The sequence below is a fragment of the Trichomycterus rosablanca genome, chromosome 13, assembly GCF_030014385.1.
Source record: "Trichomycterus rosablanca isolate fTriRos1 chromosome 13, fTriRos1.hap1, whole genome shotgun sequence".
Taxonomy (NCBI): Eukaryota; Metazoa; Chordata; class Actinopteri; order Siluriformes; family Trichomycteridae; genus Trichomycterus; species Trichomycterus rosablanca.
The window spans coordinates 34,035,887-34,253,386 of NC_086000.1; the positions used below are offsets into that span (position 1 = coordinate 34,035,887).

General features: G+C 41.2%; 5 protein-coding genes and 1 non-coding gene across 6 annotated transcripts in view; 3 read left to right on the forward strand and 3 right to left on the reverse strand.

Moving 5' to 3' along the window:
* Nucleotides 1–10,168: 10,168 nt before the first annotated feature.
* sptlc2a (serine palmitoyltransferase, long chain base subunit 2a) lies at nt 10,169–70,175 on the forward strand. Its single transcript, XM_063007538.1, has 12 exons — nt 10,169–10,459; nt 20,948–21,142; nt 23,853–24,007; nt 26,914–27,062; nt 29,309–29,433; nt 31,552–31,645; nt 37,650–37,755; nt 38,900–39,119; nt 40,490–40,616; nt 63,460–63,595; nt 64,290–64,419; nt 70,016–70,175. The coding sequence occupies exons 1-12, from the start codon at nt 10,304–10,306 to the stop codon at nt 70,133–70,135; spliced, it is 1,713 nt and encodes a 570-aa protein (XP_062863608.1). The 5' UTR covers nt 10,169–10,303; the 3' UTR covers nt 70,136–70,175.
* Nucleotides 70,176–77,364: 7,189 nt separating this feature from the next.
* ism2a (isthmin 2a) lies at nt 77,365–128,511 on the forward strand. The gene is made up of 6 exons (XM_063007743.1): nt 77,365–77,493; nt 101,066–101,305; nt 111,263–111,548; nt 119,218–119,355; nt 122,639–122,707; nt 127,994–128,511. Exons 1-6 carry the CDS (start codon nt 77,365–77,367, stop codon nt 128,509–128,511), a joined length of 1,380 nt encoding a protein of 459 aa, XP_062863813.1.
* A 32,071-nt stretch (nt 128,512–160,582) lies between these two features.
* Nucleotides 160,583–162,689, reverse strand: LOC134325728 (uncharacterized). Its single transcript, XM_063007969.1, has 2 exons — nt 162,507–162,689; nt 160,583–161,789 (listed from the first exon to the last, which is right to left on the reverse strand). Exons 1-2 carry the CDS (start codon nt 162,628–162,630, stop codon nt 160,687–160,689), a joined length of 1,227 nt encoding a protein of 408 aa, XP_062864039.1. The 5' UTR covers nt 162,631–162,689; the 3' UTR covers nt 160,583–160,686.
* Nucleotides 162,690–175,323: 12,634 nt separating this feature from the next.
* trnat-ugu (transfer RNA threonine (anticodon UGU)) lies at nt 175,324–175,396 on the reverse strand. Its single transcript has one exon. It is a non-coding gene; the product is annotated as a tRNA-Thr (tRNA).
* Nucleotides 175,397–185,942: 10,546 nt separating this feature from the next.
* hhipl1 (HHIP-like 1) lies at nt 185,943–204,407 on the reverse strand. Its single transcript, XM_063007238.1, has 8 exons — nt 204,191–204,407; nt 198,272–198,918; nt 196,539–196,682; nt 194,691–195,019; nt 194,475–194,601; nt 193,820–193,965; nt 191,086–191,167; nt 185,943–186,874 (listed from the first exon to the last, which is right to left on the reverse strand). The coding sequence occupies exons 1-8, from the start codon at nt 204,323–204,325 to the stop codon at nt 186,712–186,714; spliced, it is 1,773 nt and encodes a 590-aa protein (XP_062863308.1). The 5' UTR covers nt 204,326–204,407; the 3' UTR covers nt 185,943–186,711.
* Nucleotides 204,408–211,997: 7,590 nt separating this feature from the next.
* The window catches only part of ccdc85ca (coiled-coil domain containing 85C, a), a 103,562-nt gene continuing 98,059 nt past the window's right edge, over nt 211,998–217,500 (forward strand). Inside the window, exon 1 of the mRNA XM_063007301.1 lies at nt 211,998–212,798. Within this exon, the coding sequence (XP_062863371.1) occupies nt 212,087–212,798 (712 nt within the window). The 5' untranslated portion in view covers nt 211,998–212,086. The remainder of the gene's footprint in view (nt 212,799–217,500) is intronic.

The window sequence follows — 217,500 nt, forward strand, 5'->3', positions numbered from 1 at the left end:
ATCATTCTTAGTAGTATTATTATTATTATTATTGTTATTATTCTTAGTAGTATTTGTATTATTATTGTTGTAGTAGTAGTAGTGTTGTAATCGTGTTAGTATTTGTAGTATATTTTGTTAATTTTAGTCATGGAGGTAGGCATTATTAGCATCTACATAAAACATAAAACAGTTTCACAGTTTTGTAGTGCAGTAGTGCCCTCTGTAGGCCAGGAGGCAGAAGATCAGATTGACAATGTTAATAAAGTAAATACAAAAATGAGGATGAAAATGTCTTGTTTTAGAGAGTTAAACACACACACACACACACGCACACACACACACACACACTGTCTCTCATATAATGAGATTATATGAAATAATTTATGTGTCAATTAAAGGTTGATAAATAAACTCTAAAATGCAATTAATAAATACCTGCCCGATTAACTTTGGGGCATCAAAATGACCTGAATAAGTAGTCATATATATATATATATATATATATATATATATATATATATATATATATATATATATATATATATATACATAGACAGATGACATATTAAGGAGAAATCAATATAAACAAGTGCAGGAACATAAGTACAGATGCTGTCAGACGGAATGATCTCTGATGAGTAAAACAATTATGTACAAAAAGTAAACCACCAAATCTCAAACCAATACCAGAGTATTGGAAACCAATTCCAATCTATTGGTAACCAATTCTAATCTATTGGAAACCAATTCTAATCTAATGGAAACCAATTCCAATCATTCTAATCTATTGGAAACCAATTCCAGTCTATTGGAAGCATTAGACTGTGTTGTTGGCCAGTTCACCACCATCATGATCAAAACAATGAGGAAATATTCTTGGTGTTCTCTTGGTGTTCCTGAAGAGTTCCGGTGACATGAGCAATCTATGTCACGATGAATTGAGGCTGTTTAGGAGGCTAGGAGGTAGCTGCTCAAGACCTTACTAAGATGTTATTCTAATAAAGGCTGTGTATACTGTATATTTTAAATAGAAGGTGTTCCTGGGTTTAAAAAGTTTAAGAATCCTAAAGCTAATACACTTAATAATACTCTTACTGGTCTCAGGAAAAATCTCTTTCTTTTCTGTACATGTAATTTATCTGGTCATCTCCAGCAGCGGAAGGTGAGTTAGAAGCCGCGAGAGCACCGTGTCAGAGGTATTATCAGGTATTTCATGCTTATAGTGTGTGTGTGTGAAATAAACACACTCCCTGGCCGTACCATAACGAGAGAGTATCAGTCTAAATACACCACGCTTCCCCGCCGGCCTGCTCGGTCGGCCTGATTTCTTCCCATCAGCCCTCTGCCTCTTATCACTACCTTGCAGATGCACACGGACTGAGAGGCTCCGTAATTAGGTGGCAAGATCTCAGACTCCGATCACTTTGCTGCGTTATCGGGCCTGACACCAATCTCCTTGAGTGACATTCCACCCAAACGCTTATATAAGTCAGGGTCCGGGATTACTGTGGAAAGTCAATGCGACAGAAGCTGAGTAAGAAAAGGCTGCTTTAGAGACGCTAAACGCCAGAAGCAACTGATTTAACTGATTTTCTCTGCCCTGTTTTTGTTTCCTTCTATAATGAAACAAAGTGCAGCTTTATTTGGAGCAGCACTGAAGATAAAAGGGGTTTTTCCTAGTTTTGGCAAAAGATCTTCATTTGAACTATTAAATGTGGTGATTGAGATAGTTTCTAAAGCATTTCATGAGCATCTTAAGCATTAATATGGAGTTTGTTCACTCTTTGAATGAAGCTTTTAACTAGATTTCAAAACATGATTGCCATTAATCAGCAATATAGCCATGAGGGCCGTGAAAGGAGGCACCAGATGGTACCATTTCAGGATGTTTAGATAAACCCAAGTGCAAAAGACCTAACCAGGAAACCAAAAAATGAATGATATGAATGAACAATAGAGAAAGGAAATAATAACCCAGGAAACAGAAACTCAGGAAATAAAACACAAGAAATAACCACCATCCAAGAACAGAGAGAGAAAGGTGAGCACACCATTGGACTCTAACCAATGCAATCACCAGGAAACCCAGGAAACAAAGAGACAGGTTTGAGAAGAAACAAAAGACTGCTTGGATGCAACTCAACCTGCAACTGGCAAGCAGAGGCGCAGATGATTATTGTGTCAGTTTCTTTTGATTGACAGTCACTTGCTGCCTGTGTGTGTTAATTCGCTTCATGTGGAAAAAGTTGGGATGTGTCAACTTCTCTGGGCTCGGGGGCATCTAGGATGGACCATCACACAGTGGAAACGTGTATTGTAGTTAGATGAATCAGCATTCCAGCTCTTTTTTGGAAAAAATGGACGCCGTGTGCTCCGAACCAAAGACATAAAGGACCATCCAGACTGTTATCAAGTCCAAAGGCCAGGATCTGTCATGGTATGGGGTGTGTCAGTGCTGTGTCTTGGCACTTCTGTGATGCAGCATTAATGCAGAAAAGTACATTGAGATCTTAGAGCAACATGTGCTGCCTTCAAGACGTCGTCTTTTTCAGGGACGTCCAGCATTTTTCAACAAGACGATGCAAAACCACCTGCTGCACACATTACAAAGGGATGGCTGCAAAAGAAGAGGGTACGGGTACTGGACTGGCCTGCCTGCAGTCCTGATCTGTCCCTTTATAAAAAATGTGTGGAGAATTTTGCAACGAAAAATGCAACGACGACCTCCCGTACTGTTGCACATCTTGAGACGTGTTTGCAGGAAGAACGAGACAAAATAAAAGCTGAAACACTAAATCACTTGGTGATTTACTCCTCTGTGCCAAAACGTCTTTTAAGTGTGGTGAAAAGGAACGGCATCATTACATACTTGTAAATGCTTTACTGTCCCAACTTTTTTTGGAATGTGTTGCAGGCCTGAAATGCAGGAATGGATGTTTATTAATAAATGAAATGAAGTTGAGCAGATAAAACATGAAATATCTCATGTAAAAAACTCTGTGTTTTTTATTATTTGCATTTTTCATGCTGTCCCAACTTTTTGATATTAAAGTTACCCAAGTAAATGAAACCGATTTAATACAGTATGTTAGCAGCCAGTACTGCCTGGTATTATGAGTTTACCCACAATATCGCAAAAACGCTTTTTGACTTTAGATCTTTTTGCAGCATCTAGGAAATTCATGAGCATCAGTTAATTTTATATTATTTTGTTAGTAGAGAAACGGATACAACAGAGATGGTTGCACCTCGCTATTAAATCTCAAGGTGAATCCACACACCTGCAAGAATGGATAAGAACCCAAGTATAAATGTTTATCAAGGTAGAACAATCATGTGCCTAAAAGGTTACTAACAAAAGAATAACACAACAAAACAAACAAAAAAGACACCAAAACAACCCACAGCCCACAGTGGAAAAAGTGGATCAAACAGAGACAGTGCAGGACTGAGAACTCAATTTCACAATATGACACGCTGCTCCAGCCAGGTCTTGGAAAAAAGGGAAGACAGGGAACCCTCAGAACTAGTCAGGACTGGTAATACATAAGCAGAACCCCTACTCCACCAACTGGCACACCCTGCACATATCATGGATCTATGGATGGGGTCTGTTCTGGAAAAGGGATCTCACACATCTCTGGGGCAATTCGCTTTCCCAGGGCAGTTCCATAGTTAGACACAAAATGCCACAACATCGGGCATCGTACTTCAGTAAAAGCCAAGATGCTGGAAAAACTGATATACACTACACCGATCAGCCATAACATTAAAATCACCTCCTTGTTTCTACACTCACTATCCATTTTTTCAGCTCCAGTTACCATATAGAAGTGCTCTGTAGTTCTACAATTACTGACTGTAGTCCATCTACTTATAGTCTGCATGCTTTGTTAGCCCCCTTTCAACCTGTTCTTCAATGGTCAGGACTCTCCCAGGACCACCACAGAGCAGGTATTATTTAGGTGGTGGATCATTCTCAGCATTGCAGTGGCACTGGTGGTGTGTTAGTGTGTGTTTTTACATACCGTGTCCACTCACTGTCCACTCTATTAGACACTCCTACCTAGTTGGTCCACCTTGTAGATGTAAAGTCAGAGACGATCGCTCATCTATTGCTGCTGTTTGAGTTGGTCATCTTAGACCTTCATTAGTGGTCACAGGACGCTGCCCACGGGGCGCTGTTGGCTGGATATATTTGGTTGGTGGACTATTCTCAGTCCAGCAGTGACAGTGAGGTGTTTAAAAACTCCAGCAGCACTGCTGTGTCTGATCCACTCATACCAGCACAACACACACTAACACACCACCACCATGTCAGTGTCACTGCAGTGCTGAGAATCATCCACCACCTAAATAATACCTGCTCTGTGGTGGTCCTGTGGGGGTCCTGACCATTGAAGAACAGCATGAAAGTGGGTAACAAAGCATGCAGATAAACAGATGGACTACAGTCAGTAATTGTAGAACTACAAAGTGCTTCTATATGGTAAGTGGAGCTGATAAAATGGACAGTGAGTGTAGAAACAAGAAGGTGGTTTTAATGTTATGGCTGATTGGTGTATAGAAACCCTGGTATATAGAAGAACTTCCACCTGGAGCAAATTAACTCTCACAAGGTGCAGGTGAATGTAAATCATGTGTGGCTCTGTGACCCTTTTGTCTGCAAAAAATTGCAATACAGAAGGACATGAAGGACACATGGGTCAGCTGTAGACCTACTTCAGCAGCCGCCACATTACAAAACAAAAATCCAATTCCGCACCCCCAGGAAATGATTCTGAAAACTGGCTGACAATCTTTAAATCTTTTGTATACATCATATTCATGTCTACTGGCTTTTCAAACTGAAACCAAAAAAATAATGGCAATCATCTTTTAATGCGCACAAACTCCTTATCTCATCTCGACAGCAGAATGTCTTATTTTCTCATCCTAAGCCTTTCTGCAGCAAGTTCTAACTGACAATGAAGCCATTATGTTAAAACGAGCCTCGCGGGATGAAGATGGGGATGGGCCGGCTAATTTACAGTCACATCCGTGCACGGCACCTCGGGATAAAGTAACTGTCCCCCTGACTAAATAACTGGTTGAACCACCAGTTTTTTAAGGCCTGTGACCTTGTGGGTAGCGCTGTCACCTCACAGCAAGAAGGTCCTGGGTTCGATCCCCAGGTGGAGCGGTCCAGGTCCTTTCTGTGTGGAGTTTGCAAGTTCTTCCCGTGTCTGTGTGAGTTTCCTCCAGGAGCTCCGGTTTCCTCCCACAGTACAAAGACGTGCACGTCAATTAACTGTAATGGTGTTTGACATTGAAACATTGAACTTGAACTGATAAATCTTGTGTAACCTGTAACTACCTGTCCTGTCATGAATGTAACCAAAGTGTAAAACACCATCCTAATAAATTAATACATTTTAACCTTTTTTAACATGATACTCATATTGGATAGCCTTTTTACTTAAATAAATGGAATTATTGAGTTGTATAGGACACAGAGGTGCAGCTGGTAAAATAGGTGCATAAATAAATAAAATATGTTGTATTTTTAAGTTTCCTTTGGGTAATATCATGTTTTATTTAACTCTAGTTTTTCAGGATGACAAATAAGTATTATAAGAAAGAAAACTTGAAAGGAACACGACTCAACAGAGACTCAAGGGGCATAGAGGATAGATATATGGATGAATGAAATCTACATGAACTAAACAGAAACTAAAGCAAAAAAAATAAATTACTTATTTTTAAATATTATATCAAATGAAGAATAAAAGTCTCTCCAATTGTATGACATTTAGCAATATAAAATTAAAAGTTAGGCTGGTGTCACTGTAACCAACATTACATACAGGAATGTCAGTTGGCTATCATACTTTAAAGAGGAAGAACAAATAAATAGCATTTTATTTTTTAGATCATCAGATGGATCAGCCAACATTATGAAAAAAAAAATTTATTTATTTAATATTCAGTTATATAAAATTAATACACTAATTTATAGGCTACAATGTTGACAAAAAATGTTTTCATTTTACATTTAATGGTATTTTTATTTTATTATAAAATATATAAAATAAATAGTCACAACTTGAATACTATTTTCATTGAAATGTTTATTAAATGGCTGATTAAACAAAACTACTACCACTACTACTGATTTATTATTATTATTATTATTATTAAAATTAATAATATTCACATTATTATTATAAATAAATAGTTTATGAATTATAATTTATACATTTAAATAAGAGTTAGGCTACAGTAATGACGCAAACAGTTTAATTTTCATTTGACATTTAATGTTTTATTTAAAACTTGAATAACATTTTTATCAAATTGTTTATTAAATGGCTGATTAAACAAAACTACTACTATCACTACTAATGCTATTTATTATTATTATTATTACTATTATTATTATTATTATTATTATAAATAAATTATTTATACATATATAATATAATATTTATACATATATAAAATATAATATACATGGAAATGTGGTAATTTAGTTAATCTTTTTTTGTTTTTTAATTAATTTCATTATTAACGATGCTTAAAATACTTTTTTGTTAAAAGTTAAAAAAATATATAAATTTTAAATAATAGTATAACTTTCAAATCGTGTAATATAATAATAATAATAATAATAATAATAATAATATGGAAATGTAATAGATTAATAATTAACTTTTTGTTTTTAATTACTTTTATTATTAAAGATATTTAAAATAATTTTATTATGAACAATGCTTTAATAAAAGAGATGTTATTGGTAGTTTTTGAGTTACTTTAAACCAGAGCGGTAGAGAGAACAGAGTGGCGACACTCCCATAGGGAACCGTTGGAAAGGGGGCGGGACATTTTTTCTGCGCAGCTTCCGGGTTGTGGAGCTCTGTATAGTTCCAAACAACCCATAAAGCCCCATTCATTTCCACTACTTATCAAACATTTTTAGCTGTATGTTGCTTTGTTTTAAAAAAATTATGAATTTAATGTCATTAATATACTTAATACTGTTATTGTTTAGCATTTGCTCAGCACTAAATGTTACATGTTTATCTTAATTAATAGGTATAACCCAATTTAGCTTAGTCAGTTAAGCTTAATTAATGACACACGAGTCTTCACCTAAAATGAGTTGATTAATCAAGAGTCTTGTTACAGAAATGATCATAAAACATTAGAACCACAATAAATCATTATACTTTTACTTTCATACTTAAGTACATTTGAAGGTAAATTTAGTTTAGTACTTTAAAGAGTATTTTTACTTTTACTACTACTTTTACTGGAGTAATATGTTACCTTGGATATCTCTACTTTAACTCAACTACATGGTTTGTGTACCTTGTCCACCACTTACATTAGACAAAATGAACTAGTGCATATTCATAATGAATTAATTCATGTATTACATGTAAGAATCAATTATTAATCACTCATGAAATAAGAAATGAATGAATGCTTTTTCATGTACCTGCACTATAATGTTTTTGGTACGGTAATGTGTTTATCAATCTGTTCATTCAGTGCAGGTAAACCTTATGAATCCAGCCACATGACTTAGTGTTTAGCCAAAATGATTATTATTATGAATCCTCAGGAAAGTGAAGGGAGATTAGTTTATGTAAAAAACAAAACATAAAAAACTTTAATGTCTATACTGTATATTGTCTCTACTACTTAATGATATCGCATTATGTAATGTATGCTAATATAATGTACTGTGTGTTAACAATAACGACCTATTAACAAGTCATTATAAACATCAATCTTCCACTTTATATACCAAATTGACATTAAAGCAGATGCAGTAAATGTAAACGCAGTTGAAAATACCCAGAAATTGTACAAATGTTTATTATTTGCCGTTTAATATTTCATTTACTGCTGCCTGTCCCATATGAGAACATGACATTATCTGAAATAACTGTGCAGTCTGACTCACTGTCTGCAAGCATCACAGATCTGTTCTCACCCTCTGTTTTATGTGACTTCAGTCTTCCAACTGAAAGTCATATTTTTGAACTCGTTTCCAAGTCCAGTATGTCTACTTGTTTTTTGGACCCAATTCCTACATCCCTACTAAAAGTTTGTTTGCCTTCGATCATTTCCATCATATGTAGAATTATTAACTCTTCCTTGACCACTGGTATAGTTCCCCCTTCACTGAAAGTTGCCATAATCCGACCAACTCTGAAGAAACCTGGTTTAGACCCTTCTGATTTAAATAACTATCGGCCAATTTCAAATTTACCATTCATTTCCAAAATCCTTGAGAAAGTGGTTGCAGCTCAACTTCAGCTTCACCTTCATAATAATAATCTCTTTGAAAGATTCCAATCCGGTTTCCGCCCTAAACACAGCACAGAAACTGCACTGGTTAAGTTAACCAATGACCTCCTTAGAGCAGCTGATTCTGGCTTACTTTCTATTCTTATTCTCCTTGACCTCAGTGCTGCCTTTGACACCATATCCCATCAGCTCCTCATGGATCGCCTGGCTAGCATTGGGGTCTGTGGCACTGTGAATCAGTGGTTTGCCTCCTACCTCGCTGACAGAACACAGTTTGTACAGATCCAGAATCACAGGTCAGAGTGTCTCACCGTTTGTAATGGAGTTCCACAGGGTTCAGTGCTGGGACCGCTCCTGTTTAACATTTATCTCCTTCCGCTTGGCAATATTTTTCGGCATTATGGCATTCATTTTCATTGCTATGCTGATGACACGCAGCTTTATGTATCCACTAAGCCAACTTCTACTACTCCTCCGATTACTCTTACTGCTTGTCTCCGTGATGTACATACATGGATGACAAACAACTATTTAAAACTAAATAGTAGTAAAACCGAGATACTTCTTATTGGATCTAAGGCTGCGCTTTCGAAAAATAATATTAGTTCATTTTCCGTTGCTGAGGATATCATACCTGTGTCCACCCATGTTAAGAGCCTTGGTGTTATCTTGGATAGTACCCTTTCTTTTTCAACTCACATAAATAATGTTTCCCGGATTGCTTTTTTCCACCTGCGAAATATCTCCAGACTGAGGCCCGTCTTATCACAGCACTCCACGGAAGTCTTAGTCAATGCATTAGTCACATCACGAATTGACTACTGCAATGCAATCCTGGCTGGCATTCCCAAAAAACTTATTCAAAGACTTCAACATATCCAGAACTCAGCAGCACGGATAATTACATGCACCAAGTCCACTGAGCATGTCACACCACTGCTGATCCAACTGCATTGGCTCCCAGTATCGCAACGGATCAATTTTAAAATTTTATTACTGACATTCAAGGCACTTCATAATTTATCCCCTGCATATCTCACAGACCTTCTACAGTGTTACACTCCTTCCCGCTCGTTGCGATCTTCCTCAGCAGGTTTATTGGCAGAACCAGCCATTAACCTTAGTACAATGGGTACCAGGGACAGACCTTCTACAGTGTTACACTCCTTCCCGCTCGTTGCGATCTTCCTCAGCAGGTTTATTGGCAGAACCAGCCATTAACCTTAGTACAATGGGTACCAGGGCTCGTTGCGGTGAAACGAGCCCGGTCGTTTAGGTGAAACACTCCTATGTTTCACCTAAACTCTGGAACACACTCCCCACCCATATTCGAACATTGCAATTCATCGCAGAATTCAAAACAGCTCTTAAAACTCATCTTTTTAAACTGGCTTATTCACTTTAACATATCTTGTACTTTTTGTTTTATGTTTGTGTTGTGATCATTTGTTTGTTGTAGTTGTAATAACTTATTGTATGTTTTATTTCTTGTTTTAGTTGATGTAAGGTGACCTTGAGTGTCATGAAAGGCGCCAACAAATAAAATGTATTATTATTATTATTATTATTATTATGACAGCGCCGGGTTTGTTTGGAACTATTGGAGGGTTACATGAACCACGTGACCGCGTAGCGGCGAGATCAAGGAGTGTCGCAACTCTATCTACGGCTCTGCTTTAAACTGTTATGACAATCATTGCCACTAGGAGGCGCTATGTCTGACGTCACACTCAGACACTGCTTTTGATTGGTTGCTTGAAGGTTACTATAGTTCATCACGCGCCTACTTAAGCCACACCTCTTTCGCTCAGGCGGCCTCACCTACCGTGCTCCGTCCGCGCCTCTGATTGGCTGCTGCGGTTGCCATAGGCGTCTTTTTCCGGTATGCGGAGGCAGGAATTTCAGGTTCCTGCTCGGTAGTGGAAGCGGTTCGGATCAGGGTCGCTGGGGTTGAGTTCCCGCTACACGTTATTCAGCGAGTCGGTCCCGGTGTTGATGAGCCGACAGGATCTGGGGGGAAATAATGACGGTAAACACGGAGCAGAACGGGGACGCGGTGTGTCAGAAGCGGGCGGTGAACGGAGTCAAACCGGGAAGCAACGGCGGCGGCGGCGGTGTGGTGAACAATCAACAGTTTCACCAGCACGAACACACCTACTGGTATAAAGCCGAGGAGAAGGTAAACACAAGCTCATCTTTATTCTAATACACCTGTGATGATACTCAGGAGAGAGGAGCAGCTCTGCACCTGTAATCTAACTGATGAGCAGCAGCACTGAACCTGGAGGAGACAGAAAGTCCAGCAAGTTTCTCCTCAAAGCTCTTCAAGTTCTGCAGATCTCCAGGTGAAGAGGTCTGGGTCCTTTCTGTGTGGAGTTTGCATGTTCTCCCCGTGTCTGTAGGGCAAGCTGTAGCCTAGTGGTTAAGGTACTGGACTAGTCAGAATATCAGAATATCTTTATTGTCATTATAGCAGCTATAACGAAATGAAGGTGCAATACTCTCTAGTGTTATGAACAATAAACAAGAGATTTAAAAAACTAGAATTTACAAAACTTACAGAGTTTACAAAGACAGCAATACAATAGAACACAAACCTGTTGTCATTTATAATAACAACAGTAACACAGAAATAGCTTCTGTCAGTTGGTGTAGATAGATTAGATAGATTAGATACTTTATTTATCCCGAAGGAAATTATTGAAGCTAGAAATTGCACATTGACCTTTTTGTAAAACGATATAACCTGAAATTGCAGTCCCATGTGTTTGAAAACACCTTAAATAGAGGTATTCAAGGTTCATACTGCGGTGGGATAAAAGCTATTTCTGAGCCGGGTTGTCCTTGTCCTGATAGTCCTATAACTCAAACAAAGGTTGCCGGTTCAAGCCCCACCACTGCCAGGTTGCTGCTGTTGGGCCCTTGAGCAAGGCCCTTAACCCTCAATTGCTGTATACTGTAACTGTAATGTAAATCGCTTTGGATAAAGGCGTCTGCTAAATGCTGAAAATGTAAATGTAAATGTGTCTGGGTTTCTTCCGGCGGCTCCGGTTTCCTCCGACAGTCCAAAAACGTGTAAGTGATGTGAATTGGAGATACAAAATTGTCCATTAAACTTACTTGTGAACTGATTAAACTTGTCTAAGGAGTAACGACCTGCCATGTCATGAATGTAACCAGAGTGTGTAAAACATGACGTTAAAATCCTAACAGAACTTTTTATCACCTGGATCTGCATATCTCACCATCTCAAACTTGTACATCAAGCTCGACGTGTGTTCCTGTATCTTTGGAAAGTTTGGCTGTACCCTACCTTGTACCCTACCCTGTCTCTATTTCAAACAGTACTTGGTTGATATGGAGACTCTTCTTATTGGCATTTCTCAAGACCCCAACAGTCGGCAGGAATTACTTGTAATTGAAGTAGTTTTAAAGGCTCAAAGCTCCCAGCTAACACAGATACAGGTTCAGGACGTTTACATCCACTTATATTGACGTTTGGAATGTTTACTTATTTATTTATTAGAATTTTAACATCATGTTTTACACACTTTGGTTACATTAATGACAGGACAGGTAGTTTTACATTTACATTTTCAGCATTTAGCAGACGCTTTTATCCAAAGTGACTTAAGTACTGTGAGTTTACAGTCTAAGCAATTGAGGGTTAAGGCACATGCTCAAGGGCCTAACAGTAGCAACCGGGCAGTGGTGGGGCTTGAACCAGCGACCTTTTGATTATTAGTCCAGTACCTTAACCACTAGGCAAGGTAGTTACTGGTTACACAAGATTCATCAGTTCACAAGTTTAATGTCAAACACAGTCATGGACACTTTGGAAACTGGAGCTCCTGAAGGAAACCCAAGCAGACACAGGGAGAACATGCAAACTCCACACAGAAAGGACCTGGACCGCCCCACCTGGGGATCGAACCCAGGACCTTCTTGCTGTGACGCGACAGTGATACCCATCGAGCCACCGTGCCGCCCGACGTTTGGAACGTTGTATCGATGTTAGAAAGTAGAAATGAACCACTGTTATGGGTTGGAACAAAGTTGTTGTGCAACTTTCTATAGTTACAATTTATAAAGAATAATGTGTGAAAATAACTTTAATCAGAATTGTACAAGAAACCCTGATATCTAAAATCATAATGAGTTATTTAGTAAGTTTCAGGCCAGCTTATAACATTTTGTCTCACCTGATGTGATTTTGTTTTAAACTTTGGTACGTTGGACATGAAGTTGAAGCAGCACAAACCCAGCAAACACAACTGGTCACGGCATTATTTAAATTACTAATCTTGACCTCTGCAAAGCTGTGCTGATGTAGTTAAGAAGTTAAAACGAAACCTTTTTAATAGCTGTAACAACGTTATTCTCCGACATTCCAGTCTTCTTTCTCAGCTCAGCATTCTGAAAAATCTTTATATTTCTTATTAATTTGATGACCATAGGATAGGGCAGTTGTAGCCTAGTGGTTAAGGTACTGGACTAGTAATCAAAAGATCACTGGTTTAAGCCCCACCTCTGCCAGGTTGTCACTGTTGGGCCCTTAAGCAAGGTCCTTAACCCTCACTTGCTCAGACAGTATACGGTGACAGTACTGTAAGTCGCTTTGGATAAAAAAGCATCTGCTAAATGACCAGGCATTAAAGGTGCTGGACCATTGATTAAAAGGTTGCTGATTCAAGGCCCACCATTGTCAAGCTGCCACTGTTGGACCTCTAGGCAACGTTCCTAATCCTCAATTGCTTGCATTGTTTTGTTTTTCTTTCAGCCGCTGGTACTGAGTGCACTGACAAGTGCACAATCATCCACCCCCACCAGACATGGCCAATCATGTATATGTTGCCACCTGGCCAGTCCGATAGCACAGCTAAGATTCAAACCCTGGACCTCAGTTGTAGTGGGCTAGTATATTTTGATGCTGCCCCACCTGAGTGCATTGTATTTGGTCATAATTATAAGTCGCTCTGAATAAAAAATGTCCAATTTGTTAAATTCTGTTAAGGAAAAATTAACTTTTTCATTCATTGTCTGTCTTACCACCACTTTATCCTGGTCAGGGTCGCTGTGTGTCCGATTAATTGGATGAAAGGCAAAAAACACTCCCGACAGGTCGCTAGACCACCGCAGTTCAGACACACACAAGGTAATTTTTAGGAGCTTTAGGTGACCTGACAGCATGTGTTTGGACTTGTGGTAGGAAATCGGAGCACCCGGAGGAAACCCACACGGATTCAGGCAGAACATGCAAACTCCACAAAGAAAAAGTTCCTGCCAGCCAAGCCGGAGAATCGAACCCAGGACCTTCTTGCTATAGGGCGACAGTGCTACCCGCTGCACTACTGTGCTACTCATAATAAACTTCAATGTTCTGTGGGCGGCACGGTGGGTAGCACTGTCGCCTCACAGCAAGAAGGTCCTGGGTTCGATCTCCAGGTGGAACGGTCCAGGTCATTTCTGTGTGGACCCACTGATGCCCTTTACACAGTCAGATTACTTTGTAAGAACACATGGCAGGAGGAATGGAATCGTGACACAGCCAACAAGCTGTATGAAATCAAGCCACGACTCGACAGGACCCCTACCCAATATCCAGTAAAAAGACACGACCAAACGGTGTTAACGAGATGCCGTATAGGACGTTCAGCCTTGACGCACAGACACCTTCTCTTGGGGGAAGCTGCCAGTACTGTGGATCACAATTATCAATCAAACATATCCTGACAGAATGCCAAGCCATCAACGATACCAGAAAAATATTTTACAAAGACACAAGATTACATAAAGATTAAAAGCCAAATATAGAACAGCAATTTTCATTTAACTTAGACTTGGTTTTGAACCCACCTCTAATGCCATGTACGTAGCCTAATTGAGCTGGAATGGCAATAAACACAAACAAACAAACAAACATTTCTGTGTGGAGTTTGCATGTTCTCCCCATGTCTGCATGGTTTTCCTCCAGTAGATCCGTTTCCTCCCACAGTCCAACGACGTGCAAGTGAGGTGAATTGGAGATACAAAATTGTCCGTCACTGTGTTTGACATTAAACTTGTGAACTGACTAACCTTGTATAATGAGTAACTACAGTTCCTGTCATGAATGTTAACAAGGTGTTTAACTCATGATGTTAAAATCCTAATAAATAAAATAAAATAAATAAATAATCGCTTTAGCTATAGCATTGCTTGAGGATCAGTTAATGATACTGGTTATCTAATGGTAAGAAGCAACGTGCTATCTGAAAGCAATACAAATGATTCATTATTTCGTTACATTTATTTGGTTTCAAGCCATTTTATACCTTTTTCACTCACCTCAAATCAAAGAAAATCCAGGAAAGCAGCCAAACTGTCAGTATGCAAATAATAATTTGTTGGCACCAGATCACAGGGTACAGAACCACATTTTTTCTCAACCGTTAGTAGCAAGTGGACACAACTTTGTCCACCAACTAACTAATGTCACATATACACAACCCTGTAAATAAGTGTAGTTTGGTACCAACCTATTCACGACTTAAATGCAGTGTTGTGTGGAGGTTGTGTGTTTGGAGATCATTTATCTGAAAGCATTCGAGTCCATTAGATTATATTTAAACATGTTTGTGTTTGAGAGGAAGGACAAACATGTTAAACATGCCTCAGCAAGAGACCACAGTTCCATGTTCCAACTTTTTAATAGGTGCTGTTAAATAGACTTTGTTTATATGGGCTCTAAAGTCACCCGCTGTCTCTTAATTACTAACGTGGATTTACAAGGTCTTGACACGAGTTAAAGGACATTTTGGACACAGAATATTAAGTAGGTTGTTTTATTTAAAACACTTCATGTTCCGGTGAAATGTATTTACATTTACATTTTCGGCATTTAGCTGACGCTCTTATCCAGAGCGACTTACAGAAACATTTCCATAGTGAACATTACACACCGATCAGCCATAACATTAAAACCAGCTCATTGTTTCTACAATCACTGTCCATTTTATCAGCTCCACTTACCATATAGAAGCACTTTGTAGTTCTACAGTTACTGACTGTAGTCCATCTGTTCCCCACAGGACCACCACAGAGCAGGTATTATTTAGGTGGTGGATCATTCTCAGCACTGCAGTGACGCTGACATGGTGGTGGTGTGTTAGTGTGTGTTGTGCTGGTAGTAGTGGATCAGACACAGCAACGCTGCTGGAGTTTTTAAACACCTCACTGTCACTGCTGGACTGAGAATAGTCCACCAACCAAATATATATCCAGCCAACAGCGCCCTGTGGGCAGCGTCCTGTGACCACTGATGAAGGTCTAGAAGATGACCAACTCAAACAGCAGCAATAGATGAGCGATCGTCTCTGACTTTACATCTACAAGGTGGACCAACTAGGTAGGAGTGTCTAATAGAGTGGACAGTGAGTGGACATGGTATTTAAAAACTCCAGCAGCGATGCTGTGTCTGATCCACTCATACCAGCAAAACACACACTAACACCACCACCATGTCAGTGTAACTGCAGTGCTGAGAATGATCCACCACCTAAATAATACCTAGTTTGTGGTGGTCCTGGGAGAGTCCTGACCATTGAAGAACAGGGTGAGAGCAGGCTACAAAGGTACCTAGAGAAACAGATGGACTACAGTCAGTAATTGTAGAACTACAAAGTGCTTCTATATGGTAAGTGGAGCTGATAAAATGGAGAGTGAGTGTAGAAACAAGGAGGTGGTTTTAATGTTATGGCTGATCGGTGTATAATGTAATGATTGGTGATTTTTCAGCTGCCTAGAACATAACTGATTTGAAGCTTTTTACTTGCAAGGTTCATAGACAAGTTGTCAACTATTTGATTTGATTGCACAAAAAACAACTCACCTCGTTACTAAGCACTTGAGCTGACGTGCTTGCTAATGCTCTTATTTATTTCTTGCATTTATTAAAAAAACAAAAAAACATTTCTAACAGGGTTTCAGCAGAGTTGTGTTCTAGGACTGTTGTCTGCTTAAACTAGAGTATGGTAATGTTCACTGTGGAAGCACTTTGGTAAGTCGCTCTGGTTAAGAGCATCTGCTAAATGCCAAAAATGTAAAATGTAAAACAGGGATTGGAGGTGCTAAAGTGGCACAGTGGTCAATTACGATCTGGGTTTATGTCTCGGTGGTGCTATCGGCCAGCCGCTTACCTACAGGCATGATTGGCTGAGTGTCTGAGGCCCTGTGATGGATTCCCAGCCTGTTTAGGGTATTCCTGTACAGTTCCAGTTGTGTCTGTGTGGGCATCCGGCTGGTCTACTCTAGGGCTTCAGTTGTGTGTGATTTCTCTTGTGGCCACCATATTTGGGAGCACATTTCTGGCTTTCCTGCTACTCCTGTACAAACCAGAGGTGAATGAGTTACTCCAGTTAGCTACCCTAGTTAGTTAGTAGAATGAGTTACCCTAGTTAGTTAGAAAAAATGGAACCTCGTTGAAGTTGATAAAATAGGCTGTGATCTTTATAAAGTTTCTTCTGAACTTCTGATCATTTACATGTTTGTCATTTAACAGACACTTTTATCCAAAGCGACTTACAGTTGTGACAGTATACTGTCTAAGCAACTGATGTTTAAGGGCCTTGCTCAAGGGCCCAGCAGCAGCAACCAGGCAGTGGTCGGGCTTGAACCAGCAACCTTACTTACTGGTCCAGTACCTTAACCGCTAGGCTACAGTTGCCCTATGCTTTTATTCAAAGCGACTTACAGTACTGTGACAGTATACTGTCTAAGCAATTAAGGGTTAAGGGCCCAACAGTGGCAGCCTAGCAGTGGTGGGGCTTGAACCAGCAACCTTTCGATTACTAGTCTAGTACCTTAACCACTACCAAATTAGTTTTTTCTCTGACATCGTCAAAGTACCTAAGTTCCCCTCCAAAGCACCTTAAATTCTTAGAAGCATTAGGAAATGTCATTTATAAAACGGATAGTTCCGGTCCTAAAATCTGATTGGCTGAGCTGCGTTCGAAGCCGTTGTAAAATCCCCGATAAACGCACACCCAGGACCACCTCACATCATTCCATATTAATACGCCACTTAATAGAAAAACTTAATGTTATTTTCGCCCTCATGTTGCCTAGCAACACTGTTACTCGGATTACCTTGCGTCGCGGAAGAATGCTTTATTGTAAGTTTATACACAATAAATACATTTATGATTAAACATTGTTGTATTTATTGTATTTTATGTCGACCGCTGTTTTATAAAAGCAATAAGCCACTCGAGACCGTACGTTACTGTTGTGATTTTAGCACGGGGAAAGAAGTTTTAGGCACTCCGCTTCACGTCGTGCCAAAAACGTCATCCCCGTGCTAAAATCACAGTAACGCACAGCCTCTCGTGGCTTATTGCTTTAATAAGATATGGACAACCAATTAAACTCCTCACCCTCACAGTCACCTAAATGACACCCTAATCTCCTGACACTTTTAAAAGACAGAACCTATTATTCAGCCATGATAACAGCCACAGCAGCTGACAGGGTGTTAAGAATTAAACAAACTCTCCCCCTCTGAACCAGCAGACTGCATCCTGTATCACTCTCTCCAACCCCCTTTTTTGACTGAGGAGAGCCATGACTAACACACGCCCCCTCCGACACGTGTTCAGTAGCCGACTGCATCTTTTCACCTGCACAAGGCGAGTTCAAATGAGGATCAGCTTTGTGTACGGAGAGACACACCCTGATCACATTATCCCTCGTCTCTGTGTAGGCGCCATCAACTGGGCAGCAGAGGGCTTAATTGCATCAGTTATGAGGAATCCCCTTTTGGCTCCCCCCGTATAAACAACAAGCCAATCGTTATTCATGTAGGTACCCAGCCTGCCAGGTAGCCAGGCGACCCACATTTTGTCCATATCTTCTTTTACTGTGACCCAGGCAAAACAAACAACCCATTTTTTGGCTTTTGACCCACCCAAGGGTTTGAAAAACCCTGTTGTAGATAAATCAACAGGCGTACATGGACCGATGAGTTTTGGGTGTGCTCACCAGTTCATTCCTCAGTGAGCCACCAGTTCTTCCAGCCTCCGATGATTCATCGTATGTTTAGATCCCATGTGTCATGTAATGTTTATGGACTGGATGACCTGACTCCACCCTGAAATCCAGACCTGTGTATGGTTGTGTATTTATATTTTTCTGTGTTCTGGAAATTTTGGGACATACTGAATGTGAATGCACTCCTTTCAAGAACAGAACTTGAAAGATTTTGTAGCCTAGGGCATAGTATAGATATAGGCATTTGTAGCCTGCCAGGTTGCCACTGTTGGGCCCTTGAGCAAGTGCCTTAACCCTCAATTGCTTAGACAATATACTGTCACGGTACTGTGAAAGCGTCTGCTAAATGCCGAAAATGTAAATGTAAATAATTTGGTCCAGACTAGGAACAAAACAATTCTGACAAATGCTTTGAACAGAAATATTATATGGATGTTGCAGTACAATTTTTTTTTCTCTTCTGATACTAATATTTGTTCCGCATGTATGGGGAATAATGGAGTGTATAACTCCCTGTACGTGATACTGATCTCTGTAATAACCCGCCTCATGCAGGTGAAGAAAAGCGGTTGGCTACTACACACATGTCAGAGGGGCATGTGTTATGTACAGCCCTCCTCGTTCAGGGTAATTAGACACGGATAGATTGGGAGAAAGGGGGAAATGCCAAAATAATATACAATAGCAAGTGTTACCAAGCATAGAAACTCCAGGTTTTAAAAAGCGTAAAAAACGTTCATGAAGAAAAGACAGGGACTGTCATCTCACAGCTATGGGTTCAATTCCCAGGTGGAGCAGTCTAGGTCTTTCCTGTATGAAGGTTGCATGTTCTCCCCGTGTCTGTGTGGGTTTCCTCCATGAGCCCCGGATTCCTCCTACAATCCAAAGACGTGCAAGTGAGGTGAACTGGAGATACTAAATTGTCCATGACTGTGTTTGACATTAAACTTGAACTGATGAATTTTGTGTAACTACGTGTCCTGTCATGAATATAACCGACATGTGTAAAACATGATGTTTTAATAATCCTGATAAATAAATGAATTTAAAACCTTTCTTATTCTTCAATGCTTGAAGAATAAAACCCTGCAGCTCGTTCAGGTGTATGTTTGTTTGCTGCTATGGTTTTGGTCCGAGGCATTTCGGTAAAGCTGAGACGTGCTATTCAGTTACCGGCTTAATCTTAATAGCAACACAAGCCATTGTTTTGTGATTTAACATGTTGTGGTTTCACCCTGGCTGCTCTTAAGGTATTTGAGTATGGTTGAGCAGGTAGGACGTTCCTCCAGAATTGTATTTTTGTAGTACTTAAATGGTCACTTCATGGGTCATCACCTTGTTACATTCATCTTGAGGGCGGCACGGTGGCTAAGTGGGTCGCCTCACAGCAAGAAGGTCCTGAGTTCGAACTTCGTCCATGACTGTGTTTTATATAAACTTGTGAACTGATGAATCTTGTGTAATGAGTAACTACCGTTCCTGTCATGAATGTAACCAAAGTGTAAAACATGACGTTAAAATCCTAATAAACAAACAAACATTTATCTTGAATTTTATCATAGCCTCCTGAGAGGGTTAAAAAATATTCAGATTTCATCCTGCATTATGAAAGTGCCTAAAATTTGATGCAAAATTTAGGTTAGAAAAAAGGCAACCTACTCGGCCCACGTTTGAACAGTGGGTAGTTGTCATTTAAGAGCACTCTTTGTTATAATATTGTTTTAAATGTAATGTCCTATACACATAACTAAACGAATTGCTGCATCTTAGGAGGATTGTCAAGCGGTCACCCTAAAGGTTCTACTAAAACATAATGGCACTAAGATTTTGAGAAATTGAGAAATCTATAGAAATTATGACCGTTATAGGACTGCACTGAACCACAGTAAGAGCTATGATACATGGTGGAATACATGATACATGTATATTCTACATGGTGGAAACGTGGAACAGCGCTGATTCTGTTCCTCTTTTGGCTTAGCGACAACCCGTCCTACTGTTTCCTAGCCAAACGAAACAAGCCAGCAATCGTGTTCAGGGTTGATGTTTGTGAAGACTTTCCCCGGATGTACTTTGGTTCTAGATCACCTAAACTGTTAATTTTATGTTTTAAAATTGGTTGGTTTGGGCGGCACGGTGGCTCGGTGGGTAGCACTGTCACCTCACAGCAAGAAGGTCCTGGGTTCGATTCCCAGATGGAGTTTGGATGTTCTCCCCGTGTCTGTGTGGGTTTCCTCCAGGTGCTCCGGTTTCCTCCCACAGTACAAAGACATGCGGTCAGATGAACTGGAGATACTAAATTGTCCATGACTGTGTTTGATATTTAAAATTTGAACTGATGAATCTTGGGTAACCTGTCCTGTCATGAATGTAACCAAAGTGTTCAAAACATGACCTGGTCTCTTAGGGCCAGCCGTAATCTATATTTTGCCCCACAACCCTACCAGCAGTTTCCATTCAGTGTTGGGCAAGGGCGTGGCTGTACTTGCCCCACAGTTAGCAGGTCAAACCACTGCCTAAGGAAACCCACAGTTAGCAGGTCAAAAAGTAAAGCATGCATGGTCTAACAGATCTTGTTTTTTTTAATCGATGAACCGAGAAGAGTAAGCAGAAGCTTATTATTTTAATTTCTGACCCACAGGTTCGTCACAGCGAGTGCAATGGAGAGTTGTACAAAAAACCTTTCATGGAGTTGTTTGAAGAAACGCCCATGCTGGTGGCCGTGTTCACCTACATGGGCTACGGCATCCTCACCATCTTCGGCTACCTGAGGGACTTCCTTCGACAGTGGAAGATTGAAAAATGTCACATTGCCAGAGAAAGAGATGAACAAAAGGTAAAAATCACATTATTATTATTTATTTTTATGAAAAGCTGTTTTTGGGACGTTTTGTAAAATGCAATAAAAAGAAGAATCTGTGATTGGAAATTCGTCCTTTCTACTTTTGTCTGTTAAATAAATATCTACGAGAATTAACCAATGTTTTCATTGATTAACTTCAGTGTATTTTGTAAATAGCACAAAATCCCTGCAACAGATATTAAGCGATCAATAAATTAATACATCAAGGAAAAATGGCAAACTGAGTGGGACACACAGACAACAAACAAACTACACCAAGCCAAGAACACACCAAGGACGACGAGTGGACCAAGTTATATACACAAGATAATAGGTCATACAAAAATCACTCACCAATACATAATTAAAGGAGACAATCCCCCAACATGTGAGATGTCAAACAGAACTCACAATAAAACATATTCTTATTGATTGCCCCAAATACACCATAGAGAGACAAACAGCTACACATACCTGGAACTGGTAAAGAAACCCTCAACCAAGAAAACACAAGAACAATCCTAAACTTCCTGGCAGAAACAAAAATATAAATGGACAAATAGAAACAAGATAAGAAATGACTTAAACATAACACTGATCATGCCATAAATAACACAATCAAGTGTATAAAGTGGTGTAAAGAAATCAAATTAATAAATAAATAGATTTTGTAAATATAAACACATTTAGAATTTGATGCCTTCAACACACTCCAAAAATGTTGGGACAGCAGCATGTTTAGCACCATGTTCCATACCTTTCCTATGAATGAGAACTTTTAATGGTTTGGGAACTGAGGATGCTAAAGACGCGTTCACATGAGAAACAGCAAGACCGCTTTTTGCTCCGTTTGATATGACACAGTAAAAGTTACTCATGCCTTAACTTGAACAAAACTTAACATGACAACGAGTGAAGATTTTTATTAGTGGAGAGAACTTATGATCAGTAATAATTAAGAGAAGTTCAGTGTTTCTATGTCGTTCTTTTAATACATTAAACCACGTTAAGCTTTTTTTTTTTTTTTTTTTTTTAAATGATAAGCGTTTTAGACTCTGAGAGAATCGGCCACTCCAGAATAATCCACCAACACATAATAAAAGGAGAAACCCCCCCAACTTGTGAAACCTGCCAAACACCTATATCAATAAAACACATCTTGATAGAATGCCCAAAATACACTAAAGAAAGAGAACAAGCACACATGCCAGAAACTATCAAAGAGACTCTCACACAAAACACAAGAAGACTTTTAACCTACCTTGCAACCATAAAAATGAACATATAATATGGAACAAAATATGAAGACCCATACATAATACCTATTACTGCCATTAAATGACACCAATGTGTTAAACATCGCGTTAAAACTTAAATAAAAAAAATAGACTCTCAGAGAAGATGATTCTTACAGTTTCTCAGAACCTCGAGCTGTAACACAAGTTAAAAAGTGAAACAGTGAGTCCAGATAAATCCAGATGAACACAGACACATGTGGAGCTTTCAGACTGGATCTGATGGTTATTCCACACAAATGCAGATTCGTCTCATATTTGCACTTTGATGATGTTTTAGCGAAAGCGCTTCTCATGTGAATGCTCCCTAATTGTTGCACTGTAGCTAGTGGAAAATTTGCCCTTTCTGATTAATAGAACACATGCGTGGTCGCTGTTCTCTGATTCTCCTCATGATACACTGTACATTTTCACTAGAGACAGATCTGGACTGCAGGCAGGCCAGTCAAGCACTCATACTCTGTGTTTGCAAAGCCACGTTGTTGTAATGCATGGAGAATTAGCATTTGTAATGTAACTGTGGGCATCGCCTTGATGGCAGCATGTCTGTAAAATCCCAATATACACCTACATGTCAATGGTACCTTCACACATATACAAGTCATCCATGTCATGGTCACTGATGCACCTCTGTACACCATGACAGATGTTGGCTTTTGCATATTTTGTCTTTGATACGGTGAACTCATTTTTCTTTACTTATTTGACCACAGCAGAATTTTCACCGTCTTTTGGTCTGTATGAGTATGAGAATCAACGTATGGCTTCTCAGTCTGCTGATGCATCAAGAAATGTAACCTGTGTTTAGTGGCAACGGTTTTCTGAAATATTCCAAGCCCGTGGCTACGTTTATCCCAGTAGCTTGATGGTTTGTCATTTATTGCTGTCTAAAAGCTTGAAGGTCACACACATTCAACAGGAGTTTTATATTCACTGAGGTGTCTCTGTTATCCCTAAATCTTTTCATAATATCATGTACAGTAAAAGGCAAACAATCTACATTATTTGCCATCTGTCGTTAAGAATTTGAATTGACTGACAATTATTTTATAAAGTTTAGCACAAAGTGGTGAACCACGACCCATTTTTGCTTGTAAGACGGAGCCTTTGGTAGATCCTCCTTTTATTCCCACATGGTTTTGTCCACTTGGTGTATTTCTGCCCATGCTCTTCAGTATGTTCAGCAGCTTTAAGTGCATATAAACAAACTGCACACTGACTTTCTTGACCCAGCCTGACCTAGCAACAGCAAGCACACAACAGTAGCAGCATTGTTTAACCCCTGTGGCGCTCTCTCCATCGTGGTATAGGCACTGGCGCCTCTCTTAATTAACCTACATGCTCTTTTTAAGGCACTTTAAGTGGGTTAATGAGTAAAAGGAGTCATGTGCTTTTTTTTCTTTTCTAAGGATTTCGTTCCACTCTATCAAGATTTTGAGAATTTCTACACCAGAAATTTATACATGAGGATCCGGGACAACTGGAACAGACCCATATGCAGCGTACCTGCAGATAAAATGGACCTGGTGGAGCGAGTGTCCCATGATTACAACTGGACATTTAGGTAAGCAGTTCTGTTAAAAGAAATGTTCCACTGTTCAAAATAAAGCTAATATAAGTAATATATAAACACTTCAGATGATACAGAGGAAACCCCTTATAAACAACTACATTAAACAGAAATGACAAACACAAAACTACATGGGATTCACCACAATGCATTATCAAAAACATACAGGCCAAGTAATCTGTACTAGGGGTGTGTTTGAAACCCTCGTGATCTCTCTACATAGACGCATTTTACGTCATCCTACGCGCGCTCCAGAAAAGGAGGCTGTTAGAATTTTTAAATGCCTTAAAATGCTGCCTACTAAGGCACCTTGAATGTGTGTTCGAATAACCTGCCTTATAAGTCAATGACTTATTAGAATCCTCTCTACTGAGGCAGCTGCTTATGGAGGCAGTAAGACAGCAAGGCAGCTCACTAGGTTTTCGAACACACCCCATATGTAGAACCCCGACTTTGCAAAAAATGTCAGACACCAATCACCATAAAACAGAGAAGGACAAAAACTACATATGCCCAGAACATTAGAAGAAATCCTCACCCAAGATAATACAGAAATAATTCTCAAATTCCTCAATAAACTAAAAACATATAAAATACAAGAGCAATAGAACAAACACAAAACATTTACATTTTCAGCATTTAGCAGACGCTTTTATCCAAAGCGACTTACAGTACGGTGACAGTATACAGTCTAAGCAATTAAGGTTTAAGGGCCTTGCTCAAGGGCCCAACAGTGGCAACCTGGCAGTGGTGGAGCTTAAACCAGCATCCTTTGCATTACTAGTCCAGCACCTTAACGGCTATGCCACAACTGTCCCTATAACATGGCATAATAAAAACAAACAAACAAACAAACAATACTGAGGAATCGACACTTTTTATTGCAATATTTTTGTTTTGCAGTACCAAAACTTGTTAGTTAATACATTTCCACTTTTATGCTCATTCATTTGTATTAGCAGTAGCTACATGTTAGTAGGGCTGGGCGGTATATCACGAATATCGATATATTCGATATTACTTTTCACACAATGTTGAAAATGAGCATATTTCATATATTGAGTATGCCTAGGATACACCGGTTACCATGTGAGAACATAAGCACAATGTTTAGCACAGTGTTTAGCATGCTTTCTTTCACGCATGAGCGGGTGGGCGCGTGCACGTACGCACATGCAAATTATTCGCTGGAATCGAATCAGGGAGCTGTGCTCTTATCTATGGTAAAGATTCATTCGTTATGTTCACTATTTCATTATGTTGTTGTGCGTAAACAACTCAATGGATCAGTTCATTTGATTTAGAGATTCACTCGTGGTCCAATCCTTGAAAAACAGCTGTATAAACCAATCAGAGCTTCCAAATTCAGAATTGGGCAGAATTTCAATCTCCCTCTTTACTGGTTGTAGATGCATACGTGACGGTTTAGTGAACGAATTACCAGTTTCAGCTTTTTAACGGGAAAGCCGAGAGAATAATTGACGGTTTTCAATAGTTATGTCGACGAACACAGTTGGAAATGGATTTATATATACTGGAAATATTCTGGAAATATTTTAGAAACATACAAGATGGCCTCCATGAAGAAAAAGAAGTAGCACACAGATATAGATTATAGATATAGATATAGAAGCTCAGGTAAGCAGCGGTTATGATTTTATGTTGCTGTGTGGTTGATCTGGGTCATTTTTAGCCAACTATCTACTTCAGCCAATCACAGGTAAAGAGAATCAAGCCTTAAGCTGTGCAGTCTCTATAGACATGCTAAGGTGGTAGTTTGGGTCATATAGATCTCTTGGACCCATAAAGACTTAAAGAAGTAAATAGTGCATTAAAATGTACATTCATTTTTATAATTGACTTAGGTGTTGCATTGTTTTAACAGTAGTAGGTCTTGGGGCTTCAGAATTTGTATTTTTTTGTTTTTGTTACACTTTGTTATAAAATATTTTAATAAAAAATGATTATTGTTGTTGATCTACATTTTACATGTACTTTTATGGCCTTTTATCTAAAGCGACTTACTATATTGTGTGTGTATTTAATACAGCTGTGACTGTACACAATCCAGTGGGCTGGTGAACCAGCAACCTTCTGATCACTAGTTCAGCATCTTAACAAATAAGCTAGCTCTCTGTTTCACTGGGAAATACACTGGACACAAGGCAGGAATACACTGGACAGGACGCCAAACCATCGCAGGGCTTCGGCCACCCTAAGACATAGTCAATCATGACTTTGTAGATGCCCAATATCAGCGGTGGGCTAATGTAATGAACCACTGCACCCTGTTAAGTCTAACATGTTGCTGGAAGAATCCAGGGTCTGATTACCCAGTGGTGCTATCGGCCGGTCAGGTGTCTCCATACAGAGTTAAATAGCTAAGTCTGGTGGGGGGATAGCCAAGGCCCTGTGATGGCGTCCAGTCTGTTGTGTGTTAGTACATTTTGTCCAGTGGAGATGCCTGACCCACTGTGACTGACCAGGATAATGCGGTGGTATAACATGAAAATGAAATGAAGAGTTTTGTTCCCAATATTTTCTTAATAAAAATAAACAAACCAGGTTCTGAATATTTGTGTAAGATTTTTTTGTGTAGCTGACTAGCTCTTGATTATGCAGTCCAAGTCGTGATGTCAATGCAGCTTATTTTTGGTCTCGTCCTCTGTGTCCTTCCACAAGTCCCATCGTAACACATAGTGCTCGTAAAAGCTTTTTGGTTGTAACCTTCATGATAAGAAGCCATAAATCAAAAGGCAAACACAAAGTAAGCTCAAGGTTGCTATTAAATCAGGTTTCACCAAACGCTCAGAGTTTATGGGTACTGAAAAGGTCAGAGTTTATAAATATCATATAAAATCAGCTGTCGTTTCCTAATGCTGATTGATTTTGTTACTCAGTTACACAGGCCGGGTGGTGAAAGGTGTGATAAACATGGGCTCGTACAATTACCTGGGCTTCGCCGAGAACACCGGATTCTGTGCTGACGCAGCCGCGGACGTCACGGTGAAATACGGAGTTGGAGTGGGCAGCACCCGACAGGAGATGGGTAAGTGACCACGCACAGGATTTATACCATTTACATCGTTCACTGGTAGGATGTGCTATACTGGTATAAACCGATCAGCCATAACATTAAAACCACCTCCTTGTTTCTATACTCACTGTCCATTTTATCAGCTCCACTTACCATATAGAAGCACTTTTGTAGTTCTACAATTACTGACTGTAGTCCATCTGTTTCTCTGCATGCTTTGTTAGCCCCCTTTCATGCTGTTCTTCAATGGTCAGGACCCCCACAGGACCACCACAGAGCAGGTATTATTTAGGTGGTGGATCATTCTCAGCACTGCAGTGACACTGACATGGTGGTGGTGTGTTAGTGTGTGTTGTGCTGGTATGAATGGATCAGACACAGCAGCGCTGCTGGAGTTTTTAAACACCTCACTGTCACTGCTGGACTGAGAATAGTCCACCAACCAAAATTATCCAGCCAACAGCACCCCGTGGGCAGCGTCCTGTGACCACTGATGAAGGTCTAGAAGATGACCGACTCAAACAGCAGCAATAGATGAGCGATCGTCTCTGACTTTACATCTACAAGGTGAACCAACTAGGTAGGAGTGTCTAATAGAGTGGACAGTGAGTGGACACGGTGTTTAAAAACTCCAGCAGCGCTGCTGTGTCTGATCCACTTTTACCAGCACAACACACACTAACACACCACCACCATGTCAGTGTCACTGCAGTGCTGAGAATGATCCACCACCTAAATAATACCTGCTCTGTGGTGGTCCTGTGGGGGTCCTGACCATTGAAGAACAGGGTGAAAGGGGGCTAACAAAGCATGCAGAGAAACAGATGGACTACAGTCAGTAATTGTAGAACTACAAAGTGCTTCTATGTGGTAAGTGGAGCTGATAAAATGGACAGTGAGTGTAGAAACAAGGAGGTGGTTTTAATGTTATGGCTGATCGGTGTAGATGAGGTGGGAGAAATAGTAGAGGAAAAAGTATAACATGTATGTCTTGAGAATTGAGGTTCTTTCATTAGTTTATTGTGGGGTTTTTTTTTTATTATGACCAAATCATAAATATTCTAACCTAATTTGTATTAATTTTCAAAAACAATCACTAATTTCTTGAACATGATTGAAGTAAAAGAGCGCATTTAAGGAACAACATAAGAACAGCACTTGGAAAGGATGATAAACTCACGTGAGAATTATCTACCCTTTCTGCCGTGAATATAACCATGGTGTAAGCACAACGTAAAACAACTTAACAAATTAAATAAAATGGACAATGAGTGTAGAAACAAGGAGGTGGTTTTAATGTTATGGCTGATTGGTGTAGGGCCCTACTAAATTCACAGACCTCAAAATTTTTTCACAGATTTTTACATAAAAGAGCCACATTTCACTGCAGTCATTATATTACACTCAAATTAAATGATAGAATAAATATGGGCTACATTACACAGAACAGCTACCTTCTACCCTAATGGTTAAATGTAAACTTTGAACATTCAGCGATGGTGCGAGGCTTCATGTTCTGTTTTTAGCTGCTTTACACTTCAACGTCTTGGTCGTTTTGACTAATCGATTGCTAACTGAATTGCCGTAGGATTGCTAGAACCGCCTCATAGTGCAAATTAAGCAGTAAACGTGAGACTCTTGCATGCTTTGTTGAATTTCACAGCAAATTGCATATTACACAGTAGGGCGTGGCCTGCACTTGTAAAATGCATTTGCAGAGAATCTTGGCATTTTTCCCTTTACAGTCCATTACATTATTAAAGCATTCAGATAATTAAAGGAATATCTGTGCATAAAGTGCAAGGATTAAAAAACGGTCATTCTTAAAATGGACACGCTGCTGTAAGGAATATAACTACATATGTTTGGGAACACAGTTCATCACTGCATCCACAGCTCAAAGCAGGAGCTATAAGTCAGTATGATGTTTTATATCAAGCAAGAATAGACAAAAAAGCACTCTGACGGCTACAGTTGCTGTCAACCAGGTAAAAATGACAAATATTAGTGTTTATTTTTATTGTACAGTTCTTGTATGCTTTCCCAACTAGTTTTGGAATTGGAGCTACACCTACAGCACAAATAATATTTAGTTTTGCTTCTTTTTGTTTTGATTAATCACTAATTCCTTTCTAGCACTGTGGGTTGATTTATTCTGAGAATGCTGAATGTAAACACACACACACTCTCAGTACCTGTTTATATTGAGGTGTGGTGTGATGGTTTGTGTTGGCTGATTGCGCTCTCTGTCTGTGTAGGTAACCTGGAAAGTCACGAGCATTTGGAAAAGCTGGTAGCCCGGTTCCTGGGTGTGGAGTCAGCCATGGCGTTCGGTATGGGGTTCGCGACCAATTCCATGAACATTCCTGCTCTAACTGGCAAGGTGGTGCATATAGACTCATCCCTAATGCTAATTTTCTCACACAGTTGTTATTTTCCCTGGCAGGAATCTGTCTGGACTCTTGCACTGCTCTGTGTATTTCACTGTTAGACAAGCAACATATTGATTTATTTTTGTCTGGATTTACCCCCACTTTATTTAGTTCCAATTCCCAAATCCACTGCCTCTTGCACAACCTCTTATCTGATCAAGGAGAGCCAGACCGCCTCACGCCCCATTGACACTTGTCCAGTCTTTCAAGTCAAATTTATTTGTGTTGCATTTACATTTACTTACAGTACTGTGACAGTATATTGTCTAAGCAATTGAGGGTTAAGGGCCTTGCTCAAGGGCCCAACAGTGGCAGCCTGGCAGTGATAAGGCTTAAACCAGCGATATTTTGATTACTAGTCTAGTACTTTAACCGCCCAGTATAGCGCTTTTTACAATAGACTTTGTCTCAGAGCAACTTTACAGCATCCAGTACCAACAGACGTCAAACCCCTGACCAAAAAGAAGTCTGACGCCGCTTCTTTTCACCTTCCAGCTCCATGTTAGGCTCCAAGTGACAGTCCAAAGATGTGCAAGTGAGGTTATTTGGAGATACACAAACTGTCCATGACTGTGTTTGACATTAAACTTGTGAACTGATGAATCTTGTGTAACCAGTGATACCTGACCTGTCATGAATGTAACCAAAGTGTGGAAAACATGACGTTAAAATCCTAATGAATAAATACAGGGGTTGGACAAAATAACTGAAACACCTGGTTTTAGACCACAATAATTTATTAGTATGGTGTAGGGCCTCCTTTTGCGGCCAATACAGCATCAATTCGTCTTGGAAATGACATATACAAGTCCTGCACAGTGGTCAGAGGGATTTTAAGCCATTCTTCTTGCAGGATAGTGGCCAGGTCACTACGTGATGCTGGTGGAGGAAAACGTTTCCTGACTCGCTTCTCCAAAACACCCCAAAGTGGCTCAATAATATTTAGATCTGGTGACTGTGCAGGCCATGGGAGATGTTCAACTTCACTTTCATGTTCATCAAACCAATCTTTCACCAGTCTTGCTGTGAGTATTGGTGCATTGTCATCCTGATACACGGCACCGCCATTGGATGCACATGGTCCTCCAGAATGGTTCGGTAGTCCTTGGCAGTGACGCGCCCATCTAGCACAAGTATCGGGCCAAGGGAATGCCATGATATGGCAGCCCAAACCATCACTGATCCACCCCCATGCTTCACTCTGGGCATGCAACGGTCTGGGTGGTACGTTTCTTTGGGGCTTCTCCACACCGTAACTCTCCCGGATGTGGGGAAAACAGTAAAGGTGGACTCATCAGAGAACAATACATGTTTCACATTGTCCACAGCCCAAGATTTGCACTCCTTGCACCATTGAAACCGACGTTTGGCATCGGCACGAGTGACCAAAGGTTTGGCTATAGCAGCCCGGCCGTGTATATTGACCCTGTGGAGCTCCCGACGGACAGTTCTGGTGGAAACAGGAGAGTTGAGGTGCACATTTAATTCTGCCGTGATTTGGGCAGTCGTGGTTTTATGTTTTTTGGATACAATCCGGGTTAGCACCCGAACATCCCTTTCAGACAGCTTCCTCTTGCGTCCACAGTTAATCCTGTTGGATGTGGTTTGTCCTTCTTGGTGGTATGCTGACATTACCCTGGATACCGTGGCTCTTGATACATCACAAAGACTTGCTGTCTTGGTCACAGATGTGCCAGCAAGACGTGCACCAACAATTTGTCCTCTTTTGAACTCTGGTATGTCACCCATAATGTTGTGTGCATTGCAATATTTTGAGCAAAACTGTGCTCTTACCCTGCTAATTGAACCTTCACACTCTGCTCTTACTGGTGCAATGTGCAATTAATGAAGATTGGCCACCAGACTGGTCCAATTTAGCCATGAAACCTACCACACTAAAATGACAGGTGTTTCAGTTATTTTGTCCAACCCCTGTAAGTAAATACTAGCTAGGTGCAAGTTTTAGTTTTGTTTACTATCCAAACTCTTATCAGTCATCTGTAACAATTGGGCACCGCCCCAGAGTTCTGCACACTGACCTTACGTTGTGTTTCCTGTTGTGTGTACAGGGGTGTCTGATCCTGAGTGATGAACTGAACCACGCCTCTCTGGTTTTGGGGGCTCGCTTATCAGGCTCCACCATCCGGGTCTTCAAACACAACAGTGAGTGTGCACCACAGTTTTTACATTATTATTAATAGGAACCTCATTAAGAGTGTGCTGTGCACTAAGCAACATGAAAGTGTGCCCTTCTTTTATTTTATATTTCATTTATAAAGGCCTACAGTTGTTTAATAAACAGTTGTTTACTTTAATCTGTTATTTATTCGCTTCCCCTTCTCGTCACTGCCGGCGCAGAGGGGCTGAGGCGGTCACACAACTCTTTAAACGCTTCTTATCACCCCCCTTCCTGCAGGCACCTCAACCGGTTAACAGAGGCCACAATTGCCCCTCTGTCAAGGAACCCTGTTTCAGCCATTGACTCTTGCCCTATAGACACACAGCCTGTCGTCCGTCTGTGTAGGCGGCTGGCTGGCTGATAGCAGAGATGAGATATGAACTCGAGCTCTACCAAATGTGGGCTAGCGTGTTTTACCTCTGTGCCACCCAAACACCCCCTACATAACAATTGTGTGGTCTTATTTGAACATGCAGTCCCCCCACCCCCACACACCCAAAGTAAACGTTCAATTATTAACTGAGCAATTAATAGCCATGTGTTACTCAGACATATGACTATATCAATAAAACAGTCATCTGGCGTGTGTCTACATCATGTCTCCTCAATAAGAAAGGCCAAACTGGAAAGGGTTACAAGGTCATCTCGTAACTATTTTAAATTCACCACTTTGTGCCGAAAAGGATTGTTTACAAACTGAGAGACGTCAAGATTGTTGCCAATCATTCCAGAAGTGGGCATATAAGCACAATACTATTCATGGTATACACCAATCATCCATAACATTAAAACCACCTCCTTGTTTCTACACTCACTGTCTCCATTTTATCAGCTCTACTTACCATATAGAAGCACTTTGTAGTTCTACAATTACTGACTGTAGTCCTGTTTCTCTGCATGCTTTGTTACCCCCTTTCACCCTGTTCTTCAATGGTCAGGACCCCCACAGAGCAGGTATTATTTGGGTGGTGGATCATTCTCAGCACTGCATTGACACTGACATGGTGGTGGTGTGTTAGTGTGTGTTGTGCTGGTATGAATGGATCAGACACAGCAGCGCTGCTGGACTTTTAAAACACCTCACTGTCACTGCTGGACTGAGAATAGTCCACCAACCAAAAATATCCCGTGGGCAGCGTCCTGTGACCACTGATGAAGGTAGAAGATGACCGACTCAAACAGCAGCAATAGATGAGCGATCGTCTCTGACTTTACATCTACAAGGTGGACCAACTAGGTAGGAGTGTCTTATAGAGTGGACAGTGAGTGGACACGGTATTTAAAAACTCCAGCAGCGCTGCTGTGTCTGATCCACTCTTACCAGCACAACACACACTAACACACCACCACCATGTCATTGTCACTGCAGTGCTGAGAATGATCCACCACCTAAATAATACCTGCTCTGTGGTGGTCCTGTGGGGGTCCTGACCATTGAAGAACAGGATGACAGCAGGTTAAAAAGGTATGTAGAGAAACAGATGGACTACAGTCAGTAATTGTAGAACTACAAAGTGTTTCTATATGGTAAGTGGAGCTGATAAAATGGACAGTGAGTGTAGAAACAAGGAGGTGGTTTTAATGTTATGGCTGATCAGTGTATATAAATACAATTGTGCAGATGCTATCGATCAGCCAGCAGATGTTCTAACTGCATTATTTATATGGAATCCCTACAGCCTCCCTCCCTCTCTCAGACCAGCCAGTCATTGTGTATGTAGGCGTCCAGCCAGCCATTAGCAGGGCTGAGATCCGAACCTGCGAGCTCGAGTTAGCAATGGTCGGGTAATGTGCTTTACCTCTGTGCATCTGAGCATCATGTTAAGTTTTATAAACACCTTTTTTATTGAATTGTATCTACAAAATAGAAAATATAATATGGACTACTTACGTTGGTAAATGTAAGTTCTTGGAGGGACTTTATTTTTCTTCAGAATTTATAAAGCAGTCATGTGACTATTTTAATGGAGACCCGACACCCCCTCCCCATCCCCCAAACTCTGTAATATTTAGCTTTTATTGCTACTCTAGTTACTGATTCATTCCTGTGATTTACTTTACTGTATCACATGCTCACAGCCACACCTCAAACCTCCACAGCTCTTACTCACCCAAATCCAGCATGTTGACTTACCTGTGTGTGTTCAGTTATCTTGGTCATGTTCCAACACACACACACACACACACACACACACACACACACACACACACACACACACACACACTAGCACATTTACTAAGTTTAATGATGACAACACACACCAAACTGCTTCAGGTGCAGTCAGGTTTATTTTAAATGTAAACACTTAATCTGATGATTATTTTTCACATAATTCAACTAACTTAATTATTTCCTTACACTCTCTCACTCGCTCTCTCTCTCTCTCTCTCTCTCACTCACTCACACACACGGTATGCAGACATTTATATTGACACTCGTTCTAACTATTGACTTTAGGTGTTCTGGTCACACCCATTGCTAACAGGTGTAAGAAACAAAAAGAACAAATGCTTATAACCTTGTGGGAACAGTTTGGGGAAGGCCCTTCCCTCTTCAAGCATGACTGTGTTCCTGTACACAAAGTAAAGTCCAGAAAGACAATGGGTGTGTTAGAAAACCTAGTGAGCTCTCTACATAGACAGCATGTTACGTTATCCTACTCGCGCTCCCGAGAAGGAGGCTGTTCGAAATCCTAGATGCCTTAATATGCTCACTAGTAAGGTATCTTAAAATTTCAACTGTATTTTGACTCAGCGAGGGAGCATCCGATGCTGCCTTAGTGGTGAGGGCAATCCCAGCATTTAATGCGGCACAAGGCGGACGGTGTGGAGAAACAAAGTTCTTTTCAAACGTAAATAAATTATTAATGAATTTAATTTGTATAAACTTGCAAAAGTTTCGTTTATTTGCAAGTTCAGGATCGTCAGCGAATTCAACCGTTTTCAGTACACAGAGGGAGATGTTATTTGACATGCTAGCGCGTTGTGCTGCCCCATCCCATTGGTTTGAAGGGCATGAGGCTAACTGTGTTAGCTTAGTTAGAGAAAACTGATGGGATCACAGTCTAAGTAGCGTGTTTGAATATCCTGCCTTATAAGTCAATGACTTATTAGAATCCTCTCTACTTAGGCAGCTGACTAGGTTTTTGAACACACCTTTGACTTCAGTGTTGAGGTTCTCCAGGTGCACAGTCTGTTCTCCAGCCTGCACAAAGCCCTGACCCTAACCCCACTAAACACCATTGGGATGAATTGGAGAGTTGGCTGTGTCAAATGCCTTTTTGTCCTTTTTGTCCATGTGCCAGTGTTGGGCACAAATTCCTTCAGATACAATTCAAAATCCCTTTAAAATCCTCTGTTCAAACTCGGCGTTGCCATCGGTCGGCTGGGCGCCATCTAGCGGGCGTAATTGGCAGTGCCTGCAGCAGACCTGTTTCTGCTAGGGCGGGATGCCGGAGTATGTGGGTGGGGTCTTCAAACGCTGTGTAAGGACCCTGATTAGCAGAGTGCATGGGTGAAAAAGGGTTCCGCTAAAGGCTGCACGTGGGTAGCCGCTCAGGTGGCGCAGCGGTAAAGTACGTTAGCGCACCAGAGTTGGGTTTCTAGATGCATCGTATCGAAACTCAGCTCTACCTTTCCGACTGGGTTGAACGGCAGTATGAACAACGTTTGGCTGTTGTTCAGGGTTAGGGGTAGAGTCGGAGCACAGGTCCTCATAACTGGTACAACTGCGGCCCCTGCTGGTTGACTGACGGTGCCTGCACAGGCCTGAGGAATAACATTGAGGGGGGTGTGACCGTCCGTGCGCAGTGTCTCTCGGTGTATGAACTCGGCTCGTGCAGGTGAAAAATGCAGTCTGTACTGATTGCGTGCCGGAGGGGGCGCAAGTCAGTTGAGTGGCGTCCTCAGTCAGCGGCAAAAAGGGTCGAATCAGTATAGCGGACGCAATCAGGGTAATTGGACACGACTAGAATAGGGATAAAAATTGGGGGGAAAAAAGTGGGAAAAAATAGATAATTAAAAAAAAAAAAAAAAAAAAAAAAAAGGCTGCACGTGGGTCAGAGGAGGTGTGAGCAGCAATATACCCACCTTGACTGCAATCAGGGATCCCCCAGCAGTGGAAGACAAATTGACTACACTAAATTGGGAGAAAATGCATAAATAAAATAGAAAAATCCTTCTCAGAGAAGCAACTTTTCCCCCCAACAGTTCACTGCAGCGATGAGCAGTGATGAGGAACTAGCGAAGCTCTCAGGAGTGCATCTCTCCAGACCAGTGATTCGTTTTTATTTGTTGGATTTGGCACATTTTTTGCCCAGCAGTGTAAATTCTTTCATGATTGTAATCGTGGATGCTTGTTTTCACTTCCACACTCGCAATCATTTCCTGATGATTTTGCACAACTGCACCGCATTTAAAATCTATTACACAAGCACAAGTCTGTTAGTCACCCACATCACACCCACTTTCTACATACAGTGTGCAGAATTGCGTAATGCAGATCGTTAAAGTATTTTCTCATGTAATTATTTCTTTGCGGCATTTAATGCAGGCTGGTTTGCCGTAGGGAACCTAAAAGTGCATTAGTGGTTTATTATTAGTCTGATATCTGGTACACATCTGGTCTCACACACACAAATTAATCTGTTATTGCTGTGCATGGAGTAAGAAGCATAAGTGGATTTTTTATGGGTTATTTAATACCCATTAACTGGTTAACATCATTAAGTGAAAATAACTCCACTTCACATGCTGAATTATTTTATTATTATAGCACGTTGGTAGAGTTCCCACCAGACTCATTTTTCAATATTCCTTTATTACCATTCTGTGTATTTATTCATTAATATTTATTTTACACCCAGTTTTGGATGTTTACAATTTCCCTTGCTCTTATCAGCGGTTCTACCAGACAGAAGATCTTAAGTCCATGAGAACAGATCACCCAACAATCCAAGAACTGCTTAAATTGGACACAAAACTTTACACTCGAGGGGTTTTCATTGTCTACTGCTGGATTCCCGGTCATAGTGGCATAGAAGGAAATGAAAAAGCATATAGCTTGGTGAAGGAAGCTTGGAACAAAGACATTGCTTGGAGATACATCCCAATAACTGATGCCTACCCAGAAATCAAAAACTACTGCAGAATAAAGTGGCAAGAAGACTGGTCCACCAATACCCAAAACGAACTGCATGAAATAACTCCCAACATCAATATTAAACCCAACCAAGACTTCTTAAATAGACAAGACCAGACAATTATAACCAGGCGCCGAATTGGTCATACTGCCCTCACCCACCGACACCTCCTGGTTGGTGAGCAGGCACCAACCTGTCATTTATGTACTACAAATCTTACAATGAAACATATCTTGTTAGAATGCCCTAGAATTTCTGCCAGAGATGAATTTTATACGGTTGAGAACATGAAAGAATTGTTTGAGAGGATTCCTCCTATTAAAATTTTACTTTCTAGACAGACTTGATATTAAACCAAATGATCTGAACAAATGATGTCCAGTTTCAAAATCTGTCTATGCCATAAATATCGCCATTATGTTGCTGATATGGCAATAAACCCAAACAAACAAAACCTACCAGACAGTAAAAGTTGTTCCTGCAGCACAGAGGACACAAGCATTCGTGTCTGTTCAGGGACCTGCCACCTCTGAGGCTAGAACCCAGGTCTCAGCAGTGCTCAGCTGGCGTGTTACACTGCTGCTCCACCTGAGCGACCTTCTGTTACACTTCTGCTTCAACATGCATTTCAATTCACACCGGTCGCTTTAGAAGCATGTAAACAGTGAGCACATGTGTTTAATTTGCTAAGCTGAAACAGATCCAATACTGACCTTTTTTAAACTTTAATTATTAAAAAAAACAAGCAGATTTTAAAGTTTCTTTTTGACACTCGTGTCCTACAGTTAATAATGTTACAAGTGAGCTGGATCGATGAAGGTAAATAACGTTATTGCTCTTGATTCAGATATGCAGAGCCTCGAGAAGCTACTCAGAGACGCTATAGTCCACGGCCAGCCTAGAACCCACAGACCCTGGAAGAAGATCCTCATCCTGGTGGAGGGCATTTACAGGTATGTTATTAAGGGTTAAACCCCATTAATTGGCACGATATATCATTGATGAATAAAATATAAGATTAAGAAAGTATTTTGTCTCTGCTTATGCGGCTAGGTTAACATTTAGGAGACCAGTTGTACCCAGCTAGACCTAATGGTGTAAAACCAAAGGTTTTGGGAGAACATTTTACTTTGCAGTTATAGTTATTATTATTATTATTACCCCCATTTTCCTCCACATCTAATCGTTTACAAATAACCCTATCTCTTGATTATTGTACCAAGCCAACTGCATCTTTTCAACTGCCAGGAGTCTCACAGTAAGCCACACTATGAATTCTGTGAATAACCTGCGACTAGTCAGACACCTTGACCAGCGACTTCACAGTGGTGCTAAACCCATTCGACCTAATCCTCCCTCATCCTCCCTCAGGCACAGCCAGGTCGATAACACAGCCTTTAAATCCTATTAATTGGCACAAAATGCCATTGATTAAAAAGATGAAAGATTAAGATGATCTTTTCCCCCAGTATTTTGTCTCTGCTTATCCTGCTGGTGTAAAAAGGTTTTGGGAGAACGTTTTGCTTTGCAGTTTATGGTGTAATCTTTGATTATAAAAAAGTGTTAGTAACTTATTATCTACATTTATTGAGGTTGTTATTATTGTTGTTGTTGTTGTTGTTGTTACCCCATCCCCATTTTCATCCCAATGTAATTATTTCCAATTCTCGATTCAAGTGCAGACACCTTGACCAGACAACAGAGGTCGCAACTGCATAGTGTTGATAAACCCATTCGACCTACTCGTCCCTCAGGCACAGCCAGGTTGATAACACAGCCTGGCATGCAAACTGGAGAGCTCCAGATTTCTGTGGTAGTGGGCTGTTGTGTTCGACCACTGCTGGTCCAGCCATGCGACCAAATTTAGTATTTTTAAATTGTTGTGTACCAAAGGTTGACACCAACTGGTCAAAGAAAATCTGCACAGAAGGACCAAGTACACCAAGCTCCACACCAGTAGTTCTGTTAAGGAAGTGAAACTCTGGCCAGTACGAGTAAATTAAGCCTGATTCCTCCCTCTTACCATCTTTCCTGTTCTTGTCTCACTCTGGGATTAATCAATAATGATCATTAATAACCAGCGCTTTCTGTTTGCAGTATGGAGGGCTCCATTGTGCGTCTTCCTGAAATTATAGCCTTGAAAAAGAAGTATAAGGCCTACCTGTACCTGGATGAGGCTCACAGCATCGGGGCCTTAGGTGCCTCAGGCAGAGGGGTGGTGGATTACTTCAACCTCGACCCCACAGATGTGGACATCATGATGGGCACGTTCACCAAGAGCTTCGGAGCAGCAGGTGGTTACATCGGAGGCAGAAAGGTATGGAGACACTTGTTAGTATTTTTTCTATATTGCGTGCTTGTCCACTTTGAATTACTTTAATGCGTGTGTTGTTTAGTAAAAATCGTTTGGTTGTTTTACTAACCAGTTTATTCTAATTGCATAAACACTTTACATTTACACACACTTGCAAGTGATTTCTTAACGAAGGCATCTTTGGGGCACTCGGGCTCTGCTGTCAGTCAGCCAGATGCCTACACAGACTCAAAACAATATACAAAACCTGCTTAAGACATCACCAGGAAAAAATACTGAACTTTCTGTCACACTTAAATCTAAAACATCTTTTATAATTTGACTAAAATGACATAGACTTACAATACAACCTATGTACCGCCGTATAAATAGCCTAAATGTGCTGATACGCCATTAAACCCAAACAAACAAAGCCTACACAGACTCACAATTGGCTGTGTGTCTGTAGGGGAGGGATAACGGCTGAAACAGGGTTCCTCGTTGCTGACCGATAGGTGGCACCTGCAGGGCTCGCCTGCATGGGGTGACGGCAGCAGCAACGCTAGAAGAGCAACACAAGAAGGTCCTGTGTTCGATTCCCAGGTGGAGAAATCCAAATCTATTCTGTGTGGGGTTTGCATGTTCTCCCCGTGTCTGTGTGGGTTTCCTCCAGGAGCTCCGGTTTCCTCCCACAGTCCGAAAATGTGCAAGTGAGGTAAATTGGAGATACAAAATTGTCCATGACAAATTACACACCAAAGTGTGTAAACATGACGTTAAATTCTTAATAAGTTTTTGTTTGTTTATTAGGATTTTAACGTCATGTTTTACACTTTGGTTACATTCATGACAGGAACGGTAGTTACTCATTACACAAGATTCATCAGTTCACAAGGTTTATATCAAACACAGTCATGGACAATCTAGCGTCGCCGATTCACCTCACTTATTTGTCTTTGGACTGTGCCAGGAAACCGGAGCACCCGGAGAAAACCCACACGGACACGGGGAGAACATGCAAACTCCACACAGAAAGGACCCAGAATGCCTTCTTGCTGTGAGGCGACAGTACTACCCACTAAGCCACCGTGCCGCCTTCCTATTAAGTAATAAATAAATACATAAATAATTCTCAGGTGGAGCGGTCTGGGTCAATTCTGTGTGGAGTTTGCATGTTCTCTTTATTTCTGTGTGGGTTTCCTTCCACAGTACAAAATCAGGTGAATTCGGAAGGTAAAAAAAATGGCCATGCTGGTGTTTGAAATTAAAACTGAACTGATGAATCATGGGTAACCTGTAACTACCTGTTTTGTCATGTATGTTATCTGACGTTAAAATCCAAATAAACAAACAGTCCGACAAGTCTGACAGTCTGTCTCTCTCTGTGTTTGTAGGAGTTGATAGACTACCTGCGCTGCCACTCTCACAGTGCGGTCTATGCCACCTCCATGTCGCCTCCTGTCGTGGAGCAAATTATCACTTCTATGAAGTGCATTATGGGAGAGGACGGGAGCACAATAGGTAAGAGTCTCAGGTTTATAGAGCTCCACTGGGCTTTATTAACGCTGTGTTTGTTTTCACGCTTGGCTTGTATGCGTGTTTGCTGTGCATTTTGGGTATTACATTTCATGCCACAAGGGGGCAGTACTGACTAGGGAAAAAGAAGGGCTCGATCCCAGACCCATGTAAAACATTATTCTCTTACATTACATGGTGAAGTGTTTGTGTGTGTGTGTGTGTGTGTGTGTGTGTGTGGTTTAATTAGCAAGTAGAAGAAAGCATGACTGCTGTAATAGAATCATTTGTGTGATTATTAATGTTGTAAGTAGAGATGCATGAGTATCGATACTGGTGTCGGGTATTGGCCCGATACCGCGCTCATTTACTCGTACTCGCAAACGAGGCTCCGATACTAAACATCCGATACCGTGTACCTAGTGCACGTTGCTGCGTTATGCCTGGTTCACACTACACGATTTTTGCCCTGATTTTCGCTCGGCGGCTGGTCGCCGCTAGATTTGCCGGCTCTCGATCGCTAAGTGTGAACTATCCAACAACTCCATCCGACCGGCTCGCCGAGCGCTCGGGTTTTCTAGCACGTCAGATATCTGATCTGAGATGTGCGACTGGGAATGAGTGACATGTCGAACAGCCAATGAGAACGCAGGATACGGTGTGAGGGGAAACGCAGGAGAGGAGTGTAAACAGGTGGGACAGGGGGATAATATAGTTTATATCAGAATACATCAGCGCACACACACGTTTTACAGTATTTCTGACCTGATCGTTCTCTACAAAACATAACAACAAAACACCAACGTTGCAAAAATATTTATTAACCTCCAACTCACTACAGAACAATCCATGCTGCTCGTGTTGCCAGATCCACTCAGATTCATTTATTTTCCCTCCTTGATTTCATCACGTCAGCGCACAAACACTTTGATCGCTCGCTACTTGTTGACGTGCATTTTTGGACGTGGTATCATTAAACTTCTCGTCACTTCTCACGTGTGTTTTTGTTTAAAAAAAAACGGTATTCTAAAAAGGTATCGGTATCGGCAAGTACAAAAATACATGTACTCGTACTCTTACTCGGTTGGGAAAAAATAGTATCGATGCATCCCTAGTTGTAAGTGAATAAATCTGCTCGCTCTAGCTGAGTTTTTGCCCGTAGTGTCGGCTTCAGTGCCCAGAAAGCTCGAGAACGCTGTTTACCTGCAGGCCGAGTCTTTCCACACCAGCGCACACACACACTCAGACCTTTGTTATGATTGTTTCCACATCTTGGATTAGTTCCTATCTTCAGCGTGTGAAATGAATACAGTCAGGAGCTAACACTAAACACTCCTGTTTTGGTAACCTGTGGTGCACGACGCGATTCTTAAAGAAACACTTCGGCCCAGAATGAAACAAACCTGTTTCTGTTTAACCCTAAAGGTCACTTCTTTAGGTTTTCACTAAACATTCACAGTCTAAAATATAGTAAAAATGTGAAACAACAAAACCTTCACTGATAGTTGACTTTACATTTACATTTTCAGCGTTTAGCAGACGCCTTTTCATCCAAAGTGACTTACAGTACCGTGACAGTGTACAGTATAAGCAATTGAGGGTTAAGGGCCTTGCTTAAGGGCCCAGCAGTAACAACATGGCAGTGGTGGGGCTTGAACCAGCAACCTTTTAATTACTAGTCCAGTTCCTCAAACAGTAGGCTACAACTGGCCATATTTTTATTGATATTCTGATATTTTGGGCACTGGGGTGCTGCAGCGGGCGTCTACATATAGACATGAGTGGACGTGTCTGGAACGGGTGGGCAAACTTTTTGTGGCTCAAGGGCCACACTGGGTTTTAAGATTTGGGCCAGTAATAGATTGGGGGGTGTGAACTAAGATAAATTACATGTGAAACTCATTTCAGTTGAGTTTTAAACTTTAAAACGTTTGTGAGGGCGGCATGTGGCTCGGTGAGTATCACTGTCGCCTCACAGCAAGAAGGTCCTGGGTTCGATCCCCAGGTGGGGCGGTCCGGGTCCTTTCTGTGTGGAGTTTGCATGTTCTCCCCGTGTCTGTGTGGGTTTCCTCCAGGAGCTCCGGTTTCCTCCCACAGTCCAAAGACGTGCAAGTGAGGTGAATTGGAGATACTAAATTGTCCATGACTGTGTTCAATATAACCTTGTGAACTGATGAATCTTGTGTAATGAGTAACTACCGTTCCTGTCATGAATGTAACCAAAGTGTAAAACATGACGTTAAAATCCTAATAAATAAATAAATAGTAGAGTTTGGTACTGTTTGGAGTGCGGCATCTAGTGGAATCAACTGAAACGCTGACAGAGTATTGCAGAAAAAAGACAAATGAATGTGGCCTTTAGGACAGTTTTGTATATACTGTACTCGACGTGCCGTATTAAACATCCTAACTGTGATAAATTGGTGTCCTGTCTGGGGTGTGTTAAACTGCTTAACAAGGATCAAAACGAAACAGTTAATTAAAAAAAATTCGTTTTACATCATCAGTTTCCTGCAGCTTGACTTACAGTACTGTGACAGTACATTGTCTAAGCAATTGAGGGTCTTGCTCAAGGGCTCAACAGTGGCAACCTGGCTGTGGTGGGGCTTGAACCAGCGACCTTTTGGTTACTAGTGCAGTACCTTAATCTCTAGGCTACAACAATAGAATTAGCCGATACTATACTATATATACAGTACTATAATATTTTATACTATAATATACTATACTATACTATAAAGCTTTTGATGATGATAAGCGCGCCGCCTGTATCCACAGTCATTCAACAGCTGAGTAAAGCTTGAGGTTAAATCTCTCTTCTGCCCCTGGAGCAGCAAAGTCTAACACAACCACACCAACATCTGATCTGAAGGAAGAAAGTTACGACCACAAAAATTCTAAATTTATTTCTATTTAATAAACATAAGACAATGATATAACGATCACCTGAGAGGAAGTTACATGTTAATAAAGAAAAAATGTGTACTTATACTGGATAGGACAGCGATTTATTTATTTATTTTTTGTATTTTGTTTTTGCCCTTTTTCTCCCAACTTTTAACACGTCCAATTGCATCACTCTTACTCTCCACTAATGCCGATCCCCGCTCTGATTTAAGGAGAACGAAGCTAACCCACACCCCCTCTGACATGTGGGCAGCAGCCGTATGCACCTTTTCACCTGCACTAGGCGAGTGCTAATGCAGATCAGCCCTGTGCAGGTGCATCAGTCAGCCAGCAGAGGTCGTAGTTGCATCAGCTACGAGGAGACCCTATCCGGCTTACTACTACCCCACCTCTATATGAACAACAGGCCAATCGTTGTTCATGTGGCCGCTCAGCCCAGCCGGATGCCAGATCTGAGATTCAAAACGATGTATTCGAGATCCCAGCTCCGGTGTGCTAGTGTGTGTTTTTACCACTGTGCCACCTGAGCGGCTGACCGATTTATTTAAATGTATAAAGAATCATTTATAACTTTCCTGGTCAGGGCCTGATAGGTCCAGGTTCACCGGAAAACACTGTGTAAACGCTCAGCCAACTAAAAGCACCCTTGAGATTCAAACCCAGATCCCAGTGTTGGTGGGCTGCGTTATTCAAGTGTATAACAAATTCCCAGTTAGCCTTAAAACGTGGTGTCAGCTGGGGTGCATAATTCAGCGTAAATTGGTTGTTCTGGGTATTTTCTTTCAGCACAACACAGACTCTCTACATGGCTCTGTAATTGTTAACCGGTCGGCACTGTAAATGAGTTTAAATGACCTTTTGAACCTACAGCATGATTAGAACAATGACCATCATTCGCTTATCAGTTAGTTCATTAATCGTTAACAGTCTAGTGTAAAGAGCAAAGTGTTTCTGTTTTGATTCGAACCTGAAACTTTAAAGCTATATACGTATATATATATATATATATATATACTGATCAACCATAACATTGAAACCACCTCCTTATTTCTACACTCACTGTCCATTTTATCAGCTCCAATTACCATATAAAAGCACTTTGTAGTTCTACAATTACTGACTGTAGTCCTGTTCATGCTGTTCTTCAATGGTCAGGACCCCCACAGAGTAGGTATTATTTAGGTGGGTGGATCATTCTCAGTAGGAGAATTGGTAGGAGTGTTTAATAGTGTGTGTTGTATTGGTATTAGTGGATCCGACACAGCAGCACTGCTGGAATTTTTAAATACCGTGTCCACTCACTGTCCACTCTAACACACCACCACTGTCACTGTCATTGTCACTGCAGAAGTGCTTCTATATGGTAAGTTGAGCTGATAAAATGGACAGTGAGTGTAGAAACAAGGAGGTGGTTTTAATGTTATGGCTGATCGGTGTTCTTAACCCTCTCAGCTCCTGGGGTGCTGTACAATAGCAGACCCTGCGCTCTGACTTCAGCTTCCAAACAAGCTGGCATATGCAGAAAAATATTTCACTGTGCTGTACACTGTATATATAAATACGACACATAAATGCGTCCTAGTTTGTTCTGTTCTTGAAGGAAAAGAGTTCCACGTAACGTAACTCCCGTCTGATGTGTTTACATTCCTTCTGCCAGTCATGTTATAATCCCGCCCCCGAGAGCCTTTCAGTCGTCCCCTGACGAGTATCTGCTAGAATGGAAATTCAGTCCCATGCTGCCTTAAATGTCTTAACGTCCTGGCATTTCGTTATGTAATACTATTTTTGTAGGTATGTATACATCATATACAGTACATACCTGAAATGCACACACTGTCAAAATGTATTATTGTTTAACCAGGTCATTGGGTAATTTTTTTTATATAATGCAAATCCAGACCTCGCGTTTATTTGCTCAAGATGCCGCCCGCGTACGAGCTTGGACCCGAATCAGCTTCGGCTGTTTCAAAGAGAAAGAGCAAAGCGGGAAAAGCTGTTGCGTTCGATTTCACTTTGTGCCGTTTCTCACCGCTCATGAAACAAGACTGATGACTTCCACAGACGTCCAGCTGAGGTCCAGGTACAATATTTAGGCCAGCGTTTAAACTCCAGAAATGTGTTAACAATTACCCGCTCGCGCCTCGACCCGTCCAGGTCTTTGATCGGCGCCTCCAAAAGCCGCTCTCGCCTTCTGCCACTCCAATCATGGACAGCAGCTACAACAAACAGGCCCGCCGGGCTCGTCAGGACCAGGTAGCGTTCAGTGTGACTCCTGAGCCGAAGTAGTGAGCCGGTTTAGGCGACTTTGCCTATCTCGCTCGAGCACATATGGGCTTTACAAAGGCCTTTTGTTCCACCTGGCTCCAAAGCAGGTTCTCCCCATCCCCTGGGTCAGATCTTTTCAACATCACCTGCTGATTGACAGCTCTTTAGTCCTTCCTGAGACGTAATGAAGTGGAGGAAGGAAACAGCAGCCTGGGTTTTTTTTATTAAAGTGGGACAGGAAAGCTAGTTTGTCCCTTGGCTTGTTCCTGACCAGCGACCAGTTAGTTAACGTCACACAAATAAGGACTGGAATTTCGTTGCTGCTGATGCAATATGCACTGGTCTTTGGGACTGGTCCGGGCATCTGCTGCAGTAGGTGGGGGGTCACGTAGAGCTTAGTGCCATGCTCCATACGTGATACGGCTCTCTGATACCCCTTTTCCACCGACACGGATCCGGCTCCGTTCCGGTTCGTGAATTTAGTTTTGATCCGCTTCCGTGTGTTTCCACCGAAAAAAAGAGGTTCCAGACAGCGAACTAGCGTTCTAATCTGGCACCACAGAATACTCGGTTCTTCAGCGCGAACCGTGACGTCATCTGTGGGCGTGTCAGAGTGTCGAGGTTTGGGTGCTTTTACATGAGACATTATAACATTATATAGAATTTAAACCACTTTAATCTTTTAAAGTTCACCTGATTCAATTTTAAACCAGTTTGCCGCTGATATTTGCTGATATTGTCAAAGCAATGAACCGTGTAATATGACGTGGTAAAAGCGACCCGGACAGTATAAACGCTTAACGTGAAAAATAAAGCGTAATGTGGCTTGTTGTACTAAAACAAGGATCGATTCATTTTGACATTACAGAGCGCTTATTACCAGTAATAACAGAGAGAAGACTGGATTTGATGGTTATTTCACACAGATGGATGTTCGTGTCATGGAACTTTAGTGATGTTTTATCGTGCGAGCTGAGCACTTAGCAAATCAGCTATTTGCGCCGAGGGTCGCGGTGAGAGCGAAGCACAAAACGCTTCTCACGTCAATGAACTAAAGAAAACAACAACTGCGACAAACACGTCTACGTCTTCTCATCACCGATAGCTGATCGATGCTTTTTACATAAAACCAAACATCTGTAACAACAGCACAAATGCTCTCAGGTAACCTACACACTCATGTTACTCTTTACTTTCTTTATGTAACGCCCATTGTTGATGGCACATGCTTGGTTCCCAAAAACTGGTGGAAACACAGGTCTGTTCTCTACAAAACACCGGTTCAAGAACCAGTGTTCTTTTGGTGGAAAAGCACTATGAGGGAGCTCAACAGTGTCATGTGATAGGAAGCTGCAGCAGATTGGACACGTGTAGGAGGAAGCGTGTGGCGATGCGCATCATCTTAAACTAATCGAGGGTTGTTCAAGCTGTAGTGGATTCAGTCATGAATTGGAACTGACTAGATTGGGAGATTGGGGGGGGATCATGTTTAATAGGGAACGTGATTAACATGGGGTAAACACATTTCTTTGAGTGTGTTGCAGGCATTTTTTATTGTGTTTTACAAAACATCCTAACTATTCATGACAGAGTTTGTACAATTAAAAAAAAAAAAAAAAGCCTACCTTCTTTTATAATGTGATGGACTGGAACAATATAAATTTGTTCTAAAATGATTAAATAACTTTAAATAATCATGATTTAATTTTGAGAAAATAATTATATTTATTTAAGACACCTTAATGCAGCCCTTTTTATCCATATTAAAAGATGTGATCTTATTTAGCTGGATTTAAGTTTAATTTATTTAGTCATAAAGCATCTAGCATGTTTGATGACTGTCCTGATTCTGGTTCCAGTGATAAATTGCTGTAAATATTTCTACACTGGCAGTTCCCTAGGCCGTTTGTTTACTGGTTTGAAAGGCAGAACGGTGATAATATTGCAGCCCTACAAACAGGTCGCAGATGAACTAACGACATTTTTACAGATTAACCGGTCCGAGGCATCCGTGAGAGATTACATAAAAGCCCGACAAACAATTGGCTCAGTGTGTGTTCGGGGAGGGGTAGAGGTGGTGCCGCAAAGAAAACTAATCAAACGGAGGTCAGTGAAGTAGATGCCCTCATGGGAACACAAACCTCTTTCGCCTTTTTCAGGCCGGAGTTCTGCCGCTTTAATTGTTAACTTTTCTTTCATTTAAATCCCACAGACCTCGAAACAGCCGTTTCTTTCTAATCAGGAGAACGTCCGTCCTGTGGATCGTACAAACGTCTAAATAATTAATGGTCATTCAGTTCCTACTTGTCATTTGTTGAATTCTTCTTCTTTCAACTACACATACTGTACCTGAACTGTTAAAGAAACCCTCATCTAAGAAAACACAAGAGCCATCCTAAACTTCCTGGCAGTAACAAAAATAAAAACAAAACTATTATTGGTCAAATAAAACCAAAATATAATAAAAATAATTAAACTATATCTAACTATCATAAATAACACAATCTTTTGTATAAAATGACATAAAACCCAAATAAATAATAATTAATAATACAGTTGAAGTACACTGATCAGCCATAACATTAAAACCACCTCCTTGTTTCTACACTCACTACCTAGTTGATTCACCTTGTAGATGTAAAGTCAGAGACGATCGCTCATCTACTGCTGCTGTTTGAGTCGGTCATCTTCTAGACCTTCATCAGTGGTCACAGGACGCTGCCCACGGGGCGCTGTTGGCTGGATATTTCTGGTTGGTGGACTATTCTAAGTTCAGCAGGGACAGTGAGGTGTTTAAAAACTCTAGCAGCATTGCTGTGTATGATCCACTCCATACCAGCACAACACACACTAACACACCACCACCATGTCAGTGTCACTGCAGTGCTGAGAATGATCCACCACCTAAATAATACCTGCTCTGTGGTGGTCCTGTGGGGGTCCTGATCATTAAAGAACAGCATGAAAGGGGGCTAACAAAGCATGTAGAGAAACAGATGGACTACTGTCAGTAATTGTAGAACTACAAAGTGCTTCTGTATGGTAAGTGGAGCTGATAAAATGTACAGTGAGTATAGAAACAAGGAGGTGGTTTTAATGTTATGGCTGATAGGTGTAGTTGCATAGTTTTGCAGGGCCAGTTGTCGCTTACCTGGGGAACACACGGCACCAGGATGCACTATGGGAAGGAGGCGAGCCGGCGGAGGCAGTGTGATGCTTTGGGCAACGTTCTGCTGGGAAACCTTGGGTCCTGCCATCCATGTGGAGATTACTTTGACACCTACCTAAGCACTGTTGCAGACCATGTTCACCCTTTCATGGAGACGGTATTGCCTGATGGCTGTGGCCTCCTTCAGCAGGATAATGCGCCCTAACACAAAGCAACAATGGTTCAGGAACGGTTTGAGGAGCACAACAACCAGTTTGAGGTGTTGACTTGGCGTCAAAATTCCCCAGATCTCAATCCAGTCGAACATCTGTGGGACGTGCTGGACAAACAAGTCCGATCCATGGAGGCCCCACCTCACAACTTACAGTAGTTAAAGGATCTGCTGCTAACATCTTGGTGCCAGATACCACAGCACACCTTCATGGGTCTAGTGGAGTCCATGCTTTGACCTGTCAGGGCTGTTTTGGCAGCAAAACACAATATTAGGAAGGTGGGCATAATGTTATGCCCAATCAGTGTATGAATATGGCACTATAGATGGCACAGTTTTAGACCGGATGTCCTTTTTGATGCAACCCTCCTATTTTTATCTGGGCTTGGGACCTGCACTGACAAGTGCACCTTCCAATGGCTTGGCTGTTGTCCCCAACCACCCCCTCCTCTCAGGACATGGTTTTATTTTGGGTTTCTTTGAATACATGTGGAATACAATACATTTTTATTCCTGAGCTAAATTTTTTGACCAGAAAAACCTAGAAGGTCATCCAGCTATTGGACTTGTTACTTTATTAGTATTACCCCTGCCCTGCCCTGCCCTGCCCTGCTGACCAGGTTCCAGCCCTGCTTAAACAACACTGCACCGTTTCATAAAGCTCTGCAACGCTCCGAGTCAATTTGACACGAGCTGTAAATGTGCTTTCGCGTCTCCGTGTGTGCTTTTAACCCCGCTGTTATGCAGGTGTCAGGTTTGTTTTGGGTGCCAGGCTCAAAGCGGCATGAAGCTTGCGTAATTCATGGTCACCCGGGTACGGTTTCATTCTCTCATCAAAGTGAATGCGCTAGTATTTGGCAGGGGTTCGATACTTGTTTGCTAACACGTGAGGTCAGGATTAAGCAGCCAACAGCTGATGGGGATTTTTTTGGACTGCTTCCCTAGATGCGTGTCGAGCCTCCTTTGTACTGGAGAGACTCAGCAGTGGAGGCAGGTTGGGGAAATGCCAGTGTAGCTCAAGTGAGCTTTACAATGCCGTGAGTTTAGAGCTTGGCATGCATGGTAGAAGCCCTAGAAAATCTGGAATCTGTCCATTTAATCTGGACTAAAGTTTATTTTGCTCAGCACCTGAATAACAACGGAAAAAACTAGAAGCAGGGACTTCCTTTATGCATGACAGCCTGTTACCATGGCAGTGTTAAGCTTGCTTGAATTTCAACAGTGTCACCCATGTTCCACCAACATTTAAAACATGACAGGGCCTGTTGTTTGTTTTGAATGTTCCTTGTTTACATTAGACCATCTAGACAAAATTTCTCTAAGCATAAGGTGAGTGTTGGGTTTAAAATGTGACCTTTGCCAGGGCTGGGATTCTAAACTCCCCGAGCTTGAATTTCAGCTCTGCTACCGGTCTGCTGGGCGCCACCTAGCAGGCACAGTTGGCAGTGTCTGCAGCAAAAAAATTGTCTTGGTGAAAAAGACTGGACTAAACAGGGGGTGTGGTCTTTGACCCTGTGTAAGAACCCTGGTTAGTAACCTGAGGTGCCTGTACAGAATTGGACAAATGCGGAGTTCAGTGTGTGACTCTCCCTGCTCAAGACTGGCCTCATGTGTGGACTGTGCACGTGTCAGAGGGAGCGTGTGTCAGGCAAATATACCCTCCTTGGATGCGATTGGGGTCTCTAGAAGTGAAAGACTAATCGGCTATGCTAAATTGAATGAAAAAAAAAAACATGACCTTGGAACGAGACCACTGGTTCACGCTCTTCTTTTTGTCGCCAGGCTAGCATTCTTTATATTAGAAGGCTGTGTCACAAAGTCACATGGCATAATATACTCACTGACTCACTCACTGTCTTAACCTCTTATCCAATCAGGGTCGCAGGGGGTGCTGGAGCCTATGCCAGCTTTTCAATGGGCGCAAGGCACACAGTAGTACCCTGGACAGGGCGCCAGTCCATCGCAGGGCAGACACATACACACACACACACACACACACACATACACTCACCTATAGGGCAATTCAGTGTCTCCAGTTAACCTGACTGCATGTTTTTGGACTGTGGGAGGAAACCGGAGCTCCCGGAGGAAACTCCGCACAGAAATGACCTTGACCGCCCCGCCTGGGGATCAAACCCAGGACCTTCTTGCTGAGAGGCAACAGTGCTACCCACCATGCCGGCATAATATGCTCATTTTTTTATATTTTTCCATAAATATCCGTCTGATTTGTCCAGTTTTAAATGGATTGATGGCAAACGCACTCTCACCAGGCATTATATTAGGTAACTAATCTATCATGTACAGTCACTGATTCTTCTATAAGCTCCACCTTAAATACAGATAAACTTTGTGGGCATACAATTACTGACTGGAACTTATCTCTTGCGTACTTTACCTTTACAGACTTTTCTCAGAGTGTACTCTACTGTTTCCACTCATGTAAATATCCTAATCTGCACACAGTCACTTTACACACACACATACCCATAATTTATTTATTTTGTAATTCATACTTCAGCTGTACTGGTTAATCCTTTGTAAATATCCAGATGTAATGGAAATACAGTGGTACCTTAAACTTTGTTGGCTGGAGTGGTGTTGTAAAACGTGATCAAAGTGCGAATATGAGACGAATCTGCATTTGTGTGGAATAAGCGTCAAATCCAGTCTGAAAGCTCCACATGTATCTGTGTTTATCTGGATTTTCCTCACTGTTTCACTTTTAAAATGGTGTTATAGCTCAAGGTTCTGAGAAATTGTGAGAATCAGAGAGTCTAAAACGCTTATTGTTAAAAAAAAATGCTTAACGTGGTTTAATGTATCAAAAGAACGACACAGGAGCACTAAACGTCTCTTCATTATTGCTGCTCATAAGTTCTCTCCACTAATTAAATTCCTCACTTGTTGTTTTAGTACAATAAGTCACGTTAAGCTTTGTGCACCGGCACACTACATATGAAATAATGGCACAGCAGTGCAAAAGCGATTGTGCTGCTTCTCATGTGAATGCGCTGGTACTGAACGTAATACGATTAAGAAGCATAAGGAAACAATAAAGAAGTAAAGCTAAAGTAGAGGTTTTGTTGTATTTTTATTTTTTATTGATTTTTATTTGATTACAGTGTTTTTCATATTATATTTGTGTTATGTGTCAAAAACAACCCCGTTATTTTACATTAGCCTAAAATATATGCAGTTTCACAGGACCATGGAACACATTAACAGGTTTCCTATAGATCCTTATGGGGAAAAAATACCTTAAAACTCAACGTCTTTAAACTTAACCCCACTCCCAGAACCAATTGATGTTGAGTTTCAGGGTACCGCTGTGCTTTTTCTTTTATCTTTTTTAAATTTCGTTTTATTATAATGACAATAAAAGGTGGTGAGTGTACTTAGTAACTTAGTAAAAGCATTCAGCAGCAATACACTGCTGCTACTGTTGTTGTGGTGTGTGATGTACATTTGTGCATTGCTGGGACTTCATGACTATAAATCTAACATTCTGACACATCAGAACCAACACAACGTTCCAGAGAAGTACAAACCTCTGGATAGAACAGCCTGTGTGTGTGTGTGTGTGTGTGTGTGTGTGTGTGTGTGTGTGTGTGTGTGTGTGTGTGTGTGTGTGTGTGTGGAAAAGCACTGCCTGCTTTAAAACAAGCAGCTGAAATGATTTGCGATCTGCAGTGCATCACGGTATTTGGGTGGTTTAGGGCGGCGAGCGTATCTAAACTCATTGTCTGGCTAATTGCCCCGCTGTGTGCTCAGGCGGACCTGACCACGTCACACGTTCATCTGTGACTGACTGAAGGTGTCGACCTGCTTGCGTAGTGAGTTCATCAACACGTCGTAGGTGTTCGAGGGTGTTTTCCTGCATTCCAGAGATGAAAGATAAAGGACTGGGAGTAATGTAGCTTCACGTTGGTGTAATTGCATTGAGCGTGGGAAAGCAGAGCTCACAGACACCTAATGAAGCAGTCGTCCATGCGTTCAGTATTTCAACTGTAAAGATTATTGGGTGATCGAATGATAAAATATTAATAAGGAACGCAAAATTTGCCTGTTGCATAGTGATCTTTATTTTGATCTTTGTTACTGGTTAACAGTTATTGACAATCATATAGCATCACATCAAAACATAAAACACACTAAGCTTTGTATTTACAAGACTTTGTGTTTTTTATTGTTAAATAACAGCTTATTTAAGTTGTATAACGTCAGTATAAAGGTCCTCCTGACATTTGTGTGGTTAATAAAGATAAGCAGAGTTTTTTTTTTTTGTATTTTTCCAACTTTTTTCCCCCCAATTTAGTCATTTCCAATTCCCAACTCCTAACCTGCATTCTTGCCTAGGTAGAGCGCTGCACACTGATCTTGAGGGCGGGTATCACTGTCGCCTCACAGCAAGAAGGTTCTGGGTTCGATCCCCAGGTGGGGCGGTCCGGGTCCTTTCTGTGTGGAGTTTGCATGTTCTTCCCGTGTCCGCGTGGGTTTCCTCCGGGTGCTCCGGTTTCCTCCCACAGTCCAAAAACATGCAAGTGAGGTGAACTGGAGATACCAAATTGTCCATGACTGTGTAAAACATGACTTTAAAATCCTAATAAACAAACAAACAAACACTGATCTTGCTCTTCCACTTCTGTACAGGTGCCTCGGGCTGCTAACCAGGGTCCTTGCACAGCATTTGAAGACCCCACCCACTTATTGGCCCTGTCTTTCCCACCCAGCAGACTGGTGGCCAATTTTGTCTGCTGCAGGCACTGCCAATTGTGCCCACTAGAGGGCGCCCAGTTGACCGGTAGCAGAGCTGAGGTTTGAACTCGGGAGTTCACGCTGTACCACCTCAGTATGAAACGTATTTTCTTGTAAAATAAGTCATCTCTGCAGCGGTGGCACGGTGGCTCAGTGGGTAGCACTGTCGCCTCACAGTAACAAGGTCCTGGCTTTGATCCCCAGGCGGGGCGGTCCGGGTCCTTTCTGTGTGGAGTTTGCATGTTCTCCCCGTCTGCGTGGGTTTCCTCCGGGACCCCCGGTTTCCTCTCACAGTCCAAAAACATGCAGTCAGGTTAATTGGGGACACTGAATTGTGTGTGTGTGTGTCTGCCCTGCGATGGACTGGCGTCCAGTCCAGGTTGTTACTGTGTGCCTTGCGCCCATTAAAAGCTGGGATAGGCTCCAGCATCCCCCCCCCCCCCCCCCCAACCTGCCCCGCGACCGTAATTGGATAAGCGGTTAAGACAGTGAGTGAATGAGTGAATCTCTGCAGCGTCAGCATGTCATTGAGTACAACACGTCTGTGCTTTACTTCTGGCTACGTCATATAAACAACTTGTCTCGTTGGCGGCGCTTTGAAAAGGTCAACAGCAAACTGGGTCTAAGGTCAATCCGAGTCAATTAGATTGAACCTTGAGCGCAGCACCAAGCTGTAAACACAAAGTCAAAGCGATAAATGCTGAACACACCACTGAGACCGCACTGGTACAGGCAGTACATGTAAATCGGCCTGATAAACATGAATAACACATCAGACTGTCAATAATACAGTAAGTGTAACAGGGCTGAACTTTATGAAGCGGTCGCTGAGCTTCGGTCGATAAGTCGAACTCTTGGTGGGCGGTCTTGTGAGTAATCGTAAACTAGGACAGGTTTGGATTTCGTGTGCTGTGTTTAGAAACATATCTGATGTCCTGTCCTGCTCGTTAATCTCGTGTGTGATGAGCTGTGAATGAGCTGTTGGGCTGTAAAATACTTCACTGTAGACTCACTATCCACACACTCACATCACATCTGCTCAGTAGTGCTGGGTAATGTGATATTTATACAGTCATATATTCATTGTAATGCACGTTTTGAGGACGGTGGTTTTGGGGGCATTTCTGTGTGCTAAAATAATGTGATTATTACCAGATTTTTGCCAGATTATCTGACAAGTTTACACAAGTGATCATAAAATGGCCTGAGTGTAAAAGACACTTGGGGTGTGTTTGAAAACCTGGTGAGCTGCCTTGCTGTCTTACTGCCTACATAGGCAGCTGCCTCAGTAGAGAGGATTCTAATGAGTCATCGACTTATAAGAGGTTATTCAAACACGCTACAGCACAGCGATAACATCAGTTTTTGCTAACTAAGCTAACACAGTTAGCCTCATGCCCTTCAAACCAATGGGATGGGGCAGCACAACGCGCCAACATGTCAACTAACATCTCCCTCCATGGTTAAAAAACAGTTAGATTCGCTGACAAGCCCGAGTTTGCAAATAGAAACACTTGTGCAAGTTTATACAAATTAAAACTCAATAATAATTGATTTACGTTTAAAAATGACTCCGTTTGTTTCTCCGTACCATTCGCCATGGTTTTTATTTTTCTGTAAGAAAAGTGCCGCACTGAATGCTGGGATTGCCCTCACCGCTAAGGCAGCATTGGATGCTCCCTCGTTCTTGAGTCAAAATACAGTTGAAATTGTAAGATACCTTACTAGTGAACATGTTAAGGCATCTAGGATTTCGAACAGCCTCCTTCTCTGGAGCGAGTGTAGGATGATGTAAAATGCTGTCTATGTAGAGAGATCACTAGGTTTTCGAACATATACTTGGATTTTAACCCACTCATTTGGGTTTTCTCTCTGAAGTTTCGTGCTTTCTGCATTCACTGATGAGCCAAAATGTTAGGGCCCTCCCCTCCTCCCAAAAAATTTACATTGGCAACACCTGAGTGACTTTGATAAGGTCCAGATCATTATGGCCAGAAGACTGGGTTTAAGTGTCTCAGAAACAAGTTGTGGTGAGTACCAACCGAGGGACAGGCCAAAAGCTCTGCGTGGAACCCAGCACTGGCAGGTGATCAGAAGTGGCTGGTGACTGAGTTGCGAGTCGGATGGGGCGTGTGATAGTCTACTCTGCTTCTTGGCCAGTACAGAGGCGAGAACACTGCAATCGACAGTGTGGAGTGATAATCTGGAATCGGAAATGATAGACTGGGAGAAAATGGAAAACAAATTTACTGAATGAATGTAAGATTAATTACAATCTCTCTGGAAGGCTTTGGATCTCCTGATGTTCTTCATCCAGTAGGAAATGCCTGAAGTAGCTCACGCTTGAGAAGGGACCGTGGGTTATTGTGAGATGTTTAATTAGCCTCCTGGATTGTCTTGATTTTTAAGAGCAGAGGTTCTACTTTGATGGTTTCTCAAGTAGTCTCAACAAGCCACCAGGTGGAGGAACCTCATTTCTGCTGCTTAACTTATCTAACTGGCTTGGGCACACCAAGGGTGAAAATGAACCTGAGTTGGACTAAAAAGTGCAGATATAAAGGCACCCAGAGTCTTTCTGGCAGGCTTTGGGTCTGCTCATGGTCTCCATCTGGTAGCTCCAGCTGGAGAAGACCATGGGTTACTGTGAGATGTTTAATTGTCTTTCACTGGATTGTCTTGATTTTTAGGAGCAGAGGTTCTACTTTGATGGTTTCTCAAGTAGTATAAATCTTATTATTTATTATTTATTTATTAGGATTTAACGTCCTGTTTTTTACACCTTGGTTACATTCATGACAGGAACGGTAGTTACTCATTACACAAGATTCATCACTTCTCAAGGTTATATCAATCACAGTCATTGACAGTTTAGTGTCTCCAATTCACCTCACTTGCATGTCTTTGGACTGTGGGAGGAAACCGGAGCATCCGGAGGAAACCCATGCAGAAATGCGGAGAACATGCAAACTCCACACAGAAAGGACCCAGACGGCTCCACCTGGGGATCGAACCCAGAACCTTACTACCCACTTAGCCACCGTGCCGCCCCATAAAAATCTTATCATGGAGAGTAAAAGCAGCCACCAGGTGGAGGAACCTCATTTCTGCTGCTTAACTTATATAACTGGCTTGTGCGTGCCAAGGGTAAAAACGAACCTGAGTTGGACTAAAAAGTGCAGGTATAAAAGCACACAGAGTCTTTCTGGCAGGCTTTGGATCTGCCCCTGATCTCCATTCAATAGGACATGCCTGAAGCTCCTCCAGCTGGAGAAGACTATGAGGCATCATTATGAGATGTTTAATGGACTTTCACTGGATTGTCTTGATTTTTAAGAGTAGAGGTTCTATTTTGATGTTCTCATGAATGGTGGAAATCCTACCACAGATAGATAGATCTTAAAATATTCAACTGGCTTGGTGTTCTTGTTGGTATATAAACTCAAGCTGTATTTACAAATTTCACAATGGGTTTAATATCTGATCAAAAGATTCTGGCATGGGTGAGTTAAGAGGTTTTTTAGGTGGACGTTGGTAGAAGTGAAAGACTGGATTGTGAGACAGTGAGAGCAGAATAGACCTTCTGTTTAACACAGCTCATGATCTGGTTTGCACCATGAAGGCTGTTAAGTGATTGAAACCAGAGTTCAGGCAGAAGTACTGCATGAAATATCAGGCTGTAATATTACAGACCTGCTGTGTCCTGCTGCACGACTGAGAGGCGCTGCTGCTGTCGCTGAGCTGGAGGACTGCGTCTCAATCCGCATAGTTAGGGCCCTACTAAATTCACGAGACGATCACAGATTTGAAAGAAAAGTTCCAATAAATTACACTCATAAATTGAATGATATAATAAATGGAGACTACAATATACAGCACAGCCGACCTTAACGGTTGAATGTAAACCTAGAACATCCAGCGACGGTGCAAGGCCCCGTCTCGAATACTCACAGCATGTGTCCACAGAATTGGTTGGGAGTTTTCCAAACTCAGTTACCCGAGTCGTGTTTTTAGCTGCTTTACACTTCCACCTCTTGGACTTTTTGACTAGGCAATTACTAACTGAATTGCCATAGGATTGCTAAGACGCCTCATAAATCAATCAGTAAACGTGAGGCACTTGAGCGCTACACGAATGAAAACCGTCACCTTAGACAGGTAGGGCCTTACGCGTAGTATTTACACTTTGCTAAGTAATTTGGCTCTTTTTTGAGTTAAATTTATAGTTATTGGGATGTTTTTTTGTGTGTACAGTGGTACCTTGTAACTCAACGTCCCCTAAACTCAAATTCTTTGAAACTTGATGCTCTTCATGGATACATTTCTACCCTTAAGCTCAACATTTCCCTTAAACGAGTTCGCTTTAAAAAAAAATCCTCACTCATTGTTTTAATACAATGTCACGTTAAGGTTTGTGTGCCGCCACACTCAATAGGAAATAACGGCACAGCAGTGCAAAAGCGATTTTGTCACTTCTCATGTGAAAGCGCAGATACTGAACGGAATTCGGGATTCCAAGATCAAGCATCTCCATGATTAAGAAGCATAAGGAAACAATAAAGAAATAAAGATAAAGAGCAGGTTTTATTGTATATATATTTATTTTTTACTGTTTTTAATTGTATTTCAGTGTTTTTTATATTACAACGATCAGCCATAACATTAAAACCACCTCCTTGTTTCTACACTCACTGTCCATTTTATGAGCTCCACTTACCATATAGAAGCACTTTGTAGTTCTACAATTACTGACTGTAGTCTATCTGTTTCTCTACATGCTTTGTTAGCCCCCTTTCATGTTGTTCTTCAATGGTCAGGACCACCACAGAGCAGGTATTATTTGGGTGGTGGATCATTCTCAGCACTGCAGTGACACTGACATGGTGGTGGTGTGTCAGTGTGTGTTGTGCTGGTATGAGTGGGTCAGACACAACAATGCTGATAGAGTTTTTAAACACCCCACTGTCACTGCTGGACTGAGAATAGTCCACCAACCAAAAATATCCAGCCAACAGCACCCTGTGGGCAGCGTCCTGTGACCACTGATGAAGGTCTAGAAGATGACCGACTCAAACAGCAGCAATAGATGAGCGATCGTCTCTGACTTTACATCTACAAGGTGGACCGACTAGGTAGGAGCGTCTAATAGAGTGGACAGTGAGTGGACACGGTATTTAAAATCTCCAGCAGCGCTGCTCTGTCTTATCCACTCATACCAGCACAACACACACTAACACACCACCACCATGTCAGTGTCACTGCAGTGCTGAGTGATCCACCACCTAAATAATACCTGCTCTGTCTGGGTCCTGACCATTGAAGAACAGGGTGAAAGCAGGTTAAAAAGGTATGTAGAGAAAAAGATGGACTACAGTCAGTAATTGTAGAACTACAAAGTGCTTCTATATGGTAAGTGGAGCTGATAAAATGGACAGTGAGTGTAGAAACAAGGAGGTGGTTTTAATGTTATGGCTGATCAGTGTATATTTGTGTTTTACATTTGTCTAAAATATATGCAGTTCCACAGAACCATGGAACACATTAACAGGTTTCCCAAACATCCTTATGGGAAAGAAATACCTTGAAACTCAATGTCTTTTGAACTGATGTTGAGTTTTAAGGTACCACTCTATTTATTTTGACGATCTTATTGGCTCTTACTAATTTTTAAATGCTACATATAACTGCAGACATTTTGGAAAAAGGGTCACTGACGGTCAACTGGAGAAAACGGGTCGCTGAGTTGTGCACACTAAACGACACACTGGGGCTAGTTCTGTTGAGACCCTGAACTCCACATGGTTGTTTGTACTTATTGCTCCCCTTCAGATGAAAAGGAAGTGCAAAGGAACTGGCTTTTCAAAAAAAAAGGTGAAGGGAAGCGGCCCCCCACATCTGGAAGCTCTTTCACTCTCTCTCTCTTTCTCTCTCTCTCTCTCTCTCTCTCTCTCTCTCTTTCTCTCTCTCTCTCTCTCTGCCCTTCCCTTTGCTTCAAAACCTCCAACCTCTTGTCTGGAAGGAGTTACTGGGGGGTGTGCATTGTGAAACTAGCTGTTGAAAGGGTACCCCAGAAAGATTTACTTTGGAGAGCCCTTCTCCACCCCAACGCCCCCCAACCCCCACCTCCTGGAGGACTTACTCATCCATTCAAAGGCTAGAAGTCCAGCACATGGAGTTCTGCTCGAGCCTTATTGCTTTCAGATGCTCCTTTGCCTGCAGCCCTGTCAGGAGAAGTTTGCGTAGCAGCTCTTCGGGCGTGAGGGACGAAGTTTATTAAGAGCTCTCATAAGAACCGGACACTCCACGCTGGTAATGGCATTCCAGCTGCTCACACCTATGTCTCATGCTTCCGTTAATCCCGGGTTCACCACTGGTGCTTTTAACATTGTCAATCACATCTGCTGCCTTCAAACTCTAATTTACCAAGGTGCACAAATTCCCATAAAAGAGCCTCGTACACGTCATGTGACATAAAAACCGCATCGCAGTGAATTTAGTGGAGTTTACCTTACATTTCTTAAATTACCAGCCAAGAAGTGATCAAGAAGGTGGTTCATTTAGGGCGAGGCTCAGCCATTGCTCCCCGGTAGTGCTGACCCCTGTGAATTCCCCAAATGTGGGAATATCGACTGCATAATATCTGACATGCCTAAAGCCACCCCAGCTGGAGAAGGCCAGAGGACATCATTGTGAGATGTTTAATTGACTTTTACTGGCTTGTCTTGATTTTTAAGAGTACATTTACATTTTACATTTACATTTTTGGCATTTAGCAGACGCACTTATCCAGAGCGACTTACAGAAGTGCTTCCATAGTGAACATTACCTTACTCTAGTTTAAGTAGACAACAGTCCAAGAACACAAATCTGTTGAAACCCTGTTAGAACCAAAGGTGGGTTTTTTTGTTGAATGTCCTGGGTTGGCGATTGATCTGCAGGAATAAGTTACAGCTCGGTCTTACTGGGATTAAGTTTTAGATGATGAGCTGACATCCATTGTGAGATATCTCGCAGACGTGCTGAGATAGAGTAGCGGTTCTACTTCAGTGTTCTCATAAATAGAGGAAATCATGTCACAGAGAGTAAAACCAGCCACCAGATAGAGGAACCTAATTTCTGCTGTCACTAAACCTTAACATATTTAACTGGCTCTGTGTTCTAGCTGGTATATTGACTCAAGGTGCATTTAAAGAGTTAAAAACGGGCTCAAAAAGATTCTGGCTTGGGCGAGTCAAGAGGTTTCACTTCTTCAGACTTGAGTTGGATTCTGGGTGGACTAAAAAAAACGTGTGTCCAATGAAAAACTGATGATACTGACATCATAGTAAATTGATAATAGCATTGCTGAGAATATTTTATTATCGTTAGTCTTTATTTATTGCTGCTGATCCACTGTGACTGGTCCTCACATTTCACTGCAGTGCCAATAGCGCCTTATTCTGGCGAGACCTCCATTCGGTTTGCTAAAGGGTTTGATTTTATAAGGTACATACTGTCTTACAGCCTGAAGATCTGCTTGTAAAATTTTATTTTTACGCCGCGTGTCCGCAACCGATCACGCAACGTTTCAAAACGGGTTCAACGTTAATCTGATCCCGCCAGCGTGGAAAAAAGGTCATCAGAGAGCGCCACGGGTTACGGCGCTCTCCTGCTGAAGTGAAGTGTTTAATGTTACACGTGGGTCGGACTCGGTTTCATTAGCACAAAGCAGGTGACCCGGCCATGACTCACAGAGGTGCTTCAACTGTCAGTGCGCGGTTTACATCAGAGGAGACATTAAGAACTCAGATTTCACAGTCAGTCAGGTCTTCTTTTCTAAAGTGCTTATCAGATACAATCCGACCATCCATCCACACCCTGTCCCGTACAACAGTGCTCCCACTGGTCCATCGACTACTGCTTGGGCCTGTGGTTTACCAGACGATGGGTTTTTCAGTTGACAGGGTGGCATGGAGGTGAAAAAAGTTAGTGCCACACTGCAGGATGGGTTCTGTAGACCAGAGTTTAATTGCCACCCTGGTCACTGTCTGTAGAGAGTTTTTTGTGTTTGTTTTTTTGGTTTCGTTGGTTCTTTAGGTCCATTTTTCTCACACATTAGTCATATTTTAATGGTGATTAGACTTTTTGGATTTCTCACTAATGCAGTAGATAGTATTCTGGTAAAAGAAATTTACAGTATATACAGATGAGGCATAACATTATGACCACCTTCCTAATATTGTGTTGGTCCCCTTTTGCTGCCCCATACACAACAAACTGTGATGCTCTGTGTATTCTGACAACTTTCTATCAGAACCAGCTTTAACTTCTTCAGCAGTTTGAGCTACAGTAGCTCGTCTGTTCGATCAGACCACACGCGCATCAGTGAGCCTTGGCCGCCCATGACCCTGTCGCCGGTTTACCACTGTTCCTTCCTTGGACCACTTTTGATAGATACTGACCACTGCAGACCGGGACACACCCCACAAGAGCTGCAGTTTTGAAGATGCTCTGACCCAGTTGTCTAGTTGTCACAATTTGGCCCTCATCAGACTCGCTCAAATCCTCACGCTGGTCCATTTTTCCTGCTTCTAACATCAACTTTGAGGATAAAATGTTCACTTGCTTCCTAATATATCCCCCCCACTAACAGGTGCTGTGATGAAGAGATAATCAGTGTAATTCACTTCACCTGTAAAAAACTTCTGCTCCTGGAAAACTATAAAGCAATCCATTGCAATAAAACTTTTCTCAATTGGCTGTGTAATAATGACAAGCATGATGATTACTGCTTATCGTGCTTTCCTGTCTATTCACCATTCTCTCGGTTGACCACTTTCACTTAGTCATATCCACAATACAGGGTAGCGACACATGGTGGAACCTAAGCAGGAAAAGGAAATTCCTCCGTGCCATTCCTTAGCATGCATGGAAAGTTTGACATGTCAGAGCTTTTCTGAAGTGCCGTCACATCCGAACGGATCCTAAACGTCTTACAGATTCCTCTTTGATGCATCACAGAGCTGGTTTTCTCTTGATAGCACGCCACCCTTCGCATTCATCTGCCCGGAATGAGCTGCTGATTTTCGAAAGCTTGTTTGTTTACGCCATATTTCTCCTCGGGCTTCGGGATCTCATCACGGAGTTTGATGCTGGTTTGTGAGCTGTTGTTTTACTTCCAAAGCCAGGTTTTGTTTAGCCAGCTGATTAGCATCTCTGGCACCAGACCGACGAATTAAACAAAGTTTAAACGCAGTATAACTTGAAACGTGAGGTGTAACTACGCCGCACTTAGCTTGCGAAGGCCGTGCGGGGTGGATGACATCACAGGGGAAATTCTGAAAAGGCTCATAAAATCAGCAGGTATAAAATATTCCCTTTCATGCTTTGCCCTCGCTCCAGTGCATTGATAGAGTTTATAGCTCAGATGGCTGCAGTAATGCGTTACTGAGGATTGGTAACTTTAATTGTCCGATCGCATGAAAGCGCCGTGGAAAAATCGGATTAACGCCAAGGGAAAGCCTGCAGTGTTTTTTAAATGTCTTCACGCTTGTGTATTGCAGGCAGGGAGCGCATCCAGCGGCTGGCGGAGAACACAAACTATTTTCGGAGGAGGCTGAGGGAGATGGGCTTCATCATCTATGGCAACAATGATTCACCTGTGGTTCCCTTGATGCTCTACTTGCCAGCCAAGATTGGGTAAGTCTGAATCATAGCTGTAAATTAGCCACACTGTTGTGGAATTACTTAGTGATATTGCTGATCAGAAGGTTCTAAGGTGGCAAAGCAGTCCATAATGCTAGCACACCATTATTGAAATCTGGGTTCGAATCTCAGGAGTGCTGTCAGCCAGTTGGGCACCTACACAGCTATGATTGGCTATTCAGGGTTGATTCAAGACCCACCGTGACCCTGATAGTTGATGTAAATGAAAAGATGACACACTAGCAGTTACTGTATTCAATCAGCAATTGAGGGTTAAGGGGCTTAAACCAGCAACCTTCTGATTACTAGTCCAGTACCTTAACCACTAGGCTACAACTAGCACACATTGCAGAGTGTTCAGAGTAGCAAGTTTGAACCTTAGCAGAGCCACCATCGTCCAAACAAACACAGTTGGGGTAGAGCTTTTTGCTATCAATCAAAAAGGTTGAGAGTTTGAATCCGGGCTTTGCCTGTTGGGCCCTTGAGCAAGGCCCTTAACCCTCTCGGCTCCTGAGGCACCATACAACGGCTGACCCTGCGCTCCGACCCCAGCTTTCAAACAAGCTAGGATATGTAAATAAAGAATTTCGCTGTACAGTACACCTGTATATGTATATATGACAAATAAAGGCTTCCTATTCTATCTGAATTAAACTATTTGGGCTAATATGGAGTGTGTTGTGTGCAGGGCGTTTGGCCGGGAGATGCTGAAGAGAAACATAGGCGTGGTGGTTGTAGGATTTCCCGCCACGCCCATCATCGAGTCCAGAGCTCGCTTCTGCGTATCTGCTGCTCACACCAAAGAAATGCTGGATACGGTAAGGCAACAGCTTCCATCCAGCATAGTTTCATATGAGCTTTAGCACTCATGCCACTTTCATACATGTTTAATACAGCAATTTAGAAAGTCAATATTTCACACAATGACCTTCCTAGCTCAGTTGAGACAAGATGTTAAAAGGATCACTTCATTAGTTTGGACTGGAGCTCCAGTATTATGGTCATTTTGCTGTAAAATAAAGTTGGGCACTGCGGTGATCTATCGATGTCCAGTCTCAGTTGTGCTATCAGCCTGGCCAGGTGTCCAACAGGCACAATTAGCTTTGCCTGAGAAGGGAAGGTCATCATGGTACCTCATTGCTGCTTAAATGTGAGTGCATGCATGTCTGAGGGGGCTCTCATTGGTCAGTGCAAGGTGGATGCAAGGGGTAGGAGGAGATGCTTTAGAGAAAGGGGGGGGGGGGGGCCATCACACACATGCTCGCCTTCAGTCACACACTCAGGGTTGGGTAGTAACAATATGCAAGTGTTGTAAAATAGAAAGTGTATTTTTGCTCACTGCAGTACTTAAAATACATTCATTCATCTTCAGCCACTTTAAACTGATCAGGGCTGTGGTGGTCACGTACACTTGCTAGAGGAATTTTAGAGCAGGTGGGTTAAAACCCAGGAAAAACATGCCAAACTCATCAGAGAGTAACACAAGAGTCACCAGAGGCAGGATCGGAACCCTGAAGCTGTGAAAACCATAACTACTAGAGATGTCTACATATTTTTTGCTGTATAACTATAGCAACCACCATATAAAAGGCTGTGGATTCAAGAGAGCCCTTAAAAAGATTTTAAACGTTGGCAGGTCTGCATGGTACAAGCAACCAACATTGTGCCCCAGTGTAAGAAAATATAAATAATAAACTTTGTAAGGGTGTGGGTGGTGCAACGGTAAATTACACTAGCCCTCTACCACTGGGATCCAAGGTTCGAGTCCACAGCGGTGCTATCAGCAAGTCAGGTGACTACTACAGACATGATTGGTTGTGTCTGAGGAGGTGGGTGATGGTCCTGCGATGGATTGGCGTTCTGTTCAGGGTGTTCTTGCAGTGCGCCCAGTGATCCATTTTATTCTAGTGTACAAACTGCAGCCTATTTTTTTAATTCCGTAATATTTCTTACGTTATTTGGGTGGCTCGGTGGGTAGCACTATCAGCAAGAAGGTTGGGTTTGATTCCGAGGCGGAGCGGTCCGGGTCCTTTCTGTGTGGAGTTTGCATGTTCTCCTCGTGTCTGTGTGGGTTTCCTCCGGGAGCTCCGGTTTCCTCCCACATTACAAAGAAGTGCAAGTGAGGTGAACTGGAGATACAAAATTGTCCGTGACTGTGTTTGACATTAAACTTATGTCATGAATGTAACCAAAGTGTGTAAAAATGAAAATCCTAATAAAATAATCAAATAGGATAAATTATTATGTTATTTATTTATTTAGCAGAATCTGGTGCTTTATGGACTCCTGTTAGCCAGTAAATAGTAAATAGTAGCCTGAGAGTCAGAAGCACATCATTTATTTTATATCATTAAATTTATTTAGTTGTTAGCAGTGGGCGTGGCTTAAACTCCGAATTGATCAGATACAAAAACTCTCCAAGAAGATGTTTGTCCACATACTTTCGACCATACAGCGCAGTAAACCAAGCCGTGCTGAAGATCTTTGTTGTCTCTAACCCGATACACCCTGTTCGTTTGAACGCTCTCACTGATAGAGGAATGTGAGGCTGCGTCTTCAAAGTGTCCCCCACCATAAATTAATTGACAGTGTCAGTTCTCTCTGGCAGGCCTCAGTCGAGGGGTTTACATAAGAAGGGCCTGCCACGGGGGGCTGCTCTGGCAGGAGATCAAAGAGCATCTTAATCTACCTCCCCAAGGACCCTCGATTTTAAGCACGCTGAAGAATCCCCCCCCACCCCCTCGGCCTTGAGAAAACACGCCGAGCTTTGATGTGACCGCTTATCGCGCCCGTGTTCTCCTGAGCGTCTCTGCGAGGTGTTTATCGTGCGATTCGTCCTCGGCAGAATGGAGGACGCTACAAGGTTTTCGAGATGACATCAGGTTCGGCTGCGGCCGGGCTCTGTGATGTCGCGCCACACCTTTCATGTGCTTGATTGCCTCTTGGTGTTTAAGAGTTCGCCACTTCTCTGCCTTTTTTCTGGTGAGACTTTTTGCAGCTTGGTGCTCGTTCTTTAGACAAACGCCTCTCATCTGTAAGCTTCCTCCCGTTAGAGATGAGCCATGTGCTGTTGTCACCTGACCTCTGTATAAACGGAGAGCAACGGGGCTACAAAGCAGCTAGTACTTAATTACCTTCCTCACAATTTAAACAATACAGTAGACCCTTGGGTTACGAACCGTTTACCATACGAACATTTTGGGTTATGAACGATCTTTTTCAACTTAACGTACGAACAAATTTCGGATTACGAACCGAAATTTGCGAAGCACGTGACGTCACAAACAAGTTAACTCCGACCGTCTCTCTCTATATATATATATACAGTGAGTGAACATTCGGACAGAGGACGGTGTTTTTTTCTCGGTGTTTTCTTTATATTTTGTAAAATTCTATATTAAAATGGCCTCAAAGAATGTGCAGAGGAAGCGCAGTGGTGAGAAAATAAACAAAAATATTACATTTGATGTGTTGTATAATTACTCCTGCCAGTAGCTGTCACTGTGTATCAGACAGAGGGGACAGTTAGTGAGAGAGAAGAAGGAAATCACTGAGTAAAGTATTCTTTCTTTCGTGCAATTACATCTACAAAATACAACACTATTGAAATAAAGAAGGAAATAATAGAGAAATATGAGAGTTATTGTTGTTTCTGGTAGATACATTTTATTTAAAAAAAAAGGAAATGTATTATGGTGTATGGTACAGCACACGTACTGTACTGATTTGCGATGTGTTTTTATGTACAGTACTACTGTGTATTATTGTTTATTATTGTTTATTACAGGAATGTCTATTCTATCATTTAAGATTAAGGGAAAATATAGTTGTATTTATAACAAAAAAGACCTTTCAAGACATTAGAGAGGTTAGGGTAAGGGGGGGGATTGGGAGGTCTGGCACGCATTAATTCTGTTTACAATATTTCTTATGGGAAAAATAGGTTTAACTAACAAACATTTTGACTTAAGAACAGCCCTTCGGAACCAATTACATTCATAAGTCAAGGGTCTACTGTATTACCAAATGCAATTATTATTATTTTTATTTATTAGTTTTTTTCTGCATTTCCCTTTTTCTCCCGATTTTCTTCCGACACGTGCACAATAGCCTACTGCATCTTTTCACCTGCATGAGGCGAGTTCATATGCGGATCAGCTTTGTGTACGGAGAGCCACACCATGATCGCATTATTCCTTGACTCTGTTCAGACGCCATCAATCAGCCAGCAGAGGTCTTAATTCGTTTAGTTATGAGGTCCCTATCCGGCTCCCTACCCTGTATGAACAACAAGCCAATCCTTATATATATAGTCGCCCAGCCCAGCCGGATGACAGAGCTGAGTTTTGAACCAGAGTTTGAAATGTCAGCTCTGGTGTGCTGGCGTGTTTTTACTGCTGCGCCTCCTGAGCGGCCAAATGTAATTATTTATCGCAAAAATAATCATGACATTAAAGCCGCCTGGAACGGTTTTGTTTCATTCTGAATAATATATTGCTTGTCATCAGGTTTTTCAAAACAGTTCCTTAGAAGAACGCAGCAAAATCCCAGAACAGTGTTTAATAACCTGCTTTTCTGATTCCGCTGATTTAATTGTCTGGTGTCCAACATTTAATACTTTATTATTTGAATTCGGACCTACGAGGCTAATAAAACCAATGACAATAGGAACCTTGCAGAACCAGTGATGCTTCCAGCTCTTGCTTTGGGAACGACGCTTTCCTGTTCCGGCATGACTTAAAGCATGTGCTTAAAGCTTGATGTATTAAGATGTTCTTTCTCGACTGGGCTTTGCCAGGGTGCCGTCAAAAACACTCATTTAAAGTCATGCTAAATTAAAATCCCAAAATGTTATTATTTACACAATTTATTGTGGAAATGCAGAATATTAGCTGCCTCATATAAAATGTCAATGTTTTCTTCCTCCAAATGACCAGGGCAGCCCCAGGGTCAGCATAACTACTACATCAACCCTTTAATGGTCTGCTCAACCACTTGGTTTAGCTTACTTTGAGTCTAAATACTTGTGTAAAAATAAGCTGTATTTAAATAATCTTGTTTGGGCCGTATCTACTCCTTGGTTGACGTGTGTTAAACGCAAAAATATCGGTAGATGGTTTTAAGAAAACAGCCTTTCTAACCAATATGTCAACTTAAAACTGGCAGCAGTAAAATAATCCATGAAAGTTGCATCATTTTTGTGATCGTCTCAACTGTTTGTTAGAGGCTCATTAAAAAATAGTGTGCACTAGTAAAAAAAATTTGAATTGTGTTGTTTGTATAGTCCCAGGAAACTAAGAAATGCAAGGAAATCATTTTTAGACATTATTTTCTTGGTGAGACCATTAAAGGGTTAAGGCTGACTTAACACTGGGGTTTTTTTCTATTTATTTATGCATTTTCTCCCATTTTTTTCTCCTAAATTAGCATAGTCAATTTGTCTTCCGCTGCTGGCGGATCCCCGATTGCAGTCGAGGAGGGTATACTGCTGCTCACGCCTCCTCCGACCTGCGTGCAGCCCTTAGCGGAACCCTTTTTCACCCATGCATTCTGCACAGGGTCTAATCAGGGTCCTTACACAGCGTTTGAAGACCCTACCCACATAGTCCAGTCATCCTGCTCTAGCAGAAACGTGTCTGCTGAAGGCACTGCCAATTATGCCCGCTAGATGGTGCCCAGCCGACCGGTGGCAACGCCGAGTTTCAAACCGAGGAGTTTGGAATTTCTGCGCTGGTGTGCTAGCGGAATACCCCGCTGCGCCACCTGGGCACCACACTGTTTTTCTTTTCTTTTCTTTTTTAAACCAGACAATGCAATACAATTTTGTTAAAATATGCAAAGTTGCATAAAAGGATATTTAAAAAAAAAAAAGTCAAATGTAATTCAGGCCTTTGGACCAGCATCAGCCACGGAAGTTCCTTCACTCCAGACTCATCAAATGGCGTTAACCAGCATTACCTTCTTCAGCAGTTTGAGCTACAGTAGCTCGTCTGTTGAATCGGACCACACAGGTCAGCCTTCGCTCCCCACGTGCATCAGTGAGCCTTGGCCGCCCATGACCCTGTCGCCGGTTTACCACTGTTCCTTCCTTGGACCACTTTTAATAGATACTGACCACTGCAGACCGGGACACACCCCACAAGAGCTGCAGTTTTGGAGATGCTCTGATCCAGTCGTCTAGCCATCACAATTTGGCCCTCGTCAAACTCAAATCCTCACGCTCGTCCATTTTTCCTGCTTCTAACATCAACTTTGAGGATAAAATGTTCACTTGCTGCCTAATATATCCCCCCCACTAACAGGTGCTGTGATGAAGAGATAATCAGTGTTATTCACTTCACTTGTCACTGGTCATAATGTTTTGCCTGGTCGGTGTATGTAAACGTGTGTGTAATATGTGTTATTTCTTTGCAGGCTTTGAGCGCCATCAGTGAGGTGGGCGACCTGCTGCAGGTGAAATACTCCTTCCACAAAATCCTGTCCTCCCACGACCGACCCTTCGACGAGACCACATACGAGGAGTGTGACGACTGAAAGCTTTCCAGTTCGAATTAAACCTGCACTAAAGTCTTAAGCTCTCTCTCTCTCTCTCTCTCTCTCTCTCTCTCTCTCTGAGAAGATTCACTGAACCACTTAATGTCATTCTGTTTTTTATTTTTATGTTACTATATTATCGTGTTTTTAGCACAGAGCTCCATCTATTCTGCTTTAAACGTTAAATCCTCTTTTCTGTCTTGTTTTTTTTCTTTTTTTTTTTTTTTTTACTTCTCATCAATCATTCCGACACGAGACTCGAGATCTGTCCGTAACTCAACGTGACATTTATATGCGGAGAAAAAAACGCTTAACTTCCATGCTGCCAGCCACACAAAGGCTTTGGACTGCTTATACGCTCGCTAAAGCCATATGTAACCGTAACCCTCGAACCGCTGTTTGCACGTACAAAACATCTTTTCGAATAAGTGGGACCAGACTGGCAGGGAACAAATGATCAGTCCCAGAGGTTCTGATACAGCAAAGCAGCTCTCGTTCTTTTCTCCTAATTTGGTTTGTTGTTTATTTGCTATGTTGAGTAAGTCGTGCACAGCTTGGCTTTTTACATTTCTGTTTACATTTCTGCACTTGTTGGATTGTCAGAGATTCGGTGCCCTGCTGTCGTTTGTCTTACGTTACACCCCCCCCCCCCCCCCCCCTCCGAGATATCGGTCACAAAGTTCAGTTTGTCTCGCGTGAGAAAAATAGCCGCGTTCTGGCGAACATCTCTGACTTGAACACGATGTTTGTACCAGCGCGAGCCAACATCAATCAGATTCTGCAGAAAACTGTTTCCAGAAACGTGCGCATCTGTCTGCCGGGGTTTATTCACCCTGATTTATTCATGTTTTCATCAACGATGAAACAGATCGGTGAAATTGAAGGATTATTCATCATTTGTTTGCGGAATCGGGGCGTGGCTCTCCAAACGCGAAGCCGATCTCCTGCGCAAATCCATCGAAGTGTGGGTGGATAAGAAGGAATCGGTGGGCTGCACATACGTGTGTCAGGCGAATATACACCCCTTCTTGGCGCCACCCAAATCTGTAGGGGTTCATTCACCCTGATTTATTCATGTTTTTATCAACGATGAAACAGATCGGTGAAATTGAAGGATTATTCATCGTTCCTTTGCCTCTCATCACAATTCAGTCCTCAGGGTGTAATTCAGGGTGTAATGATATCAAAGTTAGGGGGGCACGGTGGCGCAGTGGGTAGCGCCGTCACCTCACAGCATGAAGAACCTGGGTTTGATTCTTTCCTCTGTGGAGTTTGCATGTTCTCCTTGTGTCCGTGTGGACTTCCTCCAGGTGCTCCGGTTTTCTCCCACAAGTCCAAGACAAGTACAAGTAGTCAATTGGAACTACTGGAAATTGCCCTGTGTGTGTGCGCACCCTGTGATTGACTGATGACCTGGGTGACTTTCACACAATTAATCAGACCCACAGTGACCCTGACCAGGATAAATCAGTGGTAAAACAGACAATGAATGAACTGTAGCAAAGTTCACAATATAAAATGTGTCATAAACATTCTCAGTACAGGGGGGAAGAAACTTGCATCAGTTGTCCAAGTCTCTGGAACTGTACTGGACAGAGCACCGCCCCTTTTCTCATCAGTCCAAAATCTAGCCAAAGTGTCCAGTTGTGTTGAGATTGTATTACTATACAGGTCATCATATTCCTTTGTTTCCTACTGTGCCGCCCCAGTTACTGACGATGATTAAACTAATACTTGAATTAATCAATTAATTAATGTAGCTGTTTTAATCTCCATATTACTGAAACGGCTGTAAATTAATTATGATCATTTCAGTGACATGAGCTGCATTTCTGCTATCCTGACGTACTGCACACTATTCACCGACACATTCATGATGCACGATGCATGTAAAAATGCTTAAGTAAAGCAGTTTATGCTTTCAGATGCAGCCATGTGGATTTCTGAGAAACAGTTTTCTTAATAATGATCTAAATACAAACGTTATATGGTCAAAAGTATGTGGACACCTGAGCATGAGCTTGTTGGGCATCCATTACCAAAACCATGGGCATTAATTTAAACATCTGCTTTTTGTGAATGTAACATCCTGCACTTATTAAAGAAGAAGAAGAACGCCTTTATTTGTCATAAATATGTGTACAGTACAATGAAATTCTTTTTTTCACATATCCCAGCTTGTCTTTGGAAGCTGAGGTCAGAGCGCAGGGTCAGCCATTGTACAGCGCCCCTGAGAAGGGTTAAGGGCCTTGCTCGGGGGTCCAACAGTAGCAGCATGGCAGAGCTAGGATTCCTAATCTCAACCTTTTGATTGACAGCCCAGCGATCTACCAACTAGGCTACCACAGTCCCAAGTAAATTGGTAAAATCAGGCACTGATGCTGGCCTGACTCACAACTGACATTCCAATTCATCCCGAAGTTGTTCAGTGGAGTTAAGGCCAGGGCTCTGTGCAGGCCACTGAAGTTCCTCCACATCTTAATGGTCCTTGCTTTGTGCGGCTTGACTGACATAAATCAAAACAAATGCTTTTAATTTGTGTCATTTCTTTTTCTACACGTGTTAGCATGGGTGTGGCTGAAACACCTGAACCTGAATTAATACGAGAGGTGTCTACATACTTTTGACCATATAGTGTATATGTGATGTACACGACTTTTATAAGTCGCACTACGTTAAAAGCAGTGAATTTCTTTCTCGTCTCGATTAGAAACTATTTATAAATACTAATGTGAACCAAAGAGGGTGAAAAATGTTCCACTGTGGGGAAGCTTTAAGTCCCCGTGTGCTTTGCTCCCAGTGGTGATTCCCACTGTTCCACTTTGATGCCATTTTTTTCCCGCCAACATTGTTCATCATGTTGCTGTGACTGCAAATCACCGACTCTTGGTGAATATGAATGACGTCTGGCCTCGATGTCGTACTGTGATGAGTTATTTTGAATACTCATCTGTCTGTATGATGGTTGTATTTTAGAATTCTCTTTCTTTATTCAGTTCAGGATTATGTTTGTTTATTTTTAATCACCCTGTTTTAATTTGTCCTTTCATTTTTTTTTTACTTTTAATTTAATGTGGATCGTATGGTCGTAGCGCTGCCCCTATGTGCTTTCTCCTACGCTCTGTGTGCTTGTACATATTTATTTATTATTAATCTCCTCTTTAATTCATTCTGTTGGCACGATTTTCTCCAGCAGCTCCAAAAGTCCTTGAACGTGCACGCAGGTCCACAGTGCGCCGACACGGTGCAAATACTACTGGTGATTTTCATCCGATCTTAATTTGTATATGATGCAGTCGCTGAAGCCGAAGAGTCTTGATTTGGATAGAAGGTGGTGAAACACACGGTGGCTTTTGTGATTCGCCTGATGTTTTTTCATTCCGGAACTTTCTCACTATTTGTTTATATTTTATTTTGTTAAAAACATGTTCATGTTTCTGTGTTTTTTTTTTCTTTATTTGACGTGTAAATCAGAAAGGCGACTTGTATAACAAGAGAGCTACAGAAGTTATATAATTAATGGTCAAATGATTTAAATATATTCCACATTACAGAATAAAAAAGAGAAAATTCTTACATTTGTTTCGTCTTTGTTTGGAAGGAAACTTGGCAGGAAACAGTAAGATGATCGCTGAAGTAATATTTAAGAAGGGAACAGCTCATTTTTTAATTTTTGTTTGATCTAGTTCCAGCCCATTCATCCACTTCACATTTACACAAAATGCTTTTTTGGTCAAAATACCGTAACAAACACCGGACAGGATGCCAGTCCATTGCTGGACCAGAGGCGTGTCATCATTTTTATCAGTCACTTTATTCTGGTCTGTGTGCTGGCAGGTCTGATGATGGGTCTTGATTCACCACTTTTTGCCAAAATGATTATTTCTTAATGCAAGACTGCAAATAATCTTTCACCAACTACTGTTCATAATATTGTGAAAAGATTCAGGAAATCTGTATATATCTTAGTTTGTGTAGGGCAACGCCAGAAACCACTGTTGAATGTGTCTGACCTTAGAGCTCTCAGATGGCACTGGATGAGAAACCATCATGCTATGTGATGAATATAGCCACATGGGCTCGAGAGTACTTCAAAAAACCATTGTCAATTAACACACATTTTGCCAGGCAGCACAGTGGCGCAATGGGTAGCACTGTCGCCTCACAGCAAGAAGGTCCTGGGTTCGATCCCCAGGTGGGACAGTCCGGGCCCTTTCTGTGTGGATTTTGCATGTTCTCCCCGTGTACGTGTGGGTTTCCTCTGGGAGCTCCGGTTTCCTCCCACAGTACAAAGACATGCAGTCAGGTTTATTGGAGATACAAAAGTGTCAATGACTGCATTTGACATTAAACGTGTGAACTGATAAATCTTGTGTAATGAGTACCGTTTCTGTCATGAATGTAACCAAAGTGTGTAAAACATGACGTGAAAATTCTAATAAATAAAATAAACACGGTCTGCCGCTGCAATAAGAAATGCAATCTGAAACTCTGTTAGACAGACAGAAAGCCGTACATCAATTCCATGCCGAAACACCTCTAAGTTCTTTGGCCCTGCGGTTATCTTTGATAGACTGAAAGACAGTGAAAACGTGCTGTGGTCAGATAAGACCACACCTTAAACACCTTGTTCACAGTGTGAGGATTGTGAAGAGCCCTGACTTTAACCCTACTAACTCTTTTGGGACAAATTGGAACATTTATTGTGAGCCAGGACTTGTGGCAGCTTGACAGTGATGGGACTGGAACTGCCAACCTTCTGATTTCTCATCCAGTACTTTAACAATTGAGCTACTACTGCGGTGAAACATTGGAAATCTTTTTTCTACTTTCTACTGTTAAAGATTCAAGAGAATTAACAAACCACTGAATGTTTTTTACAGAGACTGTGTGTAATAAATGTTGCATGTTCTTTGTGTTTGCATGTTCTTCAACGTCTCTGCTTTTTCCCTTTTTTTTATTATTTGGGCCCTTCACAGATTAACACAGATTAATAGTACTACAATTTGAGCCCCTCTCTCTTTTTAACAAATCACAGATTCTTCTTTATATTGCAACGTCCCAACTTTTCAGAAAATGGGGTTTGTATGATTTTATAATTGCAAGCCTGTCAGAGGGACTGAATACAGTTCAAGCGATTGATGGTTAAATGGCCTTGCTCAGGGGCCAACAGTGGCAAATTGGTGGGGCTTGAACCAGCAACATTATGACTAGTCCAGACCCTTATCCACAGAGCTACCACTGCACTACCACCAAATCAAAAGACATAGTGTGTACATATAAAGTACAGATGTTCACACTTGCACAGTAATGTTGGTGGTAGACTTAAGGACTTGGGTTTGAGTTTGGCATGTGTTCCCCAAGACCATTTGGGTTTTCTCCAGGTAAATAGGCCAATAGATGCTCTTAATTGCTTCTAGGTGTAAGGATGCACAATCCTTATTAATGAATTGCTTACAAGGGACTTACAATTGGGACTGAATACAATACAAGCAATTAAGGGTTAAGAGCCTTGCCAAGGGGTCAAACTGTGGTAACTTGGCAGCGGTGGGGCTTGAATCAGCTAACTTCTGATTATCAGACCAGTACCAGAACTACTTTCTTTCTTTTGCCTTGTGATCTAAACTAGGTTCTAATCTGGACCAATCGTGACCCTGATCAGAATGAAGTCCAGCTGCTTCAGTCACACTCGTTGCAAACAGGTATATAAAATCAATTAAATAAAATATGCTTTATGTTTCCAACTTCATGACAACAGGCCGTCGTTTGTTCCAGCATGGCTCTGTAAAGACACGGTTTGATAAGTTGTGGCACTTGTCATTTGTGTGGTCATTGATATGGAGGAACTCCGGTGGCCTCAATCCAATGGAACATCTTGTGGATAAATTACAACAGTGATTCCATCATCAGTACCTGGACATCCTCCAAACTTCATGCTAATGACCACGGTTTTGGAGTTGGATGTGCAACAAGCTCACAGTCAGATATCTGAACACTAGTCCGTAATGTGCTTGAACTGACCCAGTTTTTGGAACGAAGCTCTATGAACTTTTGCTCCCATGAGGAACATTAGAGTCAATTAGATGTACTTTGTAATGGTATTGTATTGCACTCCACATCTGCATGTCTTTATTTCAGCCTCACCCTCACACACACACATCCATCCAACACAATTCAGTAACTGTCACACTCCTCTATTGCTTCCCATGCAAGCTTTTGTGTACAAGACCCCATACAGGACACATCCATCCCGTCTGACGTCACTCACGTCCAGGGTGACGTTTCTGGGTGTTCCAAACCGACCAATGAGAGGTCAGAACACAGGGCATGCACACAGGGATGCCAGATTGTGTTAAATCTTACGCAACTGAAAATGCCCACCCAGTGTGTAACGATGCCTAGATGGAGCTTTGTAGGGTGGGAGGTTCAGGTGACCATATACTTTAGGCCATATATATATTTTATTGCATCACATCATTCAGCTGCAGCAGAAAAGAGTAGGTGCTGCTTGACAACATAGATCCCTAAGGTCTGGGTTTGATCCTTGCCTCCAGTCATTGTTTGTGAGGAGTTTGCATGTTCTCCCTGTGTCTGCGTGGGTTTCCAAAAGCCTAAAACATGCAAGTGAGGTGAATTGGATATACAAAATTGCCCATGACTTGAACTAATGAATCTTGTGTAAAGAGTAACTACCGTTTCTGTTATAAATGTAACCAAAGTGTAAAACATGAAGTTAAAATCCTAATAAATAATAAACAACGCCACCATACCGCCTGGTATTCTGAGTACGTTACACTTTGTTGTATTCTATCATTAAAGTATTTTTAACAGCACTAGTTGGTTTGAATCATGTTTATATAGGGGATTTACACTCATCTTGGCAACCCTGAGAGAGCCGAGTTGGGCTTGTATGTAGAGGTAAACGTGCGCACACGCACTTCAGTGAAGCCGCGGCTCTTACGCATGGAGCTACTGGGAACAGGAGGACTTCCCAAATGGCATCGTGAGTTCAGTGGCTCGTAACGGAGGACCATAAGGTGCTAAAATGTTTCCGGACACACTTCCCCGACCAGTACTCACTCGGATTTAACTCCAGATTTCCCCTGATGGATTGATTTTGCAGGAGCGCAGCGCACTGATTCGCAGCTCGTGGAGCGAAAGCGCAGGACTTTTGGAAAAGCGCACATTCTTCATTTCGGAGCTTTTAGTTTCTATAAAGTGGCGCAGATATGCGGACTCGCAGTGGAGTTTTACCCTCAGTGGCTTTCTTCACCCTGTTTCTTCTGTCAGTGCAGACTTTCCCCAACAGAAAGCAGAAGATCACTGAAGCCAGATCCAGGAGCAACGCAGCACTCACGGTACATACAGTACATCTCTATATATTTTCCATGCGCAGTTCGGACCATGTGATGAACTCTGACCTGTTCTTAAAGTTTCTTATATGTATTTATTTTTTTTCTTTAATTTGTTTGATCTAAACAGCTTTCCACAGCCCTGCACATTTTAGTGATTTCTCCTCCAACACACCCATTTTACCCTAATGAGGGGTTTGCAATGATCTAAACAGTGTGTTGAGCAGTGAAAATGAGCAGTGCTGTGAAACACCACCTCTAATCCTATTCCATCACAGTTTAAGTGAAAAAACGGACATCAAAGACCGTTACTGCCTCCCCCTAAGAAGGATAGGTCCCAATAGTGCCATTCCATATGGCCCCTTCACACATGGAGAGGCAGGATTTTGAACACTTGGCTTAACTATGCCCTTTCATCCATTCATTACTTCTGAAATCATCCTTGTATTGTGCATGCATGCATCTGAACCTGGTTGATATATAAAGACTATTGGCTGGGCCAGTGATAGCTCAGTGGTTAAGGTACTGGACTAGTAAACAGAAGGTTGACGGTTCAAGCCTCACCACCACCAAGTTGCCACTGTTGGGTCCCTGAGCAAGGCCCTTAACCCTCAATTGCTCATCGTGTTCAGTTCATTGTGTAAGTCGCTTTGGATAAAAGCGTCTGCTAAATGGTAAAAATGAAAATGTATTTTTTTTTCAAAGTGGGTTGTATGTATCCCCAGAGCTACATGTAAGCATTTGGCAATGGAGGTACACACAACAGAGATGCAATCGAAAAAGAAAATAAGTGATGTGGTATTTTAGAGGAGCAGGATATTTTATTAACACTGCCACAACACTGTCACAATTATTCAACCCCTACATAATATTACTGATCTTAAAACCTGCTGCTAGTCTGAAGGACCTAAAGTTGGGTTACAACATGATTAGTGCTTATTGGGACTCAAAAACATTTATATTTTCAGCATTTAGCAGATGCATTTATCCAAAGCGACTTACAGTACAGTGACAGTATACAGTCTGAGCAATTGAGGGTTAAGGGCCATGCTCAAGGGCCCAACAACAGAACCCTGGCAGTGGTGGGTTTTTGAACCAGTGACTTTCTGATTACTAGTCCAGTACCTTAACCACTAGGCTACAACTGCCCCTGGAGTCAGATCAGTAAGCAGCCTTTAGAGTCATATTATGTAAATATTATAATACGTTTTACTTCAAACTGCTGAGTTGCCCTGGAATAGATCTGGCTCCACTGGACCTGACCAGAACAACACACACACACTTAAACACACACCTAGGTACAATGTGAATGAATGATTGTTATGAATCGCCTCAGCAGATCATTCGACTTCATGTTTGATTTGGTGCAGCTTTTGTGCCGGATGCCTTTCCTGACATAACCCACATGTTTATCCGGGCTTGGGACCGGCAGTAAGGGTGCACTGATGTGTGTCCACCCAATGACTAGGTCCACGTACGGCCATGCACCTTCTGTATTAGTGAACTCAGGCCATGCTTTTATATTTACATTTCGTCATTTAGTGAATGCTTTTATCCAAAGCGACTTACATTACTTACATTATGTGACTGTACAAAATCTAAGCTCAAGGGCCCAACAATGGTAACCTGGCAGTTGGGGGCTTGAACCAGTGACCTTCTGATTGCTAGTTTAGTATCTTAACCGCTAGGCTACAACTGTTACCAGCAGCATGGCACTTGCCATTACACCACGACTGCCAGTGTTTTGAGGAATTAGGAGGAAACCAGAGTAGGAGGAGAAAACCGACATGAACACAATGAAGAACGGTTAGTGAAGTTAATAAATGATGGTTTGCACCCATCACAGACACGCCCACATGTGTTTGTAAATGGACATCAATGTTTTTGACTTTTTACTTTTTTTTTAAATCTTTTGAACAGTTTCTGGCTTCACGTTATATCCAGTATGAGAACTGAGCCACTTTTTAAACCACTTCTAATCATAACGCAGAGGTGTACTGAAAGAGAAGAAAAATTCAGGAATGCACCTTATATGAAACAAATAGACTTTGGGGTCAGATTATATATACACTAGATGGACAAAAATATTGAGACACACCTGATAACCACTAAATTCAGCTGTTTCATTTAGTTCCATTGCCACATGTGTATAAAATCAAGCAGAAAAGAAAGAACGGGTCGTCCTAAAAAGCACATTGAATTCAAGCGTGGAAGTGTAATAGGATTCCACCAAGTTAAAGAGCGAAGTGGCAGAGTGCATTCAAGTCACCAGCACTCTTCTGACTCAGTAACTACAGAGTTCCAAACCTTTTGTGGTTCATGGCTGAGCAGGTGCATGCAAGCCTTACATCACCAAGCACAATGCCAAGCGTAGGATAGAGTGGTGTAAAGCACACCATCACTGAACTGTGGAGCAGTGGAAATGTGTTCTGTGGAGTTATGAATCACACTTCTCTACCTGGCAGTCTGATAGACGAGTCTGAGTTTGGTGAACACCAGATGAACGTTACCTGCATTACTGCATTGTGCCTGCTGTAAAGTTTGGTGGAGGGTGATAATGATATAGGGTTAGTATTCAGGGGATTGTCTAGGCATCTTAGTTCCATTGAAGGAAAATCTTAATGCTTCTGCATTCCAAGACGTTTTGGACAATTGTATGCTTCAACTTTGTGGGAACAGTTTGGGGTTGGGTGAGATTGGTGTGGACTTGACTTGACTGGCCTGCACAGAGCCCTGACCTCAACCCCATCAAACACCTTTGGGATGAACCAGAATGGAGCTTGTGAGCCAGATACTTTTGCCAAAAGCTCTTCTGGATGCATGGGGTAAAATTCCCACAGACACACTTCAAAATCTTTTGTTGTTGTTGCTGCAAATTGGGGGGGGGGGGGGGGGGACGACAAAGTTCTTCAAATTAGAACTTTGTCCAAATAGTTTATCTTCTAAAGGCACTAAACCTAATTCAGAGGTAAGTAAAGCCCATCATTAAGAAGTGGAGAGACTACAACCACACTACCTAGGTGAGGAATGTATTAACACTAATTCTGAATAGATCATTAAAATAAGTTCTATGCCGCTCAGGTGGCGCAGTGGTAAAAACACACGCTGGAACCAGGGCTGGAATCTTGAATACATCGTATCACGTCTCAGCTCTGCCTGCCGGCTGGTCTGTTGTTCAGATAGGGGTGGGATTAAGCCGGATAGGGTCGGGATTAAGCCGGATAGGGTCTTTCATAACTAATGCAATTACGACCTCTGCTGGCTGATTGATGGCGCCTGCACAGAGATGAGAAAAGAGTGCTGTCAGTGTGTGTCTCTCCGTACACAGTGCTGAGCTGCATTGCTCTCGTCAAAGTGTAGGTGACAAGATGCATACGGCTGCTGCCCGTGTCGGAAGGGGCGTGGGTTAGATTCGTTCTCCTCAATCAGAGCAGGGATCGGCATTGGTGGAGAGGAAGCATGATGCAATCAGGCAATTAGACGCGCTAAAGGGGGGGAAGGGGGAGAAAATGCATAAAAACAAAATTAACAAAAAAAAAATCATTTCTATATGGAGGATCTCTGTAAAAAATGAGCAGCATCAGAATCGGGATTAGAACTTGGTCAAAGAAAATAGAAGTAATGCAGATGTGATGATGTACTGAGTTTCTTTGTATAAAGATCTCAGACGCCTCGTTCCTTGTCCCCTCTTTCACCTGGGTGATATTTTATCGGTGTAGTTGTTACGATTCGCTCGGGACAGTGTGAGCACTGTTTCTGTAGAGCAACAGGAACTCCTATTAGGAACCTGAGCTGAGAAAACGGGGTGCTGTGAAAGTAGGGGAGTGCTGGTGCTGTAACAGATAAACCAAATAATCGCCGTCCTTTCCTGCTCTCAGAAGCAACCAGGCGCTGATGCCACATGCCTCAGAGGGTGCCAAATTCTTAAGCCTTTTCAGAAGTCCTCGTTTCCGTTCCTTACTGTCGTGTCAGATGACTGCGGATTGGAAGGCTCTCAAATATCCTGCACCTTAATTGAGGTTGAGCTGAAACTGTAAACCTTAATCTGTGTTTCGGGGTCTGTAGCGCAGCGCTCCTGGGCATGCTGCGGATGCCATGTCCAGGATTTAAGGCTGAATTGATGGTTTATATTTGGGTCAAATATATTTAACAACACTCACACACACCGAACATATTCTGTGAAGAAAATCACTATATATACAGTGTATCACAAAAGTGAGTACACCCCTCACATTTCTGCAGATATTTAAGTATATCTTTTCATGGGACAACACTGACAAAATGACACTTTGACACAATGAAAAGTAGTCTGTGTGCAGCTTATATAACAGTGTAAATTTATTCTTCCCTCAAAATAACTCAATATACAGCCATTAATGTCTAAACCACCGGCAACAAAAGTGAGTACACCCCTTAGTGAAAGTTCCTGAAGTGTCAATATTTTGTGTGGCCACCATTATTTCCCAGAAATAATTCCTTAACTCTCCTGGGCATGGAGTTTACCAGAGCTTCACAGGTTGCCACTGGAATGCTTTTCCACTCCTCCATGACGACATCACGGAGCTGGCGGATATTCGAGACTTTGCGCTCCTCCACCTTCCGCTTGAGGATGCCCCAAAGATGTTCTATTGGGTTTAGGTCTGGAGACATGCTTGGCCAGTCCATCACCTTTACCCTCAGCCTCTTCAATAAAGCAGGGGTCGTCTTAGAGGTGTGTTTGGGGTCATTATCATGCTGGAACACTGCCCTGCGACCCAGTTTCCGGAGGGAGGGGATCATGCTCTGCTTCAGTATTTCACAGTACATATTGGAGTTCATGTGTCCCTCAATGAAATGTAACTCCCCAACACCTGCTGCACTCATGCAGCCCCAGACCATGGCATTCCCACCACCATGCTTGACTGTAGGCATGACACACATATCTTTGTACTCCTCACCTGATTGCCGCCACACATGCTTGAGACCATCTGAACCAAACAAATTAATCTTGGTCTCATCAGACCATAGGACATGGTTCCAGTAATCCATGTCCTTTGTTGACATGTCTTCAGCAAACTGTTTGCGGGCTTTCTTGTGTAGAGACTTTAGAAGAGGCTTCCTTCTGGGGTGACAGCCATGCAGACCAATTTGATGTAGTGTGCGGCGTATGGTCTGAGCACTGACAGGCTGACCCCCCACCTTTTCAATCTCTGCAGCAATGCTGACAGCACTCCTGCGCCTATCTTTCAAAGACAGCAGTTGGATGTGACGCTGAGCACGTGCACTCAGCTTCTTTGGACGACCAACGCGAGGTCTGTTCTGAGTGGACCCTGCTCTTTTAAAACGCTGGATGATCTTGGCCACTGTGCTGCAGCTCAGTTTCAGGGTGTTGGCAATCTTCTTGTAGCCTTGGCCATGGAAAATGACAAGCAGTGCTCATTTAGGGGTGTAGTCTCTTAGGGGTGTACTCACTTTTGTTGCCGGTGGTTTAGACATTAATGGCTGTATATTGAGTTATTTTGAGGGAAGAATAAATTTACACTGTTATATAAGCTGCACACAGACTACTTTTCATTGTGTCAAAGTGTCATTTTGTCAGTGTTGTCCCATGAAAAGATATACTTAAATATCTGCAGAAATGTGAGGGGTGTACTCACTTTTGTGATACACTGTACATATTTTTTTGTTGTTTTGATGGTATTACAGGGCATTCAGGGTCCATTATCGTTGCATGTTTTCAAAGTAAACAGGGTACATGTCCTGAATTGTTTAAAGCTAGCTTAAACATACTTTTCTGTACCATGTAGAACATTATACATCAGAGCTGAATTCATTTCACAGATCAATTCCCATGCTTCTGAACTCACTGTTATAGTCTTAATACCCAAAATAAACAATCAACTCTTTTGGAATTGATTTTCATTCCTGCAAGTCGGCACACACAAGAACTAATTAGTTTGGGGTTTTTGGGGGCCTGTCTTTGTTAATTACTGTCTAAAACATTTATTTATTGAAATGTTGCCTTTAGTAAGGTCTAACAAAGAAAGCAAGTTCTAGAAAAAGCTCTGTGAACGTAAGGGGCAAAGGGTAAAACCCTATGAGTAAATTTTGACATTCACTGGGGTCCAGCAGATATATTTCATGTTTTCATTAATGCCAGAACACAAAGCAAAATGGAACCAACACAAATCTAAAGTCGTTGGTCTTGGAATAAAATGTTTTTTTCTTTTTCTCCGATTTTTCCCCATAATTTTCTCCCCTAATCTGGTCATATCCAATTACCCTGGTTACGTTACGCTTCACCTCTACCAGTACAACCCTCCACCGCTGACTGAGGATCACCGCAACTGACACACGCCCCCTTCGACACGTGTGCTGTAGCCGACTGCATCTTTTCACCTGCACGAGGCGAGTTCATATGCGGATCAGCTTTGTGCACGGAGAGCCACACCCTGATCAGCATTATTCCTCAACTCAAAGGTCGTGATGTCACCAGTTATGAGGAACCCTGGTCCGGCTCATCCCACCCAGAACAACAGCCATTCTTAGTTCATATAGCCGCCCAGCCGAATGGCAGAGCTGAGATTCGATACGATGTTTTCGAAATCCCAGCTCTGGTGTGCTAGCGTATTTTACTGCTGCGCCACCCGAGCGGCCCGAATTTCAATGATTTTTTAAACTTTTTTCTGCGTCTTTCAGATGTTTTTTCCAGGTTCTCTAAAACTGTAACAAAATCTGATGGGTCAGAAATGTATATCTGTAGCAACGTATATTATTAATTTGGTAGTTTAAAAGGTCGTTGTAGCCTAGCGGTTAAGGTACTGGACTAGTAATAGAAAGGTTGCTGGTTTAAGCCCCACCACTGCCAGGTTGCCACTGTTGGGCCCTTGAGCAAGGCCCTTAACCATTAATTGCTTAGACAATATACTGTCACAGTACTGTAAGTTGCTTTGAATAACAGAGTCTGCTAAATGCCGAAAACGTAAATGTAAAAAGTTCAGTACTGTCATTAATTTTTTTTGCATAGCAAATAGGGCTAGCTGAATGCTCCCATTCGACTGAGCCACAAGCATTGCGACAGACTGTATAGAAAGCTCAGTACAAATCACAATAAAACAGATCATAGACTTTCTTGAAACAACTTAAGGTTCCAAGATCATTCATATCAGCAATTGTCTGTAAGTACAGGTACATGGAACAGTGGTCTGTGCTAAGAAACAATTTGTCTGGATGGATGGGACTGCCATGAATTAGAAGCTGCTTAAATGAAGGTGTCACTGAAAAACATGCTTAAAAAAGCTTTTTGATGAGTATTATGATCAGAAAAAACAAAGAGTAAATTGGCCACAATGACCAGAAATACGCTCGGAGAAGACAAAGTGACACATAAACTCGGCGTCACTGTACTAGTGTGAAATGCGGTGGTGGTATTATTATACTCGGGGCTTTTTTGCCACCAGTTAAACTAGTTCACAAAGAAAGAGATGTCGTACCATCAGCCAGTCGGGTAAATATTGGATGTAATAGATGTTTCAACAGGTCAAAAACTAAAAGCACCAAGTCAGCACTGAATCAGACTAAACTTTAGCTTTTGAAATGGTTGTTATTAAAACATATATGGGCTGGGGGCATTCAGGTACAGTACGCTAGCCCACTACCACAGAGATCTGAGGATCCAGGGTTCGAATCTGAGTGGTGCTATAGGCCGGTCGGCCCTCTGTATGGACGTAATTGGATAATGTCAGGGTTGGAGTAGCAGAACAGCCTAGCCAATGGAAAGTGCACTTGTCAGTGCTTGTTTAGTACTGGTCCCAAGTCCGGATAAAAATAGAAGCATTGCATAAGGTATGGCATCTGACGTAACAACTGTGCCAAGTCTGTTTTGCGGACCAGATCCACCCACTGTGTTGATCCCTAAATACAGAAGTAGCCAAAAGGGAAAAAATATGTGAAAAGAAGTTGGCCACTCAACCAATCTACAGCCCAACTACAGCAGTACCAGAAACTTTCATAGGTATCAAACGCTGCTGATAGAGGTTAAAAAAAAAAAAAAAGCTACACATAACCAAATATCATAAATTTGGTAAAAAAGTTATTTTTGTTTTACTTTTTCAGGAACCAACAGTTTAAATGAAACATCCAATCATGCTTTATTTAATACATATGTGTTTTATACATTTCTGTTACTTTTATTCTGCACGTCGGTGAGGAAAGCATCCTTATTTTCTGTTTCATGATGATTACACACACACACACACACACACACACACACACTTTTTTTCTTTTTTCTGACCTTTTTCTTTTTCTTTTTTCTGACCTGATTCTTTTTTCTTTTTCTTTTTTCTGACCTGATTCTTTTTTCTTTTTCTTGTTTCTGATCTGATTCTTTTTTAATTTTTCTTGTTTCTGACCTGGTTCTTTTCTCTTTTTCTTGTTTCTGACCTGGTTCTTTTTTCTTTTTCTTGTTTCTGACCTGATGCTCTGACTACTCGCTGATGCCGGATGGCATTTCAAAAACCTCACTGTAACCTGCTTTTGCAAGCATTTCTTGCTATGGAAATAGAAATATTACTGACATGATGCTCGCAAACTTTAGGACAATTAGCGTTCTGACTTCACATGCAAGTTTGGTGTTATCTGCCAATACTGCATGCATGTATGGCATAAAGTGTGGAAAATGTGTTGCATCTTTCATGTCCCCTGTGCTAACACATCTGCATGGACTCAAAGACAAAACGAGGGTACTCAACAACCACATTTCGGAGGCACTGTCCTAAAAAAGATTATTTTATGAGTTAACTTGCAGTATGAAAAAAAACAAAGGATTAAGATGCTGAAAGTTAGACAGTTACATTTTGCTGCTGACTACCTTGTAGAGGCAACCTAGCATTTAATGACACTTCTATAGTATCTGATAGGCAAGCTGGAGCCTAGTGGTTAAGGTACTGGGCTATTAATCAGAAGGTTGCTGGTTCAAGCCATACCACTGCCAGGTTGCTGCTGTTGGGCCCTTGAGCAAGGCCCTTAACCCTCAATTGTTTAGACTGTATACTGTACCTGTACTATAAGTTGCTTTGGATAAAGGCTTCTGCTAAATGCTGTAAATGTAAATATAGGGACAGTGGTAGCCTAGTGGGTGGAGCTTTGGGCTGTCAAACAAAAGGTTGAGAGTTTGAATCCCAGCTCTGCCATGCAGCCACTGTTGGGCCCTTGAGCAAGGCTCTTAACTCTTTCAGCTCCAGGGGCGCCAAACAATAGCTGACCCTTCACTCAGACCCCAGTTTCCAAGCATACTGGGATACAAGAGAATGTACCTGTATATGTATTTTTGAAAAATAAAGACATTCTGTTCTATAAAAATATTCTGTGTGTATTTTGACCCAACCATTCAAACCAATCAATCATAAGAAATAAACACCAGTACAAATGTTGAAATACTCGTTACAAATTACATTTCTGTAAAGGTTTCGCATCCAGTGTTCCACATTACATCCACTGAATAAATATTGAGTCGACTGGAATCTTATTTAAACTTTTGATTCCAGATGTGAACATAATGAAGATTTTGAACCGTGTCTGCTGTACCACACGATACCAGTCAGATTCGGTTTGTGTGGGTTTCAATCATCTGGACGTTCCTGCATTGGGTTTCACATCCCGCACGTGAAGGTGTTCAACTGCATAACAAACACTAAGGGAATAAATACTTCTGACACCGTGATTAATTCTCATGCCCATGAAAAATATGCTTTTTTGGAGGGAAAATAATCAGATCAGTTTATTTTGGAGAATTTAAGTTTTCTGGTTTTACATTGCTGTTGGTCTGTGTCTCCACATCTGAAGGTAAAGCTTTGTGGGAACTTCAAAAGAATGGGTGTGTGTGTGCACTGTGGTCTTGTTATATTGGTCAAAATTTAAGGGATTTAAGGGATGAAATATTTTAGATATTGCATCTTTGGCCAGTACCAGCCGAAAAACTGATAGCTGGTATTGGACTAGCACTTTAGGACAGATAAAATAATTATATAAATATATGACATGACATTATTTGTCATTTATACATATATACACAGACTAGACATAAGATTATGACCACTGACAGGTGAAGTGAATAACACTGATTATCTCGTCATCCTGGCACCTGTTAGTGGGGGGGATATATTAGGCAGCAGGTGAACATTTTATCCTCAAAGTTGATGTTAGAAGCAGGAAAAATGGACCAGCGTGAGGATTTGAGTGAGTTTGACGAGGGCCAAATTGTGATGGGTAGACGACTGGGTCAGAGCATCTCCAAAACTGCAGCTCTTGTGGGGTGTGTCCTGGTCTGCAGTGGTCAGTATCTATCACAGATGGTCCATGGAAGGAACATTGGTGAACCGGCGTCGGGTCATGGGCGGCCAAGGCTCACTGATGCACGTGGAGAGTGAAGGCTGGCCCGTGTGGTCCGATCCAACAGACGAGCTACTGTAGCTCAAATTGCTGAAGAAGTTAATGCTGGTTCTGATAGAAAGGTGTCAGAATACACAGAGCATCACAGTTTGTTGCTTATGGGGCAGCAAAAGGGGGACCAACACAATATTAGGAAGGTCGGTGATGGGTGTACATGTATAGTTCAATGAAATTCCTTTTCAGCACAGGGTCTTGCTTAAGGGTCCAACAGTGGCTGCATAGCAGAGCCTGGATTTGAACTGACAGTCTTCCGACTGATACCCCAAAGCTCTACCCATGGGGCTACCACTGTCCTGTTTGTTACGTATATATAAGTAAGTCTAATTTATATATGAGATTTATTTTAAATTGCCTTTCACAATCTTAAGGTTAGTTTACAATAGAAGTTACAAGAGAAAAAAAACTGAAATACTGATTATAAAGGAGCGTCTTTAAAGGCGCCCAGGTGGCGCAGCGAGCTATACACCCCGGTTTGAATCTCGGCTCTGCTACCGGTTGGATGCCATCTAGCAGGCACAATTGGCACTACCTGCATCAGACAAGATTGCCCACCGAGTCCGCTGGGTGGGAAAAGGCTAGAATAAGGGGGTGGGTTCTTCAAACGCTGTGCAAGGACACTGGTTAGCAGACTGAGGTGCCTGTGCAGAAGTGGAAGAGCCTCAAGCACTAAAGATGTCTAAACGGCAGAATATGCATTAATATTGACTTTACAGATGTGCAAGTTATCCAGTTATTCGTCCATGACAGACAGTGGCTTTTGAACCTTTGTACAAGACTTAAAAAGAGATCAGTGGTGCACAAACTATACTGAAAACGCGTCCAAATCAGAGCGGAGGATGGTGGTATCCAGGATGTAAAACAAATGAGGGAAGTGCTTGAGCAGGCGTCCGTCCATGCAGTTAAGCTGCTCTCGGCATCAACTGTTCCTCTCAGTTCTTCTCAGTTCTTCTCCTAGTGCACACCACAGGAACGTCCTCTTTTGTGTTTGCTTTTCATTATTATCTTGTATTGCTCATATGAAAGCGAAGCCCTGGTTTCCTCCCCGCACCGACAGTTTGGTGTGTTTTACTAGTGTGGAGGAAGAGTTAGACTGTGCTATGTCGAGCACGTAGCTTATCTTGGCATGGACTTTTCTGCGAGGTTTGATTACAGCATGACTCAAGGGTAACGATATGAGCGATATTCCTGGAGGGCTTTCTCAGAATCTCATTGATCTGTAGTACAATCTGACAAGATAGACGTCATGTAAGAGAACGTATTCCTGTTTTGTTGTGTGCTTTGGACAGCAGAGAAAAAATCACTTTCACACTTCTACTTGTCATCTGCTGGTGAAAAGCATGGCTGATTGAAAAGTAACAGCATTTATAGTTGGTGTTTGGACAGCTACTGCAACAGTCACAAAAACTAAAACAAATACACCGACCAGGCATAACATTATGAGCACTGACAGGTGAAGTGAATAACACTGATTATCTCTTTATCACGGCACCTGTTAGTGGGGGGGATATATTAGGCAGCAAGTGAACATTTTATCCTCAAAATTGATGTTAGAAGCAGGAAAAATGGGCAAGTGTGAGGATTTGAGTGAGTTTGACGAGGGTCAAATTGTGATGGCTAGACGACTGGGTCAGAGCATCTTCAAAACTGCAGCTCTTGTGGGATGTGTCCCGGTCTGCAGTGGTCAGTGTCTATCAAAAGTGGTCCAAGGAAGGAACAGTGGTAAACCAGTGACAGGGTCATGGGCGGCCAAGGCTCATTGATACACGTGGGGAGCGAAGGCTGACCTGTGTGGTTTGATCCAACAGACGAGCTACTGTAGCTCAGACTGCTGAAGAAGTTAATGCTGGTTCTGATAGAAAGGTGTCAGGATACACAGTGCATCAGTTTGTTGTGTATGGGGCTGCAAAATGAGGACCAACACATTATTAGGAAGGTGGTCATAGTGTTATGTCTGATTGGTGTATGTATTGTTTTAGGGACAGTGTCTTAAAATGCCTTGCAGTATATTACAGACAAGAACAAACGCCAACAATTTGTATTAAGTTTGATTAAAGTGATACACAGCACATTGTTGGATGCCCAGCAACACAAACCCAACAGATTTAAGCATTTAAGATTTTATGAGCTATGTGCCAATCTCAACAAAACATGAGCCTTACAAAGCTGGAATTCATGCCAGACTGCCTGAAAGCTTTTATATCAAAGCGTCATGGGTGTAGTTGCAAGACCTGGACCACTGAGCAATGGTGGGCTGATGAGCACTGAAACTTGCACCATGTTGGGACGTATGGATGGATTTATGGTTGTAAAAACACAGCCTACATAATATGCAGCCGTCTGGTAAGATCATTACATCCTGTGGTTGTAAAAGATTTTACAGGACCGGACGCACCCTATGGTGCAAACACTCCTGATTATGTTCCCATATTCTGGGATAACAGGCTTCCATACGTGCTATGCATAAATTATACAAGAACGATTAAATAAACATCGAGATTAAGTCAAACTATCCAAACGCCAGATTCAAACATTACTGAACCCCATTTGGAAGTTAGAGAGTGCAGACTGGAACCTGGATCTGCATCACCTTCATAATTTTAAGGACTTTTTTATGTTTAAAGAATGCTGTCATCAGAATGTATCATCACGAACCATGGATGTCTGGAACATCTATAAACTAAATATTACGGTGTTAGATAAACAAGATGTGAGATGTTCTGAGATCCAGATTTCCAAAATCCAGGTTTGGTGAAGCAAAAAACAACCAACAAAATCTCAAGCATTTAAAATTCAACACTGAAATCTGCTGAGATTCTACACAAACATTTTCAGAATTTAGCAGACGCTTTTATGCAAAGCGACTCACAGTATACAGTCTAAGCAATTGTGGGTTTAAAGGAATGGTAAAAGCATGGTATTTATATTTACATAATTCAGCAGGCACTTATCTAAAGCCACTTACAATTATAACTGAATACAATTTGAGGGTTAAGGGCCTTGCTCAGGGGCCCAACTTGGCAATGGTGGGACTTAAATCTACTGATTACTAGTTCAGTGCTTTAACTGCTGAGCTACCACTGCCCTAAACATCTAAACTGTACCAGGGTGTGATGAGTTGTCAAGTATGGTTGTGAGTTCATTCAGTGGTTGGAAGGAGGTCACTGAATAAACTCACATCCATACTTGACAACTCATCACACCCCCTTCATGACCTGCTAATCAGACAGCGGAGCACTTTCAGCAACATCCAGACTCATCCAGCTGTAACAAGGAACGGTACCGGAGAGCAGTGATCACGCTGTATAACACTTTACTAGTTCGGGACATCATCATTGAACACTGAGTTACTATCATGATAGACTCATGGAGCATGATCAAGCACTGTTTATAAAATCTATCTATCTATCCAACTATCTATCTATCTATCTATCTATCTATCTATCTATCTATCTATCTATCTATCTATCTATCTATCTATCTATCTATCTGTAACAAACTGTGAACCAGGTTTAAAGAAACAATCAGACATTTGCTCAGAACTGCTGAGGCTTCAAACTAACAAATAAAAAAAAGACTAAAAAATCTTTAAATGTAAATGCTGACCCAACTCCTTGACAGTTTCTTAATGCTCATATAATAAAAAATGGCTTTCTGTTACTTTGTCCACATCAACAGGAGTTGAGAGCTTTACAGTACGACGGATCTTCGAAAAGTTTCTGCACTTTTATATTTTGGTTATAAGCGGTGAGGGTGTAGTAGGAGGAGGAGGAATCGGTCGTGTCTGAGAGACTGAGAGACGCTTATAGTCCGGATTTAGCTCCATCTGATTTCCACCTTTTTGGACACTCAAAGAAGCTTTAAGGGGAAGAAGATTTTCATATGATGATGATGTGAAAGCAGCGGCGCATCAGTGGCTACATGCTCAACCCAAAACATTTTTTGCTGATGGCATTAAAAAGTCGGTACGACGCTGGAAAAATGCATCAGAAGGTGAACATGTAGGAAAGTGATGTAGGTTGTTTTTTTGAAACTCTTAATAAATAGAGTTAAAAAAATGCAGAAACTTTTTGAAGAGCCCTCGTACAAACACACCCGTTCCTCTGAGGGCCTTAGGAAGCTTCACCTCCTGATGAGGAGACGCAGGCCGGACGAGATGTGTGAAACCAGCAAACCGAGCAGCTCGCTCATAATTCACTAAAGCGAATGGACCTGATTATTCTAGTTCCAAAAGAATTTTTCATAGGCACGAGGATTAATCACCGTGTCAGAACTATTTATTCCTTGAAGGCTTGTTACGCACTCGAGCCACTTCATGTGCAGGATGTAAAATCCAAAGCAGAGACGTCCAGATGAGTGAAACCCACAAGAAACGAATCTGACTGGTGTCGTGTAGTAAAGCAGACGTGGTTCAGTCCCTTTTTCAGCTACAATCACTGGGGGGTTCAGAATCACATTCCTGAAGGAAACTCCAGTTCACTCTGGTATTTATTTAGCTTGTGAGTTTAGTGCTCTTACAATGCAGTGCTCTTATTTATTTGGCATTTAAGAAAATAACTCACCTTTAGGCCTTGTATATAAAGATGACCCTGATGAAGCACATTGTATATAATGGGCATAATACACTGGTAACATAATGCTACCACCATCATATTTCATAGAGGAAATTGTGTTGCATGTCTTATTAGATTTGTAGTTATATTTTTGCCATACAAACCACTTAAAATTCAAAAATGTTTCTACCATATAATAAGGCTTTTCACAAGAATTTACAGTGTGTCTGTGGGAATTTGTCCCATTTGTGTTAAGAGTGTTTGTAAGGTAAGGCATTTATGTTGAACTAGAGGATCTAGGTCACAGTCTAATTCAATCTAATGTTCCAATTCATCCCAAAGGTTTTCAGCGGGGTCGAGGTCAGGGCTCTCTGCAGGCCTCTGTTCGAACGCATCAGACCATGTCAACACTGGTGCACAGTCATTCTGGAATAGGAATACGGTGGCAGTAGCAAACTGAGGCTCTCTGTAAGAAACTGGCACTTGCTGGTGTAAAGATTATCACATCTTAACACGTGTGCTAGTCTGTGACCCTCCTCGGCCAGCATGGGTGTTGTGAAACCACCAGAGGTCACTAAAGTGCACGTAGGAATTAAGGCTATACAAACTGATACAATGCAAAAAAGGGGAAATTGATATTATATAAAAAGTGATGCACACTTCTCTTACAGCATAGACAGCAAAGAAAGCAGGATTTGTTGGAAAACAACTGGGAAAAAAGCAGTTTCTTACCTGTACCTGTAAAATAAATATATCGTTATCCTCCTAGCACCCACCGCATCTTCTTCAAATTTTCCTTACGGCTGCTCCTGTATTTTTATGGGACACCTTAGCAGATCATTTTGAATATCTGATTTTGCACAGCTTTTATGCCAGATGCCCTTCCTCAGGCAACCCTCCTTATTGTATCCGGGCTTGGGACTGGCATTTAGAGCACACTGACAAGTGCACCTCACAATGGCTTGGCTATTTGGGTGACCTTGCTCTTCGCCAAATATATGTTGCCGGTGTAATTGTGTGTAATTTTCTAATCAGATTCATTTAAAACACTTACACCCTCCCAATGGTTTGAAATATACTCATATCAAGGATTATTGGCTTCAAATAAGTCAAAGTGGGGCTTCAATCATTCATTAAGCAGTAATAAATAAGGAGGACAATTTACTCTTTTTTAAACACCCACCCCGAACGTACAAACTGCCAGAGAATAGCCGCAAGCTAGTACACGTCTTCTTCAACATGTGTGAAGCCATACTTTCCCAGCCAATCAACAGATTCTTGCTGACAGCTTTCTGTATTCCTCCACCACTCATGCCAGTGCCTTGATCAGACAGTAGAAGTTCCCCCCATTCTGACACCCCATGTGTCTGTAGAGCGCCCGGTCAGGCATGTAGAAGCAAATTTGGTAGAATAACGATCAGCAAAGTGCTTTATTTTACAGGTACAGGTAAGAAAACTTTTTTTCCCAGTCGTATTCCAATAAATCTCGCTTCCTTTGCTGTAAGAGAAGTGTGCATCACTTTTTATATAATATCAATTTCCCCCTTTAGAATTGTATTAGTTTGTATATCCTTAATTGAGACCTGAGACCTGTGATGTTTTTTAGAAGTTGGTAATAATACTCTGAAAAGGTCAAACCTTAACACCCCTAATTTACAGCTTGGGAATCTATAATTGTTTTTGGTATCATGCTATGGTGAATCTGGCACCCTGGGACACCAATAGTTGGTTAAGGAACACAGAAGGTGCCTCCCATGTATCGTGGGTAACGATGAAACGAATAGAGCGGCAAGGTGAAGTAAAGGACTAGGTCAGGGCTCTGTGCCGACACAACACACACTAACACACCGCCACCATGTCAGTGTCACTGCAGTGCTGAGAATCATCCACCACCTAAATAATACCTGCTCTGTGGTGGTCCTGTGGGGGTCCTGACCATTGAAGAACAGCATGAAAGCAGGCTAACAAAGTATGTAGAGAAACAGATGGACTACAGTCAGTAATTGTAGAACTACAAAGTGCTTCTATATGGTAAGTGGAGCTGATAAAAAGGACAGTGAGTGTAGAAACAAGGAGGTGATTTTAATGTTATGGCTGATCGGTATATATATATTTTTTTTTGGTAATAATACTCTGAAAATGTCAAACCTTACCCCTAACCTACAGCATGGGAATCAATCATTTCTCTCCTGCTATGGTGAATCTGGCACCCTGGGACACCAGCGGTTGGTTAAGGAACACAGACAGTGTTCTTTTTTGGGAAGCGATGAAAAGGAATAGAGCGGCGAGGTGAAGTTTAGCGTGTGAAGTGAACGACTTCTGCCTTGCGTGTGGAAGAGACAGAATCAGAGACGTGAGACAAGTCAGGCTACACATGATCTGCGGAGGAAGGCTTTGATCAGGCGCCTCTCCCCCCGCCCCCCTCCCTCGCTGCTGTTTCTCCGCCAGAAGAGGAGAAGGACTATCGAATCAGGTCTCCAGATGTGCACTGGCAGGAACAGGAGCTACACAGATGTGGCTCTGGTAAACTCGACTGAAGCGGGCATTTCAATCTTCTGTGACCTGCACCACTCAGAAACATTAATAGAAATCAGTCTTCAGTGCTAGAGGGAGGGCTGATGAGTTATGTTTATGGTCATACTTGATTTGTATTGATTAAGATTGTCAAGTCTTAAAGAAAATGGACCATTCTGGATGTTTGACATGTCCATAGTTGGCAGGTACTGGTCTGTGTCTCTTCTGTCTGGCTGATCATGTTCTATAGCTTCTCTTTGATGTCTCTGGTGGCTTATAGACAGGGCCTCATCGCCAGCTCTTTGAAGTATTAAAGAAACCAGGATGTAGAGGGCCGACATGGCTGGCTCTCATCTGGTGCTATAGGGGCATGTGTGCACACTAAATGACCAAAAGTATGTGGACAGTGCTAATATATAGAATTTATTGTATGCATCAGATTTTGAGGCAACAGTTTGAGGAGAACCTTTTCTATTCCATCATGATGAGGTCCATAAATATATGATCTGAAGGAACTCCTACCTCAACCACATAAAACATCTTTGGGATGAACTGGAATGTTAATTGTTAGCCAGGCCTTTCCGTCCAACATCAGTGCTCAACCTCACAAATGCTTTTTTGACTACAAAGGCACAAATCTTGTGAAAAGGCTTTCTAAAAGAGTGGAGACTGTTAAAGCCACAAAAGCAGGATCAACTCCATGAAAAAAAAAAATGGTCCGTGATCACATATCCAATAATTTTGTGAAGCAGTCCATGGCCACCAAAATGAAATTATTTTCCCATTGGTGACCACAAAAGGGCTCAAGATGTCCACGTTGACCCTGTCTATTGGGGCTCCCGCTTGTAGCTGTTGCAGGGGTGTCCGTGATTGTCCAGTTTCTGTACAGTTTTTCACTGTACAGAAGTCACATTGCCTAAAAAAGTGTTCTACTGCCCAACATAGCTGCCCAACCAAAAAAACCACTCTGGCCAGCCACCTCCTTGTCTTGGTAATTCCAATGTGCCTTGTGCCAGTAGCACCTGGTGCCATCTCAGTGCCGAAACTACCAGCTGCCAGATATAACAAGGCCTGTTTTAATACCAGTGATCTACAACTCCTCTAGACATTTTGTGGGTTTACTGTGGGGTGCGAGGTCTGTATCTCAATGGAGCCAAAATGAGATGGATTGTGTGGGTTGGCACGCTGCTCTCCTGCCATTTCTGCAGAGCACCGTTCCTACGGTCGTGCCAGCTTTGCCAGTCAAGATCACTTTGCTTGCTTTCATTTTTCTCCTGAGTTGGGCATTTCCAGCAGCCCACAGCCAGGTATGGACTTCGTGACAAGCCATCAGCGTTAGCATGTTTTAACCCAGCGCTCGGCTGTAGTAGGTGATGACTTGTACACCGTCAGGGACGTTTATCCACAGCGACTTTTAATCGCAAGTGTTTACAATCTAAGCAAATTTAATTGTTTTATACATTAAGTACACATAAAATCATTTTCATCCTTCTTGTATTGTGAAAATCAAAATCCCACATTGTAGTCTGAGGATTCAGTGTGTCATGTAGGTATCAGCAAACATGTCCCCACTGGTACACTACTGTGGGCAGGATGGGCTTGGAAAATCCCATAAAAACCTTTTTAGACAATGTTGTCTCTTACTTCATTGTATATATGACAGCTAGTATCATAACGAAACCAGCATATTGGTGGCTGGTTGGATGGCAAGAGTGTATGTGAGATTGTTTCGTTTTTACATGTTTAGTGTATTTTGAGAGAGTGAGATCATTCAAACTAGTATACAAGCTTGCAAAGACAAATAAAAATAAGTGACATTACGTTGGCTAGTAAGCTAGTTAGCTAGCTGGCTATCATCAATAATTATGTTAGAAAAATGTAGGATATGTTTGTTTTAATGTGCGAATGACCAAAATTTTGCCTTCGTTGGTGTCTGCAGCCAGTCAGATGCAGGAATGAGCGCCAGGCTACAAAAAGATAAATGAATGAGATGACTGGAATGGACGTGTTCACGTGTAATTTTAGCTACAACACACAATAAACAACAGTAATTTTCTATGGTTATTAAAGGAGTTTAGTATGTTCTTTCTGTGGATGGTAATTGGTTTTCTTTAATTTTGCACTGACTATGTTTAATTCCTCCTAAGTGTGAATTAGGGCTGGGCGGTATGACTGTGATTTGTATCACAGTATTTTTTTACTGTTTTATTTTTTGTATGACTGGGACTTTTTATATGTCTGTGGCTGATTTTACTGTCATGAGAACATAGAATATAAAACATTTTCATTTCAAAATGACGCATGAAACAGGTGCTCTATATACAATGTTTATTATTAATATGATATTTAAGTATTATAGAATTATCATTAGCACTCCCTTTAACAAATAAAACGACGTTTGCAGTCTCCCAGTCACCATTGATGAAGTACACAGTTATACTGTTATACTGAGATACGACTCCACTGATTGTACAACTTGATCACAGGTTTGTTGTAGAAATGTGGGCGACTTTATAAATCTATGCTTGCTTCAGTGTTGTTGGTATAACGTCGGTATAGCAAGTATTTTTGCCCCGGTAGTTAACGTCACTTAACCGTTTGCTTTTTTGTAACAACCGTGCCCCGACAAACGAGGAATCAAATCTGGTATACCGAATGTACCATCATAATGCCCAGCTCTAGTGTGAATGAATGATTGAGTGAGTGAATATAAGCCAGGGCTGTGGTAGCTCAGTGGTTAAGGTAATCAGTAATCAGAAGGTTGCCAGTTCAAAACGCACCACCATTAAGCTGGCTCTGTTTTGCTCCTGAACATGACCCTTGACACTCAATTGGATCACGTTGGATAAAATTGTCTGCTAAATGCCATAAATCTAAATGAGTATGAGTCAAAATTTTTAATTCATTTACACATTAATACATGTAAGTACACACAAATATAAGCATAAAATAGTTTCGACAAAAGCGTCTGCTGAATGCCGTAAAGGAAAATCAAATACATTTAAATATACTGTATCGTTCAGTGAATTAGCCAGATAAGATCAGTGAATTGCACTTTTGCTTCCTGACAACAGTTTTCCATCTTTCTTGGACTGTGAAAATCAAAATCTCACATTGTAGGCTTGGAAAATCCCATTAAAAACCTATTTGTAACAGTGTAACAGTAAGCTGACACTGCTTGGCCCCTGAGCAAGACCCTCAACCCTTAATTGGATCATTTGGATCATGTTTGCTAACTACGATAAATATATATGAATATGTGGGAAAAAGGTTTGTTCCAGTCTGGAACATATTCTGGTCTTGTGGCTGGTTTTCCCAGGTGATACTGTACCCACCGTGAGCTTTATCAAAATATGTTAATTAGTAAAAACAAATGTTTACAATAAATAATAATATTTAAAGGCAACGGCAAGAACACACTGACAGCCTGGACATTTAATCTGTTAGCGCTGAGGTAGTTATTTATACAGCCCTGAGTCTCAGAGTCTCAGAGGAGACATGAACCTCCTCATAGCAACTGAAGTCCTGTTGGGAAGCCGACTAAAAATATTAGGACATGTGTAAACCACAGCGAGGCATTATGAGATTATGCGGAGATGCCTCCTAAATCAATGTGACAGAGAATCTCTGTACCATCAGAGCGAGACCTGTGGATCCAGCGCCGTGGCGGGACCGGAGGTGCTTAAGCGTAATAGATGGCAGATGATTTCAAAGCTCTCTGACGGAGTTGTTGTGGATCTGGGACAACAGGAGGCCACTCTGGTACGCCAGACTTCAGGACTCCATATTAAAGTAAACCAGATGAAAGAGATACATATCCCTTAATGTGTAATAATTTACCTGCATGCACCGTCCCGGGCCGCCCTCCAAGAATTCACAGCACTTTTCCGTGGGTTCACTCACGGCGCTGCACTTAATGTCAACCAGCTGTCAGGAAGAAGAGCCGAGCGGAGCAGCTGAACGCAGCGTTGTTCGTGCCTGCCGTGTTTCTTTTGCTGCTCTGTTTTGTTTGGTTGCTAGCGGGAGGCTTGTAGCATGCTGGCTTTAGGTTTGATAAGTAACTTGTGTAGGATGGAGGCCTAAAAACAACAGATCTGCTACTTCTTGTCAGATTTTTTTAGAGATCTGAAATGAGTTATGCAATTCAAGTTCACTTTTATTTAATCAGCTTGAATGTAAACGTATAAACCATGTCACAACGTCAAATATAATAAAACCTCTCATCTATCTATACTCCCATTTCTGCATATGTGAAGCAGGTGGCATTTCAACCACGCCGTGAAGAAAACGTCCGCTCCGGTCCTCTAATCCCTCAGTAAAGTCCTCTTGATATGCTGTCATGTGGTAGACATTTCACTCCAGATGGGTTTATTTGAAACCCGAGTCGGTTTTCATGCCGGGTGCCGGGTCACAGCTGGACAGATTTGATATGGTGTTGCAGTGTGACAGATCTGCTAGTCCTCATCACATGCATGGTATAATTACATTGGGAATTATTTCCCCCATGAGAACGTTTTATAGATGTGATTGTTTTTCTTCTCGGAAGCGCTGACTGGATCGTGCTTTGCTGCCCATAATAATGGCACCAGAATTAAAGACTTATATTTAAAGTACTGTTTACGAGACGTTGTTAAAAGGCAGATTACATAAGGCAGGAATCACAGGGCAGAAGTCGTAATGCCTGGTGAGCAAGCCATATAAAAAATCTAACTTGTTTTAGATGACAGAGACGCAGAAAGCACATTTTTATTTACTGTTTTGAACACTGGGTTAGGCTTAACACAGCTTAATCGTCTATTTTGGGCGGCATGGTGGCTCAGTGGGTAGCACTGTCGCCTCAGAGCAAGAAGGTCCTGGGTTTGACTCCCAGGCGGAGTGGTCTAGGTCCTTTCTGTGTGGTGTTTGCATTTTCTCCCCGTGTCTGCATGGGTTTCCTCCGGGTGCTCCAGTTTCCTCCCACAGCCTATTCCAGCTTTTCTATGGGCGCAAGGCACACAGTAACCTGGACGGGGCGCCAGTCCATCGCAGGGCAGACACACATACACACACACACCCATTCACCTATAGGGCAATTCAGTGTCTCCAATTAACCTGACTGCATGTTTTTGGACTGTGGAAGGAAACCGGAGCTCCCGGAGGAAACCTACACAGACACGGAGAGAACGGGGATCGAACCCAGGACCTTCTTGCTGTGAGGCGACAGTGCTACCCACTTAGCCCCCGTGCCATTTGTAACATCTATATTCCAAAACATATTCCATTGTTTCTCTGGTCTAAAGCTATTTATGATCTTGTTAGCTACACTTGACAGATTCCTTTGCAGAGAATCAAACACTTTAAAGTACATTGGACCAAAATTCTGTCAAGAACTGTGACTGTATTACAGTTTGGTGCAGACACATCTCCTGCAAACGTGCTCCGTTTGGCCGATTGCAAATGAAACTGAGTGCAATGTGGGTTTGGGAAACCATAAAACAAATTGGGCCCACAATATTAATAGTGGAGTCTCATTGTGGGCAGACTGTGGGCAGGGCAGCATATGCAAAAGCAGGTTGGATAATATTTGGGCATCTTGCAGTTTATCACCATGCAGCTCCGGCCAATGAAGTCCAAGTCAGGGCTGCATAAGACTGATCGAGCACTCAGGGGTTCAAATGTTTGCTAATGAGCAAATTTTTATGTAGTCTTTGGTCTAGTCCACAATTGGCATTTACATCACTTGTTTTCTAAATTAGGGAGTTTATAGAGTCCAAGATCAGCAGTCTGAATCTTTATACCAGCACCGCTCTTAGTTTGAATGAACCATCAGCTAATGGAAATGAATTTAAATGGCATATAAACCAACAGCAATAATCAAGCAACCACTTAATTTGTTGGTTATTTGTTAACCACTTAATCATTAACATGTCCATCATACAGAGGCCATTTATTGAGCCATATTTGCCAAAATCTTACATATTTTAATTCATACATAGCAAAGAGATAAATATGCAAAAAATGAATGAACAAAGTCTATAACAACTGTCCAGACAGTAGCACAGAATAGATCTTAATCGGATTGCTCAGTCGATTGTTTGTTTCCTCAGGCTGGTGGTCAGACTCGTTCTGTGGACGTCAGACGGACCCTGGATGATCTCCAGCAGCAAAACCAGCTGAGCGGAAACAGGTCACCTCCACGCCGCCACAAGCGGAGATGGCAGCAGCTCCACTCGGAGGGAGTTCTGCCCAAACCTGCTCCCGAAGAAGAGGAGCCATTCATCTTGGATCTGAAGAACTTTCCAGATCTCGCCAATGCAGACCTGGGCTCGCAGAATCCAAACATTCAGGTAGTTTCACTTTTTCTTCTTTTTATAGAGCTTCAGTATGGCCTGGTTCACCTGGTTCGCTGTTTAAATTAGGTTGTTATGGTCTTTTAAGGCTGAGGTTTTCTAAACCTACAATATCTGGTGTGGCTGACTGGATGTACCAAACAAGCCAGAAGTCCTGTTCAAAACAATGGTGTTCTTTTATGTATTTCTTGTTTAAATCCTCTTTAACGTTAGTCTTATGACTTAAGCAGAGCACATTTAGAAGACGATTAGTAGACGATTCCAAGGACAGATTGTGAATTACAGCTATAGGTTGTCACGTGGGAGAGAAAGGACTCAAGTGCGGAGGTTTAAATAAATAAAAGTTTATTTATAAACAGAAAAACACAGAACATCACACACAAGACAGAACTCAAAAACAAACATAAGGAACCCCGATGGACTTTAGCTGGGGAATGCAGGCAGCAACAAAAAAGGAAAAGAAGAAAACTAATAGACGCTGGGCGCGAACCCCGGCCGCTCGGGTGAGAGCCGGGCGCGTAACCAGCGCGCTGCTGCCGCGGGGAAGAGCAGATGACTTCATGCGCTTAAGGCGCTACAATTATTTTTGGCTACAATGCCTCGAAATCGCCTCAGGCGCAGTTCGAGGTAACAGACGGCTCCGTTATCAGCCGCAGCTAGAGCCAATCTGTTAAAGCCCACAAAAGGGTGCGGATTCGAACCGGGGAGCTGGCAGAACGGCCACGCGCTTGGCGGTGTCGCCACCCAGCGGTTGCAGAATCCCAGACTACATGTTTTGAGCTACAAAGCCCCGAAATCGCCTCAGGCGCAGTTCGGGGTAACAGACGGCTCCTTCATCAGCCGCAGCTAGAGCCAATCTGTTAAAGCACACAAAACAGAGTAAAGAAAACCGGTTAACAAAGCAGTTACACAAGCTCCTAGTGCGGATTCGAACCGGGGGTGCTGGCAGACCAACCGAGTGTCTTACCGAGACGCCACCTACCGGCTGCCGAATACCACAGCTAGGTTCGCTAGGTAAACATTAGCGAGGAGAGGACCAGCGCCGTGTCACGGGGCTGGCTTCACCCGCTAATGCTAAATGCTAACGGGTAAAATAAACACAGTACGAGGACTGCACGACATCGCACCACGCTACTTCTAAGAAGGTAAAAGAAAAGCTAATTACCTCAACCTTGCAGTCTACACACCCTGATGGCCTAATGCCACCGGGGGTACCTCTAAAACTACAAAAGAAGCGTGGGGGAGCCGTCAGCAGTCCCCACGGACACCGCAGTGCCCAAAACAAAAGGAGCAAACAAGACAAAAGGTGCGACACCTGCAGCCAGGCGGCGTGCCCTTAAATAAGGGAGCCGCAGCTGCAGGTCGTCACCCTAACGAGCTGGCCTCTTACTAAAGGCCTAGCTCAGTACTGCTCTGTAAGGCCTGTGACGTCGGGGAAGAGTGGTAAGTCCCACAAACGCCACAGAACCATTACATAGGTAAGGCACTATGGATTGTGAAATGAGCCTTTTCTCGTGTAATACACAATCTGCTGTGAAATTCAGAATTTAAGGTTTGTGTTTAGCGATTTAACGTTTTTCTTTTGCATAGTGTTTAAGTGCTTCACATTTATTGGTTAACTTGCACTGAGGCGGTTCTAATGTAACCGAGCGTCTTTAGCATTTGCTGAGTTCATAAAGTAAGAAATAAACTGTACACAGACAAACTATCTGGAGCATAATACTTTACTGTCTTGTTCTTTTGAGGCGCAGCATAGACTACACAGAGATGATCACGTGTGTAGAGAAGCACACGTTTATATTGGTGTAGCACAATACACCACAGCACAGTACACGCTTGTTACACTAGCAATCCTATGGCAATTCAGTTAGCAAACAGTTAGTCCAAGTTAGTAACAAACAAAATGTCCAAGATGTTGCAATGTAAAGCAGCTAAAACACGACTCGGGTAACTGAGTTTGGAAAACTCCCAACCAACTCTGTGGAGGCAGAGGGAGGGGGTGTCAAAACATGGATGAGTATTTTCGTCTTTGAGACCGTCGCTGAATGTTCTAGGTTTAATTATTTAGGTAGCTGTGCTGTGTATTGTAGCTTCCATTTATTCTATTATTCAATTTATGAGTATAATTTAATGAATGTCGTGAAATGTGGCTCTTTTCTGTAGAAATCTGGGAAATCTGTGATTTTTTTAAAAACTAGGTTTGAGGCGCCCAGGTGGCGCAGCGGAATATTCCGCTAGCACATCAGCGCCAAGATTCTGAACTCCTCGGTTCAAAACTCGGTGTTGCCACCGGTCGGCTGGGTGCCATCTAGTGGGCATAATTGGCAGTGCCTGCAGCAGACACGTTTCTTCTAGGGCAAGATGACCGGACCGCTGTGTAAGGACCCTGATAGGCAGATAGAGAGGCACCTGTGCAGAATGCATGGGTGAAAAAGGGTTCTGCTAAGGGCTGCACGCCGGTCGGAGGAGGCGTGAGCAGCAATATACCCACCTCGACTGCAATCAGGGATCCCCCAGCAGCGGAAGACAATTCGACTACACTAAATTGGAAGAAAATGTATAAAGTTGAAAATTAATAGAAACACATCAAATGAGCACGTAGACGTTTAACTCGGCCTTCAAATACCAGACGAGGGATGTTAAATGGGGCATAATTTTGTAGGCTTTGGGCCTTTTTTCTTCCTTCTGTATTTTTTTGGCAATCATTTGTACTGGTACTTAAAAGAGGTTATGTTAAGATTTATGACACACCTGTGACAATGACCAGTCCTGCAGACGTCACCCCCGCCTGATAAATGTGCGGTAGTTCAGAGGGATGAATTCATTTTACTTGGCACCAGTTTGTGCTGGATATAATTAACCTGCTCACCGGACTGTTTTTGCGCCGCTTTTGCAAAGTGTGCCGCTTTGATTGCGAAAGCGAGCGGTGTTTTTATGCACTTATTGGCTGTCACAGCTGTTCTCGAGCAAAGAGGCTGTTAAATTAGCCGCAGCGAGACCTCTACACCGGTGGAGTGCAGTTCAACCGTCTCACTTCGAGCACTCCTAAGAGTTCATAAACGAGAGAACAAAAACAGCACAAATCTGAAAGGTAAAAGGCCAGCATTTTATTCTAGCAGTCTGTTTTTAATATTTACAGCCAGAGTCCTAATCTTTGAATGCCTTTTTTTTAAAGGGGCATTTAATTTTAGTGCTGTTACAAATTTATGTGTTTGCAAGGATTTCAATGGAATCTGAGTTAGAATTCTGGGAAACAATACACAATTTAGTTTTACAACAGGGAAAAACCTCAAGCCGTCCAAGTAGTAAAGGTTCGTCTTCTATACACACCAACATGAGCAGTTCTCATTTGTGTTTGCCCTTCCTGGAAGTACTTACCACCACTATTGTAGAATAATTCTTGTTTTTTTTTTTGTCAGTTATTATAAGAATTTTAAAGAAAAAGTAGCTGATAAATGGAAATATACACCGATCAGCCATAACATTAAAACCACCATATATATACAGTGTATCACAAAAGTGAGTACACCCCTCACATTTCTGCAGATATTTAAGTATATCTTTTCATGGGACAACACTGACAAAATGACACTTTGACACAATGAAAAGTAGTCTGTGTGCAGCTTATATAACAGTGTAAATTTATTCTTCCCTCAAAATAACTCAATATACAGCCATTAATGTCTAAACCACCGGCAACAAAAGTGAGTACACCCCTTAGTGAAAGTTCCTGAAGTGTCAATATTTTGTGTGGCCACCATTATTTCCCAGAACTGCCTTAACTCTCCTGGGCATGGAGTTTACCAGAGCTTCACAGGTTGCCACTGGAATGCTTTTCCACTCCTCCATGACGACATCACGGAGCTGGCGGATATTCGAGACTTTGCGCTCCTCCACCTTCCGCTTGAGGATGCCCCAAAGATGTTCTATTGGGTTTAGGTCTGGAGACATGCTTGGCCAGTCCATCACCTTTACCCTCAGCCTCTTCAATAAAGCAGTGGTCGTCTTAGAGGTGTGTTTGGGGTCATTATCATGCTGGAACACTGCCCTGCGACCCAGTTTCCGGAGGGAGGGGATCATGCTCTGCTTCAGTATTTCACAGTACATATTGGAGTTAATGTGTCCCTCAATGAAATGTAACTCCCCAACACCTGCTGCACTCATGCAGCCCCAGACCATGGCATTCCCACCACCATGCTTGACTGTAGGCATGACACACTTATCTTTGTACTCCTCACCTGATTGCCGCCACACATGCTTCAGACCATCTGAACCAAACAAATTAATCTTGGTCTCATCAGACCATAGGACATGGTTCCAGTAATCCATGTCCTTTGTTGACATGTCTTCAGCAAACTGTTTGCGGGCTTTCTTGTGTAGAGACTTCAGAAGAGGCTTCCTTATGGGGTGACAGCCATGCAGACCAATTTGATGTAGTGTGCGGCGTATGGTCTGAGCACTGACAGGCTGACCCCCCACCTTTTCAATCTCTGCAGCAATGCTGACAGCACTCCTGCGCCTATCTTTCAAAGACAGCAGTTGGATGTGACGCTGAGCACGTGCACTCAGCTTCTTTGGACGACCAACGCGAGGTCTGCTCTGAGTGGACCCTGCTCTTTTAAAACGCTGGATGATCTTGGCCACTGTGCTGCAGCTCAGTTTCAGGGTGTTGGCAATCTTCTTGTAGCCATGGCCATCTTCATGTAGCGCAACAATTCGTCTTTTAAGATCCTCAGAGAGTTCTTTGCCATGAGGTGCCATGTTGGAACTTTCAGTGACCAGTATGAGAGAGTGTGAGAGCTGTACTACTAAATTAAACACACCTGCTCCCTATGCACACCTGAGACCTAGTAACACTAACAAATCACATGACATTTTGGAGGGAAAATGACAAGCAGTGCTCAATTTGGACATTTAGGGGTGTAGTCTCTTAGGGGTGTACTCACTTTTGTTGCCGGTGGTTTAGACATTAATGGCTGTATATTGAGTTATTTTGAGGGAAGAATAAATTTACACTGTTATATAAGCTGCACACAGACTACTTTTCATTGTGTCAAAGTGTCATCACAAAAGTGAGTACACCCCTCACATTTCTGCAGATATTTAAGTATATCTTTTCATGGGACAACACTGACAAAATGACACTTTGACACAATGAAAAGTAGTCTGTGTGCAGCTTATATAACAGTGTAAATTTATTCTTCCCTCAAAATAACTCAATATACAGCCATTAATGTCTAAACCACCGGCAACAAAAGTGAGTACACCCCTTAGTGAAAGTTCCTGAAGTGTCAATATTTTGTGTGGCCACCATTATTTCCCAGAACTGCCTTAACTCTCCTGGGCATGGAGTTTACCAGAGCTTCACAGGTTGCCACTGGAATGCTTTTCCACTCCTCCATGACGACATCACGGAGCTGGCGGATATTTGAGACTTTGCGCTCCTCCACCTTCCGCTTGAGGATGCCCCAAAGATGTTCTATTGGGTTTAGGTCTGGAGACATGCTTGGCCAGTCCATCACCTTTACCCTCAGCCTCTTCAATAAAGCAGTGGTCGTCTTAGAGGTGTGTTTGGGGTCATTATCATGCTGGAACACTGCCCTGCGACCCAGTTTCCGGAGGGAGGGGATCATGCTCTGCTTCAGTATTTCACAGTACATATTGGAGTTCATGTGTCCCTCAATGAAATGTAACTCCCCAACACCTGCTGCACTCATGCAGCCCCAGACCATGGCATTCCCACCACCATGCTTGACTGTAGGCATGACACACTTATCTTTGTACTCCTCACCTGATTGCCGCCACACATGCTTGAGACCATCTGAACCAAACAAATTAATCTTGGTCTCATCAGACCATAGGACATGGTTCCAGTAATCCATGTCCTTTGTTGACATGTCTTCAGCAAACTGTTTGTGGGCTTTCTTGTGTAGAGACTTCAGAAGAGGCTTCCTTCTGGGGTGACAGCCATGCAGACCAATTTGATGTAGTGTGCGGCGTATGGTCTGAGCACTGACAGGCTGACCCCCCACCTTTTCAATCTCTGCAGCAATGCTGACAGCACTCCTGCGCCTATCTTTCAAAGACAGCAGTTGGATGTGACACTGAGCACGTGCACTCAGCTTCTTTGGACGACCAACGCGAGGTCTTTTCTGAGTCGACCCTGCTCTTTTAAAACGCTGGATGATCTTGGCCACTGTGCTGCAGCTCACTTTCAGGGTGTTGGCAATCTTCTTGTAGCCTTGGCCATCTTCATGTAGCGCAACAATTCGTCTTTTAAGATCCTCAGAGAGTTCTTTGCCATGAGGTGCCATGTTGGAACTTTCAGTGACCAGTATGAGAGAGTGTGAGAGCTGTACTACTAAATTGAACACAGCTGCTCCCTATGCACACCTGAGACCTAGTAACACTAACAAATCACATGACATTTTGGAGGGAAAATGACAAGCAGTGCTCAATTTGGACATTTAGGGGTGTAGTCTCTTAGGGGTGTACTCACTTTTGTTGCCAGTGGTTTAGACATTAATGGCTGTATATTGAGTTATTTTGAGGGAAGAATAAATATACACTGTTATATAAGCTGCACACAGACTACTTTTCATTGTGTCAAAGTGTCATTTTGTCAGTGTTGTCCCATGAAAAGATATACTTAAATATCTGCAGAAATGTGAGGGGTGTACTCACTTTTGTGATACACTGTATATATATATATATATATATATAATGTAGTCCATCTGTTTCTCTGCATGCTTTGTTAGCCCCCTTTCATGCTGTTCTTCAATGGTCAGGACCACTACAGAGCAGGTATTATTTAGGTGGTGGATCATTCTCAGCACTGCAGTGACACTGACATAAACACCTCACTGTTTTAAACACCTCACTGTCACTGCTGGACTGAGAATAGTCCACCAACCAAAAATATCCAGCCAACAGCGCCCCATGGGCAGCGTCCTGTGACCACTGATGAAGGTCTAGAAGATGACCAACTCAAACAGCAGCAATAGATGAGCGATCGTCTCTGACTTTACATCTACAAGGTGGACCAACTAGGTAGGAGTGTCTAATAGAGTAGTCAGTGAGTCCACACCACCACCATGTCAGTGTCACTGCAGTGCTGAGAATGATCCACCACCCAAATAACACCTGCTCTGCGGGGGTCCTGACCATTGAAGAACAGGGTGAGAGCAGGTTAAAAAGGTATGTAGAGAAACAGATGGACTACAGTCAGTAATTGTAGAACTACAAAGTGCTTCTATATGGTAAGTGGAGCTGATAAAATGGACAGTGAGTGTAGAAACAAGGAGCTGGTTTTAATGTTATGGCTGAAAAGTGTATAATGCACTGTGTATAGTTATATATTGCAAGTGTGTGTGTACAGTCACAGTTAGACATTTTGCACTTGCAGAGGTCGTATATAACATATAACCAGAAGGCAGTGGAATTTATTGTACGTACATAGCATTGGCATATGTAATGTGTAAGTCTGGTGACATGACTAAAATCTGTACAATTGTATATGTGTAGCGACTATGATCCATGCACATTTAAGGACTCTGTAACAAATACAGCTATAGCAGCTAAATAACCAGACTTGAGATTATTCCATCTGTGTAAACAGCTACTACAGCGATTAGATTCTTATACAGACAGGAATATAAACAACAATCCCTTTGTTTGGGTGCGCTGAGGGGACAAACACAGTTTTGTTGATTAATGCAAGTTCCAGCATGCTGAACATGCCACCATAAAAACATCCTCCAGGTAACTGACGTGGGGGACAGTAAAGTTCATTTTCAGATTTCATTCTCAGAGATGAATTAAAACATAACATGAGGGGTGCGCTGGTGGAAATGACAAAATGTCTGTTGGTCACAAGTTTGATCCCTGATGATACCATGGCTATTAGAGTCCATAAGCACATAATTGTCTCTCTATTATGAATGGAAGGTGTTTGTTAGCTCGTGTTTACAGAATAAGTAAGTTAGTGCTCTCCTCCAAGCATGTTCAGCTGCTGTATGACTTCACTTGAGCTGCAGTTAGAAAGGATGTGGTGGCTGATGTCTCGTCTTGAAGAAAGCATGTGGTATCCTTCAGTCTCCGTAGATTTGTCATCAATGTGAACCAATTTAGCAACATGTGAGCTGCTAGTGACAGAACGCAAAAGTGTCACCCCGTTTATCTGTAGGTTTCAAATTTACCATGGAGCTGGTGCCAAGATCTTGAATGGTTTAGTGGTTTTAAGCAGCAAAATCACAGGTTCTTGGTCAGAAAAGTTGGTGCCGGTGCCCAGGTGGCGCAGCAGGATATTCTGCTAGCACACCAGCGCCGAGATTCTGAACTCTTCGGTTTGAAACTCGGCGTTGCCACCGGTCAGCTGGGCGCCATCTAGCGGGCATAATTGGCATAACTGGCCTGCAGCAGTCTCAGTTCTGCTAGGGCGGGATGACCGGACTATGTGGGTGGGGTGTTCACACGCTGTGTTAGGACCCTGATTGGCAGATAGAGAGGTTCCGCTAAGGGCTGTGCGCGGGTCGGAGAAGGAGGCGCGAGCAGCAATATACCCACCTCGACTGCAATTAGGGATCCCCCAGCAGCGGGAGACAGATTGACTACGCTAAAATGGGAGAAAATGCATAAATAAAATTAAAAAAAAGAAAAGTTGGTGCCATTCTGACCCTATAACCTTGACGCAAGTGGCCAATGGGCGGTGGGGGGGAGTTCTAGCATCAACATTGTAACATGTTTTACCCACCTTTCCATCATTTTCAAGTAAAAGCAATAAAACTGTGGCAAGAACATCAGTAATGAATCATCGGTGGTCCTAAGAAACGAGACAAACTAATAAACAGTATAACAGCATAAACCTGAAGATTGTGACCACATTTAATATGCTTAAAATGCCTCGTGCACATGAATAGAAATCCAAAAAGTCCCACTAAGGTCATATAGTTTGATGGTCACAGATGTCGGTGCAACGCTCTGCGTAATAACTGTACACAATCATAACAGATAAAGCAAACAAACACTCACCTTTCGCCTGGCACATAATTTTTGTCTATGACGATCCCTTTGTGTCATGGACAGACCCTAAAAAAGTTGATTCTGAACCCTCAGCAGCAAAATTAGCAAATGAAGAACGTTCTGCCATGTTTTTGACTTCTGTTTCTTGATGATGGAGCGTCCACATACATAAACGTTGGGCTCTCAAACCGGTGGAAACGTGGGCTCGTTTTTATAAGGTTTGCTAGTTTGCTCTGGCACCAGCACTTTGTTGATGGAAAAGAGGTTTGTGAGAATAATTGTTCCAGCTGTCTGGATGGTGTGGATGGCATTTCGGCTTTTCTGTCAATCAGAGCAAAGCTAGATTACCTAGTCATAGGTCCTATGACTTATGTAAGCATGTACTGATGGGCACATTTAGCGCCTTGATTTGCTCAGTCATGTTGCATAAGCTGCATTTTAAAAATATATTGTATGTGGGCAAAACATGGCATTTATGACCCTCCCAGTTTGGTTAGGTGAGGTGGATACTTGGGAGACAATTAAAAAAGAGGGTTGTAGTCCAGTTTACCAGGCACCCAAAGAGCATGGCATTAAATGATTTGCCTTGTGCAGTTGTAGCCAAGTGGTTAGGGTACTGGACTAGTAATCAAAAGGCTGCTGGTTCAAGCCCCACCACTGCCAGGTTACCACTATTGGGTCCTAGAGCAAGACCCTTAACCTTTAATTGCTTATACAGTTTACTGTCACAGTACTGTAAGTTGCTTTGGATAAAAGCGTCTGCTAGATGCTGAAAATGTAAATGTGATGACTATAATTTGCCCTATTTTGTAAATGTATTCCCTGACTATTACATATACGTTTGTATCTGGCCCACTGTCCCTAAGTGGTAGTTCTCAGTGGCTTTACTAAACATTAAAATAATTCAGTATTGTTTTATTCTTCCTGTTCCAGGTGACCATTGAGGTTGTAGACGATCCCCTGATGGAGGTAGAAATGGACCTGGCTAAAGAGGGCAGAAACGACTGGCCCCTGAACTCGGAGGAATGGCTGGATCATAAAAAGATTTTCTGGCCTCTGTTCTGGGAGTACCACGATTCGAGCGAGGAGAGTCCAGGCCAGGCCAGTCTGGAGGAGAACGGCGATGACCTCAACTACGGTGGAGAGGACTCGCTGCTGAGCGGAGTGGGGGTGGACTGGGGTAATCTAGGGAAGGACTGGGACTCAATGGAGAATTATGGTAAGAATTACAGGGATTTAACCAAACTGCTTTTTTTCTTGGTATAAATTGATAAGAAATGAAGGTTTCTGTGATGTGGACACGTGTGCTAAACATCTGGAAGACCTACAGGCCAAAATAATGCCAAGTTTTTGTGATCAAGTACAAGAACTTGTGACTTTTTGGCTAAGAAAAGGCGAGTCTGACGTAGGAGCTTTAGTTTTTGCTCTGCTTCATTGTCAGAGAAATAATGAGCCTATACGTTCATGCTTCTCAAGCTTGTACTTGATGAGTTGCTCGTAAATTGTTTTTTTTTCTTAAACTAATTTCCTCCCCTTGTTTGAAGCAGCCTCACAGACTCCGCTCTCCTCTGTAGTTCTGACATGATTTATGATTCGAGGTTGCACTCATGGACCTCTATGTAAACACGCAAATTCCCATAGCCGCTCTCTCAACCCTACTTTTGATGCCTATCAGGAGTAAACAGAATGGAAAGATGTAGCCGTCTTGTGTAGGCTACGAATAGTAATTACATAATTGATCTCCTTAAGATCCTTTCATTTTCTAATTTTACTTCTTTGACTTTAAGTTGTATAAACAAAGCAACAAATTAGGGTATTTTAAAATGACAGAAGATGTAAAGCAAAGTATTGAACCGAAGCTCTTCCAGCATTACAGTAAAATCAATTAGAGATATTTAAAGTAGATTTTAATCTTAACAATGAGCAATCACAAAATTTGAATGGTTTAGGAGTTGTGTTAGTATGTACGTTCAAGAGCTACATTATTCATTCATTTTATATTCATTGTGTTTAACCACCGCTTTATCCTGATCAGGGTCGCGGTGGGTCTGATTTATTTGGACGAAAGGCAGAAAACACCCCGGATAGGTCACTAGTCCATTACAAAGCAGACAAACACATTCACACACACACTCACACACACACTTTAATGTAAGTAGCTTTAATTAACCTGACTTTGATAGGGGGCTAGTCGTTATGACCAGACTTCTGGGTTAAATTATCTCTGAAACAGCAAGGGCCGTGATGAGGAACAACTGACAGTGGTCAGAGGATGGACAAGCCATGAATTGCCAACAGATTGTTGGGCGGCCAATACGCATTAATGCCAGAGGACATGAAGGCTATGGCGTCTTGTTTGGATCAACAGAGGAGCTACTGTGGTTCAAATTGCAGATTATTTTAATACTGGTGATGAAGTGAATTTGTCACAACAATTAGTGCATCAACATCTTCTTTGTACCAGTTGTGTAGTTGTGTAGCTGCAGACCAGTCGAAGTGACCACGCCAACTTCTGACCACCACCAACAGCACCTACAATGGACATCAGAATGAAAAAAGGTCAACTGGTCCAACAAATCATATTTTCTCCATCATCGTGTAGACGGGCAAGTTGTTATGACCAAGTGTGTGGGTCGAATTTTCTCTAAAACAGCAAGAGGTGCTCAAAGGTAGCCATGATGAGTACCTACTGACAGTGGTCAGAGGATGGACAAGCCATGAATTTCCAACAGATTGTTGGGCGGCCAAGACGCATTGATGCCAGAGGACATGAAGGCTTTGGTGTCTTGTTTGGATCAACAGAGGAGCTACTGTGGCTTAAATTGCAGATAATTTGAATCCTGGTAATGAGGTGAATTTGTCACAACACAGTGCATTAAACCTATACAGACAATAATTGGCATGTGCAGGGAAGGGATGGTTTAAGGGATTCCTCGTAAACCCTGCAATTACATCTGCTAGCTGATCCGGTATCTGCACAGAGACCTGGGGAAAAATTGGGATTGGTGCGTGACTCTCATTGTGTGATACAGATCTCCAAATGAACCTGCCTCATGCAGGTGAAAAGAAGCGGTCGGCTACTGCACGTGTTATTTACCATTATCCTCGGTCAGGAGGTCTACAGCAGTAGAGTAGAGATAAAATACCATTGCATACACATACGACTACATTGGGAGAAAATATAAATAGAAAATACCATAAAATAATTGTGAAAAATAATACTCCTTTAAAAAATTTAAACTAATGCAAATACAGCCTAAGTGGGAGATTTGACATGATTAAATGTATTAAATAAATTTGTGTAGGACTTATATTAGTCCTAAGCAGACCTATAGTCCTATATTGTGGCATCATGCTGCCGTACTCAAATGTTTGTGAAACTCCCCCATTAAATGAATGTACAATAAATAATGTATAAAAATGATTATCATTTACATTTGTGTATATGGAAAGATAAAACAGAGACGTTGTATGTGGTGTGTATTTTGTTATTTGTCTGAAATGCAGTGATGTATGAATAGCATGACAGCACTCTGTATTTTCCAGTGTATCTGTGCTGTTAGACGGCAGGGACAGGAACTGGAAAGGTGGAGGGTATGTGAACTTAATTTGCCCTACATTAGTGACATTGTGCGCTGAAGCGTTTGAGGTCAGTGTTGCTGGGAAGCGCGGCGGCTTGTTAATTGCAGCGTCAGGCCTCTCCGTTGGCTAAACAACCGATATTTGTGTTCAATTAGATGGCAGACTGGAACAGGCTGAGATTGCGAAAGACAGACCAGGCTTTTCTTTTCATCTCCATCGTGCTCGGCTGTTCTTTTCATCTTGGCCCTGGCGCTGCACGGAGCTTCGCACGACTCCGGTGCTTTGAGCGTGCCGAGGAATTTGTGGCGCTTTGCAGAATTCGCGGGGCTCTGCGCAGAACCAGCTTTTCGTGATCTCCGATTCTGTCTCTGTCTCTCGTGAGTTTAGTCTCAATTAGTTCATCATGGGTGGTGTTTTGTGCACAGTTTAAACAATGCAGATTGTTTGTGGGACACTTCAGTGCAAAACGTACTATGGAGATCAAAGCTGAGAGTCTGTGAAAAATTACCCCCCCTTTTTGTTTTTTAAATCAGTCCCCCTTTCCCCCAATTTAGTCATTCTTAACTTCCTGTTGCAATGCCTCTGTCACATACACCACAACTCCATCTACATTTACATTTTCAGCATTTAGGAGACGCTTTTATTAAAAGCAATTTACTGTACTGTGACAGTATGTTGTCTAAGCAATTGAGGGTTGAGGGCCTTGCTCAAGGGCCCGACAGTGGCAACCTGGCAGTGGTGGGGCTTGAACCAGCAACCTTTCGACTAATAGTCCAGTACCTTAACCGCTAAGCTACAACTGCCCATTATAGACTATGTGTGGAGTCATTACCAGAATGTACATGACATAAAGCCACAGTTTGCTTTTTGCATTTTTCCCCTAATTCTTTCAACCAGTCTAGTCGTATTCAATTACCCGATTGCATTTCACCTCCTCTCTACTGCTGCTGACTTCCACTCCTGACCGAGGAGAGTCGTGACTAACACACGCAATGTGCAGTAGCCGACTGCATCTTTTCACCTGCAAGAGACGAGTTCATATGGAGATCCGTATCATGCACAGAGTCACACACTGATCTCCATTATCCCCCGTCCCTCAACAGATGCCATCGGTGAGCCAGAAGTCGTAATTGCATCAGTTATGAGGAATCCCCTCAGGCATCCAACCCGACGAACAAGCCAATCATTGGCAATCATAGGCACCTAGAGCTGCTCGAGATGTCAGCTCTGGTGTGCTAGCGTGGTGTACCTTGCTTTTTACCCCAGAGTCAGTGGTGGATTCGTACAAACTGCTATACATTAATATTAGGGCCGTACTAAATTCACAGGATAATGTGATTAATTTCATGGACCTCATTTTTCAAAAATCACAGATTTTACAGATTTTTAAAAGAAAAGAGCCACATTTCACAGCAGTCATTAAATTATACTCATAAATTGAATTATAGAATAAATAGAAGCTACAATAGACAGCGCAGCTACCTTAACAGATGAATGTAAACCTAGAACATCCACAGACGGTGCTAACCTTGGATTGCAAGGACCGCCATAAATAAACCAGTAAACCTAAGGCATTTGAACGCTACACAAATGAAAAACGTTAAATCGCTAAAAACAAACCTTACATTTTGAGTGGATCAGACACAGCAGCGCTGCTGGAGTTTTTAAATACTATGTCCACTCACTGTCCACTCTATTAGACATTACTACCTACTTGGTCCACCTTGTAGATGTAAAGTCAGAGACGATCGCTCATCTATTGCTGCTGTTTGAGTCGGTCATCTTCTAGACTTTCATCAGTGGTCACAGGTCGCTGCCCACAGGGCACTGTTGGCTGGATATATATTTGGTTGGTGGACTATTCTCAGTCCAGCAGTGACAGTGAGGTGTTTAAAAACTCCATCAGCGCTGCTGTGTCTGATCCACTCATACCAGCACAACACACACTAACACACCACCACCATGTCAGTGTCACTGCAGTGCTGAGAATGATCCACCACCTAAATAATACCTGCTCTGTAGTGGTCCTGTGGGGGTCCTGACCATTGAAGAACAGCATGAAAGGGGGCTAACAAAGCATGCAGAGAAACAGATGGACTACAGTCAGTAATTGTAGAACTACAAGGTGCTTCTATATGGTAAGCGGAGCTGATCAAATGGACAGTGAGTGTAGAAACAAGGAGGTGGTTTTAATGTTATGGCTGATCAGTGTATATTAACCTAAAACTCACATTTGTTTGCTGAGTTCAAACATTCAGGATTATAGTTAGACTTGTATTGATGGCTTCACACATTTCCTTTCTCATTTCCATCTATCAGTCTTCATTTATGATCCATTTGCAACTGGCACGCCGAGCAAAAATTCTGGCATGCCAGTAGACGCTAATCTATCTTTTTTCCCTTTCGTTCCCACCATGTTCTTCTGAAGCTCGGATTTCTTGAACATGGCATGAAATATTGCTGGATGCAAAGCTAAGCAAGCAGTCCCTGCTTTTCCCACCAAACTGTTTGTCTTGGCCGTCCTCTTCCAGCGGTGTCTGTCTATGATATATTCATTACAACCTAAAGGCGTCCACCGTGCCAGCAGAGCTCACTTACTTCAATTTGTATTACATAAGTTACATCATTAGCGCTGGTGTGGAGGCTCAGAGTGATGATGAATCGTAGCTGCTAAAATTGGATTTATTTAACATAACATTTTATTTTGCTTTTGTTCACAGATTACAAAAGCTGTTCAAACACAGATGAGTTTTTTTAATCTTTGGGATTTTACATTTACATTTTCAGCATTTAGCTGACACTTTTATCCAAAGCGACTTACAGTACTGTGACAGTATATTGTCTAAGCAAATGAGGGTTAAGGGCCTTGCTCAAGGGCCCAACAGTGGCAACCTGACAGTAATGGGACTTAAACCAGCGACCTCTTGATTACTAGTCCAGTTCCTTAACCACTAGGCTACAACTGCCCTAAAGGTGAAAGGTGCCCTAAAAAGGTGAAATGCAAATGTCTAGGATCCACTGATCCTATTAAGATGGCACGGTGGCTCGGTGGGTAGCACTGTTCCCTCACAGCAAGAAGGTCCTGAGTTTGATTCCCAGGTTCAGCAGTCAGGGTCCTTTCTGTGTGAAGTTTGCATGTTCTCCCCGTGTCTGTGTGGGTTTCCTCCCACAGTACAAAGACGTGCAGTCAGGCTAATTGGTGATGCAAAAAATGCCCTGGGTGTAAATGTGTGTGTGTGTGTGTGTGTGTGATTGTGTGAGAGAGAGAGAGAGAGAGAGAGAGAGAGAGAGTGTGTGTGTGTGTGTGTCTGCCCTTTGATGGATTGGCAACCTGTCCTTGGAGTTACAGTGTATCACAAAAGTGAGTACACCCCTCACATTTCTGCAGATATTTAAGTATATCTTTTCATGGGACAACACTGACAAAATGACACTTTGACACAATGAAAAGTAGTCTGTGTGCAGCTTATATAACAGTGTAAATTTATTCTTCCCTCAAAATAACTCAATATACAGCCATTAATGTCTAAACCACCGGCAACAAAAGTGAGTACACCCCTTAGTGAAAGTTCCTGAAGTGTCAATATTTTGTGTGGCCACCATTATTTCCCAGAACTGCCTTAACTCTCCTGGGCATGGAGTTTACCAGAGCTTCACAGGTTGCCACTGGAATGCTTTTCCACTCCTCCATGACGACATCACGGAGCTGGCGGACATTCGAGACTTTGCACTCCTCCACCTTCCGCTTGAGGATGCCCCAAAGATGTTCTATTGGGTTTAGGTCTGGAGACATGCTTGGCCAGTCCATCACCTTTACCCTTCAGCCTCTTCAATAAAGCAGTGGTCGTCTTAGAGGTGTGTTTGGGGTCATTATCATGCTGGAACACTGACCTGCGACCCAGTTTCCGGAGGGAGGGGATCATGCTCTGCTCAGTATTTCACAGTACATATTGGAGTTCATGTGTCCCTCAATGAAATGTAACTCCCCAACACCTGCTGCACTCATGCAGCCCCAGACCATGGCATTCCCACCACCATGCTTGACTGTAGGCATGACACACTTATCTTTGTACTCCTCACCTGATTGCCGCCACACATGCTTGAGACCATCTGAACCAAACAAATTAATCTTGGTCTCATCAGACCATAGGACATGGTTCCAGTAATCCATGTCCTTTGTTGACATGTCTTCAGCAAACTGTTTGCGGGCTTTCTTGTGTAGAGACTTCAGAAGAGGCTTCCTTCTGGGGTGACAGCCATGCAGACCAATTTGATGTAGTGTGCGGCGTATGGTCTGAGCACTGACAGGCTGACCCCCCACCTTTTCAATCTCTGCAGCAATGCTGACAGCACTCCTGCGCCTATCTTTCAAAGACAGCAGTTGGATGTGACGCTGAGCACGTGCACTCAGCTTCTTTGGACGACCAACGCGAGGTCTGTTCTGAGTGGACCCTGCTCTTTTAAAACGCTGGATGATCTTGGCCACTGTGCTGCAGCTCAGTTTCAGGGTGTTGGCAATCTTCTTGTAGCCTTGGCCATCTTCATGTAGCGCAACAATTCGTCTTTTAAGATCCTCAGAGAGTTCTTTGCCATGAGGTGCCATGTTGGAACTTTCAGTGACCAGTATGAGAGAGTGTGAGAGCTGTACTACTAAATTGAACACACCTGCTCCCTATGCACACCTGAGACCTAGTAACACTAACAAATCACATGACATTTTGGAGGGAAAATGACCAGCAGTGCTCAATTTGGACATTTAGGGGTGTAGTCTCTTAGGGGTGTACTCACTTTTGTTGCCGGTGGTTTAGACATTAATGGCTGTATATTGAGTTATTTTGAGGGAAGAATAAATTTACACTGTTATATAAGCTGCACACAGACTACTTTTCATTGTGTCAAAGTGTCATTTTGTCAGTGTTGTCCCATGAAAAGATATACTTAAATATCTGCAGAAATGTGAGGGGTGTACTCACTTTTGTGATACACTGTACCTACCTTGTATGGTAGAACAGACATTGAATAAATATATGTACTCTTATTACATAATAATACTATTTTATTAGAGTTTATTGGCAGCAAAATATGAGGGATCTTCATAAAGGTTCAGCACTTTTTTAACTCTGTTTATTAAAAGTAGATTTATTATTAAATGTATTACATTTAAAAGTGTGGAGTTCCTTACTAAGTGTAGTAAACAATACAGTTTTGTCATATAAGCCTCTCACCTGCTGTGTAAGAAATGCTGTACCCGTCTAAAGAAGCATCCTCTCATATTTTATTACTGTGTGTTTCTCTCAACCCTCCAGAGTACGAAGAGGAGGAATGGAGCGACTGGTCTCCATGCAGTGCCACCTGCGCCCATGGCACTCAGAAGAGGGTTCGATCATGTGGTTATGCCTGCACTGCCACCGAGTCGCGGACCTGTGAACTGCAGCACTGTCCAGGTGAGACGTCATACCCGGAGTCCTATTATTTAACCTGCATGCACAATACGTACACACACACACACACACACAGATCAGTTGCTGATTCATTGCTTGAACAATGTAGATCCACACTACAAAACACATGACTGATTTTACTGTGTATTACAGCGGTACCTTGAAACTCAACGTCAACTGGTTCTGTAAGTGGCGTCAAGTTATAAAGACGTTGATTTTTGGGGGTTTTTTCCATAAGGATGTTTGAGAAACCTGTTAATGTGTTCCATGCTCCTGTGGAACAGCATCTATTTTAGGCTAATGTAAATGAATGGGGTTGTTTTTGACACTTATACACTGAATATAACACAAATATAATGTAAACACACTGACTAACAATTAAATACAATTAAACCTGCACTTTAGCTTTACTTCTTTATTGTTTCCTTATGCTTCTTAATCGTGGAGATGCTTGATCTTGGAATACCGTATTCCGTTCAGTACCGGCGCATTCAAAAACCGCTTTTGTGCTGCTGTGCCGTTATTTCCTATAGAGTGTGGTGGTGCACAAAGCCTTTTACATTAGTATTTTACAAAGTATTTTACATTACTAGTGCTGCATATGTAATAATACCACAGCATTTACTGATGGCCTGTGTGTGGATACAGCACAAATGTATTTAATCACATTTAACTACTTGTGCTTATGGTGCTTTGAGGTGAACTTTACTGTTATATATATATATATATATATATATATATATATATATATATATATATATATATACAGTATATATATATATATAAATCTCCTTTCATTTTTTTTATGAAAATGTTGAAGCCAATTTTTTCATGCGTTTTCTCCCCATTTTCCTCCCCATTTAGCGCACTGAATTTTGTCCTCCACTGCTGAGAGATACCAGATTGCATCCGAGGAGAGCACGTCGCTGTACACGCCTCTTCCGACACGTGCACAGCCCTCCTCTTCTTGCCTCTGCATTCTGCACAGGCGTCTCTTCCGCCAATCAGGGTCTTTACACAGCGTATGAAGACCCACCCACCCACACGTAGTCCGGCCCCCACCCTGCAGATACGGTGGCCAATTAGTATCTCCTGCAGGCACTGCCAATTATGCCCACTTGATGGTGCCCAGCCGACCGGAGGCAACACTGAGTTTCGAACCGAGGAGTTCAGAAACTCTGTGCTGGTGTGCAAGCGGAATATCCCGCTGTGCCACCTAGACGCTGAAGCCAATTTTTATGATAAATTATTTACACATTTGCAAGTACTAGGGTACTCAAGTTTTCATGCTTGACTCCGATTGTTAGTGCCACTGAATATCATTCATTCATTCATTCATTCATTGTCTGTTTTACCACCACTTTTTTCTGGTGAGGGTCACGGTGGGTCTGATTAATTGGGAGAAAGACAGGAAACACCCTGGAAAGGCCAGTTCATCACAGAGCTCTTACACATACACACATGTGGCAATTTTAATAGCTACAATAAATCTGACTGCATGCTTTTGGACTCAGGAGGATCATGCAAATGCCAGGCAGTACCCCGGCCTCCTGGAGGGGAAATCGAACCTGTGCCACTGTGTCGCCCCCATTAAATACAAAACAAGTAAATGACTTAATACACAATATGGTCAAATGTATGTGAAAATCTTTAAGGTCAGCCTTTAATGTTGAATTTGAAGGCTCTCATCCACCACCACACCACACTCGTCAAACCACGTTTTAAGGATCTTGCTTTTCACACAGGGGTACAGTCATCCAGGAGCAGGGCTTTTCACAAACTTAAACCCCTACACTCAATAATAAGAAGGCTTGTTCACATACTTTAGGCAATATGGTGTGTACCTGTATCATTATACAGTTTAATTAAACTGTTTACACTGGCGTAAGCAGGACAAACATGTCACTGATCAGACTGTGTTGGCATTTAGGTTTCTCAGTGTGTGTAGTGTCCACAGTATTAAAGCCTCTCTGAGTGTATGGTCACTTTTCATGGCTGGTGTACAACATCTCAATGAATGCTTTCACTACAGGACTCCCACTCGCACGCACACACACACATACTGGTTATTCCACAGCACACACACACACTATTCAGACCGGCCACTCACAGCTCAGGGTTCCTGTTGACTTACTGAAACGCTCACTGTAGAGCTTCGGTCCATTTAGAGTGACCCATCTGATTTAAGTGGAGATACAAAGTGCTTTTATTTCTTCTGCAGCTCTGATAGGGAATTTTTGCTGATTTGCCCTTAAATTGGAGCCTGAATAAGAACACGGTGGTATGCTTCAAATCTTCAGTCTTTAAATCTGTACACCAACCATAGAAGAGCACTTTGGAGGTATGTAATTACTCCCAGTAGCCCATCTGGTGTTATGCACAATTTGGCAGCCTACCTTTACCCCCTCAATTAATGAAAAAAATCACCAAAGGACCACCACTGGCCAGGGATTATTAGGGCAGTGGAATGTTTTGGTAAGGACAGAGTGGTGTGTTGTGCCAGTGTTACAGGTTACAGGTCAGTGTTTTTTTAAATGTGTGTACAATTATAGTACACTTTGTTATTTACATTCATCTTGTTGGTAAAATAACAAGAAGATAATAATTTAATTGAATTATGTTTTACCATGTGACTAAGCAGTAAATTAGTCATTGAAGAATAAAAAAATAGACTAGAGATATTTGTTTATCACAGTATGTGTTTATTCAATTCAATTTCCAAATTCACACTGGGAATGATACACGATATGGCCAAAAACGTGTGGTAACAGTGTGGTAATTGAGTTCAAGTGTTTCAGCCACACCCGATGCGACATGTATATAAAATAAATGAAATGCTTTGTAGCAACAGTTTGTGGAAGGCACTTTCCTCTTCCTGCAGTCCCAGTGTACAAAGCAAGGTCCATAACAACATATTTTACAGTTAAAGACAAAGATTACGTGCCACCAAGAGAGGCAGCCACGATTTTTGGTGTTTTGGTGTCTGATTCTGACATGGTTTGACAAGTTTGGTGTGAAGGAACTCACTGAACACCTCTGATTATGAGTCAGGCCTTTTCATCAGTGCAATTAATGACAATATAAACTCTCTGTGTCTTTATAGACTTTGTGTTAGGGGTACAACCATGCTGGAGTGTGAAATGGTCTCTCCTGAACTGTTCAGAAGCATGTGATTTATTGTATGTGTAATTAGTTTACTAATTAATCATGAGGAGTGTCCACATATTTTTGGCTTTATAGTGTGTATTTGAAAATAGTTAAACAGCTGTATTTTTCTTCTCTTTAGATGACTTAAATGCAGTGACTGAGCTGATTCCTCACGAGATGATGAACAACACTGATGCCTTTGATACAGGTTGGTTTGGACACAACACACAATCTAATCATTTATTCATTTTTTTATTCATCCATTCATTCATTTCATTTATTCTTTTATTCATTTTTTTATTTGTGCATTCATTCATTTATTTATTTATTATTTTATTTATTTATTCATTCATTTTTTTTAGTTAACTAATTTATTTAATTTTTATATTTATTTCTTTAAATAAATTATTTATTTGTTTATTTATTCAACTATTGATTTATTTGTATTTATTAATTAATCTTTTATTTGTTGATGTAAACTTTTCTTTAATCAATTAATTTCTTTCTTATTTATTTATTTATTTATTTATACTTTTTATTAATTAATGAATAAATTGTATTTATTCTTTAATGAACTCATTTATTTTATTTATTTATTCATTCATTCTTTATTTTATTTCTTAATAATTTTTTTATTTTTTCATTCATTTATATATTTATTTATTCATTCAATCATACTGTGTTACTTGTCTTACTGAGTTCTGTTTAAATGGATTGAAATTTGCACTGTATGCTTTAAACTGTTACTCTTATTAGTTCTCATTACTACAGTCAAAACTTTACACACCTTTTTAAAAAACCTTTTTCTTGTGTTCACTTGACTGTGGACACCCGTTTTTTAGCAGCAGTGGATTTGGGCAGTTTATCCCATTTGTAATGACAAATTCTCTCAAGCACCATTTCAATCATTCAGTCGCAGATAAAAACAGTGGCAGAAATCAACAATATGTTAAGACTTTGTTAATATACATGTTCTTTACAAATGAGTAACTGCTTCTGACTTTAACTGGATGTGTTGTTGAAGTCCAGACGTGATTCACTGAATGAGGCTGATTTATAATAATAATAGTAATAATAATTACGCGCCACATTTCATGTGTTTATTAGATTTTACCGCTTGTGGAGGCTAACTTAATTCCCGTCTCACGAACCAATTCAGTTCAAAGCTTTGCGGCTTGTCTTTTTAACTATTTACTTATTTTATAATCTATTATTCAGTTTGAACCATGTTTCCTCTGCAGATTAAATAGTCCTTGCTGTTTTAAAAATGCCCCCCTGAGGCTACAATCACAGGAAGAAAGCGGGAGTTTAGTCTGACTGGAAAAGAAAACAGACACATATATACAGTGTATCACAAAAGTGAGTACACCCCTCACATTTCTGCAAATATTTCATTATATCTTTTCATGGGACAACACTATAGACATGAAACTTGGATATAACTTAGAGTAGTCAGTGTACAGCTTGTATAGCAGTATAGATTTACTGTCTTCTGAAAATAACTCAACACACAGCCATTAATGTCTAAATAGCTGGCAACATAAGTGAGTACACCCCACAGTGAACATGTCCAAATTGTGCCCAAATGTGTCGTTGTCCCTCCCTGGTGTCATGTGTCAAGGTCCCAGGTGTAAATGGGGAGCAGGGCTGTTAAATTTGGTGTTTTGGGTACAATTCTCTCATACTGACCACTGGATATTCAACATGGCACCTCATGGCAAAGAACTCTCTGAGGATGTGAGAAATAGAATTGTTGCTCTCCACAAAGATGGCCTGGGCTATAAGAAGATTGCTAACACCCTGAAACTGAGCTACAGCATGGTGGCCAAGGTCATACAGCGGTTTTCCAGGACAGGTTCCACTCGGAACAGGCTTCGCCAGGGTCGACCAAAGAAGTTGAGTCCACGTGTTTGGCGTCATATCCAGAGGTTGGCTTTAAAAAATAGACACATGAGTGCTGCCAGCATTGCTGCAGAGATTGAAGACGTGGGAGGTCAGCCTGTCAGTGCTCAGACCATACGCCGCACACTGCATCAACTCGGTCTGCATGGTCGTCATCCCAGAAGGAAGCTGACGCACAAGAAAGCCCGCAAACAGTTTGCTGAAGACAAGCAGTCCAAGAACATGGATTACTGGAATGCCCTGTGGTCTGACGAGACCAAGATAAACTTGTTTGGCTCAGATGGTGTCCAGCATGTGTGGCGGCGCCCTGGTGAGAAGTACCAAGACAACTGTATCTTGCCTACAGTCAAGCATGGTGGTGGTAGCATCATGGTCTTGGGCTGCATGAGTGTTGCTGGCACTGGGGAGCTGCAGTTCATTGAGGGAAACATGAATTCCAACATGTACTGTGACATTCTGAAACAGAGCATGATCCCCTCCCTTCGAAAACTGGGCCTCATGGCAGTTTTCCAACAGGATAACGACCCCAAACACAACCTCCAAGATGACAACTGCCTTGCTGAGGAAGCTGAAGGTAAAGGTGATGGACTAAACCCAATTGAGCACCTGTGGCGCATCCTCAAGTGGAAGGTGGAGGAGTTCAAGGTGTCTAACATCCACCAGCTCCGTGATGTCATCATGGAGGAGTGGAAGAGGATTCCAGTAGCAACCTGTGCAGCTCTGGTGAATTCCATGCCCAGGAGGGTTAAGGCAGTGCTGGATAATAATGGTGGTCACACAAAATATTGACACTTTGGGCACAATTTGGACATGTTCACTGTGGGGTGTACTCACTTATGTTGCCAGCTATTTAGACATTAATGGCTGTGTGTTGAGTTATTTTCAGAAGACAGTAAATCTACACTGCTATACAAGTTGTACACTGACTACTCTAAGTTATATCCAAGTTTCATGTCTATAGTGTTGTCCCATGAAAAGATATAATAAAATATTTGCAGAAATGTGAGGGGTGTACTCACTTTTGTGATACACTGTACATTAAATATATACGCTTTTCAGCAGAGCTCCACCAAGAGTGGGTACTAAAACCATGAAATACTGGCACACTTTTTAAAAAGCATACTGTTTGTTTTGGATATTTCTAAAATGTGATTTGTTTCCTAATTTTGGCAAAGAGGTCAAGTTGATAATGCTTTTTATTAATATATTATAATAATAAATGTAGTCTGAACACGACTAGATAAATAGTCCAGTTATTATTGTTAATGTGATCATGTCTGAACGTATGTTTTCAATAAACATGATCCAGCATGACTGCTCCCTCCTGCACAGATTTAATGTCTTAGCAGGGGATAAAATCACTGATGTTTGGTCCCGTCTGTTACACTTAATGTCAAGAACGCCGACATTAACCGCAGGTGGCACATTGCGCAGAAACATTGGTCCAAGGAACCTAGGTTTGATTCTCGCTTTAATGTACTGTCTTGACTTATAATCCCTGGGTCTGTATGAATTTCCTCTAAGTACTCTGGATTCCTCTCACTCCCAAAAACACTCAGAAGGTGATTTGGCTCCAATTGCTTTAATAGCAATAAATTGCTCCAAATTGGCTCCTTTAAGTTAGTTTGAGAGCATTCAGTTCATTCATTGGACAGTAATGTGTGTCAGCACAGTGTAAAAATCTAGGAGCAGCAGAAAACATTCATTCAGGTGTCAATTCTACGACGGCGTATTAGGGCCACTGTTTCAAGTCAAAATGATTATGAGAATAAAGTCAAAATATTATGGCCAAAGAGTGTGCAGCCGTCGTAGGCTATATATCTATCTATATCTTATATCGCCCTTATATATCTATATCTTATATGAGCTCTTAACCCTCAATTGCTCATTGTGTAAGTCGCTTTGGATAAAAGCGTCTGCTAAATGCTGAAAATGTAAAATGTAATGTAAATATCGTAGGCTCGTCAGTTCAGAGAAGCACGGGTCTCAGTACCTGGATCAGCACGCAAGCGCCGAGGTTATCCAATAACCCGCGATTATTTTTGGGTCGTTGTTGGTATCGTACGCTTTCATCCACTTGACATGACAACTAAACCAGTCAATGCAACCATTTGTAGTGATGCCATACGGCTTTAGTTTATCGTACTAGTCCATAAGGCTCAGTTGAAGTACTGGGGATGACGCAGACGCCAAATGCACCGGTGGTGCACGTTCTTCTAAATAAACACAGTTTATTACAAAGCTGTTTCAGTGTCCTGACGCTAATAACAAACTGGTGCTGATGTGCAGGAGATCGAGGATTTCTTTATTTGTGAAACCGATGCGAAAGTATAACTTTACCAAATCATGAACATCCCTCATTTTAACACGAGGAGGATGCTATGGCCATAATATTTTCATTTTAATCTCAAAATCACTTCGACTTTATTGCAGAAATCGAAATCAAATACGCCGTCGTATAATTTATAATTACATAACGTTGTAAGAATGGTGCTTTAAAACGGTTAAAGAATACTCTCTATAGTCTTGTTTTATAAAAACAATTGCCTGTTCTACTCATAATTATATGTCACGCTGGTTATGGCATAAGTTTGGTCTTCATGACAATGTCAGCATTGCTGAATAGAACTTTCTTTGCTTAGAAATGTGTTATGAAAGTCAGGTGAAGGTACCACTTAAGATGTCACATAGCTGTAGGTATATTTTAAAATTCTTGTTTAATAAATGACCATCTTGTTATCCAGAGCTCAATAAGCTAGCATTGATAACTACAGTCTGAATTTTTGTTTATCGGTAACTTACAATAAAACTAATACGATTCTATGCTTGAAATCATTTACATTTAAAGCGACTTACAATTGTGACCAAATACAGTCCAAGCAATTGAGGGTTAAGGGCCTTGCTCAAGGGCCCAACGATGGCAATCCGGCAGTGGTGGTGCTTAAACCAGGAACCTTTGGATCCAGTCCAGTGCCGATGAGCTGCCACTGCCTATGAATCGGCTCTTGAATTCCACTGGATTCGTTTCCCAGGTGGAGCGCTTTGGTTCTTTCTGTGTGGAATTTGCATGTTACTGCCCTTAGACTTTTATTTTCATTTCATAGTGTATAAAAATATGTTGCCAGGCGCCCAGGTGGCACAGCGGAATAATTGGCAGTGCCTGCAGGGAGGGATGGCCGGAATATGTGGGCGGGGTCTTCAAACGCTGTGTAAGGACCCTGATCGGCAGATAGAGGCGCCTGTGCAGAGTGCATGGGTGGAAAAGGGTTCCGTTAAGGGCTGCGCACGGGTCGGAGGAGGCGTGAGCAGCAATATATCCACCTCAACTGCAATCGGGGATCCCCCAGCAGCGGAAGACAAATTGACTACACTAAATTGGGAGAAAATGGGAGATAAACGCATTACGTTGCCATTATTGTCAGTGCTAATTGCACTTGCAGAAAAGGTCAAACAGGTAGGCAGTAGGCAGCAAGGCAGCTCACTAGGTTTCCAAATAAGCAATATCATCGATTTTCAGGCATGCCAGAATTCCGTAGTCCTCATTCTGTAATTCAGCTTTCTGTTTAAGCTATACCTCATTTCTCTCCCACAGATGTGGACAGCTGTGAAAAGTGGCTCAACTGCAAGAACGACTTCCTGCAAAAGTATCTAAATCAGGTTCTGACCGAACTGCCCAGCTGCCCCTGCGCCTACCCGTCCGAGGCGGTCTACAGCGCCATCAACATCTTCGATGAGAGGCTACGTAAGACCTACAGGTGGCGAGATGCCAGCGGCCCAAAAGAGCGCCTCGACATCTACAAGCCGTCTGCGAGGTTTTGCGTGCGCTCCATGCTAGCGTTCGACAGCACCACGCTAGCGGCTCAGCACTGCTGCTACGACGATAACATGAAGCTAATCACGCGGGGGAAAGGAGCCGGAGCGCCGAACCTCATCAGCACAGAGTTTTCACCGGAGCTGCACTACAAAGTGGACGTGCTGCCGTGGATCCTGTGTAAAGGAGACTGGAGCCGCTTCCATTCTGTGCGGCCGCCCAATAACGGGCTGAAGTGCACGGAGAACCCGCAGGAGGACGTCTATATAAACGAGCTGGAGGAGGCCAGAGAATATTAAGCAATGGCATTTATTGCTAATGCACAGCATCTGTGATGAATACAGAGGATGCTGGTGATTGTGAAGTTTCAATGTCAAGTCTTCCAGTGTCGAAAACCCGTGGCAGCCAACTCATGATTGCCCCCCTGGTTTGTCCTGTTTTGTTCCGTACCTCAGAGACAACAGTTAATGCGGAACATGCACATATGTTCTGTGCCTGCATAAAGGAAAACTGCTTTCATACCTCCATTCTAGTAGGACGTAACAGAGGCACCAGTAACATTTTTGGCCCCTTCAACAGTACAAGAGTTTGGTACAAAAGCAATATGCACAACAGGATGAGTCTTTAAGGTGCAAAGATGGGCAGAGGATCTCCAGTTTCTCAACAAATGAAGGAATTGCATATTTCACCCTCTACAGTGCATAATATCATTCAACGATTCAAGGAACCAGTAATATTTTTGTCTCTATTAACAGTATAGTGTGGTACAAAAGCAATATCCACAACAGGATGATCTTTGAGAAGCAAAGGATCTCCTGTTTGTCAAAAAATCAGTGTTAAACTTATTGAAATGTTTAAAAACATCAAAGAAAGATTAAAAATAATTAGCATATTTCACCTTCTACAGTGCATAATATCACGATAAATTACACATACAATGATTCAATGAATATGGAATCTGTAACAGAGGCACCAGTAATATTGATGCCCCCGTCAACAGTCTAAGACTTTGGGCTGTTTGGTGTGTTTGCTCTCAAGAAGTTTTCCTGGGTCTATTCAAAGTGCTGGAAGACATTTCCATCCCCTCCTTTCCACACTTCACCACACCTACTGGTGGCAGTAGCCTGTATTTATGGAAAAACAACAGTACCATTGAAAACTGTGTGTCCCAAATTGCATACAGCTGAACTAAGTACATATAGGGTTATAATAGTGGTGGGCAGTTGAAGTCTAGCGGTGAAGGTACTGGACTAGTAAACAGAAGGCTGCTGGTTCAAACCCCAACACTGTCAGCTTGCCACTGTTGGACCTTTGAGCAAGGCCTTTAACCCCAAATTGCTTAGACTTTATACTGTAAGTCTCTCTGGATAAAAGTGTCTGCTAAATGCCATAAATGTAGTTCAAAATGTTATAAAGTTACAGCAGTACTCTACAGTGTAGCCAAAAAACTGACACAGCTACCACTTTTACCTCTGAAAATCTGTTTAAAGAGTGTCTACAGCCAAGATCTGTACTAGTCACAGCCCTTTCTTTACTGGGCGAGTTTTTGTTCTTGCTCCCCGTTCCCACTTTACATCCACGGATGGTTTACAGCATAAGTGGCTCTCAAACTGGTGACTTCAGTCTCCAGATATGGCAAATGCTTGTTTGCTGCACCATTTAGAAGCCCACTATCAGAAATTTCTATTGTTAATTAATAAAGCTGACCCATAATTAGGTATTTTAGTCAACAACAATCACAAAAAAAGGCCTCAAGCGCCCAGGTGGTGCAGCGGGATATTCTGCTAGCACACCAGCGCAGAGATTCTGAACTCCTCGGTTCAAAACTCGACGTTGCCACCGGTCAGCTGGGCACCATCTAGCGGGCATAATTGGCAGTGCCTGCAGCAGACAGGTCTCTGCTAGGGCAGGATGACTGGGCTATGTGGGTGGGGTCCTCAAACGCTGTGTAAGGACCCTGGTTAGCAGATAGAGAGGCGCCTGGGCAGAATGCATGGGTGAAAAAGGGTTCCGCTAAGGGCTGCGCATGGGCCGAAGGAGGCGTGAGCAGCAATATACCCACCTCGGGATCCACCAGCAGTGGAAGACAAACTGACTACACTAAATTGGGAGAAAATGCATAAATAAAATAGAAAAAAAGGCCTCAAGGCTGGTACATTTAGTACAGTACAGCTAATTATAATATTTACATTGTTTATCTGGCACCCAGTCAGTCAAGCTGACAGTCTTTTCCTTACGTTTTTTCAACCAACTCAAGTGTTAAACATGTCACATTCTGAAACAGGTTCACTGTACTGTAGATTTTTGTTTCCACCCTTTTTAGATGCACTTAAAAACTTAAATGTGCCATGAAAGGAATTTCAGTCGAGCTGCTCATCACACATGGAATCCAGCAGAATGCCAGTTTGTCATCTTAGACTTGAAGCTCAATGCTGGCGCTCCTCCAGCGCAGGAGAGATCAATCCAAATAAATCAAACCTGAACCCGAGTGCCGCGTGCACGTGGCTTCAGAACTATTTCCAACAGTTGTTCCTTTCTTCAGAGCCTGTGTGTTATTCAAGATGTGTTCAGATCCTGTGTCACAGGACACGATTATTATGCAAAACAAGTCGGCGTTCCTGCGTATCCTAACTCAGCTCGAGTTATGTGGCGTATTTGAAGTAGGAAAAGATGCTTCTGAACTATAATTGGGCAATCAGAGAAATTACAGGGAGCACCTCTTTCAGAGCACAGTGACGTAGAATGAGTGCAAAACAGCGTTTGTTTTATTATAGACCCAAAATTACTAAATGTTTAGAGGAATGAGTAAGAACCACCAAGGCTAAATTAAAAAGGTTGAATGGTAACTGTTATGCTCAGTAGTCTGTGATGAATTGGCGCCTGTTCAGGTTATATTCCTGTCCTGATCCGTGGGTTCTTGGTTTCTAGCTACCCAAAGATAAAATGGTTATTATTAAAGATAAATAAATAAATTAATAAGTATAAAGCAGATGTTGAAAATAAACAGATTAATTAATTAATATATATATATCCACCAATGTTGATCCCCACTCTGATTGAGTAGAACAAAGCTAACCCATGCCCCCTCCGAAACGTGGGCAGCAGCCGTATGCATTTTGTCACCTACACTTTGATGAGTGCAGTGCAGCACTGTGTACTGAGACACACCCTGACAGCACTCTTTTTCCGTCTCTGTGCAGGCGCCATCAATCAGTAATTGCCTTAGTTACGAGAGAGACCCTATCCGGCTTAATATCCCACCCCTATATGAACGACAGGCCAATCGTTGTTCATGTGGCTGCTCAGCCCAGCCGGCAGGCAGAGCTGAGACTCGATTAGATGTATGTGAAATCCCAGCTCTGGTGTTCAGGGTGTGTTTTTACCGCTGCGCCACCTGAGCGGCCGCAGCTTTAATACTTAACACATCATTTGTATTTTTAATGCATGCGTAGACTGGAATCCACCCATCCATCAAAGCACCTTACTTTTGGTGAAACTGCGACTTGAGAAAAACATTTGGCAGGCTATTTATAACCTGTGCTTTGTGGCTTATTAAATTACACTGGGATATTTAGCATGACAGGTTCCTTTTGACCCTGTGGGTTTATTAATCACACCCGTTTTAATGGACAGTTAAGAACATCCTTCCATTATAATAAACAATAAAAGCTCCCAGCTATTTGGCATGGATTTTGGCATAACTGTATAACTGTTGTGCTACTAAATTAAAAAAGGATTAATAGTTGACGAGCACAAACTTCTTTACCTCTGCTTTACACTTCTTTAAACTGTGTTGTCCATTAATTCTTAAATAGCATGTAGCCGATTGCTGGACCATACCCAACAGAAGACAGAGGTATTTTTGTAGTACCTATTGGACAGATAAAGGCTCTTTTTCTTTTAAAGCAGGAGGAACATCGCAGAACAAACAAAAGTGTGCTGTGTAAATCCACATTGATCTGCAAAGCGAATCCGAATCAAGGCCTGGCGATAGGGGATGTTATTTTAACAGTTAAAGCCTCGGCTTTCAACCGTCGTGTTTATCGTAATTTGTCTTTTTGTTCTGCGTCGGAACAGATTGCCGGGGATTTGCTCTGCAAACCTTGGCAAAGCCGTATTGACGGGCTTATTCAGTGCCACTTGTACAAACATCCACGTGTAGGTAACACCTTCATGAGTGAACTGAGTGAAAACACTCATCATCATGATCGTCAAGTTGAGCACTTCTTTCTAAGCTGCTGCCAATTTTTTTACCATCTGTGTATGCTCTAGGTTCTTGTGAAACTCTGAAGTCATCAAATTTAAATTCCATCATGTTAAACTTTGGGTATTAAACTATATTATTATTGCATACATGTTACAGTCCAAAGCAAAATCTCCAACAATACTTTTTTAAGGTACTCATAAAAGAAGGGCTGCAACATAAATGAAAGGTTGGCCCACCCAAAGCTTCAGTGTAGCACTGTCACCTCACAGCAAGAAGGTTCTGGGTCCTTTCTGCATGTTCTCCTTGTGTCTGTTTCCTCAGTCCAAAGACATGCACTCACTCACTCACTCTCTTAACCGCTTATCAAACTAGGGTCACGTTTGGTGGGCTTCCCCAGCTTTTCAATGGGTGCAAGGCACACAGTAACACCCTGGACGGGGCGCCAGTTCATCGCAGGGCAGATACACATACACACACATACACACACCAATTCACCTATATGGCAATTCAGTGTCTCCAATTAACCTGACTGGAAGGAAACCGGAGCTCTGTGGAAGGAAACCGGAGCTCTGTGGAAGGAAACCGGAGCTCCCGGAGGAAACCCACACGTACACGGGGAGAACATACAGAACTCCACACAGAAAGGACCCGGACCTCCCCGCCTGGGGATCGAACCCAGAACCTTCTTGGTGTGAGGCGACAGTGCTACCCACTGAACCAACATGCCACCCCCAAAGACATGCAGTCAGGTTAATTGCTGATATAAAATTGCCCTAAGTGTGTGTGTGTGTGTGTGTGTGTGTTGCCCTGTGATAAACTGGTGACCTGTCCGGGGTGTTTCCTACCTTTCGCCCAGGGAAGTTTTCCCAAAAGATTGTTGGGTTGGTTTGTGGTGTCAAAAACCCAGGTTCAAATTGCCCTACTGACATCTCATGTAGGGCTTAGGAGACATAAGATACTTGGAATACATTTCATACTCATCAGATTATTCAGTGACCCTTCATGCCCTGTGGGTGACAACATGGTTCTTTTCTCTGTAACAGAGAAACATTTTGAACTTACAGTCCGTGGTAATTTCCCATGTTACATCAGAGATTTTTAAAATAACTTTATTATTATTGTTATTAATACAGATGACAATTTCCACGTCTATTAGTCAGCATATTGCGTAATAACGAGAACAGCCACGAATAGATCCACTGTGATGGATCTCTTCAGAGATACCACCGCATTCCAGAGTCCAGAATCACATACAGTGCAGCTGTGAAGCCTCTTTAATCTCCACATGAGCCCCTTGTGCACTGTTATGGCATGTTCGCATCATGTTTCAGCACCCTGGAATTCAGGAACCGTGTGGTATGTGCATGGGCAGGAGGTGTGTAAGGGGTGAAGGGGACACTCGCGCTATCCGCTGCCCTGTGCGCTGGCCTTGGATTTGGACTTGGGATTCCTCTGAACCGGTGCCAAGCTTTTACGCTCCTTTAGCACCAGCCTTGACTCGAGGGGGTTTTATTGCTTTGTGTTAAAGAGGGGATTAATACTGCCATCGGGACTAAACCAACTGAGTGAACTGGTGTTAAAACTTTTGGGTTAAAAAAACAAAAATCATAAGACTTTCGGATGTCATCAGCAATTGACGGGAAGGTGAAAAGTAAATGACGGAAAAACTCACATTGTTAGGTGACAGTTTACACTTTCACGACCTTCAGGAATACTTCATAAGTTTGTGTCACTTTTAAGAAAGAAAGAAAGGCACTTTATTTTAAAATGAATTAGTCGATATACGTGTATATACTATCCTATATTGATTAATACCTAATATTGTACAACTGACAGACATTTTATCATTTCTGTATTATTGTAAAGGGATAAATTACATCTATGCTGCATTCGTAAAGGAATTTGTATGTCAATGTAAAATATCTGGCATGTCATGTCTATTAGATGTATTATTGTACAGTATTTATTATTGTCCATGATCCATAAGATGCACTATATGAAACTGAGTCATATTATTCATGGTTGGATGTTTTGTGATAAAGGGAATGTGTTCATACCACATCACACACCGTACTTCATCAGTAACTTACACTTTTTATACCATCGGTCATCTGCTTTGTAAGAGAAGTTCTGTTTAAAATATAATAAATATAACATTGACAGTAATGAGAATGTGGGTTTTGGTTTTTATTATTTGCATATTCTAAAGTCTGTTATGCCTAGTTCACACTACACGATTTTTGCCCTGCTTTTCGCTCGCCAACAGGTCGCCGCTAGATGTGGCAGCTTGGAAGCAACTTGGTTCGCTCGGGGCTCGAAACTCGGCTCTCCATCGCTATGTCTGAACTGTATAACGACTCGATCCGAGAATCTCACAGAGCACTCACAGACTCAAGAAAAATATCAAGCATGTTAAATATCTGTACCTGTCTACGACTCAAGATATTGTAGTGTGAATGGTGTTGAGATCAGGTTGTGATTGTTATGAATGCAAAATACAGAAGGGAAATTCTGGGGGAGGAGTGTAAATATGTGGAACAGGGGCATAATTTAGTTTATAACAGAATATATTGACACACTCAATCTTTACAGTATTTGTGACTTCCACACCAAACCAACGCTGCATTGCTAAAAATATTTATTTGACTTCAACTCTCTGCAGAACAGAACAGATGATCCTTGCTGGCCATGTAGCCAAAATCCACTCCTTCACCCAGATCCATTTATTTTTACCTACTTGTTTTTACACTGCACATCAGCGCTTAAACAACTTTGATTGCTCGCTTCTTGCTATCATGTATTTTCGGACATAGTATCACTAAACCCTTCGTCATTTCTCGCATGTGTTTTCATGACAAAATGTAGTTTGGAAGACCGGACAGACTCGTCTGTGATTCCTTCTGGTGATAGATGGTGTAGTTTGGAAGACCGGACAGACTCGTCTGTGATTCCTCCTGGTGATAGATGGTGTAGTTTGAAAACCAAATGACTTAAAAGACTCCCGACTACAAGAGATCCAGTTGTGTAGTGTGAACTGTTCAGTGATCTGAGCAACTTGAAAGTCGTGTAGTGTGAACTTGGCATTAGCAGCACTGTGTTACATCAGTTATTTTTTGTCACGGATTGAGGTTTACTTTGTTTTGTGGCTTTATCTCTGGATTCATAGTTAGGCTACATGGTAAGATATACTGTACCTTGTACACTCCTGTGTGTATACAATGTTCAAGTCAGTAGTAGGCTAGTGCATTGCTAAGAATACATTACATCTAATACTCAGCTTAAGGACTCCGCCTTAATGCCGGCGAGTGCTTCTTGATGCTGTTGCCTCAAGCTTTACTTTCCGACAACCTCAGATGCACACATTGCATCATTTTCTCTATATATTTTTGTATTTTATTCCTGAATCACAGTCTCTTACACACCAAAGCTAAAGTGTAAATGTGCCACTCAGTTTCACTGACTCTCACTGTGTCTGTGTTTTTTCCCTTGATTTTCTATTGACTTTGGTTCCAAAATTAATTACTAGTCATTACCAGTAAAATTTGATGATCCTTGGTAGCAATTTGGTATGACAACAAAAGCAGAAATGCCATTAAGCACAATGCTTTATTTATTAGTATATAAACAAACCTATAGTTACTGGAAAAAATATATATACAACAAATAAATAAAACAACCATTGTCACGTATTCTTGACATAATTTACAGTAAACACCACTTAAGTTGTTACCAGAGGCATTATACAGTATGATGACATAGAGTTTTAGGATTAATACCATAGTTTTTTGGAAGTGGGTAGCACTGTCGCCTCACAGCAAGAAGGTTCTGGGTTTGATCCCCAGGAGGGGTGGTCTGGGTCCTTTCTATGTGGAGTTTACATGTTCTCCCCATGGCAAGGGTTTCCTCTGGGAGCTTTGGTTTCCTCCCACAGTCCAAAAACATGCAAGTGAGGTGAACTGGAGATACAAAATTGTCCAAGACTGTGTTTGATATAACCTTGTGAACTGATGAATCTTGTGTAATGAGTAACTACCGTTCCTGTCATTAATAAATAAAATAAACCATAGTTTTTTTTTTTTTGCTATGGTTAGTCTTTATGGTGTTATGAGTTAGTTGACCGATTAGGGAGCAGTGATGAGTTTAGGGTACTGATGTTCATATAGGAAGAAGAAAGTTTTTTTTAAGTTTTAGGCTTTTTTAGGGTTTAGGCTTCATAACTACTCATCTGTACTCATGAGTTTTAAAACGTTTGCACAGAGACCTACAGAAAAGAAAAATAACTTGAATTGCATTGGACAGTTGGCAGGTGGGTGTTTACAAGTTCTTCATTTGCAGTGAAATTGTTCTACTTTTAAAACAATTAATCAAATTGTTGTATTTGATTGTTCTAAAAAAAACAACCAATTGTTCTAATCAATCAGTCAACAGTCTTTCCAAAAATGTGTTACTTATTTTACTTTAATATACACTTGACAAAGAAGTAGAATATTGCGGTGACCTGTCAGTTCACCATTATAATAGGCAGGAGGGGGGTTTCCCCTGCGTGCATCATCGGCTGTGGGGGTCTGCAACCATGGCCGAAGTATTTTTAGGGGATAAAAAAGTGGGTTTTGTGGTTGGAATGGCTATTTATGTGTTGATGTTTACATTTACATTTTGGCATTTAGCAGACGCTGTTATCCAAAGCGACTTACAGTACTGTGACACTATACAATCTGAGCAAATGAGGGTTAAGGGCTTTGCTCAAGGGCCTAACAGTGGCAACCTGGCAGTGGTGGGGCTTGAACCGGCGACCTTTTGATTACTAGTCCAGTACCCTAACGACTAGGCTACGGCTTGCCCTTTAATGGTGTGCTTTGTCATGTTTTTGTCACACACCGTTTTCGTTAAGTGTGTTTGATGCGTTTGATGGGGTTCTGTGCTTGTGTAGACATAGCAGGAGTGGGTCTGTGTATTCAGATCTAGCCTCTACTTTGTGCTCTATACTGGTTTCCTCGCCATCGCCACAGTATTTTGACATTTCTCAACCCAAAACATGCCACTTTGTGGATTAGGTACTGTGTGTAAATTAGTAGTTGTGGGCCGAGCTGCAGGCTACCAACCGCGTCCTCAGGTGGCGGATAGAGGTTCGCTGTGAAATAAGCAGGAATTTTACCTGACGAATAAACAGTCGTGGACCAACAGCGGCAGAGCCAACAGAATGTGGGGGTGGTAGACGGGTGGTGCTGTCTACTGCTATAAAATGCCCACATGTATTCTATGACGGTCTCTGTGACGTGGCGAGTTTGAGCCGCCTCTACCAAAGCTCACAGGTCACAGGTTAGGCGGTTTTCCTCATAGTTGGAAGCGTCCGGCAGACCTCTGCAGCCACTGTCAGCACTGGTCGTCTTGGATTCTTATCCTCGTCATCAGGTTCCTGTTGATCGTGGCAAAGTCCCCACGTTAATCTTCTTCTGCTTTAGTACTGGTACTGGTGGTGTTGTTAAATGAACGAACGAACGTAAATTAGTAAGTGTTGATACCCTGTGAAGCCCTGAAATGTTTGATACCCTCTTTAGAATGTGTTCCCTTATTTGCATGTGTTCTCAGTAAATGTTGAAATAACTCAAATCCTTGTAATTGCTTGTTGAAGAATGTTTTTAAACTGCTGTAACAAAGTGGCGAGCCTTAACTCATCCTTGACATACTGTCCAAATTTCTCTAGGACTGTGATTTTAGATAGCCAGGCGCCCCCTAAAAATAGATGTATGTATATGACTTGTTGAAAGGCAGGTAAGGAGGTAATGGGTTACATAAACGTGGTATGCCACGTGGTATGAAATGTGCACTGAGGCGGGGATAAAGCACATTTACTAAGATTTTAGTGGAGTTTTAGGCAGCTTCCAAGTTAATTTATGGTGCACGTGATGCCCATTATGTAGTTGCGGCTACGTTCTCTGTTAGATTCACTTCATGTTTATGAGAACCATTTTATAGAGCCATGTGAGCTAAATGAATGCTTGTGTATGATCTAGGAAATATCAGAAACAACCATAATTGGCAAAGAATGCCCACAGAAAGTGGCATGTGTAGTCAGCATGTAGTCAAAACACCACCGAAATGCTGCTCTGTGGTGGAAATGAGAGAGTTTTACCACAGAGGAGAGAGAGCGTCAGTCCTTAAGGCTTATCAGTAAATAACTATCGGCTGATGTAACCAACATCTGGAACACTAATGATCTAATTGACTCCACATTAAGTACTGCCTGAGTGGAATGCCTGAGCCACAGCACATCTGGGTTTGGGTCCAAGTCAGGTGCTGCTGGAGTGGCCCCTGAACTCCAAATCTCTCTCGTTCTCTCTCATTTCATATGACTGAAAAGCATCAATATAAATGACAACATGGTTTCCTACCGTTTTAGTGAGTAGGGTTAACAAAGACGCTTTAGCTAGATGTCCAAAAGTGTCTCCACTTTGTCTGGAACACGTTTTAAGTTGTATGTTCAAGTAAACGTGTTTTATTATTATCCTGTGGTGGTGTGAAGTCTGTCTCCAATAATCTCCAAACTTCAGTCTAGTAAGCTCCCATAATAAATACTGTCATTAAGGCTCTACTAAATTCACAGGAAAATGTGCTTAATTTTATGGACCTCGTTTTTCAAAAATCACAGATTTCACAGATTTTTTAAGAAAAGTGCCACATTTCACCGCAGTCATTAAATAACACTCATAAGTCGAATGATGTCCGTGCCCCCCCCCCCCCCCCTCCACCTTGCGTCCACAGATTTGGTTGAGAGTTTTCCAAGCTCAGTTACCCGAGTCGTTTTTTAGCTGCTTTACACTTCGACATCTTGAACATCTTGTCTAACCGATTGCTAGTGTAACTGAGCGTCTTCAGAGTTTGCTGAGTTTATAAAGTAAGAAATAAACTGTACATAGACACTATCGGGAACGTAACACTTGACTGGCTTCTTCTTTTGAGGCGCAGCACAGAGATGATAACGTGTAGAGACACACAGACTAGAATTTAGCAGGTAGCCCAACTGGACAATACTGATTTTATTCTGATTTAGGTCTAAGGGGGCATTCAGATGAGAAGCGTTTTGAACTGGGCTGAAATTGCTGCTTTGCACACTTTTAAAATTGTGTTATAGAGCTTGGAGTGCGAGAAGAATCGATGAGAATTAGCTTTTCCATCATGTCCATCAATCAGCTTTTCCATCATACCGCCTGGGTCGCTTTACCATGTCGCTTTACTAATGTTCATCTCATTAGAGGCGCTTTGAAAAGGTCAGTGCTTTAGCAAGCGCTAAGGTAAGCGTGGCGGCAAGCTAAATGGCACCACTACACTCCAAAGGAAACGAAGGCAAAGCCAGTGCGAGAGTCTCACTGATATTGTTCTCCAGTGGTTTCATTAACTTCCTGCTTTATTATTAATATTTCTCATTTAAATTGTTCCAACAAAACGCTGGTTGGTAACCCTCAGAATACCCTTAAAATATGTGATAAGTAGCTTTTAGGGTCAAGTGATTTTCAGTATAAAAAGGCATTTTTATGTTTGATATTTTTATTTTCTGGAAGCTGATAATAAAATACATGTTTAGAAAAACCAAAGAACCCATAAGCTTTGCAAATGCTCCAGGCTCTGTAAACAAGAGAAAAAAAAAACACTAAAAAGGGGAAGAGGTAACTCAGCAGTTAAGGTACTGGACTAGTAATGAGAAGATCATTGGTTCAAGCATTACCACTGCCAGGTTGCTGCTTGTTGGGCCTTTGAGCCTATATACACACCGATCAGCCATAACATTAAAACCACCTCCTTGTTTCTACTCTCACTGTCCGTTTTATCAGCTCCACTTACCATATAGAAGCACTTTGTAGTTCTACAATTACTGACTGTAGTCCATCTGTTTCTCTTTAAAAACTCCAGCAGCGCTGCTGTGTCTGATCCACTCATACCAGCTCAACACACACTAACACACCACCACCATGTCAGTGTCACTGCAGTGCTGAGAATGATCCACCACCTAAATAATAGCTGCTCTGTGGTGGTCCTGTGGGGGTCCTGACCATTGAAGGACAGCATGAAAGGAGGCTAACAAAGCATTCAGAGAAACAGATGGACTACAGGCAGTAATTGTAGAACTACAAAGTGCTTCTATATGGTAAGTGGAGCTGATAAAATGGACAGTGAGTGTAGAAACAAGGAGGTGGTTTTAATGTTACGGCTTATCAGTGCATGTCTTATCACTGGTCAATTTAATTAAAGAAAAGCACAGGCGTCATTTTAAGATGACCTGGAAAAATGAAACAGTTGTTACAGATATTTCCTACATTGCTTTGCTTCAATAAGATCTATCCAGACCTCTATCTGAGACAGCGCTCACATTTTACGTGACCTGCGTGTCTGCTACTCTCTTCCTCTTCTTCCATAATGACTGTTATTCAACTTGAAAAAGTGCACAGACAATGTTGCGGCCACTGCCAGGTCAATCCGAGAGCTTTTGTTGCACAGCTGCTGTTTTTCTTTGATGAGAGCGCATTTAGTGGTCTTAGGGATTTTGACAGTAGAAAATACGGACCAGATGCAAAATTCAAAGAGACGTTTGAAGAGTGTTTTACTATTATTTCTTTAAACTGGGTCATTTTAACCCATACAACAATTGAATTACGTAAAAAAAAAAACTGATCTAGAAACTCTTAATAATGTATTTATTTCTTCACTGTTACAAACTACATTATCACAGTAGGACTGGTACAAGGAGAATGCCCTGGACAGGGCACCAATAGATAGCAGGACATCATTCACTAACTTACTTACATCTAAGGCAATTTAGAGCCAGAAACTGAAGTACCCAGAGGAAACGTGTCTATAAAGTGACATCCACATGTTCCAATAGTAGACACTTTAGACGACATGCAGTAAAGCGAGATGTGTCACATGAACAACAGCTGGAACGTACGTGAAACCAAAAATGCTGCTAAATGTTCTGTGTGTAAAAGTGAAAATAAAAACAGCAGCTTTGCATAAGTGTGATGTTGTAGCTTCTGTATTTATTATTTTAGAATATTTGTTTCACAGTCTGAGCATTGTTATTTAGATAGCTACTTTAACCATGGTGCATTGAGACGTGTATTATTACTGCTTAGTTGTTTGAGAGGAGTGATGACGTATCGGATTAGTATCGGTATTGGCAGATACTCAATCTGCGCTAACGGCATCATATCGGCCATAAAAAAGTGGTATCGAGCCAGCCCTATTAAGCATAAATACTGTAAAGCAATCAGGAAAGGCCTAGTCTGGTATAGACAATGACTGCCTGAGACTCACAATGTATATTCCAATCCCTTATTGTATATATGCTGTTTCATGCAGTGTTTGGTTATAAAACCCCTTTAATTTACAAAAAGTGCAAAACCAACACATGCCCAACATTCCTTAGTCTTGTTGTACTGAATGCATAATATTCATCATTCCAATAGTACCAACAAAGCCATGTTTATTTACTCTTTGGAGGGAATTCCACCCTCCGTCTTGCCTGCACTTCCTGCTGTGGTGCTGCTTTTTTATCAAGAAAAGTCAGCGGAGGATATTTATTGTAGGTCAGGCCATCTCGACTCCCCTGTTGAAGCCATGCCTGGAGGGTTCACACAAATCTAACCCCACCTGTATCTGGCCCTGTTTACACTGAACACCACCCCTTCTCTCTTCCCACACCCGACACTTCACCCACCGCCACCACCTGGGGAGCCGCGGGACGCCTGTCCTTTGTTTGCAGCAAGCGGAAGAAACAAAAATAAATGAATGGGGAAATGGTTACAGGACATTGGTCAAATATAAAGGCCACTTTGCTTGAGAGTGACCAACACATTCATTATGTATATGATTGCTTCTTTTATGTCCATGCCCTTTGCACTTTCTCATGTCCTACAAATGGATATAAAGGGTCCTTTGGGATACTTTTGCTTAATAGAGCATGTATGAAATTGTTAATGCGTTGAAGCATAACAAAGCTACTGAAATGCAGTATGAATCTAAAGAATCGAATATACCATGAAATATACCATTAAACAGAAGAGACATCGACGAAGTGAAGACAAAATCAAAAACTAAAATCTCTCTATTATCTAGTCACAAAAGTATCTAGTCACTAGATCTAGTCACTAGATCTAGTCACTAGATTTTTAGTATCTAGTCCTATTTTTAATTGGCAGATACTAATTGGTCACCAGACTATGTGTGGGTGGGATCTTCATACGCTGTGTAAGGAACAGACATCTGTGCAGAATGCACGGGCAAGAAGAGGAGGGCTGTGCACGTGTCGGAAGAGGCGTGGACAGTGACGTGCTCTCCTCGGATGCAATCTGGTATCCCTCAGCATCGGAAGACAAATTGACTCGCTAAATTGGGAGAAAATACTTTTTTTTTTTTAATCCAGTACCATAAGTATATGGACACTTAACATATCTAACAGAATTCGAACCTGTTATTCAAAAATCTGAAGAAGCCCCTTTGGCAGCAGTTACAGCTGCAAGTCTTCTTGGATTTGGCTCTACAAGCCCCATGTACGGCCATGTATGGCCTACTGTGTCTGTTAGACATCCGGTCAGGTCAGTAGCACAGCTGATATAAAACCCCCCTTTAATGGAAGATCCTCTCAAGCTCCTTCAGATTGAATGGCGAGTGTCTGTGAAGTGCGATCTTCAGGTCTCTGCACAGATATTTTATAGGGTTTTAGGTCTAGGACATTCAGAGACTCTCCAGTATGGTGTTGAAAGGTGTGCTGTTGCTTTAATTTGCATTCATCCATCCCTCATTTTACCAGCCTCCCAGTCTCTGGTGCTGAGAAGCAATCCTGCAGCATGATGCTGCCACCACCATGTTTCACTGTACAGATGGTATTAGCTGGATGATGCACTTAATTGTTTTCCTGCCAAGCCACATTCTGCATGAGTTACAACAGCATGGCTGTGTAATCAGACAGTGCTGTTGGGTGCTAGACTGCCCTGCCTGCAGTCCAAATAGGCAGTTCCCAAATGATTTAGTGGTGTTTAAAAGTAAAGGCGATGTAACATATTGGTGTTCCTGTTCCAGCTATTTGGAATGTGTTGCTGGCCCCAAGTTTGGAAAGTATGTTCATTTAGAAAAACAAATACATCATGTAAAATATTAAATATTGCTTTTGTACTCTCAGTTTAATACAAGTAAAGCTTTTACAGATTTGGGATTTCGCTTATGTTCAGCATTTTATAGAGCCTTCATGTTTTTGGAATTCAGATTTGTGCATGGAACTGGTTTATTTTGCCAAGGCTGGAAAGTTCAAAAATTCAAATAAACAATCTTATGTAAATGGCGGCACGGTGGTGCAGTGGGTAGTGTTGTCAACTCACAGCAAGAAGGACCTGGGTTTGATTTCCCGGCCGGACGATAAGGGTCCTTTCTGTGTGGGGTTTGCATGTTCTCCCAGTGAATGCCTTTATTTGTCATATATACACCGATCAGACATAACATTATGACCACCTTCCTAATATTATGTTGGCCCCATACACAACAAACTGTGATGCTCTGTGTATTCTGACACCTTTCTATCAGAACCAGCATTAACTTCTTCAGCAGTTTGAGCTACAGTAGCTCGTCTGTTGGATCTGACCACATGGGCCAGCCTTCGCTCCCCACATGCATCAATGAGCCTTGGTCGCCCATGACCCTGTCGCTGGTTTACCACTGTTCCTTCCTTGGACCTTTTGATAGATACTGACCACTGCAGACTGGGAACACCCCACAAGAGCTGCAGTTTTGGAGATGATCTGACCCAGTCGTCTAGCCATCACAATTTGGTCCTTGTCAAACTCGCTCAGATCCTCACGCTCGCCCATTTTTCCTGCTTCTAACATCAACTTTGAGGATAAAATCAAATTATCCCCACTAACAGGTGCCGTGATGAAGCAATAATCAGTGTTATTCACTTCACCTGTTAGTGGTCATAATGTTATGCCTCATCGGTGTACATTTACAGGTGGACAGTACAATGAAACTCTTTCTTCGCATATCCCAGCATGTTTGGAAGCTGGGGTCAGAGCGCAGGGTCAGCCATTGCATGGCGCCCCTGGAGCAGAGAGGGTTAAGGGCCTTGCTCAAGGACTCAAAAGTGGTTGCATGGCAGAGCTGGGATTTGAACTCTCAACCCTTCAGTTGATAGCCCAAAGCTCTACACACTAGGCTACCACTGTCCCTACTGTCCCCCACTGTAGGTTTCTGCTGGGTGTTTTCTCCCACAAGTCCAAAGACATAAAGTCGGTGAGTGTGTGAATGTGTGTTTGTTGTGTGATGGACTGGCAACCTGTTCGGAGTGTTTCCTGCCTTTTGGCCAATGAATCAGACCCACTCCAACCAGGATACAGAAGTGGTAAAACAGACAATGAATAAATGAATCAAAGAGTGAGTCAGTCAGAGTAAAACAACAGTTTCAGAACTTGTTGCATAGCTGCACGTCGTTTACAAGTGTGTGTAACTTTTGGCTTCAACTCTCTGTGCTTCCTTTACTTGTTAGCAAGCGAGCGTTGTTGTGAAACATTCAGGATTATGATTGTATTTTTTTTTTGCCTAAAAGTTCTGCACTGTAGATCCTGCACATCAGGGAAGAAGCAAGTGGGCCCTCCATCACTGCAGGCAGTGGAGAATAGGAACGGCGTTTGAGAAGGACTTATTTTACGAGCGCTCTTGGGGCTATAAAAGAACGAGAGAGCGAGATGCAAAACAGACCTGAGAAAAGTGAGTCCAGATGGGGGCTGGGAAAACGAGCCGCGATGAGCCGAGATCAAAGCGCTCGGCTTTAGCTCGCTAGGGCTTCCATCACCAACTCTGTCTTTCTTAACACAATGCATCTTCATGAAATCACAAACAACACACTGTCTGAGTTATCCTTTCCTTTGCTCTTAAATCTGGATTTTTTTATTCACTTTTTAAAATGACTCTTCTTACCATTCAGATACACCAAAGTACATGATCACATGTCTGCCCCTGCATTTGTGTGTTCCTGACACTCAGTTTCCATCAAGTGTCGACCACAAAAGTTCTCTAGGTGTGAAAAAGCCCGACTATTAGCACGTTTTTGTTTGTTTGCACTACAACCGCTTCCCAGAAACTGATATAATTTATTCCTTACCATGCTGGAGAGCTTCCAAGTCAAGAAAAAAGCAACAGACAGAAAGCAACATGAACCGAATTATGTGTTTCACGCTAAACAGGAACATGGATGATCAAAAAAGCCTTGAGCCTATTGAGGCTGGTGTTCACATGACCATGTAACACCTAAAGTAAATGAGCCCTCTATGACTGATGGGAATCTGTGAAGGCTTTTTCAGATCAGCAACAGCCTTTAAAAGCTGCCTTTTGTCAATGTATATAATCTGCCTCCTACAGACCTGGATTTGATCACCAACTTTGGTTACTATCTGTACACAGTTTTCCCCATGTCTGCATGGGTTTCCTCCTGGTACGTTGGTTTCCTTCCAATAGTTGGTTGCCTGCTTTAAATTGACTCCATGTTGTGCTGTAATAGACTGGTGTCCTGTACCGGGTTTATTCCTCATTTGCAACCAGTGTTTCCTGGTCATAATGCAGCAGTTACAACCCCAAATCAGAAAAGTTGGGACAGCATGGAAAATCCAAATAATAAAAACACAGAGTTTCTTACATTTACTTTGACTTTGTATGTCAGACAGGATGAATCTGAGATATTTCATGTTTTGTCTGCTCAACTTCATTTCATTTATTAATAAACATCCATTCCTGCATTTCAGACCTGCAACACATTCCAAAAAAAGTTGGGACAGTAAAGCATTTACGACTATGTAATGCTGCCGTTCCTTTTCACCACACTTAAAAGACGTTTTGGCACCGAGGAGACCAAGTGATTTAGTGTCTCAGCTTTTATTTTGTCCTATTCTTCCTGCAAACACGTCTTAAGATTTTTTGTTTTAAAATGCTCCACACATTTTCTCTTGGGGACAGGTCAGGACTGCAGGCAGGCCAGTCCAGTACCCGTACCCTCTTCTTCCGCAGCCATGCCTTTGTAATGTGTGCAGCAGGTGGTTTTGCATCGTCTTGCTGAAAAATGCTGGACGTCCCTGGAAAAGACGACGTCTTGAAGGCAGCATATGTTGCTCAAAGATCTCAATGTACTTTTCTGCATTAATGCTGCATCACAGAGTGTTAATGACCTTTGCCAAGGGCACTGACACAACCCCATACCATGACAGACCCTGGCTTTTGGACTTGTAGCTGATAACAGTCTGGATGGTCCTTTTCATCTTTGGTCCGGAGCACACAGTGTCCATTTTTTCCAAAAAAGACCTGGAATGCTGATTCATCTGACCACAATACACGTTTCCACTGTGTGATGGTCCATCCTAGATACCTCAAAGCCCAGAGAAGTTGACGCCGCTTCTGGACATGGTTAACATAAGGCTTCTTTTTTGCACAGTAAAGTTTTAAGTATCATTTGTGCAGTAACTCTGTATTGTAGTGCTTGACAAAGGTTTGCCAAACTAATCCCTCACCCATGTGGTTATATCAGATATTGTTGAGTGGAGGTTCTTGATGCAGCGCCGTCTGAGGGATTGAAGATCACAGGTGTTCAGCTTAAGCTTGCACCCTTGGCCTTTACGTACTGAAATTCCTCCCGATTCCTTGAATGGTTTAATGATATTCTGCACTGTAGAGGGAAAAATATGCAAATCCCTTCCAATCTTTCTTTGAGGTTCATTGTTTTTAAACATTTCAATCATTTTCTCGTGCATTTCTTGACAAACTGGAGATTCTCTGATCATCTTTGCTCATCAAAGCCTTTCCTGGATGCTGCATTTGTACCAAACCATGATCACAATCACCTGTTGACATCACCTGTTTGGAATCACATCATTATTTAGTTTTTTCACCTCATTACTAGCCCTAAATTGCCCCCTTCCCAATTTTTTTGGAATGTGTTGCAGGCCTGAAATGCAGGAATGGATGTTTATTAATAAATGAAATGAAGTTGAGCAGATAAAACATGAAATATCTCATGTTCATCCTGTCTGACATCAAATAAAAGTCAAAGTAAATGTAAGAAACTCTGCAATTTTATTTTATTTGCATTTTCCATACTGTCCCAACTTTTTCTGATTTGGGGTTTTAGTAAACGTAAATAAATCCATATTTGTTTAAAAAACTATATAAAATGTGTTTTCAAAATCGTTTTCAGAACACATCAGAGTTTTTGATATTTCTATTGTAATAAAAGCATATGGTGGCACTGTAACAGGGAGTGGCATGCCTTGCCTTGCCTTGCCACTGAGGCGGCAGGTGTAGCCCTGTTCCTTCAAGACCAAGAAAGATGAACCCAATATGCAGGGTGCTTATTGAAGACAGAATAATTCTGTAACTAAAAAGCCACAAACAAAAATTACACTATAAAATAAAATGTGGTAAAAAAAACAGAAATGGGTTGGGGGAAGACAAGCACATTAGTGTAGGTGATATCACAGTCCACGCGCTCGCTCCGAAAAAAAATCGGACTTCTATGCTTGGGTGGAAAACTCAGGCGGCCATGTGCTTGCCCCACAGGACTATTGGGGACAAGTCCTGAGTGAAACGCACAACCACAAAGGAAAATAAGAAGCAATATGACTAAAGGAAAGCGGTGAAAACTGAGTTACCACAGCACTAGCTACTCAGTCCACCAGTGTGTGATAACTCTTTTTGCAAGAAGAAATAAAAGAGAGAGAAGCTCAATATATGCCAGTCGACAATTAAAAAAAGTGGCTGTTGTCACACGTCCTTTAGAGGCAGCTCACCCATCCAGTGCAGTTAATCCAGGACAACCCAAAGTTCTTCAGAAAAGATCAATGAATGCCAGCATATGAGCTGGGGGAAGCAAAAGATATCAAGCTTAAAGAGCTTGAGGTGTCACTGAGGCATGAATATCATACCAACAAGCAAAAGCCAACAAGAACACCATACCAACAAGCTCTAACAGGTGCAGTGCATAACCAAATGAGACACAGAAACTGTCTGTGCTTACAGCCATTAAGGGCAGGGCAGACGGACATGATTCTGTGATCCGAGCCCCCTAAGGATCAAAACGGTCATTCAGCAACATGGGTTTTGGGGAGCCTAATCCCCTGCTTCCACCCTGTTCTTCAATGGTCAGGACCCCCACAGGACCACCACAGAGCAGGTATTATTTAGGTGGTGGATGATTCTCAGCACTGCAGCGACACTGACATGGTGGTGGTGTGTTAGTGTGTGTTGTGCTGGTATGAGTGGATCAGACACAGCAGCGCTGATGGAGTTTTTAAACACCTCACTGTCACTGCTGGACTGAGAATCGTCCACCAACCAAAAATATCCAGTCAACAGCGCCCCGTGTGCAGCGTCCTGTGACCACTGATGAAGGTCTAGAAGATGACCGACTCAAACAGCAGCAATAGATGAGCGATCGTCTCTGACTTTACATCTACAAGGTGGACCAACTAGGTAGGAGTGTCTAATAGAGTGGACAGTGAGTGGACACGGTATGTAAAAACTCTAGGAGCACTGCTGTGTCTGATCCACTCGTACCAGCACAACACACACTAACACACCACCACCATGTCAGTGTCACTGCAGTGCTGAGAATGATCCACCACCTAAATAATACCTGCTCTGTGGTGGTCCTGACCATTAAAGAACACGGTGAGAGCAGGCTCTACAAGGTATGTAGAGAAATAAATGGACTACAGTCAGTAATTGTAGAACTACAAAGTGCTTCTATATGGTAAATGGTGCTGATAAAATGGACAGTGTGAGGTAGTTTTAATGGTTATGGCTGATCGGTGTAAATTTGTGACTCTAATTGTTCATATATTGTATGTGATTTTGTGTGATTGTTTAATGCCCTGCTATGAAATGTCCCCTTGAACAGGATGTATTTTTACACTATAGCCAGTTGATTGTGGACCCTTCACATGCATAAGCGACGTGGAAGAGGTTAATAACAATACACGTATGAAGTTGACATGAACCAGTGATGTTTGGGTTTCGACCTGCCCCCTAGTGGATATAGATTGCTGTAGTGACCGGGTTTTTAATAATTTATGTCAGTTAAAGCCCTGATCTTCATAAATAAACATAAAAACTATTTCAGACTAACCTGTAAAGTAAAATAAATGAAATTAGTACAAATATAATGTTAAAATATGCATTGCTGTGTTTAAATGGCTTCTTTAGGAACTCCAAACCAGTTTAGATGTCCTTACAGGACACTTTTTCAACACCACTTGGAAACACATGGCTTACACTTTGGATAGGTTGCCAATCAAATGCAGGACAACACTCACTCACTTACTCACTCACACCTAGTAAACACTCAAAACAGCCAATAAAACCCACACAGTTACAGGAAAATAAGCAAAATTCCTTAGAGGCAGTGACCAGAGGTGAGGATACAATTCAGGTACTTAGGACTAGCCAGGGGTGACACACAGCAAGAAGGTCCTGGGTTTGATTCCCAGGTCAAGCTGTCCGGGTCCTTTCTGTGTGGAGTTTGCATGTTCTCCCCGTGTCTTTGTGGGTTTCTTCCGGTAGCTCAGGTTTTCCTCCCACAGTACATAGACGTGCAAGTGAGGTGAATTGGAGCTACAAATTTGGTCGTGACTGTGTTTGATATTAAACTTGGCGTTGCCACTGGTCAACTGGGTGCCGACTAGTGGGCATAATTGGCAACGCCTGTAGAGAGGGATGACCGGAATATGTGGGCGGGGTCTTCAAACGCTATGTAAGGACTCTGATTGGTGGATAGAGGCATCTGTGCAGAGTGCATGTGTGGAAAATGGTTTCGTTAAGGGCTGTGCGCGGGTCGGAGGAGGCGAGCAGCAATATATCCACCTCGACTGCAAAATATCGAGGATCCCCAGCAGCAGAAGACAAATTGACAACACTAAATTGGGAGAAAACAAAAATATATAAACAAAAACAATAGATAAACAAAAAAAAAACGTGTAAAATGATGAATCTTGTGTAACGAGTAACTACAGTTTCTGTCATGAATGTAACCAAAGTGTAAAACATGACGTTAAAATCCTGATAAATAAATAAATTAATTTTCAGATTTTCAGATTTCAGAATGGCGAAATTGGGCTATGAATAACCCTATCAAGAATATGTGGACGGTGCAAGAAAATCAAAATCACACTTTTACTTCAATTCATTAAGTTTTGCCATTTTTAGTGGTCAGAGAGGTTTGTCGTTGGTGGCCACTGAGGTGAAAAGAGCTAAATTACATAAAACAAACACAAGTGACCCAGCAAGTCTTTTATTTTCTTAGAAAACTTACAATAATCTTATAAAAAATTAGGGCTGGCACCAATCCGATACTCTGTATCGGTATCAGTCCGATATTGGCCCAAATCACTGGATCGGAAATCTGAAGGGAAAAAAATGTGTAATCCAATCCGATACTGTTGCTTAATGTAAATAACACTTAATGTTAATAACACTTAATAAGGCCATTGTTTGTGTGTAAAGCAAATAACACACGAAGATACGTTCCAACAGAGTGCCGTTTATTGCCACTCACTCTGCAACTGCCGTAACAAGGTGCATCTTGATGGTATCATTAACATGTGCTACTGATCTACAACTCATCCACAACAGCCATTCAGAAATTTAAACACACTGATCTACTTCAACTTTTAGCATTTTAAAAAATCATCTACTCCTGCCACATCTAACAACACTGTTTAAACACAATAAAAATCATCTACTACTGCCACATCTAACAACACTGTTTAAACACAATAAAAATCACTTTATAAATGATAAATCGCTCACCTGAGATAAAGAAAACCTATCTTGGAGATCTCTCACATCCTCAACGATTAATCCATTAGTTTTATGAAATAAAACAAACTACACCATTTCCTGTTTAGTCACAGATGTCCTCTTCAAAATCCAGCAGGGTTTTTTAATAAGCACGCTTTGGTTTTTAATCATCTAAAAACGTGACAGAACTTTAACGGAAAATCTCAACTTTGCGTCAATTCTAATTGGTCCATCGTGTTTGACTGACATCCACATCTTCCAATTGACAAGCCGTAAAGCGAGATGTGTCACATTTTAAATGTTTGTACGGTGCTGCCAAAATGCCGCTAAATGTTCTGTGTGTAAAAGTGAAAATCAAAACAGCAGTTGTGCATAAGTGTGATGTTGTAGGTTCTGAATTTATTCATTTAGAATATTAGTTTCACAGTCTGAGCATCGTTATTTAGATAGCTAGTTTAACCATGGTGCATTGAGACGTGTATTATTACTGCTTAGTTGTTTGAGAGGAGAAATTACGTTATCGGATTGGTATCGGTTCCGGCGGTTACTCAATTTGCATTATCGGACATAAAAAAGTGGTATCGAGCCAGCCCTATTAAAAATTTATGCTTTCCTGACACTCAATGTGTGTGTTCCAATCATTCAGTCATAGACAACGACACTTTTTTTCCTTCCTCAGGAGAAACCTCAGAGAAATCATGCATCATAAGTGTTAAGAAGTATGACGTTGGACATTTGCAGAACAGAAACTCAACAGCTGTTCTCTGAGCTCCTAATGACGGCACATTACTGATTCACAAAGGAATAATGGAGCTGACAGAGCTGAGCAGGTCAGCCAAAACCTCTCTGAGAAACACGAGGAGTCACCTGCAGAGAGAACGTCATCCAGAGGAAATCAAGTAAGCGTGTCAGCTGGTCATCCGAGATCAATTTAGCCTTAAATCTCAGTGATCACTAAAAGTTTGAGAGAAAAAAGGCAAGTCCGAGGTTTAAGGTGCTTTATTATATTTTTTATATTTTTTATTATATATTAAAGGTGGAATATCTGAAACATTTTGCTCAGTGAATTGTACCCACCACAACCCTGACCAGTATAAAGAGGTAATAACAGGCAATGAATGTATGAAAGCAAATCTGGAACAATGAAACACAATTATTCATTCATTCATTGTCTGTTTTGCCACCGCTTTATCCCATTCAGGGTCGTGGTGGGTACAATTTACTGGGCGAACTGTAGAAAACACCCCAACCAGGTTGCCAGTCCAGCACAGGGCAAACACACTCACACACACACATTCACACTCAAACTAAGTGCAATTTTGTATCTCCAATTCACCTGACTGCATGTGTTTGGACTGTGGAAGGAAACCGGAGTTCCCACAGAAAACCCACACAGCCACAGGTACAATATACAAACTCCACACAGAAAGGACCCCGACTGCTCCACCTGGGAACCAAATCCAGGACCTTCTTACTGGGAGCCACCGTGCCGCCCTTGAAACACAACCATCAACAAAATAATCAAGACCCTGTTCAAATGTTGAAGTAATTAATGCCTTAAAAAGGTTTGGGTTGGCTTGTTTATACCTGTTATTGACACTTTCCATGGGACTCAAGCTTTAATTCTCACAAATGCAAACATGGCGAACTCCTAGGCCAGCTGTTTTCGATGTGGGGTTGTATAAGATGCAGATGCAGTTGATTTTTACACACCATTAATTTGAGTTTTTTGGCAGATTAATGAGGTAAACCTGTTTAGATAATCTGGAGTCTCTTTCACACTTGGAACATCAGCTGCAAAAAATGTACTGTGAATTACAACACACGTCCACTAACATTTGTCTGTATTAGTTTTTTTCTTTTTCTTGCCTCTGGTTAGCTTAATGCAAGGCACTAGATACATTAGCTTGAAGAACCCATGTGTGATATTAGGGCTGGGCGGTTTGATGGTACATTCGGTATACCGTATTTGATTCCTTATACGGTATGGATTTTTCATATACCACCATACCAAAACATAGTTAATTTTAACAGCTGTAGGCTTCAAAGGGCAGCAGATCATATAATATTTTTCGCCGCTAAAAGCGCTATGGAGCGCAGTGCAGATTAAGTAGTTAGCCATTTAGCATTAGCATGACAGTGTTAACAGGTAAGAGAGGTTTCCTAAATATGGTGAAAAAAATAAGCAAAAACAGATGGAGGATGAAGAGAGGAAGACCAAATATGCCTCGGAACAACGTGCCAAAGAAATGAGGCGAGTCGGCAGTTTAGAACAGACTAAAACACTAAAACACGATATACTGTACTGTTTGTCGAGCCACGGCTGTTGCAAACAATGACATTACGAATGCAGTAACAATCCACACATGCAAGGACACGATTCCTCTATAGACAGTCGAGAAAGAAGCTTTCAGAGCAATAATTAAAAAAGTGGATTCCAGGTACGTCTTACGGGGAAAATACTTCAGGTCAGTTGCTATTTCAGTGTTATAAGCAAACTGGAATCGGAGATATTTAAAGTCGTCCACTTTTCAAATATTTTATATTGCCCTTGTTCACGTGTACTGATTCCATCATATATTGTGTCATTTTGTGGGGCCAAGCAAAGCTTATAGTACTCAAAACCTTCATTATATACATGGTACAATTAAAACTTGTTATATTCTATGTACTTATGACAGTAGAATCAGCCACAGTCATACAAAAAAAACATACTGTGATATACCGTGAAACCATCAGAATCCTAAAAAATACCGTGATATTTGGTCATACCGCCCAGCTTTATGTGATATTAGTCTTTCAGGAATAAGAAATTAAGTCCCTGTCTGTGATTGAGTTTTTGCATGTTCTCATGTGTCTGTGTGGGCTTTCTGTAAATACCCCTGTTCCCTCTGACCTCTGAAAAACAAGCAATGGGTAAACCACTACGCTAAAAGCCCCAAAGAGTGTGAGGCTCTATGTGTTGCGCTGAGTGTGTTCAGGTGGTGCTGTAACCCTGACCAGGCTAAAGTGCTTAATGAAAATATATAATAAACATTAATTAAGCAATAGAACACGAGAGGGAGTGTGTTATCACGAATAACATCACGAATAACATCAAGGCGAGTGCCGTAGATCATCACAGCCGTGATGTTATTCGCGATAACACACGACCTCGAGTGTTCTATTGCTTTTATACAACAGTTTTTACAAAATAAAGAAAGAAAATAAATCAAAGAAGCCCTGAATTTTATAATAAATATGCTTTAATATTGACAAATCCTTCCGCCAAAAAGTAGTTCCACAACGAATATATAGTTTAACACTACAAAGCAGACATCCCAAGTTGCAAAAACATTTCAGGGAGGAAAGAAGAACAAGAAGAAGAAGGCAAGAACCTCCGAAGGGAAAAAAGAAATAAAAACCTCTTGCACACACCAAAGGATTATGGGTGATAACAGAACCTTTAGAAGCTGTTAACTGGGCTATTAAACTAACTGTTCGCATTACAAACACATTAATGTTACATTATGTCCCTACATAGTGCACTAGATTGTGTATCAGATCAAGGATTTATGTTCCCTACATAGTGCACTAGATAGTGAATTAGACAATTGATTTATGTTCCCTACACAGTGCGCTAGATAGTGAATTAGACAATTGATTTATGTTCCCTACACAGTGCGCTAGATTGTATATCAGAAAACAGATTTATGTTCCCTACATAGTGCACTAGATAGTGAATTAGACAATTGATTTATGTTCCCTACATAGTGCACTAGATAGTGAATTAGACAATTGATTTATGTTCCCTACATAGTGCACTAGATAGTGAATTAGACAATTGATTTATGTTCCCTACATAGTGCACTAGATAGTGAATTAGACAATTGATTTATGTTCCCTACACAGTGCACTAGATTGTATATCAGATAACGAGCGCTATGGAGCGCAGTGCAGATTAAGTAGTTAGCCATTTAGCATTAGCATGACAGTGTTAACAGGTAAGAGAGGTTTCCTAAATATGGTGAAAAAAATAAGCAAAAACAGATGGAGGATGAAGAGAGGAAGACCAAATATGCCTCGGAACAACGTGCCAAAGAAATGAGGCGAGTCGGCAGTTTAGAACAGACTAAAACACTAAAACACGATATACTGTACTGTTTGTCGAGCCACGGCTGTTGCAAACAATGACATTACGAATGCAGTAACAATCCACACATGCAAGGACACGATTCCTCTATAGACAGTCGAGAAAGAAGCTTTCAGAGCAATAATTAAAAAAGTGGATTCCAGGTACGTCTTACGGGGAAAATACTTCAGGTCAGTTGCTATTTCAGTGTTATAAGCAAACTGGAATCGGAGATATTTAAAGTCGTCCACTTTTCAAATATGGTTTTATTTGTTAAAGGGAGAGCTGAGGGTAATTGTATAATATTTAAATATTAAATAAACATAAAAAAATTTATTTATTGCCCTTGTTCACGTGTACTGATTCCATCATATATTGTGTCATTTTGTGGGGCCAAGCAAAGCTTATAGTACTCAAAACCTTCATTATATACATGGTACAATTAAAACTTGTTATATTCTATGTACTTATGACAGTAGAATCAGCCACAGTCATACAAAAAAAACATACTGTGATATACCGTGAAACCATCAGAATCCTAAAAAATACCGTGATATTTGGTCATACCGCCCAGCTTTATGTGATATTAGTCTTTCAGGAATAAGAAATTAAGTCCCTGTCTGTGATTGAGTTTTTGCATGTTCTCATGTGTCTGTGTGGGCTTTCTGTAAATACCCCTGTTCCCTCTGACCTCTGAAAAACAAGCAATGGGTAAACCACTACGCTAAAAGCCCCAAAGAGTGTGAGGCTCTATGTGTTGCGCTGAGTGTGTTCAGGTGGTGCTGTAACCCTGACCAGGGTAAAGTGCTTAATGAAAATATATAATAAACATTAATTAAGCAATAGAACACGAGAGGGAGTGTGTTATCACGAATAACATCACGAATAACATCAAGGCGAGTGCCGTAGATCATCACAGCCGTGATGTTATTCGCGATAACACACGACCTCGAGTGTTCTATTGCTTTTATACAACAGTTTTTACAAAATAAAGAAAGAAAATAAATCAAAGAAGCCCTGAATTTTATAATAAATATGCTTTAATATTGACAATACCTTCCGCCAAAAAGTAGTTCCACAACGAATATATAGTTTAACACTACAAAGCAGACATCCCAAGTTGCAAAAACATTTCAGGGAGGAAAGAAGAACAAGAAGAAGAAGGCAAGAACCTCCGAAGGGAAAAAAGAAATAAAAACCTCTTGCACACACCAAAGGATTATGGGTGATAACAGAACTTTTAGAAGCTGTTAACTGGGCTATTAAACTAACTGTTCGCATTACAAACACATTAATGTTACATTATGTCCCTACATAGTGCACTAGATTGTGTATCAGATCAAGGATTTATGTTCCCTACATAGTGCACTAGATAGTGAATTAGACAATTGATTTATGTTCCCTATACAGTGCGCTAGATAGTGAATTAGACAATTGATTTATGTTCCCTACACAGTGCGCTAGATTGTATATCAGAAAACAGATTTATGTTCCCTACATAGTGCACTAGATAGTGAATTAGACAATTGATTTATGTTCCCTACATAGTGCACTAGATAGTGAATTAGACAATTGATTTATGTTCCCTACATAGTGCACTAGATAGTGAATTAGACAATTGATTTATGTTCCCTACATAGTGCACTAGATAGTGAATTAGACAATTGATTTATGTTCCCTACATAGTGCACTAGATAGTGAATTAGACAATTGATTTATGTTCCCTACATAGTGCACTAGATAGTGAATTAGACAATTGATTTATGTTCCCTACATAGTGCACTAGATAGTGAATTAGACAATTGATTTATGTTCCCTACACAGTGCACTAGATTGTATATCAGATAACGAATTTAAAACGCGGTCGGGAAAAAAAGTCTGTGTCGCCTGCGTGCGCGTTTGTGTGCATGAAGCTTGTTGTTACTGGCAACACGTCAGCGGAGTAATACAGTTGTGGTGTGAAAAGGCCGTGCTGTTATCACGAATATCAGCACGGTTAGAACGCTTCTCAACCAATCAGATTGTAAGGTCGGAACTAACTTGGAACTAACCTGTTAATAACCTGTTAATAAATATAATTAAACATGCTCATTCTGATTCTTCTGTTTTTTTGGACTTTGATCTAGAATCATGTAGCTAGTGAGTTCTGTCCTGTTAAAATAAGACCACACCAAGTGAGCACAAAACAGGTAGTGTGAGTGTTGCATTGCTCCAGTGGTCTGTGGTCAAACCCTGTCCTGTCCGGTTACTCTCTCTCAGAGCCGTAGATAGAGAGAGTTGCGACACTCCTTGATCTCGCCGCTACGCGGTCACGTGGTTCATGTCACCCTCAATAGTTCCAAACAAACCCGGCACTGTCATGTTCTCAAATGGGACAGGCAGCAGTAAATGAAATATTAAACGGCAAATAATAAACATTTGTACAATTTCTGGGTATTTTCAACAGCGTTTACATTTACTGCATCTGCTTTAATGTCAATTTGGTATATAAAGTGGAAGATTGATGTTTATAATGACTTGTTAATAGGTCGTTCTTGTTAACACACAGTACATTATATTAGCATACATTACATAATGCGATATCATTAAGTAGTAGAGACAATATACAGTATAGACATTAAAGTTTTTTATGTTTTGTTTTTTGCATAAACTAATCTCCCTTCACTTTCCTGAGGATTCATAATAATAATCATTTTGGCTAAACACTAAGTCATGTGCTGGATTCATAAGGTTTACCTGCACTGAATGAACAGATTGATAAACACATTACCGTACCAAAAACATTATAGTGCAGGTACATGAAAAAGCATTCATTCATCTCTTATTTCATGAGTGATTAATAATTGATTCCTACATGTAATACATTAATGAATTCATTATGAATATGCACTAGTTCATTTTGTCTAATGTAAGTGGTGGACAAGGTACACAAACCATGTAGTTGAGTTAAAGTAGAGATATCCAAGGTAAAATATTACTCCAGTAAAAGTAGTAGTAAAAGTAAAAATACTCTTTACCTCCACTAAAGTACTAAACTAAATTTACCTTCAAATGTACTTAAGTATGAAAGTAAAAGTATAATGATTTATTGTGGTTCTAATGTTTTATGATCATTTCTGTAACAAGACTCTTGATTAATCAACTCATTTTAGGTGAAGACTCGTGTGTCATTAATTAAGCTTAACTGACTAAGCTAAATTGGGTTATACCTATTAATTAAGATAAACATGTAACATTTAGTGCTGAGCAAATGCTAAACAATAACAGTATTAAGTATATTAATGACATGAAATTCATTATTTTTTTAAAACAAAGCAACATACAGCTAAAAATGTTTGATAAGTAGTGGAAATGAATGGGGCTCTATGGGTTGTTTGGAACTATACAGAGCTCCACAACCCGGAAGCTGCGCAGAAAAAATGTCCCACCCCCTTTCCAACGGTTCCCTATGGGAGTGTCGCCACTCTGTTCTCTCTACCGCTCTGCTCTCTCTGTCCCCATGACCACAAAAGCTTCCTTGGTTACTCTAGCGTTTTATTAGGGGGTTTGGTTCCCTGGACAAGAGGCCAGGGTCCTTTCTGTGTGGGCTTCCTCTGTGTGCTCCGGTTTTCTCCCACAGGCCAATTGGAGCTACCAAAATTACTCTTGTGTTTGTGTGTGTGCCCTGTGATGGACTGGTAAACTGTCCAGGGTGTTTCCTGTGTTGCGTCCAATGAATCTGACCCATGGTAATTGTGGTGGTAAAACAGACAATGAGTGAATGACTTATTTTCATGGTCATGGTTATGGATGCTGAGTCTTATGTACCTGACCATTCAGCTTACAAGATTATTTTTGTATAAGACTAGTCCACTTGAAGTGCTGAGCTTGCATTTGAAAAGGACATTGTACCCTGGTTTACATACTGACAGGGTCAGTGGGTCATAAATTTGCTACATATTCCAGTTTTAATTGCACCGTGATTAAAACAGTGTTTATTAATTCTATGTCAGATTGGATGGAGACAAATCAATAATCAGATTGTATTTGAAGATGATGATGTGTCCTGGTTTACATACTGACAGGGTCAGTGGGTCATAAATTAGCTACATGTTCCAGTTTTAATGGCACAGTGATTAAAATGGTGTTTGCTCATTCCAATAAAAAAAAAAAACTAAACTATGTCAGATTGGATGGAGACAATAATCAGACTGAGGTCTGGGCTTTGAGGCTTTGGGGCTTTGACTCAGGTTTCAAATCAATCCAGTGTGGATTTAGCAGGATGCTTTGGGTCATTGCTATGGAAGGTGAACCTCATCCCCAGTCTCGGATCTCTAGCAAACTACAACAGGTTTTCTTTTAGGACGTTTCTGCCAAGTTTTGTTCTTTTAGGTCTCGTCAGACCAGAGGACCCTTTTTCCAACAGTAGCAATAACTCCAATGAGGATATTGGCTTCACTCCCAATAATGACTTTACTCTGGTAATTTTTTCATAAAGCCCAGTTTAGTGTAGTGTCCTGTGAAGAGCTTTTCCGATCTGAGCTGTGGATCTCCTGAGCTCCATTTCTGGCCTCTTGGCTGCTACTCAGAGTTACAGTTGTTTCTTATTCCTTACATGTTTTATTAATTTTATTGTGTTTATGGATTGTTATACTGTTTTATAACCAAACACTGACTGTTACTTTTCCAGGACTTTGTCCTTGCCTTTTTTAAGTAGTTTTTTTGGTCTTCAGGACGTCACTCATTTAGGTATGTTCTTTAACAAACTCTGGAGCCTTACAGGACCATGAATGTTAATATATTAAGATCACGTGACATTTAAATTACACCCAGGTGGACCACATTGGACTAGTGATGTGGCTCTGCAACAGGACTAATGTAGGGGGTTTCACAGCCATGGGAGTGAATACTTATTTCACAAACTATGTTACTATGTACTTTAAGATTATAGGCTATTATATGTAGATTTATGCTATAGCACCTTAGTTAAGTGTTTTAGTTGTAATAGCATAAACATTTGTAAATATACGAAGGAGTAGTCGGCCTGCAAAAAATTCTACAAGTCAAGTCATCCTGGATCTTAGAGAGGAGCCTAGTGAGCCTAGTGAGGAGCTTTCTGATGCTCTAGTTAAGGTCACTGATCATGACTCCACAATATGAACGCGTCTACAACATCACACAGACCTGCTAATTTTATCCAACTGTCTGTAACCCTGTTTGTCTGTAAAGAACACAAGAACCAGAATGCAGGCAATAGAGGTTTATTAGAATTTCAGATAATTGATTTAAATCAAGCTATTTACAGTGAATCAGTTGGAGAGCTTCATCCTGAGCAAAGCCCAGGGCATTAAGGTTCTACTGCTCTTTCGAAATCTCATCCACCTCAGCAAAGAGGATCTCCGCAATGGTTCTCCTGATCACTTCATCCATGATGTTATTCTTATTAGAAGGTTTCACCTGCAGTTTCACATCCTCTTTCTGGCCCAGCATTTTTTCCACCTCATCAAGTAATGCATCCAGACCGTTGATGTCAAAGGACGCATTACTGATCTTATCGATCTGCTCACTGGCCATGTCTCCTTTTTCCCAGGAGCAATCGCTGAGTATCCCAGGATAGCTCAGTGCAGCACTTTCATCATCATCCTCCTCTGACCAAACAGACCAGCCGTCACTCTCGAAGAAACCATCATCCGACCTTTTAGAAGGTTCCTCCTGTTTCTCCTGAGTCTGAGAAGCAGAGTTGGCTTGTTCTGCCTCAGTCAGTACTGTCAGGTTCTCCTTAGAGAAACCATTGTTGGGGTTTTCAGGATGATATAAAGCAAGACTTTTGCGGTCCTGGTTCTGGACCAGCAATTCATCCACCTCATCAAGTAATGCATCCAGACTGTTAATGTCAAAGGTTGCATTACTGATCTTGTCGAGATCAATCTGCTCAGTGACCATGTCTCGTTTTCCCCAGGAACGATTGCTGAGCATCCCAGGATAGCTCAGAGCAGCACTGTCATCATCATCCTCCTCCTCCTCTGACCAGACAGATGTGCCTTCAGACATCACAGACCAGCAGTCATTCTCCAAGAAACCATCACTGAACCTGTTAGAAGGTTCCTCCGGTTTCTCCTGTATCTGAATCTGTATCTCAGTCAGCACGGTCAGGTGGTTCTCCTTAGAGAAACCACTGTTGGTGTTTAGAGGATGACACAGTGAAAGGCTTTTGTGTTCCTGGTTCTCAGACAAGGCATCCACCACACCAGTAACCTTGTCCTGGTTGACGGTTTTACAGGAAGCGTTGGAGATCCTCTCCGTTTGGATGACATCAAGATGATCATCCGGAGAAGACAGACAGCACAAGAATGGAAGAGAGAATTTGGACTGGTTCCTAACAGTTTCTGGCTGAAAACCGGCCGGCTCAGCTTCCTCTGGTTTGAGGTGAATCTGTTTAACACGGTTCCTCCCAAAACCTGTATGAGAGAAAACACAACATTTCTTATTAGATTTGGGTTTGGGGTCAAATGCATTCAAACAGTCATATAATTGGTGGCGGCTAATCAGCTGCTAGTATATTAGCATTAGCTAGTGGTTCTGCTAACATGGCTTTGATTTAAGGCTGTGCCCAAATGTGTAATGCTTGGTTGTGCACTAACATAACATACTATATCGAACGACGGTTTAGGATACAGCCAAAACTGTACGTTGTAGCCTAGTGGTTAAGGTACTGAACTAGTAATCAGAAGGTCGCTGGTTCAAGCCTCACCACTGCCAGGTTGTGGCTGTTGGGCCCTTGAGCAAGGCCCTTAACCCGTAATTGCTTAGACTGTGTACTGTAAGTAGCTTTGGATAAAGGTGTCTGCTAAATGCCGAAAATGTAAATGCAAAACGGTGGATGTTCTGGCTTATTTGGAGCATATTTGAGAGGACTGGGCTTCCACCTTATGTTTAACTCTGACTAATGCAAGCTAGTGTCGCTATTAACAGTTAGCTTGCGGGACTGCTATTATGGGATGTTACAAGAACGAGGGAGGGGTTGATAATGGGGTATTTTCAATGTACATATTCAGGTTCAAGGTATTTTAGATGAGGGTGAAGGTGTAGAAATGTTTCTGGGTCTGTTTTAGTATAAAATAATGTATAATCCAGCTAATTAAACTGTATTTGATTTGTATTTTAACTCTACTTACCAAAACTGAAGCCAGGCATTCGGGCACCAGTCCTTTTCTCTTTAATATTGCTGTCAGAGATCCAACCGTGCTTCCTTACTGTCACCCTGTTGGGTTTCTGGGCCTTGTTGTTAGATTGGCCCATAATTCAAGTGTAGACAATAAAAATCGTGTTAATTCAAGAGAAGAGCTTCGTAATACAACCACTCACGTCAATGTTCAGTTCAGTAATGAGGGTTTAACTGAGCTTCACCTTTATATAGGAGCTCCATTATGACGTCACAGAATTCTAACAGAGTCCCACAGCTCACCTGAAAGCTCAGTGAATGTTATTGAGCTGCTCCATTAAGTATTAATACAGGCCCTAACATGGTCAAATCACTATAAACCATTATAAGGTTGACCATGTTGAGTGACCACTGGTTTTCTGCAGTACTCCTGAGCCCATTTAGCTATATTTAATCACAGTAGCCCGACACAGACTGAGATTTCTCTAGATTCCCTCAATCATTTTACAAAATAATGTACAATATATGGTTAAAGTTAACCTACAAACCCCATTTTCAGAAAGTTTAGTTCAGTAAAACGCAATAAAAAGAAGAATCTGTTATTTGTTAATGACCTTGAACAGACCTGGGCATCCCCAACCGGCTCGCATGAGGTCAGTTTCACCCTGGAAAAGGCCTCTAGGTGAAGTTATTGATATATAGTGTATGACCTTTTCTCTCTCCATTTCTCTTTTACCCCTTTTCCACCAATGCGGTACGGAGCCGGTTCCAGTTCTCAAACTTGATTTTGAACCGGTTCCGTGTGTTCTAACAAAAAAAAAAGGTTCCAAACAGCGCACTTGCGTTGCAGCTGGCACCACAGAATACTTGGTTTTTCAGTGCGAACCGTGACACCATTGGTGGGCGTGTCAAAGTGTAAAGGTTTGGTTGCTTCACATGAGAAGCTGCAAAACCGCTGAGCTGTTGTTTCGTATGGAGCTTGACGCTGCACTTCCATCTTTTAAAGTTCACCTGATTGAATTTTGACCCAGTTTGCCGCTGATATTCGCTGATAGTTTCAAAAAGCGTGATGTGGTAAAAGCGACCCAGACAGTACGAAAAATGCTCAGCGTGAAAATTAAAGCTTAACATGGCTTGTTTTACTAAAACAACAACCAAGGAATTTTGGCAGCACAGAGCGATTATAACCAGTAATAACAAAGAGAAGTTTAGCGTTCCTGTTTACAAGAGAAGCACAAAACGCAAAAATTCACTACAGAAAGCAACAATGGCGACAAACATGAGGAACCGTCTACATCTTCTTATAACCAATAGTTAATTGATGTTTTTTGCATAAAAACAAACATCTGTAACAACAGCACAAATTCCTACAGGTAATCTACACGCTCCACCATCACATTACTACTGTTAACTTTCACTGCACAATGGCCACCGTTGATGACACATGCTTGGCTCCCAAAACTGGTGGAAACGCGGGTCGGTTCTCTACAAAACACCAAGGTTCAGAACCGGTTCAAGAACCAAAGTTCTTTTGGTAGAAAAGCGCTAAGAACTCGTTTGTTGCTCTGCGTTCATCTACCATATTTGTCATTTTTTGTGAGAAAAGGTGTGCTGCACTGAATGCTGGGATTGCCTTCAATGCTAAGCAAGCATCGGATGCTCCCAGTTATTCAGTCAGATTATCACTTCAAAGTAAGGCACCTCAGTAGGAGCATTTTAAGGGATCTAAGAATTCAGACAGCCTTCTTCTCAGGAGTGTAGGATGACAACAAATGCGTCTATGTAGAGAGATCACAAGTTTTTGGACAGACTCATTGTCTTAATTTGATGTCTTATTTTTATGGACCAGTGTAAGAGCCTAATCAGTACATGAACATCTAGCAAAATTCTAATAAAAAAGACCTTGTTTTTGATGCAGGGTAGTTAAACACAGACTTTATCGTCCTTAGCACTACAGAAGCTCCGAAAACCAATTTGGAGAAATTGTCGTCAGTTTGGCGAAGGCTCAGCAGTGATTACTGAAATAATGGTGGATTTTGTGGTCTATAAATACTTCATGTAGACCATCTGTGGATCCCTAATCATCCGGCCACTATTATAAGCTCTGATTGTAAATGCCACTGTGTAAATAGCCCTACATGCAGTTGTGATTAAAGTCTACCCACAGTGGCCCTCTGGCTTAGGTACAATGGTTGGAGGAGCTAAAGGTCTAGCAGTGAAAGGCAAGCTGTGTGCACTGATGCTGGCGGTTGGGGCACTTTGCCAGCTCTTGGTGGTTGAATACCCATTTACTTTCCTGAACCGACAGGAATAGCTGATTTCATCCATGTGTCCTGTTGGAGAGCGAACAGCCCGCGGTGGCATCAATGAGTACCCACGTGCAGTGTGCCAGGTCACTTATGAAAACAGCTGTGTGTGTAAGAGAGAGTGTGTGTATGTCCTCATTCATTTCACGAAGCCGCCGTTGTCCAGACAGGTTCCATAAAAGGACCGAGGATTTCGAGGAAATTACCATATTTTCATAATTTCAGGCTTTCGTTTGGAACCAGAAGTCCTCCGATGACTTTTTCAGTCAGTTCAGACATTTGATATATTGCAGTATTTTTTTTTTCTGTCGGCTGCTACCATATTTACGGGTCACCACAGCGGATCTAGTTCGCATACCAGACTTGGCATGGTTTTTATGACATATGCCCTTCCTGGTGCACCCTCCTATTTCTGTCTGTGTTTGGGACTGGTATTGAGAGTGCCAAGACAAGTGCGCCTCCCAATTTACATTTTCTGCATTTACCAGACGCTAAGTTGCAAAGCTTCCAAAGCGACTTACAGGTGTGACAGTATACAATCTAAGCAATTAAGTTTTAAGGGCCCTGCTCGAAGGCCCAACAGTGGTAACCTGGCAGTGGTGGGGCTTGAACCTGCAACCTTTTGATTACTGGACCAGTACCTTAACCACTAGGCTACAACTGCCCTAGTTGTAGTCCAAATGGCTAGGGTATTTTGGCTAACCTGCCCCCCCCAGGACATTAGTCAATCAAGCTCATGCAGATGCTTGATCAGTGATAGCAGTGCTGAGATTCAAACCCTGGTGCCCCAGATACTTGACGGCTGCGCCACCCAAGCACCCTGATATATTGCAATGTGTGGTGAGTACGATTCACTGTGTGAAAGGCAGAAAACACCACAGACAGGTGTAACAGGGCAAACACACACATTCACACCCAAGGGCAAATTATTTTAGTAGCTCCAATTAACATGACTGGTTGTCTTTGGACTGTGGGAGGAAACTCACGCAGACATGGGGAGAACATGCAAACTCCAAACAGAAAGAACCTGGACTGCTCCACTTGGAAATCAAACCCAGGACCTGTAAACTGCAGCAAATCATTTAAGCTTCAAGTAATGTTCACCTATCAGAAGGGGAAAATGCAATCTTAGTCATTTTGACTGTGACAGGGTCGTTGGTGCCAGACAGTCTGGTTTCAATATTTCTAAAACTGCTGATCTCCTGGTTTTTACACCCAACAGTTTAAGTTATTCAGAACACATCTAGTAAGTGGCAGCTCTGTAAACAGAAACCCCTTTTTGATGAAGGAGCTAAAACGGAGAATGTCCAGACTGGTTAGAGCAGACAGAAAAAGCTATGATAACTGTGGTGAGCAGTAAAGCATCTCGTCAAGCATTGAGGTGGACGGGCAATAACAGCGGAAGACCACGTCGGGTTCTACCTCTGTCAGCCAAAAACAAAACGCTGAGGCTGCAGTGGCACAGTCTCACCAAATTGGACAGCTGAAGACTTCAAGACAGTCTCAATTTTTTGCCAAAGCACACAGATGGTAGGGTCAGAATTTAGCACCAACAGCATTAATTCATGGACCAAACCTGCATTGGCTTGAGGCTTGAGGCCCGGCAGTTGAAGAGGGTGTAAAGGTGTGTCCTTTAATATGTCAGAATCCTATCCTTTCTACCGTGAAACATGATGTGATGGATTTGATCTACTCATTAGGTATTAAGTTAATACATTTGCAGCAGTTGTTCACCTATTGTAAATGTAAATCTAGCAATTAAAATAATTCTATTCTTCTAAAACTCTTCTATTTTATTTATTTATTAGGATTGTAACGTCATGTTTTACACACTTTGGTTACATTCATGACATGGCAGGTAATTACTGGTTACACAAGATTCATCAGTTCAAGTTTAATGTCAAACACATTCATGAACAATTTAGTATCTCCAATTCACCTCATTGCACGTCTTTGGAATCTGGGAGGAAACCGGAGCTCCCAGAGGAAACCCACACAGACACAGTGTCAAACTAAATAGCTTAGATCATTTCATTTATTAAGGAAGGAAGTTTTGCAACACTTATGACATATGTAAAAATTAATTACCCCCACAAACGTAACAGGTTGTGTCAGTTATAGCAGTAACAATCACAACCAAGCACTTCTGCTTACTGGAGATCACTCGTTCAGAAGGCTGTGAAAGAATTTTTGCCCCACGCTTCTTGGCATATTTTTTTAATCCAGCCCCAATAGAGGCCTTCAGACGATGAACTGATACCACAAATGAGATATCTGACATTCTCCTTCAGGATTTTCTGGAAGAGAGCAGAGTTCGTGGTTGTGTTTTATAAATAATTCTTTTTATCTATCCCAAGTACTCAAGTACTCTTATGCTAGGCTGTTACATATCCTTGTTTTAGCCATTGACCACCCAGATGCAGAATCCTATTGTTTGTGTGTCTGCAGTGTTGTACAAAAATGTGATAAGCCTCGGCATGTCAGAATGGCTGGAACCCAACTCCTAAGTGTCAGCCTATTGTCTGAAATCACTTTGGTCCTGAAGAAAATCCAGCACTCAGGAGATGTTATCACTGACCAGTCATGCTCAGTGCAATGAAGCTGACCTTGGGTATTCCTATTTCTCTTTACAATGGTAGAAGATAGCCAGAATAACTCACCTGGTTATGGTGACAATAGACTTGTGTTTCATGAGTGGGCAGTAAATGTAGACCCTCCATTGTTCATGAGAGGGGGTTAACCCAATGTTTGCCATTGACACCACTGGAGGATATTAGCACTGTTTATTCTCTTTATTGGTTCTTTATTTTTGTGTGTTTGTCAAGCTTTTACAGCAGTCAAAGGGCATCACCTGATTCCTGAGAAACACAAAAGCCAATCCGTTTAGCCAGGAATGCGAGCGCGCATGCAGCGTTCAAGAAATGCAGGTGGCCTTTTTCAGCCAACTACAGGTCAAATGTCCTGCATGCTAGAAAAACCAGGCACAAAGCAGAACAAAGTGGGTCTGAGTGCATGAATGCACATCCTGATTCAAAGAGAAAAAACTATCTAGAATGTTTCAGAAATCCCACAATGCATAGCATTATTTTGGTGTACAAATGGTGGTCATGTTCAAAATGCCATATAATGCATGCTACTTGTACAAACCTTGCCCAAAGCAGGGTGTAGGATGCCAAGTTCTTCATCAAATGCTCGTCTTTGAATGTAACTGAATGCTACTTCTGGATGTTTTATTGTGGGATGTCTGATCGTTCTTTAAAGCAATCATTTAAGGTAAGCTCTGTAATTAAAGTACAAGACTAGTGAGCAGAGGGTTGCTGGTTCAAACCCTACCACCATTAGGCTGCTTGGATTGTATTTTAAGTTGCTTTGGATAAAAGCATCTGCTAAATACAATAAATGTAAGTAATGGATAAAGAAGGTGGAGATCGACTTCTTCACAAGGGTATGTTCAAATTTGGTGATTGGGGATGCCATAAATGCCGCCCTATCCTTGTGTTTATCAAACCACTCCTGAACAATTTTACCAGAATGTACACCAGCATTAATGATCTAGAATATGATCATTTTAGCAGGAAAGTGTGGCACCATAGGATGCACCTGATACAAGAATGTGGAACTTGGAATTGTGGATGTATGTATTATTGTCCAATAGACCAAATTTTGTGCCTGCGCATTAACTCACTAATACCATCCTCACCGTAAGACATGGTGCTGGCAACATCATGCTATGGGGGTGCTTCTCAGTGACAGGGACAGAGATAATAGTAAGAATTGAGGGATGAATTAATGCAGACAGATACAGGAACTTGAGTGAAAAAAGATGCAGCCGGCATGTTGTTAGTCTGTAGCCCTTCTTGTCCAGTGTGGGTGGCGTGCAACAAGTAGAAATCGCCAAAGTGCACAGGGTAATTGAGTATGCCCAAAGATTTGGACAAAAGGGGAAAATTCATTAAGAAAAATTTGGGGCACTCTGGTGGCACAGCAGCAAAACACACTAATACTCCAGAGTTACCATCTTGAACTTGCAAGTTCGAATCTCTGCAACCAAAGGCCAATGATTGGCTCGTCTGAAGTGTGGGAATACCGGAAAAAAACAGGACATAGTGAAAAAGTGTGGATAAAAAGGCAAATGAAGCTGCAACCTTAAAGCCCTCGGGAGTATTCTGCCTTGCTGTGTGATGAGGAAGGTGATGATACAGAGATCAGAACGCCTATATGAAGGGTTTTGACGGGGGCAGACTCCAAACTGTGAGTAAACAGCTGCATGGGAATCAACTGGCAGTTTGAGGCCTGACACAGCTCAGATCCTGCATCCCACTTGCTGTCACATAAGTATCTGTCACCCCACACTAATTATAGAAAGAAGCTACAGACCTGGGCACTCTTTGTTTAGAAGGGCCTCACATACTGGTGCACTGTCCATTAAGAATAGTGTACAGCCATATTTGATTCATAGGTGCTTCACTTTCTGGAAACATAATTTGAGCTACTGAAGAGTTGCAAATGCCAAGAGACTTAACAGAACAATGATTGCATAGTTGATGTTTTTTTAAATACGTATATTTGTATGCATTTTCTCCCCTCCCCTCATTTTCTCCTGACTTTAGCATGTCCAATTGCACCTTGCTTCCTCTCCCATGATGCCGATCCCCGCTCCGATTGAGGAGAATGAAACTAACACACGCCCCCTCTGACACGTGTGCAGTACCGACTGCATCTTTTCACCTACACTAGGCGAGTTCATATGCAGATCAGCTTTGTGTACGGAGAGCCACACCCTGATTATTGCACCCTTTCCCCGTCTCTGTGCAGGAGCCACCAGTCAGCCAGCAGAGGTCAGAATTGCACCGGCCATGAGAGAGTCTCTATCCAGCTTCCCACCCTGTATAAACAATCGTTGTTCATGTAGGTGCCCAGTCTTTGTTGATGTTTTTGATGATTCATGTTCTACCGCATACCAAATAAATACTAACATTTACAGTAATAACAAATGTAACATAAATGTCCTGACAACAGTTTGAGCAGATTTTGTCATGTCCAAACATCTCAATTTGAATGTAAGCTATTTATTTTTCAGCATAAGGGTTTTATATCATGACCTCTAAGACTAGCCATGTATACGTAAGCCAGGCTGCACAGTTTCAACTGACCGTACCCCTAAACACACTGGGCTATTTGTTAATCATGTTGTTGTAGGTGTAGCTGTTTTCGACTTTATAGGCATGCATCAGTGTTTTAAGTTAAAAGGCACCAAAATCTAATGGCAGAAGCACAGCCATGAAGAGATGAGGGAGCATTTGTGTAAAGCTTCAGTACCTGGTATTTTAAGATGGTAGCCCATCAAAATATTAACCAGGCCGAAACCTGCTGTTCTACATTGGAACAGGATGGAGTTCTCAGAGTAGTAAGGTCGAAAGTTTGCTAAAGCAGAGCACTGATTATTGTCCTGTTTGATAAGGATAATCAAGGGTGATGAAATGCCTGTATATGTCATGTATACATATATTATTTATTTGCATATCACAGCTTCTGAGCCGGCCATAATTACTTAAAACACAGAAATCTGTAAAGGAGAAGAAATGGGCATATTAAGAGCCATGTCGTGAATGTTGTGATTGGAATCGGTGTTAAACAGAAGGTAGAAACCATGTCTTTAAAGCATGTAAAGTATGCTTTCTGTAAGTCTAGTTGTCACACATTTTACATTTGCTTATTTTTCTCTTGTCAGTAAAGAATGTAGCACTTAACACCATGCTGTTCTAGCGCTGCCCACAGTAGAGGATTTCCCTTTCCACTTAGGTTTCCAGTGTATGTACGTTTTTCTTATGTGTCTGGCGCACTTGTATTAATGTTAAATTCTGTCCATCAGCGGCAGATTCCTGCAATTCCTGCATCATTGCCAATTCAGACACAGTTAAGGTGTTTTCTGTCTCTGGCATGTGGACAAAAGCCACTTTTTTTTGTAACTCTACACTAGACAAATAACGGTAAAACAATTATACCAGGACATGTGGTGTAAGTAATGCAATGAGTCATGGTCTGGGATGAACACTGGGGTCATTAAACTGAATATTTTAAGATAAGAATACTCTTGCTTTAATTATTATTATTATTAAGTAGCACAGCATCTAATGAGCCCACCTGCCATGGAGATCTGTGGCGTGGCTCAATTACAAAATTGTGTCCTTCTGCCTTCCTCTTAACTGACAGTCGCCCGAGCCTCTTTGAGCATTAAATTGAAACAGGTGGAAGTGTTTCTATTTATAATGGTTTCTTCCTCACAGATTTGCCAGCAGTGTTGCCACTCCCCATTTCAAGAATTCCCAAGATCTTGCCCCAAAAATCCCAGGATTGTACTAAAAATCCCAAGTAACTGACAACGACAACATTATTAAGATTTATAGAACGTATTTTCACAATTATTCACAAAAATCCAGAGTTAACTGACAAAGAAAAAGTGGGATTATTATCAGTATTACTCACTCACTCACTTTCTTAACCACTTATCCAGTCAGGGTCGCAGGGGGTACTAGAGCCTTTCCCAGCTTTTCAATGGGCGCACAGCACACAGTAACACCCTGGACGGGGCGCCAGTCCATCGCAGGGCAGACACACATATACACACACACTCATTCACCTATAGGGCAATTCAGTGTCTCCAATTAACCTGACTGCATGTTTTTGGACTATGGGAGGAAACCGGAGCTCCCGGAGGAAACCCACGCAGACACAGGGAGAACATGCAAACTCCACACAGAAAGGACTTGGACCTGGGTCGACCCCGGGGCCTCCTCCCAGTTGGCCGTGCCTGGAGGCATCCTTATCAGATGCTCGAACCATCTCAACTGGCTCCTCTCCATGTGAAGGAGCAGCGGTTCTACTCCGAGCTCCTCCAGTATTGCTGCACTCCTCACCTTATGGACCTACCACCCACAAGATCCAGAGTAGGGGTTTGGTGCAATGTGTGTTGGGCACAGAGCGGGGGCGAAGGGGTCCCTGGCAGGAATGACCTAGGCAGCGGAAACTTTTGGCACGTGGAATGTAACCAAGAAAATGTAAGTAAGTAAAAAAGTAAATGTACAGTAGCTGTAAAAATGGCCAGCGACAACCAAAGGTTATTATTTAGTAGTAGTACGCTTTGTCATTCCTTAATTATGACTATAGACCATAAAATTGCATGCAGACTTTAATTACTTGGCAAAATCCACAAATCCCAAATCGATCCCCCAAATCCCAAGATCTTCGGAAAAATCCCAAGCAGTGGCAACACTGCCTGCTTCTCTGTTGGGAAACCTGCTTTTTTTTCTTGAAACCATGATGCCAGGTTTGTTCCAGTTCATTTTTCTACTGATGTATGAAGCCAGCTCACTTTTATCTCTTTCTGAGAACTCAGCCAGTGTCGCAGCCTTTTTCTGGCGTCATGAGGAAACCACCCTGGACGAATGAGCTGCCCCAGAATCAGGTTTGATTCCTTGCTATCCCTGGCTTGTTCTGAGTTTCCTTGTTTTTCTTTTTTTCTGTAAAGTGGGTTGTTGTGGAGCAGCTTGCCATATTGTGACATTCATGTGTCATGCCTGCTCGACCTCTCTTCTATTCACTTTTTCTGCAGTGCAGCGTTTCCCAAAGTGTGGCCTGGGGGAGGGGGAGCACGTCTGACTGGCGGAGAAATTAAGCACGAAACCAATGTTTTAACGTCGGAATCTTTTTCACAGTGGACAATAACCAAACTGTATTTTCAGGTTTGTATTCATTCTGACAGAGAGTCTAGATCAGTGGTGCTCAATACGTACATCAATCACACAGTAGCTGGTAGATCACACTTCATTTAAACAGGTCAGCGTGACTGACATGAAATGTGGCCACTGTTTGACGGATAAATTTTAACCCTACAATCTGACATTTATATGAAGTCGAGGGCCTCTGTTGGACAATTTGGAACTTTCACATATTTGACTGCCACATATTTGACAACTTTTTCGGATCAACCTACTTGTGTGAATCAGCCTTTTCCCACATGAACATAATGAAGTCTTAAATATGGGCCCACCCTTACTGATGAACACCTGAAAAATTGCTTGAGCATCAGCAGCTCCTGTCCAGACTACATAAACCTGACTGATACTGTTTAGAGCAAATAATCAGAATAAGATCAGTGTGAAATTTCAGTCACTTGCCCTGTAAGGCTTGAACATCAATACAGGAACTGAAGTGCATTTAAAAAAGCTTCAAAGCTTTTTTGAAAAATGATGAGGCCAACCTTAAAAAGTAGATTGTGATGACCTGTAGACTGAAACAGTAAATCTCAAGCACTCCTGGTCTAGATTTACAGAATGGAGAGGTATTTGACAGATTTTCATCTTCCAAAGGGGGGGCGTGACAGAAAAAGTTTGAGAACCACTGCTGTAGTGGCATGTGGATGTTTCTGTTGTTTTGACCATTGCATTTCTTTTCCATTACCCTTTTTGTTTGTGGCTTTTTAGCCACAGAATTGTTCTACCTTGTTTAAGCATCCTGCACATTTGGTTCATTTTCAATTCTTGCAGGTGCACGGCTAAACCTCGCACCACAGTGGTGAGCTGCGACCAGTCCTGTTACAGCAACCATAACCAGATTACAGTAGTTGATAAAGATAAACTAATAAAATAAATAATACTGAATTAAAGTATAGTTTACAGTTTGGTGGTTAAGTTGCAAGCTTATCTAGTTCATACTGAGCTTCAACATTGCACACTTGGGGCAGCGCTATCTCACTGTTACAGGTACTGGACTAGTATTCATAAGTTTGCTGGTCCAAGTCCCAGCACTGCCTAGCTGTCATTGTCAGGCCCCTGAGCAAGGCACTTAACCCTCAGTTGCTTGCCTTGTATTCGGTCACAATTGTTAGTCTCTTTGGATAAAAGCGTACAATGTAAATAAACCCCCGTCTATTAAACAATATGCATTATACACGATGCAGCAGCGCCCCTTGTTGGAAGGATGTTGAGTTACAGTCATTATACAAATTCACCTGTACGTGCTGTACCATTCTGTACCAGTAAATTTCCTTCTAACCTAAATCATTAAAACACTACGACCAATCAAAATGTAATAACAAGTCTATACAAAAAGTCCTAATATGAGAGGCAAAACCTCTAATTTCACTGCACCAAAAGGCAAATGGGTATAAGATTTCCCAGACCTTGAAGAATCAGAGTTCACAGAGGCATCAGTATTGTCCAGAAGTTCCAGACCTGACTGGCCTTAAATTTGTCAATGTCATCAGGACAACAAAGAAACACCCAGTGTTTGACAAATGACAAATGACAAATGTGGCCATGGTGAACATGATACTATCACTGAACAGGGAGGGACTTCATGGCCAGACTACGATGCACTCTTGAACAAGTAGCACAGGAAGATAGATAGATAGATAGATAGATAGATAGATAGATAGATAGATAGATAGATAGATAGATAGATAGATAGATAGATAGATAGATAGATAGATAGATAGATAGATAGATAGATAGATAGATAGATAGATAGATAGATAGATAGATAGATAGATACACTGCAGTAACACACACAAACTGCCCTACATACTGGGAGAGAAGAGAGGACTGATCACACACGCTGCACAATTTGTAGCAGCGTGTCACAATCTGAGGGACAACCAGTGAGGCCGAGCACAAATTATTATTGATTTTTACTGATATTACATGGTTTTTATTTTTATTTATTTTATTAATTTTTTTTTAACTTTATTGATCACTAATAATCCTGTAAATAACTTTAATTCTAGAGTTGTATTTTTAATCTGTTTTATTAATTATTTTTTTATTATTATTGTTTTTATATATATGTATCTTATTTTGTCATTTCTATTTACTGTTTATTGTTTACCGCTTTGGCAATAGTGTATCTAATTACATTCATGCCAATAAAGCACCACTGAACTGAACTGAACTAGATAGATAGATAGATAGATAGATAGATAGATAGATAGATAGATAGATAGATAGATAGATAGATAAATAAACAGATAGATAGACAGACAGACAGACAGACAGATAGACCGATAGATAGACAGACAGACAGACAGACCAATAGATAGATAAATACACAGATAGACAGACCGATAGACAGACAGACAGATAGATAGATAGACAGACAGACAGACAGACATTGTTTTTTATTCATCCCGAGGGAAATTATTGTTGTTGTTTTTAGATAGATCGATTATAATGAGAGATGTCCTGCAATGTATGTGCCCAGTCCAGGGTTTATTTCGGCCTTACACTTACTGTTCCTGGCTGGTCTTTGTGTCACCATAACCAGGATTAGGAAAGGTTTAGGTGTGTAAGAAAATAAATAATACATAATGGAATTTAAAAAAAAAGCATGTAATGTAATTTAACCCAGTGTCGTAGTGTAAAGGCTTGTCTGGGTCGCATGGGTAATTTTATATCACTTAATGTCTTTTGATAAACGTTTTTAGACCTGGAAAATAGAAAATAAATTAATAAACGCATAATGCGTTCGAGGCCCCAGCGAGGATCGAACTCGCGACCCCTGGTTTACAAGACCAGTGCTCTAACCACTGAGCTATGGAGCCACGACAAGCCGCTTCGCCAGTACCTTACATAACGTGTATATATGTGTTTAATCACAATAATCCCTTATTTACATGTTTCTCCTATGGTGGTCTAATCCTGTGTGGTAAAACGTATGTTATGAGCTTCTATTAGACGACATTAGCTTGTTAGCCTACATTGGGTACCTTAGCTTGTTGGCTACTTTAAGTAAAATATCCTGACACTGGTCTAAATTGCGCTCTAAAATAAACTAAATTAGCTAACAGAAGCACCAAACTTTTTATAAACTATTTGACTACCTTTACCTACACTAATATAAGACACGATTGAACAAAACAAGAGCTAGCTTGACAGCGATTTGCATTTTTCAATTCACTAACGAAAGAGTCGATTCAGAGTCAGAATCGTGCTCGTGTGCTTGGTATCAAATGAGTCGATTCCATGATTATATACATAGCCTGTTTGTCGTATGTGTTACTTTGTTCATTATTATTTTATTACAAGGTTTGAAATTACTTATTTGGAAATCGGCTTTATTTTTTATTATGCAAAAACACACCGAGTTTGCTGTAGAACTACTTCCAAATTCCTATCACTTAAATCGGAGAACCGATTCTTTTAGAGATCCACTTCCTACTCTTACATTTTATTGACAAATGACTCGGAACCTAATAGAGTCGATTCAGTTTAAGCATACATTGTCGAATTCTGTGTTTGTTAATTTTCTAAATTAAAACAAGTTAACACATATATGGAGGTAGCACACATTTAAACAATTAGTGTTTTTATTCAGTTTAACATATAGCATAGGGCAGCTGTAGCCTAGTGGTTAAGGTACTGGTCCAGTAATCAGAAGGTCTGATGTCCCACCACTGCCAGGTTGCCACTGTTGGGCCCTTGAGCAAGGCCCTTAACCCTCAATTGCTTAGATTGTAAACTGTCACAACTGTAAGTCGCTATGGATAAAAGCGTCTGCTAAATGCCGAAAATGTAAATATGGGATTGGGATGGCATGGTGGCTCGATGGGTAGCACTGTTGCCTCACAGCAAGAAGCACCAGGGTTCAGTTCCTAGGTGGAGCATGATAGTTATGGTGCCTAACTGGAAATACTGAGCACACGGCAGAAATAAAACTTGTGACTACGACAACAAACCATTTCAATCATCCACACAGAGGCATATTTTAGGGTTTTGGTATTTAAGTGATATTAAAGTGTACTACCTAAAGTAAAATCACAGAAACGTGATAAGACCCTACTTTAGAATCAATACTGATAAAAATAAATCACTAATAATATGTTGATCCTCTGTAAATATTATTCAGTTTGCATGTAGTTCATGTAGTACTCTAATTCACTAGCCCCAAGATCAGAGTCTAAAAGTTAAGTCTCAGTTGTGCACTCAACAGATTTTGTCATGTCAGACAGAGAGACAAGGCCTTGATGCTGAAACAGTGACAACTACTGACAGGTCAAAGTAATGGCTGCAATGAGCAGCAGAGGAGTACAGAGAATAGTGTGGTCCTCCATATGTGCTGAGGCTTTCTGTTAGAATCTGGAGACGTTCGTTGTAAGAAAATGGTTAAAACTAAATGCTAAACTTGCCTCCTTTTTGTTCTTAGTAGCATAAATAGGTGTGACTGAGAATGACAACCTACACTTTTATGGCAATTCATACAATTATTTATTAAAAAATATAACACAAATGGTAACATATTCATACAAATTAATTTACTTTAATGCATATAAACTTGTGGTGGCTTCAGCCACAATTATCGTCTTCATTGAAGTTTATTATACAATTTAACTTGATGATGTGGATCCATGTGTTGCTATTACTGGCTAAACAAATACTCAAGTTTTTAACCAAATCTCTGTCAACTGCACCTGTAGCATATGTGTGATTACCACAAACAAGAATTTCACCAGATTTTCTTATACTGAGAAAAAAAAAAAAAACTCAGTTGACCAACAGTTTTAATATAATGAAAGACAAACAGACAGGGCAGTGCTTATACATATATACATATATAGCCTGTTATTACAGTTTTGTGTAGTGTTAGACTGTCAGCGTGTTATTACAGTTTTGTGTAGTGTTAGTGATAGTGTCAGTGTGTTATTACAATTTTGTGTAGTGTTAGACTGTCAGTGTGTTATTACAGTTTTGTGTAGTGTTAGTGATAGTGTCAGTGTGTTATTACAGTTTTGTGTAGTGTTAGACTGTCAGTGTGTTATTACAGTTTTGTGTAGTGTTAGACTGTCAGTGTGTTATTACAGTTTTGTGTAGTGTTAGTGGTAGTGTCAGTGTGTTATTACAGTTTTGTGTAGTGTTAGACTGTCAGCGTGTTATTACAGTTTTGTGTAGTGTTAGACTGTCAGCGTGTTATTACAGTTTTGTGTAGTGTTAGTGGTAGTGTCAGTGTGTTATTACAGTTTTGTGTAGTGTTAGATTGTCAGTGTGTTATTACAGTTTTGTGTAGTGTTAGATTGTCAGTGTGTTATTACAGTTTTGTGTAGTGTTAGATTGTCAGTGTGTTATTACAGTTTTGTGTAGTGTTAGATTGTCAGTGTGTTATTACAGTTTTGTGTAGTGTTAGTGGTAGTGTCAGTGTGTTATTACAGTTTTGTGTAGTGCTAGATTGTCAGTGTGTTATTACAGTTTTGTGTAGTGTTAGATTGTCAGTGTGTTATTACAGTTTTGTGTAGTGTTAGTGGTAGTGTCAGTGCGTTATTACAGTTTTGTGTAGTGTTAGACTGTCAGCGTGTTATTACAGTTTTGTGTAGTGTTAGATTGTCAGTGTGTTATTACAGTTTTGTGTAGTGTTAGATTGTCAGTGTGTTATTACAGTTTTGTGTAGTGTTAGTGGTAGTGTCAGTGTGTTATTACAGTTTTGTGTAGTGTTAGACTGTCAGCGTGTTATTACAGTTTTGTGTAGTGTTAGTGGTAGTGTCAGTGTGTTATTACAGTTTTGTGTAGTGTTAGATTGTCAGTGTGTTATTACAGTTTTGTGTAGTGTTAGATTGTCAGTGTGTTATTACAGTTTTGTGTAGTGTTAGATTGTCAGTGTGTTATTACAGTTTTGTGTAGTGTTAGATTGTCAGTGTGTTATTACAGTTTTGTGTAGTGTTAGATTGTCAGTGTGTTATTACAGTTTTGTGTAGTGTTAGTGGTAGTGTCAGTGTGTTATTACAGTTTTGTGTAGTGCTAGATTGTCAGTGTGTTATTACAGTTTTGTGTAGTGTTAGATTGTCAGTGTGTTATTACAGTTTTGTGTAGTGTTAGTGGTAGTGTCAGTGTGTTATTACAGTTTTGTGTAGTGTTAGACTGTCAGCGTGTTATTACAGTTTTGTGTAGTGTTAGATTGTCAGTGTGTTATTACAGTTTTGTGTAGTGTTAGACTGTCAGCGTGTTATTACAGTTTTGTGTAGTGTTAGATTGTCAGTGTGTTATTACAGTTTTGTGTAGTGTTAGATTGTCAGTGTGTTATTACAGTTTTGTGTAGTGTTAGTGGTAGTGTCAGTGTGTTATTACAGTTTTGTGTAGTGTTAGACTGTCAGTGTGTTATTACAGTTTTGTGTAGTGTTAGACTGTCAGTGTGTTATTACAGTTTTGTGTAGTGTTAGTGGTAGTGTCAGTGTGTTATTACAGTTTTGTGTAGTGTTAGATTGTCAGTGTGTTATTACAGTTTTGTGTAGTGTTAGATTGTCAGTGTGTTATTACAGGTTTGTGTAGTGTCAGTGGTAGTGTTAGCCTGTTATTACAGGTTTGTGTAGTGTTAGTGTTAGCCTGTTATTACAGGTTTGTGTAGTGTTAGTGGTAGTGTTAGCCTGTTATTACAGGTTTGTGTAGTGTTAGTGGTAGTGTTAGCTGTTATTACAGGTTTGTGTAGTGTTAGTGGTAGTGTTAGCCTTTTATTACAGGTTTGTATAGTGTTAGTGGTAGTGTTAGCCTCTTATTACAGGTTTGTGTAGTGTTAGTGATAGTGTTAGCTGTTATTACAGATTTGTGTAGTGTTAGTGGTAGTGTTAGCTGTTATTACAGGTTTGTGTAGTGTTAGTGGTAGTGTTAGCTGTTATTACAGGTTTGTGTAGTGTTAGTGGTGGTGTTAGCCTGTTATTACAGCTTTGTGTAGTGTTAGTGGTAGTGTTAGTGCATCCACTGCCCTTAAGCTTCCATTATAATGAAGTCTAACAGGTTTCCTCTTTTCTCAGTACAATATTATGTGTTGAAATTACAGTTCTTGGTAACCACAGATACACTTCAGAGGTGGAGGACAGAGTTTAGATTAAAAACACTGAAGTATTCTTTTAATGCCCTGTTCTCCACCAGGGAGAACTTCACACAAAGGCCTTCGTGACTGTATTCCTCTGCTACGCTTCACCATAATCTAAATTACTGCAAATAACACCTGCATCTTCATGATGACCACAGTTGTGTTTGCCCACGCCTGCATGCTGGCAGTCCAGGAGGGTTTCCTCGAAGCCCTCGCACTGCACGTCATCCAGAAGTATCCTCAGTCGTTTCCCTTCACCAAACTCGGCAAATTTACAGGCCTCGAGTGCAAAGCTGTAGCCGAGCTGTCGACACACCACACCAGCACTTTTGGTGTCCCAGAGATCATCACAAACGGTGCCCCACTCTCCATTGGCATAGATTTCCACCCTACCACGGTCCCTCCGACCGTCTTCATCCCCCACCAGTCTCACCGCCCCATATTCAGCCTTCTTGCCTTTTCTGTGTTTGCCTTTGCGCAAGTGGGTGTGTCGAGGAGGCTTGGTGGTTGTGGTCGGAGGTGGTGTGGTGATCCATGCTGCCTCTTCATCCTCTCTTAATAGGTCCATCAGCTCTTGAAGCCAGTCCTCCGTGGTGGATTGCGGAGACTCAGTTGGCTCGACTCCAGACAGATTATCTGTTTCGGAGAGTACTGGCTGGTCTTCTGGTATGTCAACACCTATTAATGCTGTGGATGAGATATAATAGAGGTAAACTCTAATAATTAGTTTGACCTAATCTCTATTCACCCATCTGCAGGGTTATTAACAGTTATTACAAACATCAGTTTCAGTATTGTTTCCTGTACTGAGAAAGAAACAGAAAAACTGTTTGCTAATGCCTGATCTATGCTAATGTTTTTACAGACATAAAATCAATCCTAAATGATAATTGCATACATTATCATTGCATAAAAGGGGACCAGAAGCACCTTAAATGGATCTGGGTAGAACTTCTAGTGTTTATGGCTCAGAAGAGATCAGTCTGTGTGTGAGTGCATTTGAAGCATTACATTTAAATTTACATTTCCGGCAGACGCCTTTATCCAAAGCGACTGAGCAACTGAGAGTTAAGGGCCTTGTTCAAGGGCCCAACAGCAGCAACCTGGCAGTGGTGGGGCTTGAACCAGCAACCTTCTGATTACCAGTCCTGTACCTTAACCACTAGGCTACGGCTTGCAGATACAGGTTTCTGCATTCAGAAATAATTATTATGCCATGCCAATGCCTAATAGTAAAAATTTAATAAAATACAAAATACATGAAAATAATAAAAATACATAATATTACTACTACTTGTAGTAAGCACTGTCGCCTCACAGCAAGAAGGTTCTGGGTTCGATCCCCAGGTGGGCAGTCCGGGTCCTTTCTGTGTGGAGTTTGCATGTTCTCCACGTGTCTGTGTGGGTTTCCTCTGGGAACTCCGGTTTCCTCCCACAGTCCAAAGACATGCAAGTGAGGTGAACTGGAGATACTAAATTGTCCATGACTGTGTTTGATATAACCTTGTGAACTGATGAATCTTGTGTAATAATAACTACCGTTCCTGTCATGAATGTAACCAAAGTGTAAAACATGACATTAAAATCCTAATAAACAAACAAACATACTACTCATAGTATAGGGCGGAAGTAGCTCAGTGGATAAGGTACTGAATTGGTCATCTGAAATACATGCTGGTTCAAGCCCCACTGACATGCTACCACTTTTACGTTTACATGTATAGCATTGAACTGACATCTTTATTCAAAATGTCTTACAAGTGTAGCCAATTAAAGTCAAGCAATTAGGGGTTACAGGCCTTTCTCAGAGGCCCAACAGTGGCAACCTAGTGGTAGTGGGGCTTAAATTTAGGGACCTTTTGATTACTAGTCCAGTACCTTAATTGCTGAGCTACCGCTGTCGGGCCTGTGAACAAGCTCCTTTACCCTCAATCACTTGAACAAAGCGATTAGCATCTGCTTAATGCCATAAAAAACTAAATGTACAATATTGTGCAGTTTTACGAGGAGCCTCTGGTTTAAGGAGAGACAGGGTACAATGTTAAACAGTTACCCAATTTTCCTCCCAATCGTGTCATATCCAGTTACCAGATTGCATTATGCTTCCTCTTTACTGATGCTGACCTCCACTGCTGATTGAGGAGAGCGAGACTGTCACACACCCCCTCCGACACGTGCGCAGTAGCCGACTGCATCTTTTCACCTGCACGAGGTGAGTTCATATGCCAATCAGCTTTGTGTACGGAGAGCCACACCCTGATCAATGCATTATTCCTCGACCCTGTGCAGGCACCATCAATCAGACAGCAGAGGTCGTAATTGCATCAGTTATGAGGTCCCTCTCCGGCTCCCCACCTTGTATGAACAACAGCTAATCGTTGTTCATGTAGCCGCCCAGCCCAGCCGGATGGCAGAGCTGAGTTTCAAACCGACGAGTTCGAAATGTGCACTAGCGTGTTTTACTGCTGCACCACATGAGCGGCAAATCAACTTTTAACAAGTAAAAAAATACTTTTTTGCCACTTTGATATTTGCTACATCATTTACTTTACTAAATGCACAAATGATTTCGTGATGTAGTCCCATTTTAGTTAAAGAAACGCTTCCTTTTTTCATCATAGTGCAGATTTAGTCTAATGTGACTCAATGTGGTAAAACTGACTTAAAACAAAAGATTTTTTATTTTACTTCATTTTGCTATGACTACTGTTTGCTTTTATATAAATGACATAACCAGGGACGCTCGCAGAGGTATTTATGCTTTCCCATCATTGCTGACACCCAGGTCGGAGTCTGAGTGTTGCTCATGGCCTGGTTGGGTGCTGTACAGACACAATTTGGCTGTGTCTGAGAGGCCAGATAGGATATCACCTCATCGACTATGCTAAAGCACCACCTGCGGTCAAATGGTACAGAAAATACTTCAGTTGTACATGTTTTTAGGCATGTTACTACTGTATGTATAAATCCACCACTGAATAATTTTACGTGTCCACGGGAAGCAAGTGTTAGTCTGCGGTCCTCCTTACTAAGCAAGGATGTTGTTCATTGGACATGGGTAGACATCGCAGTAAAGAGTCTATACATAAAGTATAATGTTTCTCATGGTATCAAGAAAGCAAGTGGTATAAATATCTTGAATTTACTTAGTTGGACCTGGAACTTTCTGCCTTTTGGGTACAGTAATTCTTTATTTTAGCAGTTGGTGTTTTTCCCTTGTGAATGCTCTCCATTTAGAAATAAATAGTCCAGGAGGTGTACTTAAAGGGATGTTAAATGCATGGCAGTAATGTAAATAGCATAAAGATGTAAACAAGTCAACCCAGACCTGTTAGTTTTGAGTGTTGAGGTGTGTGAGACACATTTTCTTTCCTCATTTTTCCAACCTTACTGTGTTAATAAATAGAGTAAGTGTTTAAAACAACACATGATGAAAATGCTTTACCCATTATTACTGGCTTTTACTACCCACTCCTTGTTTTACAGACTAAACACCTACTGCTGTTATGATAATATGAAGGATTACAAGCCGTGTTCCTCATACGGCAAGCCAGTGCTGAAACAACCCCACTAGCAGGGTTTGTGCATTTATATTACATCTGTGGTAACTTGGCAGTGGTGGCACTTGAATCAGCGACCTTCAGACTACTAGTCCAGTACCCTAACCACTACACTATCACGGCCTTATTCTACTATTTTGTGATTTCGTTAAGAACCTAATATGTAATATAGGACACAGCAATTAATGCTTCTCGTGGCTGTGGATGTGTCGTACAAATGAAGAACATTAAGTTAATTCATTAATTGTCTGATTGAACAGCGCTTTATCCTATTCAGGGTCGCGGTGGGTCCAGTTCACTGAGCAAAATGTAGGAAACACCCCGGTCAGGTTGCCAGTCCATCACAGGGCAAACACACACACACACACACAGAAACCCAGGACCTTCTTGCTGTGAGGCGTCAGTGCTACCCACCGAGCCTCTGCGCTGCCCTAGAAAGTAAAGTAATCTAGAATTTTGGATACTGCTGGCACATTTTGTTCAGTGTATTGCTGCCCGCATTTACAATCACCTATATTGTCAACAATGATTATGTGTATTGCAGCACACAGACATGCCAATACCCCTCAGTGCCACCCCCACCACACTACACCCCCATTTTTTCTTATCTTATTCATTTACATTTACAACACTTAGCAGATACATTTATCCAAAGCGACTTACAATTGAAACTGTATACATTGCCGGCAACTGAAGGTTAAGGGAAACCTGGCAGATGTGGGGCTTGAACCAGTGACCTTCCAGTTATTAGTCCTGTACTTTAACCATTGAGCTACCACTGCCCTTCAATGCCAAGAAAATAAGGCTAACAGTTTCTAACTCACCTAAACACCTAAAACCACAAGAGAAGAGAAAATCACTGAGCTGCCTACTTTTTCAATTAAGTGGCAAACATTAGCTTCCAAGCTTAAAGGAAATTAGCTGAATAATTGTGATAGTCAAATGACATTCACATTAAAGCTTTTATTTTCAAATGATTTCTCCAACAGTAAAGAAACATTGATAACATTAGCAGATAAATAAGAATATGTATGCTTTTATTTTCATACATACGTTTACTCAAGTAGAGTACAATACAATTCTTTTCTTGGCGTATCACTGTTGTTGGAAGCTGGGGTCAGAGAAGGAGGTCATTATATGGGGTTTCTGAAGCCAATAGGGTTAAAGGCCCAACAGTTGCTTGACAGAGCCAAAATTCAAAGCCTCATCCTTCAGATTGCAACCAGTGCCTCCATAATAAATCAACACATTCTCCATGTGGCTCAAAAATACTCAAACTGCATTCCAAACACTGGTGCTATTACTATTTATGCACTAGGTACTATTTAGGACTTTAGTCTTAAATTCTTTCTTTTTCCTCAACATAATTTTATGCATTAAAAAGATGTGTGTACATGCATTCAGTCATTAGTTCTCTTTTTTTCCGTGGCTCTTTAACCACAGTATTGTTTTACCCTGGCCAAGTATTCTGCAATTGGGTTCATTTCTTTATACCATTGCATGTGTGGGTTCATACATTTACTTGTCCATTTTCTGCATTTAGCAGATGCTCTTATCCAGAGCGACTTACAGAAGAGCTTCCACAGTAAACATTTCCATATCTTTTCTTAATAAGATGCTACAGAAAGGTAGTAAGTACAAGTTAGTTCTCAGCTTAAGTGCTTAGTAAAGAGGTGGGTCTTTAATCAGTTTTTAAAGACAGCGAGAGACTCAGATGTTCGGACAGACAGAGGAAGTTCGTTCCACCACTTGGGTGCAGTTACAGAGAAGATCCTTGATGCATATCTTCCTCGAGTTCTGGGTGAAGGATCAAGACGAGAAAGACTAGTGGCTCAAAGGTTGTGTGGTACAGAACGGGGTTTTATTAGTTTGCTAAGGTAGCTTGGTGCTGGTCCATTTTTGTCTTCGTAGGCAATCATCAGTGTTTTAAACTGAATGTGCACAGCTACAGAAAGCCAGTGAAGATAACACAGCAATGGGGTGATGTCGCAGCGTTAAGGTTGGTTGAAAACCAAGGTGGGCAGCTGCATTTTGAATGATTTGCAAGGGTTTAATAGTGGACATGGGAGTTGCAGTAGTCCAGCCAAGACATTACAAGTGACTGGACAAGAATCTGAGTGGCTCCCATAGACAGAAATGACCAAATCTTCTTGATGTTGTAGAGGAGGAACCAGATCTTGTCATGTTGGCTTCATGAGGAGAGAAGGACAGCTGGTTATCCAGGACAACACCAGGGTTTTGTACATTATCAGATGGCTTGATGTGAGAGTTATTGAAAGAGATGACTAGGTCATGGGTTGGAGATTGATCTCCAGGAATAAATAACAGCTCTGTTTTACTGGGATTAAGTTTTAGATGATGAGCTGACATCCATAGTGAGATATCTGCCAGACATGGTGAGATGCGAGGTGAGATTTGTGCATCTGAAGGAGGGAATGACAGAATGAGCTGAGTATCATAGGAGTGGTAAGAGAAGTCATGGAAGGAAATGACCTTACCAAGAGAGCAAGTGTAGATGGAGAATAGAAGAGGGCCAAGTACAGAGCCCTGGGGAACACCAGTTAACAGACACCTGGTAGGAACGTCATACCTGGCTCCGTCCATTACAATTGGACTATGAGGCGACTATAGCGCCATAAACTGTCACATGGAACAAAGCTATAATGTTAAGTACCTTATGTATGTGGCGACCCCTATATATGAAAGCAGCCGAAAGAGAGAAACAACAAGAAGTTTTCTTTAGTCTTTTATTCTAAATTCTTTGTTGTTTCAGTATAACAATTTTTTTTGCATTTCCCCCAATTTTCCTCCCCAATCTAGTCGTATCCAATTACCTGATTGCATTATGCTTCCTCTATATTGATCTCGTCGTGACTAACACACACCCCCTCTGACACGTGTGCAGTAGCCGACTGCATCTTTTCACCTGCACAAGCTGAGTTCATGTGTGTATCAGCTTTGTATACAAAGAGCCACACCCTGATCACATTATTCCTCGACTCCGTGCAGGCACCATCAATCAGCCAGCAGAGGTCGTAATTGCATCAGTTATGAGGGCCCTTCTGGCACCCAGCAACAGCCAATAGTTTGTGTAGGCGCCCAGCCAGCCGGATGGCAGAGCTGAGTTTCGAACCAACGAGTTCGAAATGTCAGCTCTGGTGTGCTAGCGTGTTTTTACCGCTGTGCCACCTGAGCGGCTATATTTATGTTTTGAAGTCACATATTTTAAATAGTATTGTAGAGTTTGTCAAAAAATAGTTTTGTTCTGTTTATTTCTCAGTACAGGGAAATGTGTTAAAGCTTTTGGTCATGTCAGTCATGCATACGTTAAAGTATCTCAATAAGTAGTTAAATAAAACATCTTATAAACATATAAATAGAAAGCAATACTATACATATAAATACAGTAGTAACATAATATTTATCAGTACCTCACTACAGTAGAAGTGCATTTATAATAATTGTACAAACCATTTACGACGTGTACTAGAAAACTCTACTTTTATAAACAGTAACGTTGGACCATTATGAAAACAGACACATGATTTAAATATAAAGCCACTGTTGAGCCAGAAGACGTACTTTCCTTTGGCTTGAATGGTGTGAGCTGGCTGTGGACTCGCACTGGAAGGGGACTGTAATGACACTTTGTGGGTGGAGCACGTCTGTAATAAAGCACACGACACAAAAACTTTATCATTTTGCAGACAATAACATGTTTACTAATCCCCTACCAAAATGGAAGCTAATTATACTATACACCCGACTTGTGCTTCATATGACTTATAAAATAGTGGACAAGAGTAAAATACTGCAGGTGGCGAAAAAATGCTGCTGGATTGAGAGTTTATTTGTGTGCAGCAGCATCAGTTTGGTGCTTGGCTTAACCGACATGGCCAGCTGGCGCTGCCTCTACCATGATTTTGCACATCCCGGGTCATGGTCGTTCTTAAACCATGATTTATATTGTGTCCTTAAACACAGCAAATACCAAAAACACAAAAACACCGGGACGAGTTCCCAGAAAACTACAGAATGCTGACAAAACTGGAGTGGACAGAGCAAGCCGTCATCACACCTTTAAATAGGTGTGCTCTGACAAAGAAGACAGTAAGAAGTATCATTTATAGAAAATCATCCCACCTACACCAATCAACCATAACATTACAACCACCACTTTGTTTCTACACTCGCTGTCCATTTTATCAGCTCCACTTATCATATAGAAGCACTTTGTAGTTCTACAATTACTGACTGTAGTCCATCTGTTTCTCTACATGCTTTGTTAGCCCCCTTTCATGCTGTTCTTCAATGGTCAGGACCCCCACAGGACCACCACAGAGCAGATATTTAGGTGGTGGATCATTCTCAGCACTGCAGTGACACTGACATGGTGGTGGTGTATTAGTGTGTGTTGTGCTGGTATGAGTGGATCAGACACAGCAGCGTTGCAGCGCTGGGGGCTAACAAAGCATGTAGAAAAAAAGATGCTTCGATATGGTATGTGGAGCTGATAAAATGGACAGTGAGTGTAGAAACAATGAGGTGGTTTTAATGTTATGGCTGATCGGTGTACATCCCACTCACATATCTTTATTCACCATTCACCCAGTGACATTGGGTCTTTATGACACATTCATAATCATCAGATTAAGCATACTGTTAAAGTCAGAAGTTTATATAAATTTTTTTTTTTAATTATCTATTTTTTCCCACTTTTTTCCCCCAACTTTTATCCCCATTCTAATCGTGTCCAATTACCCTGATTGTGTCCTCTATACTGATTCGACCCTTTTTGCTGCTGAGCACGCCACTCAACTGACTTGCGCCCCCTCCGGTACACAATCAGTACAGACTTGCATTTTTCACCTGCACGAGCCGAGTTCATATACCGAGAGACACTGCGCACTGAGGGTCACACCCCCCTCAATGTTATTCCTCAGCCCTGTGCAGGCGGCGTCAGTCAACCAGCAGGGGCCGCAGTTGTACCAGTTATGAGGACCTATGCGCCGACTCTACCCCTAAGCCCCTGAACAACAGCCAAATGTTGTTCATACTGCCGCCCAACCCTGTCGGAAAGGTAGAGCTGAGTTTCGATACGATGCATCTAGAAACCCAACTCTGGTGAGCTAGCGTACTTTACCGCTGGGCCACCTGAGCGGCGTTTATATACATTTATAAGAGACACGTCTGTTAGTAAATGTTTGGAATGCAAACTTTTCTGTACAAAATGTTATCTATGTTATCATTTATCTTTGTGGTATGGTCATCTAACTCCTTTTTTAGGGGTATATATAGGGGTATTTTAACTGTGCCAATTACAAAATACCATGAAACAGTGGTCTTTTTACCAAGGTCAGAAGTTCAAGGAAAAAACCCAGTCACCAGCACTTTCTAATTTATAGCAAACCTGTTTTTGGGTGGTTCTTAAATAACAATTTTCATGACTTTTCCATGCAAATATTCATGTCTATTCTTTTGTGTAGACATGAAAAATAAGAATATAAAAAAATCATGTCAAAATGTATTTCAGTATATTAACTAAAAATGAATGAGAAGCTATGTAAATTATACATAAATAAAAAATTATTTAGGCAACACATCATTTTTACAGAATAAAAACCCTGAGAACTCCATTGTGTAGTCTTAATGAACAGGAATGACTGAGAGGTAATGGTGTTCGTAAAATAAATATACAAGTAAAAGTGTGCAGTAACACTGACATGAACTTCAGAAGGCATCATTGTCATTGAGAAACATTTGGAATAAGAGATAAGAAGCCAGTCCAAAAGTTCATTTATATAACTATTTACATTTATATATCTGGCTGGTAACATGACCAGAAAAAGCTGACTTGTGCCTTCATATGACTTAGGAATAGTGAGAATTGGCCATCCATAATGATCAGAGTACCTCTGTAGCAGGGCTGGTTGGTTAGTTGGATGTTTGGTTGGTTGTTTGGTTGTTTAGTTGGATGTTTGGTTGGCTGTTTGATAAATTAGTAGTTTGTTTAGTTGTTTAGTTGTTTTGTTTGGCACAGTAAATAAGACACACTTTTGGACATGCCCATTTCAGCTCTTACTGCATTTCTTAGGGTGAAATCGAATTGAATTTTATCATTACCCCAGTAAACACAGTTATTTTTTACACCACTGTATATCGACTGTTCCCAAAGTATATTTCTCTTTATGAAATTCTTATTTCTTCATTGTTTTGTTAAAACAATCATTAGTTTCTGGTCCCAAGTTTAATGAGAGAGAAGCAATGCAGGAGGCAAAGGGATGTTATGTTGGTCAGCGGGGAGAAAAAACTGATAATGGTGTTGAAAGTTTATTTGTGTGCAGCAGCATTGGCCTTGTGCTTGTTTCTTTTAACATGGCCAGCTAGCGCCGCCTCTCCCATGTTCCAAATGTCAAACATTTTCTTACACAAGGCAAATTTTACACGTCCCGGTTCATAGTCTTTCTCAAACCATGCTTTATATTTGTCCAAATAAAGCCAGACATCCTTAAATCTGCTGCATTTTCCTGGCATTACGCACATTTACATCTAGTCGAAATATACATAAAAAATCTGCGTGTCTGACGTTACACGCAGCAGAGAACAATATAATGTTAAGTGACGTGGCTGATATGCCTGAACATGTTCAGCTATAATACATTTTCTCATATTCAGGTATTTGTGAAGCAACTTTTCCAAAACTTATCCAGGCCTGGAAATTGCTGATTTCAAATTCTATGACTGTTCATTTTCATTCCCTATATTCTTAAGTAATTTATTTTCATCGGCTGCTTAATTCTGGTCAGAGTCTTGGGGCATCACAAACTTACCTGTTCACTTACCTACTTACACTGATGAACTATAACATTAACATTAGAAACAAGGAGGTGGTTTTAATGTTATGACTGATCAGTGTATATGTTTTATTTAATGTATCTAATAAAAAAACTGCATGTTTTTTTTAAAGTTGTGAAGCAACCAGAGTACCTGAAGTTTACCAGCCATGTTAACATGTCATTCATGACCTCTGTAATCTATTTCGTGTGAGATTAAAGGTCTCTTTTTTATGTTTATGTCACATACTGTACAAAACGTGCACTCAGGTGGCACAGTGATAAATTACACTGACCCACTATCGCTGGGATCCAGGGTTCGAATCCCTAAAAGTGCTATCGGCCAGTCGAGCATCTACACACAGGTATGATTGGCTATGTCTGAGGGGGCCCTGCGACGAATGGTATTCAGTCCAGGGAGTGCTAATTGCATTACGCTCAGTGATTCTGGGGAAACCGGTCCTACCGTGACCCTGACCAGGATAAAGCAGTGGTAAAACATAAAAAGTAATAAATTCTGTACAGAACTCTTGAATTAAACTCAGTATTTTAAACAGAGGTCTTTGTAAATTATTCACATTAGAAATATTTATGTTTTCCTTAAATACTTGTTCTATATTCACAATATAAGCATCAAATAAATAGAAGCATTAAAACTAATGTATAAAAACTTTCAAATGAGACACCTTTACTGAAATAAAAAAGAGAAGATGAATTAAAGCTGTGTGGACGCTGGCCAGTGGATTTAAACTGTGCCAGTAAGACAAAGATTTTGCTTCAGAAGAGCTTAGTGAAAGCAGACAGTCGGAGCAGGCCAGTGTTTTTATGCCAGGCCGAGTAAGGACAGAGGTTCCCTGTATATTTAAAACAACAAACAAATGCTAATGCTCCAGAATCTCTGTGAACATCTTTGAAAAACAGTAATTTTGCCACGTAATTTAAAGCAGATGTTATTTTACACAGAAGCTTTTTCATAAACGTGTGAATCACACGAACACCACAGAGTCCGGCTTGTACTTCGGTGTAATGACAAACATCCTTACCGTGATGGGTCGACAATCTTATAAACAACCCCTTTGGGTGACGTTGCACTTGCCACGCCAGTAGACATGAAATAAAGTTCACCTAAACACAGAATAAACAGAGAGGTGTTAGATTTATTAGAGTATTTACTGAGAACAAGCACCAAAGGATTACGTAGAAATATATCATGTAAACACATCGGTTTCCATGTAAAAAAAAATCTTATTTGTTACAAATGGGTTTCTCAAATTCTCACTAATTATAGATTAAAAACATTGTTGCATAATGTGTTGTTTGGTTGGAGGCTGCCTGTTTGTTTGGTTTGGTTAGTGGAGTGGTTGGTTCTTTGGTTGGCTAGTGGAGTGGTTCGTTGATTAGTTGAGTGTTTGGTTGGCTAGTTAAGTGTTTGGTTAATTAAGTGGTGTTTTAGCTAGTTAGTTGAGTATTTGGTTGGTTGTTTGGTTGGTTAGTTAAGTGTTTCATTGTTTAATTGGTTAGTTGAATGTTTGTTTGGTTGGTTGAGTGTTTGGTTGATTGGTTGATTAAGTGTTTGGTTGGCTAGTTGAGTGTTTGGTTGTTTAATTGAGTGTTTGGTTGGTTAGTTGAGTATTTGGTTGATTGGTTGATTAATTGAGTGGTGTTTTAGTTGGTTACTTGAGTGTTTGTTTGGTTGGTTAATTGAGTAGTGTTTTAGTTGGTTACTTTAGTGTTTTTTGGTTGTTTGGTTGGTTAATTGACTGGTGTTTTAGTTGGTTAGTTGAGTGTTTGGTTGGTTGTTTGGATTATTAAGTGAGTGGTGTTTAGCTGGTTAGTTGAGTATTTGGTTGGTTGGTTGTTTGGGTTGTTTAGTTGTTTAATTGGTAAGTTGAATGATTGCTTGTTTGGTTGGTTAGTTGAGTGTTTGGTTGGTTGTTTGGTTGGTTAGTTGTTTGTTTACTTACTTGTTTTGTTTTTTTTATTTGGTTTGTTGGCACACTAATAAGAGACACTGCTAGTTTTTTTGGACTTTTTAGCTCTTACTACATTTCTTTTGGTTAAATAAGGTTGAATTTTATCACTCCCCCAGTAACCACAGTTATTTTGTACACCACTGTATGTATATCAACAGTTCCCTAAGTATATTTCTCCTTATAAATTGTGAAAACAATCATTTGTTGGCTAGTAATCATTTACAAACTACAAAATAAGTCTTTAAAAACTGCCCACATTTGGGAATGACCAAAACTAAGATTTGCTTTTAAAACTAACCTGTGTCTTGTCACCTATAAAAAATAACAGCAGTTTATTGAAAACACCCACGAGAGAACCAAACAGTTCCAGAAACATTAACTTTAAGCACCTGTTAAAGTTCAAGTTGTTGGCTTTCTCCTGTTATGTGCTCCATTTCTCTGTATGTAAAAGTTCACAGACCATAGAGGCTGGTTTTAGAAGGAAAGTCTGTGATCATAGCCAGTGCTCATTCTAAAATTTATGTCAAAGTATTAAAAACATTTTCCAGATGTGTTCTCTCATTATGAGATCATGTCTGGTAGCTCAGGACAGTTAGCATAGCAGTAGCACACGAGCACATGCTGAAGAAGAATAATCATGTTTGGCTTTTTCATAACTGTGAAATAACTGTGTAATGACCAGAGCTTAAAATTACATTATTTACAATTTATTAGGGCAGTTGTAGCCTAGTGGTTAAGGAGCTGGATTAGTAATCGAAAGGTCACCGGTTCAAGCCCCACCACTGCCAGGTTGCCACTGTTGGGCCCTTAAGCAAGGCCCTTAACCCTCAATTGCTTAGATTGTATACAGTCACAGTACTGTAAGTCGCTTTGGATAAAAAGCGTCCGCCAAATGCCAAAAATGTAAATGTAAATATTAAAAAACTAAAGAAAATACGACCAATTTCATCGTTGTGTCTGTATTGTACAGAAGATGATTCAGTTTACTTTGCCTTATTCTCATACTGTCATTTTTAATACATTTTAAATGCAGTCTGTTTGTTTGGTTAACTGAGTGGTGTTTTAGTTGGTTAGTTGAGTGTTTGGTTGGTTAATTAAGTAGTGTTTTAGTTGGTTAGTTGAGTGTTTGGTTGGTTGTTAGGTTGGTTAATTGAGTGGTGTTTTAGTTGGTTAGTTGAGTGTTTGGTTTAGTTGGTTTATTGAGTGGTGTTTTAGCTGGTTAGTTGAATATTTGGTTTTCAAATACTTTTGAAAACAATTTCATCAACAATTTCATCGTTGTGTCTGTATTGTACTGAAGATGATTCAGTTTACTTTGCCTTATTCTCATACTGTCATTTTTAATGCATTTTCTTCTCACATCAAGTTAGCTGATCATATTTCACCTCTACTGCTGCAGAACAAGCCCCATCTGATAAGTGTGCAGTGGCTGGCCACTTCTTTTCACCTGCACAAGGCAAGTTCATATGGGGATTGGAGTTACGCACTGATCCCCATTATCCCCCATCTTTATGCAAATGGCATCAATCAGCCATCAGAGGTCGTAACTGCAGCAGTTATGAGGAATCCTTACAGCACTCCCACCCTCAGAGTAGCCAATCATTGACCCTATGAGCGCCCAGGTTGCTGTTAACAGAGCTGAGATTCTAACCTGCAAGCTTGAGATGTCAGCACTAATGGGACAGCTATGTCACCAAAGCACCCACATACTATAATTTAATCAAAGTTCTAGTATACACATCCACATGTGAATGTTTCTCTTTAACAGCTTGAAGATCATGTAGAGCTTTTTTAAAATTTGTACCTGCTTCATCTTCCCCAAATGAAATGATGTACTGGTAGTAATTGTTGATGAGGCCTGGAAATGTACAGGTCTGGCCCATGCCCATACAGATCTCATTGTAGTCCCATCTGCCCGTATTTCTGTTCTCCTTTAGGCTCATCAGGCGCCTGCACAAAACACAGTTTTGGTGTTTATAAATGACCAATTGACCAAATGATTATAATTGACAAGCATGGAAGAACAAGAGTCCACAAGTCCATTCATGTGAGTAAAAGTACAACAAATCGGGTAAACTTCAGTAAAACTAGTCCGTTCAGTAAAACTGCAACCGTTATTTAGCTGTATGGAGCTTTATAGAGCTGTATAGACTTGTCCATTGTGGCCCAGATTTACAGATGCTGTTTCACAGTTGCAGCTCTATTTTATGGACACAGAGAAGTAATAAGCTGTAGTAAATCATAATTACTAAGAAATGAGGACATCATGGCACAAAGTTAAAAGACACTATAGACCTTTCTACACCAATAGATCCCTTATGTATACTATTAATTCAGCAAATTTGACCATACACTGATCAGCCATAACATTAAAACCACCTATAGGGAAGACCTACACCTGTACCAGCATGACTCCAGCAAGTTCTATACAGAAAGTACCTAAATAAGTTATCACTTACCCACTCATGAAGTCTCCAAATATGTACATTCCATTTAAATTGGGGTATTCACAGCCCCGGTAGATGTATCCTCCTGTCACTGATTTCCCGATTTTATGAGGATATGCATAAATTGGAAGAACATCATCTGAAGAATACAAACAGGAAATGGCATTACAGTGACTTCCTTTAATACTGACCAAGAATAAAGTCTTTGTAGTGTACGACTGTGCCCACCTAAAGAGCTGTTGGCGCACAGTTTCTTGTCATAACAGGAGAAACCCTCTTTAGCTCTCCAGCCGTAGTTCTTGCCTTTCTCCACCAGATCGATCTCTTCATATTTATTCTGGCCCACGTCCCCACAGAAAATGCGTCCTTTCCCTTCTTTGGTTTTTTGGTCCCCTCTGTCCACAGAGCATCTCCACATGTTCCTTACACCGTACGCGAACACTTCAGGCCGAGCGTTACGCTCGTGCACAAACGGGTTGTCGGGAGGTATTTTGTAAAGCGGCCCCTTGTCGTTGTTGTCCACGTCTATGCGGAGCACCTTCCCCAAAAGAGCAGACCTGGATATAAAAGTCACAGACAGAAGATGGTCATGTGAACAACACGTGATTAATAATCTGTCTGTCTAGGTCATGTTAATATTACATTGTTTACTAAAAGTTTTTACCTTACATAGGTTACAAACTGCACTATATAGCCACAAGTATGTGGACACCTCATTTAATTAATGAGTGTAAAGATTGCTAACTAGCGTATAAAATCAATTACAAAGAATTGACTGAGGGTGGCACAGTGGGTAGTGCGGTCATCTTGCAGCATGAAGGGCCTGGCTTCGATTCCCGGGCCAGGGTTCTTTTTTTGTCGAGTCTGAACGTCCTTCCTGTGTCCATGTGGGTTTCCTCCAGATGCTCTGGTTTCCTCCCACACGTCCAAAGTGTGTGTGTCTGTGATGGACTAGTGACCTGTCCAATTGGTTCTTTTTGGTCAATGAATCAGACCCACAGCAACCAGAATAAAGCAGTGGTAAAACAGACAGTGAATTTACATTTTCGGCATTTAGCAGACGCTTTTATCCAAAGTGACTTACAGTCTGAGCAATTAAGGGTTAAGGGCCTTGCTCAAGGGCCCAACAGTGGCAACCTGGCAGTGGTGGGGTTTGAACCAGGAACCTTCTGCTCACTAGTCCAGTACCTTAACCGCTAGGCTACAACTACAACTGAATGAATATTAAACTGGGGCTCTGTACAGAAAGCAAGACCCATACAGATGTGGATTGACAAGTTTGGTGTGGTGGAACTTTGGTGGCCTGCACAGAGCTCTTATCTCAACCCGACTGTACACCTTTCAGATGATGTGGAATATACAATGTGAGGTCTTCAGGTTGTGACAGTCGCAAAGTGGCTGAGCGTTGGGTTTAAGCTTTAAATTAAAGCGCATGGTTTTAGAATGGGATACTCAACAAGCTTTTGGTTGGGTGTCCGCATACTTACATTAGACATGGCGCCCAAAGTTTAAAGGTCTAATTTTATGTTTATTGTGATGATAATAAAGTATTAATATTATACACTATATGGACAAAAATATTGGGACATTATTAAATTCATGTTTTTCAGCCACAACAATTGCTACCAGGTGTAATAAATCAAATATATAAATGAAATTATATGCATTATATAAACTTTGTAACAACAGTTTAAGGAAGGCTCTTTTCTGTTCCAGCATCTGTGCCCCTGTTCACAAAGCAAGCTCTATGAAGACATGAAGAAGAGCTCGATTCAAAGAAACTCCAGTGATCTGCACTGAGCCCTGTCTTCAGCACCACTGACCTGCTTTGGAATGAACTAGAACATTAACTGAGGCTTTCTTGACCAACATCAGTGCCCAGCCATACTAATGCTCTTTTGACTGAATGGGCACAAATTCCCACAGAAATTCCCAAGTCAAAGTCTTGTGAGAAGCCTTAATGGGATATCCAATAAGCTATGGTCTCCAATGGCTATGGGCTCCAATAATATGGTCATGCGTTCAAATACTTTAATACTGTAATACAACTATTATTATGAGTGACTTCACACTTACTTGTTTTGTGCATTTCCATATTTTCCAAATGGGTCTCCAGCCATGCCACCATCACCAGTGAAGATGTACAAGTACCCATCATCAGCAAAGAGAAGCTGACCTCCATTGTGATTAGAGGCAGGTTCATCAATCTCTAAAATAACCCTGCAATAACAATGGATGATGAACATAAAACAAGCTTCTCCTGATTACACCAGAGGTTCTTAATTACAGTTCTGAAAAATGAATACAAGTTGAATTAGGTGTGTTGGGAGTGGAGAAGACTTTGGGACAGTATGCACTTAGTCTTCCTTTAGTGGGAGAAACATGTTAATTTGCACTAGAAGTATTAATACACAATCAATTATTACTTAGAACGTGTAGATATGCTTAGGTCATGATTGCCAGTATTGATATTTCAATATTCCAAGATTTGTTTGTTTGTTTATTAGGATTTTAACGTCATGTTTTACTCTTTGGTTACATTCATGACAGGGACGGTTGTTACTCATTACACAAGATTCCTCAGTTCACAAGATTAATATCAAACACAGTCATGGACAATTTAGAATCTCCAGTTCACCTTACTTGCACGTCTTTGGACTGTGGGAGGAAACCGGACACGGGGAGAACATGCAAACTCCACACAGGAAGGACCCGGACCGCCCCACCTGGGGATTGAACCCAGGACCTTCTTACTGTGAGGTGACATTGCTACCCACTTGGCCACCGTGCCGCCCCAATATTCCAAGAATACTGCTAAAATGGAATGAAAAAGTGGCATACATCAGCGTTTCCCAACCTTTTTTGCACCACGGACCGGTTTCATATAAGATATAATTACACGGACCGGTGGGGAAGGGAGGATTTAATTACACTGCTCACAAACTATGTAAAATGAGCTTTTTTCACTGCAACGAGACGCTGCTCCCACCTAGGGGTGACAATAAGACAATAACACCTGAAATAGAAGCAGTGAAAACTGCTTTTCTAGCAATCTCTAATTATACATTCCTTTCTGTGCAGCCCGGTAATAAATGACTGGCCCGGTGGTTGGGGACCACTGGCATACGTGACAAGATTGTTTGTTTGTTTTATTAAAATTTTAACGTCATGTTTTACACTTTGGTTACATTCATGACAGGAACGGTAGTTACTCATTACACAAGATTCATCAGTTCACAAGTTATATCAAACACAGCCTTGGACAATTTAGTGTAGTGGACAATTCACCTCACTTGCACGTCTTTGGACTGTGGGAGGAAACCGGAGCACCCGAAGGAAACCCACGCGGACACGGGGAGAACATGCAAACTCCACACAGAAAGGACCCGGACCGCCCCAACTGGGGATCAAATCCAGGACCTTCTTGCTGTGAGGCCACAGTGCTACCCACATGTGACAAAAAGTGCATCAATTACATTGTATGACATCCAAAACCAGTTCTAGCTGGTGTAGTCCCTGTGTTCTAGCTAAGAATGTTCTGAATTTTCTGTCCTACAAGGTCACTGATTGGAATATAAAGGGTGATTATTTTCTTTCCTTCTTATCTCACTCTCCGAGTTGCTATGTGAGACTTTGTCACTGCAATCCTTCTCTGCAGACAAGATTAAAACTCTTTTCTATATATAATCCAGTCTTTAAGGTATTGTATTCAGGGTTTTTCCACCACACTTTTAAAAAACCAAACAGCTCAAGCTCAGATAAAACATTTAATCCAACATTTTGGTGAATGAATTAACTAAAGATCTTACCTTTCTGAATTATGGTCAACAACGTTCATATCAGCAGCAGAAATGTGGAACTCGCTGATCCGGATCCTCTCGTCAATGCCCACCTCTACAGAGTAATACACATACAGCTTTCCGTTGTGCTTGAAATTGGGATGAAATGCGAGACCCAGGAACCCCCTCTCATCACCCTCCCACGGAGAGGTCAGCACGGACTCCGAAATGTTAAGAAATGGCTTTTTCAGCCTTGACCTGTCTGGAAGATACACCCAAACTACACCGACCTGCTCGGCGATAAAAAACCTGTGGGTGCCATCGTTAGCATGGACCATGGCTAAGGGATTTCTGAGTCCATTAGCGACCTCCTCCAAACACATCTGGAGACACCCGTCCCTATCCGTGGTCACGCGACCCAGGTTTATATTTAAGTGCTCGCTGCTTAGGATGCGAGGGAAACAGTAGTCTGGATCATCAAGTTCCAGGTACTGACAGAGCTTGGTGCGATTGTGTTCCAGTTTTGTCAGGTGTGGGTCGTCAGACATCAGCGGGATGATTGATCTGCATTTAGAGTAGAGGATGGAGCAGTAGTCTGGACAGAGTCCAGGAATGGATCTCAGGGGCGTTCTTGGGTCTTCAGCATCAAAAAGGTGAGCAGCATATGGTGAGCATTCCTGATGGAAGAAATATGAAGAGTAAGAAGGAATTTTGGCTGTGTTTTGGCAAGCTCCAACACATTTGCTCAGCAGGTTTTATACACACTACAAGTCTTAAAGACAAGTCTCCATTTCTGCAGTGTATGATTACCGTAAACAATCATTTGAATACACTTAATCTGTTAATCTGTTAAAACATTAATAAAACAATTGGTAATTTATGTTAGGCATTTGACTGGTTCCAGTGCTATCTCGTAAACTGGCAACAATTTATTTGTATTGGTGCTCATAAGTCATCTACTCCCATTTTACTCAGGGCGTGCCCCAAGGTTCTGTCCTTAGATCCATCTTATTCACACTATACACTGATTAGCCATAACATTAAAACCACCTCTTTGTTTCTACACTCAATGTCCATTTTATCAGCTCCACTTACCATATAGAAGCACTTTGTAGCTCTACAGTTACTGACTGTAGTCCATCTGTTTCTCTACATGCTTTGTTAGCCCCCTTTCATGCTGTTCTTCAATGGTCAGGACTCTCCCAGGACCACTACAGAGCAGGTATTATTTAGGTGGTGGATCATTCTCAGCACTGCAGTGACACTGACATGATGGTGGTGTGTTAGTGTGTGTTGTACTGGTATGAGTGGATTAGACATAGCAGCGCTGCTGGAGTTTTTAAACATCTCACTTCCTGAGAAAAGCTGTTTTAGTCTCTCTAAAATCCAAAATGTGCCTCAACCTCAAGCATATATGCCTTTAAACATACGCACGTCACTAGTGCCATGGGCATAGTGTTGCTCCTCTACATCATGACAATTGTTGGCTTTGGGCACCTTTCACTGAAAACAGTCTGAATCATCCGTTTCGTCTTTGGTACTCGATGTCCGTTTTTCATAAAAACAAGCTGATCTGTGGACTGTTCTGACCACAGCACGTTTCCACTGTCTTTTGGCCCATATGAGATAAGCTCAGGCCAAGAAAACTCAACAGCATTTCTGCACAAAATTGATGTATGGCTTTCTCTTTGCATTACAGAAATTCAGATTCCATTTTTTGATGCAGCAGCAGATGGTGTTAAGTAATTCTTTTCTGAAGTACTAAAGCCTTGCATTATGAAAAGTTATTTCTGAACTGACTGACGATTCAAAGTTTGTCACAAAGTGTTGAGCCACGACCCATCATTGCTAGTAAAGACTGAGCCTTCGGTGGATCCTCCTTTTATACCCAATCAGGATTCCCTACTTTTTTATTTACCTACTTATTGTGGAATTTACCTACTTATTGTGGAACGTTTAAACTTGTAACTTGTATATTCTATGAACTTTTCACCATTATTTTGCCCCAAACTTTAATTTATATACATTTTTATAATCAAGTTGGACAGCGAAACATTGTCAGTTAAATAAAGGTTCAAGAAAATTAACAAATCACGGATTCTTGTTTTAATTATATTTTACACAATGCCCAACATTTACAGAAATAGGGCTTGTATGATTAACTTGTTTTTTTATGATCCATTATGGTAATTATGATTATTGCATATTAAACCATGATATTGCAGTGGTTTTACTATAATATCTTATTTTAAAAGTATTTATTAGAGACTTAACTAGGATACAAATGAATTTCCACAATTTAGGTTTTCCCAAAGAATGATGAGTTTCCACTGTGAGTCTGGTTTCTCCTATGGTTTCTTCTTTATGCCATCTCAGGAATTGTACTTGCCGTTGTTCCCTTTGGTTGCTCAGTTGTGGTCCAGACAGGAATTCTGGGAAGCTATTTTGTAAAAGTTAAAAGCATTCTACAAATAAAACTAAATTAAACTAAATACCATTGTAATTTTCTTTGGTAGCTGTGTGTGTCACACATTTAACTGCAATGCCAACACTGTTTTACTGTGGTATTTAACTGTCTTTCTGATTATTGCATATTTTACCATTATACTATATGTACAGTAGGGTAATAAGAAATATAATACCAATACTGTGTGTTCTATTGATACTGAATTTACTGCCTTCTTGTTTGGAGTTCCACAGACCCCAGTGTTTTATGGGTTAAATTATATTGATTCCAAATGTAACCACTGGTAAACTAAACCACTTGGTACACTAAAATTAGGTGTAATTTTAAGTTCTCTTTAATTCTTTTTTTAAACAAACAGCTTTCAAATGTGATGAAAGTGAATAAGTTACCCAGATTTATTATTAGTGCTTACAGTGGTATATCAAATACTTACTTAAACATATAATCATTTTTATTTCTTATATTCATTAGTAAAACTCATTTACAGATTAAGAAATCTACATTATTAAGTTATTATTAAGTTATGTTTGGGGTAGCTTTGACTCCAAAGAGTTCTTTTTTTTATAGAATATTTGTCATTTATACATTTACAGACGTACAGTACAACGAATTTCTTTCTTGGCGTATTACAGCTTGTTTGGAAGCTGTGGTCAGAGCACAGCGTCAGCCATTGTATGGCGCCCCTGGAGCAGAGAAGGTTAAGGGCCTTGCTCGAGGGCCCAACAGTGGCTGCATGGCAGAGCTGGGATTTGAACTCTTAACCTTTCAATTGATAGGCCAAAGCCCTATCCACAAGACTACCACTGTCCCAGTTCAAGAAAATAATACATTTTAATAGACTTCTAATTAGTCAAAATGCTTGTCCAACTGGTAAACCAACAATGTACAAATTTACAATATATAGCAACCCTCTTCAATCTTACAATATATACATATATCAATCTATATGTTCTGTATTAGGTCCCTGAGACCCCAGAGCCTCTTTAATCATGTATTGTAGCTGGGGCCTCTAAGACCCCAAACAAAAGTGTATAAATCCAAAAGGTGTTTGAAATACATCAATGTAAACATATTGTTTATTTGCAGTTTCCATAAAATTAGTCTTGAAGTTTTAAAGTATCAAGCTGACTGAAAATGGCTGAGGATATTTTTAGTGAGCTGTTAAAGAAGCTCCGGGTTTCATAAAGCCCAAACAGAACATAAGAGTTATTAGGAGTGTCAGTGCCATTTTGTGCTAATTATGTCATGTTCCCTATATTTAGATCTTCCAACTGATTTTAATATAAGATAAAGCTGTGCCACCCTTGGCAGTAACAACTGTAACCAAATGTTTTTATAGCTTGTGATGAGTTTTTTGTTCCACTTTTTTAGCTGAATTGTTTTCATTCGGTTCCCTTGGATAGTTTTTAAGCATGAGCTGTATCAGGACCATGTCTTCCAAAAAGCTCCACTTCAGTCCACAAAATATTATCCAAAAGGTTTTGGAGGTCATCTAGATGTTGGGCAAATCTGAGACAAGCTTTTGTGTTCTTTTTGGTCAGCAGCGGTTTCGCCCTGCAACTCTCCCATGGCTGCCATTTTTGCACAATGCCTCACTTGATGTTAAATCATGTAACTTAACTGAGGCAAATGAGGCCTGGAGTTCTTTAGATGTCCATCTGGGTTTCTATGATTTTTTGTGACCTCTCATATGAGTTGTAAATGTGTTGTTTGTGTAATTTTGGTAGGCTGACCACTCTTGAAAAGGTTTTCCACAGTTCCAAGTTTTCTTCATTTGTGGATATTGGATAATGTGATGTGTTCATTCTCTTTTTTGATCTAATCATTAGAAAAGGTAATGGAACACAGTGCTAAACACATCAGCTCAGTCTTTAAAGCTGTTTTCCTGCTTTATACTGAGTTTATTCAGCAGTTGTTTAAAACTCACTATAATTGTAGCTGAATGATATTGCAAGGGGACATTAATTTAAGCTTTTTAGAGATCAAATAAGCGCCCGTCAAGTTTTATCACAGCAAGGTGTAGTAGTACAGTGGTACCTCGAAACTCAATGTCAATTGGTTCTGGGAGTGGCATTGAGTTTAAAAGGCGTTGTTAAGGTATTTTTTCCCATAAGGATGTTTGGGAAACCTGTTAATGTGTTCCATGGTCCTGTGGAACTGCATATAATTTAGGTTGATGTAAAATAATGTGGTTGTTTTTGACACTTATACACTGAAAATAACACAAATATAATATAAAAACACTGAAATACAATTGATAACAGTTAAAAATCAATATAAAACACAATAAACCTGCTCTTTATCTTTACTTCTTTATTGTTTCTTTATGATTCTTAATCGTGGAGATGCTTGATCTTGGAATACTGTATTCCTTAGCGAGCTCAGTAATTCACATGAGAAGTGACAAAACAGCTTTTGCGCTGCTGTGCCGTTATTTTCTCTGGAATGTGGCGCTGCACAAAGCTTAACGTGACTTATTGTACCAAAACGAGTAATGATTTTCATTAGTGGAGAGAACTTATGAGCAGTAATAATTAAGAAAAGTTTAGTGTTTCTATGTTGTTCTTTTAACACATAAGTCACATCAAGTTCTATTTTTTGTTAAGCGTTTTAGACTGCCTCAGAAAAGCTAATTCTTACAATTTCTCAGAACCTCGAGCTGTAACACAAGTTACAGAGTGAAACAGGAGAATAATCCAGATAAACACAGATACATGTGGACGCTTTCGGAGTGGATCTGATGGTTATTCCACACAAATGCAGATTCGTCTCATATTCACACTTTGATGCCGTTTTACTGCGCCGCTCGAGCTGAGCACTGAACAGAGCCGCAGTTCACTGTTAAATTCTAAATTAAATGAATAATTAAAAAAAAAAAGCTGAACATGTTGAGTTTAAGGTAAACGTTGAGTTTAAGGGTACAAATTTCTCGACAAAGGATGCTGAGTTTCAAAGATTTTGAGTTTAGGGGACGTTGAGTTACAAGGTACCACTGGAGTAACAGCCAGTAGCAATGAAATTGTTGATTTTATGATATAATATTGTTCATTTATTTGTGAAGGAATGCAACACATTTGTGAGGGAACTTAATGTCATTATCTTTTCTTTTTTCTTTCATAAAAATGTCCTAAAAATACTGGAATGTGATCTTATTTATGCATTATTCATGGCTTGGCTGTTCAGTTACAATCACTGTAACAGCATCAGCCCAATTAGACAATGGCTGAAGCTCTGTGATTGGTTTGATGCCCAGTCCAGGGTATTATTGCCCTGTGCTTAGTGTTTGTTTATTGAATCAGACCATCCGCGACCCTGGCCAAAATATATGACTTCAGCATGGTCTTACTATGGTGATTTATAGTAACACTTATGTTAGTAATAGTAAAGAATAGCAGGTATAAAATACTATAGAAATGATGACGTAATCATTGTTTGCATCCCATAGTCTTGGGTTTGTTGTTGATGTGTGTATGTTTACAGACCTGGCAGAGAAGGTCCTGCACATAGCTGGCACAGGTGGCATATCCATAATAATCGAAGTTGTCCATGATGCGGTAGAACTTGGTCAGGAGCTGCTGGTCTCTGCTGAAGTCGCAGCAGCCGAAGTGTTTGTACATGGCGCAGAACTGCAGCTCCTGTCGCGGCTGAAACGGAGGTTTAAAGTCCAGACACTGCGGGTGTGAGAGAACAGCAGCGATCCATAATCCCCATAAATACAGAACAATAACCTGAGCTCGGTACAGCGGAGGGAGAAGAGAGCAGCACATGGTGTTCAGTCTGATCTCACTATCAGATTCATACAGGAAGAAGAAGGGAGATGGTTATGTAAGCTCCCACAGCGCTTCTGTCCTCATTGCACTTTGAACAGCCTGAATCAGCAAAATGTGGGATTTATTCCCCACTAAATCAGTGTCAACAACGTGGAGCTGGACACCAAGCTGGACATTAAACTGGACACGTCTCCGGTGTTTTATTAAACATTTGATTTTATTCGCTAGTTCGAAACTCAAACAGTTCAATACAAACGCTATTCAGCACAGACACAGTTTAATACAAACACTGTTCAATACATATCAAACACTTCAATACAAACACTTCAATACATATTCAGTACAAACACAGTTTAATACAAACACTGTTCAGCACAGACACAGTTTAATACAAACACTTTTCAATACACAGTTTAATACAAACACTTAAATACAGTACAAACACTATTCAGCACAGCCACACTTAAATACATATCAATACAAACACTGTTCAATACATATTCAATACAAACACTTCAATACATATTCAATACAAACACTTAAATACAAACACTGTTCAGCACAGACACGGTTTAATACAAACACTTCAAATACATATGCAATACAAACACTATTTAATACATATTCAATACAAACACTATTAAGCACAGACACAGTTTAATACAAACACTGTTCAATACATATCAATACAAACACTGTTCAATACACAGTTTAATACAAACACTGTTCAATACATATTCAATACAAACACTATTTAATACATATTTGATATGAACACTATTCAATACAAACACAGTTTAATACAAACACAGTTTAATACAAACACTTCAATACAAACACTGTTCAGCACAGACACGGTTTAATACAAACACTTCAATACATATTCAATACAAACACTTCAATACAAACACTGTTCAGCACAGACACGGTTTAATACAAACACTTCAATACATATTCAATACAAACACTAATACATATTCAATACAAACACTATTTAATACATATTCAATACAAACACTTCAATACAAACACTGTTCAGCACAGACACGGTTTAATACAAACACTTCAATACATATTCAATACAAACACTATTTAATACATATTCAATACAAACACTTCAATACATATTCAATACAAACAGTATTCAGCACAGACACAGTTTAATACAAACACTGTTCAATACATATCAATACAAACACTTCAATACATATTCAATACAAACACTGTTCAATACACAGTTTAATACAAACACTGTTCAATACATATTCAATACAAACACTATTTAATACATATTTGATATGAACACTATTCAACACAAACACAGTTTACTACCTACATTATTCATACAAACACCCCAATACAAACTCTAATCAATACATACTAAATATTAACACTATTCAATACAAACGCAGTTCAGTATCTACATTATTCATACAAACACTTCAGTACCCACATTACTCATACAAACACTTTAGTACAAACACTAATCAATACATACTCAATATAAACACTTATCAATACATACTCAATATAAACACTATTCAGTACATACTCAATATAAACACTATTCCATACAAACACAGTTTAATACCCACATTAGTTATACAATTACCCCAATTTACTACCTACATTATTCATACAAACACCCCAATACAAACACTAATCAATACATACTAAATACAAACACCAATCAATACATACTCAATATAAACACTATTCAATACAAACACTTTATATACAAACACTAATCAATTCATACTCAATATAAACACTATTAAATACAAACACAGCTCAATACTTACATTATTCATACAAAAACAATTTAATGCAAACAATTTAACACAAACACAGTTCAGTACATAGCTCAATACCAACACTATTCAATACCCACATATTCATACAAACACCCCAATACAAACACTAATCAATACATACTTAATTCAAACACCAATCACTTCCACTTCCATACTAAACTTCCATACGACACTTCCATACAAAAACTAATCAATACACAGTTCAATACAAATATATTCAGTACAAATTTTTATACAAACACTTTATTACAAACACAATTTAATAAACAGTTCAGTTCAATACAAATACTGTTAGGTAAAAAATACAATTCAATACAAACAGTTCAATATAAATACAATTCAGTACAAACAATTCAATACCAAAACAATTTAACACAAACACAGTTCAATACAAACACACTTCAATATCAAACAAAATGTACCACTACTATCTTTGTCAGGGTTTTGGTGAGTTTAATTAATTGGGCAAAAGGTAAGAAACATCCCGGACAGGTCGCCAGTCCATCAAAGGGCACACACACACACACACACACACACACACACACACACACACACACACACACACACATGCTCTGAGGCTCTGCTGCCTGAAACTTTGCATAAAGTAGAAAGATCATAATTATCTCAAAATTCTTGAATCTTCTTTGAAACTGTGTGTTTCAACAGAACAGTGACCAATGACCAAAAATGCAAATCAGAACTGGTATTGTGATTAATTCTTTTTTGGAATATTTTTTATAGAAAAATAATATAACCTTAACCTCATGTTGGACTGTACTGAAAAGTCCATTCAGAAAATCAACAAATGTGGTTGTACTCTAATAATCCTGCCAAGTAGAGCGGTCAAAGATCCAGCTTTCAAAAACAGAGCAGTCCTGTCATTACGTATATTAAATGTTTTTCTTTAATATTAAAAGTTAGGTGCACAAGAACATTTACAAAAGCATTTACTACTTTACTGATAAAAATCTTATATGCAGTGTTTTCTTTGTGCAGCACCCAAAGAAACCTGTGACCTGTTGACCTGGAGATGCATTAATATGACACAAAATGTGACTTTTTCATTGAATATTTTTGTATCTGAAATTGCTCAATAATTAAAAATACCTATACTGAATATTTCATGTTTGTTTTACATAATATACAGTGAAGACAGAAAATATTCAGACCCTTTCACTTTTGCATGCATTAATGTGCTGTGAGTCAGATGTTTAATCAATTAGAAATTAAAAACTAAAATCTTTAATCTTCAATGTCTGTGTGTTTTTGATTAACAATTAGTAAATGTTTTTTTCTGAATTCTAAGTAGGTGATCTTTGGTTATTTTGACATGACAGTTATTTTCTAAATATAAATTATAAAATTATTAAAATTATTAATTTACTTAATAAAAATAATGTGTTAATATTAATTTGTTTTCCTAAAAAAAATCACAAAAGGCCTCAAATATTTTTGTTAGTTAAGCAAAGTTAATCAATTGTCTCCCTCTAGGGGGCACTTTGGTGCAGGTGGAAAAGTGGGTGCCGCACATTCTCGTCTCTGGTCACGGTCTATGAGGAGTTTATCATGTTCTCTTAATGTCTATGTGTGTGGTTTTGTTTTTAACTCGGGTACTTTAGATTCCTCCCACCTACCAAACGCGCAAGAGATAAACTGTCTGCTCTTGAGTATGAAGTGATTAGTGTAAATGAGTTACTCGGTGGTACTTGATGCTTGGGTTTAGTTTGTGTCTCTGGTCACTCTTACTTACATTGTCAGCATTTAGCAGACGCTTTAATCCAAAGCGACTTACATTACTCTGGCAGTATATTGTCTGAGCAATTGAGGGTTAAAGGCCTTGCTCAAGGGCCCAACAGTGGCAACCTGGCAGTGGTGGGGCTTGAACCAGCGACCTTTTGATTACTAGTCCAGTACCTTAACCACTAGGCTACACCTGCCTTCTTCAGGCACCCCAGGGTGTATTTCTGACTTGCACCCAGTGCTTTCACAAGACCTTGGAGTGTGTCTTTAAGAATGTGTCCATTCAATCCAAAGAGCTTTTGTAACATCAGGCCCTGATCGATATTCCAATTCATGTCAAAAGTGGCGTTGAGGTCAGGGATTGTAGCAGGCCACTGAAGTTCAACCACAGCCAACACCGTCAAACCTTGTCTTAACAGAGACAGAGTTATCCTGGAACAGGAAAGAGCCTTCCCCATACTGTTGCCATGAAGCTGGGGGCATAAACATATGATGTGAATCGAAATTATTTTATAAATCTTTCAGCGAGTGAAATACGTGCCGGACCACAAGCTCTCACTAGATGGAGCCTGATCCACATTTTTAGGCTCAGCCCAATTCACCTATTTACAAATCGATTGAGATGCAATGTTTACTCGTTTCATCTTCAGTAACGTTCTGATCACGGTCGTGGTGGGCCCATTGGCAGCTGGAAACACTGGCTTCAAGACAGAAATACACCCTGGACATGAACCCTGTCTATCTCAGACCAACACACAGATTTATATTTACTCACTCCCACAAACCTATGGGCATTGTAGAGCTGCCAATCCATCTTCTGCATGTTTTCAGGAGGCAAGGATTGCACCTAAGTTTCCAGGTGCTGTGCAGCACCCACACTACCTGCTGCATCACTGTGTTGTTTTGTAGATGCGTTAAGAAGCTCAAAATATGACCTTTTAATTGAACATTTAATTGAGTCTTAAATTGCGCAATAATAAAAAAATACCTATATTGAATATTCCATATGTTTTATATAATACGTAAATGTGAATACAGAAATCTAACCCTAGCCCTAACAATGACCTTAGACCTCTTCACTTTCCATTAATGTGTTGTGGATCTTTGAATGAAAATAATTATAGTATTCATATGAGTCTACGCTCCATTACCCATAATGAAGAAGTGAAAACATGCTTTCAGAGTTTTCAATTAAATTAATTAATAATAAAAACTAAAATCTATTGTGTTTGGATGCCAAACATTTGCTAAATGCCATGAATGTAAATCGTTTATGTTTTATGTTATGAACTGAAAACCTTGCCTCTTTTTCTTTTGTTTACAGTTTCTGAAGATAAATGCTTATATAGAAACATATTAGGGTGGCTAAGCAGTGGTGTTAAGAAGGCCTGGCATGGAAGTGGCATTCAAATTCATCCAAATAGAGTTACATGACTTGAGTTTAGGGCTCTGTGTAGAACACGGTGGTTCCTCCACATTATACTTGTTATACATAACACTTCAGTCCTACCTGCATTTTGACTGGAATCTACTAAGGAAGGGTGGTAGATAGTAAAACATTCCTGCCATATCAACAACTGATGGGAACACTGATGGAATCTATGATTATGTAAAGCTAGTAAGTGGAATGTGTTTATTTATTTATTTATATTATACATCTGTGTATTGGAGGCAAAAATTGAGCATTTCTGAATATTGGGACGTGCCCAATATTGGGTAGTGAATTGGAAATACAAAATTGTCCATGACTGTGTTTGACATTAAACTTGTGAAATAATGAATCTTGTGTAACGAATAAATCTGTTATGAATGTAACCAAAGAGTTTAAAACATGACATTAAAATCCTAATAAATAAATAAATAAAACTGCCTTTTGCTTAGTTAATCAGATGCACCACAGCCCTGACCAGGACAAAGATGTGGAAGGCTTGTAGATAGTAAAACATTCCTGCCATATCTACAACTGATGGGAACACTGATTAATCCTAACATTATGTAAAGCTGGTGAGTGGAATGTGTTTATTTATTTATATTCTACATCTGTATATTGGAGGGGAAATTTGAGCATTTCTGAATATTGGGACGTGCCCTCTCCAAAAAAATTGTGATTACAGCTTTTATTTATTTACTCTTTACCACTTTGAGTCAACATCACTTTTTTTTTTAACTTCATTGCCTTTAACACACATTGACAGGCAATTAACACTATTTAACAAAATCACCTTGAGATCGGGCTGCAGAATTAGAACACGTCCACATCCACCTATACATTCTATCCATTCACTCACTTACTCATTTTATTAACCGCTTATCCAATTAGGGTCACGGGGGCCTATCGCAGCTTTTCAACGAGTGCAAGGCACACAGTAACACAGTTTATCGCAGGGCAGCTACATGAATTAAACATGCATTATATATAACTGATCAGTGGTAAACATGTAATCAGGTAACACTTCCGACAAGAACAGAAGTTTCAGGATTTTCTCTAACTCCTCTTTAACATTTTTAAAGGCTCGGTGGGTAGCACTGTCGCCTCACAGCAAGAAGGTCCTGGGTTCGATCCCCAGGTGGGACGGTCCGGGTCCTTTCTGTGTGGAGTTTGCATGTTCTCCCCGTGTCTGCGTGAGTTTCCTCCGGGTGCTCCGGTTTCCTCCCACAGTCCAAAGACGTGCAAGTGAGGTGAATTGGAGATACTAAATTCTCCATGACTGTGTTTGATATAACCTTGTGAACTGATGAACCTTGTGTAATGAGTAACTACTGTTTCCTGTCATGAATGTAACATGAATGTAACATGAATGTTTCCTTAACAATGAATTTTTGAGTACTGTCTCTTTAAGAGCTGCTTTATGGTCACTGTCTCTTTAAGAGAGCTCAGTCGGCTTCAGTGAGCTGTTGACTGCTCAATCGTTACCTGCCTGCTCTGTGGGATTATATATAACCGGCTTTCTGTCAGAAATTCCTTCTATTTTAAAGCACAAATTATACTTTGGACGAGGAATTAATTAGACAGACTAAGAAAAGGTAAGAAAAAGCAGTTTTAGTGGTGTAGTAGTGTGAATGTGCTGACCGTTGGTGATGAACGGTTGAAGGGTAAAGTGCTTTTGCTTGGAGTCGCTAAAGTAACTAACGTTCACTGAAATTCATGTGAAAAATAAGTTTGACAGTTTTTTTAACGTAGTTAAGAGCGAGTTTAGCGTAAATGTGATATTTGTGGGCGGGTTCGGCTTTTTTCGTGTAACATCTGTATTAAATTAGGTGCTTGTATGAAATCTAAATGCAGCCTGTACGAATGCTGTATTTATTGTGTTGCCAGATTGGGAAGATACCGTTCGTTTCTATGAGTCTTGTTTAAATAGGTAAATCGGTTGTTTTTTTTGCGTAAATGTTTTGAATACTTAATTAATCTTCAAGTTTAAGTCTTCAGACATAGAGACGAATAGTTTGAAAAGCTGTATTTATACTTTAGGAATTTTATACGTGATTGAACGTGAAAGGGCAAGCCGTAGCCTAGTGGTTAATGCACAGGACTAGTAATCCAAAGGTTGCTGGTTCAAGCCCCACCACTGCTAGGTTCCCGCTCTTGGGCCCTTGAGCAAGGCCCTTAACCCTCAGTTGCTCAGACTGTATACTGTAACTGTAATGTAAAGGCGTCTGCTAAATGCCGAAAATGTAAATGAATTGACCCGTTATATATGACAATCTGGCAACCCTGCTGCAAGGTTCATGCCATGCACGAAACCACTGCAGTGATTCAGGATCATCTTTAGCTTTACTTGTTCTGTTATTCGCTCATATTCTAAATATCTTCTTTAATTTTATATCTTACAGGTGTCTAAACATCTGATCTGAGGTTCCTGAGTGCACGAACAGGATCTTGAGACCGTCAGGAGCATCCATCGTCTTTGGAGGTGTTCTTCATAGGAATTTGCCTCCACTTTGACTTCCTTGACAAACATCATGGGTTTACTATTTGATTCAATGCGTCCCTATAGGCACAGTTAAGTCACTTTCTTCAGGTTTTCCCATACTACTACCAGGTAAAGGAAGGAATATGGCCAAAAATGTCACAGACTGTCCAATAGAGGATTTAAGTAAAACCTCAGATGATGAACTGCTCAGACTCGGCAAAGATGAGCTGGTGCGAAGGCTCCGAAAAGGGGAGAGCGAAAAGATGAACTTAATGCTGGAGCACGGAAATATGATGAAAGACGTGAACCGAAGGCTGCAGCTTCATCTCCACGAGATCCGTAATTTGAAAGAGGTCAACCAGAAACTACAGGATGACAACCAGGAGCTCAGAGAGCTGTGCTGCTTCTTGGACGATGACCGGCAAAAGGGCAAGAAGCTGTCCCGGGAGTGGCAGCGATTCGGCAGGTACACAGCCAGTGTGGTGTGGAAAGAAGTGGGCTTCTATCAGCAAAAGCTAAAGGAACTGGAGGCCAACCAGGAGTCCATCATACGCGAGAATACAGAATTAAAGGAGATCATCATCATGCTCGAGGAGGAGAGGAATGGTGCTGGGTCCAGGAGCTCCATAGACAGCCAGTCTAGCTTGAACAACCTGAACGGAGGTTCGAGTAACGTGAGGGATGTTGGAGATGGAAGCAGCACCTCCAGCACGGGTAGTGCTGGCAGCCCGGATCACCATCACGGACATGGGCACGGGCACAAGCCTGTCGAGGGAAAGATAACATCTGTTAGAAGATCCATGGATGATCTATCAAGCAAACATCTTCACAGGAGCATACCGAATGGACTGAACGGTAAGAAAGGCTACCTTGGATTTATTTAGAAATGAGCTTTGGTACTTGTACTACTTCATCAAAACATGTTTAGTGTTTTTATAGGTTTCAGTGTGGCAATACGTTCAAACTTGGGAATGTCGTTTTGGTGACTTGGTGATGGTGATGCCGCTGATAGAATTGTCTTAGTCTAAACAACTCCTTGACAAACACCAGCATTAATTTGATGGTTTATCTGGTATGTAAGGACCTCTAGGTTGTTACGTCTATATCTGATGGCATTTGCTATCCCAGGAACGAGTGCCAGATTTGTGGTGGCAGTGGTGCTGATCCAGTAATCGAAAGGCTATTGACTCTCAGTTGCTCGCGTCGTGTTCTGTTTGCAATAGTAAGTCTGCTAAACACTGTAAATGTAATTGTCATTAACTGCTTTATCCTGGTCAGGGTCATGGTGAGCCCAGTTACACCAGCAAACACTGGGCTCAAGGGCAGGAATAAACATTTAGAAATAACATTGGGTACCTGCAGTACATTTACATTTGCGGGCTTTAAGCAGACGCCTTTATCCAAAGCGACCTACATTACAGTTACAGTACACAGTGCTCAAGGGCCCAACAGCAGCAACCTAGCAGTGGTGGGGCTTGAACCAGCAACCTTTGGATTACTAGTCCTCTGCCTTAACCACTAGGCTACGGCTTGCTGTAGTACTTCATCAATACATGTTTAATGCTCATATAGAAGGTTTCAGTGTGGCAATACATTTAAACTTGGGTATGTTGTTTGGGTGACTTGGTGATGGTGATGCCTCTGGTAGAATTGTCTTAATGTAAACACTAAAGTTAGGTTGTTACATCTATGTGTGATGGCATTTGCTATCCCAGGAACGAGTGCCAGATTTGTGGTGGCAATGGTGCTGATCCAGTAATCAAAAGGCCCTTAACTTTCAGTTGCCTACATTGTGTTCTGTTTGCAATAGTAAGTCTGCTAAATGCATGAATGTCATTTTAATTAACTGCTTTATCCTGGTCAGGGTCATGGCGAGTCCAGTTTAACCAGGAATAAACTGGAATTATTTAGAAATGAGCTTTGGTAATTGTAGTATTTCATCAATACGTGTTTAATGCTCTTATAGAAGGTTTTAGTTTGGCAATACATCAGAACTTGGGTATAACTTGTCTTAGTGTAAGCGACTGATGGACCAACATCAGTCTTGCTTTTTTTTTTTTATTAATTTGATGGTTTATGGTTTATCAGGCATGTAAGGACCTCTAGGTTGTTACATCTATGTGTGATGGCATTTGCTATCCCAGGAACGAGTGCCAGATTTGTGGTGGCAATGGTTCCGTCCCAGTAATCGAAAGGCCCTTAACGCTCAGTTGCCAAAAATGTAATTTTCATAAATTCTGGTCAGGGTCATGGCGAGTCCAGTTTCACCAGGAGACGCTGAGCTCAAGGGAAGCAATAAACTGGACTGTGCGCCAATCCATTGCACGGCTTCAGTCATCCAGCCCCCAGTCATAGCCAATCATGTCTGTAGACACCGGGCCGGCCGATAGCACCGGTGAGATTCTGTAATAGACCACGTTCGCCACCTGAACACCCCGATGCCATAAATGTGAATGTTATTTGATCATTCTAGATAGATACAGCAAAATAAGGGCGGCACGGTGACTGAGCGTGTAGCACTGTCGCCTCACAGCAAGGAGGTCCCGGGTTCGATCCCCAGGTGGGGCGGTCCGGGTCCTTTCTGTGTGGTTTGCATGTTCTCCCCGTGTCTGCGTGGGTTTCCTCCGGGAGCTCCGGTTTCCTCCCACAGTCCAAAGACGTGCAAGTGAGGTGAACTGGAGATACTAAATTGTCCAGGACTGTGTTTGATATGAACTTGTGTGAAGTGATGAACCTTGTGTAACGAGTAACAAACGTTCCTGTCATGAATGTAACCAAAAGTGTAAAACATGACGTTAAAATCCTAATAAACAAACAAACAAACAGCAAAACGATGTGGTGATGTGGTGATGCTGAAGAAATAGCGCTCTGCTGGTTTGTGGGTGTTCATTTGTTACTGCAGTAGTCGGCATTGTTGGTTGCTTATTCTGTTACCAGGACTGATTGTAATATTCATTACCTAACTCTGCGTCGCATGTTAGGCGAATATAATAAAAATGCAGTGTAGAACGGGTGCATGAGGTTCCTTATATCCCTTTTCCACCAAAAAAACCATGGTTCTTGAACCGGTTCTGTTCAGGTTTCTGTGAACCTTGTGTGTTCTGTAGAGAACCGACGCGCGTTTCCACCAGTTTTTAAGAACCAAGCTGCGTCATCAACGGTGGGCGTTACTTAACGAAAGTTAAGAGCAGTAATATCATGGCGGAGCGTGTAGATTATGTGCGAGCATTTGTGCTGCTGTTACAGATGTTTGTTTTTATGTACAAAGCATCGACCTAATAATCGGTGATAAGAAGACGTGACGTGTTTGTCTCAGTTGTTGTTTTCTTTAGTTCATTAACGTGAGAAGCGTTTTGCGCTTCGGTTTCACCGCGACCCTCGGCACAAATAGCCGATTTACTCGGCGCTCGACTCGAGCGGTGAAACACTGAAGTTCCACGACACGAACATCCATCTGTGTGAAATAACCATCAAATCTACTCTAAAATACCACATGTATCTGTGTTTAACTGGATTTACATGTGTGCTGTTTATGCAGCTCGGGGAGTCGGAAAAGCTTCACGCTTTATTTTTCACGTTAAGCGGTGTTCGTTCTGTCCGGGTCACTTTTATCTCGTAATATCACACAGTTCATCTTTTTAAAGGCGCTTTGAAAATATCAGCGGCAAACTGGCTCAAAATGTAATCAGGTGAACTTTAAAAGATAAAACTGCAGCATTAAGCTCCATACGAGACCCCAGCGGACGTCATTGTTGCTGTCGCTATGCTGTACAACACGACACGCCCACAGGTGACGTCACGGTTCGGGCTGAATAACCAAGTATTCTGTGGTGCCAGATTGGCCCGCTAGTTCGCTGTCTGGAACCTCTTTTTTCCGGTGGAAACACGCGGAACCGGTTCAAAGTCAAGTTCGGGAACCGGAACGGGCTCCGTGCCGCGTCGGTGGAAAAGGGAAAAGGTCAGACAGTCTGGTGTTGGGCACAGTTTTGACTTCTAGAGGCCTGGCTTTTAGTTTGTCATGCATCTGACTGGCAGCTCTGTGAGTGGGTGAGTGTTTGATGCCCTGTAATGGATTGGCACATTGTTCAGGGTGCGTTGCTACCTGTATTTTTGGGAGAGGCTTTGGGCACATAAAAGCTGATTAGGATGAAGCAGTTACTCCTATAGAATAGAATAGAATAGAATAGAATAGAATAGAATAGAATAGAATAGAACGTCTTTATTTGTCAGGTATACAGTACAATGAAATTATTTTTTCTCATATTCGAGCTCGTTTGGAAGCTGCGGTCAGAGGGTTAAGGGCCTTGCTCAGGGGCCTAACAGTGACTGCATGTGGTATTCAAACTCTCAACCTTTTGATTTAGAGTCCAAAGCTCTCCCTGCTAGGCTCCCACTGTTCCACACTGTATAAACAATATACTGTAGATGTGGCAAAACTGCAAATGTATGTAAACTTTTGACTTGTTGTGATGACATTAAATCAGTACAGACGGATTTCCTGAAGATAAAGGTCTTTAAGGCGCCGTACACCACCATGTTTTCTAGTTAGTGTTGCTTCATTGTGTTATGTAAGAATTGCATTTTGGTTGTATCTAATCTGATCCGTGCTTGTCACCTGGAGGAAGAGTTTAAATCTAGTGACTGTTCTGTCCCTGAGCGTGTCTGTGCTTGAATTGGATAATCGCCTCTCCCGAAAAAATAAATCTGACACCACAGTTACTGAGCCAGTAAATGACTAAAGTCATGACAACAGGAAGAACCACTAACTTTACCGCTGATGGACAAAATCGGCCTTTCCCAAACCGTTCCCTCCTCACTAACATAACACTCCACTACAGAGTCACACTCCATATGAAGTCACACTCTGTGCTGTGAAGGGTGCTTTCAATTAAGGGGAGGGTATAAATTCTGGAGTCAACTTTGGGACGCCCTCTTTGCTTTCGAACGGAAGCGGGAATCTGCCGTCACCATGGCTACAGATAGATGCTTTTCTCGCCTTGCTGTCATGTCTTGCGCTCCGTTATCATTTCAGCATCTCCAAGCGGGAATACGCGCTCAGGAGACGCCAGCACCTGCTACTTTATAACTAGTATAAATGTATAGTTATGTTTTAATTCTCCAAAAAAATGGTGTTAAATAGAGATGGGACGATCGATCGGCTATGAATCGGTATCGGCCCAATTTTAATCAAAATATGCTATCGGCGATCGGCCGATATTTCCTAAATGTAGCCGATCCGATTGTGTGATATATGAAGATCACGTTAAGCTTAACAGCTCAGTGGATCGATCCAGACTTTGAGCTACAAAGCACCAACCATCGCATCAAAACTCGTCAACCATCGTACAGAAACCATCCTGAAAGCTCTTCATGACCTAAAATAACATCATTAACGTTGTGCATCATACATACGATGTAATTTTGCTGATTGACATATTTACTTTAAAAAGATAATTCAACCCGGTCACATCTGAGTGGATTCTATCAGCACGTTATATAAACTCCTGGTTCACTTTGGTAAATCGTAAGCGGTTCTTGCTTGTGATTTAGATGAGAA

Excerpts from the sequence above, each read along its gene's own strand:
- ism2a (XM_063007743.1), top strand. The coding sequence starts at position 77,365 with ATGCGGACTCGCAGTGGAGTTTTACCCTCAGTGGCTTTCTTCACCCTG. Across the intron at positions 111,549-119,217 it reads GGACTCAATGGAGAATTATG|AGTACGAAGAGGAGGAATGG; the intron begins GTAAGAATTACA and ends TCAACCCTCCAG. Across the intron at positions 119,356-122,638 it reads TGAACTGCAGCACTGTCCAG|ATGACTTAAATGCAGTGACT; the intron begins GTGAGACGTCAT and ends TCTTCTCTTTAG.
- hhipl1 (XM_063007238.1), bottom strand. The coding sequence starts at position 204,325 with ATGTACAAACACTTCGGCTGCTGCGACTTCAGCAGAGACCAGCAGCTC. Across the intron at positions 193,966-194,474 it reads TTTGGAGACTTCATGAGTGG|GCGCCTGATGAGCCTAAAGG; the intron begins GTAAGTGATAAC and ends TGTTTTGTGCAG. Across the intron at positions 191,168-193,819 it reads ATTTGGGGAAGATGAAGCAG|GTGAACTTTATTTCATGTCT; the intron begins GTACAAATTTTA and ends TTCTGTGTTTAG.
- LOC134325728 (XM_063007969.1), bottom strand. The coding sequence starts at position 162,630 with ATGGGCCAATCTAACAACAAGGCCCAGAAACCCAACAGGGTGACAGTA. Across the intron at positions 161,790-162,506 it reads AATGCCTGGCTTCAGTTTTG|GTTTTGGGAGGAACCGTGTT; the intron begins GTAAGTAGAGTT and ends TCTCTCATACAG.
- sptlc2a (XM_063007538.1), top strand. The coding sequence starts at position 10,304 with ATGACGGTAAACACGGAGCAGAACGGGGACGCGGTGTGTCAGAAGCGG. Across the intron at positions 10,460-20,947 it reads GGTATAAAGCCGAGGAGAAG|GTTCGTCACAGCGAGTGCAA; the intron begins GTAAACACAAGC and ends TCTGACCCACAG. Across the intron at positions 37,756-38,899 it reads CTGGTGGAGGGCATTTACAG|TATGGAGGGCTCCATTGTGC; the intron begins GTATGTTATTAA and ends TTCTGTTTGCAG.